This window comes from Drosophila navojoa, chromosome 2, assembly GCF_054131105.1.
Source record: "Drosophila navojoa isolate 15081-1374.11 chromosome 2, UAZ_NAV_1.0, whole genome shotgun sequence".
Classification (NCBI taxonomy): Eukaryota; Metazoa; Arthropoda; class Insecta; order Diptera; family Drosophilidae; genus Drosophila; species Drosophila navojoa.
Genome location: NC_142890.1, coordinates 6,518,108 through 6,720,187, shown reverse-complemented (window position 1 = coordinate 6,720,187; position 202,080 = coordinate 6,518,108). Strand labels below are relative to the sequence as shown.

Sequence of the window (202,080 nt, the reverse complement as noted above, 5' to 3'; positions counted from 1 at the left end):
GTTTGAGTATTGAATATCATTTTCGAACTCAACAGTTGTTAAAGTTTTTTTCGAACTCAACAGTTTTTTCACTGAACGCTCGCTACGTGGCGTTTGCAGGTGCGCTCTGTTTGCTCAACAGTGGCGCAACAAGTTGTGCGTTTAAGACTATATCCATTAGATGGCGGCAGCTAATTTAGATTTTACTAGATGTCGCTTATGCTGGATTGCCGCGCAAATTCGAACTTTTCGAAATATGTATATTTATAAGCGATGAACTCTATAAATATTAATGAGCATTTATTCTTATGATAAGTCGGATTGGGAAACAAAAAGAATTGGAAAAGCTGTGCTGGTTGCTTATTCCAAATGTTTTACAGGCCATGTTTGGCCATGACATCGGTTATCCACTGCACATAGTCAGCCACATTCGTGTAGAGACCCGGCAGGCTGATCTGGCCGCAGGATGTCACGCCCATGCTCACGATGCCAAACTCAACCATGCGCACCTTGTACTCGTCCAGGTAGGGAGCGGGCGCCTGCAGCGGTCCACCCGAGTCGCCCTTGCACGAGTCCTGCAAGTCTCCGCCGCCCACACAGAGCTGTGTGTGGGGCACCTCACGGCGATAGGTCTGCGCGCAGACCGACCGGGACTGCATGGGCACCTTGGCCTGCAGCAACACATCCGACGAGGAGCCGTTCTCGGTGGTGCCCCAGCCAGTGACGAAGTAATCCGGCAGAGACTCGGCCTGCTGTTTCAGCTCGTTGCTTATGGGCAGACAGATGGGCTTAATGTGTTCTGCAAGAGTTGGGTTTGATTAGCAAACGCCGACAGCTCATGTCCAGCTCCTCACTCACTGTCAAAAATTACGCTTTCGTTCAGGCGCAGCAGGGCGATGTCATTGATGATCCGCTTTGAATCGTATTTATCGTGTATAATGAACTTCTCAATGCCCAAATCCTTGACGGGCGGCGCGCACTTCTCCCTCCGCCCCTGCTGTCGGCAATCTCTCTCAGTAGAGATGCGATGCTCGCCCAAGCGCACTTCATAGCTGCAAACGGGCGAATTGAGATTGAGAAAATTGTTTTGAGTGGAGGAAATTTGATACCCACAGATTATCCTCCAGTCCATGGACGCAGTGGGCTGCTGTCAAAATGTAGCCTACAAATTGATGAGAAATTATTTGAGAAGTCTTTCAACTATATACGATCTATGCTTACGGTTGGCAATGATTGTGCCACCACATAGAAAACGAGATTCGCCCAAGCTGTGGTATCGCAGCAAGGCCATCCAGGGCCTAGAGGAGAGCTTCACCTCGTAGCCATTGGCCACGCGCTGATTGAGAATGTTGCCGCAGTTGAAGTCGGCGCTCCTAAATAGCTCCATGACCTTGGAGTTGTGCTGGATCTGCGGCGTAGGACAGCAAAAGTGGCGCTAAAAATAGGATCAAAGATGAGATTAAGCTATATATATATATATATATCTGTCTCTATGTAGACTTGTACGCACCACTCCATCGATCTCGCCACAGGATGCCTTCTGCAAATAGCTGGCATACTCCGGGGCCACACGCTGCCCGCTCTGCTGGGCAGCCAAGAGGCGCTGCTCGATATCCGAGCAGGAGGAGAACGGCATGCACTGGCCCCGCTCCCCGTTCGGGGTGTCACAGTCATCCGCATAGGCTATGTAAGCGTCAATGTGCACAAGCAATTAATATGTAAAACAAAAACGGGTCGTGCGAAGTTTTCTTCTCACCTGCTCGAGCGGAACGGGCGCCCATCAAGCAGACAACCACAACAACGACTTCGAAGAGCAACCAACGGCGCAGCATCTCAGTAGAATGCTATCAACACTAGGCGGAAGAAGCAGCGACCCGATAACCAGCCAAACGAACGCTCCAACTGCTACTGTGCGCAGCGCGCTCCGAGCACTCGTTTTATAAGGCGACACTGGCTCGAAGTGAGCTCAGCCCGCTTCCAAGCTCAGCTCAATGCGCTCAATCAAGAATCCAGAATGGAGAGTGGAGAACGAGGAATGGAGAGTCAAGAACTGAGCACAACTGTGGTTTTTCCCCTCAAGTGGCAGCGCGGGTCGCTGTCCATATCAAACTTTTTAGGTTCCTCTCAATTATTTTCATATATATAAATATATTCACATATATACATATATTTAAGAATATAAATATCTATGTATTTATTAAGAATCTTCTCATTTGCTGATTATTCAAGAGTCTATCGGACTTTGTTTACACATTCGCACTCTACTATAAATATGATTAATTTCTTTGGGTCTATTCGGCTGGTAGTTACCCTGCTAGCAGTTTTCATTTGCTTTCTGGAAACATTTAAATAGTTTGAGGTTTATGTAAAATTGTTGTTGAACTATTTTCGATCCGATCAGATTCAGCTCACAAAAGAAGCATGTATATTCCTCTGATTGACACCAACTTATAGAAAGAACGCGGAAATACCCTCTAAATATGACCAATATATACAGGGTAATAAAATATATTTAAGTATTCAAGCTTATGCTTGGCCTCATCTCAAACAACGCTCTGAGCATTCATATGGCTATGGCTCATCGGTTTTCAGAGAGAGAGAGAAAGAGTGAGAGAGGGAGAGAAAGAGCGCGAGAGCATCTGGAAGGTTAAAACTAATAAGCTTGCTTTTATTTTTTTTGCAACTACGAAGGAATCAAAAATTTACATTTAATCGTAATCAATAAACCAGATTCAATATTTAAAAACTACTACTATAAAATTATAACTTTAATGAAAATACAAATAAAATTCGATGATGTTTACTCTTCGATTCTTTCGTAGTTGCACTTATTTGTTTAATAAAGCGAAAACTTGTTCGTTGAATAAAAATACCCAAAACCTTAAGAAAGCCCTATCAAAATACATGTCAGCCAACAACAAACCCTAGTGGAATATATCACTTTTCCGGGAAATTCCGCTTAGCGTTAGCATTTTCCCTGAATTGACAAACATAAATCATTTATGGAATGATGGGAAATTGAGCTAGCGATAAGTCGACTAAAAGCATTTCAACTAATTGTTCGTCTCGAATTAAGCAATCAATTTATCGACGGGGAATACAAAAAGCTCTTATGAAAATTAAAATAATAGTTGGTAATTTACTGTGATTTCTTATCAATATAAATTGAAACATTGCAAATTTAATTTCTGTAGTTGTGTATTTTTATTGTTAATCGCACATCTGCGGGTCAATTGTACAATTGCTTGTGGATGATTCCAGCATGTTTAAACATATTTATAGTTTGTATAACTAAAACTGATTTATCCTTTTTTTTTTCTTTGTAAACGATAAATTATAACAAGTCTATTTAATAATAAATATCAGACATGGATAAAAGAAGATAATTATTTATATAGGCATATATAAATATGTATATAATTTTTATCTCATATGCATACACATATACGCTATATATGTATATTAAATAAAAACTTTTAACTTATATTGTTAACTTTTAGTTTGAGAGTTAATGCTTTAGCTCAACGGCAGCTGTTTAACTTTCGTTAAGGGATGGGCAGAATCTCACCGTTCTGCTGTCTAATTTTGCCAATGGTTCTATGCGGTCGGTGTGGGTTGGGTAATTTATAAGATTTCTTCGCTTTCTATATTTCAACGAAAGGGAAATAGCAATAGATCAATATCAATCAATGTTGCACTTTTCATATTAAATTGATAAAGCAGAGATTTTCGTAACGCGCTTCGTGCCGCTTTTGTAAGTAAAAGTACATTAAAAAGCAAAAAAGAGAGAGTTAAAAGAGAGATTTAAAAATGGTAAGAGTTAAACCATAATAAAGCCAAAAGGAACATTAATATCCAGCAAGCCAAGTAAACTTAGTTTCAGACGTAAGATAGGCAAGTTAATAATGACAAAGCAGTTAGTAAATTAAGTAGGATCGCATTCGTCGCAGCATACAAATTAACATAATTATTTACACAAATAAAACATTCTTTCAACTCATTTATCATAATCTACGATTTAGAACATATCGAGAATACACAGAAGTCTTTGTCGCACATGTCGCTTGGCTAACTACTACAGCTCGTATCTATGACTAACTAATATGAGTAGTTAAATAACAATGTTCAGGTTTGCTTCTTGCTTTTGCTTGTTTTAGTCACCAATGGAGAGCTGTAGAGCTCTATAGCCGTACGCCGGCAGTTCTTGAATTTAGTGATTGAATCAATAATATGTCGATAGTGTGAGCCATTGCAGAAAGTTTGCTTGATTAGTGTTTGGTGCTGTTGGTGGTCGCTTAGAAGTAGTAGTAGTAGTGGTAGTGGTAGTAGTTCGAAGAGTGGGTTAGAATGCAATACAGAAGTGCCATCAAACGATGAGCCAATAGAACTGAACGATTTTCTTATTTAATAGCGGCAATTAGCGGACTCTCTGCGCCTAAAAGGGGAATAGAAAGAAAAAAAGAAATGTTAATCACTTTTTTTTCCATAGAGTTTTGTGGGCACTAATTCACGAGTCTTGATGTATGGCATGCGCGGCCAGGTCCAGGTCACAGGCATCGAGCTCTCATAGTTGAAGTTGTACAGTTGATCCTCCAGCCACTTGCGCTTGTCCTGCGGCTCTGGGTATGTGGATGCCAATCCTAATCAAATTGTAATCAAATCAAAATTATGCCACAGAAGCAAACAGGTGAATGCAAGACATACCCTTGTCATAAGCACACTTGGTCACACCAATGGCAATATTCATGGATACATCACGGATGCTCGACAGTGGTGGGTACAATGAGCCACGCTCGATATCAGAGGGTTCTACAAAGTTGGCCAGCTCCTGGGCAGCAATAAGGAACATATCATCGGGTATGTGATGGGTGCCAGTGCAGATGACGCCCAGACCCACGCCAGGGAAAATGTAAGCATTGTTACCCTGGCCGGGATAATAGGTCTTGTTGCCCACTGTCACCGGTGGGAAGGGCGAGCCCGATGAGAAGATTACGCGAGCCTAGCAAAAGAAAATAAAGTGAGATACATAAAACTGAGAGCAAGACATATATAGAGCACAAAGACTCACATCCGTATTCTGATAAGCCTCTTCGGCCGTGCATTCCGCCTTGCTGGTTGGATTTGACAGCGCAAAAATGATGGGCCTTTCGTTATTCTCGCCCATGGTGCGCAGAATCTTGGGCGTAAACAGACCGGCACAGGCCGAAGCACCAATTAGCACCTGTGCAATAAAAATGCGAATCAGTGAGATTTATATGCAATACAAATACAAGGCTTACACTTGGTTTAATGGTCGACACAATTTGCTCGAGATCAGCCATGGGTTCAATGTCCTTGGCATAGTTGACTTTGTGACCGTCCAAGCTGCCCACCTTGCGCGTTTTGGTCAACAGGCCATCAATATCAACCATGAAAATTCTGCTGTAGGCCTCATCGATGGGCACGCCCTCGGCAACCATGCCCTTCACGACGAGATCGGCAATGCCGATGGCAGCCTCGCCGGCGCCAGCGAATAGGAAAGTGTAGTCCTTCAAGGACTTGCCCGTGATACGCTTGGATGCGTACAATCCAGCCACAGCGACAGCGGCTGTTCCCTGTATGTCATCGTTAAAGGTGCAGTAGTTGTTGCGGTACTTGTCTAAGAATCTAAATGCATTATGATTGCCAAAGTCCTCGAATTGGATCAGGGTATTCTGGCCATATCGCTTCACAACTGCCTCCATGAACTCGTCAATAAAATCATCGTATTCCCGTCCCACGACTCGCTTCTGTCGCAGGCCCACGTACAGCGGATCCTCCAACAGGTCGATATTGTTGGTGCCAACGTCCACCACAATGGGCAGGCACTGATGCGGCTTAATGCCCGCCAGTGCCGTGTACAGGGCCAGTTTGCCAACTGGAATGCCCATGCCGCAGGCGCCCAGATCTCCCAGACCCAGAATACGTTCGCCGTCAGTTACGCAGATGGCACGCACATTCGGCTCGGGCCAGTTCTTCATCACATCAAAGATGTGACCGCGATCATTGAATGTGACGAAGAGGCCATGCGGACGTCGATAGATCAGGCCAAAACGCTGGCACGCCAGGCCAACTGTGGGCGTGTAGACAATTGGCATCAGATCCTCAATGTTTTCCGACAAGAAGCGGAAGAACAGACGCTCATTGCGATCGTGCAGATCGCTCAGATACAGATACTTATTCAGCGGCTCTGTATAGCGATTCACTGCAATCTTGCACAGCTGCAGCTGTTCCTCCTGGGTCTTGAAACGCGCCGGCTGCAGTCCATGAATACCCAGCACCTGACGCTCCTCCAGTGTGAAGGCCAAGCCCTGTCGAGGGGGTGCAAAAGCCACGTAAGTCTATCTGCCTCACAGTCGGAGGTCCAATTGCACTGGCACTTACCTTATTCAAACGAGGATCGCGTATGTGATCGATGCCGCGCACCTGCGAGGGGCAAATGATGTCGCCGACAACCTCATGATAGCCGCGGGCATCGCTCAGCGCCAGCGCCGATAATGCTGGCAATGTTGTTGGAGCGCTTACTGCTGCGGCAGTTCCATTGCGACACAGCCTACCGAGATTTCCGCACAAGCTGCAACAAAAACAAAAACAATATTTATCACTGCGATGCAACGTCACGAAAAATTCAAGTTCAAGGTTGGCGTCAGCTGTTTTAGATAATGCTTAGAATCGAGCTAGAGGAGTGCTCAGCCAATTGCGACAATCTATTATCATTGCTCTATCAACAGAACTCTGAATGAGTTTGATTTCGACGCACAACAACAATACAAAATACCCGGCAAGAACCTTAGTACCATAAAAAACCATGAATGTATTCTCTTTTCTTACTGAAAAAAACACTTCAGTATCTAAATATTATCATATCAATGGACTTAATGAATACAAAGTATATTGTATATTATATAAATCTTATAGAAGTAAGATAACAAATTAAAGTATTGTTTGTGTTATGAAGTGTTTTTGTCAGCCACAGGGTATCTTAAAGTCAAGCACACTTGAACTATGCCCAATCTAGTTTGCCATTTATCAGAGTGGTGCAAAAACTAAGCCGCATTGTTTACGATCGCACGATAAGATTCCGAATGATAGCATATGACGAGGGTAGCAAATATGTTGGCCGTTTGCATTCTGGGAGATTTAGCATAATTGGCGCTAATTGCGTACACCTTGTGACTAAGTTCATTCATTGATGGGTATGCCCATCAGTGGGATTACGGCTGCCGCAGTAGCTAGAAGCAAACCCGTTAATGACGCGCCTACAGTTCCACGCGCTCGTGACGTGTTGGCCCGAAGTGCGGTCTAAGTACTACACTCACCGCTTATTAACAGACGGGTGTAAGGGGCTGGCATGGAAGTGGGAAGTGGGCATGGTCTGGTATCATTATCATCATTCGACATTTTGTTTCTATATGCTCAGCCAAACGCCCAGCAGCTCACATGAGCACCAAGTGCTTTTTATTCGCACTCATACAATATACTTTATATGTATGTATGTATATCCACATATGTTATATCTAATCACTCATACAATTGTAAGTGCATGTCGTAAACATTTCCGTATTTGAAACGAGGTTCATACGGCACGCAAATTATCTCAAAATCGTTTCATATTACGATATGACCAAATAGCATGAGCTAATGTGACTTACCTATGATATCATTCATTGTCTTAGACCTAGCATAGTATATGTTTGGTATATTATATTCTATCTATAGCATATCTTTTTATTTCTATTCTATTCTATTTATATTTATTTATGCTTATTGTAATTAATTTCATTTACCACTAAAAAAAAAAAAAAAATAAAAAAAAAATTACTTTAAATATAATTAAATTTGCATATTTTATAATTCCTAATATTAAATTTAAAATAAAAGTTTTTTTCTTCGTAGGAAATTTAATGAACAATTGAAAACTAAATATGGGAAAAATCACAAACAATTACAAAAAAAAAAAAAAACAAAAAAAAACAAAAAAAGCATTTTTAAAATCTATATCTATTGTGCAATTTTATGATGGTCAAATGTCTCGTATAAACGTAGTATATATTTACGCGCAATACTGACATATACCGATATGATATCATAAATAAAATGTTTGTGTAAACAGCTTATTTCATGTTTGGCTGTGTGTGTGCGTGTATGCATGAAATGCCAAATTTACTGCTCATGGGCCAAGCAACACTCATCCACACATACACAAGCAGAAAGATAAGTACAAACATACATATGTACATATGTATTTTCGCTAGAAAGCCACAAAGTTCTGCGTGAAGGCAGTAATCAAATGGAAGTCAATGTACTCTAATATGTTTGGCCATAAAAACTATGCGCAAAAGAGAAAGAAGCGAAACAGCAGACAGAGAGAGACAGCCGATGAGAGGCTGCGTAACAAAGACAACAACTTTTGAACTTGGCAGCGAAAAGAGGTGAAATGATGAACAGCAAGCAAAAAACAAAATAATGCTACTTTTCTTCTTTTCATTTATGTATATGGCTGTATACAGAAATGCGTCGTTCTCAAAATGTTTATAAATTTAGAATTTGGCAATAGAAGCGTGGAAAATATATGCGCGCATGTACATATATGTGTATTTATGTATGTATAGCTGTGTCCATGTCCATGAACGTGAAGGTGGCCAATACAGAGGCAAGAACAAATGCGTTGGTGTAAGGTAAAGCACACACGCACACACACACACATTCATATGTTGATTGTTTGTCTATTGATTTTCAGCTGTTTTGTTTCGTATGTGTGTGCGTCTGTCTGTGAAATAGCCGCTTTTATATTTATTTTCATTTATATTATGTTTTATCTACTTTTTTGCAATTTGAGGTGTAAGCTCTTACGCAACAAGGAAAATAATAGAGGGCAGTTGCAGCTCGACAGCTGTTGCAGAAAACTGGCGAAAACTAGAAAAGTTGGGTCAATGTCAGAAACATGTGCGATTCCTAGCCTGCCCTCACCAATACCAACAGGGTTGTGCCTGCGATAGTTTGTCTGCGCCTGTGTATGTGTGAGGGTGTGTGTGTGTATTGGCAGTACCATTGAAAACGAAAGCTGCGCAATGCACACAGATTGCTGAGCTGAGGGTGCAGAGGAGGAGGGCCTTGGCGCACGCTCGTCTGCCACGGCAACGACTAGGTCACTGAGAAGAACAGCTGGGACGCGGGCCGAGTGACTGACAATTGAAATTGCATAACGTTTCGTCAATTTGCAAATTTACCAAAAATAGCTGCAAGCATTTCCAATTTCTTTGGCAATTCGATGCCAATGCCCACCTGGTTTCTTGATATGAACAGTTTTCGTTGACGTAGCTTACCTGGGCCGTGAGAACATTTTGCGTTTCGGCTTCTAAAATTTTGTGTGTTTCTTGAATTGCTTTTTATTGTTAACTTTTGTAAAATTTATTGAAGCTTTCTTTTCTGTTTTGACACTTATCACTAGGTAATAATACTTTTTGTTACGCTCAGCTTTTAATTTACATTTGAAACACACGACAATTACGAGCCAGCCACCCTTAATGAGGCCCAACAAACAAAACTGAATATTCAACGCGGCGCGGGCAAAAACTACCTCGCGAAGCTGTCGGCGAATAATGAACGAATGCCAAAGACGACAAAACGAACCAAACAGAGCGCAGTGGAAACTTGCGCGGCAGTGATTAAAAAGAGTGCTGGTAAATTCGTGCAGATGCACAGTGCTGCCACATTTATTTGATTGACTATCGATGACTATCGTTATTATTTTATCAATTTTAAACGAAGTGAAACACAAAAGCTTCCATATGCTCACTACTTTAATTTCAATTTCTATATTGCGTAAGTGAGATTACAATAGTTAAGGGTATGCTTATAAAGTTCGGTATAAGTTGCACTCCGTCTGACACGTAGCTTTGCATGGACACAGTACTGTCCCCCAAATCTGGATTCATTTTTAAATCAATCGATTCAAATGTATAGAGAGCGCGAAAGCCATTGGCAACAAATCGGTCATTCGAGTAAAAGGATACACGAAAGAATCGTCCATCTGAACGTACTTCAAAGTCGGGTAGTTTGCCACAATACTTGCTGAACTTTCGGTCTGTACTCATAAAATTTGAAAATTCCACATAATCGCTGGCCGTTTGATGGTCACATCTAAAAAATTAGAAATACTAATAAATAATTTGAAATTACTATAACTTCGAGCATATGTACGTGCTAATGCCTTCGACGTCAAAATATGTGAAACGTAAAACAACACGCTCATCAGCTCCATAGAAATAGTAATTGCATACAACATTCTCCAGATAATAGCCAGGAAAGTTTGGTGAATGAAACAGACCACTAATCCTGTCGCGGCTGTTGTAAACAAATGTACACTCGTCTCCTTGTTGCACGCCTGATAAAATGCCATAGTCTAAAGACAACAAAATTGTTTAACATTTTTGAATACGTGTCACTTGCATCGTGCAAGTCTTACTTGTAAGAAACCGATATTCCGCTCGAAATCCATAATACTGCACTTTGTTTGTCATTTTTGGCGGATATTTGCCCACGAATTGCAGTTGCAGCTGCTGACTGTTGGACATCAGCGGTTTGGGTAAGAAAGCGCCACAAAGTAGTTCTTGCGTCTCATATTTACCCCGCACTTCTGTCAGCACATGCAATGCGTCCTCGTCTCGGCAGCGGCTGGAATTTTCGTGTTCAGTGGGTATGTTAAAGTCGTGAAACTTGATTTGAATCACTTCGGGTTTTTGCGCTTTAAATTCGTAACGGCATTGCACGACCTTAGCAGAGTCGCTATTCTTACTTATCGGAACACCGATAAGCGAACTCAGCAGCTGATTTGATTCGAAGATGCCGGACTTGTTGACGCGCGAGTCGTAGAGCAGCTTGCAATGCTCTGGAAGTAGAATATAAAAAGTAATAATAAAAGTGATATAATATATGCTGAAGTTGTTAACCAACAACTGTCGTATAGCGAACATTCCTCGAATTTGGAGAAGGACCATGGGCAGCAAGCAGTTAGAGAATGAAGACAACAAGCTGGACACATTTCGACGCGTTTGTGATGAAATAGCAGCTGAATCGAGCTACCTACGCAAGGTTGAGAAACTGGAGCACTTTTTTAAGAAAGGAAGCAGCGGAACCGGATTTGAGGGCGATCTGTTGCAGTGGGTGCAGTTTCTCATACCAGACTCCACACAACGTGTCTATAATTTACAAAACAAGGCATTGCTCAAGTTGTTCGCACGCATCTTCCATGTCGACCAGCAAGAAATGCATCTGGACTTGGAACAAGGTAATCAGCATTAGGCGCCTGAATTGAGACGATTCTTAGATGGCCATATCTCTTGCAGATGGAGACATTTCCGAAATCCTGCGCAAACACTTCGCTACCTCCAGCAAACTGAAGCCACAAACACAAAGCAAACTCTACTTACATGAGGTAGAAAAGATGCTCTGCCAGCTGGAACAGCGGACAAAGGAGGATGAGCAAACGGAAGTTTTGCAAAAGTTGTGCAAGCAGGCTACAGATTTAGATTTGCGAACGTTCATCAGGCTGATCAAGCAGGATCTGCGCATTAATGCACGGGCCAGGCATATTCTGGATGCATTTGGTCCACAGGCCTATCCAGCGTATCAGAGTTCTCGGGACCTCGCAGCTATTATACAGAATTTCGCCGGCAACAAAGGCACATCTCTCAAAACTCCTATAAAGGCGACAGCAAAGAAAGCGAAGAAGGAAACTAGCGCTATTCAGGTAATGACGCCCATTTCACCCATGCTGGCCAATGCCTGCAAGTCTGTGGAGGAAGCCTTTAAAAAGAATCCCGGTGGCCTATATAGCGAGATCAAATATGATGGCGAAAGAGTACAAATTCACAAAAAGGGCACCGAATTCAAGTTTTTCAGTAGAAATCTGAAGCCAGTGATGGATCACAAAATCAAGGACCTAAAGGATTATATACCACGCGCCTTTCCAGGTGCCGGTGATATGATACTTGATTCAGAAATCATTCTGGTGGACACAGAAACGGGTGCGTTGCTTCCCTTTGGCACGTTGGGTGCGCACAAGAAACATACCTACGCCAATGCCTCGATTTGCCTCTTTGTCTTTGACTGCTTGCTCTATGATGGTGATGATCTGACCCAGCTGTAAGTATAAAGCGAACGGTATTGCATTATAGAGCTAATTTTAGTTTGATGTCTTAGCGCATTTTGCAAACGTCGCGAGATTCTGGAGAAAAACATTCAACCTATCAAGTCCCATGTGCAACTGTCCGAATCGGAGTTCTTGAAGACCAAAAACGAGTTGGCACTGATGACCGCTAAAGTGCTTCAAGCCAATCTGGAGGGTGTTGTGCTCAAGAGTCCCAGCAGTACGTATCAGCCGGGCAAACGTAACTGGCTCAAAGTAAAGAAGGATTATCTCTTTGGTGGCAAAATGGCAGACACAGCCGATTTGGTTGTGCTGGGAGCTTGGTATGGCTCCGGCAAGAAGGGCGGGGTGCTCAGCATCTTTCTAATGGGTTGCTATGATACACGCGACCGTCTCTGGAAAACGGTCACCAAAGTGCACTCTGGCCTCGATGATGCCACCAATGATGAGATCCACGAAACACTGATGAAGCTCACAGAACGCGCCGATGCGAATAAAATTCCTAATTGGCTACATTGCAAAAAAGCACTAATACCCGATGTGCTAGCCAAGACGCCGGAGAAAATGCCAGTGTGGGAAATTACAGGCGCGGAGTTCACACAATCGGAAGCGCACACTGCAGGGGGCATCTCCATTCGGTTTCCGCGCATCACGCGCCTGCGCAGCGACAAATGTGCCAAGGAAGCCAATGATCTGGCCCATCTGGAACAGCTGTATGCCGCATCTAAAAATAACGTGAACGTGGACTTGCTGCTAGCCAATTGTAATGCGGATAATGATGATGACGCCCACGCCAATGGACTAAAGCTGGAAAAGACGCCCCAAAAACGAAAGGATGCCAAGGAAGCGGCAAGCAGTAGCAAAAAAGGCAAGAGATCCAAGAGCGGCGGCTCTGATGATGAGCAAGCAACACCATCAAAGGGTCCACGAAAAATGGCCAAGATGGAACCGTCCACAGCGGCATCTAAAGGAAATCTGATGGATTTCTTCAAACCAAAGAAAACAACAGCCGCTGTAAAAGAAGAAAATAAGACACCCGAAGATGTCAAAGCAGAAGTTAAGGGCGAGGATAGTAATTTATTTAGAGGCCAGGTTGCATACTTTGCAGCGGATGCGGCACAATCTGAACACAAGGATGCATTTGTACGAAATGGTGGCATCTTGACTGAAAATTCAAAGAATGCTACTTTAGTATTCCATAATACAACCAAAAATGTGGATTTAGCGGAGCTGAGGTACGAATAATGAATGCTATTTACTTAACTACTCTATAAAATCCATACAATTCGTATTTTACAGACCCCTTTACCGTCGCAGCTGCCGTCATCTCAACGTGAAATGGCTTGAGGAATCTCTAGAGGCCAAGAAACTGCAGCCTTATCCGCTCTATGCGTTGGTATTAAAGGCATAGCATTGCTTTTGTGTTATTGTTGGAATCTTTTCGAACTGTAAATTTATGTATATTTAAATTATAAGAATAAGACGCAATATTTATTATACTCAACTATATTGAAAATTTTTAGATGCCATTAAGTAAACCAACAACAAAACATTTAGCAAGCCCAATTCAACTAGAACTGTTTACTTCACCTACGTCAGCGCAGAGGCACATACATATAAGTGGAAAGGTATTTGTGTGTAAATACTTTCGTAGTGCTACTTATTTTTTGCAATGCGAGATTGGTTAAAAAGGGAACTTCAAATAAAAACAATTTCTTTTCAAATATAATTTGCACAAATTATATCAGTTTTATCACAAAAACAAGTAAGATAGCTCTAGTCGGGTGCTCCACTTAACACCAAATGATTTGAGCTCTCCAACCAACATATATATTCTCGTCGAGACATTCGACGTCACTGCTAGAGAGCCATATAGCAAATATAAACTGAAGTCGCAGCTGGGAATTCTCAGAATGCCGACTGCCTAATGAAGAGCTTTGAATGTATGTGTGCACACGTGTAGGAGCACTTTTTTCGCTGCTGCCAAACTTTTTTTTTTATAATTCTCTTTAACAGATTTAAATGGAACGTTTAGTATATAATCTACATATTTAATTAAATATTTGACATAATTAAATAATGGCTTTATTTGCAACTGACCTTCGAAAGGAATTTAATTGTTGTATAAAATTTACATAAATCTAAAATTTTATATTAGGAGGCAGTCGCTAGAAAAGTGTAGAAGACATGCTCTGAAACCTGACTTTTGACAGTGTTTTTAATAAACAAATATAATGAGCAATAAAAAGATAAAAATTATTGGGGATGCGTACTCGAAATTCGCCTTCTTCACAGGAAACTACAAAACAAATCATCTTAGCCTTTATCAAGAGTATATCGATAAGCATTATGCCCTGATATTCCATTTTTAGTGGATTCAGATATAATTAATGCATCACATTAGGATATAAAGATAACTATTTAAGCTAGGGCATATTTATTCAGTAGGTATTATTGAATTTATCACTCGGTAAACTGGATAGCCCTTTGAGCTACTTAATGGAACGAGTCTACAACGTTTTTTACTTATCTAAGCTGCCAGTTCAGCCAGTTATCAATGGATTGCATGTGCTGCGTTAAATTTTAAATGCGGAAATTTCGTATTCGCCAATTGTCAACTACTTGCGATGCGGGCTTTTAGCTACTTCAAAGTCTGAGTTCTCGGCTGCCAAGAGACTGGCCGCAAGTGTATTTAAATAATACGTGATTCCTTCGATTATATCATATAGCACTTCCAATCCGACTGGTTTATTATAAAACCATTCTACAGTGCAGTTTCGCTTTTGGTATAAATATCGTAAGCCCGTTCTGAGCTGCTCCCATTCAAGCGGCAGCCGCGACTGCATTGACTTCCTTTCGCATTATATTCAACTCGGCTTTTCTTCGGTATTTGTGTTGTGCTTTTAAAAGATGGATAGTGAATACGAAATGACATCCGAAATTCAAAACTTTTATCGAAATAAAACAGTTTTCATTACTGGCGGCAGTGGATTTTTGGGAAAAGGTATACGAAATTGATTGTGGAAAATTTGTGAATAAATGATTTGTGATTAGTAATCGGGAAACATATTAAAAATTAAAATTGCAAAATGGAAAAAATGAAAAAAAAAAAAAAAATGTTCAAGAAAAACGTGAAAAAGTGATATTCTTGATTTACAAAAATTATATTGAACATATTTGTGAGCAGCTCTCCATTCTCTATAAAAAAAATAAACCAATCAAACTAAAATTAATTCGCCTCTTTGTGCCTACGAAAAAAGCCATACATATTCCTAACTTCAATATTATTGATATTGGGCTGTAAAACAATTTAAGTACCTAAACTTTGTACTCATTCAATTTTTTTCTAATGGCTTAACAAAATCCATTGATAAATGAGAACAAAAATTAGTGAAGAGCACTTTGTCTTACATAACTATTAACAAAGATTTCTATCAATAACGAAACTGAATTATAGCTATACATTATCTAATGCATCAAAACAAAAGTTCTAGTGCTGGAAACCAGTTTCTAATGAGGAAATAAACAAATCTAATCGTGTCTTAATTAATTGTTCATATACATGTGTTACTGTTAATATTTGGAGTATAAGTATAAGTAGTGCCTCTCATACCATTTTCGTTTCTTGCCTATTTCGGAGATGCCATAACTATAGCGTGAGCCCATTGACCGATTGGAATACTAATTAAATATTGCTTCTGTGAAAATGTGTGTAATCAGTATGTAGAATCGATAATGATTTTTTTCTCTATGAGTGCGAGCCAGGAAATATCATAGACAGTGTTGGTACATATATTCTTTAAATTTGATATACATATGTACATATTCGAGTGTATTCGATACCTTATCTCAGTACCATAACAAAGTTACGCCGTTAATCGTAATTATTAAATATTTGTATAATCTTTAAACAAGAGTTATGGAATTAAATCTCCTAAGAAACATTTATGCTAATAAAGTTGAAGCTAAGATAGAGTTTTGATTGCTATTCGTGGTTTCCCTTACAGTGGTAATTGAAAAGCTGCTGCGAGCGACAGATGTCAAACGCATCTATGTGCTAATCAGAGCCAAGAAGGGGGAGGGTATACTGCAGCGGCTGGAAAAATGGAAGGACGAAAGCGTAAGTAAGTCACAGGACCAACCAGACAAGCGATTCCGATTGGCATCATTCGTATTAGGTTTTTACCTTGCTGCTCAAATCGAAGCCCAGTTGCTGGGCGCGCATAGTGCCCATTGCCGGAGACTGTGAGCAGGCGGACTTGGGTCTGAGCGAGGCGGACCGTCAGCTGCTGATGGAGGAGGTGCAGGTGGTGGTGCACAGCGCGGCAACGGTGCGCTTTATGGAGCCACTGCACGTGGCCTTGGACATCAACACGCGCACCACGCGCCTCATGCTACAGCTGGCCAAGCAGATGAAACGCTTGGAGACATATGTTCATATATCTACGGCATTCTCAAACTGTGTCATTAAGCGCATTGGCGAAGACTACTATCCGGAGCACTTGACCTGCAGCGTAGACACAGTTCTGGCGCTGAGAGAGCGGCTCAGCGATGAGCTGATCGACAGCATGGCGCCAGTTCTGTTGGGCAAGTTTCCCAATACATACACCTACACAAAGGCCCTGGCCGAGCAGCTGGTCCAGACGGAAGGGGCTGGTCTGCCCATATGCATCCTTCGGCCGGGCGTTAGTAAGTGGAATGTTCATCAAATGATCTTAGGTTAAATACATATCATGTCATATGCTCAGTTATTTGCAGTTACAAGGAGCCCATCTCTGGCTGGGTTGACAATCTCTATGGTCCGATTTCCATATTCCTCGGCACGGCAATCGGAGTTTTGAGAATTATCTGTCTCAACCTCCAGACACACGCCCACTTGGTCCCTGTGGACTACTGCTCCAACTTGATCTTGGCCTGCGCTTGGCAGACAGCCAAAGACAATGCCGCACGCCTCAAGGAACCAATTGAAGCAGCTGCCCCGACTACTGAGCAGTGCCCGCCGACCGTCTACAACTACGTGCCTAGCGATCGCAACATGCTCACCTGGGGTGGCATCAAATCGAAAGCCGAAAGCCTTGGCCATGTCTACCCGCTGAGCAGAATGATATGGCTGCCCTTTTTGCACGCCACGACCGTGCCCTGGCTGTTCAAGTTGGCCGCCTTCTTCTACCACATTCTGCCCGGCTACTGCATTGACGTGGTGCTGCGCCTGAGAGGCCGTAGCCCTCGCATGATTAAGCTCTACGAGAAGATACATAAGAATGTGGAGACTCTGTCCCCGTTCACAAACTCCAACTGGTACTTCGAGTCGAACAATACTCAGGAGCTGTGGCAACGACTCTCCCCAGAAGACCAACAGCTCTTTCACTTCGACATGAACAGCATGGACTGGGATAATTATATGCGTATAGCTACGGCCGGAATGCGCATCTTTATTGCCAAGGAGGAGCCTGAGTCACTGGAGCGCGGCAAACAGAAATTGAAACGGTAAAGCTAACTGAAATTCTAATTTATTCGAATTTATACTCAATACTCAAACTTCTAATTTCCTCTTCTATCACGCAGATTTTATATACTCCATCGGGCGCTGCAGCTCATCGTTTGCAGTGGAGCTGCTGCCATTTTGTGGTCGCTGCTTAAATTTGTATTCTAGATTTTAGGTTTTTGTACATGTGTAGAACTAGTTCAATAAATAGTTGGCTTAATATGCACTCACTGCCTCTAGTCACTCCAGCGCAGGATAACTTGGGCGACGTCTGCCAAATGGCGGCCATCAAATAAAGAGCTGTCAGCAGCGCCGAGTGCACCATTTGAACTTATCGACAGCTTGAAGCAGACTGAGCCTTGAAGTAGCTCGGCGACTGGCACCCACCCACCCGTGCAAGTCAATTGGCCACATCCGCTTCCCACGGCCAGACCGACAGGCGGAAGCTGGCAGCATTTTGCGGCAATGGCGCGGCCGGAGGAAGAAGTTTGCCGCCATTTGCTTGCGGTTGGCGATTAGCATAATTCGATTGAGTCCTTGTGGCATGAGTCAGAGTCGGGATAACTACAATCTATGGCTAATTTATGGGGCGCCAACTTACGATTTCTATGTCCGGGCCGCGCATCCTTCCCCGCCTCCTCGTCGCCCTCCACTTGAACACTGTTCGACTTGGCGGGCGTCTGCTTTATCGCTATGCTGGCTGCCTCCAGGATTGGCGGCACAGCCAGCGCCTGCTGCTCATTGGGCACAAACTTGTATTTACCACGAAAGCCTTTGGCGGTGCGATTCGAGCTGGCATTGAACTCCAGCAGCAGATCGGGTCCGCTGCTCAGTATGCGGCGCGTGGGGCACGGAGCGCAGAGCACATCTATGACGGCATTCATGTGCGCCGACTCCGCATCAAAGATGGTCAGTGCGTCCAGTTGACAGCCGCCGCTGACCACTGGCGGCAGCTGCAGCTCCTCGAAGAGCAGCTCCACACGGCTATCCGGGCGGCCAATGAACTTGTACGCGCACTTGATGTGCGCCGGATAGTTGGCCGGAAAGCGCGGCGAGTGAAAGTAGCCCTCGCCCAGATTCCCCTCGATTCCGGTGCTGGCAAAGAAATAGAAATCGCAGAAGCTGTGCGGCACCAGTCGACCGTTCGTCTTGAAGAGCTCTGCGCTCAGGCGTGGAACGAGCGAGGTGAACATAAATTCGTAAATTTATTAATCGATTTCACATTTGCTCACCTTGCTTGAGGAATCGATAGCTTGCCGTCAGATTCAGGGTCCAGTCGCTCAGCCTTGTGGGCGGCTGCTGAAAGCTGAGTCTCAGTCCCAGCAGCCTTCCGCCGCTGTATATGGGCGTGGCATTGCGAGCCGTCGCACTGTGCTGGCACCAAGTGTACGACGCCAGCGTTGAGTTCTCGATGACGGGCTCCCTCAGATACGGAAAGACCTCGACGGTGTCCAAGCAGCTGTCACAAAAATTGCATATCAAGAATTGCCCCACAGCGCTAATCATATGGCAGAATTTGTGCCACACAAATGGCCGGAATCAAATGATGTTGAAAATTTATTGGCCGCTTGGCCGGTTCGTTGGTCAAGCCTAAAAATAGGCAAGCGACCAGCGAGCTGCCATTAAATAAAATGTTGCACTGCCATTCGCTTGGTTCTACATCATTTATTTTGATAAAAAGTCTAACAAAAGTTGGCGTTAAGGTGAACGCAGAAGCCGCATGACAAATGCTACAACAACAAGTATGTTCGAGTTCTTAAAACACTATGGGGAGTGAATAGTAACAACGGTAGGAGATGAATTAAAATAAGAGTGGGACATTTCACTAATTTAAAACAAAACAAAAAGTTCAAATAAAATAAAAATAACACAAAATATAATAAATATAATGTTTCTAAATAATGTTTAATGATTTAAGGGCTAGCTGAGCATTTTAGGCAAAAAGAATAAAAGTTGAAAAAGTTGTTTTCTTACTATTAAAAGCATACCATATTAAAACCATATATTAATAGATATGAACAGAAAATGTTTAATAATCAAAAAATCAAAAAAAAAAAAATACCGACTACTACAACAAATTATATTCTAATATGTATTAGTTTATTAGGATTACAAAATTGTTAGCTACTACAGCATCTACGCAAGAAAAAAACTTTTGACAATAAAATTGAGAAAACTATGCTATAGAAACTTGATGAAATTTAGGAAAATTCTTGAGTTTGTTGATTTTATCCGACTGTTGACAGTTCCAGCATGTTCCCTCCACGCTTTACTTATTCTTGCGTTTACGCATTCCCCCAAGCATGCGACAGAAAGCGGGATAATCAATCATGGGCGGCTCCTCGAGGGTTTTGGGCTTGGCCATGGGTGCATGGCTGAGCGCCTCCTTTGCCTCGCTGATGGTCATTTTATCTCCGTAGTTGGTTAGCTCCTCGTAGATTCTATTGGATGGGAAAGTGTTTTAGTTAGGCCCACGACATGGACATTTGCAGCACTGCACCCACTTTCTCTCATCGATCATGCCCGTGCCGTGATCGTCCCATTTGCTCCAGGCCTCCAGCAGAACCTCTTCCGGATCCAGCTCTATGGTGCGGCGGCACATCAGCTGGACGAACGCCTCATAGTCCAAGGGCTCCTGAGCCTCCGACATCATTTGCTCCAGCAGCTGCTCGTTGGGCTCATTGCCGAGGGCCGTGTACGTGAATCGCAAATCATCTTTCGATATCAGCCCGTCACAGTCCGTGTCGAAGAGCGTGAACACCTTTTGAAAAGCGTCCGATCAGGCATATTTGGAGCTTGCCAGCCAACCAACACTTACTTCCTTCAATTCCGCCAGCTTGGCAATGTCCAAATCCTGCGGCGACACATGATCATCGGCTGTCAGCTCCTCGGGCAGTGTGTAATGGCCAGTGCTCTCTGGCAGCTTGAGCCTGGGATTGAATATCTCGTTGATGACGGCCATTGCCTCCGAGTCAGTTGCCAGCTGCGGCGGTGGCTGTGGCGTCTGCGATGCTTTGCGCGCTGAGCTGGCCCGGCGACGTCGCTGGCCAGAGATGAGGGTACATGGATACTAGAAATCATGGCGTACACTACATTATATTCACTCACGCGTTCCAGATCCTCCAGTGAAACAGCCGGATCCATAGACATTTTGAACTGCGCGATTCACAAACTTTTCACAAACGATTTACAAGCGAATTACACGCGATTTGCGAGCGTTTTGCCAGCGATTTTCACTATTTTTACACCAATAAATCTGGTCGCCACGACAGCGGCCAACGTTGTGTCCAACGCTCTGCCCAAGCTCCACTGAAATTTGTGGCGCCGGTGCTGAGCAATTTTATTGACAAATCGATTTCGAAATTTGTTTAATAATTTCTTCCTCTTGCTTTTTATTTTCATGGGTTATTTTAATGCAGCTAAAATAGCTGCAAATTTCATAAAAATTGACACAAATTTGCGAACATTTATATAAATAACCAGGCGTGCCGAGCACGGCTCCACGGACCCCCCAGCCATGGTGGCCTTCAGAAGGTATTTTAATTACATTGCATTCGCATATTTCCTCGATGGTCGACGCATCGTGATGGCTGTCGCACAGCTGCCTATATGGCTGACAGATCCAGATCTCTGATCGATTTGGATACGGCATGCCACGGCTACAGTGGGTGGCAGCCGACGGACGACAGCGACTGTACGGCTGGCTTACTACGGCCGGAAGCATTGCTACTCACCCGGGTCGCAGCTGCAGCTGCTGCAGCTGAAAGGCCACCAGCTCGTCGGCCATGCCGCCAATGAAGATCATCAGGCAGTTGTTTTTGGCGCCCAGCGCATGGCTGGCATTAATGCTAACGTTGCCCCATTGTGTGGCGTTCCGCTCGTTGGCGTGCAGGCAGCTGCAATCTGTGCATGGACACTCATCAATAATGCATTCGAATGCAGCCCTACGTCGATGCGACTTACCCAGCCACAGCTGCGCCTGCTTATTGCCAGCAACCCGTTGACCATTGACCACCGAAATCAGTGCCAACACCAAAGTTAACCAAGCGGCCGCCATCTCCAGCGGCCAAAACGAGACTGCTATGTGCCGAGTGCCGAGCATCGCGATAATAACCTGTCAGTGGCTCAGCGTCCTGCGGCAGCTTGTGTGAGCTTTAAAAATAGCCAGGCGCCACCCCAGCTGCACAGCTTCCCAGCTGCCCCCTAGCCCCTGGCCCCGCTGGCCAGTTAACCTGCCTTTTTTCGTATCATTAAATTTAAGTTGAGGTTTTTATGAAGCTGCCCCACCCACAGCTGCAGGTGGCGCGAGAGCCAACCGTTAGTTTCTGCCACAGCCCACGCCTGTGGCACTTCCAGCCGAGTTTGGTAAGCTATTTATAAGTGGATTTGATTTTTCTGTGATTGGCAGTTATCTGCCAACTCACAACTGATTTTCAAATGAGTTCTAAGCCATTTTAGAATTTAGCTTAACTCAATTTAGTTTGATGTGGCATATCAAACGATAAAATTAAATTCTATGATAATAGACTTCATCTATCTATATATCTATATCTATATCTATATCTATATCTATATCTATATCTATATCTATATCTATATCTATATCTAGATCTATAGCTATATCTATAGCGATATCTTATCTATAGCGAGATCTTATCGAGATCTATATCTATATCGATAGCTAATAGCTAATATCTATAGCTATATCGAGATCTTATCTAGATCGATATCTATATCTAATATATCGAGAAGCGATATCTATAATATATATATATCTATATCTATATCTATATCTATATCTATATCTATATCTATATCTATATCTATATCTATATCTATATCTATATCTATATCTATATCTATATCTATATCTATATCTATAGCTATATCGATAATAAGCTATATCTAGAATATCTATATCTATATCTATATCTAGATCTATATCTATATCTATATCTATTCTATATCTATATCTATATCTATATCTATATCTATATATCTATATCTATATCTATATCTAGATCTATATCTATACTATAATCTATATCTATAGCTATGCGATATCTATATCTATATCTATATCTAATAGCTATATCTATATCTATAGCTAATATCTATAGCTATATCTATATCTATATCCTATATCTATATCTATCTCTATATCTATATCTATATCTATATCTTATCTATATCGATCTATATCTATATCTATATCTATATCTATATCTATATCTATATCTATATCTATATCTATATCTATATCTATATCTATATCTATATCTATATCTATATCTATATCTATATCTATATCTATATCTATATCTATATCTATATCTATAGCTAATCATATCTATATCTATATCTATATCTATCTATAGCTATATCTATATCTATATCTATATCTATATCTATATCTATATCTATATCTATATCTATATCTATATCTATATCTATATCTATATCTATATCTATATCTATATCTATATCTATATCTATCTATACTAATCTTAAAAAACAAATCTCTTTCATTGAAAGCCAAGAACTAAAAATTTATTTAATACAACTTTAACATACACACACACACACACTATTAACTATATATTTAGTATAGGTATATTACGGTAGCTGATTAGGTGCCACCTGTTTGATTCATCTTCGCCTTGAACATGTCGGCCAACATAGCCGCTTTGCTGGCATTGAGTTCTTCGTAGTCGTAGGGCGCCATGTGCTGCTTGCATCGTTCCAGCCATTGCTTGACATGTTTGTAGGTCTTAAGCTCGAAGTCGAAGGCCTCCAGCTGGGAGACGGTAACAAGAAGCGTCAAATCCGCAATGGTGAAATGATCTGCAGCTGCGTATTCGCGGCCTTCGAGGATTGAATTCAGCCAGCCTACAGCTTCGGCCAGCTTGGCTCGTTTCCCCTCGTCCAGGGGGGCGCCAATGAACATTGTGGGAAACTGCGAGGAGAGTATGTTTAGTTTACTAGATGTCGACTGCTTATGCTGTCAGCCACTCACATAGAAGTCGGTGAGGCGCTGATAGAGGGTGCCCAGGTCAAAGTGTAGCCGCTGATCCACGAGAGCTCGCACTCGTATATCCGTGGGGTACAGCTCGTCCGTCTTGGCGTAGGCGGCAACCAAATATGAGAGTATAGCGCGACTAAAATTGAGAATTAATACTAAACATTTGCCGTACTTCAGGTATTTTCATTTAGCGATTGTCACCTTTCCCACAGCACCAATCCCTCGTCGTTCATGGTGGGCACACAGTGCTGTGGATTCATGGCCACAAATTCGGGCTTCAGCTGCTCCCCCTCCAGTATGTTGACGATCTTCAGCTCGAACTTCAGATCGAGCATTTTGGCCAGCAGCAGAATACTGCGACAGGGCGGACTCGGAGGCAGATAGTACAGCACTGGCGTCGACATTTTACCACCTCTGACAATGAGAAAGTAGACGAACTCGGTTACAATTTGTTCGGTCCGATTCATGGGTATCAACTGAAAGGGCTTACTAAATTGGACAAGCACACGACAGGACACCAGTTGGTCGCTCGTACAGCAGAAAATCAATTCATCGATTTCAAATATTTTATTAATGTAAATTGCTTGACGATTTACATTAGGTCTGGACAAGGTGAATGCTAAAGGTCGACCGAAATTTCTTCTCAATATGTTATTTTGATAATATCTAATTTGCTTTCATTTATACACGCGTGGTTTTGGTAAACAAGCTAAGCTAAGTAATGAGAATCAATGATAATTGAGGCTGAGATCAGGTTATGAATAAATACAAAAATAATCTAGAAATTCCAAACAAATCAAATCATGAAGAAAACAAGATTTTGAAGACTTCTTTGAAATATAATGAATTAAATTACAAAGAAAAATATATAACCAATTAAGAATTATTTATGTATTATTACAAATTCGACAAACTGAAATTAATTAATGCAAAATACCAGATGCAGAAATATTTTAGGGTATGCAAGTGCTTGGCTGTGGATATTTATTCACACTTGAGTGTGTTACTGGCGTATTAATTGAAGCTGTTGTGCCTCGATTAATTTTGAATTATGAATGTGGGAAATGGAATTGCTGCCAGCTAGCTGCATACTCACACAATCCTATGCACCAGCTTGTGTTGCACCACGGCCACGGAGTCGATGTCTATGCAGTTCCCCAGTGTGGCTGCGAGTGTCGAGCGCTGCTGTCGTCGCTGCGGAGCTCTGGTCCTTTGGCTGGTGGCTGGTGGCTGGTGGGTGCTGTTGCTGCTGTTGCGTTGATGATGTCTTTGTTGATGATATAATCTGTTTATGTTAACTTGGGGACGTGTCTGTCCTTCAATGTATCCGTCGCCGTCGCTGTCACTGTCGTCGTTGTCGTTGTCGTTGTCTGCCTGTTTGAATTTTCAGAACTTTCATGTCATCGGCGGCTGCTTGGCGCTTTGTTTCATGTCTGTTTTGTTTTGCTATTTTCGTTTAGTTTTCATAGCGAACGTTACCTGGACGACAGCCGCGGCGCGTCGCCTCGGCTAATGTGTGCTCACCTGAACGGGCGCTTGGCGCGAGCGAAAGGGCGAGTGGCGCAGTGAGGGCAGTAGCCGGATTGTGGGGGCGTGCGGCTGCCAAAACTCGGTCAGGATATCGTGCGCTTGTCTGCTCCTTTTTTTCCCTTCTAAAATTAAGCCACTACATAATTTGTTGTAGCTACGTGTTTTATTTGTTATTGATTGCTGTAAGTCTTTCCAACTGAATGGCGCTCGAAAACTTGGTCAGGCGGTAACTGGGGGCGAAACTGAAAGTGGGCCCGGCCCGAATGCATGTTAGGCTAACTTTTAGCACTTTCTTGGCCACTTAAAAGCAGGCACGCGCTGTCGTGGGGCATTAGATAATCTGAAATGTGAAGGAAATTAGCTGAGCGTGAACCAGGCACTCTTTTTCGCCCGCCAGTGTAAAGCGAAACTTACCTAGCTCACTCGACGGGTAGTTACCTGAGGTGTCATTTATGCAGGTAAGCCAAGGACAATGCCTATTTTGGAAAATTATGGAAAAGACATTCAAAGGCATTAACCATTCAAATTCCCAGAAAATCTGTCATTAGCTGCAACAAGAAGGGACAATTGAGCGCGCAACGCACAAGGATAACAAGCACTCAAAATGGACTCGGCCAGACGGAGCCTATAAAGGCGCTGAGCTGCACAGGTGCCGTAAACAGTTGTCGTCCCGAAAGTGCATCGAGATGAGCTACAGAAATCCATACAACATGTCGCTGCGCCTGTTGCTGCTGCTCATGATGCTCTACGAGGCCTGCACGCTGCCGGCACTGGAGACAGCTCCCCCTGCAACAGCTGTCAATAGCATAGAGGAGACGGATAAGCTGCCGGACACACACGTCGAGCCGATCGCCTCAAACGAGGCCGCTCTGACCAGTGCCAGTTCCTCGAATCAAACTTCGGCGGGAAACAACGAACCGCAGGAACCATCAGTCGTAAGTGAATTAACAATCAAATGACGGTAGAAAGAGATCTCAGATAATTCCATTACAGCCGGGTGATAATGTGGCCAGTGCCAGCAGCAATGAGCCGGTATCCATCTATGCCGGCGGCCTGATCACGCCCGAGGCCTTTCAGCAGTATCTGAGTCAATTCGGCGGTGCTGCTGGCTTGCAACCGCTTGCCGCGGGCTATCCCGCGCCCCTAACTGGAGCGGCCGGCATCTATCCGTATCCGGGCCCCATTATGGTGCAGACCGGCTACGAGGGCTTCTTGGTGCCCGCCAATCAGGTCAGCCCCGATGTTGCTTCAGATAGTACCACAACTGTGGCAGCCACGCCCTCTCCTGGAATGAATCCCTTGATAGCCTTTGCGTCCCGCCTGTTGCCCTCCATACTGATGTCCACACTCTTCCGCATTGTGGCCGTCGTGCTATCTGCCGTGGGGGTGATCCTCTTTGGCACCGCCATCACCAGCACGCTCTGCCGACACACTCAAATCTGTGAGTTTCCAAACAAGGCCGTTAACTATCTACGCTTTGGCGGGGCACAAGATGTGGGTCGCATGATAGCCGAGGAAATTACGCCGGAACGCGTCAGACGAACCACGGAATTCGTGCGCAAGGCCATTCACAAATATCGCCAGCTGCAGAAGCTAGTGGAGCCGGAGTCAGACTAAAAGTTGGAGATAGAACTTAACTTTATCAATTGTAAACCAAGAAGAACTGAAATATATATATACTTTTATTTAGTCATAATCATGATGAGTTTTTATTCAAATATGGGATACGGAATCTAGCGAATATTATGACAAAATGTATATAATTGATTCGAAACATTAAAGATTATTATCATTCTTAACAATACATAACTTTATATATTAGTTTAAATGGAAAAAATAATTTAGGCTTTCACGTCTTTCATTTTAGCATCGAACCATTGTTTCATCTGGGCCAGACCTTCCAAATTTTCTGACCAGCCAGGCACTACCTTCTCGGCGTTGGCGTACCACTTGGCCACGTTTGGATAGCTCTTGAGCTCAAAATTGACAGCCACAAATGTAGAAACGGTGGCCAGAATGGCAATATCAGCGATGGTTAAATGATCGCCAGCCACGTACTCTTGACCCTCGAGGAAGGTGTTTAGGAAACCGACGGCAGTCTCGATCTTTTTGAAGTTTTCAGGATCTTCGGGCTTGTTAAAAATTAATATTGGGTAGTAATAATCAGCGAATGATTTGAACAGCACACCCATGTCAAAGTATAGGCGCTGATTGACTATAGCCTGTTGCTTGGGATCCTTGGGGTAGAGCGAGTCGTCCTTGCCGTACTTCTCAACCAGGTAGACCAGAATAGCACGCGACTCCCACAGTGCGAAGCCATTATCCACGATCGTTGGGATCGTGTGCTGTGGGTTGATTTTCACAAATTCTGGTTTCAGTTGCTCCTTCTCCAAGGTATTCACAATTTTCTTGTTCAGCTCGACGCCCAGAGCTTTCGCCGTCATGATCACTGAACGGCAGGGGGCTGAGCCGGGCATATAGTAGAAATCCATGCTGTATTTATGTACTGATTGTACTCTACTGTCGAATGCTGATCGCAAACTGATTTTGAGCACGGGACAGTAACTGCTTTTATAGCAATAGTTTATAGAATATTATCTCATAAGTACTTTTTCAATTGCTTATCATGTTTTGTTTGTCACTGTTACTTTCAGTTTTATATGGGAGTTATTATGTATGTATATGGGAATATGTAATAAATACGAACGTTCGAGGCGATTCCAACTGAATGTGTCATACTCGTTCACGCTTCAAGAGGCTACAAAATAATAAGGCGTGAGCTAATGCTGATATGAAAAGATATTATATGAAAAAATATATATGAAAAGATATATTGTATATCAGTGTGAAATTGTGATATAAAATCTATCCAAAATAAACATTTGCTAAGCCTGATATATAAAGATAGTAAAATATACATACTTCAGTGTGAAATATCTATCCAAATGAAATATTTGTGAAATAATAAATTTTGTGCGATAACAGAACCAATATACTCATTTGGCTCTCAAAGCGAATATACAAACAATTATTACTCATGCGGCGCTATCTACATATATCTCATGCATTCGAAATTAATAATAGAGCGATAACATTTCATTATTAATTGTTTTCTTTATTCAGAAATATAAAAATATGGTAGTGTTAATTTAATAAATAGAGACATGCATAGAATGTTAGCAAACTATGAAATTGATTTGCTCATGATAATTATTAAAGCTGTGAGAATTGCTAAGAAGAGCTTTGAAAAAGCTTAAACGAAGCATGAAAGCTGCCTGAGTTCGCTAAATTTACGGCGCGCAACAGGTTAGAAAGAACATTTAAAAAGTCAACACATATGGTATTTTTAGCGCCGCGACGAATAAGCTCGATTTGCACAGACATACGTACATACACACACACATATGTACATACACAGAAATATAAGAATATATGCAAACATACAAACATATGTATGTAGAAGCCATGCCATGCAAATAAGCTGAATACACGAAAGCTGAAGCTGCAAAGTTCATGCTTAAATACAGCTGTATGTACATACATATGTATATACATATGTGTATGTGCATATGCACAGATATACACATATATATGTATGTACATATTTGTAAGCACTGCGAAGCTTTTCGCCGGTAATTATTGACATGCTTAATTTCAGTGATTGTTTGGTAAATAAATAAATACACTTAGTTCAACTAGCCGGGAATACATGTACATACATAAATATATATAAAGTTTATTCAATATTTTCTGCGAACTTATTGTTTAGTGAAATTATAAATATTTGTTATACAATATGAATTTGCGATTGCGATTGCGATAAATTTACTGTTTGCGCATTCCAGCAATGCGCTCTTTGAGCTTCTCCAAGCCTTCAACGTTCTCAGCCCAGCCGGGCGTCTCTTTTTGGACACGTTCGTACCAGTTAGCCACGTTCGGATAGTTGGCCAGTGGGAAGCCCACTGTCACAATGGTCGATACACTGGATAAGATGGAAATATCGGCGATGGTCAGCCGACTGCCGGCAACATATTGTTCACCTTCCAGGAAGGTGTTCAGGAATGCAAAGGCAGCTTCGACTTTCTTGAAGATCTCGGGATCAGCGGGCTTGTTGAAACGAAACTGTGGATAGTAATAGTCGGCGAAAGCCTGGTAAAGCACACCCATGTCAAAGTACAGGCGCTGGTTCACTAGTGCCTTTTGCTGTGGATCCTTGGGATAGAGCGAATCGTCTTTGCCGTATTTCTCCACCAGGTAAATCAGAATGGCACGCGACTCCCAGATGGCAAAGCCATTGTCGACGAGCGTTGGGATCGTATGCTGGGGATTCAGCTTGATGAATTCCGGTTTCAACTGCTCCTTTTCGCCAGTGTTGAGCAACTTCTTGTTCAGCTTAATGCCTAAAGCGGCAGCTGTCATAAGAACGGAGCGGCAGGGTGCCGAGCCAGGTGAGTAATAAAAGTCCATTTCCACTATCTGAATTCTCGTGTCCGACGCCTTCAATGCTCGAGCGACTACTGAATTCGCTCACTTTCTGCTGGCTTCTATTATACGAGTAGTAAAAGCTCAGATAAGCCATGACATATGTATGTGAATTGTTATCGCAACCCAATTCCTCTTTGCTTTCATGCTTGATAAAAATTATTTGTAAGTGGCATATTGTTCTGGAAAACCATGTGGGGTATTATCACCGGCAATCAGAATGTCATCGCGGCGTATTATCACTGGCAATCATAATTTCATCAATCGTGAATGCCTGTGACTTGCAGTAAAATGTTCGAATGGAAAAATTGGTAAAGCTTTTCTTCATAGCATGCGCTAGTAGTTATATATTTATATGTATATAATTCATGGAATATTTTCTGTCTTTTTTTTTATTCAAATAGTTTGAAAATTTACAGAATCATTATATTTTACTTCGTTGCATTTTCTTTGCGTTTCTCTGCAATCCATTCTTTCATTGCATCCAAGCCCTCATCCCAGCCGGGTATTACCTTCTGAACGGCCTCATACCATCTGGTCACATTTGGGTATTTGGTAATATCAAAGTCTGCCACAACAAATGTGGAAACTGTGGCCACAATGGAAAAGTCGGCCACTGTCAGAGTATCGCCAGCCACAAACTTCTGACCTTCTAGGAATGTATTGAGAAACTCAAAGGCTGTTTCCATCTTAGCAAACTTGGCTGGATCTGCAGGCGCATTTTTAAGGAACTGCGGATAGTAATAGTCGGCGAAGCTGTGTATCAGTGTGCCCATGTCAAAGTAGAGCCGCTGATTGATCAAAGCTCGCTTCTGTGGATCCTTGGGATAGAGTGAGTCATCCTTGCCGTACTGCTCCACGAGGTAGACGAGAATGGCACGCGACTCCCAGATGGAGAAGCCATTGTCCACCAGAGTGGGAATCGTATGCTGTGGATTGATCTTCACAAATTCAGGCGTCAGCTGCTCACCTGCCAAGGTATTCAGCAGCTTCTTATTCAACTCAACGCCCACGGCCTTGGCCACCATGAGAACGGCACGACAGGGAGGCGAAGCTGGCAAATAATAAAAGTCCATTGCGCAGTTACGTTTCAGTCTGATCTGTTTGACTGGCGATCCCCTACTGACTTTTATATGCTTCTATTGGGAAATGCGAGAATGTCTGGACAAATGTGTATACAAATACATGTACATACATGTATACCTCTGTATCGCCTTTCTTATCGTGTATTTACCTCTATTGCCGCCCTTACAGTATACTCAGAGAAAAACAACTGTATAACATCTTGTGTGTATGCGGAGAGCATTCCGAACTAGCTTCATTAAAATTTCTGAATTGATATGTGTAAGTAGACAAATTTTGTACACTGAAGCTCATCATAAAAATCAAGTATTATATTACTGCTATAATAAACTAAAATTTACTTGTCAAGATGGTTTTCATGAAAATATTATTTTGTGATAAACTTTTCATTTTGTATTAGAATCTTTCGCCTAATTCATATGAACTTAGTGTGCAGAAAATATCTAGTTTAGTTTTTAGTTACCAATTCTGATGGTATGTGTAATCATTCCAACGGTTGTACATATAGAAAAGATACAAAAATGATGAATATACATACATATATTCTGTTTGTAGCTGTCTAGCTAAAATGTACCCTGTAAATAGATTCAGAGCTCGATCATTGTCTCTATTATGTTCCAATATACATATATTTGTATATGAAAAGCGAATGATATACATACATATATGTACATATATAGACAATCTAATCTTTGTTCATAATTTATTATCCGCTCGTTCCACAGATCTTAAATATTTCGTGTTCAGCTTTTTGTGTCACTCTAGTCTCTATCAGCTTCATACGAAGAGGGTATATGTATGTATATAAATTGAATTTATTTCAAACTATCTTTTACTGCCTCTCTTACAATTAATCTCTTCACATTCAGCTGCTCTTCTCTTTGTTGATTCCAAAGCTCTCTGCGCCGCTGGTGGGATCTTTTATGAGAGGGTTCCATGACGCATGCGTTGTTGGAGTGGGTAAACCGGTTGTTCGGACATACATATAAATAGGTGTATAGCTCATAGACGCCACGACCTTTCTTTACATTTTTCTCTCTTCGTCAGAGTTCGATGCGTAAAAACCCAAATCATTGTTTATGATTTTCATTGAATCGTTGAATTATGCACGAATGAGTAACTTGCCGATGGTTTCTTATGCTTCATCTTCTTCGGCTTCTTCTTCACATTGTTATGTTTGGGGTTTTCTCAGAGCTACGAAGATTCTGGAACTTTGAAAAGTGACTAAAGCTCTCTCAGATCTCAGCTGCTCGAGTTGTTTTTGGCTTGAAGATTTGACTGACGTGTACCCCCATCATAGTGAGCCGGCTCTCATTGTTTATATTTAATTGCTTTTATGCAGTGTCATGGTGATAGTAAAATTAGCCAGTTGCGAAACTGATAAAAGTAAAAAAATGTTTGATGTGCATAGAATATTCGAGTCGTACGTACAAAATAAATGCCAAGTCATTTATTTTTTTGTAAATTACTAATATGAGAGAGCTGAATTTCGTCACAGGTACTATTACTTGAACTGAAACTTTATGAAACCTGATGAAGTCTTATACATCTAGCCATCAGGCCATCTGTTATATTCTAAAAAAATATATATTTAGGACAGAAAATAAATACTTATTTGAGATATGTTAGAAAATTAAATCAAAAGAAATAGATCTTTTGCGTCTAATAAAAATCGAAGGTGTAATTACAGAATAATTATATATGTAGTTGTAGTCAGGTTGATATATATTATATACAGCTCCTGGCGACTTTGCGTGACCTTAGCTAGTTACAATGGCGAGCATTTGTGGCCCTTCACACTAATCGCCCTGAACTAAGTTTAGCTTGGCCCTTAATGGAAAGTCAATAACATTAAGAAATGCACATACATACAGACACTCTGTAATACATACATAGGAGCAATACAAGCAAGTAATGATTACTGGCATATATTGTTATACATTGTACACAGCGTTTATTTACATGCCTTTAACGGCAAAGCTTTCGCTCTTGATCGATCGCATGTCAAGGGCGTGGGCAGCTGAACGTCCATACACATACATATGTATGTATGTGTATAATTTGACACTTTCAAGGCCATTGGAAAATGAACTACTTGACTGAATATTTGTTTGTTGTTTGTTTTTAATTGTAATTTTTTTTTTTAATAATTGAGCCTACACAAATATTTACGACTTAGAACACATGCATTTGTGTGCTTGAGATCAAATGTATTCATGCCGGCTTTAACAATTATTTTACAATTAAGTTATCGTGATTATTTTCATATATTAAATTTCTCAAGTTCTACTTAACAACAGCTGCAAAGAATTCACACAATTTGCCAAAAGCAAAATTGTTTATAATGGACGTAATAGAAGCTCAAGCTGTCTATATTATGTGAATGGTCAAATGAATAAATGATATACAGAGTATACATACATACATACATACTAACAAACATATACACACATATTAGAGAATTTTTGCAAAATATGTACAGCAAAAAGTCTAACAACAACTATATGACTGAATACGAAAACAAAATGTATAGTTAGTTTGTATGTATGTATGTATGTGTGTGTGTGTGTGTATGTGCATACAAACAACGCCAAACACGCGAAATCAACAAGCGGTCTGTTGGCATCTAACTGGCTGGGTGTGTCTATGTATGAGTGTATGCATGTTTGTGTGTATTTGTGTACACACTGTGCTCCCTCCCCCCAAACCGTAGATAACTCGTTGCTTGCGTTTGCCGGTTTCATAGCGGCCGGTGACTGACTCACGCCGGCGGCCGGCGGTCTATAAAAGCCGCGCGTCTCTTGGAAAGCTCAACAGTCTTGCTTGATACTTAGCACAGTGCGCCGTCAGTTTTCTGCAAAAATAAAGTAAGTGTTCCAATACACAGATATATATATATATAGTGGACAAGTTATATACATATGAATATATCAAAGTGTGTGTGCATTTGTGTTTGTGAGCCAAACACAATAGAACAAACTATGTGAATAGTGTGGAAAAAACCCAAAAGAGAAAACAAAATAGAACAAGTTATATCTATGACATCACAGGACTACATACATACAGACTACATGAGCCCGATATTTAATTATGATTCCCAATGGGTTTCCATATGTTTTTGCTGAAATTATAGAGCGCATCTAATGGTGGTTCATTCTCTGTGCTCTTCTAATTATAGTAAAACAAACATGGTCGACTTCTACTATCTGCCCGGCTCCTCGCCCTGCCGCTCCGTCATCATGGCCGCTAAGGCTGTTGGCGTTGAGCTGAACAAGAAGCTGCTGAATCTGCAGGCCGGCGAGCATCTGACGCCCGAATTCCTGAAGATCAATCCCCAGCACACGATCCCCACTCTGGTGGACAATGGCTTCGCGCTGTGGGAGTCGCGCGCCATTCTGGTCTATCTGGTGGAGAAGTACGGCAAGACCGATTCGCTGTATCCCAAGTGCCCCAAGAAGCGCGCCCTGATCAACCAGAGGCTGTACTTCGACATGGGCACCCTGTACCAGAGCTTTGCCAACTACTACTATCCTCAGGTGTTCGCCAAGGCGCCCGCCGATCCCGAGGCCTTCAAGAAGATCGAGGCTGCCTTCGACTTCCTGAACACCTTCCTGGAGGGTCAGACCTACGTCGCTGGCGACTCGCTCACCGTCGCCGACATCGCCATCTTGGCCACCGTGTCCAGCTTCGAAGTGGCCAAATTCGACATCAGCAAGTACGCGAACGTTAACAAGTGGTACGAGAACGCCAAGAAGGTGACTCCCGGCTGGGATGAGAACTGGGCCGGTTGCTTGGAATTCAAGAAATACTTCGATTAAGCTCCATTCCTTTTCGAATATTATTATACTTATAATTTATTCATATGCATAATTAACTCACAAAACGATTTGAGATCGTCGAATGTAGCGTGCTAATTTGCATCAAGCGAGTCTTTGGTGTGAACGTTTATTTTATTCTTCAAATAAAAGAGTATTCATTTTTATTGAGTACAATTTAAGAGAAACAACTTTAAGGTTTTTATTGTTTCTTTTTTTATAGCGCTCTCAGTGAACTAAATAGCTTATCTTTTTTTTTTTTTATTGTTTTTGATGATTTATTCTGTCTTACAAAGTCTGTAAACAGATTAGGAAATCTTGTGATTGTAATAAATGCATTGGACCATATGAAAGCTTTGGCAGGCATTCTAAAGCATAAAGTTATCTACGTTTACTCAGCTGTAGTTTAACATTGTTCTGGAAGATTAGAGCATAACAGAATTGGAAAACGCAGTGTATAAATAGTTTTTTGACATCTTATTTTTCCCTTTCTTTGTTAAATTCAGCTCTTAACTTATTTTTAAATATCTTGTAACTGTTACAAAATTTCTTTAATTAATATTTGGAATATTTGCTTAAGTGCCCGCCAAATTTCAAATCGGGTAACAGGGCCGAAAATGTGACGTCATCATCGAACTGTTAGTTAACATTAAAAGTAACGCAGCTCCTTCTTGCGCAACCTTAACAGTGCAGCCGGCAAACTGCAAACAGAAAATCAACAAAAATCTATTGTGAACTATCGCATATATAAATTTACGATATATTATGAAATGTGCATTAGTTATCCACACAGCAATCAACTACAATTATAAAGGAAATTACACTTAAAAATAATGGAATTCATATAGTGATCATTTAAATATATTGTTTAGCTACTCTTGAAAGTGACGGATCAGCTGTTTATTTTTCGCTCATCAGCCGACGGCGTGTGTCTATTGTGACCGACTATTAGTTTCTATTTACTTAGTTAGTTTAGTTTACGTGCGCAAATTGTTCGTAAGTTCCGCTCATGTTTTTAAAACCCTACAGGTTAAAGAGCAGTGCCGCTCTCAAAGGCTCCGAATCCAAAAAGCTGCGAGCTCGTCTCGAATTAGCCTTTCCACATGTGCCGGGCGACAATCTGCTGCCGGCAAAGGCGAATGTGACGCAGCTGAAAATTCTCACACATGGCGGCCAGCCGAGCATGGTCTACTGTGTGGACAAACAGCCGATGTTCTTTGAGCTGGATGGCGGGCAGCTGGTGCCCACACTCTACACATTGTGGGCAACGCCCGACATACTGCCCTACTTCACCACGCACGAGGGCGTGCTGCCGAAGCTGTCGAATGGGGCAGACTTGATGCTGCCCGGCGTGGTGCCGCTGGGCGTTGGACATCAAATGTATGGGCACTTCAAGAAGGATCAGCTGAGTACGTGTGTGTGGAGTATTATAAATTGAACTTGAATTCTACAATTTTCGATTTCGTGTCCTGCAGTTGCTGTTAACTTGACAAACAACAGTTCGGCTGTGGGCGTGGGACAGCTGGCGCGTTCCAGCGATGATCTGTACATGTGCGGTGGTCATGGCGTGGCTGTTAAAATGCTGCACATGTTCGGCGATAAGCTCTGGGCCCATGAACCCAGTATGTTGCAGCAAATCCCACTGGTTAAGATGAAGCCATTGACGGGTGACGATTTTCCAGCCTTGGGTAGTCCAGAACATCAGCGCAAAGCGACAAAAGCTTCACAACCCGAGCAGGCATCTTCACCCGAACCCATATCACAAGCTACAGAATCTGCTGAGTTGGAGTCCAGCACAGCGGCCTTAACGTTGGACGAGTCCAGTGAAACTTCAGCAGTTCCCGAAGCACCATCACCAGATGAGGCCACACCGGAAACGTTGCTCAAGAAGGCATTTTTGGCTGCGCTTAAACACAATGGCAAGAAGCTGCCGCTGCCGCTATTGACGAGCAACTTCTTTAGGCTTTACGTGGTGCCCGAGGCAGCTGAACCGATCGATTTGAAGAAGACGCGCTACAAGAAGCTGTCCAATTTCCTGGCAGAGATGGTCGATCAGGGCTTCATAGTGGTGCGAGAGGAGACGAAGGGCGTGGATAAGATCATCTCTGTCGATCTGGAGCATCCAGAACTGGTGAACTTTATAACAGATGTGAAGACGGGCGATAGTAGCGGTGCAACGACCGAAAAGCTACTGTTCCACTCGGAACTCAAGGAGATGTATATCGTGTCTGATGTTACCGCAGCGTTCTTCACAAAGTTGAACTACAAACGAGGCGAGGGCATTCCCGTGGGTCAGGTCAAGAAGATTGTGCGCGAATATGTGAGCAAGCATAACCTAATCGATCCGCAGACAAAGCTGGTGCGTCCCGATGCGGTGCTCCAGGAGCTGTGCGGCAATCGGGAGGGTACTCTAAGCGAACTGACCTCCATTATCACTAGCAAAATGGAGCATTCCTATCAAATGTGCAGCGGCAAGGACGTCAGTGGCAAGCCCCAAATACAAATGTCACTGGCCACCAGGTCGGGCAACAAGAAAGTGACCCTGGTGAGTAACATCGAAGCCTACGGCATCATCATGGCCGAGCTGATAAAGCTATGCAAACAAGGCGCTGCCGCCAGCACAAGCATCGTCAAGCTGCCTCATCAGAAGCACGAGCAGCTGCAGGTGCAGGGCAATCAGATCCGCTTCATATACACGCTGCTCACGGAGACCTACAAGGTGCCGCCCAAGTGCATATTGGGCCTGGAGCTAGCCAAGGATGGCAAGAAGAAACGCAAGTGATCGAATCAGCGGAGGAAGTGAATGTAATAAAACCCAAAGATCTGACCTTTGGCTTCTGTTATAATAAATTATTTATTAACTGTACTTGGGAGTGGGGATGAACCGAATTCGTGCTACAAGAACCACAACAACAAACGGGAGGATGGGTCCAGCGTCTTAAGCCGAACTTAACAATGTCTAGCAATTGTGCTTGTTTATTTTGAGATAGAGATTAGGTTTACTTGGCCTTGCCCTGGGCAGCTACAGCTTCGATGGCCTTCTTGACTGTCTCCTCGTCGCCAAGGAACTGCATGGATACCACGGGCTTGAAGTTCTCGTCCAGCTCGTAGACAAACGGTATGCCAGTGGGCAAGTTCAGGGCCATGATGGCATCCTCAGACAGATCTGTAAAGATGAAGTGGATACTTTAACAATGATCAAGAATTTATAACAACTTTCACGCACTATCTAAATGCTTGACAATGCCGCGCAGACTGTTGCCGTGGGCTGCAATCAGGATGCGCTTGCCCTCCTTCATCTGTGGAATGATGACATCGTTCCAGTATGGCAGTGTGCGCTCGATGGTCAGCTTCAGTGACTCGAACATGGGGAACTCCTCGGGCTTGGGTCCATCGGCGTAACGTGGATCCTTGACAATGGTGTCATAGTAGGGGTGGCCAGGCTCCATCGGTGGTGGTGGTGTGTCGAAGCTGCGACGCCAGATTTGCACCTGAGCCTCGCCATATTTGGCGGCGGTCTCAGCCTTGTTCAGGCCGGTCAAACCACCATAGTGACGCTCATTCAGGCGCCAGGTCTTGTAGATGGGGATCTCCTTGTGGCCGCTGGCCTGCAGAATGCTGGCCAATGTGACCTGTGCGCGGGTCAGCACCGAGGTGTGGGCCACATCGAATTCCAGGCCTGCGTTCTTAACGGCCTTGCCAGCAGCTAGAGCCTCCTCCTTGCCTGATCACAAAGTATCGATTGATTGTATTATGACTTGTATTATGTGCATTTTAATTTACCCTTATCGCTCAGATTGGCATCATACCAGCCGCAGAATTGATTTTTCTGGTTCCACTCGGACTCGCCGTGGCGAACCATTACAATCTTGTACTTGCCACCCATATTTGATAATTGTACTAGTTTACGGAAAATTATGTTATACTTGCGGCGATGGCGCTTATAGCACTGTCGCTTTCCTTTGGGTCTGCTCAAATATGACCTACAAGGGGGCTTATCAAGGTCGTTGCTGTCAAAACAGCGTAATGCAACGCTGTGTGGGCTGTTCGCGGTTGTTATTACGTAAGGCGGTTACGTTTGGCGCCCAACTCGTATCGAAAAATGCAACCCTGTTGTTGTTTGGTTTTTCGCCCTGCTAACGCAACAGATGGGCAGCCTCGGCATCTGAACGTAGAAGAAGCAGCAGTAAACAAAGCATTTTGGAGCTTAGCTGCTGCAATAGTTTTTATTATCGTTGTTATTACTCACAACTAAAAATTATGACTGAAAAAGTAACTGCGCGATGCAGCTGGACCCAAACAGCTGGCAAAGAGCTGCAACAGGTGATACCCACACGGCTCTCGGACGAAGATGTCTTTGAAAAGTTAGACAAAGGATTTTCATTTACAGCTAAAAACTGCATTCACGCCCAAACTGGTTTACACACATATTTATATATATATGTATATATATATTTACAGGCCCGACTTGGACGATGTTATCGATGAGGAACGCGCTGTTTTGTTCTCGAACAACGACTGCCCGTCTATACCCTGTGAATTGCAATTTCAAATATCGCCAAGTTTTAAAATTGCCGCCATAACGCTTGTGTGCAGCGCACCCAAAGTGGAGGTATTTGTGGGGCCCACACAGGAGTATTTGGAGACCATCTATGGCACCAGCATTGAAGAGCAAGAGGCGGATATACCCATACGACCCTATCGTTACGATTTTGAAATCGATCGCTCTGGCATAGCCGAGATTAACCTGAAGCTACTCACCTCGGCCAACGAGATTTGTGTTTATGGCGCTATGCTGCACATAGCTCCGAATCCGAATGGCATTACCACTCAGCAGCAAAAGCCATTTGATATACAAAAGATACAGGAGTTGTTGCAAAAAGGGGGCACGAGCAGCTCGCCCAATCAAGCCGATGATAATGATGAGAAGTTGCAAAAGTTTCTGTGCATGATGAAAGGCCTTTCGTGCCCAGCACAGCCTAATCCAATGCCTCCAGCCACTGCCGCTGATATCAGTCCAAGTGTACAGCAGCAAATCGACGCCAAGTTCGAGCAGATGCAGATCACAATTACTAAAAGACTGGATGAATTCGAAGCGCAGCAAACCGCGAAGCTGGACAGAATTATTGCAATGCTTGAAAAGAAAAACTAATTGCTGAATATTATATAAGGTATAAATATTGGGGTAATCAAAATCAAAACTATGTTAAATATGCATCTAAAATTATGTTAGATATTCAATTGTGATCTTTTAAAGGTTTGTTTTTAATTATGTACTGAAACCGTTTCGTCCAGTGTTGGCCAAAATCAAATGCTTTTTATATTCACAAAGACTCAGTGACTTTGAAAATACCCATTTATGTATATATTTGTATATTAGGCAACTATAAATGTTCATAAAACTACATTGCATGGCATATTGTTAACAATTTTTGAGTCTTATGTTAAACTTGGCTTTGTACTTGGCACAGAATGTTTGGTCAAAGTTATCCGACAGATCTTCCTGGTCATCAGACTTGATTTCCTGATTGAAAATAGAGAATTGTTTGTAATATAATCTTGAGCATAAGCTGACTATACTTGCGTTATCCACTGCTATGGCCGGCACTCCTTTGAAGTCCACTTGAGCCGTCGCCTCAGCATATTTCTGTAATATCTCATCCACACTGCGCGCGCTCTTGCAGTCCTTCACAGCAGTCACATCAACGCCATATCTATTGGCGCACTTGTCTAGATTATTCTTGCGACCGCGCATCATGCAGGCAATTAGCTTTAGTGATATGTTGATGTCATTGTGCTCCAGAATGCAGGCATGCCAGGCATTGAGCTCGCACTCGTCCTCGCCGTGCTGACAGGTCACCTCACCCTTCTCGTTCAGCTGCAGCAGCAAATGCTCATTCATATGGTCGCTGCACATGCAAATCACTTACGTGGGCATTGCCGAAGGGCACCAGGGTTAGGTTCGTGTAGTGCAGTCGATCCTTGCGCACCATCGACGGGTTCAGCTGAGTGGTTACAAAATGCATGCAGTACGGACAGAGCGCTTCATAGTAGAGGGTAATGGGCAGCTTAGGTGCATCAGCTTCATGATGATGCTGCAAAACATTATTGATTATAGGGCACCAAATCTGACGAATTTCCATACCCTGGCACTACAGGCGACAATGCCAAAGGTGAGCAGCAGAAAAACAGTAAACGACTTCATTTCGCTGATGCTGAGCTCAAAGACGCGTTGACACTGAGCTTTTGAGTAAATTTGAGCACAAATCAAAATCTGCAATCTGACTGTATAATCACTAACTGTATTTTTGTAGACGCGCAGTGGCGTCGGCGGGGGGGTTCGCAAAGACACTGCTATGTCTGAAGTGTGATCTATGTATGCATCAGGGTATTTATATTGGTCTGTCTAGACAGGCGCCCTCTAATAAAATCTGCCTACGCCACTGCTTCGGCTTAATCTGTCAACATTTCCTCATTCCGTAAACTGCGATAAGCGTCAGCTACAAGTCAAGCAAAGACTTTTGAATACCCTTTAAGCAGTTAATAAAAAAATATAACTTTTTTTTTACAAATTATTTCTTTATTTTTTCTTTATTTATTTTTTTATTTATTTATTTATAATAAAATTATATTTATTAATAAATAAAATAAATAAATAAAAAAAAAAATAATAAATAAAATAAATAAATAAAAAATAAATAAATAAAGAAATAATTTGTATAATTTTTAGAGGCCTTTCTCAGCCTATTTTATTTATAGTTTTATAAAATCAAGCAAAGACTTTTGAATACCCTTTAAGCAGTTAATCAAAAAATATAACTTTTTTTTTTTACAAATTATTTCTTTATTTATTTTTTTATTTATTTATTTTATTTATTAATAAATAATTTGTAAAATTTTTAGAGGCCTTTTTCAGCCTATTTTATTTATAGTTTTATAAAAATATAAAGATCTGTTAATTCGAAAGATAAACTTCGCGAAAAAGTCTGATTTTAGGCAAAGACTCCAAACGGAGTTGTAATAGAGACTACATATCCCAGCTTAAGTAGCTATAGGGCATGTATTATTTATCATTGCCCAGTCAGATATATGTACATATCCCTGATTCATTTACAGATTCATAAGTATTGAATGTAGTATTAATATATGCGTCATTGTGCCATAATTGCGTATTGTCATTACGCTTAGCTCTGATGCGTTTAATGAACTTTTCTACATGTCTGTGAATGATTCAGCTGGGAGTTGTATATAGTTACGGGAAGAGCAGTCTGTGAAGCAATAAAGGCTCAAGCTTGTGGCTATTCTGATTGCATTTAGAGAAGAACATATTTATATCATATTTCCTAGGAGGTCTAGTCAGCATATAGAAAAATAATATGTGCTATATAATTCTGATAGAGAACGAGCTTTAAATAGTATATTATGAGTCACATTATGATTCGCGGACTTCTAGAACCGTAGTAAATGAACCACTTTAGCACTTCTAGTCTGAGTAAAGGAAAACAATGGATATATTTTTCATAATATGTCATGTTTTATTACTTATCATTAACACTATTACTTTATCACAAATATTTTAAGCATTTTTACATAGATAGTTACAATCATCGTGCTTACGTTGGTTTTTTTTTTTTTTTTTTTGACTTATGTAGTTATGTACAATGCGTCGCCCTCTTGGAGGCCCGTTTGATACATGTTCATATGCTGTTTTCCTCTTCACTCATAATCTTGTTCATGATCGTAATATACGTGTGTATGTATATGTATATGTATGTGTATATGCAGCACTACATGATTTCGTTTTTTGAAAATTTCAACTACTCGTATTGAATATCTACAGCAGGGGACGTTAGCTTATACACGTTGAAGGAAGGAAGTTTATGATTTTTACTTTTACCTATAGCAATATAATTTATGCTCTTTCGCGTTTTACAACTTTGTATGTCTTTTTTTCTGTTTTATTCACACATTCTTAATATTTAAATTTATATATTTTTTAATTACTTCGAGTTTGTTTTTCGATAGAAATGCAATTTATAGACCCTAAAATCCAAATGACGATGATCAACCTTTGAACACTTAATAATTTAATAGTTTAAACTTATGGGATGCATTACTGATATGCGAACATGCCTTGATAACAATTGCCATACCTTTTCGAAAGGCATTCTCATTTTTTTTTTTTTTAAATACTTAATTAAAAGAAATAGATGTTTTAAAATTGATTTTTCCAACAACTTTTTGAACTGCTTGCCAATACGACTGTCCCAGAGTTTTTCAATTATAACTAATTAATTCGTTGTATTCTCTTAACAATTGATTAACAAAAATGATATGGGAAGCTCTAGTGGGAAATACCTGGCTAGGAAATACCCTGCAATCGTGCATTGAATGAATATTTGGAAATTGGAATTTTTTTAAGAAGTTGGCAATGTTTCAACAGAAGATAAAGGATCAATTTAAAAACTAGGAAATCAAGTTCAGAAGCTTATAATTTAAAAATATTCAGAAGATACAGATTTTATTGAAACAATGAAACTCAGATATATATACAGAAATTCAAGCTTATAGTGCTTCAAGACAAACGGATAACGACTCAGACAAAAAATATTTATTACTCTCAGGTCGCACAGGAGGTGTCCTCTCGTTTGTCTTTTAAATTAACTCTAGAAATTGTTTTATGGAATTTATGTGTGTGTTAAAGTCATGTTTATCAAATTGTCGGAAGCAGTTGGTGAATCAACAATCGGCATTTGGCCTACGATTAATAAACCTGCTGAGTGTGCGGCACATACCTTAGCTCTATGCTGCTCTCTCTCTCTCTCTCTCTCTCTCTCTGTCTCTCTCTAGCTCAATGTTAGCCATATAAATCATTTTATTGGCTTATTAAAAACTTTTCCATTTATTGTCATCATTTTGCGCTATCGTGCGCACAAATTCATGCCCGAGTTTTCGCCCGTCCGCCAGCTCGGCCCGCAGTTCGTTTGAGTCCTTAGCCAGCTTTTATTGTGTTCCATGGCCATTCAATCGTTCGTGAGCTTATTATGGGTATCCACAGGGCGGTTATCGCATATTTTTCTAAACTTTTCTTTATTGCTCACTTGTTGGCTAGCTGACTGGCTGGCTGGATGGCCGGCCTGTTAGCCATGGCCAATGCCCAATGCCCATTAAATTCAAATCTGCCGGGCTGCTGTTCCTGGTGCGTGTTTAAAAGTTAAATAATGGCCAAAATGGCTCGCTTTTTCCCCATCTCTACCTCTCTCTCTCTCTCTGTTTCTCCCCGCCGCTCACTCGCTCTCGCTCTCTCTCTCTCTAAGGGACAGGCAATGGCCCACGACGTGTTCCCAATATAACTTTTTCCCATCGGACTGACCCCCAAATGTGAAATGCTTGTTTTTCGACTTTGATCTTGGGCAGCAGTTCAAATAGTTGCGGCTAAGTAACGGTAAAGGCTCCATTGGACAGTAAAGGATATGTTTTTTTGTTCTCTTTTGGTAGGATATGTTCTCATCGAGTAAAAGAGGGAAAGGAAAACTTATCTTAACAACACTTTGGGGTTTGCTTGGAAGTACACAGCAAAATTCAACAAGATGTTTTTTTTTTTATAATAGTTCGGCCTCAGGTTCAGCATCAAGTATGAATAACTGTTTATACTTAGTTTATTTTTACTCAAATTGATATTATGATTGTTTATAGGAACCCGCTTTGACGACAACTTCTGTTAAAAATATTCTTAGATTCAGATTACCAAAATCTCAGTGGAGTCAAATATATTTTCACCTATTTTACTGATATCTAAAAGTCGAATATCACCCTTAAAGATGCGCATTCAAAATTAACAGAAATCTTTCTTTAAGGTAATACAATTCCATTTAGCAGATGTTTATAGATTGGCCTTCACCCAATACCTTGTCAGAGAAGCATGGATATATTCAATTACATCTGATCATACTTGATGCTGACTACCTGGCTATAAATTTCTATTTATGTATATATGTATAAATATGTATGTATATGTTTACAGCTAGAAACACATTTACACTAAACATGTACAAACAGACACACATGCACACGAACACATACATTGACTAAATATTAAAATCTACAGTTAGGTCTAACAATAAGAATTGAATGCTTAGAGACACGATCGTAGAACCGTTTGCTAGTTACGAATAGTTAGTTTACTTTTTGTTTTAGTAAGTGTTTGCCCTAGCTCTATATATATATATGTATGTGTGTATATATATAGATTTACTATTCTGATTTCTCATTCAACTACTTCAATTACTGCTTTGCTATTCGATTTGTGTTTCGGTTTTTTGTTTCTCTTGAATCTCTGTTTTCGGTTGTGCGCCAGTCTTTAGTTTGATGCCAGGATAATTCGATAGTCGCAGCTTAGACGCAGCTCTCCGGGCCGGGCAGCGTGTCCGTGATGATATGATTGCGTCCAGCGTTCGATTTCTGTGTAATGGTGGTTAGCTGCGATGGCGAGAGGCCGGCACCACCAGCCAGGCCCTTGGGCAGCGTCATATGCGTGCCCATCGGCGCTGCCGTGGCTGCCGCCTTGCTCAGATTATAGTCAATCAGGCTGCTGGTGGTCAGGTAATCCGCCAGGGTTAGCGGGTCCCGTCCGCGCGGCAAGCTGCCCGTGGCCATGCCGTGGGGCAGAGTGTGATGCAAATGCTGGACACCATAGTGACCGCCGCCGCTGCTGCTGCTGCCAGTGCCGAGCGCATTGCTCGTGGAGTTGGCCACGCTGCCGGCGGAGCTGAGCGTGCTGTTGCTGCCTCCACCGCCGGCGGCATAGCCGCCCACATTCAGGCCCAGCTGCTCGTAGCGACTAAGCGTGGGCATGGCATCGTAGAGGAGCGGAGCAGCCGCCGCTGCCGGCGGCTGATAGTTTTTCGCTGCATTCTCACTTTCCAGTTTCAGTGTGCTGGACTGCGAGGGCGGGCTGTTCAGGTGCGGCACATTCACGTCCTGCAATACGCCAAATGTCAGCATGCAACGCCTTTCGCATGTGTGTGCAGGGAGCCACAGCTACAGCTACAGCTACAGCTACAACTACTTACATATTCCGCAGTTTTATGATTCGCTGCGCCGCTGGGCGCGGCGCCGTTGCTGCCGCCCATAAATAAACCACTCTGTCGATTTCCCAACGGCGACGATGTGTCACTGCCAGTTGCGCTTTTTTGTGCACTCAGTATGTCCGGCTGCTTCTCGATGCCCTGCTTCAGCGTGTAGGCCACAACCAGGCGCTGATGCCCGGCGCCAGTCTCCAGCGGTGCAGTGACCGTCACATCCATACCTGACGCATCAAATGAAATGGTGCTCGGGTTATTTTTTCGTGCCCTGCCCTGACCAAGGCCTATCTCCACTCTCGTCCTACTCACCCAAATGCTTGTCCTTGTCATCGCACAAATTTCGCGCTCCCTGGCACCGGCGACGACGCACCGCAATGACAACCACAAACAACACGGCAATGCCCACGGTGAAGAGCGTTCCAGTGAGCAGCGCTGCCAGCGGCAATATGGATAGACCCATGCGTCCATCTGCAAGTGCCAAAAGGACAGACAATCGATTAACGATGAGCAATTAACGCAAATGATTGAAAATTAGAACTGAATAAGATATATGTAGTTACGGATCTTTAGAGTTGCCTTTATATATCGTTAGATATAGACGCTAGAAGTATTATTTTCAAATTATTTATTGTCTAGGCATTTTGATTTGGTTTATTATAACTAATTTTTATGGACAACGAGATATCCTATTCCAATCAGTCCTTTTATTTTCTTTCTTATATTCATTAATCAAATTCTCAGAGGGTAATATTGAGGAGTAGAGTCGGTATTCAAAATATATATGGAATATTTAATAGAATTACAAACGTAGATATATTTTAATAAAAGCTTAGTTTTGTAATATGAGCAATATATATTTACACAATTTATTTATTTACAATATTTCTATATCAAAAGAACTATTTCCTTCATTTATTCTCATTTTCTGAATCCAAATAAATTTTTTTTTAAACTAAATTTTGTGCTCTTTCTGACCAGTTAAATATGTGATTACAATTTAGTTGACATTTGAGTTTAATTGAAACAACTATTCACAGTATAAAACAGGTTGAAAATGAAGAGAATTTTGTGTTTGATTCGAAATTAGAATTCCTAATTAAAATGCAAATCACGTGTAAAATAGTCACAAAAGGCAGCAGAAAAACTGAAACACGATTGAAAGGACCATTGAGCGCTGTTCGATCAGAGGCCAATCCTAATTAAATATATAAAGTATCAACAGATGTTGTTGTTGTTAGTGGTGTTGGCGAGACCCCAATTAAAAGTCATTTGATTTTTTGGGCTGCGTTGGCCTTTGGTGTTGACGTTGGCGTAATTGAATATGCATTACAAGGCCATAAGTATTTCGTTTACGTTAACGCGAACGTGGTGTAGTTGAAATGTGTTTAACATTCAACAAATCATGCGCGCCTGCGGATATGCAATACAGAATTTCAATAAGCAAACATGGCGAAATGGCGAAGCTAAAGCTGGCTAACTGCTGCGCGGTGGGCGGTGGGCGGGAGTGGGGCTGCTGTGCTGTAGTCGCACAGACTGTTGCTAATTTATAAACCTGCGCCTGTCAGCCAGACGCCTGTCGACAGCACCGAAACCAAACTTGCAAATCAATAAATATTTTCGTTGTTTTTTTTTGTTCACCAAATGTTGACGAAACAGCGCCGCGAGCGGAATTGCTCATTTATGCACGGCTGCGCTTAGAAGTACAACAGCAACAACAACAGCAACACACACACACACGCACATTATGCATGTATAGGTTGTACTTTCAAATACGCACACTCGTGCACAGCCTTGTGCATGTGTTGTAATTGTTGGCACATGACTTTTGAAAAAATCCACGAAAATATTACAGAAAACGTGCAAATCTAACAAAAAATTATGTACGTGTTCATGTGTGTGTGTGTGTTTTTTTTTTTAAGATTTCATTAAATTTCAATTAGGTTACGGTGAGCAGTGTGGCTTGCTCTTTACTTTATTAAACAAATATCCATTTCATTTATTTGAAGTCCTAATGAGCTTTCTCTCACGCTTAAATAATATATGCCAGAGTAGAGTGGCTTTTCTTATTAATGTTTTCAAGTGTATTCAACTTTTATAAACAATATTCATATATCTAAAAAATATATATATATGTATGTTTAATATTTTTAATAGTCAGTCTAATGATTGATTGTAAATAGTTTATTGAATCTAATGAACTTTTCTTTTCAATATTATTATTATATTATTTATTGATTTAGTCAATATAGTTTAAACTGAATTAAATCAGTGCAGAGAGTTTTATTTTATACCTAATTATATTTCAATCAAGGCTTAATGGTTTGCTCATCAATTCGCTCAGAGGCCTAGCCCGAAGTTAAGTTCGTTGCCTTACATTGAAAACTTTTCTATAAAAATATATATATATGCCTTTCAATGTCGTACCTCATCAGGTATAAATGAGTTTCTGGGTTTTGAAAATAGCTTTGCTCGCCTGCTTTGAATATATATTTCAATAAGGCATGTGAGTGCATGCGAGCTCTCAGTTTACTTAATAGATTGGCATCGCATTACCTCAAAGCTAGACGTCGAATACAAATCCCCAAACACATCAAAAAGAAACCCAACACACAGACCATAAAAGAATGCCAAAGTGAGCAATCGCTGGCCAAATAATATATTTATATATATGTTGATATAAAGCACACACACACATATACATATACGTATATATTCCTTAGCAGGAAGACACTTGAAACTGATGCCAAACGACGGGCAAGTTGAGCTGCCAGCAGCAACAAAGGAACGACGAAATTTAAGTAGTGCTAGCCCTTATATAACGAAGATCAGATGCCCTGGTGGTCATATGATACAGAGTATTGGCTGCTGTGGAACCTAATTCATATAAAAGACGGATTCTCTGAGGCTTAATATGGATTTAGAAGTGATTAGTTGAGAAATTCTTGAAGTTCCATTTAACATAATAGATTCCAACTTTCAAGAGTTTCGGAAAGTAAAATATTGTTCATATGAAAAGTGAGTTTCCTTTCAACAATCGATTCTCTGACAGCTCTCAGCTGTTTTAAATATTACGATCTATATATCAGATACACCTATCTCTCCACACGTCTCATAGGCGAACACGAAATTGGCATACCCTCTGCAAAAGGGCATATCAAGGGAATGAAGAAAGTAATTTAAATATAAGCAGAGCAGCGTAATGAAATTTTCACACTTGTGCAAATATTTATCAATAAAGCATGCAGCAGATAGGACGCAGCGCTGGAGGTGGACTGCGACGGCAGCGAGCGGAGGGGACTGAGAAGCGTTTACACTGGGGAGCGAGCTGGCGCATGGCCCAAAGTAAAGCAGATAAGCCAGGCAACCAAAGCAGGAGAAGCGACGCCCAGAGAGAACCTGTATGCTGCATGCCACAGCAGCAACCACAGCACCGCAGCACCGCAGCACCACAGCGCGGCACCACATCACAAACATTGGCCAGACAACGTCCTGCGTACCGCTCATAAGCCAATTGTTTGTATGCGTTTCATTTGTTGAGTGCAGGACGTAGACGAATCTACTACTTGCGCCCGATGGGCCTCGGCTGGCTTTGAGCTTGGGTTGGGTTGGGTTGGATTTGGGTTGGGCTGTATCTGCTTATAAGCTTAATTCGATTTAATGCTCCCGTTTGTGATATAAATGATTCGATGAAACGATGAAAAAGTGGATTGGTTAAAATGTATTGGGATTACGATGACGATGCTGCTCACATGCCCGCCGAGGCGCTGCCTTCGACTCCGGCGCCGAAACGGGAATGCGTTTACGGTTACGTTTACCTTTACACAAAGTAAGCATAAATAAAATGTGTGTTTCGCCATGTGTGCGGGTGTGTGTGTGAATGCCAGAATACCAAACAATGTAGTATCTGTATCGTGTACAGTCGCCCCCGCTCCACATCCGCTACCCAGTGTAGCTCTGCTCCTCGTTGGCCTATCGCCGTAGCTGGCGTTTTCATCAAGGCGGACACATTGCCAGCCAAACCGCTGGCAGGGCAGGAGTCACCAGGCAGCCAGCAACCACTTCGATCTGCCTTACATACATATATATAGGATATAATTTTATTTTACTTTACTTTCAGCGCCGTTGTCTTTTGGGATATTTTATTCAGATAAGACATGTTTAATGTATATTTTTCTTGTCTTACAGTAATCGTTTATATTTTGTGTTGCATGTGGCACGCTGGCAGTGGCAGTGGCAGTGGCAGTAACTGTGTGGCAGCCAGGTTGTGGCTCAGTGTCTGTTACGTTTCCGCTCGCTGTCGTCTGATATGCTGTTACCTTGACGCCGCAGATGCGCCCATATATATATACATACATATATGTATATACTGTATATACCTATGCACACTGTGCGCTGCGCAGCCTGGCATGCTCAATGTGGATAATGTAACTCTTGGGGAATCTCTGTGTGTCAGTTTAGCATAACAAGATATTTCTTTTCACTGCGTGGTTGGTTCTTTTTGGCTAAGGTAAAACATGAAATTGATTATATTTACATTAATGTGATGGCGTCAAGGCGTTGCCATTGTAAACTGTTCCAAAAAATTCCACAGCTTCCCAGTGGACCCACTTCGCCCACACCCCAAACTCCACACCGCACCACTCCACTCTACGCCACCTTCACACGTGCATGTGTGTGTGTGTGTGTGTGTGTGGCCCTGTGTGCTGGCATCCAAATCTATCCAGTTAAGTGTCGAATGAAATGCTTTCAAATTTGCCAAGGTGCAAATATTGACACTTGACGTATATTGCATTTTTCCGTATTACTCTCCCATGCAATATATAAATATATGTACATGGCTCTATATGTACCTTTGTTTCACATGGCTACACACTTGCAGAAATGAAGTACTAGTCTGCTTTAGTCACTCTTGCACCAAATGTTTCAATATATAATATGAATAAATTTGGCATATAGATTAGCTACAAATATATGTATTTAAAGCTAAATTTTGGTATAGAAAATATACTGTAGCACAAGAAATATAAATAAAGACCTAAATGGTTAATAGAACGAAGAGAACTAATATTATTCAAATTAAATTAATATATAATATAAAAATATAAAGTAAGTACACATATATAAAATTAAGCACAGCGAATAATATATATTTTAAATTATATATATATATAAATTATATTTAAATAATTATATTTTAAATTAGTTAGATATTAAAAAAATGTCTTCAATTCATAATTTTTCATTTGCTTTTGGAATTTGTCTTATTATAAGAAAATATTTAAGCCTGAAAAAGCTTTGCTGTTTTTTTTACAACCCAATCTCATATTTAATATATATTTTTGATTGCATATTTCGATTCCTTTACGAGTGTTTAGCGCCACAGCAGCTGCTCTATATAATAGCCAAGTGAATTTAACTAACTCATATGCCATCATATCTCGTATCTTTTCCATAAATTGGCCCACTGACCAATATTGTGTGTATGTATGTGTGTGTGTGTGTGTGTGTGTGATGTGTGTTGCTCTAATGCGCATTAAAGAGATGATTGAGTGGATTTGTTGCTCATGCTGAATGGACAAAGCTTACAAATATATCATTTAGTGGGCGAGCAAGGAGAGTGTGGGAAAGAGAGGGATAGATAGAGATAGAGAGAGTGAGAGAGAGCTAGTGCAATATTAGCTCACCAAATCCGCACTGGATTTCAACCTACTTAATAACATAATATCATAATAAATCAATGTGCTATGTGTGTCTAGCCCAATGATGATATGGCCAGGTGCATCAATGAAAGTTCTGATTAAGCGGCTCGCTTTGTTCCAATTATTTTGTACACAATTTATGTTTGTTTGATTTTGGCCTAATTGATTGCATTTGAATTTAACTTGAATGTGGAATGGATCAAATTTTGCATATTTATGCGGTTGCCCAGTGGACGTGCTAAAAGATTAGTCATAATTATTCTTATTCATGAAAATGGTAATTAATTGAAATAATACTTTATCAGTCCGAGTTATTCTCCACATGTTTAGGAATTGATATACTTTGGTGTGCTTCAGTATGCTTGCTCTAAGTAAAGTTAGGATAAATTCAAGTTTAAATTCAGGTCTTTCTTTTTTCGTTTTCTTACCGAACTCCAATCAATCTATTCTAAAGTGCGTGTAAAACAAGCCTTTCCTACATTTTCCGCACAATTTACCCGACTTTTTTCTTTGGCATTTTTAGAAATTCCAAGGGAGAAGGAAAAACGCAAAAAATAAAAGGGAAACTTTTCAAGAAAATTAACGTCAGAGTTGAATAACAAAGCATGAATAAGAAATCTTAGCGACACTACTTGCCGTGGTTAGCAGCGCGTTGGGTCAAGGAGGGGGATGGGGGGGGGGGTCTACATGGGGACAGCATCAGCAGCAAAGAAGTTGAAGCAACTGTCGCCCCCAAACGTAAACAAAACTCGTTAAATAAAAGAACAATTGTACTTACAAAAAAACTAAAACGGTTAAGCAGACTATGCAAATACTTGAATGACTTTTTAAAGGTGAAATGGTGCTTAAAAAGCAATGAATGCTCTGTTCCCACCAAACACCACCCTGCACCCACCCACCGCCCACTCACAAAGCTAACTTTTCACCGTGTTGCACACTTTGAGGGGCGCCCGGGCCGCACTTTGCACTGAAACACAAACACACTTTGGGGACAATGCGAAATGCAAACTTTGTATGTGCCATGTTTCCCTCGCCCTCGTTGTTGTTGTAGTTGTTCATTTCTTGTCATATTTTTTGTTGTTGTTTAGATATTTGTTTTTTTATGTTTTAGTTGTTAAATAGGTAAAGCACAATTCATAAGCAGCGACACTCACCTGAACGCTTGTCCGCCTCATTGATGGGCACATTCTCGAGAACAATCGGCTCAGAGCGTCCCTTCTGGTTGACACTGTAGACGACCAAGTGCAGCGCCGGATGCGAGTCCGGATAGTAGTCCATGGGCGTAAGATCTGCAAAGGAGGCGGTAGAAGGGGGTTGGCACTGCCATTAGCTGACCCAAACATTCATTTAAAACTTCTATTTGCAAACTACATTAGGTAAACAGGTATTTAATTAACACGTTGCTCGTTGCACGTTGCACGTTGCACGTTGCATGGCTGAACGGCTGCAAAAACTTCTCTGCTGCCACGCGCATTAAATGCAAAACTTTTGTTTCCAACAGTTTTTTTTTTTTGCTTTTTTCTTTTTTGTTATTTTTCTAGTCTGTGTACAGTGCATATTTATGTAAAGAGAGGTACGCTGTAGGTAGGTGTATATTTTAGTTAATTATTTGATAGGAACTTTTAGATTTTAAATAATTCAATATATTTCATATACATATTATATATATGTTAAGAACTGATCTTCATGGAGTTTAATTTATATAAAATTTATCTATTTTAACAATAAGCTTATGTATATTTGTTTTGGGTCTACTTTTCTTGGACTAAGGCTAAAGCAAAGAGTTGAGAATCTAATTTAGGTCTATAAAAAGAAGAAGGATAGGAGTTGAACATCTCTCTATCTCAGTTGCATAAACCAAAGTTAACTCTATAATAAATAGATGTTGGGACCAAACTCTAATACTTCTATGCAAAATTCCAGATTGATCCGATCTGACTCTTCTACCTCCCATCTTATCAGTTACTCTCTTGAGAATACTCTTCTCTATTCTTATCCACAGTATCAGAAGAGCAATCACATACATTATATGTGAACGCGGAGTATTTGCTAGTTATGCATGCGCAGCAGCTCTGTTTAGTCACATCTAGCTCGCGCTTATTTCTTTTTTATGCTCACATCAAAAGTTTTTTGTTTACAGCAATAGCAGCTCATTAAAAGCGTAACTACTTGGTAGAGGCCAGCGCCAATACATGGCAACTAATTCGCAGCCACAGTCTACTCCTGCTGCTCCTGCTGCTGCTCCTCCATCTAGAAGAGCCAAGCTCATCTGTAAAGCCAGAGTCGTTAACACGCCTGTCTAACTAATCGTGACTTTACGCTTCGTTTGACTTTGCAAATATCGCTGAATGCAGAAGCCGCAAAGCCCACACTCCCCGCCCGAGTCATCGATGGGGCTTGTATAAAAAGCCGCCTGCTTGCAGGAAGTTGTTGCCAAGTTGCAGCCCAAATGATAGCCAAATGTGGCTCATTAACTTGGCTCGGGCTTAGTGTGCTCGCCGCACCCTCCCCTGCACCCACTTGACATGGCTAAAATCAAAAATGTTATATGGTAATATGACGGTTCATTTTTAGCCGCTGGGCGTGCAAATAAATCTTGTTTTTCAACAACTTAATTCAAAAATTTCTGCCACTTGCCATTGCCGCCAGCTTTGGCAACTGCCACAGCCAATGCTGGCAGCATCCCCATCCCCATTCCCATCCCCATAGCCAGCCTCAGCGTCAGCGTCAGCCCGCACCCCCTTGGGCATTCAGCATCTCGTCTCATCCCTGGGCTCCGGTGCCATTGGCATAAAAGTTTTGCTGACTAGCTAAAATTCATTACAACAAATAGAGGCAGCCGCATGTGGCAGCTGGTTGTAGTGTTTGGTGGGGCAGAGTTGAATGTTGAGTGCGGAGCTTGGTGGGATATGGGGCGTGGGGTGGCATGTGGCCCTGGCAGCCTCAACTAATTAATCTGCGTGCCACTGTGCACTTGTTGTTGTTGCTGTTGTTGTTTTGGATAGCTTTGCTTTCATTTGGCCATGCCCTCTCCATGCCAAACACGCCGCGCAATTTGGCTTGCTTAACTTTTTGCACAGTTTGTTACTTTGATTTGTTTTTGTTTTTGCTGCTGTTGCTGTTGTTTTTGCTGTTGTTGTTGCTGTTGCTGTGTTGGCCGCATAAAAGTCGAGTCTTTAGTTTGCGGCTTTTTGCACAGTGCTGCAAAACGCTTTCTTGGCTAAGCCAGTCAGCCTTAGCAGAGCAATCTGTAAATCCAACCATATTTAAATATAATAATGATTAAGCTTAATGTGTTAAACCCACTTGCCAAAGTGCTCGGCTCAAAGTTAAGTTCCAGAGACTTAAAATATATCCTTTATTGCAGGTATATTGGTCTGACGTTTTAATTTCTCTAAGATGGAATTCAATAGAGCTAAGCACTCCAAGAACAGTAAACATATTTGAATTTCCTCTTCTCTGCTCTTCGACTTCTGTTGCTTTATATGAGTTGTTAGGCTATCCTTATTAGACTTTCCCTAATTAACATATGTAGACATTCTCATTAATCATCACTCCACTATTTCATCTTCCACCCACTTGACTTGACATCATTTCTATGACAGCTTTAGCTCGTGAATATCTGTTGACTGTTTCGAGATTTCTGTACATAAGCCTATTTACTCACAGTCTGAGACTCAGATTGTTTGTAGCTGTTATTATCAAAGTATTAAAATATACGTTAACAGATTCTATATACAACGAAACGCCCCATTTTCATCATCCCATAGCTTCAACTATATTGATTGAGCCACTCACCTGACAGATCGATGCGAAACACGGGCACATCCACATAGGTGCTGCTCATGTTCAATCTTAGCTTTTTTGTCTTTGAGTCGTAGGCCTCCAGGTAGAACTGTTGCTGCAGTCCGCCATCGTAGCCCGGCATGCACTCCAGCTCCATCGTCGAGTATATAATGTTGTCATAGTTGTCAAAGTTGATGGTGGCACCGCCACCGGCAGCAACGGCCGCCGAATTGCCATCGTAGCCATTGGCACCACCACCAATCAGGCTTTGTGTGACAACGCCGTTGCTGAAGCTATATTCCATGCGTGAGTAATCGAAATGAGGTTGCTGCCAATCGGCTGGCTGTTCCTGCTGTGGTCGTGTTGTTGTTGTTGTTGCTGTTGTTGTTGTTTTTGTTGCCGATGCTGGTGCTGCGGCTTCTGCCGTAGACAGCGCTATGCTGGCCACAAAATCATCATCACTAACATTGTAGATATCATCATCGGCATCGACATCGACATCCGCATCCGCATCCGCATCCGCAACATCATCCTCTAATGATTCCAAGTCCAGTTGATGCTCCAGGCTTGAAATATCAACATGCTGTCGCTGTCGTTGCGGTTGCTGCTTTTGTTGTGCGCCTGCCTCGTAGTCCGTGACCAAGTCAGTGGGCTCATCTGCTATGTAGTCGCCATCGCCATCGCCATCGCCATCGCCGTCATCATCGTCGTCATCGTGGTCGACTTCTGTCTGCAGCTCGCCAACATCTTCCTCAGCAACCGCAATGTCATCGTCATCGTCATCGTCCTCCTCCTCCTCGTCATCCCCATCGCCAGCGCCGTTGCCATTGCCAGCGCCGTCGCCTTCGTCATTGTTCTCATCATTGTCGACGTTGTCGTTGTTATCCGCCAGCGCAACTCTGGCCTGATCTGTGGACAAAGGCACATCATCTTTGTCTATCTTCGTCTTGACTACATCTTTCTGTGCTGTAGCAACTGCAACTGTTGCTGCTGCTGCCGATGCTGCTGCTGCTGCTGCTGCTGTTGTTGCTTGCTTATTGTTGCTACTAATTGCTGCTGCCATTTGTTGCGCTGCTGCCGCCGGCTTGTTGCTAATTTGTGGCGCATTTGGTGGCAGCAATCTGCTCTTGACTTTCTCATTGCCAATCGGCTCCAAAGATTTGCGTGCTCGCATTGTTGCCAGCATTGCGTCAATGTCGCTGCTGCTGCTGCCGCTACTGCTGCTGCTGCTGGCATCATTCTCATTCTTGGTTGTTGTTGTTGTGCCTGCTGCTGCTGTTGCTGCTTGGGCTGATGCTGCTGCTGCTGCTGCCGTAATGTCATTTGCTGCTTGACGTTTGCTTCGCCTGGCTGCTGCAGAATGATGGATTATGTTGTGCTCGTTTACCTCGCTGCTTAGCCCTTGTTGGTGGCGCTGCTCCTGCTGCTGCTGCTGCTGCTGTCGTCGTTGTTGTTGCTGTTTGTGCATGTTTTTCTGTCGCTTATTAAAATACTTTGCTGGCTGTTTGCCGTTGTTGTTTTTGACATTCGAGCCAGCAACTATTTCAGCCTGTTTTATATGTGACAATGATAAATTTGATTTTGTTGCACGTTGCAGCTTTTTCATTGTTGTTGTTGCTGTTGCTGTTGTAGCCGTTGCTGTCTTAAGCAGCTTTGCAGCACGCCGCACACGCCGCTTTGTGTCCTGTGGCAACTTTGACTGCTGCTGCTGCTGCTGCTGCTTCTGCTTCTTGCCCAGTAATCCATCAGTTTTGTTATTGATGTGGGCGGCCGTGGGCGTGGCCGCTGCCTTGGCCAGCTTGCCACGCTCAATGGCTGCCAATGTCTGCGACGGTGTAAATGATGTTCGCTTTCTAAGACGCTGCAATTGTTGTGGACTCAGGCTATATTTTTGCTGCTGCTGCTGTTGTTGTTGTTGCTTATTATTAGATTTAACATGGCCAGCATTTATTTTGCTCTTGCCTTTCATATTTTTATTATTGGCAGCTGATGCAGCCGCATTGTTCCGCCCATTATTGTTGTTGCCATTGCGCTCACGTACGTATTCCATGTGCGGATAATTCGCATCGTGTCTGCCGTATTGTGTTTGCAGCATTTGATTGCCGTGCATTGTCGTCTGATTCGATGAATTGAGAGACGCAGAGGTCACCACATACGGACGCAGCGTACAGTTGCGCAATGCGCCCGGCTTGGCTATATACAAAGCGCAAAAAAAGAAGAAGAAGAGGAAGATAGTCAGTAAGAAAAACAACAACAATCGAAAAGGAAAATCAACCCAAATAATAAACCAATGGAATTTAATTTAAATTCTATCAAATTAATTACAAAACACACTCACCCGCCGGCACCACCTGGAACAGACAAGGCTCCGACTGTTTGCCAATCGCATTGCGGCCCCAGCAAGCCAGCGTGCCGTAGTCTCGCTCGCCCTTGGGCGTATAGATCAGCTCACTAACTGTTTCCACTGTAACCACAACAGAAAAAAAAAAAATCGTCATGTATTTATACGTATGTGTGTGTGTGCGTGCATGTGCATGCAGAGAATGAAGAGAGTCAATTGTGCCTTAAATGGATTTCATTGTGATTGTGCGGCTGGACATGGAGCATTGTATTTGCATTAGGTTTTGGGCCAAGTTAAATGAAATAAATTCTGCCTGGTCAGTCAGGCCAACTGGACAGCACAGGTAATTCAATTTATGTGCATAATATTGATAACAAGTAAGAATGCTGCACGCAAAGTGAGCAAAGACTAGATACCCTGTAGAAGCGGGAATTATTGGTAATTGTTACAGAAGGAAAGTCTTCTAGAAGAAAGTAAACTTAAAGCTCAAATGTATGAATGAAAGACACAAGATCTATACTTTTCCATTTGAAGTAGATAATTATCTTATCTTGGAATGTTTTATAATGTTTATAATCAATACATTAAAGAAAATTACATATGCACACATATTATTTATATCATTTGTAATAGTGTTACATAAATGACTGCAGCAACAATATGCCCGCTCTGTGAGCTTCTCATGGCTACAGGGTATAGCCAACTATAGGCTCCAGCTGTTCATTTTGCCAAGCCTGCTCAAGCGCAAGCAAAATGCAAATTGTATGCATTGCACATGCAGAGCCTGGCTCAATGAGGAGCTGGCCAAAACTAAAAATGAGGTGGACCGTTAGTTACTTACCATAGCTCTCGAAGTGAGTTTCATTGGACTCGACAACGGTGTGTCGCACATCGCTGCTGGTGGTCATGGTTGGATCCTGTATGGTCGCATAGTGTCCCGACGGCACCTCGAAGTGCTCGCCGCTGCTCGAGAAGGTCCACTCGAAATCGATTTCTGGCGGATCGGAGTTGACGCGGCAGGGTATGGGCACGGCCTCCTCCAAGGAAGCGCCAATAACGCCAATCGTGCTGCTGCTGCAAACGGGCGCATCTGTGCGAGAGAAGAATGTATATATGTATATACAATATATGTATGTATATGAGCAGAAGGCCAGTAAAATGCAAAATAATGAGCAGCTGCACTGTCTATAAAGCAAGTCTCAATAATATGTTATATATTTATATATGTGTATGTATGTATGTGTTTGGGTATATACGATTTTATATTGTATTTAAATTGCTTGGCTTGAGCCTGACAGCTGAGCACCGGACAGCAGCCGAGCAAATTGACAGCTTTGATTTTCAATTTAACTGCAGCAGCTGGTGCGGCACCGACAGGTGTGAGGTGTCTCGGCCAGCGGCCAGGCGACATTTGATGCATTTTATTTAAATTGAACTCTGTCGGAGAGTGACATATTGTTTTCATAAATTTCAACTGTTTGCAGTTGACTTCAACACATCAGCAACAGAACTTGGCTCCAGCACTTGGCTTATGATTTATTCAAAGTATTGTCACCCATGTCACAGCTCACACACACACACACACGCACTCACACACTCCCAAAAACTTTGACTAGAAGTTAAAAAACAGCTGCTGCTGCCGTCGCGTCATAAACAAGCGCAGACAAGTCAAGCTCAAGCCGAATAAAGCCTAAGACTTCTTAGCACAAGTTTTGTACTTCATGCAGTTGATATTTCTCGCCCGAAATAAGAAGAGAAAGAAAATTATTTGAAAAGTTTTTGGCTGCATAAAAGCAATACGAATGCCATAAAGTGTTGAGGTACTTGCAGCATGTAAAAGCTGATCAAATGCATTTGGTTGCACCACAATATGCATGCATGTGCATATGTATGTATATTTCTATGTGTTATATATAAAAATTTATATGGATTATCCTTGCCATGTGTTTGTGGTTTACAAGCTGCTTTTAAGCTATTAAACTGAGCAGCTTGACCAACTTATCAGACAACAGTTTTGTTCCACTCACTACCTATCTCTCTCTCTCTCTCTCTCGCACACACACACACATAGAGATTCTCTTTCTCACTCTGTTTATCTATCTGCTTGTCTGTCTGCTTGCAGTTGCCATAAAAAAATAGTCATAAATTTTATATGGCTGCGTCAATTTCACAATCGTAGAATGTCACTTCGAACATATTCTGATTAATTTCCAGCCAAGATACGAGCGCCAACTGCCATAAATCCATTTATCTCAATCATAGTCATGCCACACAATATTGCTACCCATTCACATACATTAACCCAACAATCGCCAGCCCTGCCCTGCCATGCCATGCCATGCCCAGCCGCCGCATTTTGGGCTGTGTGCGTTATGCAAATGTTAACGTGGCGTATACGTTATATGCCCGTGCAAATAGCTTTGGATGCGCTTACGCTCTGCGGCACTCTCGGATAGCTCTTCAATTTTGATAGCTGGCGATGTGTACAGTTATATACGGTATGTATGCACATACATTTACGTTTATATCCCTTGCGCTTGTATTTGCTTTTAATTATCGCAATTATCGCAAAAGGGTAACTCAATGCAATGCAAACAGGGTACACGGATCCATTTGCTGATGTCTTCGATTTTATTCCATTTCACTTTTACCAACAAGCTGATGCAGCACATTATTGTATACATTTTCAATTTCATTTACGTTTTCGTTTACGTTTTCGTTTTTCACTCTGGCTCTTTATTTGCCTTCAATTGCTAATTTGCGTTAATATTGTTTGCGTTCATATAAGCATTTGTATATACATATATATATTTTTTATATATTATTTATATATTTCAATAGAATTAAATGCAATTGAATTGAAATCAGTCAACCGCAAAAATCAAGCTTAATTAAATTTTTAGTTAAATAAACTAAATAATATGCATAAATGCTGCAGCTAAAATTGCAATTAATTAAATAATCTGCTTTTACTTGGAGCGTTGGCAGAGCGAAGGCAAAAACTTATTTGCATATAAAATGCATTTCCTTTTTTTTTTTTTTTTTTGTTTTTTGTGCTGCGACTCCATTAAATATGCACAATAAAAATTGAATTTTCCACAACAGTACACACACACACACACAAATATATATATATATATATAAATGTCTATATATGTATGTCTGTTTATATATGTAGATAGATCGATGTGATGTGCTGACCTGACCTGTTGTCCGGCTGGACGAGCGTCCGCTGTTGCCCATAATTATAAATGTTTTTACAATGACTATGTGTTTCAATAATAAAAGCATATCATTCATTTTTATTATCCCGCCGGCCACTTTCACCAGCGCTTGTCCAGCCATGTGCCATGTGCCCTGTGCCATGTGCCATGTGCCATGTGAATATGCATACTTATTTATGCCCACGCACAGGCAACACTAACGTTCTCTCTCTCTCTCACTCTATGTATAAATATCCATATGTATATATTTTGTATTTAAGCATCATTAATTATTTAGAAAAACAGTCGGAAGTAAATGCTCTATAACGGTAATTGAGACATTCTCAATATGTGTGCGTGCACAATCGAAATCATTTTATGCGCCCATTGTCAGGCCATGAATTTATATTGCGCTTTGTAATATGCTCGCACTCTCTGATATATGGTTTGTGTGTGTGTGTGTGCGAGTGTGTGTGTAATTACATGTGTGTACATGTGTATTTGCTAACGAGTGTCAACAGCAAATTTAAAACAGTTAATTATGATATGTAGCTGTTGTTGTGAGGCCTTTAAGTCAATAAATTGCTGTCGCTGTGGCAGCAGATGGAAAGCCAAACGATTTACCATTCACATATTCCAAATACAATAGGTAAAGGCATTAATTATTAATGAATGCCAAGTAATGGAAGCCCTTTCTAATCAGTTATCGTAATTATATGAATCGAGCGCAATTTATTGTTGTTGTAATTTTTCTAAGTGATTATTAATTGGGTCGCATTAGCAAAGAGAAGGCGATATGCGTGTAGATGGATGATGTCTAATGAAAACAATAATAATAAAATAGTAATAACAATAATAATACAACTAATGACAATGATAATGATAATGATAATGATTGTAATTGTAAACAGTACAGAACTTTTCATCATTTTAAGCCATATTTCGATCCTTTATCAACTGGCAAATTCCATTGCCAACATTTGTTAGCAGATATTGTTGTTAGCTTTGGAGCAGAAGTTTCCAAAAATATAGTTTCAGTTTTGAAATTCCATTAAACAAAGACTTTATTGCAATCGCATTGTTTGCCTAAATGAAATTTCCCATCTTTTTTGGCACATTATTATTATTATTATTTTTGGTTTTCTGTTTTTGTTTTTGTTTTGCGAAAAGTCAGTAATTGTCAAATTTTTGCCATTTGCAAAGAGCTAAAAATGAAAAGCCGTTAGACACGTACACATACCGAAAACACAATATATATATGTGTGATATATGTATGTGTGTGTGTGTGTGTGTATGTGTGCTTATATATTGTTCATAATACGGCTTTCTGCACAAAATATATTGTAACATTTATTGTTGTTGTTGTTGCTGCTGGTGTTGTTGCAGGATTTGTTGTTCTACTTGTCAACGGTCGGAGGGTTTTTGTGATTTTGTGATGTGAACTGCCGCACACCGGGTCCGGGTCCGGGTCCGGGTCTGCTCCATGGAGCTTATCAAGTGGGTGGTGCCAGCAATGCACGGCACTGCACCGCACCGGACAGTGAGTGGTTGGGCAGTGGTTATGTCTATTTGTTGTCTATTTGTGCATAAATTTACGCATATGTATTTTTAATGCTCCGCTCGACTGACATCGACTGTCAGCATTATTTTCTGTGTGCATTTTTGCTATTATTTTCAAGCGCTTTAACAATTGAGAGCTTTAAAGCATTTCTCGTGTTTTTTCGGCAATTTAATAAACTCTTGTTGAGTAGATTATATTCTATAGAATTTGTAATATATTGCCCCTGGTTACTTTGCTCGTTGCTAGATTAAGTGCTTCCCCTCTTATGCAATAAATCATTTCTATGTCCAGATATACTCACAGCGTATTCGCAGGTTGACCAGCGCGCTCTGCGTCTCGCCGCGATCATTGGCCGCCGAACAGGCATAGAAGCCGGAGTGAACGCGACCCACGCGCTGCAGCACCAGGCTGCGCGTGGAGATGATGATGCCCCAGGATACGTTCTGTGTCACGGGCAGACCCTGCAACGGAATGCACTCAGAAAATCTGCCAAGAGAATAATTGGGGGGCGGGGCAGGACTTACATCGTGCGACCAGGTGATGCGATGCTCCTTGGGATTCGCCTTGATGTGGCACTCAAAGTAAACGTCGTCGCCCTCCTTGATATCATCGGGCCGCAGCGTGGAGCCCAGGGAGAGGGTGACCTGTGGCGGATCTGTGAAGTGTGGATAATTGAATTGTAGCATTTATATGAATTTCACATTTAACGCAAATTTTTAATTGCAATTTTTAATAAACATATTTTGGGCGCTTTCGCTTTCGTTTTCGTCTTCCTCATTTATTTTCGGGCTCAATTTCGCAGGCTGGCAAATTAAAATGTGTTTTGGCGCGGGCGTGCGTTGGATTTTATAGCAGAGGCTGGTGTGATATAAAATATAAAATCGAAAAATATTATAGCATAATAAAATGGGGAATTGCAGGAGACGCGATGCGCCAAGGCACGACCATAAAAGTTAACAGCGCGTCTGTTGAACCGCTTTATAAGCCGGGTTAACCCTGAACGCCGCCGACACCGACCAATGGGTATGACAAAATTTTTAAATTAAAATTGTTGCCGTTACGCAGTGCTATGGCGTGAGCTTCTATATATATATATATATATATATAGAAGTTCTGGCAACACAAATACCGATGATGGATTACATAAAAAAATTTAGTGCACTTTTATTTTTATAACATAATGATTATTTATCGAAGGTGAAATCCATAGTGTGAGTGAGACTGTGTGTGTGTGTGTGTAAGCGGCTGCCTGGTATCATAAATATTTGTATGGGATATATGGTAATACAGCGGCGAAGATTTCACAAAAAAAACATAAGCTCTTTTCCTATTGTGATCTATGTAGTATTAAAATCTGTTCATCCGCCTTGCTTTTTGAATTTAACTGAAATTTTTAGGCTAAGTTCAGATAATTTTAAAGGGATTTCAGAAAGGTATAGTAATAGCAGATTATTCTATATGTATAATATAAAGTATATACAATTTTTTCGGGGATAAATACTTCTATGCATATTGATATTGTAATAGCAGACTATCCTATTTGTATAATATAAAGTATATATAATTTACTCTGGGCTAAACTTTTCTATGCATATTGATTAAAAAAGAGAGCAAAGGAATTTTTAATAGCTTGAATCAGGGTATCAGATAATATTTCTCATTTGATCCTAAAAGAACTTATGCTATGATCGAAAACCATTATTGAATATTAAGCCGAATAGCGGCTCAATTTGTATTGGCAGCCTGAATTAGACCCTACACTAAAAATATCAGCTGTAGTTAGATATAGTTTAAGAATCAAACTACAAGCCACGTAATATCCCACATCGTTCTTCTCTTACTGCAATTTCTTACGCTGTGGTTTTTATGTAGTCACCCACCATATGAATAATTGAAATGAGCATTATAAAGGCGAAGCTCAACTATATTACGCTTATGCACCCTGCTTCAACTGGATGAAGAGCGTGGGCTGAAATAGCTCTTCAATCCTTTGCAGTCCGTTGTCTCAGCTCGCTGTTGCTTAAAAGCAGCATTCACTGTTCTATTTTTTTTGTATTATTTATAAGCTGGCTTTGCATATATGAGCTTCGTGTGGCCGACTTTAAAATTCAATAAATTTATGATTATCCTCGTCCCGCTCGCAAATAACGAGAAAAGCGAATCTAAGTGACAACAAATGGCGAATGCCGGCAAACTAGAGGCCGAAACTCGACAGCTTTGGTGCGGGACAAATTTTCTTTCATTTCAGTTTTATGGCTACACACAAACTGCAAAAAACGAAAAAGGGAAAATAACAGAAAAAGAAACCAATCTGACCTTTTGCTGAAACTTTTAGGCGTTTGGAATGGGGCGTGTTGTTTTATTTCTTTCTTTGAATTGTAGAAATTGATAATCATATAAAGTAGAATTTATGGCGTTCTGTTTGCTGGGGGCAGGGGTTGAAGTGTCTGTCTGACATTTTATGGCCTCGCTAAGAGTCGAGAATGCAAATATTGACATACGAGCAGCAACTGGGCAAATAATGCTGCATAATTTAGACTTATTTGCGACGGCAGCTTTGATTTGTGTGTGGCATCAGCTATATTTATGGAAATTAAAATGGGGCTTCCCCCAGCTCATAGACGATACAAATAAATATATACATATATACATATATAGCTATACATATACTACTTACACATGACATTCAGCATGAGCGAGTCCTCGATGGCCGAGTTTTGTAGTCGAGGATTTGAGCCCTCACATTTGAGCATAGTGCCATCGTCTTCGGGCTGTGGATAAAATGACAAAGTGGATAGGACGCGTCCATTGCCCTGGCTGGTTGACAGCTATATAAACGATAGAGAGAGAGAGGGAGAGAGGGAGAGTGTGAAATCGATTAGAAAAATGCTCACAACTACAAGTGCACGATATCAAAATGTCAATGGCAAGTCATAGATATGACAGTTGGACTTCTGCTGGATCTGGCTGCAATCGGCTTACCGTGCCACGCTTGAAGGGTCGATTATTTTGTGTCCATCTGATTTCGGTGTCTGGCACCGAGCCGGCCACAATGCATGTCAGATTATATTGTGTGCTCGATGAGAACACCTTCAGCTTGTTCGTCAAATTCACCGATGTGGGCTTCACTGTGGGTATAAATTGTGCATCAAAATATATATATTTGCATATATGTATGTATATCGAATTACTTACATAACATCTCAATGCGTATGCTGCGCTCCACAGGTGCCACCAGCTTCGTGTTGGACGCCTGACAGCGATAGGTGTTGTTGAGTGCCGAGCGCGTTATTTGCGGCACTTCGAGTCGGTTAACAGTTACATGACGTCCCATCGATATGCCGCTGCCCGCCTCCAGAGCTCTCGAGCCATTCAGCCATGTGACAGTGGGCTCCGGCCGTCCTACGGATACGAATTGAGTACAAAATTATGCAAATTATGCAGAGAGCCGACTCTAGAGGCATTTGTCATGCGGTCAACAAATATTTAATGCAAATATCTGATTTTATTTCTTCTATTTTTGATTTGTTTACTGCGCACAAACTTTGGCCTCATGCATTATTAACTCACAACTAACTTATTGGGCAGCTGGAGCTGGAGTTGGAGCTGCATTTGGAAAATTTATGAGCGTAAAGAACTTTTCACATTTTAATGATAATGCCCATTTAGCAGTGTGTACCCAAGGCTTTTAAAAAAGGCTTAGCCAGCTTAACTAGCAAAGTTGTGGTGCCCATCTCTCCTGGCAGCTGCACGAGCGCTGACCCCACTTTGGATAGACAACCGCCAAATCCTGAATGTTAAATAAGCAAAAAGGAAAAACTGCCTGGGCGAATTGCCATTCGAATTTGGTGGGCACAAAAAAAAAAAGAACACCCGGTGCATACATTAAAACCTTATCATTAACAATTCACATAGAGCGCTTGAATATGTTTAAAGCATATCTATTTAGTGTATTCAGATTTTATACACATATTATTAAGATATCAACTGACAGCTGACACTCCTATATTAGTTTTTTGTTATTTAATATTTGTTACTTATACTTGCTCGAAAGGAAGCCAACAGCAGCGCTTATAAATTAATTAAAAATAGATTTTATCATTCCTAATTGATTATTATTATTAGATATGCTGAAATAGATTTTTAATTAATATATTCTGCTGCGTCTATATGCTTCGTGCTATCATTATTATATTTTTAGCTTTATCTAATTACAATAATTATGTAGGTGAAAGCAAGCCGAAGAAAAGCAAATCGTCTAGTATTTGCTATTGCTGTTGCTTAAATACCCTAGAAGAAAGTGGAGTTAATTGAATTTAATACTGAAGACATTTGGACTTGAAACTCTGATCTAAAATGAGAGGAGTCTTTATATATTTAAATTATAAATTGTGGGGCATGTTTTCCTAATGAAATATAATTTTCTGTTTATAAGCTTTTAAACAAAGAGAAGCTCTATCAAATACCTAAACCCTAATAAAATGAAAATAAATTATCTGGTTGTTCCAGAATCTCAAATGAACATCGTTTTAGTTTGAGAAGTTCTCGAAAGGTATATAAACATCTCATATTTGGAGATTCATTCAATCTGAAGGATATACGAGTTGACTTTGGAAGTGTTTGAAGTCTCAAATATATATTAAGGATAGTTGCTATTTACCCATATATTGCTGGTAGTCTAATTAAGTGTGTAAAAGCCTCTATTACTATGTATTTCCTTAATATATCTATTACATATAACTGATTTTGCAGTTAACATCTTTAATGACACCTTATTCCATTAAGTTATGTTATCCTTAGCACTTATGATATATTACATTTAACCACTAACATATCAAACTAGCTGCATCTATCTTACTTTGATATAATCGAGCAATTATAATCATGTCCACATCAACTTGGATCGATCAATAACACAAATATTTTGTGGGAAATAGACTTATGCTGCTTCGATTTAGTCGTACAATTATCGAGCTATAACTCAAATGACTTCAACCATAGTTTTTTGAGTTAAGCACTCTCCAGCTAAGTCTATTAATTGCTGATGGATATTGAGCGAGATAGTTAGTAGTGTATATAAGTTTTATGGATATAATTAGTATATACGCGCCGTGGCTATGTTTGCACTCAGCTTTTATGTTATTATCTAGCCAAATATCTGTTGCCTTTAATTTCACTCGCTTCTTCATTGGCGAAAGTAATCGAAATGCTCCAACATTTCTTTTGCGCGCTGCTCTCGATGTCTGGAGCGCTTCAGTAAAAGCATTTCATCCGCCGGCTCACATATCAAATGCACAAAATATTTTTAATCCGTTTAAGTGCCTCGAGACGTTAGCAGGAGTGGGGGAGCTTAGGAAGCAGCTCCTTCCCACTGACTGCAGCTTGGCCATTAAGTCAGCCAAGTGAATGTGGCGGAAATGAGCAACAATAGCAACAAGCAGACGAGAAGGACTCGTGTCGAAGGGGAGGGGAACACAAGTAGCAAGTGGCAAGCAGCAAGTAGCTGATAGTTGAGTGAATATGTGTGTGAGTGTGTGCGAGTGTGAGTGTGTGTGGGGAATTTGGTGCCCAAATGTTTGCTGATTGCAAAGGATACGCAGCGAGGACATTGGCGACAATAAGCCAAGTCAAGACAGGACACACACACACACACACAGACACACAATGGCCATGAATGTGGCACGAAAAGTATGCAGGGATAATAGACAAATAACAGTTGCCTTGCGGCATTTAGCTGCTCGCATTAGACCCTCGCTCTCTCGCTCCCACTCGCATGCATGTGGGCAGCTCCCCCTGCCCACCCCGGTAATCCCATCAGTAATGAAGACAGCGCGTTGCTAAGCCATACTTAAGGTTGTCGACAATTGGTTGGCTGCTGTATGGTGGCTCTGCATGGTGGTTTAACTGGACGCACCACCACCAAAAATTATGCATAGCCGCCCGGTCATAAAATTTGTTTGGGTCTACTGTATAGAGATCGGGTTTTTATGTGTGCGCTTAGATTAGCTTTTTATTGCTGGTATTAATTGCTATTAGTCGAAAGTTAATAAAGTTGATAAAGCAATTTGGCATTTGGCGTTTATGGCGCGCCCAGCTGGGCTATGATTAGTGTGCGCCAGCCATAAAAACCGCATCAGGATTTGCATGCGCTTATGCTCCCATTCTCTCCCTCTCTCTCTCTCTGCTCCACTCTGCGCTCCCCGCTCGCTGGCAGCATGTGGCGCCTGGCAGCAAATATTAGTTAATTTGGGTAAGCGCTCAGCGGTGGCAGGTGCAGAATGAAATATGCATTTGCTGGCTGCCAGCTGCGTCTGGCTGGCAACGGCAACGGGAAAATGTTGCATACAAATCACAGTTGTATTGCTAGCTGGCGTCATGGCGACACGGCGTCGCCCAGCAGGTGTCAAAATAGTAAATGTCGTCAGAGTTGTCGGAGAGTCCTTGCCAGCTGCTTAGCTCGCCCCACCCGACGCCTCCGCCCACCTATGCTGCGGCTAATCAAAGCAGCTGGCGCGTTTGAGTACGTGACGCATTGCCAAAACCAAAACAAACCGCACGGTAGCAAATGCCAGAGCTGAAGCTGAAGCTGAAATCCTTTGCATGCAGAGTGCCGCACGTAAACAGCAGCAAAGGAGCAGAGCCCGGCGATGGAGCTGGCTGCGTGCTACATTCAGCTGCACAAAGCCGTAGCCAACTATTTGAGTAGTCAAAGCAAGGATTGCAAAGGCACTGCTGCGGCTACACTGAGAGAAAAGCCACACAGCTCAAATGCTGCAACTGCGTCAGAATCTATCAAATTGATTGACGGCATCAAATTTGTGTCTTGATTGCATCGAAATTGTCATCTGCAAAGCTGAAATCCTAGTGAAAATATATCTGATCAAATTGAATAATCACATCGAACTATTATTTTAACGATGATATACTGTTGTCTCTTGTGTAGTTCAAGTTGTTTCTCTCTCTGTGTATAGCTAACGAAAATCATTAAAGCACATCCAATCGCTCGGTACCAGCTGCCGCATGGGGCGTATGCGCAATGTCAGTTGATTTAATAGCAAATTGATTAAATTGCAGTGCTCCGTATAGCATCTTCATTAGCTTTGCTTGAGTATCAAGTCCAAATGGGAGTATTTGTTCTTTAAGCCAACACCTCTCCTGCCTCTGCTCCCGCGGGGGCAACTGTAAAATTTCAGTCTGCATTTCGTCTGGTCCGCCCGAAAATATTGTTGTCACAAAGTTAATGATTTATAATGGTCGTGTCAGGGGCAGCCAGCCAAGCGGCAAACGTTCAACTGGAGCCCGCCCGAGTGGAGCTTGGAGCAGCTTTAGCGAAGCGTGCAACTTGTACAAATTTTTCACACTTGCTCTCCAAGCAGTGTACGTAGAAAAAAAAAGAAGAAAAATAGAAGAGAAAAGTAGATGAAAAGTTGGACGAACCGCTGCTTCACCTTGGGGACCTTTTTAAAGATTTACGATGCCGCATATGCCTACAGGTCATACGCTGCGACAAAAGCCAGACGCTGAAAATTGTTGCATTTTTCAAAGAAAAGTGGCAATGACAGCCGCAGCAGCAGCCGCCATAGCAGCAGCAGCAGCAGCATTTGCTGGCCTCGCAGACGTTAAGGTTCTGGCCAGCTGGCTGTCTAGCTGGCTGGTTCGACCTCGTCGCCACTGTCACCGCAGACACTGACATACATTTATTTTTATTATTTACGATGACTTAGGCCATGCCTCGACGGGGTCTGCTCTCGGAGCCGGCTCTGGGCCCAGGGCCAGCGTGTGCGCGCCTATCAGCTGTGCCACATCTTTAATTCTTTAAATAGACTCACGGCCGGCCAACGCAGGCCAATGTTGCGTGTGGCATTGCTTGTCATCCTTGCCTGATAGCCTTTTGTCTGAGTGCCACATTTAAGTAGCTTCCCGTGCATGTGTGCGCCGCACATTACGTGTGTGTGCGTGTGTGTGTGTGTGCCGCGTCTGTGTCGTTTATCATGATTTACTTACCGCCACGCACTTCACATGTCAACACAATATTATCGCCCTCAAGCAATGGACCCACAGCGCCAGCCACATCTCGGCCCGAGGCATCGTACACGAGTATTTGATGCGGAGGAACTGTGGAAAATGTACGCACGTTGCTCTTTAATACCTTCGCAATATATTGCAGTCACTGCTCTGCTGCTAGCTTACCAATAACCGTTAAATTAATTCTATGATTGCGCGTTGGCGAGTTCTGAAAGTCCACGCGACAGCGATAAACCTGTTGACGAAAGTCAAAAGCAACATCAAGTGTTGCATTAGAGCCGAATGCCAAAGAAATGCAAGTCGTGTGTAACCGACTGCAGCATACTCGCTCCCAAGAGAATGCCAAGAGTCCAGCTCCAGGAATCATGAAAGTCTCTCAAGACAGCAGAGAATATATTCAGATATATTTAGTATTGCAAGCGGACAAACCGAATATACTCTCTTTACTTGGGGGGAACGAGCATGGTAAGCATACTTTATGTGTAATGGATTCTACTTACGCCCTCATCATCCAGCTGTATATTTTCCACAGATAATTTCGCCGGCTGCTGTCCGGTCACAAAATAAGCACGTGGACCAAATGAATTGGTATCCGACCAGTAAAGCGCCTTTTCGAAAGATCGACCACGCACATCGAAGCTGCAAAGAGTAGAGCAAATAAAATACAAAAAGTAAGTAAGCGAGCTATAAAATGTATGTGCATTATGTATGTATTTTCATCATAAAAATAATAGTAAGGACGAGCGCGTTCAATTTAACAATCTACTATAAAGTATATTGCCTGCTTAAAGAATTTAAATACCGAACAAATCCCAGTTTACTCGCTGACAGATTATTAATATTTTACAAAAAATTTATCGACGAAATGTATTTATTTTAATATTCAGATATTTATATTCAGAGCAAAAAATAGATATTTTACATAGTTTCGAGATAAATAGCATTTTAAAAGTATTTAAATATACCTAGCCCAATAAAAGACCAAAAGCCACCTCTACCATCCGGCACTCGCGTAAAAAACTTCGGTTATCACTCAATAAATAGGGCATTCGATAGCACCTCAATCCTGTAATGTATGCTTGTTTTATCATGTTTTTTCACAACGTTTTGTGCAAATATGAATTATGCATTTTCTTCATAATGAAACATTAAAAATAAAGCACATCGAGTAACTGCAAATATCAACGAGTTAATAAAAGCTTTTACAGGTGGGCAAAGAAATTCCCTATTTGCATATTATTGATTCATAAAAATTACAAATAAAAGGCAAATAAAAATAACTGCAAATGCGTATGCGTAACTTGTAGAAAAACTGATGCTGCTAACGGGGCTTCACTGTAGCTTCACTGTGGCCTGGCCATTGCATAATAAAAATGGCTCCGCAATTTAGCACATTTTTCAATTTAAACGTTTTGTAACTGCGGCATTTGCTGATAGGGAGCCATCAAGCTGGCTTCACTTATTGCCTCTGTCGCAGTGTGCTAGGCCAATAAAAGGGATCGTTAGAGAATGTTCAAGAGTGGCTGCGGCCGCCTTTGAGGGCCGGGGGCGTGTCGAGGTGTTGTCTGAAATTTCACGCGTCTACGGAATGACCCTTTTCCTGTGGGGTTCAGGCTGACCAAAACCTTTGGGCATAAATTTGCACGCAACTAATTTCTTCCGTTTCGCATTATTTTCGCGCCGCAGCTAGAGGCAAACGTTTGCAATTTTGCGCATTAAAAAGCCTGACGTGCTATCTTTGGGCTTTCTCTTTCTTCGTGGTTCACTGCTTCTCCTCTTCTTTTTTTTCTTTTGCTGGCTTCACGCTGAGTCGATTTGGCCCTGTCCGTCTGTCTGTCCGTCCGTCCGTCCGTCCGTCCGTCCGTCCGTCTGTCCGTATGTATGAACGCGTCGATCTCAGAAGATATAAGAGCTAGAGACTTCAACTTTTTTTTAAAATGTCCATATATATCGCGCGCATATCGAGTTTATCACTAAAAAACGATAACTCATTCCGATATTTTTTTATCGATAAAAAACCTTATCGAAAGTCAGTTAAAAAATTATATCTCCTACATCATTATAGCTAGAGTGTCCAAATTTTAAATATATATTAAGACGTATTTTATACAATTTCGGTTTTTGTTAAAATTTACCCCCCGCCTCTATATCCACCCCCTCACCCTCATCTTTGTAGAAGTCGTATATCAAATACTAGAGACTTGAGCTTCGGTATACACATACGTTTATACATCATGATTACGTTCTGAAAGTTTCATTAAGATCGTACGTCTAGAAATTAAATTATTCAACAAATAAATTCTCATAATATTGCCCACACTGCAGCGCAGCCCAAGCGCAGTCGCTGCTTACTGCGCAGTTGGCAGAGTGAGTTCTACTACGTGCGTGTTTATGTATGTGTGCCTAAAAGAAGTGTACAAGTGTAGGTTCAGGGTATCTCCTAGTCGAGCAGTCTCGACTAGAGTTTTCTTACTTGTTTTTTTATTGTATTTGTTAATGTCCGTCCGAGCGGCTGGGCAGCACGGCTGGCCCCAGGCACCAGCCCCAAGCAGCGCCGAGTGCCGCAAATGACTTGGCAAAAGCAAAGACAGCACGCGGCACACACACACAGACACACACAGACACACACATACACATACACACAGAGATAGCACAAGTTGTATGTCCTTTTGTTGTTTCCGTTGTTGTCGCTATTTGTGTTGCTGTTGTTGTTGCTACTGTTGCCCTCTTGCTTTTGCTGCGCTTGCGGTTAGTCGAGCGGTTTGTCATTGTGCCGGCTACCCGCCTCCCTTCTTTCTGCCTTCTGCCAGCCAACCACCCTGGCAGCCAGCAGAGTATTGTTTGCGCCTTTAAGTGGTTTTTTATCATTTTGCCGCTGACACAATTTATATCCGGTGCTCATATTTCTTATGCTTATCACGAGCTCTCTTTGCCCCGCTGCTCTCTCGTTGCTCTCGTTGCCTTCACGCCCTACGCGGCCACGCCCACGGCAACACCTTATGCTGAGACCGCGTCATGTGTTGACCAAGGCAGACAGTTCTAATTATTGTTGAAATGCAGTAACCCATGCGGCGCATAAATTTCGCCCTCAAAAGCCGGGCTTAAGCCGCTTTCTCGCCCAGAGCACGTTCCCTAATTAGCTTAATTAAATATATATGCGCGAATATGTAAACAGAAGGCGATTTACGCACTCTGCAGCCAAACAGAAAAATGTTTAAACATAACTGGAGTGAATGAGCATGTGAAATGATCGACTAAGAGATGATCTGTATTTTCTGATGGAATATTGATTAGGGTTAATAATAAGTAGAGAGAGGAGCAGAAGTATATTTATTATATTGGTAATAGTATATGTAAGTACATCATATAAAGAAAGAGAGAGAGAGAGAGAGAGAGGTAGATAGAGAAGGTAATAGAGTGAATTAGAGAGAGAGAGAGAGAGAAAGAAACAAAATAGTGAAAGAAAGAGAGGTAGAGGGAGAATGAGAGGATAGAGACACAAAAGTGAGGAAAGAGGGACAGAATAAAAGGAGAAAAGGGGAGTAATAGAGAGCGAGACATTTCCCTTGGAATTCTTAGATAAGACAGACAAAGAGAGAAGGAGACAGACATAGACAAACAGTATCGAATATATCAGCAGCAGAAACACAAGAGGAGAAGGAAAAGTAGATGCTGATCATATACAAAGAGAGAGAAAGAGAGAGAGAGAGAGATGGAGAGAGAGAGATAGAGAGAGAGTGCAAGTGAGATACAGAGAGAGTCAATAAGAGTAGAAGACATTTAAGAGCTCATATGCAAGCAACATATGCTAGCCCTAAACAATGTTCCCCTTCTGCAAATGATTGAATTTGAAACGTACAGGGTATACAAAGTAGTTTTGAACGCAGCATTTGGGTGCTGTGATTGTCGTGGCTGATTTTAATTTGGCGTCTACGCAAACAATAGACAACGCCGACTAGTCAACAAAGGGGAACAACAGCGGCGATAAGGCAAGGTGCGGATTGCCCGGTGAGGGAGCAGCCCAACAGGCAATACTGTCTGTCCTCTGCTGTCGTATGGCCTGACTGGGCATGACCCAGCCTAGGCACTGTTGACGTTGTGTTTTCTTCGTTGTTGGCCTTAGGAAACAATAATGCCAAGTTTGCACAATGAGCAAAAAGAACAGAAGAAGAAGAAGCAAAAAATAAACAACAAGAAATAAAAATTGAAGAGAGAAAGCAAAAGAAAACGTTCTGCCAAAATGCTCGAGCAGTAAAAATTGTAAAGAAAATGGCGGCCAGAGGAATAAGGAAAATAGAAGTGGGCCAAGCGTCGAGCTGGCAGGAAAAACGTAGACACGACAACATTGTGGCAGTTGCAGAAATGTCGACTGTCGTCGGTTGCGGCCAAGTGGCCGAGTGGGCGGACGTCCGTGCGTCTGTCAATTTTTTTTTTTTTTTTTTTTTTGAAGAGTTTGCCTAGGGTCCAACCTCAGCTCAGACTGATGCTCGTTCATTTCTTTTGTCCAAAGTCCCTCCCCACTCCCTCCCCACTCTCTCTCTCTCTCTCTCTCTGTCTCTTGCAATCTCTCTGGTTTTGGCAACAATTAGTTGAGTTTTATTTATTTTGCGTTAATTGGTAGCACTTTATCTTCTGCTCGAATGAATGAGCCACGTTATTTAAACAAAACGAGCGCGCAAATCCCTCGAAGACCTTCTGGACATGGTTTGGTAATTACGTTTTGTTTTCTTCTTCTTCTTCGTTTTTGGCAACGCCCAAGCTCTAAACGCATATGTCGGTAGCCACGCTTCCTACCTTAATCCAATATATGTGTGGCTATATACATATGTGTATATAAAGGGCCTTCTCATATTGCCATTTAATGTTTTTGCCTTTTTATTTTGCAACGCTTACGAAATGCTATTCGAAAAAATTGCAAAAGGGCTGTAGGGGGTACGAAGGCGACGTTACAAAATAAGGGTCCAAAAACTTTTAACTTCACATATATATACATATGTATATGTGCCTTTACGTGTGTGTGTGTGTGTGTGTGTGTGTGTGTGTGTGTGATGACGATGACAATAACCATTGAATAATTTTATGACAATATGTGTCAGAGTGAGTCCCTGTCCCGCATCCTGGCTGCCTCGTGTGGCTGATGGCAATTTTTTCTTCCTTTTTTTTCGACAGTTTAAACACATGTACCCCAGCTCCGAGAGAACAGAGAAAAAAACTGTTGACTTTAATTATGCAGCGCCAGACAAAAGTCGGTAAACTATGAGGGCGCCAGGCAAAGGCCCTCAGCAAATAGGGTGAATTGTGTTTGTGGCAACTTTTGCCATATTAGGCAGGTGGCAATTGCTAGGTCGTATGCCCGTATCAAATTTATAGAAAAAAGCCAACCAACATAAGCAGCGCCAGATAAAGCTCAAGTAAGAGCGAGCATAACTGATGCGCCAAAAAGTATGCAACGGAACTTCGCAAAACTCGCAACAAATTTTAAATTGGTTCGCTACAGCAGAAGGAAAGAAAAAAAAAAACAAAAAAAAGAAAAACAGTAAAACAAACGTAGATCGCGGCGAGAAATATGAATGAAAAAAGAGCTGTTCACGCCCTCATACACAATACACAATGCACACAGACACCCACACATGCACACTCACACACTGACATACACTTATACATGCGTATGCAAATGGTTTTACTGTCCCTTTTGTTTTTGTGCTTCTTTTTTTTTTTTTTTTGCTTTTTTCTTTCATATGTATTGGTATTATTATGGAGCCATGCTGTGTAATATCTGTAAATTTCTTTTGTTATTGCCAACAACAGTTTTTCTCCAATTTTCCCCAGCCCATCCCAACCCAACGTTTTCCCACTCGCAGTGTTGACATTTGTTGGCATCATTCCGCACATTGTTGCCGCTGGTGTTTTTTTGTTATTTTTGTTTTGTTTACTTTTCGCTGACTCTTCTTCTTTGCTTTTACTATATAATTTGTAGCATATGAATATATGAAAACGAAGAACAAAAAAAAAAGAAGTATAAGCAAACACACACTCACACACACACACGCTCACACTCATATATGTATATAAAACGTAAAGTCCTCCATGATGGCCAAGTTCAAATTTATGCAGTGTTGCCCAATAAATTCGGCAATAAATTCAAAATAAAACTTTCATCTTGCCACGTTCCCCATTTTCTCTGCTCGAATGTTGTCGTTGTTGTTGATTGTTGATTTTCGCCAAAGTTTAGCATGATCCAAAGAAATGAATTCATATTGTTGTAAAGGCTTTTGTTTTTCAGCTGCATTCAGTTTGGTTTAGCTGAATTATTTGGCTTTTTTTGCTATTCCATTTTAAGTTGGATTATTTTTCTTTTATTTATAGCTAAAAGTGTATTTGTAGTTTGCCAAAGCTTGCACAATCTATGCTAAACGTTTTCTAGTTTTAGCTTACACAATGTGCCATGAGGGAGAGTTATTTGAAGATATGGGAGTTATACATACGCGGAATATATGTATGTATGTATATGTTAAGATTTTGTCTTTGAGTCAATCTTTTGCGCTTAACTGAGTTTTTATCAGCAGCTTTCTTTCTCTCTCTCCAGAGATCAATAATACTTGGCAATTATCACTTGATATACTTTGAAATGAGCCTCTGCTATTCATTTAAACTATGATGCTTTTAGACTAATCAACTCAATCGACTTATCAACTCCCCCCAAAAAAAGTCTCTTAAGATCTAGTCAAAAGTCTTTAAAACTTATAAAAAGAAACCTAATCTTTTTAGCCGTTTACTCAGCATAAAATCTCAATTACTCCAAATGAAAGATTGATTGTGGTAAAGCCCAATGAAAAAATATATAACAATGGAGCATCGTTTGCGGGCACCACAGAAGTCCATTAGGAAATTTGAATAGAGTAGGTCGTAAGCATTTCGTGGCCGCAATGGCAGTAGATGAAATGCATTAATGCCGAGTCAAAGTTTAGTGGCTGAAAATCGATTTGCATGTGCTCTGTGCATTTCCGTTGTTCGCACATACACGCACACGCATACACGCGCACACACATGCACATATGCGGCGACTTAATTACAGTTTTAAATAACCCATCTAACTGGAATTTGCGCCAAGTGCGGCACAGTTGCAATTGCCGTTGGCTGTGCCGCACTGTCGCCGCTGCCGTCGCGATGCTTCGCTCGTAAAGCCCCCGAAAATGCACTCGAGTTAATTGCCATTGGCTCGACTTTTGGCCAACTTGGCGAGTCCTGCGGGCTGCTGCTGCTGCTCCTGCTGCTGCTGCTGCTGCTGCTCCTGCTGGTGCTGGTGGATTTTATTGCCAGCCATTTTGAATACCATTTCGTGGTTTATTACTTTTGTGGCCGGCAGATTCTCAAGTAGAGCGCCAAGTGCATGGCGCGCACATGCACACAAACACAGACAGAGACTGGAGTGAATGCACTTTCGATTGCCACACCGTCTGCATGGCCACTATATATATGTATACATATGTATATATACAATGTGTGTATACATGTGTATATTTGTATTTATGGGCCAGTGGCCAGCGCTGACGATTATGGCAGTTAGCGTGGGCCGTAACATGGATTATGGCTGCCTTTTGACAGCCACAACAGCCGTTTGGGCCGACACGCACAGCTGCCGTTTTGCAGTGCAGCAAATTTCATTATTTAAGCCCGAATACAGCCCACCACAGCAGCAGGAGGAGCAGCAGCAGCAGCAGCAGGGAACCCTCCAATCCGTTAGCCGGGCACCACGCTGGCTTTAAAAATCAATTAACCTTGATTGCGGCCATACTCGATACGTTATTTTTATGGCCGGCAGCGCAGAGGCCACAGCTCTGGCCAACATTGTCTCTGCCCTTTGTTCTTGTTTATTATTCCGGCTTTTGCCGATGCCGATGCCGATGCCGCTGCCGCTGCCGTTGCTGTTGGCTTTGCTTTGTAGCCATTGATGACTTGCAATATTGGACATGACATGACGGCAGCTAAATGCCTGCCACAGCTGCCTGTCACGCCCTCCAAATGGCAAATGTTAATTTTAATAACGCCGCCTGACTGACCTCTTGTCGAACGAATGTCGAACGGCCAACTGAAACTCAATCGCAACAATCCATAACAGTTGAATATATGAAAGCGAACAAAAACAATCCGATGAAAATCGCATTTCAAGGGTCAAATCGCGCCCGAAACAAATCCCAGCAAAGGTATGGACCATAAAAAGGGAAAACCGGAGATGGATCTCAGCTTGGAGATACCCTGTAGTCGTCAACTGTTGAAGTCTTTTGGAATGAAGCCTTTCTTAAGAAACAGTTATAAGCTGGCTACAATATTATATGAACTATTTTCCATTTACTACACAAGGACTGCGATGACTGCTGACTATCCATAATTTATATACTTTATAGTCACATCGATAAGTCCCTGTCTCTACCTGATATCTATATATTATACCCCTTTTAGCCACTTGCCCTGTGAGCGTGGTATAAAAGGCAAAGCATAAAACGTATCCTAACCCTAACAAAAAATCCTCAGCTCAGCTGGTCCAGACAACAAAGCAAATTTTAACATTATAATTTTTAATATTTTTTGCCTTTCGGCCCGGCGGGGCTAAGAGAGCTTTTGTTGCTGTTGTTGTTGTTGTTGTTGATGTTGTTGCTGTTGTCGTTGGTGCGAAGCTGTCAAATGCAGAGAGAACCCTAGACAGGGCTCTAGGTAAGGCTCGGGCTTGGTTCCGGACTGCAAGCTGTGACATCCTTACAAAATGTGGCAAACGGAAAGCGCACACACGGGCAGTCACACACAGACACACACACACATACACACGCACAAACAGTCATACATATGACACTCATACAAATACCGGCCCGCCTGCTGCCTTTCAATTTTGGCATCTTTTTGGTCTTAGCTCTTGGCTCTCGTTTCTTTTTAACTGAAGTTGCCTTCGATTTCACGCAGCGCTGGCAATTTTATGCCGCAGAACCCAACTTGTAGAAGCCCCAGCAAGCACTCTCCTCTATACATACATATATATATGCTCTTGTTGCTTGCCCTGCATCTCTCCTCGCCCAGCGTTGTCCCCGCTGTGGCTTAGTCTTGTTGTTGTCGCTGCTGTTACTGTTGCTCGCTTGTTTACTGTCTTATATTTATTTGGCCGTATTCTTTTATTTTTTTTCTTACTTTGCTTTTTGCTGCTCGCTTTCAAGGAAGGGAAATCGAATTCGAATCACTTTCGGATATTTTGGTTATAAAGTCGGAAATTTTTGCAACATTATTGTTTTCGACATTTTCCTAGTTTTTGGCAAACATTTTTTTCCACTCACTGTCTCTCTCGCTCTCTCTCTCTCTCTCTCTGTCCCCTCACTCAGTTTCTCACTGATGCTGTCCCATTGTCTGTGCAGCACTGAAATTTATTGCTTCCAATTGAGTGCACGAGGCAGCAGCAGCAGCGGCAGCGGCAGCGGCAAAAACAACACAAAGCACATGAAGCAGCTGGAATAGCAGGAGACGCAGGAGCACAAGCAACAGCAACAGCTCGTGAACAGCTCGCGCTTGTCCTTGATATACACGTGCGTTCATAGTCCTGTCCCTTGTTAGAGTCGCCAAGCTCCCCTAGCCCCCCTCACGTTGTGCCGTGACTCTGGCAACATATTGGCGAAGGAAGCACACACATGTAAGCAAAATTGACAAGGCTAAAGGATATCGATGTCTGCTTATAATGTGCAACATATTAAACCTAAGCACACGCTCACAGCGTTCGCCCGCTCTATAAATAACAGCAGAAGCATCATAAGGACACACACACACACAGACACACACACAAAGTCACACATGTGGCACACCTCAGCAAGACCCCGGCTCGGCTCTTGCCCTAAAATAATCAAAGTTGCCACCAAAACAGTTTTCACTTTGGCTGCTATTATTTTGCTGGCCTGGCTGCCATTGATGTCCTTTGCCTTTGCCTCTGGCCCTGCGGCTAATATATGAGTTCACGTCGCAGCGTTTGGCCTCGCCCCGGCTCGCTTTTGTTTTTGACCCACTGCCGTCGCCGCTGGCCTAGGCACATCACTTTCCCGTAGAGGCACTCTGGGGCCTCGAGTTGAGTTGATATTGATGATGTTATTAAAATAATAAATTATTTGAAAATTATGAACTGGCGCCATTTCTCATCACGTGCTGAACAGTTGCCCCGGTCCTCAACATAAATCAAAAGCTAGCCCGTACATTAACTGAGTGCCGCTTGCCAAAGGTTTACAGCACACACACACACACACACACACTGAGACACACCTCGCATAGAGACTTTAAAATGTTGTCGCCAACCGATTGAAATTGAATTTAAGTTATGTCTCTTATCCTCTGTGCTCATTATAGCTCTAAATAGAATCATAATTAATGCGAGTTCGTGTGCGGCGAGCGCGAATTCCCCTGTAACCAATTTGCATGAGTTATTTGGCATAATTATTTCACAGCGCTAGAGTTTCTATAGAAAAATGGTCGGATTAATTCTAATATTAGAATTTGAGTGAGAATATTTAAAGCTGCCGCATGGCTAATGAAATGATTTATAATAAATAATTTAAGTGATGTACGGCAAATAAAATACATAAGCCTAATAGACGCACAATACAATAAGCTGAAAATTATATTTAAAATATTTAATATTTTAAGAAGATTTTAAATATTTGCTAAAATTGTCGGGAAATTTCATAATTTATAATTCTTTGATTGTTGTATTGCATTATAAAATTTCCATGCGTATAGCTAGGAAAAATAAATTATTTTTATTATTTAATATGTTTAAATTGCCTTTCATTTCTGTGGTAAAATTTATATTGAGAATCTCTGCTTCACAAATATCCTTCAACCGTTTATAGGGTATCATCGACTCGCATATTTTGCAGCAGGAAACTCTGTCATTTCGTTTATGTTCACAATTGAATACCTGCGTAAATGGCATTTGCGTTTGCACTTACCTGTAAAGTGGTTTGCCTGCGCTCTCACGGAACCACAGGACCATATAGACGCGATCGTCCTTTGCCTCTGGCTCAATGTCACACGGCAAGGATGCGGTGCGTCCCAGCACGGCCTCCACGGCAACTGTGCTAACTGTAAAGCGAGAGAAAGAGAGAGAGAGATAGATAGAGAGTGAGAGAGAGTTAGGCTAAAAGTCAATTATGTGGAAACATATACAAGTGCAGGCAGCTAGCTGTGAAGTGTAGTTTTAAATGCTACAACACCAGCGCGACTATTGACAAAGTCATTAACACAATATTAAATTGTCTTTTGCCATTGTTGTTGTTGTTGTTGCTGTTGTTGTAGTTGCAATTACTTGACTCCTTCTTCGATGCCTTAAACATCAACAAATGTCAACAAAATGCTGCCTTTTAACTGTCACGCCAACGGCACGCAAGGCAAGCCAAAAAACGAAACCCAACCGCACGACAGCCCTCACTGACGATCTCCCTAGCTGGAGCACGCCTCCAACTTCTCAACTCGAACAGCCCGCCAATCCCTCTGACCCCAACCGCAATCGTAGCCATCGTAGTCGTAGTCGTAGTCGCATAATCACAACCAAGTACGTGAGTGGGAATATTAATGCTAAATTGACGACAGCAACAACGATGACTACGATGACGTCGACAACAACAGCAGCAACAACAACAACACCAACAACAACGACAATGAAATGATGATGATGGCGAACAGCGTTGAGCTCTGCTCCCAGTTTTACTTCAAATCGTAGTCCTAGTCCATCCGTCCGTCCGTCCGTCCGTTTGTCTAGCTGCGATTTCATGGCGGCCTCATCTTTTGCATTTAAACTGCCAATTGATGTCACTGCAAATAGATATAGGAAAAGGCACGCGGAGAGGGCGTGAAAAGGGCAAGAGGCGGAGAAATGGCTCAGCAGCAAACTCTAGAGGCAATCCCAGCAAATGACAGTGGTTACAGCGCTGAATTCCAGCTGCCTGAGGTGATTGCTTCATGGCCTAACGAGCTGCGCCCTGACCGCAGACTATGCCAGATATGCATATATATGTATATAGATATATATTGATGTCTGAATGTATAGAGATAATTGCAGTGCTAAAGTTAAGCGCGTATTGAAATTCTTTAAAACTTAGCTGGAAGCGAGAAGTGTCAACTGGCAAAGAAACTGATGTGATGAGATATTACATTCTGATCCTGGTAAAGCAGCTTTAAATCAGGTAAACATTATTGATTTAATATATTGTGCTTAAGCTGTTGTCAATGCAGAGCTGATTGATGATTGACAGCGATTTAAGCAGCGGTTTACGCCTAGACTGTACGCCTCAGCACACCTGTGCACCTGTGGCACACGTACACGCATACGCACACGCACACATATACAAGAAAACGCTGAGATCTATCAAACAGCGCAAAGCTCATTAATACCCTGAAAAGGGAACCCGCAATGATGTTACGCGTAATTTAATTTTGGGACACCCGCCAGCAACAAATTCCTCACGCATAATTTCAGTTTGCACACGGCTTTGTGTCGTGTACGTGTGTGTGTGTGTGTGTGTCTGTATGTGTGTGTGTGTGTGTATCGGAGTGTTGCTGTGGGTATGGGTGGCAATGCTACAATTTTTGACATTTATTTAATATGCGCACGTTTTATAGAAAAGCAATTCCCAGTCGTATAATTTATGACACACTACAAAAATTTGCAAATGACGTCGCATGAGGAGCACGCACACAGTTAGATATCGCCATATATATGCATAGACTATATACACTTGTGGGCAACAAAATAAGTACTTGAATATATATCTAATAAAATCAAATTGAATGCGATTAAAAATCACCAAAATAAATTTTAAAAATATTGCTTACATATATATTCAAATTTATAAAAAATTTAAAGTATATACATAAATTAATAATGAAACATTTCATATAAAAATTTAATTTTAAATATACTCAAAATCAAAATTAATAATATACATAAATTGTATAAAATATTCAACAATAATAATGTTTAGCCGCAAACGTTATATCAATTAATATTTAGTTTCCATTACTTTACGGTTTATAAACATTTTTACATATATATATTGTTCCCATCTGTTTCACTTAAGTACTTTAATTGGCCAACATAAAACTGTTAACACCATACAAAAACAATTCCCAAAATATTTGTGTACATCAAATAGTTGTGGTCATGTACTTATTATGATGGCCCAAAGTGTTTAGCATGTGTGTGTGTGTGTGCATGTGTGTGTGTGTGTGTGTGTGTGTGTATGTGCGTGTATTAGTTTCTATTTGGACTGTCGCAAAACATTGTAGCAATTTTCGTTGCGTTTGTAATTCCCATGTAAGATGTCAAACTCCCAAACGAGCAGAGCAAACTGACACACACACACACACAGAGAAAGAGAGAGAGAGACACACACACACACATACACAGACATAGACACATTACGGCTCTGTCTAGGCAGTGCGCCGCGTCTCTTGACGGCAGCGGCATCAGCAAATTGACATAATTTGTGACGCTGTCCTCCTCCTTCGGCTGCGGGCTGAGTCTCCAGCTCCAGCTCCAGCTCCAGCTCCAGCGCCAGCCACTGCTGTGCGCGCAAGCGTAAGTGTGTAATGACTGATTTGCCCGTGAGGCGCACATGACAGTTAGCGCCGCCAATCGCTGGAGCGGGCGACAGCCCCCCTCGGCGACTGCCACCCGCGCTCGTCACACAGAAACCGACTGGCTGCGCTTGGATTTTGGCCAAGTGGAGCGTGCTGCGGCTTAGGTGGCCCCAGCTGGCTGTGGGGTCATTGGCATGGATTAGTCTCAACGGCGGCAACAGTTGACAGACTTGACAAATGTGTCCTAGTTTACAGCTCTGTCAATGTGTGGCTGAGTGTGTGTGTGTGTAAGTGTGTGGGTGGGTGAGTGTGTTTATTTTATAGTTATTTGCATACACACGCAGGCAAGTTTCATTAGCCTGGCTTAATTGCCGGCTTGTTTGTCTTAAATATTTATAATACATCAAAATATATCTCATTATAGTTACTCTGATGTATGCACAATTAAATAGACCTTGCTGACCTGCCACAATATTGTTGGCATTAAATATGCATTCCATTCACAAGCATCATGCAACTATTTGTGGCAATAATTATAGTCCATTACAAATTCTATATACACACATATGTGCCAACAATACCATTGAGTGCACCTGTCTGGTAATATCACAGGTGTAAGCGAATATTGAACAAAGACTTAAGCCCACATTGCTTCGGAATGAACCAGACAGACGAATTCAACTAATTTTTGACATATGTAGAATACTATATATCCAAAAGTATTTTACTCTATAGTCTACATATGTATATTGTTATTGTTGTTGACTGGATTACAATAGAAAATAAATGCGAATCGCATATTCACAGTTTTACAGATTTTAATTTTAATATAATTTTGAATTCTGTTTGATGTTTAGATAATATTATTGTCATTGATATTTAATTTTTTTTTTTTTTTTTTTTTTTTTTTTTTTTTTGATTTTATTTAAGCGTTGAACCTGTACATGCAAATATAGTACTTTAACAACACAGTTGATATTGATATTTAATTTTGTATTCAATTATTTCAGTTTTATTTTATATGAATTTTTTATTCTATTAAATATGCATGTTATTTATTTCTATTCTATTCTTTGAATATTTTATAAATATATATATATATATATATATTTTGTCATTTGTTTATTTACCTATTTTATTTTTGTTTTTGTCAAAGCATATTTTTTATTATCATTTCCAGCGAAAAGTTTTTTACCTTGTTCAAACATTGTCCGCCATGAAGTTGCCTTGTTGAGTTTGCAATTTAGGTTTGCAACTAATTTTTCCAAGTTTTATCATAATAGCAATATTTAATTTGCGTTGCCTTTGAGAGAGCTGCTTGCGCCGTATTAAAAGTAATTGCAAAATGGATGCTTAAGGCAGCATCTCAGCTATTATATAGTGTGTATTCATGCACTCTGTAGAAAGGGTATACAGCAGAGGGAACTCTGAAGCAATGTATATTTAATGGAGCGTAAGATAATTGCTATATTCTTAGAAGCATATATATACGTACAACAATCGAGAGACTCCGAGAGTCGAAGACATATAATTGTGAACATTAGCTTTGCAGTAATTATAGACTGACTTCTACGAAATCATTGGGAATCGATTTAAGCCGACGTCTAGACTCTTTTGATTATATATTAGTATTGGTAAATAGTAGGCACATCAAAAGGGAATATAAGCCGCAGGGGCGTATAGACCTTAGACGTTAAAAATAATATAGTTAACATGTATATAGAATATATTTAGAAAACAATGTGAACTTCTGTACAGAGTATCTCCCAGTCTGTCACATGCCCGCTCTATATATAAGCTTAGCTATAGTGCTCTTTCCGTACTTGTTTTGCTGGCACATAAGTTTTCTATTACACAATGTCATTTCAGTTTTTTATTTTTCTTATGGAGCGCAGGATGAGGCAGATACAAATTTCATTTGTTCGCGTTGCCGTGGCAGCTATATAGTTGTTGTTGTTGTAGTTGTTGTTTTCTGCGCGTTGCAGGAAAACTGCCAACAGCTCGGCAACACATACTTAACACACACACACATACACAGACACTCACTCTGTGAGAGGCACATAGAGCACTAAAAAATAAGAGAAAGAAAAAGAAAACGAAAACACACACGCAACAGCGAACTCAGCTGGGTTATGCACATAGCATTTATATTTATATAAGTTGTCTTTATATAAGCGAAAGAAGCTGTGAAACTTATGCAAATTGCATTTCAGGCAGCTCGACTCGCAGCCAGCGCCTAAAAGTATGCACTGCTAACGGGGCTGCGCTGCCAACTAAGAAGAAGAAGCAAAAAAGGTGGTGGAAAATGCGCATAATGAAATCCAATGCTATGGCCAAGTCGGCTTCTTAGCTCGGCTTGCGCCTTGGCTTGGACTGGGCGCGGCTTGGTTAGGATAGCTGCGGCGCTGCTGTAAGCCGGTTGCCACTTTCACGTTCCACTTTCGAGCTGCTGGCGCTGCTGCTGCTGCTGCTGCTGCTGCTGCTGTTGGTGGCGTCTTTTGTTGCCACCAAAGTTGTTTTACTCGTTTCACGCCACGAGTACGATGCGTCCTCTGAGCATGGTAATTTTCGCACAGGCACAACAAAAGTGTGTGTGTGTGTGTGCGTGCGCTTAACTGTAGACACTTGTAAAAATAGTGTGCGACTATATGGCAGGCACTGTCGCCGACCCTGGCCAACGGCAAAGCAGGTCACGTGTGGCCTGAACGAGGCATTGCGTCAGTGCTTCTTGTTCTTCTGCTACTTCTCCTTCTTCTTCTTCTTTTTCTTCTTCTTATGCTTCTTGTCTTGGCGAATTTTCTTTAAATAAATATGTACATGGCCATGCATACAGTGAAAACTCAATTAAAAAACTGCCGCGACTGTGCATCGGTCATATTTATTGTATTTAAAAGCCAAATTGCCGAAGAGCTTAGCGAAATGTTATGGACGAAAGCTAGAAACTATTTTGTTATTGTGCAAATGAGAGAGTTTAAGTTAAGCAATTATTTCTGGGTTGACTAAAATATTTAATTAATATGTGAAAATATTGTAAAAATTGTTGAAAAATTTATAAATATATCTGAGGTAACATAAGAGAAGTTAAGAGGTTAAAAGATAACAAATTTATTGTATAGAGTTACACTTAAAATAATAAATAATATACCAATTACGTATACTTATATTTAACGTTTACTAAATACCTCTCTTATATTTTTTATTAATTTTTTTCTTTGTTTTTATTAAATATTTACATATATTTAGTATTTAGTATATTTCTCACTTCCTTATTTATCCGAAAAGCAATGCAGTCGGTTCTGCTTCGCTCAAACACAATTTTTACTGTACACAGCTGCTTGTAAAACTCTTTCACGATTTCTTTCTCCATCTCTGTCTCACTCACTCGTTCGTTTCTGTCTCGCTCGTTTGTAGTTGTGCGCGTTTGTATAATTGAGATGAAAGGTAATGACTCGCATAGCATACTTTTGAGCGCCCAAATCGCGGCCCAACAATGCGCCAGACAATGCCATACTAGACACACACACACCAACACACACGCGCACACATGTATTGTGTCTAGGTGTGAGTGTGTGTTTGTGGGCTCTAAGTGGCACAAGGTAAAGTTGTTGTCGCTGCGTCAGGTTTTGCTGTTTGACGCGCCTGACTAGCTAGTGTGTGTGTGTGTGCGCGCGCGCGTGTATGTGTGTGTGTGTATGAGGACTATTTGCACTAATTTAGTTGAAAACAAACAAAGTCTTTTGTTCAATTTTCGCCTTTGCATTGAAGTGCAGAGAAGCACAGAGAGAGAGAGAGAGAGAGAGTGAGAGATAGAGCGGGAAAGGGAGAGAGATAAGTGGGCTTAGTGTATGTGCAAGAGAGAAATTTAGCCAGCGGCTAAGCAGCAGCTGTTTGGTTATACTAAGAAAAGAAAAGAAAAGAAAAGAAGAAAAGGCAGCAGCAGCAGCAACAACAACAACAGCAACAACAACAGCAACGGCAACGGCAGCCGGCGGCAAGTGTTAACCCATTTTTAGCCTACTCACTCTAAGTAATTAGCCAAGTACATTTGCAGCTTATAAATTTTGCATAAGCTGCAATTAGTAGCAACTTCTTGCAGCAGTTGTTGCCACACTTGTTTTTGGTGTTGCCGTTGCCGATGTTGCCGTTGTTGCTGCTGCTGTTGTTGTTGCAGTTGTTATCTCACGTGCACCCAATTAGATTCAAATGTCGATAGTTGTGTGCACAGTTGAAGGCTGTCAGGCAAGAGTCAACAAATTGAATTTGTATTGCGGCCTAATAAATAATAAGCCAGGCCAAGACAACGAGCCAGCTGTTGTATTGACGAAACGACTCGACAAGCAATCAAGCAACCAACTCAAACACACACAGACTGACAAAATAACAAATATGTACGTCAATAAAAAATGGAAAAACATATAAAAATGCAAAAGGAACTGGCAGGCCGGAAAAGCACAAAAAAAACAACAGAAAACAACAGAAAAAAAATAAACAAGCTCATCGCTTACATATTAATTGACCTTCAGCTGGTTGTGCCTTCAAGGTAAGCGAAAGCAAGTGCCTGTGTCTTGAGCGGGGGTGATGGGGGATTATTGATTTGTCTTACGGGCGTATCAATCGATTCTTAAACGGCTCAAGTAGCTGGCCTTAAAGCCAACTTGTTTATGGCCCTAGCACTTAAATGCCAAATACTTAAGGCGGCCCACAGTCGGAGGCGTGGCATCTGTGTTCGCGACACGAACATTTAGTAATCAATACTTGTGCCAGATATGTAATTTCAAAAAGAGAAACATGAAAAATTACTTAATAAATTATATCATATTTCGTGAAAATTCCTAGAAATGTTCAGCAAATTTTTTGTAAGCTTGTTTGGATTTGCATGGGCCAAAAATACGAGCAGCGCTCATCTCTAGACAAATGGTCGACCGCAAAGTCATCTAAGCACTCGAAGGCAGAGTGAGAGAGGGAGAGAGAGAGAGAGAGAGAGGGCGAGAGGCGAGTCTCAAATTGCGCTAACCTTATACGCCCTTTGGTCCTTCGAGCGCGTCTGATATGTGAGCTGGTTGCCTTTTGTGACTTTTGTGTTCTCGAATGCTGCACACCTTGCACAAAGGTACCAAATCTGTGGGTGTGCGTGTGTGTGTGTAGTTTGATGCCTGTCTTGCACCTTTGCCCAGAAATTACATCAATTACAGCGACTTGTCTTCGACTAAGCTAACCGAAAAAGTAAGAATAACGAGCCGAGCAACAGAGACCATGCGGCTGTCTAACAATACCTATTCACACACACACATCTCAGTGGGTGTAGGTGTATCGGTATGCGTGTGCCTCTGTCTGTCTGTGTGTGTGTGTGTGTGTAAGTAGGTGGGTGGCTGGTGCCTTGCACATTTGAGAACATTTGACCTGAAGTGCATTGGTCATCACGTGTGGCCATGAGTCTGCATTTGAGTGCACTTTGGTCAGCAATTATTTTACGTTGAGGTCACATTAGAGAGGTCGCCGCCAGTGTGGCCAGCTCGGTTGCCAAAGCCAAGTCACGTGCGAGGTTTGCTTGAAACAGATAGCTGAAATGTAATTCGATCCAATTTAAATATGGGTCGATTTATGTACAATTTTTCAAATACTCTTTGAATTTGATGTACTAGATATACCAGTCTAATGATCTAGCTAGAGTTAACTAGCTGAGGATCTACTCTCAGTTAAGATTAAATGAACTTTTAGAAATGCGTTCACACTTATATGAGATCTTGAGTACGGAATAAAATGGAATGTATGTAGTATACGTAACAGTAATTTAAATTGATGAATTGAATGTCAATCGAATTGAATGATTTCACAAGCTTTAATACATATGTGAAACATCTACCGCTCATTTGTTACTTTATATTTAATAGCCACAAAAGGAAATACAAGAGTTTTTATATAAAAGCCTTGCAATTCATCAGCTCTTGCGCCAATTTCCTTTTTGACAACCTGTGCGTGCGTTAATTACCCTGTGATGAATGGAATTTTTCATAAGTGAGGCGCTTTTCCTTATTGCACATTTCCAGTTTGCTTTTCGTTCGTCAAACGTCAATCAGAATACTCATTAACTTTGAAGCCGAGCCACATAGGCAACAGGCAACAGTGCAATAGAGCAGTTGCAAAAATCTTTCTTTGATACTTTACGACTCCCTCTTTCTTTAATTTTTCGTTGCCCGAAACTCTTTTCGACCGGCCCTCGGTACAATTGAACAACTGAGCTGGCAGCAGCGGGCATAAAGTGTGGGAGCTTGCCCTGAGCTGCCAGGCAACCTAATGGTAGTTTCGTACACATGGGATCGAAGAGCACCGAGTTAGGAGTCAGACACAGAGAGTGAGCGAGTGAGTGAGTGAGAGCCCGTTAGCACAAAGTCCGCAGACCGTCGCCCGTGGCATATTGAAGTGCAGCAATTCGACGCAAGCATTTTGCAGCCGCATTGTCATGTCAACCGATAAATTCACACATATGTTTGTATGTGTGTGACTGAGTACATCTATGTGTGTGTGTGTGTGTGTGTGTGTGTGTGTGTGCGTGAGTATACCCACCAACAACAAACAATTGACACCTACGGCAATCCTTTTTTCGGTCACGTCCAAATTGCAAGTTGAAGTTGCCGTTTGCAGCTGTTCGTTTACTGCTAGAGGACTGCGGACTATGTGTGTGTGTGTGTGTGTGTGTGTGTGTGTGTGTGTGTGTGCATTGAACTGTTAGTTATGGTCGCTGACAGTAGCGGACGCTTAAGAGAACGGACACCAGCACATGGCTTGCATAAGCTGCGTTTCCGCTGCCAGCTCGTTTGAGCGCCTGTCAACCGAACGGCTGCTTCGGGCTATGCAGTTGGCCGTGCAATTGCACCTTAAATGGCTGCATAATGACAAAAAGAATGAACCGTTATCGCCGTAATGCAAACGATAGCGACTACAACCAGCAGAATGAGAAGTAATATATATAGATATAATATTTCCATTATTTAAATTCTCTTACAAATTACTTAATTGAGCAGGGAATGAAAACCTTTACAGGTCTTCCTTCTCTATAGGACAGGGTTTATATCGAATTTGAGGACTTCAGTAAAAGTGATACATATGCTATATTGCCGCATCGCAACATAATTATGCACTACTTAAAACACGAATTCATAGCTCAAAGAGTAAACTGCTTAATTGCATGATTACATGTATAAATTGAAGCATTCATGAAGTTTTTTACTCCGCCAATTAAAATTGTGTTTCATTATGCACTGCAAGCCCGCAACGGAAACGAAGTATATCAGTTTGTCAATTCAGCAATGTATACTCTATATATAAATAAGAAATCAATAAAAGATTTTATGGGTAGACTTTTTATGTCTTCCGTTCGGCACTTTGACACAGGGTCAATTCAAATGAGACCTAAATCTCCATTGACATGTCTATTACGGATATCATCGACTCGGCTCGTTCCGCCGCCCTTTTAGCAGAGTATCGAGCAGCTGTAAGCGCTGATTGCGGATTGTATTAATTATTCAGTTTTTATGGATGGAAACGCTGCAAAAAAGTGCACGTTCAGCGTGCTATCATGTTCATTAAATCAATGATTCGACAATTTTAATTTTTTAGTCAACGACGCTCACAGCGTCAGCCACGCCTGCCGCCGCCCCCTGAGCGCGCATTACAATGTGTGTGTGTCTCTCTCTCTCTCTCTCTCTCTCTCTCTCTCTGTGTGTGCAACCGCATGCGATGTGGGCACATAAAAACTATTGCATACTTATGTGCGTTTCAAAGTTTGGGCTCCAAAAATGTCTATGAGCAAACATTTTGGCAAAGATTTTCGCAAAGCTCTGCGATTTGTAGACAGTTAGACAAGGCCAAAGTTTTCAACGAGCTGAGCGCGCGCGCATGTGTGTGTGTGTGCATCTGTGTGTGTGTGTGTGTGAGTGCGGTTGCACTGGAATTTGCAATTATTGCCGCTTAGCAGAAAATTCTTTGCATGTTTTACGCGCACACCATCAAAGTAGCAACTTGGCAAAACTATTGTCAAGAATTTTTAGATCAACACACATGTTGACACTCATACAAACTCACTCACAAACTCTCGAGCACACACACGCACACACACACGCACAGAGAGAGAGATAGACCACAATTGTATGGCTGACAATGAATGACAAAAATGAATTTTAATAAAGTTGCGCAAATATTTGCATATTGCATGAACGCTAAAAACTTTCATTGACAAAAACTTGTTTGCCCCGACAGACAATAAACCAATTTGGTTTTATGCATTGCGAATCGCTGGCATTTTCGATATTAAAATGTTGGCCAACTTTTGATGCGGGTCAAACGTGAAATTAGCTTTGACTTTTTGGCTAAAACTTTAGTGGCGCACATTGCGTATACGCCACGTTTGGCAAACACTGACTTGTTTGCATTAGAGGCTTTAAAACTTTTCTTAGCCAAATCAATTTGCGCAGCCCACGTAGCGCTCGCCCGTAATAACTTTAAACTGTTTTAAAACACAGCGCGAAAAATTTCATTACCACCTTTGCCATCGGATCGGTGAGGCGAAGTGGGACCCGCAACCTTTTTGATTATTTTGCGCCGCTTTCAAAGTAAATATTTGACAAGAAACAACAGCAGAAGCAGCAGCAACAACAACAACAACAACAGCAACAACAATAATAACAAACAACTTGGCCGTCTTAGACGTCGACATTGCGCTGAAGCACTTAAAACCTAATTAAATTTGCATTACAATTTTTTTTCTTGCGTTTTTCTGTTGTTATTGCTATTGCTATTGCTGTTGCTGTTGCTGTTGTTGTTGTTGTTGTTGTTGCTGTTGCCTCTAATTTTGTTTTGAGAAACAGCCACGAGCTCGCGCTTCAGGCATTACTTTGAAGGACCATGGACCCGGCACACTTAGCTGAACTGGTTGACAATCAGGCTGCCTGGTCAGCTTGTAAAGAGGCGTCAGAAAAAAACAACAACAACAACAACAGCAACAACAACGAAAACAATGACGAAAGCAACAGCAAATAGCATTGGGGAACAAGCAGCGCTTGTATTTTGCAAGTAACTTGCATATTATAAATTTTAATATCTCTGCTAAGCAAATTATTGCTTTGATGTTGCTGCCAGAGGCGAGAAACAGAATAGGCAAGTGAAAAGAGAGAGAGAGAGAGAGAGAGAGAGAGAATTAGAAATAGATTTACAGAAAATAAAGAGAATGTAATTAAAAACAAGGAAACTGATAATAGCACTTAATAAACATATTTTCTGTAATGAATCTTTTTTTTTTAATATTTAGAGAACAATCTCAAATTAAATAAATAATGTAAAATTCAGCTGTATTTTTTATATAAATAATCTTATATATAAATAATCTTTTATATATAAATAATCTTATATTTCTAATGAATATTTATTAAGTTGAGCTCTGTTTACACTAAAAACATAATCTAACGAGCCTTATGTATGCCCTTGGTTTCTCTACTTGTTACCACTAGGTAGAGCATCAATAGATGTAATTGTGTTTGAAGTATTTTGTATCTATGTATGGTGCATACTTAATCTTTATTTCTCTGAATTATTGAATGACTCATGCAGGAGGCTCACTTCGAGGAACTCCCACGCTTATCGTTTTTATTTAATGGGCATTTTTCAGTTACATATTGCTAAAAATAAACAAATATATATTATTGTTACTGCCTTGCTATCCAAAAGCAAGTCATTGAAGCACAAGAACAAGGCTTTTCCCGATATACTGAACTACTCTAAGTTTGATGTTTAGGCTTGAACAAAGATTAAAGATTAACTAGAGCTTGTTAAACAAGAGAGTAGAGAAAAGTAAATCAAATATTGCAGATTCACATCGAAGCTGTCAATATTTGAAATTTGTAAAAGTAATTTCCCTTAATGAATTTTCAATTTAGCTAACTTTTAAAGTTATAGACCACATTTTTTATAGATTGGATCACGAGTTAAATAATTGTAAAATATTTAGTAAACTAATATAAAAAGTGACACACAAAATTTGCTGCTGACTGTCGCTTGTATTTATTTATTTATCTATTTTTTACTTTCAACTCTGTAATGCTGGAAGCTTTAGCTGGCTCTGAGCGTTTTATAGTCAATGATTGGTCAGCTTACATGAAATCACACTTTTAGCTTTAATTACGCTTTGCGCTCCCTCTAATCTTACATTTCGCGCTGCTCTCTCATTCGCTGTGCAGATTATTTCTGATTATGAATGGTTCGGTTATTTTTCAGCTCTTTTGCTGTTGCATGCATTTTTAACAGAGCGCTAAGCTGGTTGCCGGGGCAGCCCAGTGCCTTACGGTGCTATATTTGCCACATAAACACGTACAGCATTGACCATTCAGCGTGAGCGGCAGATGATTGTTAACTGAGCTTTGGCCTCAATATCGATCAAGCCTTTGCCTTTGCCTTTGTCTTGCCTTTGCCGCAGCAACAACATGAGAATCATTTAAAAGGCATTAAAATTTATTCGAGTGGTCGTTAAAATGTCAGTCGCGCAAACAATAACCAATAAAAAGTGCGTGCCGGCAAGGAGAAGAAGGGAGCAACGAAAGGTACGCTTTATTATGTAAATGCTTGAGAAAACACGTGTAGCACAATACAAAAGCTTAAAGCCATTGTTTAAGTACGCAAACGAACGGTGGCGTATACGCAATAAGTTTTGCTGACTGCGGCGTGGGAAGCGTGTTGGATAAGGAGTAGCTAGGCAGGCAGGCAGGCAGGCAGGCAGGCAGGCAGGGAGTGGTGCTAGGCTGTCGGAGCTGGCAGGCTGGCAGACACTGACCCAACTGCAGGCGCGGCAATAAAGCAAAAGTGAAGACAAAAAAAAATATATGAAGAAAACACCCAAGATTTATTTGTTGAGCAACTCGACCAAGTTGGGCCAACAGCAGCTAAAGCGATGCCAAGACGACGCCTGGCATTTCACGGCGGGCTCTGGCCTGGCATAGTTTCGCATGCTGACACTAGTCCAAGTCCAAGTCCTAGTCCCGGAGTCCATATGTTGCGTGCAAATCACGCTGCAGAGCAATAGTGTCTGCACGGCTGCCCAGCTGCCCAGACCGTGGCCGGTTGTGCCAGGGGCAGGCTAGCGCAGGAGCGCAACTTCTTCTGGCCCAGATGATGGCTGGGAGTTGGTGTTTGGCCGTTGCCAACAGGAAGTTTGTGGACCAAAAACGGAAGCGTCAAGATTTATTATAAAAATGCTCATAGCTCACCCAGCCAAACGGCATATTACGTTAAAAGTGCAGAGCACACATACACACACAGATACACACTTAGTGCTTATGTAGCATATATACATTTGCCGTGGCAAAAGTTGGCAGCAAATTGTGCGGTCCAACGGTAAAGTGAGCAGCTCTTAATTGCACATTTATTTAGGTTCGCCACTCGAGGCCCGGCTCTTAGTCTGCCGCTTAGTAGTTTATCATTTGCTGTGCTTAACTAACCCACACACACACACACACACACAGACACACACAGCCTACATGCCTAGACTGTGAAGCACACACTTCATATGAACTCCCGATACACTCTCTAGACTGCGCCACGTAAAAACTTTCCTTTGCAATTTGGAGCTGTATTTTCGTATACCCTAAGTGCCGCAGGGTTAGATCAGTTTATCAAGGAATTTAAAATGCAATCAAGTGAGCTGAGTGCTTTGATGAAATAATATATATTTATTGCCATAGATCACTTATCAAGCTGTTCTAGGTGCTTAAATTACATATGTATTAATATATACACAGAATTATATCTTCTGTCATTCATCATTATTATGATGCATTGGTCCTGCATATTTATAAAATTCACACTTATCATTTATTTAAACACATTAGCTACTCTGCTGAAATTAAGAATGTTTTTCTCAATAAAAATTATTTGCCTATTAAAAAATTATACTATTTTTTATAGTATATATATCACTTCTCTGCCAGAGTATTAAAACTTCGCTAGAGTCTAAAGAAAACTATTCTTTTCTGGTATTTTTTTGCTGCTGCTGCTGCTGCTGTTGCTGCTTCAGCTGCCTTGGCTGCCTTGCGGCCAGGCAAAACTTTTTGCCTCTTGACGCAAAACGGAAATCTGTATATTAAATGACTAATTATAGACATTTTATTACCTTGAGCAAGATAAATGGCCACACAGTGTGCACATGAGTATATTTATATGTGTGTGTATCTATGTCTCCCTCTCTCTCTCTCTGTGTGTGTTCTTGTTAGCCTGGGTTAGTTTGCGCAGAGCATAGTTGGTGTAGTCTCAGTTACTTAAGTGCCTAGTGCCAGTCGGGCCACGCCCACAATTAAGCACAGCAACTGACATAGAACATTTTCAATTAAAAAACATTTCTACTCGCTGACGCCGCCGTCGCCGTCGCCGTCGTCGCCGCTCACTAACCTTGGACGGAGTGGTTTTTTGTTCTATGTGGCATGCTACATGCTGCAAATGAAAATGTTGAAAATCCACAAAATTAAAATGACAAAAGCGCGCCGTTTACTTTAAAATGCATTTCCATAGAGGCAGGCAGGCAGGCAGGCAGCATCATCAGCAGCAGCAGCACCAACAACAACAACAACAACAAACAGCGCTTCCTCAGCGGCAGCGACGGCGTCAGGCGCCTGCAATTTCCACGTTACGTTTCGTTTCATTTCAGTTAGTGCCAGCTGCTGCTCCCGTTGCCTTGCCTTTTGTGTAATATGCTGGCAGGCACCTACAGTTCCGCACCCACTCCCACACCGTCCCACAAGATCTCCACCCCCTCGGCCGCACACCCCCTCGGCCATGTGTGTCCTTTCAAATGGCGCACCGTTTGCCCCCAACTCCCGGCGCTCGCTGACAGCATGAAAATTTTTGCAAATGCAGCAAATGAATTCTTTTTCCCCAGCGCTTCTTTTGCCAATCTGGCCTAGGCGCTGCCTCCACTTGTTGTTGTTGTTGTTGTTGTCCTTGTTGCTGTTGTTGCCAGCGCCCTTTCAGTGCATTTAGTGGCATCATGAGATGCTATTGCAATTTCCTTGCTTGTCGCACATACTAATTCGCACTGAGGCAACCAACCGCATGTCCCTCCCCCCAGTGGGCGAGGGTGGGCGTGCCGCAAGAAAACACGAGACAAGCCAATGCGAAAGCAAAGTGGAAAAACTCAAATGCTTTGCATAAACGGAAAGTAATAATTTAACGCAAAATTTCCTTTTGCTGTTCGCTGTGGCTTCAACTCCTGCTGCTCCTGCTGCTGCTGCTGCTGCTGCTTCGACTGGTTGCTACTGCTGTTTCTTACGCTTCAATTGGCCCTCGTTCGCATGTGGGCGTGTGTGTTGGTGTGTGTTTGTGTGTGTACCGCCATCGTCATGCCACAAATTGAACTTTTAACTGTAACACAAGCTTCCCCAAAGCATCCGGTGGCAGCTGCGTGCGATGGCAACTGCGTCTGCTCCGACTGCTCCAACTGCTGCGACTGCTGCTCAGGAAATGACAACATGACCTTCGGGCGCCTCGGCGCTTTAAATTTGTTTAGCATCTTCCGCTTATGGCTTGGCAATAGCCGCCAGCTAAAGCATTCTGAAATAGTCATAGTCCAACTTTTCCACTTATTACTCTTGACTGCGTCCAATCGATAAACTTGCCACAGTCTTACACTAATGCCACGAGGCCAGCACTACTTCCCCAAAATATGTATGTAAATCGTCTCGAGCTGCAATAACACGTGCATGGGCTCTTAGCTGTGCGTGTGTTGGATTTCCTCTCTTTGTTTTGCATTGTGGCCAAAAATTTGCCCATTTCCTTCGGTTTTTTTTTTTTTTTGTGCTCTTCGCATGTTTACACCTCGGACAAATGTGTTGGGGCGTAGTTGAGCTGGGCCGAAGAAATATGTTGGATTTTTAAAGTACTCCAAGCTGCAGTTGCAAGGGTTTTAAGCCCATCCTTATTTTGATAGCCTCGCTAGTTTCTTCTACATTTTTTAATGGATAAATATAGTTATCTACCTGGGCCCCAAGGGCGAAGGGCTCCAGCTTCAGCTCCAGCTCCAGCTACGTCACTGTCAAATGCAAATTTCATTTTCATGCTGGGCACAACGAGCCGAAAAATGGAGGAAAAGTACAAACGAGGAACTCCCGAGAAGATTTTAACATGTCCAAACATTCTAAACATGCAAATTTTCCAGTCTGTCGCTGCTTTCGCTCTCCTTTTTTGTTGTACTTTATTTGTTTTTGCTTTTGCTAAGTAGCAAAAGAAAAAGGGAGAGAGAAAGCGAGAGAGAGAGAGAGAGAGAGCGAACAGGAAAAAATAGCAAACCCGGCAACCGGAAAAACGGAAGCAACGTGCGTGCATGCGTGACACAATTGAAGCGCCTAACGCCGGACTTGGAGTTCCAGCTCGGAAGCGGGAGAGGATGAGGGAGCGGGGCTGGCAGCGGGAACGGGACGTCCGAGCAGTAACGTGCGCTTATCTCTCTCTCCCTCTCACTCTCTCTTACTTCCTGTTACTCTCGCCCACGGCTGCTCTTCAAATCGGGCCCCGAGGAATCGTTAGCCAGCCATTTTGGGCAGAGTGGTTCGGTGAGCAAACAATGCAAAACAACAGTCGCAATAGAAGCAGCTGAAAAGGCAAACAATGAACTAAAGGCAAAAACAAAACAACAATGTTAAAGAGTAACCGAAGTAGTGCCGAATATTAAATGCTCTACTAACAGGATTCCAATCAAGCCTTTAGCAAACGTTTTCAATAAGGAAAACAACATTTTCGCATTGAATCTTTAGGCAAGTTTTTTGGGCTTGAGCGATCTGATGAAAATCTGAAGTTAATTTATATACATATGCTCGACTAGGTGATACCCTGACCTGTATAGAAGATCGCTAATAAGCCAATCTAGAGGAGCTATTCGATATTTTTCTATTCAAGCACGTGTTACATACGGCTTAACAAAGTGGGAATACCCTTGGAAATGTAGCCAAACATAGATATTCAACTAAACGCCGTCAGCGTGCACTGCGTTTGCGTTTGGGAACAACGCACTGAAGTGATTCGGCGATTGATTTTGCTCCGCTACTGATTTGCCTCCTCTGACATGGAAGAACAAGAGCAACAAAAAAGAGAACAGTTGACAAACACAAAAAACAAAAAAAAAAAAAAAAAAGGAAGGAAAAAAAATGTAGGAAAAGGAAGAAGAGCATTGCCCGCAGCTGGCGACAAGTGCATAAGAGCCCCGGCGGAAGGGCAAGAGCAGGAGCAGGGGCGGTGTGCCGTAGCGGCATGGCGGGCCGAAGGGTTAGCAGTAAAATTGTTTGGAAAATTGATTTTTCTTACATTTAACTGAGCATTCGATTGCTTATTTTGCTAGCATCGCAGCGAGCGAGTAAGAAGCGCAAACAAAAGCAAGAGAAAGCACACAGAAATCAGGCAACAAAAGAGCCAAAAATCAGATGAGGAAAAAAAAAAAAAACAGCAACGCGAGCGAACGAAATGAAAACGAAAAGAAATAATACAAAAACAACAAAAGCAAACGCAGTGCGAGAAGGCATCGAGCCAGTGAAGTGGAAATATTAAATTATTTATGTAGTTGCATTGCGTTATGTTCTTCCGCATCTACTGTGCTTTTATTGCTCGCTGTTCGCGCTGTTTGCTAATTTCTTTGATTGTTTTCCCCCCGGCCTGCGCACCCAGTGAACCCCGTTTGCCTTTACTGCCACTGCCCCGGCCTCTGCCCCTCCCTCTGATTCTGATTCTGATTCCACCTCTTGCTCCAGTTGTCGTCGTCTTGGGCGCATTGCCTTTTGCTTGTTTGGAGCTTTTGTTTACCCAGGCGCTATTTACATGCCGCTCTCGCAAAGACAAAGGCCAAGTCTCGGGGCACTTGAAAATTGACTCAAATATTTGGGCGTAGTTAAATTAAAGCATGTACTTACACCCACGCACATTTCTAAAAAAAAGAAGAACCGTAAATATCAGCGCGTGTGTGCGTCTCTCTCTCTCTCTCTCTGTCTGTGTGTGTGTGTGTGGTTGTGTCTGGGGCCAGTTGTTGGTCGATTCGGTTACCTGCGGTTATTTGGCCAACTTGATATCTGTCTCAGTTCATGATGTATTCATAACGAGCCACTCAATTAATTAAGTAAAAGTAATACGCCCGCCTAGGCTCAGCGATTGTAATACCCACCAGCCGAGCAAACAAAATAACATAATGCTAATTATTTTACTCCACGTTACGAGTGGAGTCACCCCATTTGACATTGCTATGGCTGGAAAATGGTGTCTGGGAGGCAACGCGTTTCAATTACCAGCGAAACGAAATGAGCTCCTTTGACATTGGCAATGCGTTGCCCGACCGAAATGAATAATTTGGATGAAACAAAGCAATGCGAGCATTACGCATTGCCATATTTACTTTTTGCAGCCCACATAGGAAGACTTCATAGAGATGGGGGGAGAGAGAGAGGCATAGAGAGAGATGGAGTGAGAGATGGTGTCAGAGATAGAAAGAGTGTGAGACAGAGAGAGAGAGAGAGAGAGAGAGAGAGAGAGAGAGAGAGAGAGAGAGAGAGAGAGAGAGAGATGAAGTCAGGTAAAGAGAAAGAGAGACTTTAGGCGAGAAATAAGTTTTATAGGTCGATTGGGAAACTTGTGGGGCGACTACGATTGCTCTACATATAGATATATACTAGACATACTATTGTGGAATACACATACATATGTACATAGACATATGAATATACATAATAATGTATATGAATTTATATTATTTATATTAAGATTGAAACTAATATGTCGTATGCCTTTGATTTCATTTCATTTTCTAGAGTAAGAATAGCAGAGAGCTAAGATTACGCTTTTACTATATAGTTAAGATATATAATTAATAGACAAATATAAATTTTCGCACTGAGATAGGGACGCGATTTTCATGAATATTTAAATTTATTTATGCATTCCATTTAGATTCTTTATGCGCCAGCTCCTAAATGTATATTTTCTGTTGATGCTCCAGCAAGCATTGTTTAATGTGTAAATTTAATGTTGCTCAGTGTTGTTGCTGTTTGTTGTTGTCGCTGTTGTTGTTGTTGTTGTTGCATATTAACCTTTTGCTACGCGTTGCCATCCACCTTGTTGTTATAGACACCATGGGCCCATTTTCTTTTGAACATTTATTGACGTCGTTTGTTGATAAATATTTAACAGTGTACAAGGGGAAACCGCGCAACTTATTAGGGTCTCAAACTTGGCTCATGCTCTGCGACACTTTTTCAACAAGCTCGTTGGCTCGTTGTTGCTGCTGCTCCTGCTGCTGCTGTTGTTGTTGTTGTTGTTTTGTATTAAGCAACATTATTAATTTTAATAGAAAACTTTGCAGCACCTCCCACACCGTCGCCCGGCCGTGGCCCGAACCGGGTCCGAAATTAATGAGGGTTGTCCACTTGGCGCTTGTTGAATTTGTAATTTGTCGCCGGCCGTTCCCATAGGGATCCCGGCGAGTAGCTTGCCCCACTTTGTAGCAGTTGCAAATGTTGCCAGGAGAGATAAGCGTCTACCCAGTGCAGCAACAAAGTGTAAGCGTCGCAATTATTTGGTGATTTCTCAAAAACCAGAACCCCACCCACCGCCACCGCCACCCCCACACTTTCTCACTTTGAGGCCCCCCACATTCGGTTAGACAAAGGCTTGGCCATATCGCGCCACTAAACTTAATTTAATAGGCACTTGGCCGCAGTCGCTGGCTCAGTTTAAAGGGCGCCCGAGCACTCAGCGAGTCAGAATATATGTATATACCCATAAATAAGCCGCCCGATAACTAATGTAAACATCGGCGGTCGCGTAGAGTTTGCATTTGCATTTGGGGCGCTCGCGAGAAATTGCCGCAATAAATTCGTGACGTAAATATATATGTATGTATGTATACTTATATATCGACATGTGCGGCTGGGGCGTGGCCCAGGTACTCGAAGTGACACGAAAGCGCATTAAAACGAAGTGCATACAATTACAAAGATTGCCTGAAATCTGCCAGAGAGTCGGGCAAGTGAAATAAATGTGAAAACTTCAAAAAGCGCTCAGGGTAATGGCCAGGCCAAAGGCTACAAATGCTCCAAGGGATTGGGTATAAATGCTCAATAGCCTTGGCCATAGCCTCGACTGCTTCACACACACACCGATACACACACTCACACCAATACACACACTCACACTGACACTTTGTGGTGAGCAGAGCAGCTCTGTTTGATTTTATTACACTGACAAATGGCGTGGCGCATTTAAGCTAACCCCTTTTGGGTGGGGGTGCGCGGGGGTGGCAGCGGCAGGTGCGTGGGCCAAGAATTTGAATTTCAGCTTAGCCAAGTGCCAAACATATGCGGCATTCGGGCCAACAGCGCCCCCGCAGCTTACGCAGCACGCTCTGAAGCTTAGCAGGAGCAGGAGCAGGCGCATAAATCGTTCTGTGTCGTCTGTCGCTTAACCATGCTCTCGCGCCTAGCCGAGTCGTAGTCCAAACAAGCCGCATATATGCTGTAAAATCCATTTATTAGCTTTGTTCAAATTGAATAAAACGCGGCCCGGGGCACAATTGATTTTTCCTTCAAGCACTTCAAGGTTGCGCACAGCTTAAAGCGTTCCACTCGCGCTGCTGGGGAGCGTGCCCCACGCTTCGGGCTGCTGTTTAATTTGAAAGTAGGCGAAATGTGCGCAGTGCGGGGCATGCATCAAATTTTAAACAGCAATTTACTTGGCAATGTACTTACAGCAGCCACCACGCGCCTCCGATTACGCTTTATGTTACGTGATAACGCATAACGCATAACCTTTTCACAGATAATCTCCTTAAGCAGCAGCAGCGACAGCCTACAAGGCCAATGCAAAATATTTTGTCGCCCCCATTATGTCTATTACGCGTAGGTGTCACCCGCAAGGTAGGGTATATAAGGTCAAAGGCGCTTTGCTCGCCTAGGAGACTTCAATCAGCTGTGAGCTCTATGAAAATAGAATTAAGCCCTAAATAAATGAGATTGAATGCGAATTTACTCTTTGCTATTTATAATTCCCATTTTGGCAACTCTAAAAATAACTGTAAAGAAGCTAGGCAAAGCAGCTGAGAAGGCTCAAGTGAGTGATTGAGAATTAGAAGAATATCAGATTTTATTTTGTATTTGATCTAGATTTTGGAAGCTAAGACTCGAGCTTTAATTTATGTATATTAATATTCAAATATTTACCACTCAGAGTAGGGTATTTGCTAGCCACGAAAGCTCGGCTAGAGCTCTCAAATCCGCCTTTTTTATTTCGCCACTCAGTGCTGACATCTAAACGCTTGACGCTTTAGTATGCCACGCAACATTTGGCCATGGTGACAGGTGCCTTTAGACGGTTGTGCCGAGCACACGGCGCAAAGCTCTGGTGTCATCAAAAATGTCACTCAAAAATTTATGAAAAGAAAAACGTCGAGTCTAAGGTGGAGACTGCTGGAGCTAGGGGCGAGCAGCAGGGATGGGCGGGTACTCCGGGCAGGCGGACCGCGTGGTTCTTGTTGGGAAAATAGAAAGCAGACGCAACCTACATGAACCCACTTAAGTCGCATGCATATTGATAAGAGGACAAGGACAAGCGAAGTGGGGGTGGCGAGTCCTGCGATACAAATGCTATCAGTTACAGCTGCAGGAAGTGTGCTTAAATGTGTCGCGTGAAGCCTTTGGCCGGAATTATGAATTATTATTGTTTGGATTGGCTATGCAAGCGTCGTGAATAACAATCACGCACGCAGCGCATATCGATTGCTGCAGGCGGGGAGGTGTGGCAATGCTGAGGGCATACCCGCACAAATCAATTTTTGATGTGCGCCACTTCCTGATTGTCTGGGCCAGCGCCTCTATTGTCCCAGCTTGTTACGCAATATTTGTACAGCTTCGCTTGCTTCTTCTTCTCTTTTATTTATTTTTCGAGAATTTCACTTGGCATTTGCGGCACGTGCTGCGGGAAGATGCACGTGCATTTATCTCGCTGCCATCAGGTGAATGAATGCAAAATTTTATGGAATCCGAAAGAGAATGAAACGAACCAAAAATTAAACACATACATTTGGCTTACACGGCAGCTGCCGTTATCAAATTATGGCCCAGCACAGTGGCCAGCAATTAAAAAGTTTGACGCCTAATTGCCAAACGGAGGGCATACCGCACGGCCAACAACAACAACTCGCAACTGCAACACATATGCCAACATCTCAAATGTCTTTTCATTTCTTGTGCCGCACGCTGATAAGAAACTTTTCAAGTACCTTGGGCCTTGGGCTGCCGGCTGCCGTCTGATGGCTGTTAGATGCTGTGCTATGCTGGTTGAGCCTGTAACTTATACTTTGGATTATCGCATATTTTTCATAAGTGCGACGTGACTCCATTATTGCTCGACCCGCTCGGCCCGCTGCGCCGTACCTTGGGCACTTGTGAAACCTCATTTTGTGTCGTCACTATAGCTGGGAGAGCGGGCGGCCCCAGAGGGGCGCGTATTTGCATTTAGAGTCATGGCCAAGTGGCGCATGTGTGTGCGCGCCTCTGTGCACGTGTCTGTCTCTCAGTCCGCGTATCTGTGCATGCGTGTGTGTGTGTGTGTGTGTGTGAGTGAGGATGCGTGGAGCGTGTCGTATCTATTGATTAAGCTAAGCGCTTTAACATTATTTTTCTAATTTAAAGCACAAAGTTTTTAATGCTGGCGATAGCAAATTTTTGCTATAAGTTGCTCTATTTTATAATACATTCTGACAGAGCTACTAAGAAGCTAGTATATAGTATTTTTTATTGCTGTATTATCTAGTTTAGGTAAGCTACTGTACAGGTTTAGGCATAAGCTTTACACACTTTGAATAAATTTAGCAAAATATTTAGATAAATTCTAGCCTCGCATTATATGAGATATTATTTGGGATCTCTCAGCATTTCTCTTAAATTGTTATTGACTCCAGTTACAATAAATATGTTTTATTATTCTATGAAATCATTCAGAGTTCAGCAAAAACTCAAATAAATTATTTTCTTATTCCCTGCCTCAAATTCAAGTCTAAATACACATACATGCTTTGCTCACAATTTTCCAGTTAATCTTGTCGGCTCGGTGCAACGAAAACAATTGTCTTTGCTGCCATTGAACAGTGCTTAGCATCTAGTTAAATATTTCCAATTGAATGCTTTGCAAATATCCAAGCTATACATACATATATCAATTCTCTAAATTTCTCTCCCTCTCTCTCTCTGTCTCTCTGCAATTTAATCGCCACTAAATGAAGCAAGAGTTTTCATGAATTGCTTCGTTTTATCGATGTCCACGTTCGAAATTGTCAGTTTTCATGCACAGTCAAATTACTAAATATATGCATGGCTCCACATACATACATATGTACATGTGTATGTGTAATTATAAAATACACTTTTCAAATTGTAATTGCAATGCAACTGTCAAAATGGGGACTGCAAACACACACAGACACACACACACACACGCACGCATGTGGCACAACAACAGCAACTGGAATAACGACCACAATAATAACGCAAACAGTTTAAGGACAGACGCAGAGGGCGTGGGCGGAAGCTGAAATTATATGCCTATGCATTTGCAGACAGCACAGGATAAAGTGCTCATGTGTGTGTGTGTGCTTGTGTGTGTGAGTGTGCTTGCGTGTTTGTCTCTGTGTATGTGTGTTGACATATTGTTCTCGCTGGCCTGCCTGACTCCGTCCGCGTGTGTTCAGCTGTTGGCTCAGAGTTGAGATATGGGCTCAGCTCGGACTGCGCGCCTGTTATAGGGTATTATAATTTTGTTAGGCAGCGTAGCGCATAGAAGAAAATATACTTTTCAGCTAATCTGTATTAGAACTGAAAGAAACTTAAAGATGGGCTGAATGCCTGAATAAAATTAGTAGCCAAAGATCTAATTAAATTTTTAAATAAATTTTATTACTAAGTAATAAAAATATATAGATATGTCAAAAGCGTATCAGCACCGAGCATTATATATATATGCTGATCCCGTCATTTAGTATGAATTACGATATATCTGATTTCATTCAAATTGGATTTGTTTATAATTCAATACTAATTGGAATCGCAGCTCGTCGCATTTATTGTCTCTTGTTGCTGACTGTTAGGGCATTTAATATTCATCAACTGGGTGACGAATTTGCTTTCTTGTTTTCATGTTTATTTGTTTGCCAAGTTAGTGTTAACTTTAGTCATTCAGCCAGATATCCGTCGGTGGCACTTCAGACGGCCGTCAGCCATGGAGCCAGGGCACGTTCTCATTATTATAACGTGCTCGCCACTGAATGGCAACTGTACCTAGGCAACAATGGCAACAATACTAAGTGCCATACACGCACGCACACACACACACACACACACAAACATACCCATACATATGTGTATAGAGCACTTGGCTCCACAGCCGCCATTGGCTCTTACACATGACCTCATTAGCCATTGAAACGTGACTTGCCATTTGACTTGTTTCGCGACTTGTCTCTCTGTTTGCCTCTATCGTATCTCATAGCTGCCTATAAATACGAGTGCATGCATGTGTGCGTGTGTGTGTGTGTGTCCGGGTGTGTGTACTCTGGCTTAAACTATAATTAAATTTGCCGTCCTGCAATTTTCAGAGCTGGCTCAACCGCAACTCTGCGCATATTTTAGCAAAATTGTCATTGGAGCCAAACAATTTTCACGAATTTCCGTTGGCTGACCTCAACGTTGTGCTGCTGCCTGCTGCTGCTGCTGTTTTAGCCATTGGGATTAGTCTCGCTCACTCACCCGCTGGCTGCGCTATTTGGAATGCAAACAAAGTGAAAACAATCAATTTTATTGCAGTTGCATTTAGTTAATTAACACCAATGCGCCAAGGTTCAATTTGGATTTCCGCAACGATTTCGATTTTCGCAGCGCATTAAATTTGCTGTGGCTTAAAGCAATTCCAAGCGGGCCACGGAGCGTGGGGCTTGGGGCGTAGACTGTGGGCTGTGGGGGCAACTGGCAACTGCTTTTCCAAATTAGGTTGAATTAATTAAAGCGCATTAATCAAGCGCTGCAAAAAGACGCCAATTTCAACTGAATAGCCGGAAAAGATCAACAAAAGCACTGGCAGAGCCAGCACCAAGAGTCGTTCACTCTCTCTCTCCCCCTCTCTGTTGGCATTGCATACGTTTTTTGCTCTTGCTATTCAGTTCATTCAATTCCTGCTGCTGCTGCTGCTGCTGCTGCTGCTGCCAAAAAATCTGAACTTCAATGCTTGCCACAACTAATTATGCCACTAATTGAATTTTCGCATTAAGCGCCAGCCGAAAGGCCAGGCGACTGGCGCCTTCATGGAGCGAGGACATCAATGGGATACAGGCGCCTGAGGGGTGCGAGGGGCATGCCCATGCGTGTGGAATGAAGTTAATTCAGTTCGCCACATTTGCGCTAGGCTTATTGATTTTTTTTATTTCATATACCCTGTATGTGAAGGAGAGGAGAGAGTTAAGGGTATAATGGACTAAAGCCGCAACTAAATTGAAATGATTAAATGCATAAAAAAGAAAAAATAATACTTAATAATTTTTTAGAATATATTCAAGTAAATAACATATTTTTAAATTTATTTAATTATGATTATTGGAATTGTTTTTTAGTTCTGGAGATAGAGATCTTGCTAATGAATTTAAGTAAGCAAATGTTCTTCTCCTCTTTAATACACAAGCTTATAGGAATAAAATGTTACAAGACAGTTCTGTATAAGCACTCAGCCTCATATAAAGGCTAGGGCAACTAGAGGTAGGTCTCGAGAATTAGCAGGCTTTAAAAACAGACCTTATATGTATTGTATTATAGAAAGTCCTACCTTAACTATGTACATGCACTAACATATTAAGTACATATGTTTGCTTTAATTGTAAATGAAGATCTCGGATGTTAATTCATATTAATATTTTAATTTTGCCTATTAGAGAAATAAAAGTAAAACAAAAAGAAAAGGCAAGGAAGATTCAACTTTTTATACTTTTAACTTTCAGAAAAACTAAAAGTAAATAAAGTTTATAATTTATTCATTTTGACTTAAGCAAACAATGCAAATATATTGACTTTACAGATCATCGCCTAGTCGAGTGCTCTCAAAGCCTACGGACTTTGCTCTGCATGCGGTTCGCTCAGCTTTAATTGTGAACAAGTAAGACTCAGGCAATTGAGGCATTTAAGCAATCCAATATTCGCCACCCAATCTCAGCATAAGCAGTTGCCAGCCACACACACACACATGTTTGTGCATGTATAAATCGGTATTGCATTTGCCTAGCATTGTTTACACTTGACTCGACGCTCGGCCGCAATGCAAACGTTTGAATTTATGCAACGGCTTTAACTATTTAATTAAATATTATTGAATTGATCACAGCACTGGCTGAAATCTTCGTGCTGTTGTCCTTGCGGCTGTGTATGTGGTTGCTCGTAGCACTGATTGGTCATTGCCTCCTGCTGGCCGCTTTGGACCCCAACTGCTGCTCGGCCTTAAGCTGTGGATCAATTTCAGGCAACTTTAACACAATCCATACATCTGTTTGCCTCCTTTTTTAGTGGAGTGTCCTGCGCTGTTGTTACGTTAATTGAGGACTCTGATTGAAACACACACTTGCATGCCTGGTCTAACTTACAGAATTCTGGCAGTAATCCTGTCTGCGGTCTCCCCCTGCTCCCTCGCTTACCGCAACTTTTGGCCTCGGCCTCGGCCTGGTCCGGCCCGGCCCGGCCCGGCCCGGTAGTAACTGCACTTGCCATCTGTTTCCAGTTGACTCAACTCCATTTTCGTTGTCCGGGCAGCCATTCATTTCCGTATGACTTGAAAATTTTGCGGCTTTTCACTTTGCGGTTATCCTCAGCATAAACCGCAAATGTAAAACTAATGGCACTCGCAAATTTATGAATGCACTGCTTCACATGTGTATACATGACTCTCTCTCTCATTCTCTCTCTCTCTCTCTCATTCTCCCTCTCTCTCTCTCTCTCTCTCAGTTGGTTTGAGTGGCACTATGCAGTCTTCTGATAATTATTTTGCCATTAGAATCCGATTAGTTGGAAAATTTCCCATTGCACACATGAGATGTCCTCTGTGAGTGCATGTCCCATGCGCGCATTTGTGTATATGTGTGTGTATGTGTGCGTGTGTGTCAACTTTGAGGTTTATATTTACGCCTAGACCGGCGCTTGGGGCACATCCTGCTGCAGCAGCGGCCCTCCCACCTCCCCCCGCCCCTACCCATCCAGTCAGTTGATTCATTTCCGCTACGCTGTATGCGGCTCTGGTTAGCTGCCTGTCCACAACTTGTCCGCAAACTTGTGCAGCGCCATGTTGCATGCTGCATATGCTGCATGCTGCATACACTGCTTGGCCTTGGCCAGTGCTTTAAAGGTTAAACGCCCCAGCGCTGGATAATCACAAGCATTATGAGCTGCCTGATGAAGTACAAACAACTAAATAAATAAGTAGCCTGCTCTCCGCTCCGCGACTCCGCCGCTCCACCGCTCCACCGCTCAGCCGCTGCAGTTGCCCGCATTGGCAGCTTAAATATTTTCAACATCAATACGCTCGCAATTTCCCCATTCGGCATCAATAAACTATAAAAGCGAAATGCTTGCGGCGCTGTCTGTGCTGTTTATATAGTGCCAGGGTCTGCTGCTACACGAGCACGCTGCGGGCTGCTTGTAAATAAAATAAAAAACAACGAACTAGAGCAGCGCAGCTCGAAAGTTATCGACTCTTGTATACCCATGAAATTAGTTGCGAATTTTTGATTAACCATGCTTTTGTGCTTCAATAAGCTTTAAACTGTTGTGGGAGAGCTCTTAATAGGTTGAACGCTTAAAAATGATTATGATCAAAATGGAACAGCAGAGGGTATGCCACTTAGAGTTCCTTATAAATGAAACATTTTATGAAAACTATATAGATTATATTCTACACAGAATGTATATAGATTGCCTGCTTAGTATACCAGGTATACCTCGTGTTATTCCCTGCCATAACTACAGGGAATACGAGAACTATAGAAAAGTGAACGCCAAGCACATAGACACAACCTAGTCAATGCAAGTCAATGGCGCGAGAGAGTCCTGGCTGCCCCGTCTCACGTCTCCCGTCTCCCGTCTCTCTACGTCCTTCTCTCCTGCCGCGCATCTCCCCGTAATTCTTCTGCGCTATGATTCCAGGGCTAGCAGCCAGTGTTGTATAAAATTTATGACTTCAGCGCATTTCACAAAACATTTGCGCCTCGCCAACGTCGGCGGTGGCAACAACAAAAACCAGACCAGAACCGTGGTAAAGTTTAGTACTTATTTACAGCGTCAGCCAAGGCTGCGGTGGATTACTCAAGGCTTACGGGCAGGAGCAGGAGGAGGCGAGGAGCAGCAGCATGAGCTAGAGCAGGAGTCGAAGCCGGCGCTGGAGCTGCTGCAGTTTATGTGCTGTTAGCAGCATAACTTGAGGCATAAATAATGAGACCCAACTATAACTATATACATGTGTATATACTAGACATCCATAGTAAAGACATTTCGAGGCATCTTTGAAGATTTTGTTTAAAATTTGTTGCGGCACTTATTGTGTCCGCCGCCCGCCGCCTGTCCATTACTTTCGATTCTAATTGGCTGTTCTGTTGACCCCGAGAGTCTTGGCTGTTGGCTCCAGCAAAAGTGTCTTGTCTTTAAATGCTAATTAAAAGTTGTTTTTGTGCAAAAGTTATTCCACTCGAGCATATGAATATCGCAAAAATAAACATTTATATTCATATAAATACTTTGTATAGCCATGTATATACATGTACATATATATATATATATTTATACTATATGTGTATGCATATGGAAAAAGCGTCCAACAGTATTTAATTCGCAGAGCATATGAAAAGTTTATCCTTTTGAACGGAGCAGAGAACCAACCGAACAAGATGGAACAGGGCCAGAACATGATGTCTCTTAATAACTTTATGCCAGCTTTTTGTTTGCCCAAGTTGGCTGTTTGTCGTTTTTGTGCTGCTTGTTAGCCAAAAGCTTGGGTCCGGGCCTTGGCTCGGGCGTGGCACAGCCTTTGGCAAACTGCTTTGACACTGTCGGCTTTTCGCTTCTATCACTGTGTATGTGTATGTGTGTATGTGTGTGTGTGTGTTCTCCGTCTTGTGTGTCTGCTGGGCAATATTTGGCGCAAATTAACTTGTTTCAATTAATAATCCCCCAACAAATATGTCAACCACATGACCCCTAAATACCAGCTACTGCTGCTATTCCTGCTGCTCCTGCTGCTATTCCTGCCGTTGCTGTTAGAAGTCAAAAACTATGCAAACTTTTGGCTGACTTTGACATTTATGGTTATATGGAACTTGAGCTGGGCAGCCCCAAAAAGTTGCTTGTTGCCCTATTTGATTTGGCGATCGCTGTCCACAGCCGGCAAAAGCCAGCTCCGATAACCCACACAGAGAGAAGAAAGTTTTTGGATGGGGCCGGACGGGTCGCAATACTTTGGTCAAACATGCGTCTAGCTTTGCCTCTCATTTGTCTAATGAGTTCAGGGCCCGGCCACACAACTTTCTGACCACGTGCATATAACCAATTTTCCGTTTAGATTTTACAAAAAAGAAAAAGAGAGAGAAAAAGTGGAATAAGATGAAAATATATTTAAATAAAAAAGTGTTGTAAATGGGTTTGCAGAAGCCGAGAGAGACTATACAAAAACAAACAGCCAAGAGAAAAAGTTGGCAAGTTTTTGGACATTGTGACGCTGCCTTATGGCCGCGCTGGTGCCATCTTTTTGGTTTAATCCAATTTATTTTCCGCACAGAAACTTTTTGCCGAGCAACTTAAAAGTTTGCCGCTTAAATGGCGTCAGCTCCAAAGGAAAACAACGACAGTAAAAAAATGGAAAGGACAGACGAAGAACAAATAAAAAATTGTCGAGGAAAATGCGCAGAAAATGCAAACAAATACAAAAGCAAAGTATGAAAATAACTTTACTCTCGAGTCGCTGTAACAGTTTAAGTCAATCCTATATCAGAGCGTGTGCTAAAAATTAAATAAATTGCGCATTTTGACACATTTTTGCTGTGTTGACTTATTCGTGCGCCCACACAGCGTCCGGCTGGGTCTGTACCTCCCTCCCTCCCTCCCTCCCTCCCTCCCACCATTCAACGGCATCGTCATCGACATCAGCTTTAGCTACAGCTACAGAATCCTTGTTGGCCATTTCCCCAGCTGGCTGTTGTTGTCGTCCTTCTGCTCAACCTTGACGACAGCACGAAGCAGCTATAAAATAGTTTTTGTCGCTAACGCATGCCGCATAGCAATTTCTTGGGAGACCAATCCCCTAGCCCAATTGCAAGCAGCTTGTCTTATTTATTTGTTTAGAATTTTTCGCACGCCTTGCAGAACCCTTTTGTGTGCCACACACCCTCTCTGTATGTGTGGGTGTGGCTGGTGTGTTGTCGGGTCAGTTTGTCGAAACCTAATAAAGTTGTCAAAAAATTGTTTAAGCATAATGATATGCTTTCTTGGGGGCAAAGTGTTGGTAATCCTTTTGCGGCATAACCCGTTTAATATGTATTGAAAATTCACAAAGGGCACCCACATTAAGTGGCCCCACTTCGAGTTTCACTGATAAGTTTGATAAGTTGCAAGTTTAACAACGGTTGACGGCACAAATTGGGCTCCAGCATAACGCACACACACACAGCACACACACACACGCAAACTAACCGCATTTGAGAAAAGTCAAATATGCAAAAGTCAAATGCGTATACAGAGCATCCCCCTGGCCATCCCCCTTAGGTCGTGCCCATTCACAGTCGGTCTGCTGGAATTGCCGTTGTCTGTTGGCCGGGCTGGCAATCATGTTACAAATTTCCCAGCGTCCAACTGCCCGGTCAGAGAAGTGCAAACAGAGCCAAACCGAGTCAAGTCGACGTCGCGTCGTCGATGCGCGCAGCTGCAGCTACAGTTACAGCTACAGCAACAGCTACAGCTACAATTTGTATACATGTGTAGCGGGACGCTGCTCGGGGACTCTCGGCTACGTGCTTCACAGTGGATTTTTTCGTTCTAACTGTTTTTTATTTTTCGTTCTTGGACACTGCTGTAGGTTTTTTGTGTTGGCAGCAATTGGAAAAATGTTGCATGAAGTGCACGGAGGTCGGACACCCGCCCACACCCCGTCAGCGTCTTGCTTGCCCTGGCATGACCACTGTTGGCGATTAATCAAAAATTGTTTACTTTAAATGATGAATGTGCAACATGGGTTTGACTTTTAACTGCGCGTCGCACGCTTCTGTTCGCTCACAGCTTGCCAAAAATAGGAAATAAAAACAAAACAAAAATCAACTGCACCTGAAGAAAACTACGGAAGTAGAAAATAAAATATTTAATATACAGATTTAATTATTTTCGAAGAATATTTTAAGCGAAATTATTTGCGAATACTTTATGGTATAACAAAATTATAAATTATTACATGATAATATTAATATGTGTTTATTTATTGCTTGATTTTTTATTAATTGGAATATTCATCTATTATTATTATTTTATATATTAATTTAAGTAAATGCTTTTTAAGCTTTTTATTGCCCTATATATCTTGTAATAATTACTTAATATAGAAATAAATTATTTTCATTTTATTTTTTATTTTACTCTTGTATATATACATATATATATATATATTTTTTTTTTGCAAAATTTTTATTAAATTTTTTTAGCTTTTATATTTATTATTAATAATTTTTTGCTTTCAGTTTTTATAAAAAATTATTTCGCTGAGTGTAAAAAGCGGCCAAATGATTAAACCTATATATACAGTTGAGAAATTAGCCTTCTAATATTACTAAAAAATATTTTATTGTTATAAATAAAATATTTTCTACATTACAATTACATTATATCATTAATAACCAATAAAAGTAAAGTTTACAATCAGCATAAATTCCAAACTGCAATATTTTAGACTATTCAAATTTTGGTTGAGTGTAGAGAGCTGTCATGAGCTAAGCTGGGCTGCATAGCTGGCATTTGTAGCGAACGCTTTGTTTTGGGCGAGTTAGCGGAGGGAAGCGTTGGCGGACACACACAGGCAGGCAGGAGGCAGGCGGGAGGCGGGAGGCAGTCAGCAGGCAGGATATATATAGTAGGCCGTCATATTTACATGTGATATATAGAAAATGTAGCGAGCAGCGTCTGACAAGCGAGCGAGTTCTATGCAGCTGCAGCTGCAACTGCCAACTGCCAACTGGAACGCGCAGTGGCAATTTTTTTCCTTCTTTACCCCAGAGGCAAACGTTTGACCATTTGTTTCAGTTGCCGAGTGCACAAGAGAGAGAGAGAGAGAGAGAGAGAGAGAGAGAGAGAGAGAGAGAGGGAGACAGAGGGAGAGCAAGGCATGGAGGTGGCGCTGGGTAGCTGGTGCTTCCTTTTCATTTTTCCATGTCATGTGTCAGCGTCTCGTTGGCCGCTTCCGCCCAGCGGCAATCACAGACGATGCACGCTGGTCGTTGTATGCAAATGCGAGTATAAATGGATAACTCCATCATCGCAATTCATGCCACTGCCATGGCCATGGCCACTGCAGCAGTTGCAGCTGCAGCAATTCGGTTTTTCGGGTGCGAGTAAGTGGCATTCGGTATGGGGCATGGGGTATGAGGCATGGGGGATGGGGTATGAGGGCAACCGCGAAGAGACTGTCGCAACAATTGTGTTTGTGTTAGTTGAAGTTCCCTTTTGGTGTGAGCCTGCAATTCAGTCAGTCACTCTGTTAGTCAGTCTCTACGTCCGTCCGTCCCGTCAGTCGAGTCGAGTCGTATCTGTCCTGCCATATCCTGGCCTTGTGTGCTTGCTGCAATTTGGCCAGCAGCTGAAATTATGCAAAACGGAAAAAATGGCATGCGAACTTGGCATAAATCAATAGAAAATTTATACGTTTCACAAAGCCGAACAGTTTTAGTTTAGCAACTGCAGAGGACAGCCAACCAAAGCCTTCCTCCACCAGGGAATATCGTGCGATCATATTTTGCCTGACATTCAAAGCGTTTCATTTTTTATTCTCATGCCACTTGCAAGGAGCCATCCGAACTGGGGCTTAAAGCACTTCAGATTGAAATATGCTAATTGATATGGGAAATCGCATATTATCGTATATTTTTCTCTTAATTAAGTTGTATTTACATAACAAAAAACGAAAAATATGTTGAAAAAATGGAATTCCAATAGTTATATCTATTCATTATTCTTAGAATGACCTTGGCTGCGGCACGCAGAGCCCAGAAAAAGTCTCAATAAACTTTAATAAACTGTATCAGTGCGCAATTAGTCCCACATGACACAGCTGAAGTTGTGTGAGAGCGGCAGAGCTGCCTGCCGGTAAGCCAGCTATTTAATCTCCTGAGTGCCCAGCTAGAGCAAAGAAACAGACAGTTTCTCAAGATAATGCATGTGTGTGTGTGGGTGTTTTTGTTTATGTATAAACATACATACGCACATATGGACACACCCACATTCACATGTAAATAAGCAGGTGGGTTAATTATTATGTAACTGCAGTAAGTTTTTGACAAATGACAAATTGCTTGAGCCTACGACGTTGTTATCGTGTCATAAATATATGCATATACATACATACATATAACAATATACATATATATTCTATGCCCATATGCATGCGCTGGCTGGGGCCATAGTCAAGCATTTTTGACATAACATTAGTGCCACGCCCACACGCACAAAGGCGCCATCTAGCAAATAAACAGCCCTTAAGTTAAACTTTCTGATATAAGCTCCGAAAAATTACCCAACACTTTGGCATAGGTCATTTATCATTAAAACTAGCCGCACGGCAGCAAATGCGTAATTATTGGGAAGGACCCGCAGCGGCGACCCCAGAGCGACCCCTGGCCTACGACTAGCCGCAGGTGAATGATTGAATGTGTTTCATCAAATATGTAATATGAATTATAATTTGTACATATTCGCGGCTGCCACATCGAATCCCATACTCTATACTCTCGCCCCTCCCCACTCCCATTCCGCTATGCCTGTATCGGGTGTAACGGCAAATATCGCGTGTCTAGGGAAAATCCAACATTTTGTTGTGCCGGGGAAACAACAACAGGCACCAAGGAGAAGGCAGGAGGCGGCAGGCAGGAGGCAACAATCAGCGACGAGCGAGCGACAACAAAATGAGCTATAGAGCGCGCGCCAGAAGTGCCGATTTGAGGTTTGACTTATAACGGCAATATACACACACTCAGTCAGCCACACACACACAGTGGCACACATGCTAGTACGTATCTAGCCATGCATATGGGAGCTAGCTCATATCTGCTCCTTGTCAGGAACTGGGGCATAACACACTCAACGCGGCATAAATTAAAATTTTGTTGTGCCTGAAGTTCTCAGTTCTCGGCTCAGAGTTCTCTCGTCATTTCACAGGTTCGCAAGTGAGACACGCACACACAGCGCAACAGCTGTATGTATGTGTGTGTGTTGTTAGTGAAAATACTCAAATTTTATTGCCCTACTCGAGTCACGTTATGATTACGATTCGCTGGCCAAGCTAAAACCGAAAGTCGAGTGCCAACTGGAGAGCTGGATGTATTCATTTGCTAATCAAAACAAATGAAAACAGCATGAATTATGGCCAAAAGGAAGCAGCGGCTAATAAGGGTTAAAGCCGCAGTGCTTAACATCTAACATTCCCCACACACACACATGTGTGTGTATGTATTTGTATCCGTGTGGAATCCTTCAAATGTGGTTTTTGCCCGGCGACATGCGTAATTAGAATATATGGCGTTGAGTTTTTAGCCTCATTTGCCCCCACCTGAGCTCGGCTACATTTCTGGCTTTTTTTTGCCTCCTCTGTTTCGGGCTGGCTTTGAAACTATTTTATGCCGCGACGCTCTTTGCCATTTTGAAAGCTCGGCTGTTTGATAATTAATGAAGTCATAGTGCGGCGTATGTCTAAAGTTAAATTCTCTGCTATCACGCAATTGTTTGACGCGACGCGACGCGACACTATCCGAGGCAACGCAAGGTAACGCGCTACGCCTCGCACTTGTTGTCTAGGCCAACGCCACGCCCACATTTTTGCAAGTTTTTTATGTAATCGTAAAGATATTTTTATGATTTCATAATTTTACAGTTTTGGTTTGCGGAGAGAGCCAGAAGTTTATGGCCCGGCATACCCATAGCTTGCGCCAGTTTGCGTCGCCTTATACCCTGTTCGTATTTAATGCAGAGGGTGGGTTGTATTAGCATATGGAAATTTTGTTTTCTATTTTTTTTTTTATGAATATTAAGTCATTTGTAATGGTGAACGGCATTTTGGGCATTCTTTATTCTTTTATATATTTTTTTAATTTTGTTTAGTTTCTTTTTTTTTTTTAAATAAATTTGATAATTTATTTTATAAAAACTGTACTCTTATAAAAAAATTGATATAGTTTATTTAATTAAATAATATTTGTATATAACAAAAATGCACTCTCTATAAGATATAACTCCAGTAATCCTACTTTTGGTTCTAGCTTATATATTTAGCTGTTTGTTCGTATATATCCTCTCCTTTATCTCGTCTCTAACGGTAGAGAGTATCTGTGACCTCAAGATACTCTGTCCGGGCATTCAGTTTATGAGTTTTATTGCTGTTTCTTGGAGTGGGGCTTGATTTTTGTTTTATTTTATTCATTTTTATTTTTATTTTTTCATTTTTTAGATGGCTTGTAGCCTTCTTAGTTAGTTCTACAAGTTGCAGATTTGAGGCACATGAAAGAACCTGAGCGACGGTTTATCTCCGGCCCGGCTTGAGTCGACTCGCCGCGCAGCGTGTATTTCAAAATTTATGCAAAATCATATTTATCAAACGGAAAAGAGGCAAAAAATAAAAGAAAAGTTGCTGTGTTGTGCACGGCAAGCCAAAATGGAATCACAGCGGGCCGTTTCTATTTTGCTTCTATTTAAACAAGGCGCCCACCGGGCTAACAACTCGTCGGCTCGGTGGGGGCACACAGCACACGCTGTGTCAGTGTGTGTGTGCGCGTGTGTCTGTGTATTTGTTCAAGGCCTGGTCTACCTCATGGCAGAGTCAACAGCAACAACAACAACAACAACAACAATCATGTTAAATGCGGCTGCGACAGAAAGGACAACGCGTGCACAGCTTGAAAAATGTTTGTTGTCAACATTTTGAGTTTGCATCGTTAGCTTAAAAGTGTGTGCGTACAATGGGCGAAAATCGATAAATGAGACAATGTCCGTGATTTTGCCATCCAAAGAACTTTCATTCTCAGCCACAGGCACACGTGCATGTGTATGTGTATGTGTATGTGTGTGAATGCCTTGTCATTGAGCCATAAGAATTTAATATTCTATTTAGAGAAATGTCTTTAATAAGCTTGACAGCGTTTATATTAAACTGAATACCTAATGGCAAGTCCGTTGGCAGGCTAAATATATACACATATATTTCGCATTGCTGTAGCAAGAGCTATTCACTTATATTTTAATTAGAAATTGCTCATACAAAGAGACTTTCGTCTGAGTCAATCTGCTGACTTGGGCCTCTGTTGCTTTTAGCCTTTTGTTTGGTTATTGATTTCGAATTTTAATATAATTTTCTTTAATGTATGCAGATACCAAAACAGACTTGGTCTACTTCTCTCAGTTAATAAAAATAATATTTATATATATTTTATTAGGTGACACCCAACATTAAAATATTTATTATTGATTAATAAAATAAATTCAAATTCTATTTTAATCAAGTCAATAGACATTACCGATTTAGAATTCACGATTTACTGGCAATTTTAAAATCAATACTCTATATGTATATGTTCACTCCTGTCCTGTCATCGACTTGTCTTGCAGCCGTATCGCTTGCCTGGCAAACACGGCAAATTGAAATGTAAATAAATAAAAGTATCACCTGCTCGAAGTCAAGTTGCGAACACGAAACTTTCACTTGGAGCTACTTGCCTCACAGGGGCAGCGCGATTTGGTCCACTTTTTGCAAGGAGACGCCATGCCACCCGCCACCCACCCACACAGACACACGTGCAGCGAGAGTCGGGGCAAAGTTATGCCAAACTCTTGCAATTAAACTGTCAGACTTATGAATTCATTAAATATTTTAGCTGTAGATTTTGAATAATTAAAATTCCATTTATACATGCATATAATATGTCCGCCCGGTCCCGTCTGCAAAACTCAAGCTATAAATCTGCGATTAATTAAAAAGACCCAAGCTCGCCTGGTTTCCTGGCTGCCTGGGCGTATACGTAATGCAAATATAACTTAATTACAAAAACATAACTGAAATCCAATTGCAAAGCGCTTCTGTTCGCTGTCCGCTCGTTTTTGTTTCGATGCCTTACCCCAAACTTTTATTGCACAACTCTTCCATTGAACTATTGTCTGGCTCGCTGTGAATTTATGCAAATCACGGCGCTTAAGGTGTAGCGAACCGTGCAGGATGTAGTGCTCGGCTTTTGTTGTCGCACGACGAATGCTTTGCTATTTCTATTTCTGTTTTCGTTTTTTTTTTTTTTTTTTCTTTTCTATAACTTTATGTAGTCAGAGTCACTCACCTGGATCATCGTCGTCGTCCCAATCGATTTGACCGGAAGTAATATTGATGTGCGCTGCGAGCAGGAGCAGGAGTGTGAATAGTGCCAAATGGCGTTGCCAGATGACGCTCGAGGAGGAAGTTGTTATGTGCATTGTGGAAGTCCTTGCCGTATCGGTATCGTTGGTTGCGGTGCGGAAGCGCCAACTGGATCGAGCTCTAGTCGCAGCCTTGAGTTTCAGCCAATGCATTTCTAATACAATATTGCAATTCATGCTGAATGCACGCGTTTTCTTCTTCTACCACTTGTTTTTTTTTTCACTATTCGTTACACGTTACACGCTATTCGTTTTTTCCTTATTCACTATTCGTTTTGCGGCCGTAGTTTATATTTAATTTTGTATTTTTTGTATTTTCTGTTTTGTTTTTGTTGCTTTATTTTTAATTTAACACTCACTCGCGCCGTCTAACGAGCTGCGCTTGGGGCCTGGTCTGGGCTCAATGTTTGGCCGTGCCTTGACTGCATTTGCAGCAGCAGCCGTTCCCTTTGGCCTTAAACATTCTCTTGCCAGGCACTAATGAAGCGAAATGAGCAAATATTTCTGAAAATTCCCTCCCTGGCGTTCCAGTTGCACTTGCAGTGTATGCGGCTTTTTGCTCGACTCGCGCAACAACTAATTAAGTTGTTTCATGTACAGTTTTTTGCCTTGAGCGCAAGTTTTGTGCTTTTGCAGTCGTTGCCACCGTTGCGCCGCAGCAGCGTATTGAGGTGTGCGCAAATTGTTGCATTGTTCAGTCGCACTCACAGTCGCTGCATGTAATCCAGCCACAAGCTGCTTAAAAGAGAAACTAGACAGAGGGAGAGAGAGAGAGAGAGAGTGTGTGTGTGAGAGAGTGCATGTTGAAAAAAGTACGAGTTAATTATGATTTGCTTTGCCATAGACGACTAGAATAGCCAGCAAAAAGATAAAATACGAACGAAATATGATGCTCGGCTAGAGCCAGTCTTGAGTGCATTAACAAATTAACTGCTTGTCAGCTGTGACCGCACTCGATTGAGTGCCTTGCATGTTGCTCGTTCGCGGCTTAAGCTTAATCGCCGCGAGACATGCAACTGAAGACAGAATCAGTGTTTAAGCTAGGTGACACTTTATTACAATTACACTTTGAGCAAACTAATTAACTAAGGATGAATGCTTGACGAAGGGATGTTCGGGTGCACTGAGAAATCGATACAGTTTTACTAATGTGAAATTGATTAATTAATGTGTGGAATATACATCTCTCTAATCAAACAGTAAAATACAAGCCTAACACAGTTCATAAAAATGATGGAAAGACCATATAAATAGTCGGTGACTTTTTTAAAATGTATTAAGTTTATATATATATATACGCATATTAAGTATACGATCATGTTTTAGATAAATTTCACAGAAATTATACATTTTATAAGAAATGGATCAGGATAAATTATTATCTTTGGCGTGTCAATGCTCTATACTAAATATTTAATAAATATAATACAATTGTATTAAATATATTACAGGCAGATTAGACATATTAGACTAGCATGCATAAATTTATTGAGTATACATATGTGGAATATAGGTATCTACATATATGTCTAGACTATAGGTATCTCAATCTTTAGTGAAATTTAATTACAACTTTTAAGAATAATTAAAAAAAAGGATATATGTACATTCAAAATAAAAAGAAAATATAAGTTTACTTAATACTCTCTGACTGTTGTGAAATATATTGTAATACATACAACTTATCACATTTAACAATATTAAGCTATTAATGTTTATATCTGTATATGATTTATAACTTAATACCTTCAATCTACAACAATCTCAAATAATCTTTAAAAATAAAATATTAAGTATACGTATACTAACAATGCTAAGGCTGGGGAGTTATGCAAGAGGCTGTCAGTCAACATTCTAACATACTCAAATTCTTGCCAGCTGCTTCCACAAAAAACTATGCAATATGCATAAATATATTATGGAAATATTTTCCAGGGCTCATCAATATATGAACTCAACTCTTCGAGCAGAAAACTCGCAGTGCATATGACTCTTCAGTTTGAAAGAGAATTGCTTCTGGTAATTGAAATTGATTATCATAATTTTATGATTTCCCACATCATATCATGCTTGACGCACTGAAGGAGCTTCCCCAGTGAACAACTTGCTAATGAAATGGATATAAGTTTCACTTTTCAAAGTGGAAACGAGACACTACAATAGGGCTCGGCAGTCAGTAAGCCAAAACTCTGCCAAGGCGTGCAGCCAAGTGTTGCCAGTGTTGCCAGTGCTGGCCCCTCTCGCGCGGGGGGGAGCTGGAGGTTGGCGCTGCCTCGGCATGCACGGCCCAACGCCCACTATCCGCAGCGACTAATTTGCTGTAGTTCTGGCTGCTCTCAGCCGCTGCCTGCCTTATTATGCGCACTTCAAACTTTAGACAACGCGGCAGCAGGAGCAGCACCGACAACAACAACTGCATTCAACTGGGCTCGGTATCTGCCTCAGTGCTGTTCATTTTTTGGCAAGCTTCGCGTGCCGCGCAACGCCGCATCGCCCCCGCTGGCCCTTAGCCGGGCTGATTTTTAATGCAGGCAGGCACTCACTCAAATTTTCGAGTGCGCCAATGCAGCTGCAGCAAAATGTTGTATAGTTTTCGTTTAATTTGATGCCATTGTAGTTGTTGTTGTTGTTGCTGCTGTTGCTGCGAAACTGTGTCGCTAAAGTTGCTCGTCGGACTGAGTGGGGCAGCGAAACACAAGTGAATACAGAATAAATACACAAACGAAAAAAAAAGAAGACAGAAAAGAAGAGCGAGAGGAGAAGGCAGAATAGGAAAAAAGTTGTCTGCCAAAATCAGCGCCACTTTTGCCACAGACATTAAGCGTTGCATGCAAAATTACCAGCGAGTGGTTTGAATTTCCACTCTGATTGTTGTTTAACATGGTTACATTGTCCTTGCAACTGAATCCTGTTCGGCAGTTATTTCGGTTGTACTTGCAACGGTGCATCCATGTGGCTGCTGCTGTTGCTGCTGTTGCTGTTGCTGTTGCTTCTACTCCAGCTGTAGCCCTTGCCCGCGGCTGTGGTTATGCATCATGTCATGCTCTAGTTGCAAAACTTTTGGTGTTTCTCCCATTTTTTATTGCTTTATTTTTCTATATTTTTTCTACGTTTTTTATCGCTTTATTTATATGCATATAGGACAAGTGGCAGAAAAAAGTGCAACAAGCAGCTAACTATACATAAATTTGTTTTATGCACAACATAAACTTTTGCACATTTGTTGCCAAAAAAAAAAAAAAACAAAATTGAGAAGAGCACAAGAGAAGTTCAACGTAAAGTCTAGGAAAATAAAATGCATCAGCTAGTAAACAGGATCTTTTGTTGTGCACCTGCAGCATGCAACTAATTTGTGCTTAGACAAAGCCAAACGAACTGAGCAAAGTTTTTGCAGCTTAACAGTTTTGCTAGATGGCATAGAGCAGCATGTAGCATGCTACACATGTAACTAGTTGCAGGTTACTTCATCAACATTTCACGCTCGACTTGCTCAAAAGCAGGCTAGAAGAAACGACTGCTGCTGCTGCCGTTTCGGCTGCCTGCGTTGCCAGGCACGCAGTAAAAATGTGCGCTCCATGGCCCCTACCCCCCTCGCCCCTTCACCAAACACCGCATGCCACATGCCACATTTGGTCTAGTTGCCTGCCGCACCTGGCCAAAAACTCTGCCGACAAAATAAACTCTACTCAACTGTTGAAAATCAACTGGCGACCCCTCAGCGCCCACAGTTCGTAGCCAACACGTGGCCCACAAAAGTTTGCAATCAATTTTTATTTTCTTCTTTTTCTCACTCGACCACCGCAAATACTTGGGCAAACATATTGAGCGCTGCAGACCTAAGCTTCCTCTAACAATCTATGCAACAGACCATGGAACGTCAATAAACTGAACTGGAGCTCCGTCGTATCAGATAACTATAAAATATACTGAAGCGATTCGTCAGCTGCCTTCGGCATGATAAGAAGGATGGCAAGGAGCGTAATTGCTGAAAGTGATCTAGACAGCCTTAAATCAAGTGATTCTCTGATGGAACGTATAGGATTATATTGCCATTATAAAGTTCCCCATGGATCTTGAAATTAATGGAGTATATTCTCAAGCAAGAGACAAGATTTTGAAAGAAATGGGTGTATAGAAATTCGATTTTTAATAATTGAGGAAATTTTCTTATTCTCTACTTTAACGCACACACATACATATGTATATATTATGTCAGACTCAAAAGCCATTTCGACTGGAAACTGAATTTATAACGAGTCAATGTCATTTTCGGTCCATCAATGCCCAGCAGTGAACATAGCCATATAATTTTAGCATCTTTATCTAGACCGTATACACACGAGTATCGTTTGCAATCAACTGGAATCTAACCAGAAGCACATCTGCGCAATTGCGTATTGCGTAAGAAGAAGAAGAAGAATGAAGCACATGTAGGCAGACGCATATAAGAACTAGTTTAAGTTGGCTATTCATTGGTTTTATTTAATTGAATTTGAATCTCAGTAATCAGTTAACTAGATCTGCCAACTTTTGAATGCTGGGTATTTACATAAGTTTACTACCTTTGGGCCAGGCTGGTTGGCCATTTGCAGCCGTCTGAATGTCTGCTTTGTTGCTTTGTCTGCACGTACAGACACACACACACACACACACACATACGTGTAGCCATATGCGTGGGTGTGTATTTGTGGCAGCAGTTGCCGTAGCCCAGTTTCCATTTCGCACTGCTATTTTGCCAGCAAGTTAAAGTGTTTCGCCACGCACTCCAATAAAAACATTTGCACGCACACAGAGACGCACGCACACCAGCATATATATATGACTGAGCTGGCCAGGACTGTGCCAAGTTAAACCATTTGAGAGCTGCCACGTTGTGTTGTGTCCCAGTTTCGTGACGAGCAGCTCTTGCGTTACGCATACGCCGCATGGGCTCGCCGATTGTGGCGCGGATTGCCATACACAGACTGTCTCTGTGTCTGCGAGGGAGCGGCGTGCCGAGGCTTTCTGTCTGTCTGTCCGTCTGTCTGTCTGTCTGCCTCTCGCTGTGATGGCTGGCTCTTGGACATTTATTATGTTTATCTAGTATTCAATTTGGCTGGCAACCTGTTTACCAACATTTGCATCAATGTTTGCCGCATGCAGCATATGCTCAAGTGCTTAATAGCCTGTATGCCAAGTGGCTGCTGTCATCAGCAGCTGCCCGTTTCAATAAAATCCACGAAATGAATCGCTAGCTTGTGTCCATGTATACATTAAGCTATTAGTCACACTTCGCTGGCTACGCGGCCTTTAATAAATATTAATTGCATTAATTCAATGCTAATTAAAAACCGATAACAAATCCAAGCGTGCTCAAAGCAACAGACGCCCCGGCTCCCAGCCGCCGTACGCGAATGTGCGTGGGCGTGGACTTTTGTTTAGCGGCGTGTGGTCTGGCTGTATGTGTGGCCTGCTACTGTGTGCGTGTGTGTGTGTGTGCGCGCTCCTTTTAAGTCTATAAAAATAACTCAGGACTCCAGCATAAGAAATGATATAAGGGTCTGAGCGAAATATGTCAGCGTTACTTAAATATCTACATTAACATAGCATTTAAAGGGCCACGCCCACACCTGGCTGGCCCCAACAACGACCCCTGTCGGCGAGCTGTCTGCGCTCAGGTGTCAATGCTGCAGCCAGCAGCGTCAGGTAATTGCCGTCAGCTTCTTGTTGCCATTACAATTCTTGTTGTGCAGGACAATTTGCGAGTGTGTGCGCCTGTGCTCAAGTATCGCATTTAGTTACAGGATATTTAGCGGAAGGTTAGAAGCGGAAACCGAAATAGTGCACTGAGAGAAAACGCGTCATAAATGAGTAAAATGTTATAAAAGAACGACTAAATTGGAAGATAAGTAAAACTGTATTTTATATATATTATTTTTATAATTTTTTGATTAATCTCACATTATTTAAGCTTGTGAAATGTCTTCAAACAAAAATTATAACAGCATTAGTTACATATGTTTTTTGCAAGTGTAGAGGTAAGGCAAAGAGACAAGTTGAAGTAGAAAATTGGCGGTGACATTGATGGGGTGAGGCTGCATAGACTGTGGGCGTTGGGGGTGTGGCTGGAATGGCAAGTAGTGGGCGGACTTTTACAGCAGCCACCACATCAACACAGCTCCAGCAACAAAGTACACAAAAAGTTTTCTAATTATTTTGTCATTAAACGCACACAAGGTTACAAACTCACACACAGACACACACGAATACAGTCGCACACACTCATACATATATACACAGCAGCCTTGTTTACAAGCATACACATGTTTGTTGAGCTATAAAAAAGGGTTACGTATCCAAGCCAAACCCAAACTCACACACACACACACATACATACACTCATAGACAGTGAGGGAGTCCTTAGCGCCAACGAGCGGCAGACACGAAGCAACTTTTTGTCCTAATTGTTTCATTTCATGAAATGAAGGTAAGAAATTTTGGCAGCTGTGCGTATATTGCCCTAGGTTGTTGTGCGCACAAAGACACCAACAACAACACCAACAACATCAACACACACACATCCATACATATGTAGACTTACAGTTGCTGCATTAAAGAAGACATCGCGCTGCACATAAACCGATTAACACGGCGACTGCTGGAGGGCCTGATTGGTTGGTTAAGTCGGATGGGCTGGATGGCACGCACTTTAACAGCCGCGCAACTGTGGCTGCCTCTGCGTGCCTCCACATCTTGTTAAACAGCAATTTGTTGAATTAATATCATGCACACACAGATGTTCTCAGTGTGTATGTGTATGAGTACATATTTGTTTGTGTGTGGGCTTTGCTCACTTTGACGCCAAGTCAAATACACACACACACACATATCAAAATACATACACTCTTATATGCTTAATAGCAGACGCTCCTCATACATATCATGTTGTCATGTCTGCTATAATTTTGACATTGCCCTTGGCTGCGACTTGGGACAAAATTAATGATGCTCCATTCCAAAAAGAAAGTTTTTATTGCTGATTACTAAAGCCGACGCTAAACAGCTTGGAATCAACGTGGATTTTCATCCGCAATGAATTGGGCTAACTTTTCGTCTGTCCACATAAAAAATATTTTATTAAAATGCGACCAAAGTGACTTGTCTAGTTCTAGAATATACCGTCGGGTATATAATATTTATGCGACAGCATTTAACTTTTGAGTTCAAAGCTCAGCAATTTGCGTGCCCCAATTAGAGCTAATTAGCTGCCTAAATTCGAGTCGACTTTCCTCACTCGCGAAATTAATTTTCAGCGAAAGCAGCTCAATTAGCGGCTAAAGCCCGTCAAAATAGTTTCGTTGCGGTCTAAAGACTTAAGCGCTTACCTATCGATAAATAAAGCTATCGATGAAACGTATCGTAGCTATTGCGAGCTTAATTTTTCAGTTAGCTGTATAAAAACATGGCACTGTTTCAGAACGATTTAAAGGCTTAAAGTTGCCCGGCGCCCAATAAAGCTGACATCCAGCTCAACGTGTGGATGTATATGTATGCGTGTGTGTGTGTGTGTGTGGCTCTCGTATGCACACAGGCGCAAAACGCAATCCACTAAATTGCGCGTTTGTAAGTGAAAAAGCTGTGCAATTACTCAGGAGAGCAACTTTCTGATTCAACTGCAACAACTGCTGTCAAAATGTCATAAATTGAGTGCTGCTGCCTCTGGCCTCTTGGCCAACAATGAAAAGAAACAGAAATGGTAACATTTAGACAGCTGCCAAGCCGCAGCTGTCATACCCTAACTTAACTAATTATTTAGCTATCAGAATGTGAAGAGCTAGTTTAACTGATTTTGAGTGTGCCCTGGAAAGGTTTACCTAGTTGAGGAAACTTTTTGAAAGAGTCTAGAATGAGTTAAGAGCTCTTCAATCATAAATATAGCAATGAGATCATCAGATATTTGTATCTGCCTGATGAATTATTTTGTAGGTTTTTACTTGAATATATCAAAGAGTATGTAACAATCTGCCTAATATCTAGCCGAATTTTATTGTTGAAATGAGATTAAATACAATGAATATCATAGCAATATGATAATGAGAGATAAACTCGTAATAGCAAGATCTCGATCTCTATAGGGTATACTGAAATAAGGCCTAATCAAAACAATGTGCTGCATAAGAAAACAATCGGATGACATGCTTTCAGTCAAGCTCTCCTTTTCACTCGCTCACTGTGCTGCCACTCACTCCCTCTCTCTCTCTCATCTCTCTATCTATCTCTATCTCTTGCCATGCACATAGACTTAGGGACTTATAGAGATGCGTTCATGCCGCCCAAACCGACAGACAAATAGACAATTAAAAAGCCCTCGAGTACGCCAACTGTTTGACTGCATTTGCAGCGCTCGCAAATCTCTGGGGCTCGTCCATGGCTTGAGCTTCGTTACCTCCCAGCGGCGAAGGCCGAGGCCGATGCCAACGCCGATGCCGATGCCAATGCCGATGCGCAGAGCTTATGGAGCAGAGCAGCAGTACTGGAGGCTGCGAGGCAGCTGCATCAAATTATTGTTAGTATTCAGTGTGGGACTATAGCTAGAAGAAGGCCTCGTCTCTGCGGTTGATGCCGCTGCTGCTGCTGCTGCCTGCGAACGACTTTTGGCAATGCGAGTAATTTTCAGGGCAGTATCGGTGCCAGGAGGAGCAGAAGCCGAACAAAAACCCGGCAGAGCAATATATCGAAACATTTGCTAACGCTTTCAAGTGGTTTCGTTCGCATTGGCACCGCCGCAACTTTACTCAATTACGTTGCCAGCTCCCTCCAGGCCCGCACTTTGTAGGGGTAGTTAGAGATACACTGAAAGAAACCCAATGACGAAATCGGAATTAAGTTCCAGTTGCTTGAACTATATAAACGATCAGTGACGCTCCTCAGCTCAGCAGAGAAGCTCATTCGCAGGAAATTGAAAATCTTTGCTAGATTTTGATTTACTTCGCCATCAGTTCATTTTTCAAGTGTAGCCGCTCGTTTGCTTGTTGTCCCCGGCTCAGTCCTCTTTGCATTCACGTCAACTACTTTGGTAGACTTTCTGAACGAGTTGAGCTCACCTCTCAGCTATGAAATCAACGACTTTAGTGCAAACTTTCAACAATTTGCGTTTTGGCCACGGCCTGGCACGGCGGCAGCAAATCGAAAGCCAAAACTTTTTGACTACTCTGCCGAGTCAGGTGGGACAGGTGGGTGGGTAGAGTTGGAGGTGGTGGTGCAGGTGGAGGTGTAGGTGTGGTGCCTGGCCCCTGGCACGACCACATAGCACGGCATTCGGCAAAGTTTACCATTGCTGCTGCACAAATACCCAACGGGCTGCTTGATAAAAGTGAGGGCTCGTTTGCCATGTGCCCCAAGGGGAAGCGGCAGAGGCGGAGGCAGAGGCAAAGGCAGTGGCGGCGGCAGCGACGTCGACGCAGCGTTTACATCTACATTAGCGACGTTGCCGACACTGATATCAAAAGTATAATTTGTGACTCTGTATGTGTGTGTGTGTGTGTGTTTGTGTATATATAAGCAGCGGATGGGGCCAGAGCACGCATCTGACTAAGCGCCATTCACTGAACTTTGATGAGCTGTTGTAATAATATTACGTCCGAATGTCGTCTGGAGTTATGGTAAATCAACGCGCACCCACACACACATGCACACCCGCTCCCTGTCTGTGTGATATTTGTGCAAACAGTTGGGGCCAGAACTTGCAAAGTTTTCGACAGGCGCCTTCAGCTGCACTTCGAAGGTGGCAACTAAATTATTTGGTATTGGGGTCCGTAGCGGCATTAAGTTTCGTATAATTTTTAGCGCTGGCAAAAGTTAAAGCGACAATAATGACGGACGTAAAGCATCAAAGGTTAATTCAAACTGGCCCTGGCAGACACTCAGACAGACGACAGTTGATAGAAGCCTCTGCGGAACGAATCCTCCATCAGCTCATGTAATTAAGTGGTTTTTCCATATTTGCAATTCGCATTTGCATTTGATGGCTGCAAGTCAAGTCAAGTCAAGTGCAACGTTTTTCATTTATTTAACCGCTCAGAATGCAATTCAAATAGTTTCAAACAGTTTGATTTCCACTTCAAGTCCACTCGACCCACAGAGCGCCGAGCGCAGACGGAACGGAGCCGAGCGATTGCCATTTCCAGTTGCGCTGCTTTTTGATGAATTTTGCAGTCAATTTGATTGATTTGTTGACACAATGGGGGCCAGTCTGTGCGGCTGGGGGGGAACGGCGGGGAAAGAGTTACAAGTTAATTGTGCACAGTTTGACACTTGGTAAATTGGTTGGGCTTTAACAGCAGTTGGCCAAAAAGTGCCATGTGCCTTGATAAGTGTTAATTTAAGGCGAAAACTCGACGTGTCATGAATTAGTAATAAATAACTAGCAAATCAAATGGAGAACGATCTGAGCAAGTGAATGACTACTGACAACTGAATGAGGCATATCTCGCACAATACCGGGCCACACCTAAGGCATGAATATCACAATCAAACAATGCCTGGGTCCGATGTGGGCGGCCGGCCAGTGCGGCCATTGCGTGCGTGTTGCCAACAGCTGTAAATAACACGGCCAAGACCGGGCACAATTGAATGCGGCACTGCCAACACAGGCGAACAATAAGTGCTGAGCTCTATGGCAGCTATAGAGCTATAGCAGCAGCTGATACAATTCCAACGCTGAGCATCTGATTAACACACACTTGAATTGTTGCTTTGTTCGGCGCTTTGGCCTGTCAGGGGCTTCCCCCTCCCCCCAAATACTTATAATGCGCCATTGTTAATGATCAACGAGCCGTTCGAGCAGCTCGGTCGGAATTTATAATTTCTGCTGCCGGGACGGCAATCAAATTTCTCAATTTGATTTGTATCAATTTGTGTGATCATCGCACAATGGACATGGCAGGCAGCTAACACCTTGGCGTTCCACTTAAAAGGGGTTTAAAGCTCCCACGAACAATGACAATGACAGCTGCTGCTGCTACTGCCATTGTTGTTGTTGTTGTTGTTGTTGTTGTTGTTGCTGTTGTCTTTGTTGGCTTCGTCCTGTTGCCAGTCAGTCGTTTGTTTACATTTTATTGTTATTGTTGTCGTTGATGGTATTAATAAATTATCTCTATCAAGATTCACGCTGGGCAAGCTTTTTAACGTTTTAGTGCTGGATTTGTTGGCGGCTTCCATTCGTTGCCTTTCCTTGCCTTGCCTTTCCTTTCCCTTCTGGACGATGGCCCATTTGTCTATTGACTCTGGCGCACATTATTTTCTAGCTGGTTAAATTTATTTACACGCATAATGCATGCTAACGAGCGCTTTGTTATTTATATTGTTAACCATTACGATCATTTAAATGGCCAACATAAAATGCATAATAAATTATTGGCAAAAGCGACGATTAATAGATTAAATGGAACGACTCAATTGAAAGCCAGCCGCACTCATCTCTATAATCAGCTATTCAGTTTAAGCAATTATGAAATGCCAACTTATGCTGTGTGTGTGTGAACCTCTGCTCATTTTAAGCTGCTCAGTGGCTAAGAGCGACTATCGAATGTGACTGTCTCTCAGTGTCTCATGGCAGCACTTAAATCGATTTATTTATTCATTAATGCGACTGCTTTGAACCAATCTCAAAGCACACAGAATTGAGTCTGGCTAGTCACAAGTCAATTTAATATTAAACCCATTTATTCAAGTGAGAAAAACTCAATTTATATATTGGATATCTGAAACAGAACCATCTGCAGCCCAATTGAATAGATTTTTATTATAATGCATTTATTGCGTATATTTAATTGAAAGTAATTTCATAGCCAGAGCCTTTAAATTTCTCCCATTGCTCAACAGTTCTAATTTGCCTTGACTTTCTATTCATTTAGACTCTGGATTCCTTTTTGCATATCAGAATCTGGGCACATTTGAATTCTTCTCTGTCTACGCTCAAATTCAATTTATCAAGCTGCATTTCTTGCACCCTCGAGATCCTTTTGTGTCAAATTATAATTTGTTTAAAATGCCGTCAAACTGCTAATCTTATAAATTATTTAAGAGGGCATATAGAAAAAAAATCCAAAAAAATGAAAGAGAAAAAAGAAAATGGAATCAGCATTCTGCGTTAAGCGCACTCAGTTTGCATCCGCAGCCGCATCAACGTCAGTTTGGCTAATGCACTCATTTTATGCGGAAGGACACTGCAAAGCCACGGCAGGCAGTGCAGACCGTGCCGCAGTCGGGAGAGGGGAAAGGAAAGGCAAGGGGGCGCTAATAGTTTTTAAGCATAATGCAATAAAGATGAAAGTCCAAATCATGCTTCATCAACATCAACGTCAACAATATAATCAACAGCCGAGCAGGAGACAGCGGGAGAGTGAACGAGTGCGACTAGGCGGGGAGAGTGCAGCTGAGCTGCTTGTGGGCGTGGCTTTGAGTGGCGTCAAGGGCTGTTGCGTAGCCGTCGCTGCCGTCGCTGCCGGAGCTGCTGACAATTCAATGTCCTGCTCAATTTGTCTACACGCAAATGTGCAGCAGACCAGCCAAGTGGGCGGATGCCTATTTGTTGCTGTTGTCGTGGGGCAATGGGGTCAGCAGGCGTTAGGCTGTGTGCTCGTGCGACTGCAGCTTAGTCACTCAAGTGCACAGCAGGGGACACACGACAGACAGCCGCTTTGTCTGGTGCTGGTGCTGCTCCTGCCGCTCCTGCTGCTCCTGCTCCTCCTGATGCAGATGCTAGTCCGGTGTAAAAAGCGCAGCTAGCGGCATTTGCCGTCAAGTACTGGCCCAGCCGGCTCGCCTGCCTGCCTGCCTGTCTGTCTGTCGGCCAGTCTGGCGGTGTCATCGTCCATGCTGACAAACAAAAGCGCCGACAACGAGCTCAAGGGAAGTGACTGCTGTGACTGACCCGGAAACATTAAAGGCACACCAGCAACAGCAACAGCAGCAGCAGCAGCAACAGCCCCAGCAGCAGTTCACATTACGCCAGCTCAATCCCCCGCTTTGGACTGACCTTTGTAAGCTGCTCGATTTCAGTTCGCATAGCAAAGCAGCATAAATATTAATAGTTCAAAATTAATCAAAAGCATATGTGGCATAAAAAAAAGAAATATATACACACTCAAATGCAAAGTCAGTTAATTAGTTTTTGGCACGCACACACACACGCATACACAGGCATAACCACGTGTCGGACTTACAGTTATAACATAAAATTGGCTGACAGCTGCCATGCAACTATTTGGCCATTTCGGCCATTCGACTGGCCAATGCAATGCCGCTCCATGGCCGTGGCCATTACTAAAATATTAACAAACTCAATTAAAGCGAGCACTAATTTTGCCAACACACACACACACACACCCACACATGCGCACACATGCACACACGTTTGCCGCATATTTGTTAAATGTCTATGCATACGAGTGCAGTTATGGCAACTGCCTTGGCATGTGTCTTTGCTGGCCAATTTATTGCTGAAAATAAATTAACAAAATTAAATTTAAATGCTACACAAATAACCCTAGGTCAGTTTGCAAAATGAAATTATTTGCAGCACAGACTTGACTCAAATTTAATTTAGCCTGAACTGGACCAATGTTTGCGCCATAAATGCATATTTAAATATGCAGCTGCAGCAGCAGCAGCAGCAGCAGCTTCTGGCCAGGCGAACTTGAGCAGCCGCCCAGTCTGTTGACTCTGATAATCCTTCAAGTTTGTTGACAATGTGGCGCATAGCCGGCGACATTTGGCCTCAAAAATCGTTGCGCATACGCCCCCGAGGCCAGCACAGCACTTGCCTTGCCAACACAAGTAATACTAAAATAAAAAATATAAAAAATATAAAAAAATGGTACTAAAACTGCAGCACATGTCGCTCTGCATACACGAGTATCGGAGGCAACCGCAAAAAAGCAACAGAGGCTGCAAGGCAGCTGGCTGCAAGCTTGTGGCAAGGCACGCCGCAAAGAGGCAGCCACTTAATAATTACTTGAACATTTTCATGCAGTCATAAGAGGACGACGAGCCGAAGTGTTTGCCCTCAGTCTGTGCTGTAAACATGTGTTTACTTTAGTGTTGAGGAAGGGCAGCAAAAAAATCATAGACGAGTGTCTGTTCAACTGTGAAATACTGTGCAAAAAGCGACCTAAAGTCATTCGATATCAATTTTATTATTATTTAAAATTATTTAATTAAATAAATGTATTAAATAATAAATTTGAGATATAAATACTTTTATGCAGTGTGGAAAAAATTCGCTACATAATCCAATGTGTGAAACTAGCAAAAAAAATCATAGCATACTTTTTGGGGCAGCAGAGAATTCCAATAAAAAATCACACAAAAATATCGAAAGTGAGTTGATTTATGGAATAATAAAAAGTTTTTAATTAAGATACAAAAATGCAAATGTAATTCTAGCATCAATTTGAGTATTTATCATTTAAAATATTTATAATTTGCGTGGTATATTTAGCCCATCATATGAGCTCAACTCAGCTGCAAATGTTGCTGATCTAATAAACTTAAATCAATTTAAAGTTTTCTTAAACTTGACTGTTGCCTGCTTCAAGTCAGATTTAAAGTACAAATTTTTAACTCAGTTGTACTCTCTTAGCTAATTAGCATAAATATTTTCTGTTTTCGACTTGGATTTATTTTCATAATGCTATTTGGGTTCTTAAGCCCCACCAAAACAAAAAAAAAGCTGGCTGGGGTAGCGCTTTTGGCTCATGGCTTATTTATTTTTAGTTTTCTTTTTATTTATATTTATTTTTGTTTTTCACTTGTGTGTGTGTGTGTGTGTGTGCAAAGAAAAAGTGAAACAAGGCTGCTTTTTGCTACATTTAAGGCGGAACTTTGCCTGTTGTATATGTTATTCGGAGCATGTGTGTGTGTGTGTGTGTGTGTGCGGTTGGGCTGCCTGTAGACACACAATTTTCTGTTCTATTTAGTTTGGTTTGTTGCCGTTGAATAAAACATTTTCACGGCTTGTGGGCTGGCAGCGACCCGCGAGGCAACCTTCATATCAAATGTGTCTTGCACACGTATAAACAACGCCTGGCAAACGGGACGTATGCTTGATGTGTTTTTAAAGTGTGTGTTTATGCGATGCACAATGGCCGATCAACGGCAAGATGTACGAGCGTCTGTGTGTGTGTGTGTGTATCTGTCTGTGGGTGTGAGCATGTATTGTTGTTGTTGTTGTTGTTGTTGTTGTTTGTGTTTGCTGCCTTGTTGTATGATGTATGCATGTGCACGCCTTTTGTTTGCCACCAAAATGTGTTGGTGAGTGTTGTTGTTGTTGTTGTTGTCATTGCTTTTTTTTTTTTGCTTGTAGTTGGCGGTAGTAAAATCCCTTTTCATTGCTGTTTACAGATCATTGACGTTGATTGTTTAAATGAAATGTTTGCTGTGTGCATTATTTGCTTTTAGTTTTATTTGCTCAACAAATTTTGGATGGCAAAGAGGCCAACGGGGTATACATTTACCTATCAGTACACAACAGTTTGCGGCCACATAAAATGCTGAGAATAAGCTAAATATAAACACTCTCTTTGTGTATATGGATGTGCGTGTGTGTGTGTGTGCATATGGGGCTAGTTGAAGTTATGGGCTTAGCGCACGCCCCAGAAAGTAGGCTATGTTTTATTGATAGCCATTCGAAAATGGCTGCGAGCTATAGACAGATGCCAAGCATGTGCTTGCCAAAAATATGTATATGGCTACATACATAGAGATATACAAGCATAAGGCTATTAGCATTCTGTTGGCACAGTGAGTAGGGTCAGCAGCCTATAAGTAGACCAGAGCACTGAGCATTATGCTAGACTGAACTGCAGCAAAGACTAAGATTTGAACACTAGATAGATAGAAATCATTTGCGCTTGATTGGATATATTTTTTTAAATACCTAATTCTAAACATATTATTTGTTTCATTTCCATATACTATTAAATAACAATATTAATTTCAAGCTAATTTACAGAATATGGTCAACAAACCTAACTGTATTATCAGATTATATTCAGGAATCGTATTGCTTATTATATTAGCTATCCATTCATAATAATTCCATCGACATGAAAATAAAACTTTATAGGTGTATTATTGCATACACCGTTATTTAGAAGGCAATTAAATCAAAAGCCTATGTATGCAAAGTTTCAGGAGTTTCTTTATATAATTATAAATTCTAAAAATAAATAAGTGCTATATTTGGCAGAGAATATATGCTTTGAAGTACATGAGATACTTTTACGTTCTGCATTTTGTTCCCTTATTTTTCGCCATTCAGTTTTTCCTTTCATTTTGCCTTTTGTAATTATGTGAGTCTTCACAGCTGAATACAAAAGTTTAATTGCTTTTTAATATTTGAACACAAAAGGCGAGCAATTAGCTGACCAACAAAGGCGGCCAGAGAAGCCCATTGAAATGCTTGCTCCGGCTCTGGAGCACACTTGGAGCGTTTCATAATTTATTTGCCGAAAGTCTCAACTTCACCCAGTTCTCTGGAATCAAGTTAACCACAATTTGAAGTTCGTATGTACATATATTCCCATTGTCACTAGAACCACAACTTTGGCACACTTTCATATATGCTTAACTTCCACTCGGGTTTCCAGTTCGCCATCCATTGAAGAATAAATAACAAGAAAATTTGCTTTTCCCTTCACTTTTGGTTTTGTTTTTTAATTTTGTTTTTTTGTTGTTGTTTGTTTTGTTTTGTTTTGTTTTATTTTGGCATCTCTTGAATGGCCACACGGACAGCAAACACAAACAAAGGAATTCATTATTTTACTGCTGTGCATTTAAATTTGATACAACACACGCTATTTTCACACACACACACACATGCACACACACACTCACACATATATAGATACTCACATATAAAAACATGAGGCACTTGCAGTTGATTTTAATCACACTTTTCGTACGTTTTTTGAGTTTTGCATAAATTTGCCTTCTATTTCGTTTTGTTTGCTTTGACCTGGTTTTTCGTTTGCTTTTTACGGCCCACTGTTTTCATTTTCGCTTTTCCGTTTTTCCGCCTTTTCTCTCGTTCGGCTTGGCTTTTGTGCGAGCATTATTCGCTTCTCATTAAAATAGGTAAACAGAATCGCATCAAATTTGCTGATAGACAACAGATAACAGTTAAAACTTTGAGCAAACTGTGTGTGTGTGTGTGTGTGTGTGTGTGTGTGTGTGTGTGTGTGTGTGTGTGTGTGTGTGTGGGTGGGTGTGCTTATAAAGTTGCCTGTCCGTTATTTCGAGACCAGTTTGATTAGGCAAATTGAGCATAATGCTGATGAGCGGCAACAGCAAAAGCGGCTAAAAGTGTTTTTCATGCTCTTACTAAGTGTTGAGCATTAGCTGCAGCAATAAAGCCCCGATTGAGTAGGAGATTATTTGTTAGAAAAAGGGTTCAGCTCAAAGGAAGACTCCGCAATTAATGGGAGAAAGAAAAAAATAAACAGGTTATTATGAGTGCTCCATAGAGTTAGATCAAAGAAAGTCAAGACAACTTTTGTTATAACATTTTTACCTCATTTTGTTGCATGAATAACGGCATACTGATTAAATTTCAAACTGCATGTGTCTAAGGATTATGTTTCCTATTTTCATGGAATCTCTGTGATGATTTTTAATGAAAAATATGAATAGCTTTACGCAGAAATAGAAATCTGCTCTTTTGTTGTTCATTAACGTACAATATAGAATACAAAATGTAGACAATGGATACAAAAATCAAAAATAATACAATAATGGCTGCATGTTGATATTAAAATCTACATTCAAAACAATTTGAATCTTTAATAAGTTTAAATCGCCTTAATTATTTTTAAGAATATAGTCAATTAAATTAAAATATTTCTAGAAATTTATTTAGTTAAGCTATAAAAACTGCACTTAACATAAACTGAAACTTTTTGATTGCTGTTAATTTTAAGCTACTTTAGGAATCGTCCCTTAAGGAATTAACAATTATTGGGAGGCAGTAGGGAAAAAAATACGACAAGAGAAACAAACACAAAGTTGATTCGGATGTTTAGAATTTGCATAGTCTGAGATACGGACTGCTTCTAAATCAGCCTTAGAGTTCCAACATTTCACAAGTGATTTTTTTTCGGTTTGTTTTCTGGTTTCTGTTCTTCTTTTTTCTATGCTTGCCTGTGTGGCAATTGTAGGTCAACACAAATCAGCATAAGCTACAACTACATATCGGGCAATAACATTTTTATGTGTTAAAGCCCTGTGACAAAAGGCCAAAATACAAACGACAAATGCAAAACTGTTTAAGCGAGAGAGAGAGAGAGAGAGAGAGAGAGACAGAGAAGAAAAACAAAGAAGTGGCTATGAAAAAAGTTGTTGCAACTTTTGGCGCTGCTCTGCTCCTTGCCGCTGCTATAATAAATTTGGGCAGCTGGAGGCAAGCAACAAATGGGAATAAGCAAAACAAACGGCCATTGCAACAGTTCGGCTGCGAGTCAGGGGCGTGACCGAAGGGGAGCTCGCTTCTAAGAACCAAGTTCGCTTTTACGACCAAGAAACAGAAAGCTGTTAAAATGCCAAGCCATGGATCAATTTTGTTGTCTTACAGCAGCTGCTGTTAGTTTTGCTCATAGCTTAGCAGATGCGGCCCACTGTCGATAGCAGTTTTGTTTGAAAGTTTTGTTAATAGCTTAGCTAATTTGACCCACTGTGCGACAACGGCTTGATACACTGTCGAAAATGTTGAGCTGCATGAAAGCATGTAAACTGGCTGTGTCTTTGCTCTTTTCACTCATTTTTCTGTTTTTGTTTTTTGTTTGCTGTTGTTGTGTGGGTGTTTGTACACACACACACACACAAACAGAGGCAGAAAACATGGGTATGTGTATGGCATTTACATTTTATTCTATCTCATATCATGGCTGAGCGATTTCATTTTCATGCGTGTCCTGTGTGCTGTGTCCTGCACTTGTTTGTGCACAACTTGTTGTTATACTTGATGTTGCTCTTGTTGTTGGCTCATCCATTTAAATGGCATTTGTTGTGGCATCTGTTGCTATTCCCGCTGCTTGCGACAGCCAGCCAGCCAGCTTTTCATCTGGTTTTCATGTTTGCTTAGCCTGCCTACCGTATTTATTCAGTTGCATGCCAAGCAAAATAGTTTTAAATGTAATTTCTGTATGCAGCCTACTAACTTGCCACTAGAATATGTAGAGCCCCCGAAAATACCCCACTTGAACGTGGAGTGTTACTTTTGGGCAATATACAAGGCAAGCAGACACTCACACACACTCGCACACACACTTGCAGCTGCTGCTGCATTTTTGCAAGCCTCCTCTTAGTCAGCAGCTCATGAGTGCTGGTCCAGTTGGCAGGCGCATGCATAAATATTATAAAACGTGCCAGCTAACTCAAAAGGTGAATAGGAGAGCTCAGCCACCTACCAAATACTGAATAGCAGCTCTTCCCGGGCCCCCCGCCTCAGTCTGTGGGCAAAGTGCTTACGTTCTGGCTCTTATAAATAAGCCAGTTGGCTCCTATCTGAGCTCCATGTTCAAGTCCAACTGTCTGCCTGCCCTGCTGTCCGTCTGTCGCTCCGTCCCTCTCTCTGTGAGTCTGTCTGTCTGTCTGTCTGCCTGTCCGTCTGCCTGTCTGTTTGACAGAGTTTACCTTTGGGTTTTTCGGCAAATGCTTTGACTTGTTGTTGCTGCAGGAGCCGTTGCAGGAGCCTTTTATGCATGCACCGACAGCTAACTGATTTTACCTCATGTGTATCTTCAGTGCCTGCACAGCTTCCATAACATTTTTCATTTTCAACTAAAAATACTATAAATTCTGCGAGTCATACTTGCTTAATGGTGCATGCCTTTTGAGTGCATGCAGGTTAGCTGCCTCTTATTTATGTAGTATATATATATAAATATTTATTTTTTTTATTTATTTGCATTTAATATTTCATGACTTGCACAACACTTCGATTAGCAAATAAGTAAAGCTCTTTGCATTAATTTATTTATTTTAAATTTGTAAATTTTGCACGATTTTTCGAACAGCAATTAGACTCGGGCTGCGGGCGAGTCTGTGGGCGGGACACGTTACAGGCAGTTTAAATAATGGTACGATAACAGAATTTAAGCGCATGCAATTAAATGATTAACAATAAAGCCAACGCGCAGAAAGTTAAAAAAGATATAAATTAAAAATAAATAATGCGTTGAAACCGAACTTTAAATATGCTTGAAATCGATATATGAAATCGGGCACGGAGAGCTTAAGGTGAGACTGCTATAGACTACAAGGGTCTACAAAATTGGAGAAATATCAGAAGTCTAGTTCTATATATTTTTTAAATGCAATAATAATAGCTATAAAAATTAAAAAAAAAAAAAAAAAATTTAAAAAAAAAATTTTTAAGTAGTCTTGATATCTAATGTTTTTATATGAGCTTACATCTATGAGCTGATGATAATTAAATATTCATTTAAAAATGGTATTTATATGTAAATAAATTTAATAAATTGATATCAATTATGAAAATAATGTTGTATACTTATTACTCTAATTTAGGTTTTCATGTAGCTAATGATAAAGCAAAAAAAAAAAATGATAAGCAGAGTTCTTTCATTAAATTATTAGATCATAAATTTCATAAAATTTCGTAAATACCCCCTAAGCCTGCCCTTCAATCCTATGTCTATACCAAGCTCATGCCCTAATTAGTGTTAAAGTCTAAGTACTCTGGAGTATTAGTGTGGTAGAATGATGAAATATTATGCAACTTACATGTGACTCACTTCATTAAGAAGTGATTTAAATGCAAGCTGAGCCGCTCGATTAACAATGACAATTACCGCGAGCTGGGCCAGCGACGTATGCGCGTTATTAATTTTACGTTGCAAAATGGACATGTGCGTTAAGCTAGGATTTACCAAATGCCGGGCACACACATAATTATATACGTATGGACTTGAATATATATATATTAATATATTTATATACATATATATTTTATTTTCGCGATAAGAAAAAACACCATGAACACGACGTGTGTGATATTTATGGCAAGTGAAAGTAAGAACAGTCTACAAACAACGTGTAAAATGCCTGCGAGCTGAACACGCGCGTTTTACTTTACTTATTTTTGTTGTTGTCGTTATTGTTGTTGTTGTTGTTGGCGACGTTGTAAATTAACAATTTTAATAAAGTCATACGCACGCACGGCCACAGCAAGGACTCGGTTAACCGCTAAGCCGGGTCGAGCCAAAGGCCGTATGCCCGTGCTGCATTTCCTTGAGCTGCTGCAGTAGTTCCTGTAGTTGGTTCTGGTATTGCTGCCACATCTTCTGGCTGATGGTCTCAATGAGTATAAGAACTGAGTCCAACAGGAAATAAGATATATAAACGCGACGCAGCAAGTGGTACAACATTTCAATCAGCGTTAAAAGCAACGACAGCGCAGTTTATGCATAAATGTGAAATTGAAATAAATAATTAATTTTTCATTTATTGTATTTCGTGCACACGCTAATAAAATGTAACGAATCGCACACACCCACAGGCACAGACACAGGCAGAGGCAGAGGCAGTGGCACACGCACAGGCACACGCACACAGAGTAAACACACACGCGCGCACTACGGCACACTCTGATCTCGTCGAACAGTCAAGTCGGGCTGTGCCCTTATTGCGGTTGAACTATCGTTTGAGTCCTGGTCTTGTTCGCCGCGTATCCTTGAGCACGGTATGTAGCGCCACGTTCCGACACGAATACGAAACTGAGCAGTGCCAATGGCAAAAACTGGCACGAGCCACAAAATATCCTTGCTGCTCGCGTTGGCCTGCGACGGGGATATTTGCGTTTCGGCTCCGCTCGGCCGCACGACAATCGTTTTCACTCAATTTTCCCGAATGAAAGTAAAATTTTTTTGGGACGCACACGGCACACGGCGCTCGTCAGACGGCTTGCGGCCTGTGGCTCGGCATTTGAGTTTGTTTTGGTTTAAATTGCATTGACTTGATGATGCTTGAGGCGCCCAGAAGTGGGCCTATCCCAAGCACTTTTATTTTAGCTCTGCCTGGCTGTTTGTTTGCCTTCATTTTTCTACTTATTTTCTCTGTTCTTTTTCTGAGCTCGGGATTCTTACAGCACTTGAGTCTATGCAAATGCAAATGCAAATGTAAATACAAATAAATAGTTCAAGTACTTTGCCATTTGTGTTTTACATAGCCTGACTAGCGCATTCGAGACGGCAGCTAGCTCAAGTGCTTATTAGCATTAGAGCAGATTAAACGTAAAAGCAAAACACGATTCCTTTGCCTGGCACTCAGACTAAAGCCTAATTATGTTGTCCCATGATATAAGTTTAGTTGGCATTTGTGAAACTAAGCTCGTCCTACAATCACAATACACTCTATGCCTAGCACGGCGCTGCTGTTAAAGAGAGAATTTCCCATGAAGACGCCATTCTCTTTGATGCAGGCGCATGCGCTGCGAGGGCCTTCCAGTGGACTGTTGGGTAATATAAGAGCGCTTTGGGACATTTGCGCTTTATTCAGCGCTCGAAAGGACACACAGTTTCTAACGGCAATTCATATTTAATATCTTAAAAATCCAGTTGTGTGAAAATAGATTTTAACATATCAAGAGATTTCGTTCCAGTTCGTAAAATTATATACGCCGTATGCTGCTCTATGATGTCTGAGTCACATTTTCATGATCTTCCATATCTGCAGAGAGGTTTCAGTTGGCCTTCATTTATGAGATATGCTATATATGCTTACCCGATCGTGTGTGTGGTGCTGCGGAGTACGTACGACTGGCGGCGCTGGCTTGGGCTTTGTATCTTTGGTATCCTTGCTGGTCTTGCTCACTGGTGCTGGCTTCGCATTCGACTTTGTTGGCTGCTCAGGCATTTTGAATTTATTTTGTTGTAATTTATATATTTTTGTTAGAATGCGTTATCGCTTCTCACTGACGAGATTCGTTGGAAATGAAAATGAACCCAGATATTCGGTGACCATTTTTTGTCATTTTTTGTTGTTTGTTTTTAATTTAAGAGGCCGCCTACTGGTGACTACTGACTAGACGCATTTAACTAAATTTGACGAAACACGTAAATATCACACAAAAAACGTCTGTGCCCAGCGGCCAAGTAGTCACTGAGACATTCGTCAGATGCCTGTCAGTTGCTATGGCTACACACACTCACACACACACATGCACGTACATGTGACATGCATAAATGTGTATATATGTGTGTGTGTCAAGTCATATATAACAATACATCATAAATGTCAGCGCCTGAAATTGCGCATAAAGCCATATAAATGAGTCTACTTTAAGGCGCACTATATTTATGTACTTCCCACTGGCCATAAGCGCGAAAATTGTCGCACTTGCGTGAAATATGTCTATGGCAATGGCAATGCCATGCGCTAACTTTATTTGCTTCTTCTTCCTTTTTTTTTTTTATTTTATAAATTAATTTGCATAAATTATGGCATATATGGCGCGGGTTTAGCCGTAAGCCTGGCCAAGCGTTCGCTATTTATCAGCGAACGCTTCAAAATTCCCAAGAACAAGAAAGCCCTCACAGCTCGCCATGACAATCATTCATTCAGTCATTTCGCTCGTAATTTGCATTTTTTGCACGGGCAAGAACTCCCCATCTCCACTGCCAAGAATGCCAAGATGAAGAAGGCACCACAATAACAGCTACAACAACAACAACTACAGCAACAGCAACAGCAACAATGTTGATTGTCTGCTAAAGAGCATCAAGTCGTAATGGAGTGAAGGCAAATAAACATAAAAGAATCCATCGAATTGCAGCCACACAAAAGGCCAAAGACTCTCCACACTCCGCGCTTCACGCTGAATAGAAAACGCACGCGTACGCACAAAATCTCCAGCGCCGAATCACTTTATTTCACTTGTTTTCAATTTTTACTAAACAACCCAAGCAACCAGGGTCTGTGGCAGTGGTACTAACCCCACCATCCTCCATCCACCAACCCACCAACCTCTCCGCTCTCGTTTCGAACAAAACAATTTTTACGCTTCTTGCGCTGTTTTATGTGCACTTTCGCTCAGTTCTTTTTATGCCACTTGCCACTTGCCACTTACCGACGACTCTCATAGTTTTGCATGGCGCTGGCCTCGTGCTGAGTATTTTCCTATATGAGAATCTAAGCGAGACGACGCACAATCTTGTTAAGATTTTATGTACTACAAATAATTTGCAAAATTCTTAAATGTACACTTAGAAATGTTATTTGGAATTATTTATATATTTTGGAATATAAATAATAATATTAATAATAATAATATAAATAAACCATATAAATAGTATTATTGCCTTTGATTTTTATTATATCTGAGCAAATATATGGAACATCTACATATTATAATTTGTATATATAAAATCAACAATCAACAAACTCAAAGCCCATACATTAGAGCATTAGTTAATGTATTACAAAGCAAAAATAAACAAAAATTAAATAAAATAGAAATAAAAATTTTAAAAATTCGTACATGTTTATTGTTCATTCTTTATTAAAGCGTTTCATTTATTTACTTCTATTTTATATTAAATAAATATTTTATTCATGTTTTAATGTTTAAATTTAAATTTATATTTTTATTTCATTTTTTTTAATTTTATTTTATGTATCTATAATTTTATTTTATTTATTTATAATTTTATTGTATTTATTTATAATTTTATTTTATTTATTTATAATATTTTTATTTATTATTTATTTATTATTTTTGTATCTTTTATTTTTATTCATAGATAATACTAATACATATATAGATGCGTAGATCTCACCTCTACGTAATTCAACCAATATTTCGTATATCTATTGCCTCATCTCGTGTCACGCCAAGCAACCCCTGCACGCTCTCAACACTAGCTAGTTCGGCCGCCCTTCCTGTCTGTCTGTCTGTCTGTCAGTCCGTTTCTTTGTATCAGTTTCATGCTGTTCCATATACTCAATAACCACGCAGGCTGCCACAAAAACCAACGAATAATTAAGTCATAAAAGGTTTGGGGCAACCCCAGGTCTGCCGCATCCCCTCACAGCCGTTCACCCGTCTTTTTTGTTGTTGGTATTTTTTGGCTGCCGCACAGCTTTGACAATTAACCAAACTATAAAATGTTTTAGTTTGAACACCTGAAAATGTGGAGGCAGCCGCAGTCGCCACCGGCGGCGCTTATAGAAAAAGCTTACCCAAAGGACGAGCAGCACACGCCCAGATACACACACACCCATACACGCTTACACCCATTCGCACACACTCGCACACACACACATGTGCACACGCACATTTAAGCCAATTAGCATTTATGTGCGACGCCGACTGCGACGTTCGCATTGGCATTGGCAGCGCCAAAGCGCGTTACATTTTCATCAAACGCACGACACTTTGTTTTAATTTGAGCAACCGCACGCACACACACACACACACACACAGGCATGCATGAACTAGCACACACACGCACACAGTGACAGTTGTGTTTTGGTTTCGTCACGGACTCAGGCCTAGGCTCTGGGGCTTGGGGTTTTGCTGGCATTTACAGATTTTTGTTTGTTTGACGCACTTTGCCCCGCAGAGCTCCCAGCGGCCCTTGAACGGGATATTACATTGTTTTGGGCAATTCACTTTTACTGTGATTAATTTAAATGTGCCTCACACACACACACACACACAGCCCGTACAGACGCCCGCAGCTATTCGCTGCCCGCTGCCAAGAGACCCGCACGCAGCGATTCGCAGCCGTGACGACTTTTTATTTATTTTTTCAAGCCGAATTCATGTGCATGTATGTATGCGTGGGTGTGCTGGTGTGTGTGTCTGTGCGTATATCACGTGTGTGGCTTTCATAAATATCTTTCAAACCCACAGCCGCCATTTTAAATCGAATTGCTCATGACACTGATGAATATAATTAGCACTCGAAAAAGACAACGCCCACAGTTGTCGTGTTAATGAGATATATTTGTGCGCCCCAGACTGTGCAGTGTCCTCAATTGATATAATGGAATTGATTTAAGCATAATGCGATTGCATTACATCAACTTATTAATCACACATCCGCTTATTTTTCTTGCCAACTTTCACATGAAAAATACTCTTCGAGCACCAAATGAGATTCCAATTGATGTGAGCTACGAGAGATTTTGCAAGCGCTACCACTTTTAAATAATTGATAAGATAGTATATGAAAATGTTTACTATGATTCAGTTGTCATTTCTGAAAAATCTTGAGTGAAGTCAGCTGAATATATTGTAAATAAATATGGTTTTATTTACCAGGCCAACTTATTTCTATGTCAGTTAAAATGTATAATGTCTTGATCTGACGAACTTTTTGCTGTGTTTGTCTAATATTGCTCAAGAACATATATGCTATATAATCTTTGCTGAAATCCCTTTACTTTTGTCGCACATTCGCTTTGCTGGCTTATTTTTAAAGCCGATTTTAAGCTTTAAGTTTTACACTTTGAAAATCTTGAAATGTTTTTCATATGAAGTAGAGATGTAAGAGAAGTAAGAGGGACTTTACTTTAAAGCAGCTTTTCAGCTGCACAGCTCCAGCTACAGTTGAAGCAAATCCCTAAAACTGTGCAAATAGAGATTTGATGTGAGAGAAAAAACGAATCTGTGGGCAATATAATATTAAATGCGGCAAGCTTTAAGTTTTCACAGAGAGAGAGAGAGAGAGAGAGAGAGAGAGAGAGAGAGAGAGAAAGAAGGAATGTGGAACATGGAAAATGATTAAAAAATACTCCGCCTCAAGCTGGTAATTAATGAAATGCATCTGGGCTCTGCGACGCGTTCATTTCTCACCTGATGTGTAAATCAATCCCATTTCGGTTACAGCTTACATCTATACCCAAACCTAGATAACGCTACAGTCCCCAGTGTGTGCGTGCTGTGGGCAAGTGTGCGTGTGACAATGCGCAACATATACATGATCATGCATCATAATCCAATACGCAAGCACACGAAAACTTACAGCACACACACACACAGGCGCACAAACAGGCAGACGTACGCACACACACACACACACACACACACACAGAGATTCACATCAGTTGCTTTGTAATTAATTACTTCACACATTGACGCCGGCCGTACACACACTCACTCACACACACACACACACACACACACTTGAATGTAAACTTTGGTCGGAGCACTTGTTGTTGTTGTTGCTGTTGTTGTTGCTGCTGCCACACGCTAACTAATATTGTTAGCAGCATTTTGGACGGGTTTGCTGCATGTTTGGTTAGCTGAACAGCTCAGCCCCGTCGCTGCGCTGCTGCGCTGCTGTGCTACTCGGCTGCTCGGCTGCTGCCACATAACGGTATCGTAAATTATGTGCCATTTATGCAGCATTGGATAGAAATGGAAATTTGTCCCATTTGTTGCGTCGAGACACTTGAGTATTCATATGGGTGCACAACACTCATACGCCCCCTCAAGCTCAAGCCTGTTGTTTGGCATTGATTTATGGGCTCGACTACATTTCGGCTAAATATTAAATGAAACGTTAAAGCCAAAGCGACACGACTAGATGAGCTTTAATTTAAATTATAATTATAGTAATTGTTTGCCACAGATAGCAAGAGAAGCGAGATGGATAGATGGACGAACGGACGGATGGATGGATGGATGGAGGGCTGCGGTGCGGTGCGTTGAACTCTGCCGGGACCCTAGGAAAGCTTGGCAAGCCCTTAGCTAAGTCAAATAATGACGCCTACAATTAGACGTACAAAACTTTGACTAACAACTCAGTCAGTTGATGTTGCTCCTGCTGCTGCTGCTACTCCTGCTCCTGCTGCTGCTGCTGCTGCAATTATGCAGCAAGCAAATTAAGTTAGCGCCTCAAGACCCGACCACCTCCTAAAAGGATTAGCTTGCATAAAGCGAGTGCAAGAAAATTATATAAAAATTGTTCTTACAACTGCAAGACGAGCTCTGCTTGTTTGCACTGCAGCACACTGTTATTTTTAATGAGGCGTTCCACCCCTGCCTCCCCCTCGCCGGCGACCCCTCGCTGCTTATGCAGGTGTAAAGAGAGCCTGATTAGGAGCCAGGTAATATTAAGAAGGCGCGCTTAAAACTTACCCAGCTGCCTCTGTTTAATTATGAGCCAGCTTAAATTCACTCTGAAATGTGAACGCTCCTGTTCGCATTGCACGCACACATGGGCCACAGTTTTGGTGTTTGGCTCTGGCCAAAAACTGTGCAATTTGTAATTAAACTTTCATGCGGTCTGCAGCACAGTTGAAAAAGTTGCACTTTTGATTATCCTGCTAACCAATAAGCGCAATCAACAACAGCAATAGCAACAACAATAGCAACTGCAATTAACTGGCGCATAATTTCATATGCTCTGAAACGCTGGCCGCCGACTCTGTTGGCTGACCAGCAAACAAATTGTTGGCTTAAATTCAAAAGCTGCAACAATTTATGTGCCATGAGCAACAATAGCAACAGCAACAACAACAACAACGACAAAACAAGTAAGAAAGCTCTAGTCGAGACTGCTCGACTACGAGATCCCCTGAACCCTACAAGCAACTGATATTTCAAAAATAATTAGCAAACACACACGCACACACACGCATACATACAAATACACGCAAACACACACGCATACAAACAAACACACGCATACACACACTCACATATACAGGCGATTGCGCTTGGGTTGCGCTGCAGTGTTGGCAATATAATGAAAACTTATTTGTTGAATAATTTAATTTCTAGACGTACGATCGTAATGAAACTTTCAGAACGTAATCATAATGTTAAAATGTATGTGTATACCGAAGCTCAAGTCTCTAGTATTTGATATACGACTTTTACAAAGATGAGGGTGAGGAGGTGGATTTAGGGGTGGGGGGTAAATTTTAACAAAAACCGAAATTGTATGACATGCGTCTTAATATACATTTTAAATTTGGAGACTCTAGCTTGAAAGATGTAGGAGATATAATTATTTAAGTGATCTTCGATAAGGTTTTTTATCGATAAAAAAATATCGGAATGAGTTATCGTTTTTTAGTGATAAACTCGATCTGCGCGTGATATATACGGACATTTTAAAAAAAAGTTGAAGTCTCTAGCTCTTATATCTTCTGAAATCGACGCGTTCATACATACGGACGGACGGACGGACGGACAGACAGACGGACAGGGCCAAATCGACTCAGCTTGTCGTCCTGATCAAGAATATATATACTTTGTGGGGTCTGCCACGCCTCCTTCTGCCTGTTACATACTTTTAACAAAACCATTATACCCTGATTTCCCATTTTCAATGGGTTCAGGGTATAAAAAAGTTAAATAAACAACAAACAACTTTAACAGCAACAGCAAATAAGAGAGCTGCAGAAGGGCAGTGCGCGACTAGCACACACCCTGTAGGATGAACATGAGAATGTTTTACTGCAGAGTCTTGGCAGAATAAGAGAAGCTATTAAGTAAAGCTCATAAATTAGCCCTGCGTGCATCTAGATTTGAAATAAGCTATAAATTTCTTTATAAAACGGACAGAGAAAATCTCAATCGAATTTCAACTTTTATTCAGCGAATAAAATTTCATCTTTCGCTTTCTTCCATCTATCTCCCTCACTTCTTCACACACCCATCAGACCCTATGAGCTCTCCAAATGCATACAGGGTATGTGTATGCCTTGTACTCACATATTAGAGGGCAACGTTTTTGGCAGTCACTCGCATTTGCCACTTGCCCCGGCGGCAGGCAACACAGCAGCCACAGTGGCTGCCACATTGCAACCAAAACAGTCCACATTTTGGTACATTTTGTTCGTTTTATTCTTTATTTTTTAGCCAAAATTGTTGGCAAACTGCTTACGCGCGCATATTCTCAACAAATAACTAACTAATATTCGCAGTGGAGTTGCATTAGGTATGCGTCAATGGGCGCCATGTCAAGTCCAAGGGCGGAAGAAATAGCGCAAAATAAAATCTGCGTATCCGTAAGGCAATCAATATGCAGCTAAATAACATCAGCGATGCAAGTTTCCATTTAGCCGGAAATTTTATTAAGCTAGCTCTATTAATACTCAACATTCTACTACTATTTTATCGGAAATTGTATGTAGAAATAGTTTTTGTCAGAAATATTTGAGCAAGAATTTGATAACACTTATTGCCTCTATATTATATTAAATAGGCCTATTAAGAAATGAACATGTGGGAGCAATGAAAATGAAATGGAGTTCAACGCATGCCGGCAATAGCGTCTAGCTTGTGGGCGACAAATCAACTTGTCTGGGCCTTTTTTAATATTCGCTGTTACGGCAGTTTAATCACTGCTTAGGCTCGTCTGGCTGCTGGCTTAAATTCCAAAAAAAGTCGTAGATGCTCTAATGACGACGACAAAATTTAAATAACAATCAAGACAGCAATTCGATTCAGAGTGAACACAAAATTTGACACAGTTTAAAGAGCTGGATGTTATCAAAAACATAGGCTTAGATTGTAATAACACTTAAGCTTTTTTGATATAATCAAAACAACTTTCAAAGTTTTTCTTAGAAATACAATTTAATCAAATATTTATAGACAATAAATTACCAAAATTTATTTTAAAATATTTTGAACGGAAGTAAGTTAAGGTCAGATAGAGTTATATTATACAACTATCACTGATAAGGTTGAAAGTGATATTTGAAAGCCAGTCAAGCAGCCGAAAAGGTTAAAAAAAATGCTTTTCATACACTTTTCAACTTGGAAATTTGTTTTAATTGCGCTTATTATTTAATATTCAATACTTAAACAGTTGGCTGCAGTTGAGCTGAGGCAAGTCGCCGTGATCTCAGCGCCGGATTCTTAAATGCACGCATTAATTTTGGCGCGCCGCGCAACTTGGCTGTGTGGCGCCCCAGCTGTCTTCAAATGTGCCACTAAAAATATTTTCACACAAAAATTGCCCAGACTGCGAGCAGCAGCAGCAGCAACTGTAAGAGTACAACAAATACAAAAAAAAGAAAGGAAAACAAGAAATATATATATAAAGAGAAAATATCATGTAATTTTACATTCAAGTGAGCGGAAAATATAAATAAGCAGCAGGTGCTCATTTCCTGTTCCGCAGCAAACATGGTACAGTAGCACAAGTACTCTGGCGCACACACACACACACACACACACACACTCATACAGCTGCAAATGCATACACAAGCACATACTTACGCAGCTGGCCAGGCATATCCTGGCATTTGTAGCAAAGACAGACGAACTGGAGTGCGAGAGATACTGAGCCAACGCGAGATGCATCCATTTGAACTATGGCCAACACACTACACCAGCTGCTCCAGTGTGTGTGCGTGTGTGTGTGTGTGTGGGGGGGAAAAGTTCATTTATATAACTGTCGCTGACATCGCCGTCATGACGTGGGCGCCATACACACGCCCACCTCATAATGAGCACAGCAAAAAAAAATATGAAGGGAAATATAGCAAAAATAAAAAAAATACACACACACACACAGATAGCCAAACAACTTCGGTGCGAACAAAGGCAATTACTTGCCCTTGGCGCTAATAACTTTTGCAGGTGTCAAATGTGTGTGTACATGCATATTACATAAATGGTGGCAAACTCGTGTGTGCGTGTGTGTATGTGAGTGTGTGTGTTTGTAAGTGTGTACAGCTATATAATTAACAAATGATTAATTATGCATGACTTTGGCGGGCGCGTTGCCTCGTTATCAGCTGGCATACGTGCCAGTCTCTGCCCCTGCCCCTGCTCCTGCCCTTTCGCCCGTCAACAGCCTCCCGCACTCCAACAGTTGTGGGCGTGACTGCGTACGTTTGCTGGCTTGCTCTTTGTAGTCGGAGCCAAATTTTGTTGCCCCCCAGTGCCTTTGATTCATTAACATTTGCTCCAGTGAAAAGGAGCTGACCATACGAGAACGTCTCCACCATCTAAATGGGGGCCAATGGGGGTCTGCACTGCTGCTAAGGTCTGTGCCTTGTTTAGCATTTAACTGTCAGTTTATTTACATAGAACATGAGAGTCGACAACATTGTTTGCATACATTTACAGCGAGCGGCTCCTTAGCATAAGGGACGAACGGAAGTGGCAGAACGCTCGACAACAATTCGCATGGTCGCTGCTGACAATTGCAAAAGAAAACGAAAAAGTCGCTGAATAAATAATGAAGTGTGTTCAATAGCACTAGCTAACTGATAAATCATCAATTTATTTATGATCAAAACAGCCTCGAGTGACTATTGCGGCGCGTAAATAAACAAAATTAAATATTTAAGCAAATGATTGAAGTAGACAATTAAATTATTTTACTTGGAATCAGTATCGATTTTAGTTTTCTTTTATTTTGTTCATTAATTATTCATAAAATTGCAGAGAATTATCTAAAGTCCTTCATAGTCATTCAAGATCTCACTAGACTTGTCTATTTACCTAATTGCCATCTTAAAGCTGAAGCATTCTCTGTTTTGTCACACACACGACCAGCTGAGGTGCTCAGCCCCAAATCCAGTTTGGATTCAGGTTAGAAATCAGGCTCGGGGGGCCCAACTTGATGAGTAATTCATGCAGCACGTGTCTGCATGTGTGTGTGTGTGTGTGTGTTTTTGTTGGTAGAGATTCTTGTATGTTGCGACGAGTTTGGTTAAAGTTCTGCTAATGTTGTCGAGCAGCAATAACAATACGTGTATGCTGCAATAACAACAAACGGCAACAATGCAACGGGACAACGGGTTGACGGGGCAACGTGGCAGCGTGCCAGCGTGGAACAACAAAGGCATGCAAGTATTAAACTATGCAGGTTAATTTGACTAGAAACGCCGTTTGCCATGCTGCTGCTTGTCAGGCTGTTGTTGCTGTTGCTAGATGAAGGCACCCGCGGGCAACTTGGACACAAAGTTGGCCCAGGCATGTCGCCTGGCCCCTTTTATAATGCTGCAGTTAAAATGCGAACAAAAGACAATGGACAAGACACTAGCAGCATGGCTGTAATCTATGTACACAAACACACACACACACACACTCACACGCGTCGCACATATTTGCAACATACATGCAACAGATTCTCGAGTCGAGTTGCTAATGTGAGGCCCGGTCGGTGCACGAACTTCTTTTCCACTTCGAATGCGGCCTCTTTAAAGTGCAACGTTGCGTATGCGCAATTATTAAATGCTGCATGCGACGCAGCGCAGCTGCTGCTGCTGCTGCCGCACAGCGCCTGCCATTAACTCTGATTGTAAATGTGAATGCAATTTTCAATGTAATTGCTCAAAAGCCATTTGACACGATTTTGTCAGAGTGTTGATGCCATTACAATTTGCCAAAGCAATAAAAAACACAAAACAGAAATTAAACAGCAACAGAAGAAACCAAAGAGAGCGCAAAGGGCAAAGGCAATGAAAATGAATGTAAAAGGAATGCAAAGCTTTACAATTATTATTATTAAACGAAATGTACGAGCCCTTTAAGTAGAAATCTTTCTCATTTACTGAGTACAGAAAACTCATATCGAGAGTGAAGAAAAACTCAATTAATTTTCTCTATAAAAAAACTCTTTATTTCTCTTAAAATCGTTCTCTTCTTCTGCTGCTGCATCTTAATTATTCATATATAAATATATTTGTCCAATCTAACTTTAAGAATTTCTCCCAGCAACATTTTCTATATCTATTTTCGTTTTGCCATAACTTGTAGGCGCCGAGAATCTATTACCGCAACTACGATTAAGTATTCTGGCCATTTAGCAGTGTTGCCTGAAACGCCAGCGTAACCCTTTGCAATCCCCAATTTTACATATTTTTAAATATTTCTCACCCGTTCCCAGTGGCAAAGCACGAAAATCCGATAAAAGCCTTGTCAAGCCGCCGTCAAGCGACCAAAAAAAAAAAATTGTAGAGGCACAAAATATAATAAAAGAATTAAAACAGAAAAAAAGAAGGAAAAAAGTAGAGCATGCGGCACAACATCCGTAACTGCAGAGCCGAGCAGAGCAGAGCAGCTAGGGTTGATTGGTGCCCATGTCCAGCAAACAAAAACTGCTCCGCCGCCCCTTGAGCCACCTCCTGGCAACACCCGCAACCCCTATGGCCATAGGGTAAACCTTTGACGCTTCATCGTTTGCCGGAATTCAGTTACTGTTGCTGTTGCTGTTTGTGATGTTGTTGTTGTTGTTGTTGTTGCTGCTGCTGTTGTTGCTGGTGCTGCACACTAATTTCATTTTTTATACAAATCGAGAAGAGTTCTCGTATTTCGTTATCGACTTTTGTTTGTTAACGCTTAGCTTGCCGATTTTCGAGTTACTCGCAGCTAGATGGAATTTCGTTTCGCTCTTCCTCTTTTTTTTCCAACTGTTTTTTTGGTTTTTGTTTTGCAGCTGCATCGAAAACAATTTTTGATGGTTGTGCAACGCGTTGCGGCATTTGCATTCAACGACAATTTATGCAAATCGAATTGTCAGCCAAGCATTGCATATTGAATTAGCTGAAGAGCAGTTGAGCAGGAGCAGGAGCAGCAGCGGCAAGGGAGACAAGACAAAATTGTGGCCAATTGGCGGACGATTTGTTAATTATGCGACCCACATTTACATGTAAAGAAGCAAACTTAATTCCATTTCTATTACTTTTGGCACACCAAAAAAAAAAAATTAAGCTGAAAAAGAAAAAACACAAAAATGTAGAATCGAAATATGAATGGGTTGGCCGAATGGCCGGTCAGCCAGAAGGCCGAGCCAGCGAGTGCGCTGGACGTGGCCGACAAAACGAACAATAGACCGTAAAATAAGTGCAAAAGCAGGAGGCAGTCGAGGCAGTCGAGCAGGCAGCATAAAAAGAAAACTGAAAAACTTTGAGAGAGCGCAGAAAATTCAGCGAAATGAAAAATGAACAAAGTGCCCTAATGGCAAAGCGTGCTCAACGTTTGAGACGAAAGCTGCAGGCAACACACAATGAACAGCATGTTCCTGTTTAAAAAAGAGAAAAAAAAGAAGGAAGATGAAAATTGTCGGCGAGAGTGAGAAAGAGAGAGGTATAGACGGGGGAGAGAGAGGGCAAAGAAAACTCAGCATCAATTGAACAGTTAAACTTCCATTAATTGTGCGCCAGCAGGAGGCGTAGAAGCTGAAGCAGGACCTGGACTAGGTCACAGGATGCCAATTCAGCTGTGCCAACTGTGTCAGTCTCAAATTTCAAATGCATGAGATGCCTTCGTAAACAGGTCAGCCACCAAAACCGTTGGCAAGTTATTCGAGCTGGCCAATTGTAAATTACGCTTGAGGAGAGCTGCGGCGCACGGTGCGAGGGGGTGCCGCTGCAAGCAGACGGCATTCAATTACATGATTGTGTCATTAGTGGATCCAAGCGAAATTAACCAACATTTGGGCAGCTAATTGGTTGCCTAAATGGCCCAAGCAGCTCGTGTGGAAATCCATGGAGCCAATTCCCCAACGTGGCCCCACTGCCAGGCACTCCATCCCACCACGAGCCGCCCAACCACCACCCGCTTCAATGAAGCGCGCCGCGTAAAGTGTCGCCAGTCACACTTCATTGAAGACTGTCTCAAATTTTCCATTTAACAAATTAGCAGGCTGCCAGCAAGAGAAAACATCAAGTGAAAATTAAAAAAAAAAAAATTGGAGAAAAAAAGGAAGCATCAGCCAATTGCGCACCACTGCGACACAAAGGGCATCCACCGAGCCGAGTGGCGCAATGACACCGAAATTAGTATTAAGCTGAAAGTAATGATAGGCCGGATGAGAAATGCCAGCTGTCCGTAATGAAACACTCCTCGGCACAACAATAGGCCACCGATTTCATCTCAAATCCGCTGACAATTATATCAAACAAAAGCAAAAACACAAAGAGAAAAATCAATTTTATATACAAAAAAAAAAACTATTGATATTTTTGAAGAGTTAGCACCAGAGTTATTTTACCATGTCACTCCTATCAACTCGAAAAATAATTCTCATACTGTCATAAAAAAAAAATTCAAAAATCCAAAGTTTATCCAACAAGTCCCAAAATATTTTTATACCCAAGTTTATTTGATTTTTCATAATGAGGTTTAGCTATAATATTGGTGTATTCTTAAATTAAAGCAAAATAAATTTATGTATATACTAATAAATTTAGTATATATTTATTAGTATATATATAAATATATACTAACCAGCTTAGCAGCATACATATATAATTCATTGTATTATATTTTATTTTAATTTATTATCCGCTAAAAAAAATAAAGGAAAAGACCAATATTAAAGCGCATTTGTTTTGGCGTTTTACAATTTTTTTAAACAGCCATTGAAAAAATAATAAAAAGCAAAAATAAAAACCAATACGTAAAAAGAAAAAAAAATAAACAGAAGAGAGCAGAGCACAAGTGTGAACGGGCGAACATAAATCATTTTCCGGAAAATGAAAAGCTTTGCGCAACAAGTCGACGAAACAATAAAAATCTGCTTTAGAAGGGGCGAACGAATGAAGTTTACTAAGAGCAAGGCAGCGAGGAGTCAGAGCGGCACTGGGAGGGGAAGGGGAGCGACTAGGTGCCATCGAGCGGCTGACCGACCGAAAAGAAATATATGTTAAATTAATATATATTAGAATTAATGGCTCTTTTCGAGGGTGCAGCCACGAGCTGCTGCAAGGGGGCTGAACGTGGCAGCTTTGAATGAAGGATGGGGACTTCAAATGAAAATACTTCTAGCTGCGCGATTGTCCATTAAAGCGGAGAAAACTTTTCGCATTTTAAATATCGTATAGAGAGCTAAAAGCTGCAACGGAATACTTTTATGTTAGGTAAAGTGAAGAGCTTAAAGCAGAGTATTAAATGCGATATTGGCCAACCATCAATTAAATTACAAAAAATTTTCTGTGCATATTTTTCTTATATATTATTTTTATTTCGATATTGATGTCAATAGCAACACAAAAATGAATCAATTAAACATTGAACAATCAATTTTACAACACCAAATCTGATGTTTAATGATTTTAGCAATCATTTGTTAGCATTATGAATACTTTTTTCCTAGCAACCTGACAGAACTGGCCATTTGCGGTTCGCTCTGCCGTTATGTGAGATCCAACATGATTTATGTGCCCAGCATGCACAAGTGCTGAAAAAACCTCACAGCTATAAAGCGCTCAGCATACGTATAGCTATAGCTAGATGCCTCAAATATAATTTTCATTTAAAAATTGCAATATTTAAATATTTTTGCAGCAAAACTAATTTATTGTTACATCAATCTAAAACCACCAGCTAAATACAAAACTAAGATAGAGCTCTAAAGTATTTTTGTACTTCTAGAAATTTAATTTATGGTAAGAAGTAATGCTATTCAAAGAGAAGGAAAAATAGTTTAGCTAAACAGAAATTTCAGGCTTCACTTGTCAACTTACCTTAGGATCGGCCTTCTTCCAGCACTGATGGAACCACCAGGCCTTGTGGCACAGCGTATCGCCAATAGGGTGTACGCATTCCTGGGACATGGCGATCAGATTGTCGCGTATGGAGTGCGGCACCGAGCTGAATAGCTTGTCCAGATGCACGTCGCCATCGTCGTCGACCACTTCGAACTCGTGGAACAAACAATTCATGTAGCACTTGAGCTTTTCATCTTCATGGATTTCCCCATCACTGAACTCCTTGATCGCAGCTGTAAATTGTTGCAAGCGTTGCAATTAACATTATTATTATTATTTTTTTCCATTTTTCCATTTTTCTTTGTTCTTTGCTTTCTGCGCTGCCAGACAGATGGCTTGGTCGGACTCACCCTCGCTGACGCCCGTTTGCTCCACACAAGCGTCGTGGAAGAGCTTGGCCATTTTGAGTACGTTCCTCGGTGGATACTGCAATTAAAAATGTGCTGCTTAAGTAGGCGTGGCGCAACTCAGCTCGGTTTATTAACTCACGTTCTCGTCACGCTGCGCCAGAGCCGGCGACAGCAGCGCCTCGCTGAACACCAGCGACAAGGCGATTAACAGGCAGGCTGCGACAGGACGACGTCCGCGATTTCGGCCAAAGTCACTCAAAGCCATTTCCATGCAGACTCTCTGTGGAACAGCAGAAATTGTTGTTTGTACGCTCGTTCGGCCTTGTTTGCGAGTTGTGAAAGGCGGAACAAAAGCGACGATGCATAGCAACAAAAACAGCGCAACATCAAAAACAAAACAACAACAAATAAAAAGTTGAAATACAAAAGAGACAAACACTCTGTGAAAGGGTCACATGGTTAATACACTATACGAGATGCAGCTGGATGCAGCGAATGGATTAAAGATATCCTGAAATATATCCATTAGACTATACAGAAATTAAGTTGAGATCATCCATAGAATATTGTTTTAAGCGCTCAGCTACATCGGGATTATGAATATGAATATGAAGATATACTGATATATTCTATACAAAGAAAACAAGGAATCGGCATTGGCTTCGTGCACATTCGAGCCGACAGAGCTCGAGCACCCGCTCTGAGAGGGCATACAATGCGAGAGGGAGCCACATGCAGAATGGAAATGGATGTTGAGCTGGCAGAGACGACAACGTGCCACGCGTGACAGCTGGACAATGACAATCTATGTATATATGTATATGTATAGCCACACACACACACACACACATATTTCTGTGTATGTGTGAGGGTTTTTCTAAGTGCGCTTTTTTGTAATTTTTATTTCAGGAAGCCAGGCAAGAGGTTCGGGCAGCGCATAGAGAGTGGGTTCGGGAAGCTGACAGAAGTGAAACCAACAAAAAATCATTTGTTTCTTGCTAGCTGAGCTCAGCTCACGCTAAATTAATTCTAACCGCTAGCTGAACAAAACAAAAAACAAAAAGCAAAGCAGAGAAAAAAGAAAACCTTGCCAAACGGAAGCGGAAATGTGGCCGAGACGTCAGGGCTTCAGAGCTGTTGTCAACGTTCCTTTCTTTCAATGCACAATCGTTGTGTTAATTTTGACAACCAGATGCCCACGTGCGTTGCCACGCCCTACCGCCTGCCAAGCCATATATATGTATGTGTATTCATATAAATGTCGAGGCGAATAGTATGAAATTTGCCATTCGCTCGCTCATTTTTTTTTTAACACAAAATACAATAGAAAGACGTCAACTTGTGCACAACTGTCACTTTTGTTTTATCAAATGTCAACGCAACAACCGAAACAAAGCCACAAAACGACGTAGGCACACACACACACACACACACACACACACACGCAAACAATCATAAAGAACGAATGAATTTACAATAACAGCAACTGTTATGGAGCTGTGCGTGTGTGTGTGGGTGTGTGCCCCACAGTTGGCCCTGGCAGCAACGATGGATGGTTTTTTAATTGCCATTTCAATTTTCGTTATGCGAATTGCCGTTGAAGCGTTTTTTACTACTTTTGTTGCTCCCGTTGTTGTTGTTGTTGCTGCTGTTGTTGTTTACCTACGCTCGTTCCCTTTTAAACTATCAACAGGACCAGAAAAAAAGAAAGTGTTCCAACACACGCGACAACCGCACTCGGAATCGAATTGACTTCACAGTCATTTCTAACGGCCTGTTTTATATCGATTTCGGGCAAGTTTTGCCCATTAAGTGATTCGGCATTAAATTCCTATAATTTAGTACTTAATCAATGTCCATATTTATCCAAGTTGCTTGTCATCGGCTTCCCAATGCACCACTTGAAATGTGTATATACTTTTGCAATTTGCATGCGACTGCAACTGTTCAACTGCAATCGCTCAGCACTCCCAGTTGCGTGCTGGCAATTGCTAGTTGCTACAAGAGCAGAAAAACAAATATATACATATACATATACATATACAAACGCACACATATATGATACAGACTTGGCCTCCAGCAGAAAATGACATTTTTTGCTGCGGGTCAAGGTATGCGAATTGCATATGTAAATAATTATTTAAATTGTTTAATTGACTTTTCTGGCATTCGCAAATAACTCTATTTGGAGCCGCACTCGCAAGCCGTGTGTAAGGCTCTAATTTGCTCAAGACTTTCAACTTGGAATTAAGCTATTCAGCTCACACAGATGCTAGTATAAATATGAATGGAAAATTATATTGCAAAAAATACATTTAATTCTCCATTTTGGTGCATGTCATCAAATGTGCTTCAATGTGTTTCAAGGGTTTTTGTTTTTTATTGCAACGATACATGGGTGAAAACGAAAACTGTAATATTTTATTACCTTTGGCCGTAACTAGCTGTTTGGCAATCGAATTTGAATTCCTAGTTTGGCTGCAATGACAACAGCAATTGCATTCAAATTGCCAGCTAGGTGAAATGAGCAAATGAATGCATACAACAAGCGCTGCAGATCCCAATGCAATGCAACGACCAAATGCCAAATGAAAGACCGGAAGCACATAAATTGAACGGTGATTGTCACAGGTAGCAACGCCCTGTGCTACCGATATGGCCATTGGTCATTTGTATGTTACATACGTACGCCGGCCATTCAGATTTATTGCGTACTCCGAAGGTAATTCTGTTAGCCGAACAGATCTAATGAAATGGTAACGTGTCCGAATGACACAGCGACAAAGGCATTTGATTGCAATTAAACAAATATGTTATACAGGATGAGTTGAATATAAAAATATATCGTATATCCTATAATCTTCGTTCAAAGTTTCATAATTTTTCACAAATTTTGAAATTATTTATGTTGGCTTTTGGTTGATAGAAATTTCTTACCGGTAGTTATGCTGTTAACATCATGTTAATAACATAACATGGCGATATGGGTATTGAGTTATTCATATAAATGGAATTTGGTATCTTTAGGTAGTTAGATAGATACTATATGAACATATCTCATCTCATCACATCTCATTTTTATCGTTTAATCAATGTAAATTTATAATAAACTGTAAACTCAACTCTACTCGATTCCTTCTAGTCTTTCTCTTTTGCACCCGGAAATCCCATGCACGTTAAAGATTCATAAATCATATCAATAACATATCAATCGAAGCGTCATTTTCAATAGCAAAAGCAATAAAAGTTATATCGAGATGCGTAAAAAATAGATAGAGAGAGAGAAAGAGAGAGAGAGAGAGAGAGAGATAGAGAGAGAGAGAGGCATAGAGAGCTGCAGCAGCAACAAGAGCAAGAGCGTGCGCTATAATTATTTATGCAAGCAGTAAATGCAGTCAGCAGCCGCATATTAATTGTATGACGATGTCATTAATGCTTATCGTTGCATAAAATTATAGATGCGCTCTTTAGATAGCGCTAATTAAATAATTAAATATGCTTTAGGCCATGGCCAGTCAGCGGATTTATGTGCGCCATCCATCAGCAGCGCCAATTACTGCTGTAAATATATCACAATATTCGCATAAAATTGAATTGGCAGTGCCACGCCCCCAAGGCAGCAGCAGCTGTTGCAAAAAAATAAATAAATAAATAAAAACTTTATGCGTAATTGTATATTCACTTTTATTTGTTTTTTTTTTTTTTTATGTATTTTTGGAATGCTCGTCAAAATGCTATTTGTATAAAATGGAACTGAAATATATGTGTGTAACTAAAATATAGGGAATAAAATATAAACATAAATCAAATGTCTTTGTTGGGCTTAGCTGGGGCCAACGGTCGTCAATGCTTAGATGAGAAAATAATGCTGCAAAAATGTAATTTATTAGCCTTTGCAGCTCGCCGCTAATCAGGTGCAATGGCACTTACCTTGGGATCCGCCTGCTTCCAGCAGCGATGCAGCCAGAAGGCGCGCTCGCACTTCGTGTCGCCCTTGGGATAGAGACAACGCTTGCCCATGTTCACCGCAATGTCGTGCATGGAGTCGGGCATACGGTCGAGCAGCTTCTCCAGGTGCACCTCGCCATCCTCGTGCAGCACATCGGTCTCATCAAACACACAGTACATGTAGCATTTGAGCTTCTCGTCCTCGTGCACCTCCCCATCGCTGAACTCCTTAATTGCCGCTGCAAACACAAGTTGAGAGTCGAGTGGAGAGTACAGTGACAGATGGCAACAGCTTGTTTGCATTTGTCCGGCAACCAAGGCTTGGCTCAACTCTGTTGGCCCAGCTTATGCTGCTTATTTACCACCTGTACTCACCTTCAGTCACTCCGGTCTTGCCCACACAGCTGTCATGCACGGGCTGCAGCTCCTTAAGCAACTCCGGCGGTGGGTACTATCGCATATCATAGAATAATAATAATAGAATGAAATAGAAATAGCCAACAGAAGACGCTTCAGGTAGATGCTGATTGTTGGTTTTCAACAAATATACATTTCGCATCTAAGCTGAAAGCTTATGATGAAATTCTTTTCTTTTTACAGAAATCTTTTCTAGAACACCCATAGAGAAATGTATTGTATTGTATTGTATATAGAAAAAAATAATAATACTATTTATATTCATATTTATTGAGCAAGAGTAAAGAAAACTCGACGTCTGTTAATATATGAGCTCTTACCAAAAATTGAGGTTGTTCTTCACAGGATTATATGTACATCACGAAGAATTATTTGGCATATGCGTTTTGAAAACTCATAAGAATCAACTCATATTTCGATATATAATTATTTAATGAAGGAGAGTTCAACTAGAGTTAGCGACTTGTCAAAGAATTGAGCTACATTTAAACACATGAATATGTTATGAGGCTTGCAAGTCGACCACTAAAGGTAGCTACAGTAAAGCATCGCTAAGGCAGCCTTGGGGCAAGAAGAAGAAAAACGTAAATGCACTCATTTGATGTAGCTTAGAGTCGTCCACCCTACGTGAATTTCATTCTAGCTGCTCTTCATTATCTCAACTTGTGATTTGGTTTAACTTGTCTTTGCCGACAGCGATCTGCTGCTGCTGCTGCTACTGCTGCTGCTGCTTACCGTTTCATCGCGTCTCAGCTCGGCTGCCCAGATGCCACGCCCCATCACAGAGCATAGCAGTAAAACGTGGAAAATGTTAATGGTGGCACGCAGCGACATGATGCTGCTGTACAGCTGCTGTTGCTGTTGTTGTTGCTGTTGTTGCTGCTGTTGCTGGTGGTCAAGCTGCAACGTGACAACGCCGTTCAAGTCCAAAGTAGCGCTAAGCTGCGGAAGCACGTGAGACGCAGGATATCTGGGATCAAGGATTTAGTGCCACACACACACATACATACACACGCACGCACACACACAGGGCACGGTCAGCCACTACGGACGTGCAGTCAAGGGTATTAGCCGACGAAATTGAATGACTTTAGCAGCGAAATGGAACTGCAACAGCAACTGCAACTGATACTGCGACAAAGCCAAGTGGCTAGTGGATGTTTTATATAGCCGCAGCCAGTGTGTGGGGCGAGCTGCTTGATCTGTGTAATTAGCTGTCATTAATTACTATGCTCGCTCCCATAATTAAGCCAGCCGAAACGTGGCCAGCAATTTGCCAATCAAAGAGCACTCGGCGCGAGGCGCGAAAATACATGGCTCAAGCCGGCAATACGCCATGTTGGCCAAGATGGCGACCAGTCGAAATGGGTGCGCGTCATGAGACGCCGGCAACAAGTTAATAACAATAACAACAACAGCAACAACAACAACGGCACGCATAGGGCTATTAAATATAATGCGAATGCCAGGTAGCTCGCTCCCGTAACCGCAACCCATCATTTGTTGCCACACGAAACGCGTTAATTACGGGGCCGTTGGACATTGCAATTTTATTTCCCTTATTTCTGTTGTGTGTGTTGTTGTTTTTATTTTTATTTTTTTTTTCGCTCGCACATTCATTAATTATTATGCAAGCTAAGCGCTGGGCAAAACTTTTGGTTGGCTCTCAGTCCCAAGTTGGCTCTCTCTATCTCTATCTCTCTCTCTCTCTCTCTCTCTTGCCCACCCTCTCTTTCTTTCCCTCTCTCTCTCTCTCTCTCACACACACTTTGGCATGCAAACGCAAAGTGTCAAATTAATTTTTAATAGCCCGGCCACACCCACCAGCTCCTCGAGTCCCGACCAAATAATAGATTTAAACGAGGCGCACAGCAACTTTTTAGGTGGGCGTCCGTCCATGCATTGTAATTAAAGTTTTTGACTTTAGTTTTGGGGGCCAGTGGAGCTGCGGACTGGCCTTCAAATAATACGCACAAAGGCGCTGCCCAGCTATGGCAGCAACAGCAACAGCAGCAGCAGCAGCTAGGCGTCTGTGCGGGTGTTGTCCTTGTCATTCTCATGTTTGCCATAATTGCGCAATGTGTTGAAGGCATTTAATATGGCAGCAGCAAGAGGTCCAGCTATTTGTGTGAGTGTGTGTGTGTGTATTGACATGTGACACTTGCAAATTAGATGCCGGCAGGCGAACAATGTTGCCTATGATGTTGCATGCCATTGTTGCATACATGTGCAAATGCAGATGCTTAACACACAAATGTGTCCGTGTGGTGTGTCTGTGTGTGTGTGTGTGTGTGTGTTGCACAACTTATTGACACCTTATTTGCGCTCACAAAACGCACAACTCGTTTTGCGGTTTGCACATGCAATTTACATGTGTAATTTTTCGGCCATGCAAAAGTTGCAGCTGCTAACCGCAGTGGCAGCATCAGCAGTAGTCGCAACAGCAGCAGCGCAACGGCAGTTACATCATTGTCAGCAGCAGGACTAGCCAGGATGACAGAGGACAACTTCGTTAAACGAACTGCAGCATTTGTGCAACTTGTCAGCTGGTCGCTCCATGCAATGTTGCCCAGCAAAATTTGAATAGCGCGCGTTTGTTGCGGCCATTTGTATGGACTCTAGTGGTTTGCTGCTGCCGGACATAATCGATTTACAGTGTTGGCCAGGCCCGACTACGCATTTCACCAGCATGCAGCCCATGCCATCCACAAAAAAAATTCAAGCCAAAAAAAGGCAAAAAAAAAGCCTGGAAACTGAGTAGTGTATTGCAAAAGGGGTGACACTGCCTGGGCCAGAGGGGAAGCGGTGGACCTGTTTACGGCTCCAATGAATTATAATTAATGATTGCGGCCTGGGCGGCGGCTTAGCTTTTAAAATTTATAGCCGGACCAGTCCGACCGACTGCTGGAGCATAATAAATTTAAATTAGCACTAGGCAAATAAAATACGCACAATAAATAACTGTCCAAGGTCAACAGTTTTTGGGGCAGCTACTGCGACGGGTCAAAGGGTATGGCCATTTGATATGAATTTAACATTTTATTGCTCATTATTATGATATATATTTCTGCATAACCAGGTCAGGCACGGTACGCTGCTCATTTTGGAGTTTTCCATTTCTCCGCTCTTTTTTTCTTTCTCTTTTCTCCATTTTTTTTTTTTACTTCCACATTTTGCTTAAAGAGCCGCTCAAAGCAATGCAACTTGCATCATTAACATATTCACAGTCTATTAATTTTCAGCACACGCACACACACACACACACACACACACACACACTCAAGTCTCGAGTCGCTTAAGTCTCGCTGTCGACTGGCTGCCCGTTCAGCCTTTGGCAACATAATTAGAAACTTTTGCACTTAAATGCAAGCTGAGTGCATGCGGCCAGTCGAATGAATGCATTAAGCCAAAGTACAAGCCAAGTACGCGTTAGCAATGTGCCATAATAACTACAACTATATGAGCTGGAACCCACCACGCACTCGCCTCCCCTCTCTTTTATGAGGCGGTCTTAGTGCTATGCTTATAATGTTAAGTACTAGCTAGTTACATGAAAGTCATAACATGAGCAAGATTTTTCTACATTAAGCTGCAGTGCTAACAAGTCCTTACATATATTGGGGGTATCTTAAAAAAAGTACCTTAAAGAATTCGACAACTACATTACTTTCATTACTGCTCTAGATCATGATTTAAGCTTAAATTTATATGCATATTGTTCGTCATTGTCATTGTCATTGTCATTGTCATTGTCGTTGTCGTTGTCATTGTCATTGTCATTGTCATTGTCATTGTCATTGTCATTGTCATTGTCATTGTCATTGTCATTGTCATTGTCATTGTCATTGTCATTGTCATTGTCATTGTCATTGTCATTGTCATTGTCATTGTCATTGTCATTGTCATTGTCATTGTCATTGTCATTGTCATTGTCATTGTCATTGTCATTGTCATTGTCATTGTCATTGAAAGTAAAGTTAAGTTTTTTACTAGTATCATCTACCACTCGGCTCTGTGTCGGACAACACACACAGTTTGACAAAGAAATTTGATTTCACAACTCTAATGACTGGTTCACTTAGACATTTCATCTCATCAAGACCAAGAACTGCAAATAGCCTACAACAACTTTTCTTAATTGTTCTTTAGTTTTAGTTTGACTTAACCGAAGATACTCAACATAGCGCACATACTGCTCTCCAAATATTTGCTGCAGTCTCTCTCTCTCTCTCTTTCAGTCTTAGTCTCCTTTTTCACTCAGATTGTCTTACTTTTTCTGAATATTTAATCCTTTAATATCTACTGAACAGGCTAAAGTCAATTAAATGATGCCTGATAACCTATGGCAATTATTGAGCAGAATCAGTTTACGACGTTTTGTCATGGGGTTAAATGGCTGTAAGATTCTTCTTATCCCACTTGTCAGTCAATATGCAATGCGATTGTTTTTTGGTCTATTTATGGCCAGACTAAAATTGATTGAGTGATTTGACCTCATTTCAGCCACTATGTGCTCTGCGCTGTGACGACACACACGACGAATTGTTGCAATTTAAATACGCGCACACTTAACTTTATGCATGACCCATAAAATTGGTCATAAATGCATAATATGGCATGTCATTAAAAATTAATTAAGGGTAAAATATGTGCAGATGACTTTTACGAGAGTTTGGCGCGAGTCGTTAAATAGTCGGTCGATAGCCAATGCAATGCATCAAAAGTGAATCTCATACATACATATGTTCATATATGTAACTGTGTATATATTTAACACACAGCCTTTTAAACTGTCCTGTTTGAAAATTAAACGCTCCAGAGCTACAGCTCCAATGTCCAGTGGGACAGACGGCAGAGGGCAGCTTGGCAGATGGGCAAAGGGTTGCGGCCCCCCGCAGCTATGTCATTGATATTCATGAGCCTTGGGCGTTTGAACTTGACAGTGATTAAGATTTGACTGTCCTAACCAAAGCATAGTAGGAAAAAAGAATTAAGAGTGCTGCAAACTCAGCTGCACGACTAGTTGCTGCCCTGTAAACAGCACTGAGGAACTGCAGGGCATGATAAATGGAAATAATGCTTTTGCGATTCGAATCTTTTCCTGGGAAATTCAAGATTCCTTTCATTCTAATTTCAAAGTTCTCTTTACTTGGCGCATTCAATTGTGCGCGCTATTGATACCCCTGCTCGACTGCCGAGCAGAGCATGCTGAAAACGAAAAAAAAAGCCTGCTGGTATTCGCTTTACAAATGTAAATTAGACCGCCATTTTTTGCGCTGTGGCAGATATTTTAATTTAGTCTGTAAAAATGACACGGCCGCAAACAAAAAGGCGCTGTGATGTTTGCCCTTTGTTTTGTTTGGCCAGGGCCAAGCATCTGGCCATCTTTAGCCTTTTTTTTTGGCTTTCTTTTCTATTGTTGTTGTTGTTGCTGGTGGTGGTGGTGATTTTCAAGTGAAAAGCGCGGCTACATCAAAAGGGTTTGGCAGTGGGTATGGAAATTTTTGTGCTGTCGAATTTTTATGCGAAAATGTCAAGCGGCTAGCGCAAACAAATAAAAACAAACAAAAGTGTGACAGTCGCGACAGCTCGACTAAGAGATACCCTAAGCCAATTGCATGCCAACTCCACCCTAACTTTTCTGTCACTTGATGTCTCTATTGCTTGAAATAGGATTTTGGCAAACTTGAGATTAGGGGCGGATGGCAAATAAAATCTGCAAAAGTTCAAGTCTCTAGGAAATCGGATACTTTACGAGGGACACATACTCAGGCTATATCGACTTAAGTCTGTTCTTCTGATCAAGAATATTTTTCTGCCACGCCTCCTTCAGCCGGTTACATACATTTTCATAGAACCAACACGATCTGCAAACCCATTTTCAAAGGGTTCAGCGAAAACAAAAAAGCAAAAAAAAAAAAAAACAGAAAAAGACGAAAAAATTGTAATAAAAACCCAAATAAAAGGCAAATGACGGCAATTTAATGGTTCAGACGCGAAAACAATAGTGTTGTTGTTGCTTGCGGCTGAAAGAAATGTGTAATGTGTTTTTGAAAGCCAAAGTTGGCTGCTGCTGCTGCTGCTGCTGTTACCTATGAAGTTTCTTCTTTTTTTTTTTATCTGCTCGCTGCAGCTGGGCCAAAAGTTGTCGTTGCTTCGCCAGCTGCAGCGAGCAGCGCACAAAAGTAAACTTTAATTATAGCTGGACAGCAGTGCTTCTAATGAATGCCCCCTCCCCAGCAGAACTACTCCACTTTTCAGCAGCTCTCTGACTGTGTTTTTTATTTGCCCGAATTTGCCTTATTAAAACTTTTCGTCAACTTGCGATTCTGACGTTCCTTTTGGTCTTTAAGCTTGTCTCGTTGCCATAGATTGCTCTTCACCCTATATACTATATATATACATATATATTTGTATATGTATACGTATATAATACTTATATATTTATTTGCATGACAACAGCAGAAAGCTAAAAATTTAATTAGATTTAAATTCTTGAATGTCTAATGCGTTGCCTCACGTTGTTCATGACTCTACCACTCTCTCTCTCTCTCTCTCTCTCTCTCTCTCTTTCTGTCTCTCTACCTCTCTTTTTTTTATTTTGGTGCACGGAAATTTGTCTTTACAAGATTTTTGCGTTGCCAGCCCAGAAATTGTTTAATTAAAAGTTTTGTGCCGCTCTTGTTGTGCTTTTTATGAACATGCTCTCGGTTTCGTTTCACATTATTTTTGTTTTTTTTTTTTTATATATTTGCTTCTGTTATTTTATTTATATATTTTTTTGTAATGTGTTGCATCTTTTAAAGAGATACGCTGCAGCTGGAAAATAGGCTACGTAAAATGATTAATAGGAATTTCATTCCGCTTAGCTCCACCCCTCTGTTGGGTATTCTCTTATTAATAATTTTATTACTAAATACCTTTTCATTGAGCCGGGGTCTTTTGTAATTTTAATAAGCAGCCATTCAAGTTTAAAGTGCTTAGATTTTAATTAAGTCAACAAATGCACATCAAAGCCAACAAACTGGAGCCCACGCACCGAACGCTCTGCCCTGACAACACGATTTTAATTAATTAATAAGCAACACACAATGGGATGAGCTGGCAGGCAGTCTATTCCATTCTATACAATTGCCTATCAGTGCAACTAGACCAGGCCAGACAATGTCTCACTTATATTTGCAAGTAATTAGCATGTGAGTAAAACAATTGCAAACCTTGGTTAAGTCCTGCAGCTCGCAATGGAAACTCAATTCTAATGAAATGCTAGACTTGAAATGAAAGCAATCCCAAGGAATTCCAATAGTATGCATGATGGGAAGTCAAAAGAGAGGGCTGCATACAATAATTGAGCGTTAACAATTTCGATGCAGTCTGGGAAAAGTGTTTTTCGGGGCCATTTTCTTTGACAAGGCGTATTAGAAAACGGTTTGGCCATCAATTGATGCAGCCGAACATTGAGCTGAGATGTATTCAAAACACAGGCAATAATAAATTTACAGTTGCAGATATTTGATTGTTTTTGGATCGGTCAAAGGGCACCCACAGAGCCTGATGGCTGGATTGGCCGAGAAAGGCCCGGACGAGAAATATTTGCTTTTTTATGTAGCACTTACAATGCGCAATGGAAAACGTAAAAGCAATCAAAAAATGCCAAGCCCACTGCACTGTGCAGAAAAAAAGTAGAAACAAGCCTACATGGTGATAATGGCCGGACTGCAGCACTAACAAAAACGTCCATCTACACAGAAACAGACTCTTTCACACACACAGAGACAGAGACAGAAATAGAGAGAGGGAGAGAGAGACAGGTAGAGCGAGAGAGCCGTATACACCTACATAAAATGGCAATAGAAAGTATTGGACAATTGGAAAAACCAAAGCCGAGCGAACCGCAGAGCCACAGCATAAACTTTTCTAGTCATCTTCATCTCAGGTTGACACCCATTTTAGTCCTGGGGCTTTTGCATCTGCCGCAAAACCTGTGCGAAAGGGAAACTAATGCAGAAGCCAATGGATAGATAGAGAGCGGAACAGCAAACGAGAGCGAAGCGAACACACAAACAAATTAGCAAAAGGAGTTACCTAAGTAAGAAAACAAGTAGAGCCAAAATATCTATGAGTCAACGACAGTCAAATACCCTGAACTTAAAGATATTAGCAGTATATATATAGAGGTATGTAAACTTAATTTATATTATTTCTATGCCAATGAATTGATTAGTATGTTTAAATTCTATGCATTATTCAAACCGATTATAATGGTATTTCTTATATCGTAATCACGTATACTTGTAGAGCTATTCTTATATATATGTCATCTATGGTATCATGAGCGTAGAGGATAGCCAAATTGAACTACCCGCCATTTGGGTAGGTGACAAGCACAAATAAAGCTTTTTAGAGGGTCGCTCGACATAGATATACATTGCCAGGAGGCGGCGAGCATGGGCGTGAGAGTGCGCGTGGGCGTGGGCATGGGCATGGGCTGTTGGCTGTTGGCTGTTGGCAACTGTACGACTGCCTTCCAAATGTGCCAAAGTTAATTAAGATCGAAATCAATATTGGCCCTTTAGCTAAAAGCATCAAACAAACCAACCGGGCACGGCGCCCGCCCATGGTCAATGTGTCTGGCGATTCGTTTCAACTGTGCGCCCGGGGCCATCAACAACAACGTGCAACGTGGCCCTGTCCAAAAACAACAACAACAACAACTATTACAGAAAAACGAAAGTGTCAAAGTGTACGAAGCAAAGTTCTGACTGCTAACGAAATAATTTCAGATATTTTGTGTTGCTAATTCGAATGCGGCGTAACTTGGCTAAAAAACCAGCAGTAGTCGTAGTAGTCGTAGTAGAAGAAAATGAAGGAGAAGCCGAAAGAAGAGGAAACCGGAACGCATGTGCACATCTTTGATTTGGGTTCTGGGCCTGGGCTCTGTCCATTACAACTCAACTGTGTAATTTAATTTCCCTAAAGTTCGCTTGATGCCCAGTTCCCAGAGTCACTCAGTTACGCCCATCGAAAAGAGAGAGAGATAAAACCTTTTGTACGGCTAATTATATAACAAGTTCCTAGCATATCCTCTATTGTGCTCATCATCATAAGAACAACTTTGTAATTCTAGGCATAGGCTAACAAACGAACAAGTTTCAGCCATTCAAATAACTCAGACATAAGCCTATTGATGGTGTGCTCAATGATGCTGTGAAGCCTTAAAGAGGCAAATCAGATAGTAAAGTTGCTCTTGGTAGACTTTATACTTTATACTTGATTTTATTTAGCCTGTCCTTAAGACTAGACTTAGACGTAGCTCCTCTTTATGGGAGGTACTCCATCATTCCGCTCAACAGATCATTTCCTTGTTAAGCTCTTTATTTGCTTAATTATTGCAAATATAATCGTAGAGTTCTCTGGTCATATGAAAATTATTAAAGAAATGCACTGCCTCATCTATTGATAAGCTGATTTATCGTCTGGCTGCAGTCGAGTCTGCCTTTATAAACCTTTAATCGGCACATAATACCTTTACATGTGTTAAATCTGTTAGCTAAATGGTTTTCCACGAACATAAATTGGCGATTTGTTGCGGCGTCTGGCATTAACATAATCCTAGCGATAATTGAAAAACACGTCTGTGGCCATGTTATTGCGCGAAAAAAACAATTTATGTTAATAACAATAACAATTTTTGGCTTTACACGTTTATGGCAATTTAATGAACATTGCGTTCGGCGTATAACACTGGCCAAAAGTATGCTTTTAGCCCGATAAGCGACTGGGCCACAACATTGTTGCCGCTTAACAATGTTGGCCAGGTTTATAGAGATAGCCGCTATCTGGGGAGGGCGCGGCGAGGCTGGCCAAAGCGAGCTTTAAGCGCGCCCTTATCAGACGCTTGCCGCAACTGGATCGTAAAGCAGGGCGGCAGCTCTGCTGGCCAACGTTTATGTGGGCCAAATCAAAATTAATGGCTAACCATAACTGGTGCACAAAGTTTCAGCAAAGTCTCAAGTTGTCAATGCAGTTGATATAATTAGAGCAGGTGGGCGGGGCAGCTGCGCTCATGAAATGCCAATAGACAGCCTGAAGTTGTGTGACTTGGCTACGGCTAAGTCTGGAGTCGCAGTTGCTGCTCCGACTGGCTGCTGCTGCTCCAGCATTGGTGCCAAGTTTTTAGCCTGAAATAAAATTAAAAGTTTGTGTACGTACCAAACAACCGGGGTCCCCAGCCCGTCCGTCCGTAGAGTGCCCGCCAAACGTAAGCACCCGCCATGCGCTCAACCCAATTGCTTTTAAATGCATAAAATTTGATATTTTATGTGGATGTGGGCGGGGAGGGGCTACTTTCCTGCAGTGTTTACAGCGCCAGCAGCAGCAGCAACAGCAGCAACAACAACAACAGCTTGCTGCGCGCAATCTCTGCACCACAGCCCCAACCGTGTGTCCCTCTGCCACGCCCTTAGCGCCTTCATATCCCGTGACAATTGCAACCGGAAACGCACATAAATGTTGGCAACTAACTCGATTTTGTAGCTGTTGCTGCTGCTGCTGCTGCTATTGTTGTTGTCTGCTGTTGCTGTTGTTGCTGTTGTTGTTACTGTAAAATATGGCAACGACATTATTGCTGCTGTTTGTTGTTTGCTGTTTAGCTCTCAGCTAAACACCCACTCTCGTGGGTGAGCACTCTTTTCTCTCTCTTTTTAGAGCCAAACAAAGTATAATAGCTATCCCATTCGTTTGGTAGCCCTGACTGACTAGCTAGCGCTAAGTTGATATGGATTGACTATGATTTAAGCTGTACAAAAAAAACTGAGCGAGAAATTAGCAACAAATCAACTGAGCAATAGACAAGCAGAGCAATGAAGAACAGAAGCAATTACTGCATTCCCTATATAACATAAAGCACTCACAAAGCTAAATCCTTTAGGAGCTCTAGAAGTGAAGAACTTAGGGATTTGCAAATAATTCAACGATAAGAAAAATGACGGTGCTTTAGAACTACCGATGAATCCGCATATAACGACTCCGCTAATAAAGTCCATGCGGTTATAATGACGAAAAGATTATAGCAGATTTATATGGTCATAGCGTCTTCCGGGTGTAACGAAGGTCTCTTGAGCATCGTCATAACCGGATTCTACTTTATATATATCATACAATATGGATTCTTGCTAAATATTTAGATACCGACTTCAAATTTAATACATATCTTTAAATTCTACCTCAATTGCGAATCCAGGAAATAAGTGAAAAAGCTTTGCAGTTTTACTAAATTGACAAATATTCAAATGGGTATGTAGATCATACGCTGAAAATGTCATTAAACTTCGCTTAGTAACATAAAAATCCTGTCAGTTTGCTTATCTATTTTAAAAATTTTGTATGTTTTTAAAATTTTTAAAGTTTTTTAATTTTTGTTCCCAAATTGCTTTATCATGGTCGCCTCAGTGATTTTGATTATTCATATCACTTTATTGTGCCTATTTTCGTTGATGAATATTAGTAAGCCATGCCAATAGCCATAGCAATAATATTTATTTGTGTCGGCATTGCCAGACTAGTAGATACCCTAAGCACATGCAGTTAACCAATTTGGTATTAAATTGAATAACTTATTTTTCTCTATTCAAGCTGATGGTCAACCTAGAATTATGCAAGGCTTTCAGGTTAGTATTGCTGAACTTCCATATATGGCCTCGTTGCGTTTCAAGGGACTGGAGTATAACACGAGAATAGGAGCAGGCATGTTTTGCCATGCGACTATTATTCGTAATCGTGTGCTTCTCACCTCAGCTTATTGTATATTTGAGTGAGTACAGCTGATTGAATCTCTGGTCTTTTATTGTGTACGTTGTTTTCTGCAGTAGGAATCAAGATGATATATTAGTTGTGGTAGGAAACACGTACCTGAGAGGCATGAGCCATACAATGAAGGTGCTAGAGATCTCAGATTGGCGTATGCATGGATTGTATGAATACGAAGGATTGCCATACGATATTGCAATGATCTTCACGGAGGCGGATATAGAACCCGTTGAAGGGTCTGTTGGCTACCTACCCCTCAATACGGACGTAATAAAGCCGAATAGCCACTGTTTATTGGCCGGCTGGGGTCAATCCAAACCTGTAAGCTTGAGTCTTCTGTCACTTCTTTGCCGATGACAACACTAATTTAATGTTTTTTTCTTTTTTACTACTCTAGTCCACAGAGCAAACTTGGTCGAATATACCACATGCCATATGGCTGCGGACTGTCAGAAAGCAAGATTGTTATATGTACACTCGTGAGCCTGGTATTATTTGCACCAAAGCGGACAAAAATATGGGGGCCGACTTCGGTGATATAGGGGGCGCATTGGTGTGCGGCTATAAACTTTATGGCATCAGCGGCCAGGTGGTGAGTGGTAGCTCTTTAGCCACGTTTACAGAAATACGTGTCTTTTCCAAATGGATAAGAGCAGCCATGTATCTGCACTTCAATGGAACCCGGAACGGAATTATGGCACTTCGATCGATTTGTAGCCAGAGGCCAGCTATTTTGGCCATCAGCCTTTATGTGGCCACCAACTGATATTGCCTCTATGTGTATGATTTCCATATGTGCTTTAGATTTTACTTATTATTATAATTTTTACTATACATTTTTACTATACCTTGAGCTAAGGCCCATTAAAGACATTGCAGGTGAGTGTGATGTTTGCTATGTATGCTATAAGAGTAGTGTAAAACCACTGGAATAGCAGATGTATGAAAGGGTCACTTATTATTCACTTAAATCAGCTAAGGATGTCAACAACAAATGTATTCAAAGAGTATTTCATAAATACTATTAAAACTCTTAGCTCACACACAGTTCAAGCTCAAAGCCCGTGTAAAAGTTATCCCTGGGTAGAACACTTTTAGCGCTAACTGTTGCACATGTCACACTCACACCCACACAGAGGTCATATGCCATCATTTTGCAGTCTATAAAAACTCAGATGGGCCAACAATGCGCCAATAATATTAAGGAAGCCAAGTTAATTGGCCAACGGCAGCAATGGCCATCAAATTACTGCGGAGCAGTTCATTAAAATGGTCCAAAGTGTGCATAATTCTCGAATTAAAATTCAAAAGTTTGCCATGCCAAAATAATCAACTTGCGAGCCAATCTGTTGCCAATAGTCAAAAGCTCATAAATTTCAAATGCAACAACAACAACAACAGCCATCAACATATGGCCAAAGTATTGAAAGAGCGGCAACAGCCAAGAAATTGGCATTTGCCGCTGTTGTTGTTGTTGTTGTTGCTGCTGCTGCCGTCGTTGAATTGTGGCATGCATTGTTGCTGGTTTATGAGTGCTCAGCTGCTGTTGGGTGGCACCGGGATTGGGGTAGTAGGCTGCTCCTGCTCAACAATAATAGCAATAATCATAACGGCAACAACTTTGCGCCAAAAAGTGCCAAAAACATTTCATTGATTTCATGTGCCGTCGTCGCCTTCTTCGCATCGTCGGCGGCTGTTGCAATAATTTTCAAATTTTCATTTGGCCTCGGCGCCTTTTGAGAACACAACACAGATGCTGCCCCCAACGCTCCACTTGCCTCCAGTGTTAAGGCGTAGCGAACGCAATAAGGCTACACACACACACACACACACACTCACACACAGGAACACCTCGCCCCTCGCCCGTTTGAAAAGCGATTTTTCTTTTATGCCGAATTTTGTGAATTATGTGGCAGCAATTGTGTTCAGGGTTCGATTTTTGGCTGTTTGTATTGAATGCCTGGCCCCAAGGCGAGCGCTTATTACCAAAGCAGTGAGAGTGAGAAAGAGAGAGAGAGAGAAAGAGCAAGTGTGAGAGGCAAGCAATGCCAAGTGTTGCAATGTGGCGCATAATTAAGTTGACCAAGGCGTTTCGGTAATTGGTTTATTATGTAAGTGGCCTTAGGTGGGCCCCAAAACTTGGCCCATTGTTGGCCTGGCTTTCGCCCACGCAGCCGCCGCTGGGCTGTGTGCCGGGCATAATGAGTTGGATCGAGTGGATAGCCAAGGGCGCTACGATTTGCACAACTATTTTGAAATAAATCAAATTCGATTGTTTAACTCGAGAATGGCTTAGCTAGAAGCTCTGAGAAATTGATCTACTATTTATATAAATCCTCGACTATTCATTCAAATCAATCAGCATTAAGTTTATCAAGCTCAAGAGCCAAAGCTCTTATTGAAGATTTGCAAGATTTTCGATAGATTTCCAATAAAACAATTTATTTATTATCTCAAATTAATTGTAAAGTCTCTTCTAATAAACTGCCGCACCCAATAAATCATCATTAACATCGTCTTCAACAATTGTTTCACTTTCGCTTCATCTCGAGCCTTATTGGGCGTGTAATTGCTTAAGAAAGTCGCATGAGTTTTGTATTTTCAGAGAATTCAGTTGCATCATCAATTAGTTGTCCAGGACTTAACAATCAGTTTCCTGCCTGTGGGCACTTCTATATTTATTTTCAATTATAACGCATGCCACTTTGTAATGATGCTTTATTATTTGCGCTGCATATTGCGAGTGTTTTGGCATTTGTTGAGGATGGGGGAATTCCTTTTCATTCTATTCTTTTCCTGCTGCGTCCTGCGTCGCTGGTGCTGTGTGTTTTATTACATGCCAAACATTTTTCATATTTTCCGCATTACTTGCATTTATGTATGAAGCAGCCTGAACTACACACACACACACACACACACGCACACACACACACGCACACTCACACATACAATGTTATCTTAGCGCTTCCGGCTGAAAGCATTTCTTAGCACTCTCTCTCTCCCGCTCGCTCTATCTATCACATTGCCTCTCTCTCTCACTCGCTCTTTTTCGTAGCGTTTTTCTGGCATCATCAATGGGCCAACATGACCACCAAGTTGTCTTGGAAAATGGTCAAAAAATAAATGGATGATTGAATGAAAACCCCGCCAGCTGGCAAAGGCAAGAACTCAAGCAAAAAACTGGCCAACAGCAAAAGGCCAAGTCATCGTCTTTAAAGCCAATGTTGGCTGCGCCAATTTCCGGCTCTCTGCTGCTGCTGCTGCTGCTGCTGCTGCTGCTTCTGTTGCTGCTGCTGCCTCTGCTTCATCTACTTGGCCAACTAACTGCAGCAGCCGCCAAATGCCAGCGTCTTGCATTCATTGGGCCATAAGCTTCAAATTTGTGTGCCCCGCTTCAAATCCACTCAGTTGGCCAACAGCAAAAATTGTCTGCACCAATTTGCCTGCATTCTTCTCCTTGACTCTCTGCTTCTCTCTCCCTCTCGCTCTCCCTCTCTCTCTCTCTCTGTCTCGAGCAGGCCGCTTTATTAAATTTCTTCCTTTTCTTTGCCGACTTCAAGTCTAATTTTTAAATGTGCGAAGCTCAAATTTAACTTTACGTTTAGCTGCGCCAAATACGAAGACCGCGTGGAAAAGCCATGGTCATTACTAAGCTTGTTTCTCCTGCCTCCATTATTACATACATAAATATTTTCTTTTTCTATTTTCGAATACAGCTGTAGAGGGCATTTTAATTTTATCAAGGCTAGTCTAATGCATACGAACAGTGATGAGATAGAGGAGCGTATAGAAGCACTATATTAGACTTGATTGTGGAGTCTCTTAGCTTCTGATCTTTATATAAAAGAGACGCCATTAGTTAAACATTTCAGATTTAATATTAATTTAGTGTTCTACAAAGAACTTCGAAAGTTTCTACTATAGAAAGTGAAAGAGAGAAATAAATAGAACAAAGATTCCAGAGATTCTGTCTCGGATATAGTTGGAACATTTTAGATATGCCGATAATTGCAATTCTGCATGTAAAAAGCTCTTTGAACATAAATAGTTTTATATTCTTCCCCTTCAACCTCAGCCCAGTTAAAGGGGAAGAAATCTGGCTAGGAACCATATGAATCTACAGGGTATTCACTGTTTTGGCATTCGCAATGAACGCCGCTCTCATATATATATATTGTGTGTTGTTTTTGTGCTCGTTGTCATCTCGTTTGCCTGCGCCTTTGCCGCCTGCAACGCGCCTTCGGGGATAATTGAAATTGTTTGCGCAATTTTACACTCCAAAGGCTAATGGAGTAGTCGACCGAGTCCACTGGCCGACTAACTGTAGTGAAGCGAGGCCAACGCAAGCCAACAAGGCAGCACAGCAACAAGGCAACAAGCTGGCCCGGCCAGTGGTCTCGGTTAGCCTACAAAAGTGCCAACAGCAGATCGTGGGGGGGAAGGGGGGCGCATCTGATGTTTCACAAAGCAAAACAGTGCCCAAGGCTGCGCCGCCAGCAGTTGCCAATGAAATGTTAGGCAAATTGAATTTTGTGCATTACAAATGCTTGACAAATAATTTCAGTTAGATAACAAGTCTCAACTAGAACGCAATGGCCAAAAGCTGACCGCATTGTGGGCCATCTCTCGGGCTGCTTTGTGCAGTGCCTGCCATTCCTTAATTAATAACTATACAAAAAATATAAGCAAAGAGATTTTCAAGAATGCATCGAATGCATACGATTTTGGCATTCATTTGCTTTCACTTCGGCCAAACGAATTACAACTTAATATTTATCCGAATTCAGAACTCTAAATAGCTGAAGAATTTAGTTTTGTTTTCATTTGGCCTTTGGCCTTGCACTAAATGAACAATTATATTAAAGTAAAATCAACACATTTCCTGAAGTTCCTCCAAGGAAAAAAAAAAAACGTACAATTTCGATACAACAAAATCATACATTATGAAAAATATCCAAGAATATAAAGCCAAGGATTCTAGCTCCGAATTCTACGAGACATTAGTGATAACTGAAGTTCGATAAAACATTTAACTGACAAATATTATTATTTATAACTAATCGATCGGGGAGTCACATAGAGGGAGTAATGATATCAGCTAGATCAACTCAGCTTGAGATCCCGATCGAGGATATATTATATTAATATGTGCCATGCTTCCTTCTGCTTCTGTTCTAGTTAATAGTTCTTGAAAGTAGTCTCCACTATATATAGTCTCTTAAAAATTTATTTTATATACGTATATGTATGATAATATTAATTCGATTTTACTATTCCAAAAAGCGTTTGTGAAAGATCTAAACAGAGTATAGCTTTCCAGCTATAAAATAAATTGAAGAGTTCGCTGCAGCATATCAACACTTCAAAAGTCTAAGGTAAACTTCCACCAATACCTTCCTTTTAGACCGTGTAATTAGAAAGTGAACTTTGCATTATACAACTAGCTTAGCTGATAATAAAATTTTGCTAGTACAAAACATTTGCTGAAAGAGTTGAACTATTTTCATCGAACTATTTTTTTGTGTTCGCTGTGGAAGTTTCTCATTAAAAACTAAAGCACGCATAGGAAAGGACAATAGACATATCTGAGTGCATGTGTTTTGCGTGTGCGTGTGTGTGTGTTTATATGTGTGCCTGATTGGAATGCAATTAAAATGCCTGTCATTGAGGTGGCATGCATCAAGTGAAAGAGCACGACACACACACGGCCTTGGTAAGTTCTGTGCGAGAGCAGGAGTCGGCGAGCCGAGGTGGCGGGGAGCCTTATGAATATTAGAAGTGCTTTTCACACCTATAACAAGCAGACACACACTCTGTTTTCTTTTTTTTTTTTTTTTCTTCTTCTTTAATATTTTGTTGTTGTTTGTGCACGCATGACGCCTGCAAATAAAACAGAAATTACAGCTCATTAGAAAAATGAAACAAAAATGTAAATAAAAAGGGCAAAAGAGAAGAAGCAAACTTGCTGCAGGGCAGCAGCAGAAAATGGCAGCAGGAGCAGTAAAAACAAACAGCAGGCGAGCGTAAAAAGGATTCAACAACAGGATATGCCAAGGCAGACGACGAGTGAAAAATGTAAATAAAATATTGCACAATGTATGAGGAGGGCCGAGCGGGCGGCTGGGCATGGGTACTGTGGGTGGCTGGCAGCCACTTGAGCACGTTGTCAAGGGTGTCAGGGTGTTGGCTGGCTGTCTGTCTGTCTGTCTGCCGACAGCAATAGCAACAGCAGCAGCAGCAGCAGCAGCAGCAGGAGCAGCAGCAACAACAACAGCAGTCGGGACACATTATGCGTCGTTTAAATAGCCATAAATCTTGCATAAAAACGCGCCCCCAGAGAGAGAGAGAGAGAGAGAGACAGAGAGCGACAGCAAACTTGACTGCAACTTTAATATGAAAATCTGTTTGGGCAGGACTAACGATGACAACGCCCCGAACGTCCGGCACCATATTTGCAACGCTAATTTAGCAGCAAGTCTGCAGATTGTGCCGTGGATCAGGGCCAGGCGAGAGCTGACAAGTCAGAAGGCCAACGGGCGGGCGAGCGGACGAGCGGGCCACCGAGCTAACGGGCCATCAGGCGCCATTAAAAACTTGCTAGAAAATTAACTTGACCAGGACGCAGGATGTCAAATTGAATTTGCCAAGGACCTCAAGGCGCTGCGCCATCAATATGAACTCAAAGGGATCAGCGTTAAATGTTGCACGCAACGCCAACGCCATCCATCTTACTTAATGTCAACTGCAGCTTCGACTTCCTTCCTTCCCTCCCTCCATACAGCAGCCAATGCGCCCAGTGGCTCATTATGCGACGACAAAGCAACTATTACTACATATACCATATATATATATATATATATATATATATATATATATACTATTAAAAGCCCGCAGCAGCAGGACTTTCACGCTTTTATGATTTGCTAACGACATGAGTTTCAGAGCGTTGGCTGCTGTTTAAAAATCAATTTCGCTGCTGCTGGCAGCCCTTGCAGCGTTGCAGGCACGCCCCCTTTTTGGGCGCATGCCGCCCTCGGCGATGTCATCTTCTGTTTATATTCTTGTCATGTCACTGCTGGCTGCAACAACGCCTCCTACCTCAAATCGCAGCCACATCAGCAGCAGCAGGAGTCGGAGCAGCAGCAGCAACACAACAAAAGCCAATAGCCGTCAACATGACGTTACGGGTCGCTCAGCTTCACGCCCCAGCTAGCGTTAGTACCTGGTCCACTTTACCCTGCAGCCGTTGCCGTTGCCGTTGTCCTTCCCCTCGCGCCCATCCCTGGCATATTCTAGCCAAGCCGCCTGCTGGCATGCGTCAGGTGTGCCATTTTAATAAATTATGCATCCTGCTAAATGCTTAAACAATTGAATTTTATATTTACATAATATGTAATATGCTGTGACATCATTATGCAAAGGAGGCGTGGCGCCTGGCCGACTGAGAAGCAGAAGGAGGGCAACGCCAAGGCGAACGCTTGATTGAATTATGTTTCCTGCTGAGTGGCATCCAAAATATGACGCAAAGTGTACCCAGAGCAGAAAGGGTGCGACTAAGAACGAGAGAGAGAGAGAGTGCGAGAGAGAGGGAGGGGAAGTAAGGCTCTGCGTCGGTATTCATTACAGTGTTAACTCTTTACAGTCTTTAAATTATATACTAAATGTAATTAAGCGGAGTTCCACAGCACAAATTAATCATTGTGAACACTGCGAAGATTGTGAGCTTCAACTTTCGGCAGTTACTTAAGGAAAGTAAAAATCTGTTAAGCTTTTGCCAACTACAAGGAGTTAGAGCAAAGCTTAGAATTATATATTATAGTATGTATATGTTTAGGACTTAGACTTAAGCCTAACTGTTTGATGTTTAGTTTTTGAATGAAAGAAATTGCACAGATGCTGCTGCTATGATAGAATTTCATAATCATATCAACGAATCAATCATGATGATGTTTCGCTTTTAGAACATCTTATGAATCTTAATTGACTCTCTGACATTAAAGAACATGATTTCACAGGCAATGACATTAAAGTATCATCAACAAAAATGAATCGGAATAAAATTTGTCTGTCTTTATTATATTGACGTTTCTTTCCGTATCGCTCTTATGTGGTCAGCCTATATATAAATTCTATAACTACCCAGCCTATTCGACATATAAGCCAACTTATTTTTAAGCATAGCTCAAGGCGTGTGCACAACTCAGTGACACATAAGCTCTTAGCATACTCCATTTGAAAATTACCTTTAATTAATTTAATTATTTTTGTCACCCCCTAAGTTAATCACAAATCAATTAACGCCTTTGGCAGCTGAAACCCCATCAAATTGGCACAAAAAGCAGTTAAAATTTGAGCCGAGCATTAGCCGAGCCACAAATTGAACTAAACAAAATGATTTATGGCGGATTAAGGCGAATCTAATCACGGCACGACATGCGGCTGAGCCAATATTACGTATACGCCGCATTACGTATACGCCGCATGGTTGGGCACGTAAAGGCGCGCAAGTGACAGAGCGAGCAGCAACTAGCTGATTGACTAAAATGATTGAATGACTGACTGAGTGCACGACTAACTGGCTGACTGACTATCAGCGGCAGCACATTTATGGGCAAAGACTTAATTACAACAAAGCGCCACGTGACTGCCACATGTGCGTGTACAAGTGTGTGGGTGGCTGGATGTGTGGACGCGGGTGGGAGGCCAAGCAGGGCAGCCGTTTGGGCGGCGTGCGTTGGGTTCGACGTCTAATCAAAACTTTTATTTGCATGAAATTAAATTCAAGCAATTGCACTTAATTTGCCAAACAGCCCGAACAGGCGGCGGGCGATGGTAAATAAACAGGACGAGCGCCCAAAATACACACACATACAGCCATATATAAAAGAAAAGATTTACGCAGTCGAGAGCGAGCGAGAAAAAAAAAGTGAAATTAAAAAGCAAGCAAGCGTAGGAACGGGAGGGGGATGCGGGTGCGGGTGCGGATGTATGGCCAAAGAGAAAGGCGAAAGCGAATGAAGAAAAATTATGAGCACGCTGGAGAAATCTAAGATGCTCGCAGTAGCTGGGCGTGGCCGCCAGCGCCAGCCTTTTGAAGTAGGCGCACACACACACAGAGACAGAGACAGAGACACACGCCTAAGCATACACACACTCCAGACGCCCATAAATAAAGTATTTGATGTGCATGAAGTTAATGTCTTATTATACCCAAGTTGTCAAAAACAAGCAGAGTACCCCAAGCACCCCAACCAGCTGAAAGCAGCCAAAGTAGTTAAACGCTGCCTGTTAAAGTCTGTTTAATGTGTGTGTGTGCGTGCGTGTGTGTCTGTAGGCGTGGATTTTATTAACTTGAGCTGAAGACGCGATGTGCCTGGGCTCTGATTTGCCTAAAGAGCAGCCAGAGCAGCCAGAGCAGCCAGCGCAGCCTGCTTAATGATAACAAACTCAACACAAGTGATAACGCGTCAAATTACCAAAGGCGCACAAGTGTGCGTGTGTGTGCGTGTGTGTGTGTGAAAGCATATGCATGTGTATATCTGGTTTGTGGTGTGCAGCGGGCGTGGTTTGGTTAGCCACCCAGTGCCGTCGCGGGTGTTGTAAATACAATCAATGAATTTCAACTGGTTGTCTTGGCTTTGCATAACCCGAACCTTGTCTCCACACAAGCACACACACTCACACATACCTTAAGCATTGTGTGTGCGTGTGTGTGTGAAAACGAAATTAGGCAAATTTAATGAATTTATGCTGGTGGCGTCTCCTTTGTAATCCGAGTGCGCGCGCAGCAAAGTAAGTGACCTGCTTCCTTGTCTTTTAAGTGGCTTCACTTCTGTGCCTGAGCCGGTTACCAGGAAATAGAATGTGAGAACGCTCTCGCTCTCTATCGCTCCTCCTCTATCTGCCTCCCTCTCGCTTTGTTTGTGTGTGCACTGAGTTTAGTGGACTAGCAGCAATTTGCTAACATTCGTTGGGCTATAAATGAGCTAGGGTGCTCCAAGTGTGTGAATGCGGCTGGTTAATGCCGCTCGGGGAGGTATTAACTGGAATAACATTTGTGGTCATAAGGATACGGCCCTTAAGCATGTCAATATATGATTTTACGACTACAAGTACGAGCAGCTTCATACAATTCTAATTTATGGCTTACTCCATTCTCATTTAACTTTTTATGAAATGAGTATTTCGTAAATCGAATTCGAATAAAGAAAATATTTTAAAATGTGCAGGGAAACGTTTATCCTAAACCTAGAAATGAAGTAGATATAAGGAAGATTTCAAGAAAAAATTTCCATAACTGATCATGCGATATAATACATACTACATAAGCAAAAGGAAATTTTAAATAGACATTCATAATTTTTTATTGCTGAAGATTCTGCGGAACCAAAGACAACACATCGATTTAAACAGTTCCTCGAGTTTGGCGACGTAAGCTGATTCTAGTCACCATTTTATCGAGTCTCCGGATGCGCAGCAGAGTTGTGGGTCTATAGCGATACCACATGAGATACCAATCGTCCATATAGGGATACGTTGGACTGTCACCAAACAGTTTGACCAGAGCATCGACATACGGTGCGCCGTAACCCAATTTCCAAACCTTTAGATCGGCCTCGTACTCCAGGTAGCGCAGTACGTAGAATATTATCCAATTGGTTATCGTCAGATACAGGGGCATCACATACTTGTATACCAGCCAATAGCCGACGATAGGTGGATAGAACTTGGACTGAAATCCTGCCGCCTCATAGAGTACATCCTGCCGGTAGACGGTGCCGAATAACAGAAAATATATCAGCAGTGTGACATGGATGATGGCAAATGCTTTCAGAACGTCTTGGCTACGCCAATGGAATAATTCGTGGGCAATATACGCCTCGAGCTGATTGTCCTCCAAGCCCTTGCCGACGTCCTCCTCTTGCAGTTGGGCCACTGGCTTGCCATGGTTCAATAACAGTGACTCCATAATGAACACTCGCCTGTAGCAGTAGCAGCCCCAGGCATAGGCCGTTGGAGACATATTCTGAAAGGTTCTTAAAATGTAAATATGTTCTGGCTTGAATCCAAACTTCTGTAAAATATCCTGCAAGACATTTTTCAGATTTTCATCCACGGGCGCCTTGACCTTCGCGCCCAGGCATGGCAGGCCAAACAAACAGAACGAAAGTATTGCTATGCTCGATATAAGGATAAGAACACCCCATATCCAGAGCAGGAAGAAACGTGAACTAGTGGTTTCAATTACCAAGAAGATGGCTGTCAGCGGAACCAGACCCACCTGCAGCAGGACGACCAGCAATGTGAATGAGCACAGCAAGCCCACCAGAGGCAGCGACTTCTCCCGTTGGGGATCGTAGAAGGGTGTCAGGAACATTCGGCTGTAAAAGATTTGCGGCAAGGTTCGTATGACCATATAGGTGCTGAACAACGCGACAAATGCTATGCTCTGCCATATCAGATCGTCCACAATGCTGTAAATCTTCATGACCAGGCGCCAAAGCATTGGAAAGACGGACAGGTACAGTTCGATGCAACTCAGTATGGCATCGAAGATGTATGCTACCATCATGTTCTCCACAGCATGCATCTCCTCGTTTTTGGCCGTTTTGAACTGCTCCTTTGACATGACCCCTTGCAGCTCTGGCGGTGGTTCAATACGGATGGTGCATTTGCGTATTTGACGCCAGCACAGATAAAAGTGGAATAGGTTGCGTAGAGTGATCATCGTTGCGAGGACGTGCCGCAGCAGGGCCGGATCCTTCAAGCTCCAGGACTCGGGAGTCAATCGATTTCCTATCCCATTTGCCGGTATAACCATCGGCTGGCTTTGCATTGGATCCTGGTACAGAGCGTACGACATGATCACAAATTTTACTTTTGACCATCGAACGACTGAATTTTCCCAAAAAGTTTATTACACTTGCTTCATCAATTTGACAATTTATAGAAATGTATTCAAAATTGTTTTCAGATCGTGTGATATGAGTTTGGAAGGATTTAAAAACAAGTTCGTATTAAAAATATTCTCTTCAAAGCAATCCCCCTGTGTATAAACACAGATTTCTTCCAATCCTCGAAGCAATCCACGAATTCGTATATTTCTTTCTTCTTTGTAGTAGCTCTCATCACATACATACATCTTGTAAATCACTCCAAACTGTTTTGGACAGATACATAAATATCCAACTAATGTCTTCAATGTTCGACCCGGAAACATTTTCGCCACACCTCGCTCACTTAAACTTATTCCATTTGTTGTTCAATAAGGCCCAACCCACCTTTAGGCCCGTTGCCTATCCACCCACCCACATTATCAGCCAACGCCCGAAAAGGAAACTTGTCATAAGAATTTTGAGCGACAGGCGATAAATTCCAAAATATCCCCCCATCTTCGACCCACTCCCACTCCATCCTGTCGCAAGTGGCTTCATTGCGTCTAAATGTGGTGTCAGACATGGCTGTCGCTGTCCAGCATCGCAAGTCGGCACAAGTTCCTTATCTGGCCAATGGACCTTCCCAGACCCCACCACTTCGGCTGACAGTTTCTCAATGCTATTACACTTAATGATGATGCCGACTTTTCCCTTAAGTTGCGGAATTTTCCTTTAAACGTTAATTGAAAATTGCGGCCGTAAGTAGGTTTACACATATTTATTTTCCAAAATAACATTAAATTGAATGGGAGAAATACTCTCCTTGTACATACACTGCGTAATTCTTTCCTTATCTCTTTTATTTGTATTATGTGTAATTCATTTTAGTTGTTGGTTGTGCCATAAAAGGTATCCAAAAGTAAGTTTAAGAATAGGAGCCACTTGCTCCGTGTCATCATCATCATATTCATCAAAAGGGGGGGAACGACGGGAATGATCCTTAGCTCTCGTTCTTTGCCTTACACACGACGCGCTTCGTTTTAGTATTAGTTTTTCGTTTTGTTTAATAAGTGATATATTGAATTAAATTAAAAGTTTTTATCACATATTTTAAAAAATGGTTTTGCAATTTCGTAAATAGTGTTCTTGTGTGGGGCTGAAGCGTCAAATAATTTACAAGTTGCTAACATAAAATGCTATGTTGTGATTTGCTGTTGTGGTTATGAGTTACATGAATACACAAACATCTAACCCCTCTACGCCGTGGGTTATCCGCTGTTTTTCCACAAAATCTAATAAGAATTGAGGGGGGAGTTGTACGAAAACTTAATTTGTAGCTATTACTTAAATTAAACTTAAGTTCTAGGGGCTACTGCTTCTCATTTGCTATTCAAATCAACTGATGCTAAATATTAGTTAGTTGCTGTATTTAGCTTAATCGAAGCGCGTGTGTCGGCCTCCGCCGTCGCCGCCGTTCCTGTTGCCAAAGCCTCCGTCACCGCCACCACCGCCGCCAAAGCCGCGACCATTGCTAATGCTGCCCTTCTTGAATCCGCCACCTCCAAATCGGCCGCCGCCGCCACCGCCGCCATAACGGGAGCGTCCGCCGCCACCGTCGTAACGCGAGTTGCGGGCCATGTTCTCTAGAGCGGGATTTATTTCCTGCAAGCGAACGCAAATATTAATTTACATATTTCTATACTTAAAATGTCAATATAAATACGTACTTGATTAGCTTCTCTCAGCACATCGACTAACGCCTTGGCCTGTTTGGCATTGTTTTTCGTAAAGAAGGCAAAGGACGTGCCCTTGGTATTGGAGCGTCCTGTGCGTCCAATACGATGAATATAATCCTCACTGTTTTGTGGATAGTCAAAGTTGATGACATATTTGATGCCATCGACGTCTGTATTTGCGTATATTATATGTGAGAAATAGATGAATGCATATATAGAGATTAGTATTTATAGGACATTGAGTAGTCAACTTCAAGGTTTATCTTAAAAACAGTTTTTCAAATTGCCAAATGGATTTTTCTCTTTGCTCTGTGCAACAACAATTTTTAGCGTTTTTCGAGACGTTTTACACTTTGAATACACTTGTCTTTTTTAATTCGCTTTTCGAGTAAATGTTTTTTGGGTATATTTTCTGTTTGTTTTAAGTTTTCATTTGAGTTTAACTTTTATTTTTCTTTTTTTGTTTTTTTTTTAGGTATTTTTTGTATACGAAAAAAGAAAATGTTTCAAAATGTACGTTACCTTCTTGGTGCTACAAATTGTTTCATTCAATTTTCTCTCAATCAAAATCTCAAAGTTCTGTGGCGCTGCGCAGCTCGTGGTCCAAACTCTCTCCAAGCACACAAAAATTAATGGTCGCATGGCAAAGCGAGCGGCGAGAGTTTGTTGCAATGAGCCGCGTGCACCTCATCTGACTCGACACGACTTAGACTTGGGGGGTCGGGCTGGCGAGCGAGTGTGCCAGGCCAACCGGCAACCGGCAGCCGCATCCTTCTCCTCCATATTTATAGAAGAGAGGCGCGTCTGTGTATATATATATATATCTATTCAGTTATACAGTTTTTATGTCGACCAGGGAGAACGTTTTAACAAGCGCCGGTGTCCAGGATCCGTTGCCACCCACTAGACGACGGGCAATGGCGGCGCAGGCAGACAGGTAGGCTGGCAGTGGGCGTGGCGACCCATTTGGTAGCTAGGCACTCAGCAGCAGCAGCAGCAGCAGCGGCAGTAGCGACGATCGAAACGGCGAACAAGCGACGATCACACAGCTCTCCATAACGGCTGATCTCGAAGTGCGACTCGCACTTCTTCGTCCATACATATCCACAGCGTGCTCTCTGATGTTTGGTAGAGTGGAGTGGAGAGGCAATGTGTGTGGGTCTCGTGTGTTCGTGTGTGTCTGTGCAAATGTGTGCGCCGCGCATGGTGCATCGTCCTCTTTTCGGGGCTGAGTCTATGGTATATTCATTCTGTGTTGCTGTCGCTGCCTGGCTGATGTTTGTGGTGTGTGCTTAGCAACCGGCCAGCCGACGACATCAGCGCCCCTCAAGATGTTTTGCCTGCTTTGTAGCGCCGCCTTCTCATATACTTTAATTATTACATTTTTGTATTTTTTTGGTGACAACAAGATGTGCCCCTTGACCGTTTGCTTGTTGATTTGGTTCGTTCTTGGTTTGATTTGATTGATTGATTGGTTGGTTGGTTGTTAGGTTGGCTCAACGCTCTTTCTCGAGGAGAGGACTGCAGAGGCCACGTATGATGCATGATGTTGGGGATATATGAATGCCGGTCTCGTATGCGAATGCGTTTACGTTGATCGCACGTCCGTGTAGCAGCCAAGCGAACACGACTCGATCAGGTGAACTTTATCTGTTACCACCTTTTGCTCATTGTTTAAACCAAAAAACTTGTCAAATTCAGTTTTTGATGAACAAAAAGTCGCTCGCTCATGTTACGAGAACTGGTCTTGGGACTTGCCGCTTGTCCTTTATCCTCCCCATCATACTACAATAAACGGCCTCTGTAAACGAGAAAGAAGGAAGAGAGAGAAAGAGACAAAGAAAGAGAGAGGCAGAGAGAGACATGCACACAGACATTGTGTGTGCATAGCACAAGGCACGTATTAACCATTCACATAGTCGAGGGTTGGCACCAAAACAGAGCCGAGGGACGGGTGCAGGGGTTGGGTCGGGGCGGGTATGGTGGCGGGGGTGAGGAATAAAAATTTATGTTGATTATTAAAGTTTTGGCTTTGTTTGGGGCTTACGACTAAAAACTGTTGGTATTTATATAAATATATTTAAAAACAAACAAAAAATCTGATTTCGCGTACGCTAATTTGTTCTTGTCTTCAAGTCTAAATGCAGTTGATGAGGGGGCAGGTATTTTCAAGTTGCTTGGATAGGCAATATCTAGTGAAGGCTACAGTGAAAGCTCAATTGACGAAAGGCTAAATACGAATCCGTTTTATTTTTCCCGTTTAAGAAAAAACAACTTTATTACATTCTAAGCTAAATCCGTTAAAGCGAGCTTTCACTGTGCGAATGTTTTACGTGCGTGTTAAGCAATTGTGTAATCGTGTTCGAGTGTGTGAGTATGTGTATCTTTTGGCAGCCGGCGGATACTCTACTAATTATGTAATTCTATCATGCTTTGCTAAAGACTTACCCAAGCCACGGGCCGCCACATCAGTGGCCACCAGAATGTTGGACTTGCCCGAGCGGAACTCGCGCAGAACAAAGTCACGCTCCGACTGCGACTTGTCGCCGTGGATAGCGCCGCAGCGCACTCCAAAGCTGCGTATGAAACGCACCAGATTATCCACACGACGCTTGGTCTCCACAAAGATAATTATCTTGCCGGGGTTCTCGCTGGTGTCATATATGTCGGACAGTAGGCTCTTGAGTCTATTATAAAATATAAAAGGAAATGAGTATAAGACTAAGATTGAGGTTGAAATGTTTGGCTTACTTGTCTTCCTTGCTGAATTCGTCGCATACATCTACCACTTGGCGAATGTTGTGGTTGGCCGAGAGCTCCAGGGAACCAATATTGATTTGTATGTAGTTGCCGAGGAAGTCTTCTGCCAACTGTTTCACCTCTTTGGGCCAGGTGGCGCTCCACATGAGCGTTTGCCGGTCGGGACGAATCTGTGAGACAATTTTGCGAATCTGGGGCTCGAAGCCCATGTCCAACATGCGATCGGCTTCGTCAAGCACCAAGTAGGTGCAACGCTTCAGATTGGTAGCGCCCGCCGAGAGGAAATCAATGAGACGGCCGGGCGTAGCAATAACGATCTCACAACCACGCTGGAGATCACGCATTTGCCCTCCCTTCGGTGCGCCGCCAAAGACGCATGTGTTGCGCACGTAGGAGGACGAACCGAACTCGGTGGCCACCTGCTGAATCTGTTGAGCCAGCTCACGGGTAGGCGCCAGCACCAAGGCAATGGGACCATCACCGCGCTGCAGTGGCTGCTGGTTGTTGATGTGTACAATGGCTGGTAGAATGTAGCCGAGCGTCTTGCCCGAGCCTGTCTTGGCAATGCCGACAAAGTTGGCGCCGCTCATCGCAATCGGCCAGCCCTGGGCCTGAATTGGCGTGGGCGCTTTGTAGCCCTGGCGGCGAATCTCTTTCAAAACATAGTCGGGCAAATAGGCCTCCGAGAAGTCCTGTATGGGGTTGGCTGCCTGACCGCGCACTGTGATCTCTTGCTCGTCGCGATATCGCTGCACCTCATAGGGCGACCGATTGGCCACCGTGGGATGCTCCTGGTAGAAGTTCTTCTTGAACGGTGTCAAATTGGAGAAGTCCACTGGGCGCATGGGCAAGTCTTGGCTGCCGCCACCGCGACGATCACCGCCGAAGCCGCCGCCTCCACCTCCGCCGCCAAAACGCGATCCGCCGCCTCTATCATCACGACGCTTCTCAATGCGACCATTGCGCACGCCGTGATAGTCGCCACCGCCACCACCAAAACGTGATCCACCGCCGCCACCACGTCGGTCCTCATCGCGGTCGCGTCCACCACGTGGTCCGGATCCAAAATCGCGATCGTGAGGTGCCCTATTGAACGAAAGAGTCATTGTGTTAAAATGTATAAAGTTATTGAATTTAAAATGCTAAGCACACAATTAATTTAATTGGACAACTTAAAATTTGAGCAATTCGTAACCTATTTTTGTATTTTTGGAAATTTGTTCGAATGTATTCATATTTATTTATCTTTAAAATTTAAATTCAGTATTTTCTGTTTTAAACGAGTGTAAAGTGTCATTTAAGATGAATTGTCATTGCGGCTCACTTTGATCGCATGCTGTTCGCTCGCTGTCCGATTTGTGACTGGCTGGCAACGCTAACAATTTGACAGATTTGACGTGAGAGCGCACGAGTGAGACAGCAATACAACCGCAATAAACTTAAATAAAACTAATTGCGTGTTAAGGAAATTAAATAAATTTCGTATAAAATGCAAACAGTAAGGCAAAATTGATTGACGACAACATGCAATTCCAACATATCTAAGAGACAGACACAAACACATAATACATACATACAAGCACACATACATGTGTGTGCATAACTACAAACGATCGCCCTTCAATTGCTCAACTAAACTACTCGGCACCTGGCAGCGGCAGCCAAAACACAAATGTTACAGTTCTGACATTAATCAATTATACACACACAGACACATGTTTAACATATCGGTTTATTCGTTAGTAATGTGCAGCCCATAAAATATCTTGCCCCCCTTCCCTTTTGCACACAACCAAATGTCTGTCAATTTGGGCCGCTCCGCCCTTTGCTTTTTCTAGGCACGCTAACTTGGCCAACTGACAGAAAAGAACGCTGAACGTTTATTAGACAGCAAATGTCTTGCCTAGCCCCCTCCTCTCATTCGCTCTTTCACATCGTCTTGCGCTCTACCTGTCGCGCTTTGACATGCAAAAAGCCAAATCGTGCACGCAGACAGTCGAGCGGGTGGGCGAGCCGAAGAACAGACTCTCATAATCAATTGGCGTCATTTGACATTTTAAACTAACAAACTGGTAAGGGAAGACAGAGACGGCAGATATACCTAGGCAGTGGTATCAGTTTTGACAGACGACGAGAAAAAAAAAAAAATTCATGAGCACGCAAACTGTACTACGACTGTTATACACCAGCAAAACACGCGAATAATACCGCCAATGCTTACACAAACACAATCACACACACACACACACACTTAACCACGCTGTGTCTGCGTGCTCGTGTTTGTGTTTAGGGCATACAGACAAATTAAAATGCTATAAAAAAGCAAACGAAGTAAAGACACGTTTCACAAATCAAGCCAATTCTTTTTATGACGTACACTGACGTTTCCCCCTCTTCTATTTTTTTGTGGTTTGCTCTCATTATTTATTAGTTGTTGCTTATGGGTAAAAAAAAATATAGTAATATTAAGAAAAAAATATCTGACTGCCTCTTGCAGTTTGCTTTCTCTTCGTCATTTGTAACTCTCCATTAATTACTCATCGTTGAGTTTCGACGTATACAGACTTTTACGAACGTTAGCACAAAGCGTGGGCAAGAAAATGGCGACGGAAAAAACCAACAAACACACACAAACATATGCTATCATACACATATTATACATACACACCAATTTAAAGACCCCCACATTTTTCATTAACTTATATACATATATTGTATTACTTACATTATTCCTTCAATTTTGATTTCCTCGGATTGTTCGTCTGGATCAATAAAAAGCGATTTCCTCGAACGTCTGGACAAATCAGTAGTTGGCTTGTCTGCTGGGAGTGCTTCGTCGACTGATCTGGATGTTTCGTATCGAGTTGACGATATATGAAACGCACGCTGTGCCTGCTGGGAGCAACTAGATGATACTCTGGATGTGGGTACTGTTGACTCCTGGCTGGACGGGCTCCCTTGGAACTGCTGTGGGTGTTCTCTGCAGAGCAAAGCACGACTGCTGCTGGTTGTTCTGTTGGTCGAACAAAAAAGAAAATGGCGACTTTGCGTTATACATTTTTCCACGTTCCGTGGTGAAATCAATAAATTGCGCCAACTGCAGGCGGGAAACACTGCAGATTCGCACGATTTACGAGTTACGTATTGCACTAATTTTAACATATTTTACTAAGCTTCTAAATATGTATATTTAATACTATTAATTTTCACTTATTATGCATCTAACTCGTGCAAGCAGATGCGCGCGTGTTCTTACCTAACCTCGTCCAAAATGGAAATGAAAGACGATGATTTCTTGCTTGCGATATTGCAGCAATAAACTATCGGCAGCCACCAAACTGGCTCACGAACGAGGGTTGCTATCGCGCTATCGATATTTTCGTCGACTATTGTGCGCGCCAAACACATTTGTATGTACTCTTTTCATTGCAATTAAATTCATTATGCAACTATAAATGACAAGTAGCATACATTTAAATGTGTTTTGTTTTTTTATTTTGTGTACTATATTTATTAATACAATAAGATAAACAGTATATACATGCACCAGAGACTACTAAAATAGAGCGCCATCTATTGGGTCTTGCAAAACTGTAAGGGAATATAAAATACCATTTAACAGTACGGCAACGTCATGGACTTGAAAAGCGTGAAAGGCGCGCCATTCTGTGTATATTTATACTTTAAAATCAATGTAATTCGAATAACAAAAAAGTCTAAGATCTACAAACTAAAATTCTTTCAACTGAGTGCTGATGACAGCCTAAAAAGTCATTGATCTTTAAATACGCATAAACACCTGTTCGTGCCACCAGCTGATCTACGATATTCGAGCGAATTTCTAGATACATATTCTTACGATATATGTATGTAAATGTATACAAATTACCTTGTTACACGTACCAAATTAATATCTGTTTGGTAGAAAATCTCATATATATATACATTTGTTACAGGATAACTTTCTGGCTGTCATTCTAGAGTGGATTGATTACACAGTACTCGATCAGTTATGCCAGTGGTTATGCTTCCACTGAATATTGATCAAATTAGAGTAAAACGATGCCTGCCTCTACTTATGGAATGCTATTTGACAATCCTTATGCATACTGTCCAATTTTAAAGGATCGGTTTAACATTTTTTCAATAATCATACTATTTCAATAAGACCACTAACCATAGATCGTTAGTGATAGTACCAATATATATTTTATGATTGCATTAGCTTTTTGCTGTTTACTGACAGCGCCATCTATTGGACTTTGTAAAACTCAAACAACAGTGATGCAGCGCCATTCAGAGACAGTTATTTTAAATGTTAAGAGTGCTCGCCAAATCGTGATATAATTTATTAAATAAGTAAATCAATGTGATTCAAATAACAATAAATAGTTCAACGCTTACAAACCTAGCAAATGACAAAAGCTTTTATACATTTTGGCACGTCGACCCTTCAAACAGCCGTACAAATCGTTTATCTTCAAGCAGTCAATTTTACTTATCGTCTTCCGCTGACCGATTCTCACGCCCGGCTGCAGCGGCGTCATCGTAGGCTTCTCTCCTTTCTTTTTGCTGAAATAGTACTCTCCGTAGTGCATCACCGAGTTGTAGTCGTAGTCGAAAGCATATTTGCCCCGCTTGCGCGAGACAAGTTTGAAATTCTTCTTGAACCGCGGCACAATGTTGTCCCAGTGAATCTTGACGAAGTTGTCCCGATCAGCACGGGACTGCTCATGATAGATGCCAATGGCGTGCATGAGCTCGTGCATAATACGGCCCTCGCTGCTGAAGCAGTGGGCGCTCGTCTCATCGGGCTGCTGCAGGGCGACCACTTGCTCCCCGCCCCGCTTGCCGACATACGACCAACAGCCCTGCGGCCCATCCTCGGGTGGCTCAATGAGCAGATAATCCTCCACCTCGCCATCGTATGGCGTAAACCGGATGCAGGTGAGCGAATTAAATGTCTTCAGAGCCCTCACTATCAAATCACGCTCTCTGTTGTCATACCGCGGACTTATCTCAAAGGGTATCGTGCCATTGGGCCACAAGCGCTTGGGATGCCGCATGGGATTCACGCCCAGACGCAGCGTGATGTATGTATACGGATCTATGGCAATGTCGCCTTGAAACAAACGCGGCATTGTCTCCGGATCATCAATGCCCAGATCATCGTTTCCAATATCCGGACCGAATGGATCAAAATCATCTGAAGAAGAGGGTGAGAGAGAGAGGGGGGTAGAGGCTGAGTATGAGGAACAGCTGGAATTGTTACACTAGACGCACCTGCCGACACGCTGGTGAACTCATGCTCAAACAAATCCACACCAGCTGGATAAGATTGGAGATGCTGCTGCTGGTTAACGCTTTCTCTGCCCGGCGCCGCCGTCGAGGCGGGCGACAGCCGCAGCAGCAGCAGCAACAGCAGCGGCAGCGGTGGCCAAACTAAGTCTTCACACATTATAAATAAGCTTTGATATCCACTTTGTTATAAATATTTGCTTTTGCTTTTGTTTGCCTTCGCTTAGTGAGACGCCATGCGAGTGGCCCAAGCTCCAAGCCGAACCGAACCGTTCCACAGAAAGACGCCAACTAAACTGGCCAACGGCTATCGCAGCCATTGAGCCACTCGACTTGTATTTAATTTATGCAGAATGTGCGAAAATAAAAACTAAATAATGTTGAGCATCCGGCGTCGACGTCGACGTCGGCAGCGGCGTCGTCGTCCAAATCCAAAAATCTATCAGCTGATATATGAGCGCGTCCAATGCGGATTGCAGGTGGCTCAGCGGCTCACCTGTCCGATCGACTGGACGACTCTTGTAATTTAATGCCGCAATGGGAAAGAGGTGCTGATGGGCAAGTGAATGGCCTACGTTTCCATTATACTCTACAAATTGTGGATGTTAAACTTATATGAGTGGCTTTGTGTATCCATATATGTAGAATAATATATCATGTTTTATCTAAATTGTTGGCTGTAATAGTAATTGCAATACACTTACTTTATGGGTATGATAGTTGTTTGAGTGTGTTTGTCTATGTGGAGAGATGGGCATGAGTTTAGAGCATGTTCATTGTGTAACTGTAAAAAAGACTTTCTCTTGTTAATATCTATCTTTTGTTCTCATATTTTTATAGAGTGTATTCAGATATTCAGCAATAATATTTAGTAATATTAAACGTTATCGATACGATTTAGCTGCCCTACTCATCTGACGTCATTCGATATGATATTAAGCGAAATTCACTCTTTGTAGAAATTCCACGGAGTTAGAGCATTTTTTTTTATTCATTTATTCATTTTTTATTTTGATAACATTTTCAACATTTTGTACTTATAGATAGGGTATATAAAGACTCAGTTCATTTAACTTGATGGAATTTTCATTGGCGAAGCTTAAATTTTATAAACTAGAAGAAATTAATTTTTTCTTCTTAAAAAATTTATTGTTTATTCATATATGTATTAGTTTTTTTTTTTTTTATTTCATTATTCATACACTTCCATTTCTTCTGCAACATACAACAAGCTTAGACCACACAAATATTTTAAATAAATATCTATAACGAAGTTATTTGCTATTTAGTGAAGTTTTAAATCTATAAAATATTACTTACTTAACTATTACACAAATTTTTATATAAATATACACATATATCACATATGTATATAAATCTCAAAAGTCTTGGTATATTCAATCAAAAAACTTTAAAATTTTTACACGAAACCAGATCTAAAACGTAGCTTTCTATTCGTGAGTGTATTACATTAGTCTTCTATGATTTATGTCAATTTACTTGGCTGTTGTTGTTGCTGTTGTTTGTTGTCGCTGGTCAGGTTTACGTCTTAATGTTATAAATAAACAAATTTCGCAAAATTGATTTCGACGTCCGGAGGCCCGGCACGCTGCATTTCGTAAACGTTTTCGGCTGTTGTGTTAGTTGTCTGTTTGCTATCCAAAAGTTGTTGTTGTCTGTTGTTGTTGTCCGTTGTTGTTGTTGGTTTTAGTTGTTGCTTATGTGACACCAAAGAGCAACATTTGGGCCAGCACTTAAACTCAGCTGCCTAGGGGTCAGTTCATTTCAGTTGTAGATCAAAAGATATGTGAATGATATACATATATGTATGTATATAAACTCTGTGTGTGCGTGTGTTTATATATACCCTATAGGTTGTCTTAGACTAATCTGTAAGCTGGTGTCTATCTCCCTACATCTTGGGGCTTTAATTGTTTTCATAGCAGCACTTGGCAATGCATTTTAATCGCTCAGCATTAATTAGTACTTGCAACTTAATTAGCAAGACAACAATAACATATACAGCCACAGCAACAACAACAACTTCATCATGATAATTTTGAAATTTAAATTCATCTATGACAGGTGAGTGGAAAGGTGTGAGTTGTGAATTGGTGAATGAATAAATCATTTTACATTTCAATTAGTTTCGAACATCCAATTACGTAAAACTGTCATAGATATCGATGGATCTAACTACCAATTTCGGGTAGCTAATAGATTGTCTGGCTATGCATTTCATCATGATATCTTACTTATGTGAGCTATACAGAAATATAAGCTGCATTAATGTTTCTCAACAGTTGTAGACTAATTATTTAGTATTTGTCTTTTAGATAATTAATTAATTATACAAGCTAATCTTATATACGTACAGAGTATATCGTAGTCCAGAGTTTTAGGCAGTAGTAGAATAAGTATATAAAGAATATCTTCCTAAAGCTATCATGTCTTTCGAGCTGACAAAAAAAAAAAAAAAAGAGTTGATATATTTTGATTGAAGCAGTTAAGGATAATACCTAGGATAACTAGGCGTACCCTACTACTAGATGTACCCTAAACCCTAGATACTTAAGTCATTCAGAATATTCTTTCTTACGTTAATCTCTGTTACCCCGTAAAGAATCAATTGGGTAGATAGTTCTCACTTTCTAGATGCCTGAAGCATGAAACAAAAATTAATCTCTAAAAAGAGATTATTCCATGAGTCGATCATATGACATTATATTTAATCAGATTTTTATTTTCATTTATATACCTCAATTATATAATATTACTATTATTATATCTTTTTATGTACACTAATTGCAGGGTATATCAAATGCGATCACAACCAATCGTAAGCCTGTATATCTGTCACATAGAAACTAGAGTTTCGTATAGCCCACAGACTCTGTAACATCTTGATATATTTCTAAACAAAGCAATTTTCCCCAACGCGTTCGTTATCAGTTTTTGTGACCTCTTGACCTGTAGTTAACCGCTGCTGACCTGGCAAACACTTCTAAAGCTTCGAGTCAAATTTCAAGCATACTTCTTCCACTCTATTTCTGCGTTTTATGCGCTCGCCTCGCTGTTCTCCTCCTTCTCCTCCTACTGCTCCTGCTCCTGCTCCTCCTGCTGTAAAGTGTTTACTGTTGCTATTGCTTATAGTGGGGGCGGCAGCGAGTGGGCGGGCCATTGGCATTAAAACGCAAGACAAAACAAACGCAAGACTAATTCAAAGTTGTCACGTAATAAAACATCGAAAGCAAACGAACGAAAGAAACAAAAACAAAAAACAAAAAATATGCTGTAAGCGAGAAACAATCGCTTCACAAATAATAAAAATCAAATAAATTTGCATTTTTATTTCGTTCGTTGTTGTTGTTGTTGGTTTTGGGTTTTTGTTATTTTTTTTGCTGTCTGTCTTTATCAAAGCAACAACAAGAAATTGAACAATGTACAAAACGTTATTTGATTTGATTACATAATGACGTCACACACACACATACGTAAGGCAATACCAAGCATTTTTCCCTCCGCTCGCACCCTTCTATCCACATTTTTGCTTGCTTGTGCTGCCTCTCTGTCTGGCATTTGCGTTTTGGCTTTGTTTTTCTTTTCGCAACACAATGGGCATGATAATTTAATAAGTAACTATGTGATAGATGTAATATGTATATGTATGTATATAATATACATATATATATACTTGATTAGCACTCATAACCGAGTGGAAACAAATAACTTTTGCTTTTAGTTAAGCACATTTTTTGTTGTTTTCTTTTGTCAGTTTTCATTTAGGCACAATGGAAACTCCCCTTGCTTGGCGCATGCCAGGGTATTTCAGGCTTAACTGTTCTTTCCTCTTTTGCAGTGTTGTTTTGCATTTTTATTGTGTGTTTTGGCTTTGTTTTGCTTTGTCAAATTCGGCTTTGACACCCGAGTGCGATATCTCCAATTATGTGTCGAATGGAATTAATTGAATTACATTAAAACGGTTCATGATTTGTTGCTGAACTGATAAGACGCAAACCCCCCTCCCCCCGCCCCCCTAGCTGTTAGCGTTAGCTGCATTAATCTGCATAATTCAAAGATAATATTTTGCATTTCAATCGTGATTCTCTTTGATGTATTCACAGCTCAAATATGCTGCCCTTTTGTTGAGCTGCGAACAAAAATGGAATGGGCGGGGTTGGGGGGTGGGGGGATGCATTGTAAGGGATTTTGCGTATTAATTATAACGCCAGTTAAATGAAACTTTTATTCCTTTTATGCTTAATAAAGCGAAAGCGCAAAGTTTTCTATGTTGTTATAGAGCATTCCATGCTACGCACAAACCGTTAAGAGCACTGCGAGGGTGGGCATGTGGGCGTGGCTGGCTTGGCTTGACGCAGGGGGCATCCACAACTTTTAATGCCGCTAATGTCGATTTTTAGTTACAGAGCGCATAGGAAGCTTACAAAGAATTACGTGAGTGTGCTTGCTGCTTAAGCTGCATTCGCCCAAGACGGCTTAAACATACTTATAGATTTTGGCCAAAGAGAAAAAGTTCTAGGCCAACTTTGTCTATGACAGCGAGCCGCCGAGCCAGCGACCCTCTGGCCACACATTGAAAACAATATTCCTTTAGGTATTCTTCTTTCGCGAGGCATCATCGCATTAATTCAATTAATATATTTTGTTTCCTTTTGGTCTGTGAGGAGTTTTTTTTTTTTTCATCATATTTCATTTTCAGCTTAGTTCAACTAAATATTGCATATTTTCTATTTATTTTTGGATACTTGCATTTGTATGCATATGACATACATACACATATGTAGATATGTATGTAAATGTGTGTTTCGAAATTCCTTTGAGCATTTAGCATTTTCTTTTTACTCGAGTCGCTTTGCCATTTCAAAGGGTTTCCTCATAAAGCATTCTGCAAACATTGAAAACTAACAAAAATCTGTATATCAAACTCAACTGAAATTAAGAATTTATATATGTATGTATATCGATGTATATATGTATGCTTATACGTTATTTGCGGTAAGCACTGTTAGTATATAACTTTCTGTAGTTTAAAACTTTATACAAGCTGCACGTGTTTCTTTGTTACGAGATATGCTTTCGTGTATAATGAAATATTTTGGAAATTCTCCTTTTTAATTTGAAATATTTTCAAGTTTATAGACATAATATATAGATATAATAAATAGTTGCATTTTTACACAATTTAAGCATTAAAATATATTATTTTTAAGGTTCGAATATATTTTTTGAGCCTCTTTGGTTGATGTATGGGAGAATAGGAATATATGTAGACTTATATTCTTTCGATTTAATTTACTTAATTTTAACATTAATTTCGATGCAAATATGTATTGATGCCTTCTGGCTATGTTGTTATAAAAAAGCTCATATCCAAGCTAGCGAGTTTTTCTTTTATTTTGACTTGCTATATAGCTAATTTATAGCTAAATCAATATTTATAAATTTGCTTGATTATTTTGAATACAATAAGTATATATCTAAGTATATATCTAAAATCTTTTAAGACCCACTGCAGATCACATTACATCTCGCACGTGATTCATCCAACGTGTCACGCGCTCATCTCTCGTTCGATTCCTACAGAAAGCTTTGCAATATTTTGTGTCAAATTCAATTCATTTCGCATCTATAGAGTAGGGTTTACGATTTACGATTGCCAAATTTCACATGTGTCATATACGTGTGTGTGTGTGTGTGTGTGTATATTTATAGATACCTATACATATGCACATTTTTATAGTTGGCTGACATTTGATGCCACTTGAAAGAAGCTCCGATGCTTCCCCGCGTGCTCTCCCTCCGCCTGCTCTAGCACTATCTCTGTTGGTATTGAAAATATTATCAACATTGCCACGTGCACACTTTTACGCACACACACGCACATATTGTCCCCCTGGAATGAACAAACAAAAAAAGTAGAAGCAAAAAAGCAGCAAAAAAAGCAATAACAATAAAAAAGCAAAGGCAATCGCTTACGTAGGCATTCTGTGAAGTATGTAAATCGATTTAACGCCAACGTGCGGCAAACTGCGTATAAATGATGCACACGCTATATGTATATACATATATGTTTATATATGAATATATATATATGTATATGCAAATATATAGATATGGAAAATATCTTTGATAACGACATTAAAATTCCAGCATTTGCATTATAAAGATTTTGCAGCGTACACAACTATGGGTTAGCGATGTGTGTGTGTGTGAGTGTGTGTGTCATGGGTATGCGTGGGAGTTAAATATATCTATAAGTGCTATTAGTGCTATAGTGAATGCCATCAATGTGCAATTCCCTTGACATTTCCAATCTAATGTCTAATTTAATAATGTCTTTGCAAAGAAAGTTTTTTGCTATTCTTGTATTTGTTCTATTTTTAGAGCATTGACAAGACATACATGTACTTAAAGTGTATGTTCTAAAAATCTTAATTAAATTAAATGTTGACTTTTATTAGCACTTATGTATATATACATGTGTGCATATACACTCTACAACAAAAATGTTGAATTCTCTATAAAAATTAATCTATTTAGATATAACATAATTATTTTCTTTTATTGTGGATAGGTATTTTTTCCGTATATATGATATGTATTTTTTGTCTGAAACCATTAAAAACGTTAAACCAAGGCCTTGCAAGGGTACAACGGTACGCATATGTATGTCTAATCAAACATGTACATGTGGGCTGCTTAATAGAGCAACACTGATGTTTTCGGTCCTAACTAAACTATCGACTAAACGATCATCCTCAGTATAAATAAGATCGACTATGGAAAATTTTTATTGACTAAGAGCTG

General features: G+C 41.4%; 23 protein-coding genes across 30 annotated transcripts; 7 read left to right on the top strand and 16 right to left on the bottom strand.

The window, feature by feature from the left end:
* Positions 1 to 258: 258 nt before the first annotated feature.
* On the bottom strand, positions 259 to 2,061 carry grass (Gram-positive Specific Serine protease). The gene is made up of 6 exons (XM_030387384.2): positions 1,736 to 2,061; positions 1,490 to 1,662; positions 1,201 to 1,414; positions 1,093 to 1,141; positions 838 to 1,031; positions 259 to 778 (listed from the first exon to the last, which is right to left on the bottom strand). The coding sequence occupies exons 1-6, from the start codon at positions 1,809 to 1,811 to the stop codon at positions 354 to 356; spliced, it is 1,131 nt and encodes a 376-aa protein (XP_030243244.1). The 5' UTR covers positions 1,812 to 2,061; the 3' UTR covers positions 259 to 353.
* Positions 2,062 to 3,159: 1,098 nt separating this feature from the next.
* Men-b (NADP-dependent malic enzyme b, mitochondrial) lies at positions 3,160 to 9,604 on the bottom strand. Of its 3 annotated transcripts, XR_016196250.1 has the most exons (8): positions 9,324 to 9,604; positions 6,382 to 6,571; positions 5,259 to 6,308; positions 5,048 to 5,200; positions 4,684 to 4,978; positions 4,491 to 4,619; positions 4,141 to 4,414; positions 3,160 to 3,623 (listed from the first exon to the last, which is right to left on the bottom strand). XR_016196250.1 is itself a non-coding variant. In XM_030387393.2 (7 exons), exons 1-7 carry the CDS (start codon positions 9,338 to 9,340, stop codon positions 3,604 to 3,606), a joined length of 1,890 nt encoding a protein of 629 aa, XP_030243253.1. In that variant the 5' UTR covers positions 9,341 to 9,604; the 3' UTR covers positions 3,160 to 3,603. The 3 variants fall into 3 exon arrangements, 2 of the variants coding, with proteins under 2 accessions (XP_030243253.1, XP_030243254.1); XM_030387393.2 differs by lacking the exon at positions 4,141 to 4,414 and having other exon boundaries at positions 4,455 to 4,619; XM_030387394.2 differs by having other exon boundaries at positions 3,160 to 4,414.
* Positions 9,605 to 9,782: 178 nt separating this feature from the next.
* Positions 9,783 to 21,751, bottom strand: Sol1 (CUB domain-containing protein Sol1). Its single transcript, XM_030387390.2, has 7 exons — positions 21,597 to 21,751; positions 21,368 to 21,536; positions 18,866 to 19,092; positions 18,235 to 18,792; positions 10,466 to 10,888; positions 10,201 to 10,402; positions 9,783 to 10,140 (listed from the first exon to the last, which is right to left on the bottom strand). The coding sequence occupies exons 1-7, from the start codon at positions 21,733 to 21,735 to the stop codon at positions 9,807 to 9,809; spliced, it is 2,052 nt and encodes a 683-aa protein (XP_030243250.1). The 5' UTR covers positions 21,736 to 21,751; the 3' UTR covers positions 9,783 to 9,806.
* On the top strand, positions 10,843 to 13,652 carry DNAlig3 (DNA ligase 3). Its single transcript, XM_030387392.2, has 4 exons — positions 10,843 to 11,287; positions 11,346 to 12,144; positions 12,202 to 13,383; positions 13,448 to 13,652. The coding sequence occupies exons 1-4, from the start codon at positions 10,933 to 10,935 to the stop codon at positions 13,557 to 13,559; spliced, it is 2,448 nt and encodes an 815-aa protein (XP_030243252.1). The 5' UTR covers positions 10,843 to 10,932; the 3' UTR covers positions 13,560 to 13,652.
* On the top strand, positions 14,633 to 17,859 carry LOC115563835 (fatty acyl-CoA reductase wat). Its single transcript, XM_030387395.2, has 5 exons — positions 14,633 to 15,152; positions 16,156 to 16,268; positions 16,327 to 16,837; positions 16,897 to 17,635; positions 17,714 to 17,859. The coding sequence occupies exons 1-5, from the start codon at positions 15,059 to 15,061 to the stop codon at positions 17,799 to 17,801; spliced, it is 1,545 nt and encodes a 514-aa protein (XP_030243255.1). The 5' UTR covers positions 14,633 to 15,058; the 3' UTR covers positions 17,802 to 17,859.
* On the bottom strand, positions 19,279 to 21,355 carry LOC108653379 (uncharacterized). The gene is made up of 4 exons (XM_030387396.2): positions 20,742 to 21,355; positions 20,452 to 20,676; positions 20,138 to 20,394; positions 19,279 to 20,074 (listed from the first exon to the last, which is right to left on the bottom strand). Exons 1-4 carry the CDS (start codon positions 20,781 to 20,783, stop codon positions 19,903 to 19,905), a joined length of 696 nt encoding a protein of 231 aa, XP_030243256.1. The 5' UTR covers positions 20,784 to 21,355; the 3' UTR covers positions 19,279 to 19,902.
* Positions 21,752 to 23,241: 1,490 nt separating the features above from the next.
* GstD11 (Glutathione S transferase D11) lies at positions 23,242 to 24,872 on the bottom strand. 2 transcript variants are annotated; one of them, XM_030383580.2, is made up of 4 exons: positions 24,752 to 24,872; positions 23,857 to 24,069; positions 23,650 to 23,791; positions 23,242 to 23,589 (listed from the first exon to the last, which is right to left on the bottom strand). In XM_030383580.2, the coding sequence occupies exons 2-4, from the start codon at positions 24,057 to 24,059 to the stop codon at positions 23,263 to 23,265; spliced, it is 672 nt and encodes a 223-aa protein (XP_030239440.1). In that variant the 5' UTR covers positions 24,060 to 24,069; positions 24,752 to 24,872; the 3' UTR covers positions 23,242 to 23,262. The 2 variants fall into 2 exon arrangements, with proteins under 2 accessions (XP_030239440.1, XP_030239439.1); XM_030383579.2 differs by lacking the exon at positions 24,752 to 24,872 and having other exon boundaries at positions 23,857 to 24,279.
* Positions 24,873 to 25,871: 999 nt separating this feature from the next.
* Positions 25,872 to 26,881, top strand: LOC115562308 (uncharacterized). The gene is made up of 2 exons (XM_030383578.2): positions 25,872 to 26,120; positions 26,179 to 26,881. The coding sequence occupies exons 1-2, from the start codon at positions 25,872 to 25,874 to the stop codon at positions 26,800 to 26,802; spliced, it is 873 nt and encodes a 290-aa protein (XP_030239438.1). The 3' UTR covers positions 26,803 to 26,881.
* An 18-nt stretch (positions 26,882 to 26,899) lies between these two features.
* LOC115562310 (glutathione S-transferase 1-1) lies at positions 26,900 to 27,827 on the bottom strand. The gene has a single exon (XM_030383581.2). The coding sequence runs from the start codon at positions 27,675 to 27,677 to the stop codon at positions 27,027 to 27,029; it is 651 nt and encodes a 216-aa protein (XP_030239441.1). The 5' UTR covers positions 27,678 to 27,827; the 3' UTR covers positions 26,900 to 27,026.
* Positions 27,828 to 28,875: 1,048 nt separating this feature from the next.
* On the bottom strand, positions 28,876 to 29,720 carry LOC108658502 (glutathione S-transferase 1-1). The gene has a single exon (XM_018111167.3). The coding sequence runs from the start codon at positions 29,650 to 29,652 to the stop codon at positions 29,011 to 29,013; it is 642 nt and encodes a 213-aa protein (XP_017966656.2). The 5' UTR covers positions 29,653 to 29,720; the 3' UTR covers positions 28,876 to 29,010.
* Positions 29,721 to 29,985: 265 nt separating this feature from the next.
* LOC115562311 (glutathione S-transferase 1-1) lies at positions 29,986 to 30,812 on the bottom strand. Its single transcript, XM_030383583.2, has one exon. It carries the CDS (start codon positions 30,741 to 30,743, stop codon positions 30,099 to 30,101), a length of 645 nt encoding a protein of 214 aa, XP_030239443.1. The 5' UTR covers positions 30,744 to 30,812; the 3' UTR covers positions 29,986 to 30,098.
* Positions 30,813 to 33,895: 3,083 nt separating this feature from the next.
* Positions 33,896 to 34,756, top strand: LOC108659283 (glutathione S-transferase D1). The gene has a single exon (XM_030383585.2). It carries the CDS (start codon positions 33,939 to 33,941, stop codon positions 34,566 to 34,568), a length of 630 nt encoding a protein of 209 aa, XP_030239445.1. The 5' UTR covers positions 33,896 to 33,938; the 3' UTR covers positions 34,569 to 34,756.
* A 653-nt stretch (positions 34,757 to 35,409) lies between these two features.
* On the top strand, positions 35,410 to 37,415 carry eIF2D (eukaryotic translation initiation factor 2D). The gene is made up of 2 exons (XM_030383577.2): positions 35,410 to 35,974; positions 36,041 to 37,415. The coding sequence occupies exons 1-2, from the start codon at positions 35,575 to 35,577 to the stop codon at positions 37,345 to 37,347; spliced, it is 1,707 nt and encodes a 568-aa protein (XP_030239437.1). The 5' UTR covers positions 35,410 to 35,574; the 3' UTR covers positions 37,348 to 37,415.
* Positions 37,401 to 38,565, bottom strand: Pglym78 (phosphoglyceromutase 78). The gene is made up of 3 exons (XM_018113496.3): positions 38,349 to 38,565; positions 37,792 to 38,289; positions 37,401 to 37,731 (listed from the first exon to the last, which is right to left on the bottom strand). The coding sequence occupies exons 1-3, from the start codon at positions 38,449 to 38,451 to the stop codon at positions 37,565 to 37,567; spliced, it is 768 nt and encodes a 255-aa protein (XP_017968985.1). The 5' UTR covers positions 38,452 to 38,565; the 3' UTR covers positions 37,401 to 37,564.
* A 120-nt stretch (positions 38,566 to 38,685) lies between these two features.
* On the top strand, positions 38,686 to 39,994 carry LOC108660188 (uncharacterized). Its single transcript, XM_018113495.3, has 2 exons — positions 38,686 to 38,929; positions 39,027 to 39,994. The coding sequence occupies exons 1-2, from the start codon at positions 38,826 to 38,828 to the stop codon at positions 39,715 to 39,717; spliced, it is 795 nt and encodes a 264-aa protein (XP_017968984.1). The 5' UTR covers positions 38,686 to 38,825; the 3' UTR covers positions 39,718 to 39,994.
* Positions 39,908 to 40,934, bottom strand: GILT2 (Gamma-interferon-inducible lysosomal thiol reductase 2). Its single transcript, XM_030383587.2, has 4 exons — positions 40,711 to 40,934; positions 40,496 to 40,660; positions 40,150 to 40,443; positions 39,908 to 40,089 (listed from the first exon to the last, which is right to left on the bottom strand). The coding sequence occupies exons 1-4, from the start codon at positions 40,768 to 40,770 to the stop codon at positions 39,988 to 39,990; spliced, it is 621 nt and encodes a 206-aa protein (XP_030239447.1). The 5' UTR covers positions 40,771 to 40,934; the 3' UTR covers positions 39,908 to 39,987.
* Positions 40,935 to 42,077: 1,143 nt separating this feature from the next.
* On the bottom strand, positions 42,078 to 141,809 carry side-III (sidestep III). Its single transcript, XM_030383563.2, has 18 exons — positions 140,371 to 141,809; positions 119,511 to 120,321; positions 81,238 to 81,370; positions 70,765 to 70,903; positions 70,430 to 70,499; positions 70,244 to 70,354; positions 65,435 to 65,641; positions 65,222 to 65,367; positions 64,917 to 65,067; positions 62,764 to 62,894; positions 62,541 to 62,700; positions 58,317 to 58,565; positions 57,473 to 57,598; positions 55,147 to 57,327; positions 52,503 to 52,637; positions 45,959 to 46,117; positions 45,638 to 45,873; positions 42,078 to 45,545 (listed from the first exon to the last, which is right to left on the bottom strand). The coding sequence occupies exons 2-18, from the start codon at positions 119,761 to 119,763 to the stop codon at positions 44,961 to 44,963; spliced, it is 5,172 nt and encodes a 1,723-aa protein (XP_030239423.1). The 5' UTR covers positions 119,764 to 120,321; positions 140,371 to 141,809; the 3' UTR covers positions 42,078 to 44,960.
* LOC115562313 (uncharacterized) lies at positions 129,514 to 185,523 on the bottom strand. The gene is made up of 2 exons (XM_030383592.2): positions 183,977 to 185,523; positions 129,514 to 129,530 (listed from the first exon to the last, which is right to left on the bottom strand). The coding sequence occupies exon 1, from the start codon at positions 185,443 to 185,445 to the stop codon at positions 183,988 to 183,990; it is 1,458 nt and encodes a 485-aa protein (XP_030239452.1). The 5' UTR covers positions 185,446 to 185,523; the 3' UTR covers positions 129,514 to 129,530; positions 183,977 to 183,987.
* LOC115562307 (general odorant-binding protein 83a) lies at positions 156,829 to 159,177 on the bottom strand. 3 transcript variants are annotated; one of them, XM_030383575.2, is made up of 5 exons: positions 159,072 to 159,177; positions 157,549 to 157,689; positions 157,410 to 157,485; positions 157,036 to 157,292; positions 156,829 to 156,970 (listed from the first exon to the last, which is right to left on the bottom strand). In XM_030383575.2, the coding sequence occupies exons 2-5, from the start codon at positions 157,678 to 157,680 to the stop codon at positions 156,953 to 156,955; spliced, it is 483 nt and encodes a 160-aa protein (XP_030239435.1). In that variant the 5' UTR covers positions 157,681 to 157,689; positions 159,072 to 159,177; the 3' UTR covers positions 156,829 to 156,952. The 3 variants fall into 3 exon arrangements, with proteins under 3 accessions (XP_030239435.1, XP_089121790.1, XP_089121789.1); XM_089265664.1 differs by having other exon boundaries at positions 159,076 to 159,148; XM_089265663.1 differs by having other exon boundaries at positions 157,549 to 157,730; positions 159,072 to 159,139.
* Positions 161,121 to 162,930, bottom strand: LOC108658282 (general odorant-binding protein 83a). 2 transcript variants are annotated; one of them, XM_089265657.1, is made up of 5 exons: positions 162,801 to 162,927; positions 162,510 to 162,716; positions 161,733 to 161,808; positions 161,340 to 161,596; positions 161,121 to 161,277 (listed from the first exon to the last, which is right to left on the bottom strand). In XM_089265657.1, exons 2-5 carry the CDS (start codon positions 162,606 to 162,608, stop codon positions 161,260 to 161,262), a joined length of 450 nt encoding a protein of 149 aa, XP_089121783.1. In that variant the 5' UTR covers positions 162,609 to 162,716; positions 162,801 to 162,927; the 3' UTR covers positions 161,121 to 161,259. The 2 variants fall into 2 exon arrangements, with proteins under 2 accessions (XP_089121783.1, XP_030239455.1); XM_030383595.2 differs by having other exon boundaries at positions 162,510 to 162,930.
* Positions 173,142 to 174,374, top strand: LOC115562314 (granzyme C-like). 2 transcript variants are annotated; one of them, XM_089256523.1, is made up of 4 exons: positions 173,142 to 173,279; positions 173,409 to 173,586; positions 173,645 to 173,903; positions 173,980 to 174,374. In XM_089256523.1, exons 1-4 carry the CDS (start codon positions 173,213 to 173,215, stop codon positions 174,346 to 174,348), a joined length of 873 nt encoding a protein of 290 aa, XP_089112649.1. In that variant the 5' UTR covers positions 173,142 to 173,212; the 3' UTR covers positions 174,349 to 174,374. The 2 variants fall into 2 exon arrangements, with proteins under 2 accessions (XP_089112649.1, XP_030239454.1); XM_030383594.2 differs by having other exon boundaries at positions 173,642 to 173,903.
* A 698-nt stretch (positions 185,524 to 186,221) lies between the features above and the next one.
* Rm62 (ATP-dependent RNA helicase Rm62) lies at positions 186,222 to 193,362 on the bottom strand. The gene is made up of 6 exons (XM_030383589.2): positions 193,211 to 193,362; positions 192,680 to 192,967; positions 189,946 to 191,040; positions 189,643 to 189,881; positions 187,186 to 187,364; positions 186,222 to 187,120 (listed from the first exon to the last, which is right to left on the bottom strand). The coding sequence occupies exons 1-6, from the start codon at positions 193,360 to 193,362 to the stop codon at positions 186,893 to 186,895; spliced, it is 2,181 nt and encodes a 726-aa protein (XP_030239449.2). The 3' UTR covers positions 186,222 to 186,892.
* A 925-nt stretch (positions 193,363 to 194,287) lies between these two features.
* On the bottom strand, positions 194,288 to 195,759 carry LOC108658686 (hatching enzyme 1.2). Its single transcript, XM_018111338.3, has 2 exons — positions 195,238 to 195,759; positions 194,288 to 195,160 (listed from the first exon to the last, which is right to left on the bottom strand). The coding sequence occupies exons 1-2, from the start codon at positions 195,410 to 195,412 to the stop codon at positions 194,355 to 194,357; spliced, it is 981 nt and encodes a 326-aa protein (XP_017966827.2). The 5' UTR covers positions 195,413 to 195,759; the 3' UTR covers positions 194,288 to 194,354.
* Between the last annotated feature and the right edge of the window lie 6,321 nt (positions 195,760 to 202,080).

Bases quoted from the DNA above. Each gene is read 5' to 3' on its own strand.
- grass (XM_030387384.2), bottom strand. From the start codon at position 1,811: ATGCTGCGCCGTTGGTTGCTCTTCGAAGTCGTTGTTGTGGTTGTCTGC. The intron at 1,142-1,200 runs GTAAGCATAGAT...ATCAATTTGTAG, and splicing joins TGGCACAATCATTGCCAACC to GCTACATTTTGACAGCAGCC. The intron at 1,032-1,092 runs GTGGGTATCAAA...GCCCGTTTGCAG, and splicing joins CATGGACTGGAGGATAATCT to CTATGAAGTGCGCTTGGGCG.
- Men-b (XM_030387393.2), bottom strand. The intron at 4,979-5,047 runs GTGAGTCTTTGT...TTCTTTTGCTAG, and splicing joins AGGCTTATCAGAATACGGAT to GCTCGCGTAATCTTCTCATC. The intron at 4,620-4,683 runs GTATGTCTTGCA...CAATTTGATTAG, and splicing joins CAAGTGTGCTTATGACAAGG to GATTGGCATCCACATACCCA.
- DNAlig3 (XM_030387392.2), top strand. From the start codon at position 10,933: ATGCTGAAGTTGTTAACCAACAACTGTCGTATAGCGAACATTCCTCGA. The intron at 11,288-11,345 runs GTAATCAGCATT...TATCTCTTGCAG, and splicing joins GCATCTGGACTTGGAACAAG to ATGGAGACATTTCCGAAATC. The intron at 13,384-13,447 runs GTACGAATAATG...CGTATTTTACAG, and splicing joins GTGGATTTAGCGGAGCTGAG to ACCCCTTTACCGTCGCAGCT.
- LOC115563835 (XM_030387395.2), top strand. From the start codon at position 15,059: ATGGATAGTGAATACGAAATGACATCCGAAATTCAAAACTTTTATCGA. The intron at 16,269-16,326 runs GTAAGTAAGTCA...CATTCGTATTAG, and splicing joins AAAAATGGAAGGACGAAAGC to GTTTTTACCTTGCTGCTCAA. The intron at 16,838-16,896 runs GTAAGTGGAATG...TCATATGCTCAG, and splicing joins CATCCTTCGGCCGGGCGTTA to TTATTTGCAGTTACAAGGAG.
- LOC108653379 (XM_030387396.2), bottom strand. From the start codon at position 20,783: ATGTCTATGGATCCGGCTGTTTCACTGGAGGATCTGGAACGC. The intron at 20,395-20,451 runs GTAAGTGTTGGT...GCTTTTCAAAAG, and splicing joins AGCTGGCGGAATTGAAGGAA to GTGTTCACGCTCTTCGACAC. The intron at 20,075-20,137 runs GTGGGTGCAGTG...CCCATCCAATAG, and splicing joins GGCATGATCGATGAGAGAAA to AATCTACGAGGAGCTAACCA.
- Sol1 (XM_030387390.2), bottom strand. From the start codon at position 21,735: ATGCTCGGCACTCGGCACATAGCAGTCTCGTTTTGGCCGCTGGAGATG. The intron at 21,537-21,596 runs GTAAGTCGCATC...GTCCATGCACAG, and splicing joins GCAGGCGCAGCTGTGGCTGG to ATTGCAGCTGCCTGCACGCC. The intron at 18,793-18,865 runs GTGAGCAAATGT...GCCTGAGCGCAG, and splicing joins CTATCGATTCCTCAAGCAAG to AGCTCTTCAAGACGAACGGT.
- GstD11 (XM_030383579.2), bottom strand. From the start codon at position 24,122: ATGAATCGGACCGAACAAATTGTAACCGAGTTCGTCTACTTTCTCATT. The intron at 23,792-23,856 runs GTGACAATCGCT...TCTCAATTTTAG, and splicing joins GGATTGGTGCTGTGGGAAAG to TCGCGCTATACTCTCATATT. The intron at 23,590-23,649 runs GTGAGTGGCTGA...CTCTCCTCGCAG, and splicing joins AGCGCCTCACCGACTTCTAT to TTTCCCACAATGTTCATTGG.
- LOC115562308 (XM_030383578.2), top strand. From the start codon at position 25,872: ATGAGCTACAGAAATCCATACAACATGTCGCTGCGCCTGTTGCTGCTG. The intron at 26,121-26,178 runs GTAAGTGAATTA...ATTCCATTACAG, and splicing joins AACCGCAGGAACCATCAGTC to CCGGGTGATAATGTGGCCAG.
- LOC115562310 (XM_030383581.2), bottom strand. From the start codon at position 27,677: ATGGATTTCTACTATATGCCCGGCTCAGCCCCCTGCCGTTCAGTGATC.
- LOC108658502 (XM_018111167.3), bottom strand. From the start codon at position 29,652: ATGGACTTTTATTACTCACCTGGCTCGGCACCCTGCCGCTCCGTTCTT.
- LOC115562311 (XM_030383583.2), bottom strand. From the start codon at position 30,743: ATGGACTTTTATTATTTGCCAGCTTCGCCTCCCTGTCGTGCCGTTCTC.
- LOC108659283 (XM_030383585.2), top strand. From the start codon at position 33,939: ATGGTCGACTTCTACTATCTGCCCGGCTCCTCGCCCTGCCGCTCCGTC.
- eIF2D (XM_030383577.2), top strand. From the start codon at position 35,575: ATGTTTTTAAAACCCTACAGGTTAAAGAGCAGTGCCGCTCTCAAAGGC. The intron at 35,975-36,040 runs GTACGTGTGTGT...CGTGTCCTGCAG, and splicing joins CTTCAAGAAGGATCAGCTGA to TTGCTGTTAACTTGACAAAC.
- Pglym78 (XM_018113496.3), bottom strand. From the start codon at position 38,451: ATGGGTGGCAAGTACAAGATTGTAATGGTTCGCCACGGCGAGTCCGAG. The intron at 38,290-38,348 runs GTAAATTAAAAT...CTTTGTGATCAG, and splicing joins TGCCAATCTGAGCGATAAGG to GCAAGGAGGAGGCTCTAGCT. The intron at 37,732-37,791 runs GTGCGTGAAAGT...TCATCTTTACAG, and splicing joins CATTGTCAAGCATTTAGATA to ATCTGTCTGAGGATGCCATC.
- LOC108660188 (XM_018113495.3), top strand. From the start codon at position 38,826: ATGACTGAAAAAGTAACTGCGCGATGCAGCTGGACCCAAACAGCTGGC. The intron at 38,930-39,026 runs GTTAGACAAAGG...ATATATTTACAG, and splicing joins GACGAAGATGTCTTTGAAAA to GCCCGACTTGGACGATGTTA.
- GILT2 (XM_030383587.2), bottom strand. From the start codon at position 40,770: ATGAAGTCGTTTACTGTTTTTCTGCTGCTCACCTTTGGCATTGTCGCC. The intron at 40,661-40,710 runs GTATGGAAATTC...AATGTTTTGCAG, and splicing joins TTGTCGCCTGTAGTGCCAGG to CATCATCATGAAGCTGATGC. The intron at 40,090-40,149 runs GCAAGTATAGTC...ATTTTCAATCAG, and splicing joins CGGCCATAGCAGTGGATAAC to GAAATCAAGTCTGATGACCA.
- side-III (XM_030383563.2), bottom strand. From the start codon at position 119,763: ATGAATTGCAATATTGTATTAGAAATGCATTGGCTGAAACTCAAGGCT. The intron at 52,638-55,146 runs GTGAGTGGCTCA...CCTCCTTTGCAG, and splicing joins GTTTCGCATCGATCTGTCAG to ATCTTACGCCCATGGACTAC. The intron at 45,546-45,637 runs GTAAGTAGTTGT...GGCGTATTGCAG, and splicing joins ATCATAAAACTGCGGAATAT to GACGTGAATGTGCCGCACCT.
- LOC115562307 (XM_030383575.2), bottom strand. From the start codon at position 157,680: ATGGAAATGGCTTTGAGTGACTTTGGCCGAAATCGCGGACGTCGTCCT. The intron at 157,486-157,548 runs GTGAGTTAATAA...TTTTAATTGCAG, and splicing joins TGGCGCAGCGTGACGAGAAC to TATCCACCGAGGAACGTACT. The intron at 157,293-157,409 runs GTGAGTCCGACC...AACAATTTACAG, and splicing joins GCAAACGGGCGTCAGCGAGG to CTGCGATCAAGGAGTTCAGT.
- LOC108658282 (XM_030383595.2), bottom strand. From the start codon at position 162,608: ATGTCGCTGCGTGCCACCATTAACATTTTCCACGTTTTACTGCTATGC. The intron at 161,809-162,509 runs GTAAGCAGCAGC...GATATGCGATAG, and splicing joins AGCTGAGACGCGATGAAACG to TACCCACCGCCGGAGTTGCT. The intron at 161,597-161,732 runs GTGAGTACAGGT...TTGTGTTTGCAG, and splicing joins CAAGACCGGAGTGACTGAAG to CGGCAATTAAGGAGTTCAGC.
- LOC115562314 (XM_030383594.2), top strand. From the start codon at position 173,213: ATGGTCGCCTCAGTGATTTTGATTATTCATATCACTTTATTGTGCCTA. The intron at 173,587-173,641 runs GTGAGTACAGCT...TGTTTTCTGCAG, and splicing joins TCAGCTTATTGTATATTTGA to TAGGAATCAAGATGATATAT. The intron at 173,904-173,979 runs GTAAGCTTGAGT...TTACTACTCTAG, and splicing joins GCTGGGGTCAATCCAAACCT to TCCACAGAGCAAACTTGGTC.
- LOC115562313 (XM_030383592.2), bottom strand. From the start codon at position 185,445: ATGTCGTACGCTCTGTACCAGGATCCAATGCAAAGCCAGCCGATGGTT.
- Rm62 (XM_030383589.2), bottom strand. From the start codon at position 193,362: ATGTGTTTGGCGCGCACAATAGTCGACGAAAATATCGATAGCGCGATA. The intron at 192,968-193,210 runs GTAAGAACACGC...TTCGACCAACAG, and splicing joins TCCATTTTGGACGAGGTTAG to AACAACCAGCAGCAGTCGTG. The intron at 191,041-192,679 runs GTAAGTAATACA...TTCGTTCAATAG, and splicing joins ATCAAAATTGAAGGAATAAT to GGCACCTCACGATCGCGATT.
- LOC108658686 (XM_018111338.3), bottom strand. From the start codon at position 195,412: ATGTGTGAAGACTTAGTTTGGCCACCGCTGCCGCTGCTGTTGCTGCTG. The intron at 195,161-195,237 runs GTGCGTCTAGTG...CCTCTTCTTCAG, and splicing joins GTTCACCAGCGTGTCGGCAG to ATGATTTTGATCCATTCGGT.